Below are 227,911 nucleotides of genomic sequence, written 5' to 3' on the forward strand. Positions count from 1 at the left end.
TAGCCTGCGGTCAGTCCGGACTGATTATCGCAGCCCCCAAATAATTTACATGCGAAACAAAACACTGCGCCTTTCGAAGGGGAATACGGCAGCCATTCTCTTGACACACACTCGCCATTTCCGAGTTTTCTTTTGTAGAGGGTTTTTTAGAACTACCTCTTTTGATGTTTATGTTGTCTTTCTGATGCTGCAACATCCGTGTCGTGGTTTTGACACGATTTCGGACCCAATTTCGCCCAGTATGCCCTCGTCTGTTCATCTGTTTTACCCCAGCATGCTGGGTCCGAGCTATAGGAAGCGGGAGCTGCTGTTGCGGCCTCTGTTAGCTCCACAGCAGCAGGTGCAACAGCCATGGCGGCGGCTTGGACACGGCTCGTTGATCTTGTGGAGATGGTGGTGGTGTTTCGGATGGCTCTGCCTCCGACTCGTGTTCCTTTGACTCCATTGCGGGAGCTGGTTCGTCCTCATGAGTGGCGTTGACATAGACTGTGCCCAGGCTAAAGCTAGCTGCAGCTAACTTTTCAACCGCGGTTGTTGTAGCACCTTTGTTGTTGCAAAGTTAACCGTAAACCCAGGATCGAGGTCCGGCTCTGCAAACTTGAAATCTTTTAAAGTAGATCCTGCTCACACTGCTCTTTTAACCGCCGTGCTTTTCGTTTTTGCGCACCACTATCATATTTTCTATCGCACATTGGAGGCTGGCTACCGTAAACTTGCACCAGAGATCACGATGAATCCACCAAAATAAATTTGAACTGCGAACCCATTGAATCTAACCAATCATTGGTTCACAAATTATTCAACGTTTTTATGGACCAATGGGGGCCCACAGGTCCGTTTAAAAAATACTCTGGCCAATCAGGGGCCCCTAGGCTACAGCCTATGCTAGTCTGTTCATTAATCCGCCCCTTGGTATGAGAGAGGATCCACTGTGCAGGCTCTGTGGAGAGAGCTGACAAACGATGAAACCCACCTCATTCATTAGTGCTACGTTTTTGCTGCTTTCGTTCCCGAGATATAGTGCCTTGGTTTTCTGCTGATCACGTGACCATGCATGGTGACTTTGACCTCCAGTGACCTCGTCCGCCGAGTATCAGTTCTGCAACTTTGTTCCTCTGTTTTCCCTGGTGAAGGTACGGCGGTGGATTTTGCATTTAATATCATTATCTTCTATGCGTTATGTGTGAACAGGAAAATTAAATTTGTCTCCAATATCATACCCGAATCAGAAGAGTTGCAGGTGTAGCCTTAAAAAGCGAACATAAGCAATCAATTGAATGTTCTTACAAAGAGGCTTTAACGAACACGTCTTAATACCTCGTAGCAGTGTCCTTTTTTAAAAATCTGAAGAAGTAAAAAGTTTCGCATTGTCTCCTTCTTAAATAAACATAGGCATCAGGGTACGTGAAGATTCGACCTGTCTGTCGAGCCGCGTATTCAAAAAGACTTGAATTTGCAACTTTCTGAACCATTGTTGCTCTTTTTTTATGCAAAGCACATTTGCCAACGTGAAACGGCACAAACGTAGCACTAACGAATGAGGTGGGTTTCATCGTTTGTGCTGTCTGTAGGGGGGCAACTTCACGGAGCTGGCGAGCACCAGCCTAGTCGTAGGCTTGGCTGGCTTGAGGGTCTGCCGAAAGGGCAAAGTTTCCATTCATTCTCCTTGGCTGTGCCCTTCTGTTGCCTTTGTGTTTTAATGAAGCTTGAGTTATGGCGGACCACCTCGCCTCTTCATTCTCCCCATCAGCGCCTATCGCTTCAATGTTTTAGTTTTATGCACCACGAATGAAACGAGGTCACACATTGAAAACGAGACAGTTGTCCTTGCCGCCGTGCAGCAGTCTTTTGTCGTTAGTGATGCACGGGTCGGCTTTTTACCCGCACCCGTCCAACCCGATAAAAAAAATATATTTTTTTTAACCCGAGTCAACCGGGCATCACTAATTGTCATGATTGCGTGGTTACGCTGTTTATGTTTTTGCGAGTGTGGTTCGACCTTTGCAGTTATTTTTCGTCCCGTTTTGTTCTTACTTTTGAACATTGTGGCGCCCTGGCCTGGCGCCCGGCTGAGATGCGCGGCGAAGGGCAGGATGGGAGGAGGAGCCAAAGTGGGGACCGAGGGCTACCGGCCAGCGCGGGTTGACCATCTGGTGCGGTTGCACATTGTTGTGGGCTGTTGGGCTGCCCTTTTATACCTGTACCCACTTAACCACCCTAACGTTCCTGTACCCCAGGTGACCCGAGGAGGCTGTATATGGGGGTTGGTGTCTTTTGCTGTTTTGGGAATAAAGCGCACCTTCCGCTCTAAAAGTCTGAATTTTTCTTATAAGGTGGATGCAAGTTGTTACGTTACAGTACAGCGCTTTGAATGGAGTGTGAAGAAAAGCACTATATAAATATAAGCAATTATTAATTATTTTTGTAATGTCTTACTTTGAGTTTGAAAGTTCTGAGTGTAATTTAAAGAAGCAGAAGGCTTATTATGGAACAGTGGCTCAAATCTGGGACTCTGGAACACAAATATAGCGACGATAGTGACAGGAAAAGTGCAAGATGCAGAATAGAAGTGAAAATGCGAGTGAGGTCATTTGTGAACCCTACCAGCAGTGCTGTAATTCTAATTCCAACAGCGTGATAAATGTGATGTGCAAGGAAGCAGAAGGTGTGCTTGATGTGATGTCTTCGCCTGCCTCCGGACATGAGACTAAAGTTGTCCAGCTTGGATCCACATATCACTTCTCTGATTGCTCAACAAAAGCAGCTCCATTCGTCACATTAACTTTTTAAGTCATAAAAACATTTGCAAAATATGCAGCTTTGTTTGTAAAAATATTAGTACTTTTCATAAAACGTAATTCAATATTAGTTATTTTTAGTACTTTAATAGGTGATGATTTTTACAGGGGAAGGAGTGGACGTAGGCATAGGTCCACTGCATCTGTGGCTTGGTGTAAGTGGTCCGCGGAACAGAGAACCACTGCTGCAACACAATAAAATGTAAAAAAGCCCAAGGGGGGTGTAGACTTTCTATAGGCACTGTATATGTTTATTGTAATAATGACATACATAAAAACTGAAATAAAATTCAGATTGTGCACAGGGTTTCATTATGTGTGCCAATCTGATTCCAGTTCTGTGTATCATTATTCATGACAATACAGTACAAGCAACATCTTGACAGCCTAAAACATGCTGAGGGCATCTTGTTTAAAATATTTTATTGCTGTTGTTGAAGAAGAATGTTACCAATAATTCATGCTGTATGTTTTCTGTAAAGAATGAGTACGGATGGAAAGGTTTCTGCAAAGTGACCTTTGTTACTTTGAATAGCTGATATACCTTTTATAGCTTATATGGTATGAATGAACACTTACTATTATACATGTATAGAAATAATTGAACAGAAACAGTGATTATATTACCATTCTGTGTTTTTCTACTATTCAAAAAAAATACTTAAAAGTCATTATAATTCTTGTGTAACGATAAATCTTCTGAAGATATTTTTGCTTAATTTTTCAATGTTTCCTGTACATCACAGTGAATTCTCACACAGCTGTGTATGTATCTTTCTTGTTCTTAATTTAGAACCCCAAACTGTAGTTTTATAGAAAATCCAATGATTTTGTCACATGCGTACATTCCACAGTAGCAGAATACCCCAGCAGAACACTGAATAAGTTTTTCTGCATATCTCCAGCCCTGAAGTGCATGAATAAACTAATGCTGATTTTGGGAGCAGTCACAGGCCATGGAGATTGACAAAAGGGAAAAGAAAATCGGGAATATTGATCCATGAAATATGACAATCATGTACAAAACAGAAAACTGCTGTATTCTTTTTGTAGGTAATCGTAAAAAAAATGTTACTGTATGTTAATATTTGTTGTATCCTTAATTTTTCAATTTGTTTGTGTTCATTACTCAAAAATTGTAAAATATTTCTAGAGGCAAAAGATCTGCATCTCAGTTTAATTGCTCAAACAAAAGTGCTGAGACTCAGAAGTGTAATTGTTTTATCATTTTCACATGGGTTACAATATACAAAACTGAAAAATTCATACTGCCTCTTTAATTTTAATCATGTTGATGTTGATCTTATAAGCAAAAGAAACATTTTTTGAGAATAATTATTTAACCAGATTTTTTGTGTTTGTAGCACAGCGTAGCAAATCTGCTTTAATTTTGCTGTTTTATGTATGGTTGTCTTCTATTAAGTATAGTTTACATGTGCAGGGGTTCTGATTTTGTAATGTAGTTAATTTGGGGTTCAACCACGTTTGTTAATCATTCCACTAGTAAGAGGTGAAAAGGCATGTATAAATAAGTGAGTTTTCATGCACAGTCTATAATCCATGATGCTAAGATGATGGTTGTACTTTGTGCATCGTCACCTTTTCTGACGATGAGCTGCATGAAGAAACCTGTGCAAGAGAGCTTTTTGAAGTGGGAAAGCTGTTGCACTGGGGATGTCCCACTCTCTCAGCCTCAGAAGCCTGGGTCCAGTGGTACAAGTACAGTAGTCATCCTGAATGGAGACTTCCTTGGTTGGAGTGGATGGCTATGACATCTTTCTGTGCCTAGTCATGCCCTTCACTTTCTATGGAGCATTGCAACAGTATAGTGTCTCCATTACTATACTGGTGCATTAGGACCCACACAGACTGCAGGGTGAGCAACCTTAGCTTTCCCAGGAGGTCTCCCATTCAGGTACTGACCAGGCTCACACCTGCTTAGCTGCAGTAGGGTGCCAGTTGTGAGCTGCAGGGTGATATGGCTGCTGGCTGATGTTAAGATACAAACGTTTAAAAGTTCATGTTACAACGAATTAATGAAAGGTCAATAGAACAACTACTGATAAACTTTGAATCTGTTCTATTTTATTGGTACACTTGCAGGTCACATTTATATGTGTATTAAATATGAGTATTAGAGTCAGTAGTGTTTTTTTTGCATTTTTATAATGCCCATCAGTATAAGATTCAAGAATATGAATGTGCATCACAAATTGACAGGTTTTATGACATTTGGATTGAGATATTCACATTCTCCAAAAACTGGACTATCCATGAATTACAACAATCTATTATTATTTCACAGAGCACCTCTATTTTGTGAGTCGAGGTACTAATTATTTTATCTGGTGAAGGCCACAAAAGAATGTACAAATTAGAATTTGAGTTGGCACTATTTCCATGTAATGGTGTACTTTATTGTATGACTGTTTAAATTGGGCCACAGTTAAGCCTACTAGGCCTGCTTTATACTTAGGTCTGCGTATACTATAGAGGGTTAAGATAAGCATGTTCTGCTTTTATTATTTAAAAGAATGCTTGAATTGTACATTTCTGTTATTTGCTCTATGACTATTCAAGACATTGGGTTTAGCCTACAGCAACAGGGATACCTGTATTGGATGAGTAGATGTTTTTACCAACATCACACATGTGTGCAAAGTGGTGGCAAAAGTCCATTAAATTAAGTACAGTTGGCAGTTTGCCTAAAGGATACAGGGCATATAAGTGCTGTTCTCTTCTGACATTGTTTATAGCGGTTTTAAAAAAAAAAACCCAACAACAACAAAGAGAAACATCTCAGGTTCTGCACATTGAAAAACCATTAAACCATTCTGAAAAAACTTCCCCATAAAACTTTCTATCCTTCAGTAGAGGAATTGCAACCGTGGATAAAGTCTTTGTGATAATGTCATTGTAAATGTTGAAATTTGTTCTCTTGATTAATGTGGCAATAACACAGTCTGTATTGTCAATTATGTCATGTTTGCCAATAGCTTTTCTTATGTTTAAACCAGACTAATACCTCAGATTCTGAATAGATAAGGTCTGAAAATTCCTTGTATTGTTTTCTAAGTTGATACAAAGAAATGAATCACCAACAGCAGCTCTTCTGAAACATTTAATTTCTGTTATGACATACGCAAAAATAAAAATGCTGTTATGTAATTTAAATCATTACATAATATAAATACTCCATTATTCTATACCTGCCATAAACAACTCTACTACATATTCATTTTTAAAACATGGCAGGTACTGCAAATGGTTAAAATACATAAACATGACAACAAACATCGTGAGCAAAATATATCATCTAATTAAAAGGACTGCTTTTAATTACTAAAAGGACTGCTTTTAATTCAGTGTGCTTTGCATTACCCTGTCTCATTTTGGCTGTGTCAGATAATCCAAAGAGAATGGAAGTGGAAGTTCAGGGGAAGTAGCTTTAAGACTGAGTTTATAAGACACTTATACAAAGGCTTGTGGGAGTATGGGACGAGCAACCCAGCCATGTTGTTGAAGCTGCTACCTTGGCTTCTTGCAAAAAGCAGCTAGAAGAAAATAAAAAAATTGATAGATACCAATCATCCTATCTTTTGTTTATAGCATTTCTTGTGTTGTTATGTTCCTCTGTTGGAAGAAACATATGGGAGGTTTTGCATCTTCACACTCACTTTGAACAGATCATGTTGCATCCTTTTCAACAGGAAGGTAGTGGTGCAATACCCAGGACTGGTCTATATCCTGCTCCCTGTGAGTTCCAGTTTAAAATTCATTCCTTTTTTCTTATTTTAGTGTTAGATGTTCATATAAAATAACTTAATATCTGAAAAATATCTTCATATACCTTGGGAGGCCAATGAATAAAACAACATGAATTGTTTGTGTAGTCAAGATGGCCATACTGTTTATGCAGGAAAGAGAAGAAGAAAATTTCAGGAGAGGCAGATGAAGAGCAATGCAAACACGCTGCTTTCCAGTACTGTTGAACATATAGTATGTTTTTTCCAATTTTTTTTTGAGGATGAGCTGTGGAATGCGGTTACTGGGAACACAAACATTGTTGCTTATGACTTCCCTGAAGTGCTGGATTGCAGCATCAATACAAAGGGCATAATTATATGGAACAACTGAACTGCTACTTCCTCACCAGTATTCAGGACTCAGGAATCGTAATCGCAAGTCAGTGTCAATAAAGATTAAATTTAGAATATGCTTCAACTGCAATAATGTTCCAGTATCAATCTTTTCCATTAAGTAAAAGCCGAAACGCCACTACTGCTTTTAGTACCTCTGTGCAAAGTAGTAATGAAATTATTTGTCTTAATGGCTGTACTGGTTGCTCTTGTTCTGTGCCTAGATTCCTTTCCAAATAAAATAACTTATTTAGTTGGCACACTTACACTATTGAACACATAGTAGCATTGGTCTGGCATAATGAGATCATAAAATAAAAATGTTAAACAATATACTGTATGTATTTCAGGATTATTTTTGTACTCACTGCAGGGCTGCAGGTGCTATATACTTTAAAGTTCTCCACAAACTAGTATCCTCTGACTTAAAGCTCCTATTTCCAGATGTTACAAATTATTCCTTAAATTAAAAATTGTATATTTGTTGGTTGTTCCAAAACAGAATAATCAACTCATTTCCCTGCTATCTGTGGAACTCTATTCCATTTACCATTAGGAATGTTAAACTGTTAAATTCCTAATTAAATTGGATTGTTTCAATTCAAAACCAACGAACAATCTTTTGGAATGTAAGTTTACAAAACTAGTTTTTGTAATTTGTCTGTGTATCAGGCTCATGGGCTGTCCAGCACTCTTGAATAACATGGAATAAATACAGTAGCAGTTTTAAAAAATAGAAATTTGTATTGAATGTCAAAAAATGCATTTGTAAGAAGGTCTGGGGCTCAACTTCCACAGAAGAAAAGAGGAATTTTAAATTTTGTAAAAAAAAAGGTATCTTCAAGCTACATCGCAACAAAATTAAAATGTGTACATCAGTGTATGAAAGTTTGCTGACACCCACTGAAGACTCGGTATCAATGGAAAGGTGAAACAATTTACAAACATTGACGTTGATCCATCTGAATTCTCCTTTGGTGCTCCTACTCCTGGGCTGTGTTTGTGCACGGGTTTCTGTCCAGCTGTTTCCATAAATGCGGAGCTCTTCTAGGCCAGAACCAGGCTGTTCCAGGGCTCAGTTTTGGAACCTGAGGTCACTGCATGACTTACGGGTGACAGCTTAAGAGAAGAGGCGCTGCTATTGACGGCCATGTAACCATGGGTAGATGAAGCCTAAAGGAATCATTGAGAAAGAAACCTGTTATGTTGACTGCTGTGCATGTTTGTTTTGCACTTTTGCAGTTCCACACTGATAAATGCACATTATAAGTTTAAATAAAATTAATTACTGGCCAATAAACAGCTATAAAATGCTTTTTTGACAGATAATCTGCAATCTATTTACAGAGAGTTCTATGTCATTCATCCGATCATTCATTTTCTAACCCTGTTATGCAGCACAGGGTTGCGAGGGAGCTGGAGCCTATCCCAGCAAGCACGGGGGCAAGGCCCTGGATGGATGCCAAGGGGAGCACGCAGAAACAAACATGCACGCACACACTCACACTTGTCATGAAGGTGTTCTTTCCGGACCCTATGCAGATGACACAATCCGGGGATGAGTGAGGAAAACACAGGGAATAAGGCATGCAGGAGTCGGGAATTAAAACAGGGGGCGTGTCCATGGTGCGCTGGTGTTCGGGGGAGGTGTGGCCGAGGCGGACAGTCCTGAGCTGAGTCCAAAAGGGGAATCCAAGACAGGGCAAAAGTCCAAAGCCAGGCGATCCATCCAAGACAGACGAGATTAAAACAAGAACCGGGTCGGGACCGGCATGGGAACAGGAACAGGAACAGAAACTAAAACCTTGACGGGACCAGGCGCTTCCAGGTCCCAGACTCGCCTGGTACGGGAACCAAAGCAGACCCCGGAAGAGAGTGAGCGCCTGGCTTTTATAGGATGAGGGGCAGGAACCGGAGGCAGGTGCAGGGAATGAGTACTGAACAAGGAAGGGCTGGAGTGTCCTTAAGAGGAGGGGTTTATGAGTGTGACACACTAGGGCCTATTTTCCCATAAACCAAGTCACTTCAGACCTTGTGTGGAAACCAGAGCAACCAGAGAAAACCCACACAAACACAGGGTGAATATATAGCACAGGCTCCAAGCAGATAGCACCCCAGGGCTAGAATTGAACCCAGAGCCCCAGGGCTGCAAGACAGTAATGCTAACCACTGCTCCAACCATCCCGGCCCTTATATGTAATTATGTCATCACTTTACTAATGTATTTATTCTTAATAGAACTTATTACTTATTCTTAATAATGTTTTATTCTTAATAGAAATAGACTAGTAAAAATATGTGATTGTTGTAGACTTTAAACCTCTTTTTAATGTATAGCAACTCCTCATTTTAAGAAAAGAAAGTGTTCCTCATTAAATTAAAATTTTTTGAACTAAAACAATTTCCCATTTATTAAGGTGATAATTTGATACAGCTGACTTGCTATAACAGATATGGTCATATTAGTAAAATAAGATAATTATATACTGTACTTTTATTGCAATAAAGAGCACTAATTAAAACATACTGTATAAAGGAAAACGAAAATGCTCAGATGAACACAAGCAGTCATCAGTCCAACTTTCCAAAAAGGCTAAGCGAGGCAAAGTGTATGTTTTGTACCTCAGAGAAAAAAATGAAGAGTCACAACAGAAAAGGTTCACCCTGACAGGCTAGGAATGAGAAAACAAGATAACTTTCCTTTGTTCCTCTTACCTGATGGTGAGTGCTGTGTTGTGCATACTGGGGAGTGGTCCCAGGCTCAATTTTGATTGGGAGTAACTCTTGTGTGCTGGAGTTTGCAGTAGGAGTGCTAGGGGTGCGGGTGTCTGCGCTGAGCAGCCCTGCCAATGAGAACAGCATTCATCACAACTCAGCTTCCCATCCCCTTTCAACTTAGTAAAACTGTTTGGAGTGAAATTCCCAGAATGCAAGTGGCTGATATTCTTATACACACAGTATAATGTTTGAACCCCAACAGCCAATTGGCTCATTGCCAAACATGGCTTCTTATTTAAAGGTAAATGAATATGACTTTTGTGGGTGAAAATGGGGGGAAAACATGGCAGGAACCGGAGACATCTTAAAAGAGACATTTGGTATCAAAGCTGTGAAATTGAAATCTGGAGAGTGTGAACGACTACAGTACTTCAGCATTTCGTTTCTTGGGCTGGGGGAGTACACACCTGCCGGCTTGACTTTATTGAGGTTCTTCGGTTTGCGCTTGCGGGTTTGGATCCCTTCCTTCTTCATTGCCAGCGGTCGCGGAACCTGAGGGACAGCAGAGTTGTTGGTCGCATGACTCTGTACACATCATACACCAAAAAACCTTCACTTCTGCCCCACCTGGACATTTATAGATAGATAGATAAGACTTTATTGATGTGTTACAGCAGTCCAGCCCAAGACAAGCAAACAGACATCAGAATAGACGAAAAATTAAAATACGTACAGCAATACAAAATAAATATAAAATAAATACATAGGTGTGTGCAAAATATGCTCATAGTCACTGTAAAAACAATAAAATATGTATAAAATGTGCATAGGTATATACAGATTGAGTGTCCAAAAAAAGTACAATGGAGCAACATGCTGTCCATAGACGAGCAAATGAAGGGCTAACAGTCCTAGCCTAGGGCAGCGTTATACACCCTGACAGCGGCCGGGAGGAAAGACCAGTGGAAACGTTCCCTTGAACACAGAGAAATACTGCTGGAGCAGTATGTTGCTAAAAGTGCTCCGCTGCCCAGTAACAGTCCCATGAAGCGGATGAGAGGCATTGTTCATGATGGCTGTGCCAGTGATGCACAGTTAAAGGTATATTAGTGGCCTGCATAAGTGCAGATAGATTGAAAGATCTCCGACACCCCCTCACCCAAACACACACATACACCCATGTTTAAATAGCAGCAAAGACATGGTAAATATTTATACTGTATATGGTGTGGAGTGCTTATTTGTACATCAAATCCACTTTGAAGTATGCAAATGTTCCCATCCACAAGTCTTCAGTTCAGGTAAGGCCTAGTTATATTATAATTCGTTCTACTTTGAAACAGTTAGTACTGTATACAACAACTGTTCAGTCCAAATGGATTGAATGTGTTATTTTGGATCAGAACATACTGTATATAACATCTGCCATTTGTGAATAGCACTGGCAAAAATTCTAATCCCTGTTACATTTTTTAGATTATTTGTCAAGTGGGTAACATTCAACACAAGTCATTAATATGTCTTATATTTTTGTAGTTCTTGTTATAACCCCCATCCCTGGTTGTGATCATGTGATTAATTATTGACATTGATTTTTTATTGACCACAGTTAGAATTACATTCTGGGATAAAGGTAATATTTCATTTTTATTTAAATGAATCCCTTAAGAAAACATCTGGAGACTTGGAGATTTTTCTAGTATTTTCCAATAGGCTAAATATCCATCACCATTCAATGTCCATGGGTTTCAGAATATCCTGTATGTATTTGGCTTGCTCACAGTTAAAAGTGACCTTTGGCCCTGTCTGGCCTCATAACTAGCAATCTTGTGCTTATCATTTGAATGAAATCAAAGGAAGTACCTATGTCAGACATTATTGAAGACGCTTGTTGATATACTTACTGTAGTGCCTGTTCAGTAAGTGCTTCTTTTTTTGTGACTACAATGAAATTGGCAGAAAGGTAAGCGAGTGTTTATTCTAAGGTGAATTAAATATTTTTTCAATTGGAAAAACAAGTTCTGCACATGATTTTTCAGAGTGTGCACTTGTCATTTTGTGCCCTTTGCAGGACTGAGTGAATCTTACCCCATGCAGTTTCATGTAAAGTCCACATGCATTGCACACAGGCTCTCCCTCCGCATTGCGGCGCCACAGGGTAGTGGTGGTTGTGTGACAGTTGGTGCAAGACAGGCCCACTCTTCTGGAGGCAGACTGAAAACAGAGAAACCGAGCTCAGGCCGCTGCTGACAAACGACGAGCCACGAAGCCTACCGGCAGCAGTTTTTAATCTTGAAATCTGTGGCAAGGTGATGGGTATCGAAAGCGAGGTAGAAATGAAAAGAAATTGCCGAAAGGGGATTAGGCCTCATTTTTTGTTGTAAGCTTCTCGCTTAATGAAATCTCCATGCACTAGAATTTTAATCCTTTCACACACTTTTTTCCCTCCTCAAATGAAATACACTTTTTCCTTCTGTTTTTGAAGTATCGGATGCCTTGACTCATTATAATTTTGTTGTCTCTTCTGTGACAAAAAGGGTTTCTGGCCTCCAATCTCATTTTGGTTTAGGCAAGGGGTGCTAAAGGCAGGTATTTCAATTTTGTGCTCTTCCCGATCCCCTAATTCCACCCAATTCCTACGAGCAGTATACCGTGAAAGCTCCCCTGCCATGTTGTGACTCTTGCTTACCAGACGACGCTGTGGCTTGATGAGGGGTCGGTTTATGCCGTTCATCTTGTGGTAGAGTCCACAGGCATTGCAGAGGTAATGCCCCGTGCCATCGCGCCGCCAGAGTGGAGTGGACATGGCACCGCAGTTCACACACTCCCGCCCCTCAGCAAAGTCATCAAACAGGTCTGCGAGTCAGAGGAACAGGAAAAGTCAGCCAGTGCAGGCGCAGAATCTGTCCATCAACCCGATCACCACAAACGGGTGCCTCCCTCTGGTGTGGTGCGCAAAAATGCAGAGCTGGATTCAAAAACATGAAAGCAATTTTAAATCGTCACAATGAATTTTCTGTACGCTTATGTAAGTCATATTGATCTTTATTTGAGAATTGTGTTGAACAATCTGAAATATGAAATGGCCTGAGTTCAAATTTACACCTTTTACTGTTTTCTTAGATTAGATGTAGACATCTTAGAACATTTAACCCAGAGAAAGATTACAGAGGAGAGGAGGCCATTTGGCATATTTAGCTCTTTTGGCTGTTAGTGCTTAGTGCTTACTGACCCACAAATCTCATTCAGACTTTTCTTGAAGGATTTCTGATTCCCAGAATCGTTTTCAATGGGATATCTTGTTCGAGACACCAGCAACTCTCTATATAAAGAAATGCCTCCTATCTTCAGTCCAAGATTTACACAATTTTTAGTTGTGGGTCTGGCCCCTAGTCCCTGTGGGTCTGGCCTCTTTCTCAAACGTCTACACCATCTATAGCCCCCCACCAATCTCCTCTTTTCAAGATTTAAGATATTTGTCTTATAAATATTTTCAGGATGTAATATGTCTTCTCTTAGAGCAGAGGAGCAGTTATCCAAGTGACGTGAATACTAATTTAAACACACGAGGAAAGGTAAGCAACATTTGAATTCCAAACAGATGCACAAAACAAAATAGACATATTATGAAGAGAAAATAGACATACATTTTAGCTTCATTTTACATTATTGTGTTTTTTAGATCATAAATCTTCTAACAGCCAAAGAAAAATGGTCTTGACACATTTTCATGGTTTGGGTTTTTCAGTAACAACATATACAGTATAATGAATGCCCAAAGTAGATGATTGATCAAATAATAGAAAGGACATGCTAGCATGGTTGACTCAGTGGCCTAGAATAGCTAGCAATCACACATCTCAGTTCAAACACATGACTTGACCAACAAAACCTGGTCCAGTACAAAAAGACTTCATTCGGAATCATTTACAGTGTAACGGGAGCCGGTTCAGACTCCCGTGTAGTGCGCATTTAGGACCCTATGCAGACGGTATAATCCGGAAGAGACTGGAGAAGGACAACAGGGAAGCACGGCAGGATCAGGACGGGATGACTGACAGGGGGGCGTGACGGCAGTGTTCCGGTGCTCTGGGGGCGTGGCGCAGGCGAACATATCCAAAACAATCCGAAAGGGGAAACCAGGAAGCAGTCCAAAGTCCATTGCCGGGAGATCCATCCAAACAGACACAGGAACGGGGATGAGGAATCAGGAATACGGAAGTAAAATCACAACTGAGCCGGGTGCACCAAGCCCCAGACCCAGATGGTCAGGACACCGGGGAATAAGACCTGTCCTCGGGCTACCTGTGAGCCCGGGGAATAGGCAAGCCTTGTGGCGTCCATCTTCCAATACCGAGCCCTGAAGCACGGAGATGCCAAACTTAAGTAGTGACAGGAAAATAAGAGACAGGTGCACGTAATGATGAAACTAAAATACAAAAAGTTCGGGGCGCCCTCTAGAGGAGGGATGACGACCGTGACATACGGATTCCTAGCCCCTGGGTCCTCGCACCATGAATTGATACGGCATCAGAAAGAATATCAAGCTGATCGTGTCGTCACATATTATATTGAATTATGAGTATCTCAATTATCTTGTGACATTTTCCAGAGAGAATTATTCCCAAAATGTTTAGGCCATTTGGAAGCTTTTTTCAAAAACTGATAGCAAGCATCCCCTCAAAGTACTGAACTGCGTATTTTCAGATCATAGAGATCAGAAATATGTTTGCATGTTGGAATTTGTCCACCAATGTTCTCCATAAATTGCAAGGGCCAAAACTTCCTACTGTCAGATAAGCAGAATTATGTTTTAAGATAGTTTCAAAGATGATAAAAGTATCTGTAATTTATTGTTAAGTGGGAGCTATGCAACTTTTTGTAGAGCCAAAAGTCTACTGATTTCAGACAGTAGGTAGCAAGTAGAGACCCAGAAAATATGCTTATTAAAATATTGCCAATGAAGTCGTTCAGACGTTAGGTGGAATGAAAACTGGAAAAACTCTTGAATTGCAGAGGGCTGAAAGGTCTGTAGATTAAATTACTATTTTTGATTTATTCAGCTGAATGACAACATTTGTACTGTACCTCCTCAGACAGCCGGACATGTTACTGGAGCAAACAGGTGGAAGCACTGTGCTCAAGGGTTTGACAGCAGTGCCTCCTTGTGGGATGTGAACCCACAACCTTTCAGTTCTGAGCCCAAAACCCTCCCTGCACACGGCTACCATAAACATTTAACAACTTATTGATACCTATTTAAATAGTGATGTTGGGAGTGCTGAAGGAATAGTTATATACTCATCACCTCATGATTCCCAGTTTCCATCTACGAGCTCTATTGTAAAAGCTTGATAAATAATGGCCAAAAAATCTCACTAGCTCCTGTTAAGAGAGTATTAATTAAAATATTTGTAAACTCATAATACATAAGAACAGAGGTTTTAACTCATGAAGTTTAATTTACTTATATACATTTCATCTGAGACAAAAAAACAAATACAGTGATAAAGCTGTACTATAGGGAGCAATACTGCTTATACAGGATGTGTAGATGGATATGTTTGTATATCTACAATTTACACACTGTATATAACTGAGACAACATTTGTTTCTTCAAAGTGGCCACTGATTTGGATAGAACTGAATTACATGAACCGCAAAAAGTGTTAAACTCCACTCAGACCCACTTAAGAATCCTGCATAAGTGTAATTAAAACAGTCAAAAGAAAGATTTGTGTGAAAAGAATAAATCCAGTACTAAAAGAAATGTCTAATTTACAGGATTTGTGTTACTCCTACCCGAAAACATTAACTAATGGAGAGTTCATTGATTTCACTGATGTGAAATCCTGAACAAATACTTGGAAGAACCTTAGAAACCATAACATTGAACATGTCGTTATCTTTCAATACATGTATTGAGAAGACTCCTTGGTCATTAGGCTTCTAATAACCAAACTAACAAGAAGGGTCAGGTTACCTGCTTTAATTTGCAAAGTACTTTCTTACAGTATGTACCATTGAAATATTGATCACTATGTTTTTAAAAAAGATATCTCTGCTTTTAAAGAAGTCCAGAAACGAGTAATCCATACATTCCTGGGCTTAAAGGAAAGCTCTGTACAGACAGGCTAAAATAATTGTCCCACTCTGGTCTTGAACATAAAAGATTACAAGGGGACCTGATTCGTGTATTCAAAAGCTTCAAAGGCACTGACAATCTGAGGAGTTCTCCAGAATTAACACTGAAATATGATTAAGGAAAAGCTACATAAAAATGGGTTTAAAACCGAGGACAGGAAGCACTTCTTAACTCAAAAAGGTTGTGGGAGTATGGAACAAGCTAACCAGCCATGCTGTTGAAGGTGATGCCCTGACTTTCTTCAAGAAACAGATAGACAAGATCCTCAGATTATTTAGCTACTTACTACCAAACAGGCCAGAGGGACAGTATGGCTTCCTTCTGATTGGAACTTTTCTTATGTCACTCCCTGTATAATGCCTAAAAGAACCACAGGCAGACAATAGGAAAACTCCTGGAGATGATACAAATGCTTTCACCAGTTTTGACCAGCAGGTGGCGATATAGTTCTATATAGGAAAGCAAATTCTGGAGATACATTTTATTTTATTGAAAGCTTTGTATTCATGATATTCCCTTTCAGGTTCTGTCGAGAACCTATGAAAGTTAGTCACACTATATCTCCCTGACATGCATTTATTTAACTGTTTTAAGTAAAAAGCTGTTCATTTTATTTATTGACTACTTATTAAGGTCCTTATAGTAATGTTATAAAGATATTCTGTTCTTATGAAATTGCAATGTTTTGTACAACCTATTGTTCAGTGGCTTAATGCACATCTTCAGTGTCATGATTGTTAAAGGACATTGATTCAATGGCCAGCATTATTAAAAGGTAAAATTGTTAATTGTGATGGACTGTTCAGAAATATGGTTTAAACAGATAACATTTCTGCTACATTTTAGAAACAAATTGTTTTTGAAAAGGGACCTACGAACATAATTTGTCAGGCTGTCAATGTGCAAGATTTTCAGTTGATGAAGTGTACCTTTCTGATTGAGGACAGTGATTCTACTGGCTGTATGAATGCTGTTGTTTTTAAAACCTTTTATTTTGGCCGTCCTTTGTATGAAATTAGTACATTAGAATTATATAGAAATCTTCCAAGACTGTACATATACAGTACTGATCAAGAAGAGTGCATCCATCAGAAAGTTTTGAAAAGGGAATTAAAAACTTGATTGTACAAAATGTCATTCAATCAAAAAGATTTTTACAAGACAGCACTTTTTGTTTTTGCCATGAATATTATCTAGCATTATTTTCCATAAAACAAAAAATGCATGAAACATTAATGTGCTACTATTGGGGTAACTATTTTGACACCTGAAGATGGCTCCACAGCTGAAACATTGTGCCTCTTTTCTTTTCAGCATGGAATAAACCTTTATTTGTTCAAAAATATAGAGTATAGTTTATTTTGACCAGCTGTTACAATTATCTATTGTTTCTGTAACAAAAAGTAAAGTAACATTTTAACATAAATTAAATTTATTTTGTTATTTTATAACTTTAATCATTTGTAAAGTAAAAAAAAAGTTATAAAACTGACAAAAACAAGAACAATTATATATGAATTTAACACAATTAAAAATATACAACTGAGTTGCTCAGCTCAATCTAAAATACAAAGTATATATAATACTGATATTTTTTACAAGTTATAAAATGCTGTTAATACTGCACACTCAGTAACTTTTCACATATTAATTATTGATTGTTGAAATTTGAGAAACAGCTTTCTAAAATTGTGTGCTTTTATTTTTTTATCTGAAATTGTACCTTCTTGTACTTTAAGGAGGCCAAAATATGTACATATCAATATCTGTAATATCTGTAGGTTAGTTTAAAATGGTAATAGATTTAGTAAGACTCTCATTATTTTTAAAGACTATTATATATTTTCAATATACACAATACATACAGTATATTAAGATTTTAAAATTATCAAATTATCATTATCTAAAAAATAAAAAAACCTAAGAATAAAACTCTTGAGAATTGTAATTGTAATTTTGTTTCATGGTCAACCACATAAATGTACAATGCTGAATAAATATGATCTGGGAAGAATATTTTCTTTAGCCTTGTGTGAAGGTATAATGAAAAATGCAAACGCAACTTGTCCGTAGTCAAGGTTAATATAGCTACATCTGTGGAAACGTCACAGATGCAAAAGTAAATTACATTTACTCAACATTAGCACTGTATACCTCAGAATATATATATATATTATAATAGATTTTTAGAGTAAAACAGAGTGTCCAGGTTTACTACTGTATATGCTGTTATAAGGAGAAGCACAGAAGAAGGCTGGAATGTAGTATGAGATATGGTTTTATTGTTCCCAGTATATTATAAATAATGTTTATACTACTTCCTTTAGGGCGTGCTTAGTTTGTGCTCATTTTATTTTTATTTATATTCATTTTAGCTTTTATTTATAATATTTGGCCAGATCTATCAAATTCAGGGCCATTTGAATGAAAAATTATTAAATATTACTATTTTTATTCTTAATAGTTCTCTTCCAGAAGATATCAAGTGTTTTTCCTCCACGAGATTTTAATGACTTCTTAAGTTAACATTACTCATTTTGACAAATTCATTCTTGCACATGAATGGCAAATTTAGAATTATCAGTGGCTGTTATAAACCTCTCTTTTAGAGATTTATTTGAGAGCTATAACCACAAACTGGGGTTTAAGAAGAGACCGCCTGGTACTGAATAGGCATTTGTGTGTACATGATATATTTTATAGTGTAATGCAATATAAACGCAAAAAGAAACTGGAATTTCACGTGCATCACTGTTGAATATCAAATACTTTACTTTAGATGGCATGTTCCTGTCACTGTATACTATTTACTCCATTACCAAAAGTGCAAATTCAGATGAACTGGAACTTATCTGGACACCTCATTGAAGAATATAATAGTTAATAGTGAGTGCTGGTATTTTTTGAATTGTCTTATCAGTATATACAACCTACTGAAGTGTTCTTCTTTGGAATGAAAAGAATTTATGTTTAGTAATATGGGAATTACCGGGGATTAGTAATATGAATTCCCAATAGATATATTTATCTTTAGTAATACCACAAAGAAGCTCCATCGACAAAACATTTAGCCCTTATCTGGACGTTAGTTTTTAACCTTTCATTTTTACAATAAATAACAACTCATTCATTAGGAGTTTACAGCTTTATGTTAATACATGTTAATACTTCCAGTGTTTTGAATTAAAGATGGGAATCAAATTAACAATATAAAAGCCCAGTAAAAGAGCAAGCTACAAAGGTTAGCAATGAAACATACAGCTCAGTATGGGTAAGCTGCAACTGTCTTTTTTCCAGTTATAAATCCTTTGAACAGAAATATGACAGCCTAAGACTGATCCTTCTTATTTTCAGTTTATAGACTCCTCCAAAGCTCTGTTCGGTCTACCCTTGAATCTTAAGGTTCCATCTGTTTTCTTTAGCTTAAGTATGATAAGATTAAAAGCCAGCAAGACTAAATATTTATATGGACTCCTAATGATTTCTAAAGACACTCACATTCTTGGCATTATTAAAAAGTTCTTGATTTGAGCTGGCATATCACCAGTAAAATGTGCTACAGTGTATCTTGTCAAATGAGACTGGTTCTTTTCAATTACAGGCACTTCAATTTTTGATAGGTTTTCCATTAATATTAATTTACACTTCACGGTTTGGAGCAATCTACGTCTCTTTTGAACTTAAAGACTGAATTGAATACTTTTAGATGTATATAAAATTATCAATATCATACAGTATCTATCTATTTATCTGCTTCTTCTCTGAGTCATGATACAAAGATGGAAGAAAAAATAGTTTGAGAAAAATGCAAATGTATGAATGAATACCTACATTAATTATGAAACAAATCCTATAAAAAAGTATGATTTACCTGTGTGTGATTTTTATGGGGCACCTAATCAAACTCGAAGGTAATAATTGCTCCAAGGTTATTGTAATTTTCATGCGCTCAGTTACCTGGCTGTGTTGCTGTTGATCTCTTCAGGAGTTTGATTTTGAACTCCGATAATTGTTTCAACAGGTCACTTTTAACTGACATACAGTATGTCAGCCTCAAATGTCCACTGCATTCAGGACATGAATTTTCTCTGTACTACAGCACAGAGTCTAGAAGGTGATGTTCTGCTCACAAGATCTGTTTCACATTCCTCTTGAAAACATTGATAATTTAATAGTTCTGATGAGTAGCTGTGTCACTATGCATAGGCTGTAAAGGAAGAAGTAATAGGTTTATTCCATGCTGAAAAAAAGAAGAAAGAAAAGACAACGTTTCGGCTGTGGAGCCTTCTTCAGGTGTCTTTAAGTGACACCTGAAGAAGGCTCCACAGCCGAAACGTTGTGTTTTCTTTCTTTTCTTTTCAGCATGGAATAAACCTACAGTATTACTTGTTCCTTGATAATTTAATGCTTTGCTAATTTTGATTAGCAAAAAAAACTTTATTTGTATACCTGCAATTTTTCTATAAAAAAAAAAGAATTAGTAAAGATGAGCGTGATGTTCATTTTGAAATTTCTAATAAAGATTGTTATTTAAGATTCCAAAGTAAAAAAGTTCTGTTATCGGAAACTAGAATTTCTCCAAAGACAGTATTATCTTTTTAGAATTTCTCTGTAACATAACAGGTTTATATTATCTTATTGTGTGTATTGTGTCACAGAGTTATACTGATTGTAGCTAAACGAGTCAGAATACAGTACAGCTGTGTGTTTTAGAGAATGTAGCTATGATGAAAAAATTATGGGTTTTCTTTTTTTTAAGTCAGAATTTCAAGATGTGTGCATGAAATGTATTTTATAATTAATGTTTTTAGTTCCAGCGGTATTATTCAGTTTTCATAACTACCCGCAAAGTGTAAGTTAAGGATAAGTTAAGTCAGCCTTAAAAGATTTTTGAGAATAGGTAATTAAAGTTGTTTAATAGGAAAAAGTGAATGATCTATTCAAGCAGTATAATCTTGCAGTGTGACACAGGAGTTTATTTAAAGTATTTAAAATATATCTGAATGTTGCTATATGTTGTTATTCATCTGAAATTAGCATCAAAGAAATTGTATCTTTTTATTTAATATACAGTATATCACCTACACTAAGTCTTTTAACTTGTGTTATATTTTATAACAATACATAAAACATAAGAAAGTGTTTCAAAGTTGTTTTTGGGCCTTCTAGCCTATTTGATTTTAGCTAGTTAAATCAAGAATCCCATCTACAAATTTAATTAAAAAAGCAAAAGAAACAGCTTTTACAATATGGCTCGAAAGTCTTAGTTATGAAAACACTTCTTCTTAGTTTCCATTTCAGCCCTCTGGCTCATGATTTACTTTTGATATTATGGAAACCACCTTTTCATGGAAACCAACTGTGTTGATACCATAATGTTTTAATTGTATAACTTTAACATAACCATCCATCCAATTTCTAACTGACTCTTCCAATTCAGATTTGCAGTGGAGCCAGAACCTATCCCAGCAAGGCACACTGTATGGGAAGCCAGTCCTTCACAAAGCACAAACACAAACTGGAAACCCACATAAACAGGGGGAGAACATACAAATGCCATGAGATAGCACCCCAGGAAGTGAACCCAGAGCCCCAGAATCGCAAGGTTGTAATTCTAATCACTGTTCCACTAATATACAAAAATTATCCATGTTGCAGAAGACTTTTCATATAACTTTCCAGTTGTCATACTTGTAAAGTGGGAACATATAATAAAGTGATCACTGAAGTTGAGAGCAACAAAGTAACTTTGTGATGTGATCCCCCCCAAGAGTGAAAACATAAAAAAATACAGCTTTTTACATTGGCAAAAGTCCAACATGGTCAATAATTGATAAACGTGTGCAATGTAATTATTTCATTTCTAAAAAAAATATTTAACACTCTTTATTTGTTGTTCAATTAAGTCTGTTGTTCAAAGAAGTCTAGGCTGAAAGTAGTTATTAGTAACAACAACACCATGTGATTAAATATGTCCTTAGTCCCTTATGAGGTTTTTGAGATTATTACTGTAATATGGATTCCCAGGGGATAAGGGATAATGGGCTTTTTGTGGGCAGTTAGGTGTGCTCCACAGGAAGTGAGAGGCTTGTGCCTGGACGTCTCCCCCACACTCCAAGAAAAGCTAAAACAATGTGACCGGATACAATTCAGCTTTGAATTAAACACTAGAATAGCTGAGTTCCTTCTGTCAGCTCTCTATTGTAACTAATGCTGGCCCTAACAGTTTAGCTTCCCCTTCATTCTGAAAGAGAGATTTACAAAACAAATGAGGAGGAAAACCACATTTAAATTAATAACTAAATGAATAACTACTGAATCAGATTTTCACAGAAATATTCTTCCCCTGCTCAGAACTGTACAGAATTGCCGTTAGCTAACAAAAATATGCATAAGACCCAGACTATTTTGTCCCTTAAGGCATAACATTCTCTCTCTGGGCCTCTAACCCAACGCTCTCCTTGTTCTCCTCTAAAACTGTAATCTATGCACCTGTTCATTCTCAATAATGACTTGCACTGATCACAATAGATGTCTCATAATATATCAGATATTTATTTTACTTAAATACATTAAGATAAAAAACATGTTTTTGCTTTGTTCAAGAGTTTTGTAGAAATCCTCGAAAATGAATCTGCAATTAATAATTCTTACCTGATTTGCAAATACTGAAATTGTTTTTTAGACACAACACAATATTTTCGCCTCTTATTAATACAATGCAAACTGATGGAGCTGTTACATTTTATGCTATACCTGTAGGAAATCTTAGAATCACTTCCTTCCCTTGACTTTTTGTAACCTCCAGAGTAATGAAATGACATATACAAGAGATTTCACTCAGAAGTTATGCACAGGGGATGTGTGTATGTAAAAAGAGACACAGGGGTTCGTTGGTTTTAATTGTGGTGCTGCAATGGCACAGCCCGGCGGCAGAGAGAGAAGAAACGTGTGCTGGGAGAGCAGCTGTGAGGAACATTGCAACATGAAGCCGGGAGGATGTACTGTAGAGAGACTGTACTGTACTGTTCATTCATCAAAACAGAAGCGCTACTGATCAACCAAGACCGAATAGTCAGATTTTGATGCAGCACTGCAGAGATGGAATCATGTAGCTACAAACATAAGGGGCCTATGTGGAATGAGGCGATGCTGGCGATGGTTTAGATAAGATAAGATCACTTTATTAGCCCTATACAATTTCTTGCATTAGGATTTCGTCTTTTCGCATACCCCAGCTTGCTCTCCATGAAACATAGACACAGAGACAGGGAGAGAAGCCTGGGGTCAGAGCAAAGGATCAGCCATTGTACAGCGCTCCTGGAGCAGTTGGGGTTAAGGGTCTTGCTCAGGGGCCCAACAGAGTAGGATTCCTCTGCCAGTCACAGGATTTGAACCAGCAAACTTCCAGCCACAGGCGCAGATCCTTAGCCACAGTGCCACCGCTCAGAAAGCTCTCTCTTTTATACATTAATACTCTTGTTTTGTGTTGGACGCTCAATGGCTGTCATGACAGACAAACACTTTTAAACCTGAGGACAGACTCCTACTTGTACATTGTCTACTGTTTGTTTGTATATTGTCTTGATGCACTGTCTGCACTTTTTAACAATCGAGAGAATTTCTGTAAGTAAGAATTTCATTGTACCAGTACATGTACCGGTTACATATGGCAATAAAGTTCAAGTTCAAGATGTTGATAATCTATTATTATTATTATTAACATCACCACTCAACAAGATCAAAGCTACAGCAGCAAAGCTACAATTTATGCACCATTGTGGACAGCCACCTCCTGGATCATGGCAAATTGTCTTCTTTTTTCTTCTGATTAATCCTGGTCGTGTCTCATTTAGCAAAAGTAGAGTATGTTCATTCAGGAGAGATGTTCTCTCTAGTCTGCAGTTGTGTAGTGTAACAGGTTTGGAGGCCATTAATGCCAGACGTGTTGCTATCAAAGATAATTGCATGACACAGCACTATTTTGAATCCAGTTTTAGGCCTGCTGTCACTGCAACAGTAATATCAATGTTGTTGATCTAATGAACCAATATATCTACCTAATGCAACACTGAGAACTTCAAAACTCCATTGCTAGTATGAGATTAAAAACTCAATTTGTTGCCATCAATGATCTACTGATTTAGTTTTAATTTATTATTAAAATTATTTTTTTATTTTAATTCTCTGAACATCTCTCTCATTGCTTTCATGAAATATTCATTTTGATTTAAAATGTCATCTGAAAAACATTAAAACTTCTATTTGAACCGTTTCAAAATATACATCAAAAGTATTCCAGGTTACAGTTACATTTGCCTAATGGTTCTCTCACCTCACTTTATTTTGATTCTTTCAAAAATATGTTAGAAAAAAAAAGACCTAAAAATACAGGTTGGGAAATAGTGAGATTCAAAAAAGGTTCTGTATATATGAAAAACACTTGTCCATGTTAGTACAATATTCACATATTCATCAAGATGTGAATCTGAATTCATTGTGAATTCACTTTGGTGAGAACTCAATAGAAATGCAAAACATAATGTTAGGAAAATAGTTGTATAATATACACAATTAGAATTAATAGTTTAAAATGTAGAACTTAAATCAAAGAAACTGTTAAAATATTTATCAAGAGGCAACATGTTTCAGCAACATGCAGGCAGAAATATTGAAATACTTATGTTTGTCACAATTTAGCAAAGCCTGTAAAAAAACAACCAGTTTTGCTTTTCTGTCATCAATTTGTTTTTGTAACATCTTCCTTGTTTTAATTGAGATCTTGGGCTAAGGGCAGTTATTGGATACTGAATATGATACAGTACATATTATAAGGTAAATATATCATGTGGATATTCATACACAGTCTACTTACAGTAATTCACAGGTGATTGTTGGGAGACAATATTCCCCTCTCGGCTTCGTACCAAAGTGACCAAACAGTAGGCTTTGATGTTTCAGACACCGTCTAATTGGTTGACTTTCTGTTTCTGATACTTTTTTGAATGGTTGGGCTTAATAGTAGCTTCAGTATTTAAAGAAAGGCTTTGAAACAGTGCTAAAAATGATAGGAGAACTAACCCCACTGTTTGATAAACAAATTAGAAAACTATTATTGGCAGAGTATTTTAATTATTTATCCATGCACATCCTGTCCAGAAAGCCTTTGTCAATGTCAGAAATTAACATACAGTATCAATAGTGTTAGAAAGTGTAAGTATCAATTCTCATGAAACCTTTCTGTCAAACAATTTGCATAAAGAATGAAATAAAACCTCCATGGTTGTTTCTTTGGTTTGACATACAAGATATATTATATGCTGCATCAAATAAAGGTTAAGCAGCACATTTTAAAATAAAGCTTCAATGTTTTTTCTGTGAGACTAAACAATTAGGAAAGTCTAAACTGGGTTACTGATAAAACAGAAATACAATTTATGTGCTTTGCAATGTATCAAGACTTTACTAGCTCAACTAAAAGACTGACAAGTCATCCTAAAAACCTATCAAGCACAGTTTACAGGAATGAAACAACAAGAATTCGGAAATAACAAATTAAATCATACTTTGGCAAATTCATCAATTCCAAATCACAAACCCACTATCAAATTATTTTATAAGCTTCAATAGCAGGTTCCCACCAGGTATCATCAAGAAAAATCAAGCCTCCCTCAAAGACAACTGCTTTACTTCCTACATTATAATAGATTAATTTTGCTTTGTTCTTATTTGCCTATAAAATAAAAGTTAATTGCTTCAAGATTGATCTAGCTATGCTGAGAAGTCTTTGATATATTTTTTTAATTGGACACATATTATCTGTATTTCACAACAGCTAACCTAATCAATCACGAGAGTGTGAAAAACATACTGTATTTTCACCTACAGTACATACAGTAAATATCAGGAAAGGACAGAAGAGTAAATAACACTTCTTCCTTCAAAATGAATCATCTAATTGCAGCATTGCCAACATCAACCATTAGTATTTATTGTGCATAATTTACTTTTTTCTTATTGAAAAGCTTGTTGCATTTTTAAACTTATGGTGCAAACCCAAGGCACAGTTTTACCGGCTCACAGTTTCTTACACAAAGAGAAAGACACAGGCCTTCATGTATTATAGGTATCTTCACCACTTCAAAGGCTCAAATATACAGTAGGTAACTGTGGTATTCTCCAGAAACTAAGAGAAAAGTTGATTTAATTAAGTCATTCAGAAAGTTAAATTTGAACAAAAGCTAGAAAACACTCTGGATCTCTATGATCTTGGACATCACTGGAGAGGTATAATAAAATATACTGTACTGTGACTTCTTTAGTCCAAAATTCAGGTTGCTTCCCGATTTCCCAACTGCTGTAGAAAATGCAAGGAATCATAATGAGATTTAGGTCTGTCAAACTGAATGTGGGTATTAATTGTAAAATGTAACTATACAAAACCGTGTGCTGTGTGTATACACAATCTGGATTTAAAAAAGGGACCATTTCACCACATCACAAAAGCTTTCTCCTGGACTTGTGGTGGGAAGAGATCACTCATTAGTCAGAGTGCCAGAGTGTTGCAATGTATAATTTTCTAGAGGGTTAGAGAGGGGATAATTTCATTTTCTACTGGGTTTAAAACAAGATGGAAATAAATACAGGTTTTAATGGGCATTTAGGTTTTCTTAGATGTAATAGAAATAATAGATTATATCCAAGTTCCACTATGCCAAAATTCTAAGAGTAGATTTTAATTAAAAAATATGAATGTCTTCATTATGTAAATTCTCTATTACACTATGTCTATTATTTAGCACACTATCAATAAGATTGTTATACTCTCGATAAAACTCTTCTGGAGATATTGGACTCCAGTATTAACATAAGAAAGGTTACAAGGAGAAGACCACTTTTCTTATGTTCTTAACAAGGATTTAACAATAGATTTTTAATATGTTCCCACTATTAATAAACTATAGCCTATGCGATTGCACAGAAAAACACGTTTGAAGATGTGAACTGATTATTGTTACAGGCCTGTGTCTAAATCAAATTCCTAGGTTACTGTTCAAAACTCTCACAAGGAAGTCTTTTTATGTCCACAGGTTAATGCAAAGATTTTACACTTTACACGATAAAACATTGACATATATCATCAGGAGATATTAAATTATTTTTACTACTATCATTTTAAAATTTTTACTTGGAGTTCTGGAAAAAGCTAGGTTGAATGGCATAACAACGTACAATGTATTTTATATTACATTTTGAAAGTGATGTAAAATCAGCAGTTACGCAGACTCTATGTTCAATTCTGATTAGAACTTAAAAAAAGAAATATCTAGTTTAATTGTATAATAATAATAATAATAATAATAATAATAATTTGCCGATGGCCTATGTCCGGATTCCGATTTTTTAGCACCAATACAGAAGCTAACATTATTACTACAGTATTTTTGAGTTCGTAAAATTTCGTTACAGAAGTCAAGATTATATAATAAATAAATAAAATGCTTCATTACATATAGACTTGTTTACACCGTAAATATGCAATCTGCCTTATGTGCTAACTTACAGTGATTTTATGTTTCGCAATACATACATGCTGTAATATAACTACATACTGTTTCTCTCCAGGACTGTTTAACGTAAAAACTGGAGAACGCGTCAAACACAAATATATTGACAATGTTTCCTAAGTAATTACCTGTATATTCTTTGGAAAGGAAATTTCTAAGCCATCAAGATTTGATTTTACCCTCACAAAGAGATGAATATAGCATGACTGATATTTATTAATCGCAAATACTAAATCTGTATGAGAATCAAAGAAGCGGTGAAACAAGGACACCTAGTCATCTTGTAACTACAGTATGTCTATTAATGTTAATATCTGTGGATTCATAGCCTGCCTTGAGAACGATGCTTATTATATTGGAAAGTTTGGAAGTGACGCCTCAAAAAACGTAAATTAGATGTGTATAATATGTTGTATTTTTAAAATGTACTATTAGGTAGATACGCCCAATGATATAGGAAGACTGCGATAGATATAATTTGGTTTATACAAACTTAATTTTCTGTTGTTGGGTATATCGGATACCAGTTCATACTGTAAATGTAAATCCATTCATTTTAAACTGATACGTCACTCAAGTCTAACTACAAGAATTAAACACATTAGGCATGTCCTTATAACTATTTGGCATTGACTATTTTCATCAATCTTTCATAAAACGTCAATAGCGAATTACAAAACCAGTATGACGTAAAACACAAGCTGAAAACTCAAAGCCGAAAGTGTTACTAGCTGTCGAGTGTAGGTCCGAGTCTTTCAAGCAAAACAAAAACCTATTTTTTAAAAAAAGAATTTAAAACTGTTTGGGCAAACAAAGTATTACGTATACAGCCAATAAGTATAAATATAAATAAGTTAAATCAAAACTTAGCTAAAACTAAGTTTTAGCTAAAACTCCTTAAAGTACAAGTATGTACCACAATATTCATATTCAAGTGTTCATACTAAAAATCCGTTTTAAACCAATGGTATAAAATGAAGAGATACTGTATATATGCATTTCTAGTGGGATTAGAGCTGATATTTAACCTCCTGATTCTATTGCACTTTGAAACGTGAAAAGTTTCTCTGATTCTGAAAATTAAGCGGCACAATGCGTAATCTGAATCCATATACTGAATACCTATTCCGTTGGCCTACGACTACTTTTAACACCATGATGTTTCACTTTAAAACATGGTTCGTCATACACAGCTACTCACTTAAAATTAGATTAAAATTTGCTATCCGTCTTTCAAATTAATACAGAACCATTAATTTGCACGGGATCTTCAAGGACAGTATCAGTAATCAATTTTCTGATTGCAAAAATTGGTGATCACTATTGCCTAGTTGACTGAGACAAAGGTGAACAAACTGAGACAAGTTAACATTTTATCTTCATAACATCTGCTATACTTGGAAGATAGTATTGCGTTGTGAGAGCTGATGTGGACTAGAAGATGTGTTTAAAAATACTACTGATTTACTAAGAAGACAATCGATATATTAATAAACCTTTACGCAAAAAACGGATCTACAGTATATGATGTATTGGGTTGCATTCAATGTACTGTAAAATTGAAACGTACCGTAGATATGCATTTAAGCTTAAAGAGTATGGTTTCATTTGGACTAATAAATGTTTAGTTTACTTTTTAAGAATTGCCAATTTATGTAATTTAATGAAAGCCAACCAAATCTTTATCTGCTTTTTGTTATTCATTGCGTTTTAACGCTTTTCATCTTCCAGAGGGATATTACGAACGCGTGAAAAATCCTTAGTGCTTCGAGTAGGGACAAGTCAGCGTAGAGGTCAGCGTGTCAGGCTGGTGTTTGAGGCCTATTGCAGACCATGACGCAACGGGTAAATAAGCATGGGACATTAATGTTTAAACCATTTAAATTTATTTTTTGTGCAGTGTTAATGTAATTGAAAACATCTGTGCTCACATTTTTTATTACAATATTAAAATACAGGTAGAAGAGATTCTACATTTATATATCACTAATGTTAAAAACGTTTAATAATACATATTGGGTTCCGATTTATACTACGAATTCTAATAAACGTCGTTTGTTATACTTAAATATTTTAATAAAAATTTAAGTTGTTTTTAACTGTGGAGATTGTTTTTAACTGTGGAGATATCTATGAATTGTTAACTAAAAAGAACGCTAAAACTGTATGTTATTTAGGATTATTTCATTATTAAGTAGTGCGTTACTTAGAATATTAGGAAATCGTAGAATTACTTCAGGATATGGAGAATGGTTTTCTTTAATGTTAATGATATTGCTACAAGACAAAAACAAGATTTTGACATATTCTAATATTACGTCTATTTGTTTTTGTCCAGGGAAAGGGTAACTTCAGTTAAAAATCAATTGCGCGGTATGTGACTCCAATTCACTTCAATTTGAACATCATTGAAAAAAAAAACTTTGAACATCATTGACACAATCACAAAACTAAATATCATTGTCTTTGGTTTTAATTAAAATTCTCTTATTTTATTTCCAAAACAATACAAAAAACATTTCCAAGAGAGAAGATGTAGGTCTGTTTCTTCTCATTTTTTTCTTGTTCTTCGGCTGTTTTTTTATGAAGAAAAATGCCAGACGCGCTGCATTTAAATAATATCCTATTGTAAGAAATATGTTTTTATTCCCACATTAAGTGCTGACTTATCAAACAAAATTTTCATCATTTAAAAAGAAACTAAATTGTGGAATAGATTACTATAGCCCTGAGGTAGGATTTGTAACCTTCGTTGATCACATAGCTTTTAGAGAAGTGTATAAGAAATCTTATCAACTTTAGAGTCTCACTTCTATTTATTTTATCAGAATATTGGTGTTTAAATCTGACGCTATCTAAATACTCGTGTATTTGTAATTGTTCAGCAATGAAAAAAAACATAAGAGAGGTTGCATTCGATCTATTTAGCTTCTCTGGTTGCTAGTAGCTAACCATTTTTGTTATTTTCAAAATACGTTTGAAAAATACTGCACAAGGACATTGACCTACTGTATTTAAGAAGATACCAGGAACAACAAAAATAAAATGTTTCCTATCCTCGGAAAATAGTATTGCGTTTTGAGAGCTGATGTGGACTAGAAGATGTGTTTAAAATATTAGTGATTTACTAAGAAGACAATAGATATATTAATAAACCTTTACGCAAAAACCGGATCTACAGTATATGATGTATTGGGTTACATTCAATGTACTGTATTATGAAACGTAGATATGCATTTAAGCTTAAAGAGTATGGTTTCATTTGAACTAATAAATATTTATAGTTTACTTTTTAAGAATGGCCAATTTATGTAATTTAATGAAAGCCAACCAAAATTGCTTTTTGTTATTCATTGCGTTTTAACGCTTTTCATCTTCCAGAGGGAGATTACGAACACGTGAAAAATCCTTATGCGCATAGAAATCAGTATTTCTTCCCATCCCTCCCTTTTAACAACAGATACTTACCTATGCTAGGGTGCCTGGCTGTCCCCGGCGGTCCTCCGGACTGTAGACTGTGGAGCACAGAACTGTCAAAGGGAGACGTGGTCCAACCACCTCCCATACTAGGACTCACATAGGCTGGGTACGGGCTGTGGTAAGACCCGCCGAGTCCCCTTGTCCCGTATTGTTCCCTGCCGTTGGCAGAGATGTTCAGAGGGCTGGGGTATGTCGCGGTATCCCGGACTGCAGCGACTGCAGCAGAGATGGGTGGACTTGTGGAAAAGGTAAAGCGTGGAGACATGGTGGACTGATGAGACCCGCCAGTGGTGTAAGAAGGGACCGGTTCCTCTGTGGTCTGTGCCCAGCCAGAGTGGCTGCAAACCGGACTGTTTTGTTGAGAGGCCGCGTGTGGCTGCAGATAAGGCAACGCGGGGATCATTGGTGTAGCCCGGGTGGTTGGCACGAAGACTGGCGAAGTAGCTGCGGCACTGTGCATGAATCTGGATTCGTAAGACGGGGCTCCATGGTTAGTCGTCATTGCTATGCCTTGGTACATATCCACAACTCTGGATTTACCATTCGTACAGAGTACCTGGTGATACAAACGACTGCTAAAATCCTTATTTGTTACGGTTTTCCACTGCGCGCTAAAATCCTCCGTATTCCAATAGAGAACCTAGGTGAGACAGGGTTTTCCGAACAGAAGTTTTTATCCATACAAAGATCTAGTACCCACGTCCGGATCTTGTTTGATAGTTTTAGTATTTACAAGTCACACATAACACAACGAAAACGTAATGGGATTCCTCGGGAGATAGAAGCTGGTAAGTGTCCTCACGTGAATGGGAGAAACTCGGGGCTGTTGATTTCCCGAGGACCTGCCAAAACCTCAACTGCTTCTCCTCTCCTGTTGCGCCTCTCTCTCCGCTCTCTCCTCCTCTTTCTCTAATCGCTCCCCCCACCTTGTTGTGGAATTCGATCGAACTACCACTGTAAGCAAAAGGTTCCTTAAGAAGAGGTTGTTCTGAACCTACCATTATTTTGTGTGCGTACGAACAGGTTTGCGTTTTTCTACATACAGAATCAACATGTAATGTATTTAAATACGATCTGTTTCCGTAAGACATCTCCAATCATTTCGATTGGAGAGAAATTAATATTCTAGACCTGTGAAAAATATGAACCAGTCATGTCGGTACTGTACATTACCGAAGGGACGTTGATTTAAAGTTAATGTGATAAGGTGCATGTGGGCCAGAATTATTTTGCTGTGGTGAAAGGAAATAATTCACATTGTTGTACATAAGTACGTTAGTCATCTTAACCTGCATTTAGCAGTTTATCCAGTACTATTATTACAGTAATATTCACTCATCTAAAACACGCAGTCACAAAGACAAAAGTCACAAAGCACAAAGTAAGTTATAGTTTTATAATTATTGTAAATTGCTTGTATTGTGTACAAGGAAGTTGCTTGTCAGCGAGGATGCAAATTTGAAGACCCTACTAATTTTTTAAATGACAGAGCCTTAATTCAGGTATTGTGGTTACAGAAATATTCTCAGCATCCATAGTGAAAGACTAATGCGTTACATAATTGAAGTAGAAATCGTGCTGATTTGCCATTAATGTAGAAAAACCTTACCAAAGGTTATGAAGTGTTTTCCGTACTTCCGCATAAAAGTATTTTTGACGAAACAAAAGTAGCTCCATGTGAACCTAATTTTAATTCTTCTTTATTTCTATTTATTTTCTTTTATTTAATTTTATTATTTTACCAAATTGGTTCTTAATCTTGCTATATTTGAAATCAACAGGAGCTAATAATACACTTAATGTCGAGAATGTAATCAATTTACTATGTTTTCTAAGTGGTAATCATATTAATATGAATTAAACCATCCAGACAGCATGGTGTAGAATTTGTTTAGTCTGTAATATACGATAAAACAGTTTGGGGGGTAGTTTCGAGGTATGACACTTGTTTATTCTCAATTGAGTCTTAAAGATTTATAATTAAATAACCCGGATGCACTGAATTGAAGCATGTTTCAATAATACACCCGCTTTACATCTTACAGACATCAATAATCTTCTTTGAAGTCATGCACTGAAATAACCAGAGATTCGATGAGTTGCAAATATTGTTTTATTTTTTATTTATCTTAAAAGACTCGAATATCATTTTCTAACCAGTGTCAATTTAACCCCCTCCTGCCTTCACTATTCCTGTGGTGAAGGTGCCCCCTTTAATGTAACACTCAGGTCTTGTTATCTACAGTAGACTGTTTTCCTGTTTTATTTCACGTTTAATGATTTACGTCATATAAAATTATTACATAGCATATTTTAAGCCTCACAACGCCCGACTGTTTTAAACTAATAAAATGTTTTGAAAAATGTCAACCGTTTTATATTAATTTTATTTTTTAAGTTCTAAATATGTCCACCTCACAGTCTTTAACACGAATTACTTCTAAGTCGTTTGACGTGGTAATTCCAATAATTTACATTAATTAATTTCTTAAAAATTGTACTGTAGTACATTTTTTTTATTTTGACCATTTCAATTTTCTTATGGATAATGTACTCATTTATTGACGCTAGTGACAAAAAAAGTAGCTGCATGATAATTCTAAAAGCACTACGGAATATGGCGGTTTAGAATTATTACACAAAAAACGCAACACACCTGCCTACACTGAAGAAAACATCTTTAACACAAGGACCAAAGCATGAGATAAAATCCTCGACTTCAAACTTTTCTAATTCAACTACATTGAAATTTATTTTGTGTTAAACGGTTCTTGTGTTTCCAGTTATTTTTATTTAGAATTATTTTACATCTTACATTTACAATTAACAAATTCCCTGATACACCGATGGGAACCTTTAATTGTCACATGATACAATATACAAAAACATAGACCGTGGATCAAAATAGTACAGTGAAATGTAGCACAGTCTCGTGTTGTCTTTTACAAAACTGAATTGAATACAGCGTGTTGCTTCATTTGGTCGTTGAAAACATACAGAAATCTTTCAGTTCTGGATTTTCTTTAAGGTTTAACGTAAGAGAGACCCCCACTCACCGCCAGCACTTACAATATTTTAGAACCAGATTCCTTAATGTTATCACTGTTTTGTCAAGTAAGCATTTTCGTAAAGTCTGAATAAAAAACGAGATTAACTGACGTAAAGTTGAGACTTTTCCGAGGCCTGAATCACGAATTTGACGTACTGTGTTGTACAAGTATTGGTGTTTATTAAATGTTTAATAGCTTTCTCAAGGTGTTTGACTAATAAGGCTATGTTAAACATGTTGTACCCGACTAAAAGCTTCATTATTTTTAACAAGTAATAATATAAAGTAATAATAATATAAATTATAAAAATAGCTTTTACGGATCATTTAATGCACTTAGCTAATGTTTAAATTTATGATCACGATAGTTAGGTTATTAGACACTTATTTTAAAATAAGTATATCTACGTATCTTCGTGTATAATTACATATAAGGTACTTTAAATGATTAACTGAATTGACGTGCTAGTGTGCCATAGGCTATACATAAAACTACTCAACCAACTTTGTGAATATCAGGAAGACCTTGAGGGTGTGCGAGCTTTACAGTATACAGCATAATTTGTGAAAGTCTTGGCATGAAGTTTCTTAGATTAAAATAAAAAATTTCAAAACAAACGATCTGTCATCAGCTGCAATATTAGCACATTATCTCCATGACGTCCACTGCTCTGATTTATTTTTTCTTAAGTATCCTCCATCCGTTTCTGTTTTCACGTAGGACCTGGAGAGTTCATGCAATGCATGGAGTTTCAAAGGACCTTGAGACACAGTTTAACAAGGAAAATGAAGGAAGGATGATTGTACCGCTCCTAATGTTAAATGAAACAGTACAAATCATATCTCACATAGAGTTTTAATATTTTAAGAACCAATTGTTTCCCGCGTGTTAGGAAAATAATATGTAAATATTACTGTTATTCTAATGATCTTTTACAGTTCATTGCATTATTTGTCATATATTCTACAGTAGCTGTGACTGATGATGATAATAATCATGATGTTCGAGTGAGGAGCTGTGTCAGTGTGCGGTGGCTAAAGTTAATTACAAGGTGAAAAAACGGAAAGGAGAAACTATAAGGCTATAGAGCCTTAAGACTGGTGGTGATGATTGCTTTATTCAAGGAGATCTACTGTACATTTAAATCAGAGATGTTAATTACGGGTTCAAATATGAAGTGTTACATGTTTTATATAAAAATAAAACATATAATAATCTAAATAATACAATAACAAAAGCAGAAGTACTCGACTTATTACAAAACTAGGACGAAAAATGGATTACGTGTAAATAAACTCTGTGTATTACTAATTTACTTAGCCTACAGTTAATTACATGACGCGTGAGGAATCAAATAATTAATTCGCTGTATGCAATATATGATTTAAGCCTAAAAACATTCGAGAAGGAACTCCTGAAACATTGAAGTGAAAAGGCAAAACGTTTATTATCGGTGACATGCTTCGAAACGTGTGACTTATCAAAATCATTATGTTTATGAAACTGCTCTTTGGACGTCCAAAGTAATACTTCAATTTCTTAATGAATACCGAACATTATGTAATGGGAACAATTAGAGCAGTAGCATTCTAGGTACAGTAGTACAGGCGGATGCTGGAGAATCCGGCTGCTTTCTTCAGTCAATGAAATATGATGGTCACCAATCCTCCGTCTCCTAAATACAGTACGTACAGTACAGGGCTGACGAGCGTGATATAGGATAGGGATTCATCACCACGGCCCCCAAAAGCCACGTGCACTCCTATTTTTTATCACACTCGAGCTCTAAATAGCTTGATGAATGGCTCTTAATGCATTGGTTAGACCAAACATTTCCTTTATTCGTACCTGTTTCGTTTAAAAATATTTAACGATTTCTATGTAACCACCCATTTATCCTCGTAAGGACAAGTCTAAGGACGATGAGTAAGGCAATCATGTTTTGTTAGCGGGGTGCAGGTAACAATATAATTTTTAATATCGGTAAATAGGATGCATTCGATCACACGCGTTTATTCTAAGTATAGCATGTTTTGTTTTAAGTAGTGGTAGGTCCCTGCACCTGTGCAAAGTTATTTAAGATCCATAATGAAAATACCTTAACCAATTGCGTCAGGATAACAACGCATAAAAATAAAATGAGAGTCCACTAAAACAGTGCAGGAAACGGTACAAATGAATTTCAATGCAGTTCACATTTAACTTGAAAGGATGATTTCCCGACCTCCCTTTCCATGGATGAATCCACGAAGAACGCATGCCTTGACCACCTGCATTAGGTTCATTCCGAGCAAATATTCCTAATCGTTTCATTTCTTTTTCTTTTTTCTGAGTGCCCGCTTTGCTCTCCATTATTATAACAAGCTCAAAAACACGCAAGGAAAAAAAATCAAACAGAAAAACAAATACCTTCCTTGGATGGACAAAATTCAAACATTGCAACAATAATTGTTTGAACAACAATTGTTCAAACATTGCAACAATAAACAACCGATATTGTTTTCGGTGAATACAATCAAATCTTGATAATCTGAGTCAGTACTAATATGTCATACAATGAATTTAGCACTAATCTGTGTCACAGAGTACTGGATAGCCTCCCCTGAATTCAGGTGTCCTTCTTTGTGGGGTGGACATGGTAGACGGTGTGTTAAAGTGATAAGGTGCTTCATCTCATTTCTGGCTCCTTAAAATGTAGATGTAGACACTATCTTCCTTTTACTGCACAAGGTGTTGCTGGTAACATATCCCTATAAGAAGGCTCCACGGCCGAAACGTTGTGTTCTCTTTCTTCTTTTTTTCAGCATGGAATAAACCTATTACTTGTTCCTTTGCAGCCTACGCATGCTGACGCAGCTACCCACCCGAACTACATATCCCTATAATGTTCATATTATTACTCTTTTGGGTTAACTTTTGATCTATATGTTTCTGTCTCTCATAGGACTGCTGATGGATGGAAATGTTCATCCCCGTAGGAGTTAGCAGAGATACTATTGTTTTCTATGTAGAGTGCAGTAATGTCTTCTGTCCCTGTAAGAACTTGGTCCAACAACAAACCATTAAATGACCTCAGCTGCTCCAGGGAGAATGAAAAGCATAATGGGAAACTGCCTTCATCAGTTAAAAACTTTGGAAAGAATTTTAGAGTTAATTCTGCAGTTCAAACTGAGACAGTGTTGAAGTTCAAAAATAACTGATATTCCCATTTCTCCAGAAGGGAAGTAATATTTGGTCATTTAAATTACCTGCCTGCTTTGGGCTCTCTTTACATAAACGAGTTTGGGCCAGGTTCAAAGTTTGCTTTTTCTGGCATTTCTGTTTCACTTTGTTAACTGGCCCAATGCTCCTTCATAATTTATGTGCTCCTTGCCAGATTGAGAGCAACTTGCTTCAATGAGTGGTTAACAAAAGAGGCTATTCTCCTGCTTCTGAGGTATGGGGTTTTTAACACTGATAACTTCAGCTCCTTTCTCATCTCAATGAGTTATCTCACTGTGTTTATTGGACTTGGTGATGATATCTTCCAGGACCCTCTAAGGACATCCAGGAGACTGCCATCTAGTCTTCTGTTTAACAACTTAGATATAGAGAATCTTTTGAGGGTCTGTCCTAGATTTTAATAGGGCTAAAAAAGACAAGCCAGACATGATTACCTACAGTATCTTTCCCATGTTTCCAAGACAAAATGCGTTCATCAGTTGTTTCATATGGTGACCGAACCTTTGGATGAGGCTGAAAGGGCGTCTGGTCACTAAAACTCTCAAGAAAATATATACTTGTTTCAACCTGACTGTAAATAATTCCTCACCGATCATTTATAGTATTTTGTAGATTGACATAAAACTGAAGCTGGACCCTATGCGGAGCGTTTAGTTCATATCCGAGAGCAGACTATCTGATAAGGGCAGAGCAGAAGGTTGAGGTCGAGAATCCAGAAAAATCCAAAGGAGAGAATAGTGCAGAACGAGTAGACTGAGCTGGCAGCAAGCTGATAAGTCAGGGACTCTAATACCGAGCGAGGAAAAGCGAGACAAGAGGGTTTTAATAGCGGGGAGCTGAGGCATGATTGGAAAATGAGGTAATTATAAGGGCGCGTGTGGAATGGGGATATAACAAAGGTATTCAAAAGATATCCCAGGACAGGAGTATTGCAGCTGGTAGCAGCAAACTAACTGCTGTCCTATGCGAGGACACATCTTGAGACTCCTGTGTCACCACCTCATCACCTGGTCACATAAGGTAATGGAAACAATTACAGTATAAGAACTAAACAAATGCATCACTTACTGTACAGTATATGGAAATAATATCCACAGAAATAGTCAACATGGATTTAGAAAAAGGACGGTCTTGCCTTTGCCAAAGCAAATTTGTTAGAGTTTTTTCATCAAGAAACAACAGTAAAGGATACACATAGAGCACATGGAGAAATGCGATTTTCAGAAGGCTTTTGATAAAGTTTAAAGTGTAAATGATTAATTCTCAAATTGCATGTGATAGGCATTCAGGGAAACAAAAGGGTGTGCATTGGGCATTGCTTATAAAACAGAAAACGGAGGATATAGATAAGGGGTGAATACCCAGATTGATGTGATTAGTGGAATACCATTGGAGTCTGTACTGGGACCACTGCTCACGATTATTGCTAATTGTGTCAATGATCTACTTTCCTGTATGGTACATAATCTATGCAAAAATTTGCAGGTGATACCAAATTAGTACGAGTAACAAATGCAGTAGAAGCAGCAAATGAAATTTAAAAATATTTAGATAAGAGACTGACAATAAAAGACTATAAAAGACTGGCAAAACACTTGGCAAATAATGTTTAATGTAGACAAGTGCAAGGTTTTGGTAGCAAAAACATAATATATAAATGCAAAGAGGGAACGCTGAGCTAGTAGAGGCCAGTGATGAAGAAGACTGGTGTTTATGTTAACACACCACTTACATCTTCTAGAGAATGTGGGAAAGCCATTAAAAAAACAAAACTGCTAGAATATATACTTAAAAGCGTAGAATTTAAATCAAATTATTGTTGTGTTAAAAGTGTATAATTCACTAGTAAGAAGGCCATTCATCCCTTCTAGCTTTGGTAGTTTGTAGTTAACCAGCAACAATATTTTAAGGGTTCAATAACATGCTTGCTTAGCATGTTCCACACTTTTATAACTCCAGTGAAGAAGTGACTCCTGAGTTTTAAATGCTCTTCCACAAACAGTAGATTGACTTGTGCCCTCTGGTTCATGATTCACTGCTCATTCTGAAAAAGATCTACAGGGTTGAATTATGTCTATATACTGTAGGTGTTCCTCTAGTTTAGGTCTAATAATTGTTTCTTTACACAAAGTCACCTTTACACCATATTATGATTACAGTTCCTTATTGGTTCTCTCCCCTGTGTTTGCCTCATGCTGTCTTGATTGTTTAAAAAGACAAGATCTATACGACCATTCCCACTTGTAGGTGGTCTGACAAACTTAATAAGAAAGTAACCATTTATCATGTCTACCATTTCAGTTTCTGCTGCTGACATTTCTTTTAAGTCTTCCCCAGTGTATGTGGGGAAAGTTGAAGTCTCCCATAAAAACCACTTCTTTTCTGCACGTAAATACAGTACTTGATTTTATTATCCAGTGTAGATTCTGAGGTTCTTGATATACTGTATAGTACTGCACCTCCTCCTCTTCTGAAAGAGTCTCTTTGGAAAAGTGTGTTTTCTATTAAGGTCTCATTCATTTCCATTAGTCATATTTTTTCAATCACAATATCATAACAGAATTGCCTGCCAATGTGGTAGTTTTAATTTGTCTAACACTATCATTTAGTTAACATCACTTAATCACCTGGTGTTTTTTGTTTTCCCCTTGCTTTTCTCTTTGTCTTTCATGCACATGTAACTCCTCTTTAGATATTCTTTGGTTACTCCCTCTTTCCATTTCAGTCTAAATGTGTTTTGATTACTTTGTAGAGTCTTGTGGTAAGAGGACTGATAACCATTTCATTCAGATGTACAGATGACCTTTGCGATGGAAAGGTTTTCAATGGCCATTAAAGCTAAATCCTTCTTTTGCACAATTTGTCCTCATCCATGTGTCGTTTTGACATGTGACCATTTTCAAGTGTCCACCTTTACCCAGTGCTGGTCGGATTCCTGAGAAAACAAATTAATTTAGTTTCATTCTTTAATTTGTTGCCACGTTACCTGAATCTGTTACAGATGGAAATTGTGCGGTTCGTACCAATGTCGTGTGTGCCCACTTGGTTTGAAACCAACTGGGTTGTTGCTTGCCCTAGGTAAGATCCTGTTACCCCTTCAGATTGGACCTGGTTATCTTAGCTCCAAGGAGACAGCAAACTTACAGTCACTGGTGCATGGTTCTGTTGCTGTGTTCCAGAGAATGCAGTCTCACTGGACTGGCAGTAATGATGTATTTTAGCATAAGTATGATGCCTTAGGTGTATGATATATTGATTTACAATTTATGATGCTCTATATTGAAATAGTATTTCAAATATTATGTCATGAAGTACTACATGACACAATATTTGAAAGGCAATTTGTGTCTGAATGGAGAAATTTGATTTTTTTTAAATAACATATTCCTGAGTAAACAGTATGTTTTGTTTTTTCTCTGGATTTTAGATTGTGGAAAATAGAATCTATATTTCTATTGTTACTAAGGAAGAAAATGAATATACTGTAGTTTTAAATTATACCTTAATGTATATATGACAAATGTAGGGTTAAAAACAAGACAAAATATTATATTTATGAAAGTTTATTAGTAAATTGACTTGTTCTCAGATGTTTGAATCTGTAGTTTCCTGCTCCATAAAATCTTCCTTTCATACAGTACATTGATGTTGTACAGTAGGTTCTCTTTTCCACTTGGCTGGAAATCACTTGGTTTCTAAAAGCAGGGAGAGAAAAATCATGTTTGTAAATGAATGCAGTTTTACATTGCTATAAAGATTCTTGTGTTAATGTAGTGTGAAATGGAGATATATTTGTGAGGGCCTTTTAGTCCTTTGTAGTAGTTCTATGTGGATTTATGTTAACTACTTTTACACAATAAGAATAACCTGGTAGGTTAACTGGCTGCTGGGAAAACTGGCCCTGGTGTGAGTGTGTGTATTTCTCTGTGTGCCCTGCGATAGACTGGCGTCATTTACAGGGCCACGTCTGGCTCCCCTGGGACCATGTATGGGGCAAAGCAGTTAGAAACTGGATAGATAGAAGGAATAATTTGGTCTTAATTAGTCAAGGCCTCCATTAAATTGAGATGTACAGTAACTTAAGTGTAATTACCTTAACATAAGTTACAGTTTTTGCCTGCAATTCGTTGTTTCCCTGATGAAATTATACAAACTATACCCAGAGTTATTTCAGAACTGCTGTTATCTTTTTTTGTTTGTTTTAATATCCTGCTTACTTTTCACTACATCCCAGGCCATATGCCAAACAGGATACATAGAAGGCGTCATCATGACAGCCACAAGGAATAGTATAACTTCACAAAAAGACGAAAATAACCAGACTCTTCACGTAGCATGAATGGGCTTCCAAATTCCTTCCAAAATAAGTTCTCTCTGTTTCCTTTCTTGCATTTTGTTCCTTCCTTGTTGTTTAATTACCATTGCATCTTCCTTAAACTGAACTGTTGGCATAGGCACATTTCTGTGTGCTGTACAGTGTTGTAGGGCTGCTCACTGGCAATCATGGGCACATGGAATATTAGTTAAGCAATATGGTCATAGCTAATGTCATTTTCAGTCATTCTCAATTTTGTCCCATGGCATTGAATGTTAATGGATGTCTATACATTTTTAAATATATATTATTATTAGAATGTGGTGTCCAGTTAATTGTCTGTCAATAGGTTTATTCCCTCTGTAAATTCCTCTGGGCAGGCATATTATGTTCAGTTGATCTTTCACCAGGACAGCATTGCAAGATGTAATCTAAGTCAAGCAGGTATTACAGTATTGATTTTCTGTCCTTGGTTCTCCAAAGAGTCAAGGTAAATAAGACAATATTGGACCATTGCAAATGCAGACTTATTAATGTATAACTTGTTCTGCTGATAACACTGATCTACTGACCCTCTTCTTGTTTTTTAGGATTTTGAATATACCAATTATGTCATACTTGAGTCTAATTACTTTCAATAAACCTATTTAAACATCACTCCATTTGGAAAAATCAGTGATACTTTGGGTAGTTTTTAAGAAATGATGCGATGTCTGTAAGATGTAATATTACAGACCATGCAGTTGTGCCTCATTGATCAAATTAGTGTTGCAAAGATTGCAGGGTGTGTCTTGCTCTGCTTGAGAACAAGTTTCTTGATACAGTACTTCTTCAACTGGATATAGTCAAAGAATTTCTCTCAGTGAATTGGATGATTTGTCTTAGACATTTCTTTTAAAGAAAATAAAAGGTATTTCAAAGAAGATATTGACATTAAAATAATTACGTATAGCTTGTACAAGATTGCAAAAGAACTTTATTTTTAATTCTGCACAACATCTTCCAGAAAACAAATGTAAATAATGCCACAAAGACAAGTAGTTTTATTTATCTTGATGATTGATTTGCAGTGGTGTTTGTATACATTTTTATGCAATAATGGGGTTATATCATGTAAAACTACATTAGAACAGATTTTAATTTAACAGAATTAACACAGTGCGCGCCTTTATCATGGTCATCTCCAGAAGATACTTTGTGATTCACCATACTTTGGGGTTTTGTTGTGAGTTATCACTTTGGTAATGTTGCTCATTTTAATAAAAGATGTCTAATGAAATGATCAAAAATGAAAACTGGATTACTTTCTGCACTGTAGGATTGTTCAATTTAAGACTTTTCTGTCTTACTTTTAAATTTGGAACTGTAGTATTGTGAAAAGAAGATACAATTATACAGTTTGTAAGTAAAACACTATCAAGACACTGTTATATGTGTCTGTTATGTACTGTACTGTTATATTGTTGAGAATTTATTTGTTTTGTTATTCAGTTTTCAGTGTTTTATTCAAAACTTGGAAGTTCAAACTGACAACTTCTAAGATTAAGTTATATTATAGTAAATGTTAAAAAAAATTAAAGAGAAAATTGAAATATGCTCTTTGTGTGTGTATTCAGCCCCTTGAACTCAATATTTGGTGGAAGCACCTTAAATAGTAATTACAGAGCCAGTGTGTAGCTTTGACCTTGATCTTTGGATCATTGAAGCTATTGAAAGGTGAATGTTGTCCCCAGTTTTGATTTTGTAGCAAACTAAAACTAATATTCCTCTAGTATTTACATGTACTTTGCCCGGGGTTTTTTTTCTTAAGCCTAAAAAGCATCCCCATACCAAGATGCTGCTACCAGCATGCAGGATTGGTGTTGACTGGAAGATGTGCTGTGTTGGCTCTGTGTTAAACTGAAAGCTTGGCATTTAGACCAAAAGTTCCAACGTGTTCTCATTTGACTACATCTGACATCTGACCAACATTTTTTCAGCAACAATCACATACTTTGTTGCAAACTCCAAACTACAGGATATGAAATGTGTTTTCCACTCTTCTATACACGCCAGCTTTGTGAAGATACTAGGATATTGTTGATTAATGCATGTTTTCTCCCACATCACCCATTGAAAGTCTTTCAAAGATGTCATTGGCCTCAGAATGACGTCCCTCAGCATTTCCTACTTGTCTGGCTGCTCAGTTAGGAGGGACAGCCTGATCTATGGTGTTAGGATAGTAACATGCATCTTTTATTCTTGATTGAATAGACTATGTTCACGGATGTCTGGATAACACGATCAACCCAGCAGAGCTGATGTCAGATGATCACAACTTCAATGATTGTGGTGCTGCTTTGGAGAAAACAGATGACAGTGTGTCTGTCCTTCCTCTTGATATGTAAAATCTTCTGCAAACACTGTTGGTGAAATGACTGCAGTTTTGTAAATGTGCAATGAAGGACTCTCAAAAATGCTATCAAAACAGTATTACTTTTAGCATGTCAGTTTGCTGTCATATTTTCTTGAAATGCATGTTTTGCTATTGTGTAAAGCTGTACTCTACAAAGCTTCAGCCTCTAACCATTACAAGTTGGTTAGCACTACAGTATATCATATAATTCATTCCCAGACAAAAGCAACCTCACATGCAAAAAACATGACATTTTCAAAAGTATTCTGAGTTATGATTTTTTGCTAAAGCCTTATGAGCTACAGGAAATGTCTTATAAAAGTAAGTATGATAAGAAATAATTCAAACTTGTCATGTTAAATATTTCCCAAGACACTTAATCTGTTTGTATTATATGCCATATCATTAGTTCTTAGTTCTTTGCTAAATTCAATGCAACATTTAAGCCTCAGAATTATAAAGTCATGAGCTTTCTTAACAATATTTAAATAATTAAATTATAATTTTTACAAAATTAAATACAAACATATAGTGGATGCTATTACCTTAATGGCTGTTAGCTATCTCAGCATTAACTATTTACTGTAGATAGCCCTCATTAGCCAGATATTGACATAGTGTATCTCACGATTGTTACTGACAATTCACAGAAGTCCTTAATCTTTAGCTTTCTTGTTGGTTTGTTAATATGTTGTTCTGAGCATTCTCCATGAAAGAACACACATTTGAGCACATGAGATACATATATTGAATACAGTCTTGTGACCTATCAGTGTTATTATGATGTGTTCCAAAGAACCACATCACCTGCCTCTTAAAGAAACACAGATTAAAGCATTTGATAGATTGGGCCCCTTACTGTCAGTGCACAACTTAGCCATTAGCAGGAGCGATAGAAAATCACACAGAATTACATGAACCTGCTATTGTCGGGGTATCAGTGACAGACATTGATGGACCCCAGAGTACATGCTCTTTTTGGTTCTTACAATACGTAAACATTTTGTAATTCTGTTCTCTCTGTGTGATTAATGCTCTGTGTCCTGCCTACTGTCAAAGCCCTTATTAATGAGGTGTTCTGTGAAAGCAGGGAGCAAACAGAGGTGGGACTGAAAAAGCTCTAGGTTTGGAGTAGACATGTGGGGCCTCAGCATTTTTAAAAATCGCCGGGAAGTCTGTTCCTCTTTAGCGCAGATCAGACATTGAGGCGCTGGGGGTCACAACCCATTTAAGTTCTTTTCCTCTGTCCAACCAATAGAAACAGGAAAGATACATCAAATGTGAATCATGAATGGACACAACAAAATGGGAACTGGAAAGACTTTTACACATTTTAAAAAGACATGATTAAGGTTTGGCGTAAAATAAAGTGAACATGACAAACCTTTGCAGATTATTTTAAAACACTACAGAGTCTGTTAAAAGCAAAATTAAAGGGCACTATGAGCTAAAGGTACTGTAAATGAATCTTTATAGATTCTTTATGCTGGTTATGATGTAGTTACTGTATATTTAACTGAATATTCTCTTCCACATACAGTATGTCTTCTTAATCGAAGGGTTATATAGAATTTTATACTGCATTATGATCACATAAAAGTAATGGGAGAATAAATTCCCAATGAATCCTACAAACCAGTCTGCAAAGAGAATTTGTATTTTGCTTTTCCCTCGTCAATATTGCAATTATTTTTCCTTTCTAGCCTCTGTATAATTTAGTAATTGCACAGCAAGGCACAGGAGTTTTTGTCAGTCATTTTTTTCTTCAACTGATGATCATCCTGCAGAAACAATAAACCCTGAAGAGTGAGGATTAATAATTCAATAATTCATTAAATAAATAATATTTGTGACAGAGACATATAAATTCATACATTTCAAGAACACTTTTATGAATAGTGCATATACTGTATGCTATTTAAAACTCTTATGAATATAGATTTTTAGTGGAGTTCTGTGACGTAAACGTTGCTTTTTTAACTTTTAAAAAAAACGTTTTGTGATAGAACTGTTCTGATTATTTGCATGTCATGAGAAGAAGCTGAGTGATTAATTGTAACTTGTAAGCACCTGGTTTAAACAACATAGTAGAAGGCTTTGTAACAACTGATAATTTTTTAACTTGAAGACAATTGATAAACAGTTTGTTTTTTATTAAATAATTAACTAATGTTGATGGGTTATTTAACACCCTGTCACTGAACAGGGTATTTAAGTGCTAAAATGGATCATTTGTCACCACTATAGTAACTACTTGGTAAACAAAGATAATGATCATTATGTTAAAGTCAAGACAGTTTTACAGTTTTTGATTGAATTTTTAATTTTCAAATAATGAAAAAGATAACAGGATTACAAACCAATTTAGAACTTATGTTTAAGCTTGTGCTAAGCATGTCTATCAATAGCCTTGAGAGTCTGAAGTAGGTAACCTGCTTACAGTCTGTATTTGGTCATTTTTCTCAGTACAAGGAGAAGAATTATTAGGGTGATACATAAAATGTGAAGTGCTTTGGAAAAAATGAAATACAATCTTGTTTTAACAAAAGTGATGACTGGAAGACATGTACAGTATAACGTGATGAATACCTGGGATTGACTTGTCCAAAGATTTACGATTATTCATCACATCTATTGTGGGGGGAAAATTAGTAATGGGCTTTGATGCTTTTTAATTGCCAATCCTTGGATTCCTATCAATACTACTAGTTAAAAAGTATGAACACAATGAAAAAACAAATCTGGGACAATGTGAGTCAGCAATTATTTCAGAGATGTCATTGACCATTGGACTACTTGGCACCCTGAGCACTGAGCGTCAGACCTCAATGCTAATTCTTCAACTTCAGCCACAAAGAAACACAACCTCCCTGCACCAACCAAGAGTCCATGTGATCTCCTGGTCTGTCAGCTTTCCAAAGTGACATTCCTCCCTATAGGCCTGGCTGCTCTCTCGTGATGTTCTTTGACGACTGAGGAGGTCTGAAAGGGTTACCGATAAGTGTCTTTCCTGCCTGCTTATGATTGATTTATCGTTGGGTGTATTTTTAGCATGGGGGCGTACCACTTGTGTTCAGGGATCCCAGGACCTCTCCCTGTGATAAGCCCTGGCCAAAGTCCGCAGGCCTGTGCAAGGAGAGCAAACAGACTTCTCTGAGCTAGGGATACTGATAACACAGGGTTCCCTAGCGACAAGGCAGCCTGACAGTGATGGGCCATTCACACAGCAATCAGTGCAGCAGCCCTTCTGGAGCAGTTTAAGGGGTCATATGTGGTTCAAACCCCAGCAAGCCAGAGGTAAAGTCAAACCATAAGTACAACATGCAAAGGTTCAATGGATATTTACGGAAATCTACAAATAGCTTATGAAATATGATGAACATTTTTGAGAGAAATTTGGATTTGTCTTGCGTATTGTGTCTTAGGGTTTTTAGGAGGCCTTGAAAGAGGAATTAAAGTTCACAGCTTCTCGTAAATTTTATTTGACTTCCTCTGCGATTATTATTTAATGAGTAAAATGCAATAATCCTGCCACCAGCACCAAAAACACCATGCCAACTTTGGAATCATGAATAATATGAGAAAAAAGGTCTGCAGGATTAAAGATTTTCATTGTAGTTCTAGTCTAGTCAGAAAGAGGTGGATTGCTTTCACCAGAAGAGGGGGAACGGTTGTCCCAAGTGGAGGTGTTAAAATACCTTAGGGTCTTAGTCTTGAGTGGTAAAGGATACCATGAGCTTGACCATCAGATTGGTGCTACAGCTGCACTAATGCAGACACTGTAGCCAGCCATGGTGGTGAAGCAGGTGCTGAGTTTTCAGATGAAGTTCTTGATTTTCTGCTCAGTCTACGTCACCATCTCCACCCATGGTTCTCTCTAGGACTGCTGGACTTACTCTCTGTGACAGGAGATGCTGAGAAGCACAGCTTCCAGGCAGAAGTAGAGTCACTGCTCATCTGGATTCATTAAGGTGGTTCAGGCATCTGATGAGGATTATCCCCCGGGCACTCCTGCTAGAGGTGTACCAGGCACTGCCCACTGGGTAGAGACCCCGGGGCAGGACCCAGTACACACTGGAGGGATCATATATCGCATCTGTCGGAGAATTCCCCAGGAGGAGCGGGAGAATGTTACTAGGGAAAGGGGAGTCTGGTTTGCCCTTCTCAGCTTGTTACCACTGCAATCTTCACTAGGAGTAAGTGGGTAGAAAATGGATGGAGGTATTTTGCTTCATCATTTGGTAAAAAAGAAAGTGCAATCTTAATACCAGTAAACCATGGCAAACCACAGATATATAAAACTAAATTATTTAAGGAACAAGTAATAGGTTTATTCCATGCCTTCATCGGGTGTGGCTCCACAGCCTAAACGTTGAGTTTCCTTTCTTCTCTTTTCAGCATGGAATAACCTTTACTTGTTCCTTTGCAGCCTACGCATGCTGACGCAGCTACCTACCTGAACTAAATTATTTAAGAATCAGTTATTTTGTTTAATTATGAACCGATACATTTTGTATCTTTAAGAATTCAGAAAAATGTAAAGGTTGTATATCTGTTATAGACTTGTAGGTATATTATCTAATTGCGTAACAAAATAAGTCTGAAGTTTAATGTTAATGCTTAGAATGTTGCTTGAAATGTTATAAAAGATGGGCAGTTTATACACACTATTAAACTTTTTAGGATTTAAAATTATGAACTAGAAATTGAAAGTTGGACCAGGAACTTGTGACTAATGTCACATTCATTTGGGAATTATCCTTCTAAGTACTCCCTGGAGAAACCTTTATTTCTATGTTTCTGTATAAAAATAATTTCTCTCAGAAATATTTCAGAAGAATTAAAACTCAAATCAAAACAAAACTTGTAATACGGTTAGAAATGCTTCATATTACCTCACCACAGAGAATTGTAAAGAACAGTGGTAAATGTAATTTGATCCCCTGCAAAAGTTCCTAAAGTTGCAACTAGAAAAGCTTCCAATGGAAAAGACATTAGTACATATAAAGTAAATATAAAGATATGAAATGCTCTAAAAAGTACTAATCGAAGGGTTTTTCTTAAGAGTTTCTGCCATGTACACTTAACATGTTGCATGACTTCTGCTAGACTCAGCATTTTAACATTTTAGTATTTTTTCTATTTTTCCATATATGAAGTTTGTGGCAAATAGATTGTCAAAGGTTTAACTTTTGGAGAACAGGTCTGGCTTTCAAAGAGGTCAGTATGTTTTTGTGGCCTGGTATGCATGTCATGATTGAGCAACAACCTGATAAGTGATCAGCTTTTCAGATATGCTTTTCTATAGATTAGCTGTGTATTGCAATGAGAAAAATAAACAAAATGTAATGCACAATGATCAAGTATTATCACTGGCTTTGTGTTTTATTTTATTCTGTTTCTAAGGAGCAAATTAGATATTTTAACCTTTGGATTGTATATTGTTTGCCTGTTGTGAAATAAAATGTGGTATTGCATCAAAAGAAGGAGGTTTAGCTGGACAATTTAATTTTAGACCAATGATAAGGAGAGTAATATTCCTGTTTTTTGAGGATGAGCGAATGATGAGGGAGCTGTTTGAAAAGATTTAGAACAATAGGGCTCCATGGTCTTGGTTCTTATCTGTCTCTGGCCTTATCCAGGGCTGTCTCTGTTAGTGTAACCCCCCCAGCAATGTGGACCCCCTTATCAGAGTTCCCTGACGTCAGGGTTACAGAGAGGAATGCCGGAGACAGTCTCTGATAGTGAAGCTTCTGCTGTGAGAATGAATTCAAAACACTCCTTCTACATCTCAGAGCCCCAGCTCTATCATGCTTATTAGCAAAAGAAAATGGGAAACATTTCTATTAATTTAAATACAGGCAATGAACACCTTCAGATTAACCAGAACAGTGAATGTACTTGCACTGCATGACCTCACAGGATGCTCAACAATGGTTTCTTTTGAGTGCTGAGATGATTCACCAATAGCATTACCCAGCTCACTCCCAGCAGGACTTGAAATAGAAGTCCACTTGTATCTCACTGGTATCTCTTTGTCACAGTCTACTGCTAGCATGTGAAAAGTTGCAACAATAATTTGACACCAATAAAAGCTCAATGTTACCAATCATGCAACCTTCTCCTGCTCACAAACTGTTTGGTAATTAACTTTGTAAGTAAAATTCTAATAGAAACAGGAATATATGTGAAAATGAGGTTCCTGTGTAAACCAAATTAGCTCGCATCACATCTTTCTTTGCTGTCAATATGGGACTCATACTGTATCATGACCTCCGGATGTTTAAACACTATTTAACCAATTAACTCCAAATGTGGTATGATTCTAGTGAGCATACTCTTAATGTCTGACACATTGTCTTTCCAGTGTATACTAAAATGGTTGCATGATCAGTAATCTCTTCTCACAATTCGAACTCATGAGAACCACTACACCTATTGAATCAAAAACTTGCCAGATTTTACAAAACCAGAGTTATTTGTGATTTGTGCCCCACAAGATGATTTAACCATTTTCATGTCCACACCATATCTCTTGGTGACACATGTGGATTCTTATACAGAGGGCTTTAACAAGGTCTGTTTGGCCAATTAACTCATCTAATGCCAATAAAATTAACATTTATTTAAATGGGGCTCTTGCTTAAATCAAGGTGGAATTTCTTTCTCAAACTTCAAACTACCAGTGTCTTGGTAACTGCTGCCCTGATTCTTGTTGGGTTTTGACACACTAAAACACCAAAACCTGGTTAAAAGGTTAAACTCATGCACTTTTTATGGCCACAATAGGTCATTACCCATAAGATTGGGGTGGAGTGGTGGCTCTGTGGCTAAGGATCTGTGCCTGTGACTAGAAGGTTGCCAGTTCAAATCCCAAAGCCAGCAGAGGTATTCCTACTCTGTTGGGCTTCTGAGCAAGGCCCTTAACCCCAACTGCTCCAGGGGTTCTGTACAATGGCTGGCCCTGTGCTTTGACTGCAAGCTTCTCTCTGTCTGTGTGTCTCATGGAGAGCAAGCTGGGGTATGCAAAAAAGACAAATTCCTAATGCAAGAAATTGCATATGTCTAATAAAGTGATCTTATCTTATTACCTGCTTGGGGAAACAGCCTGTACCACTGTTTGGCAAGTAACACCAAACTTGGTATTATTTTCCTCTTAAAATTTGACTCTGAAGCAGTGTTTCAGGGGTGTGGCTACAGTTTAACTACAAGGTTGAGCATTAACAATGAAAGTGGGGAGCTGCTCTTGTCCCTTAAGGCACAATGTACTCCCAGTGTACAACAAGGAAAAATTACTTTATAGTAAAATACTGTATTCAGTTGCATAAACATGAGTAAATGAAAGACACTTTACATAAGAGCATCAGCCAAACAGACTCATAAAGTTTGCTTGAGAGTTCACTAAGTGTTGGAAGTAAATGGTTAGGGGTTATTTGGGAACCTTCAAGAATGAGTATTTATTTAATTCTAAGGAAACTCCACAGCCGAAACGTTGTGTTTTCTTTCTTCTCTTTTGAGCATGGAATAAACCTATTACTTGCTCCTTTGCAGCCTATGCATGCTGACACAGCTACACAACTGAACTACTTTATTTAATTCTAATTTATTTTCTATCTCATTCAGAGAAAATGTATTTATGAAGTGTATTTCTTTGTAGGTCAATTTTCCTCATGAAAAAAGACAAAGCAAAAATGCAGGTGGAAAGAGACAAAGCCAAGGAATTTATTGGTAAATTATTATTTTCATTTCCTGCTCTTATCAATATTATATATAGAATATAAAAAAACTTGTGAGTTTTTACTACTATTGATCATTATTATTGTTGTTGTTGTTGTAGTCTTGGCGTGTTTTTTGGGGGTCAGAGAATCATTTTATCAGATAATCAAATTATCTGATGGATATTTTTGAATTATGTTTTATAATACCTTTGACTAAAAAGGTCTTTCCAAAATAATTGCAAAACTATTTCTTTAAAAAATCTTTTAAGACCCACCTCCTGTCAGAAGGTTATAAATCTTATGGTAATTCTAATTTCTAGACAGTATGATAAGAGTGCACTTACTGCTGCAAAGTTTATGGTTATTTTCAAGTTAGAAATTACAAATTAGAAAGAAGACTCAGAGGTGAAATGTAGAAGATAAATCCCGTTCCACAGATTTCAAGATTTATAGCTTCCTCTCTGCTTAGGAAAACCATAGGAGTTGGTTAACTATTTATCTAAAAACAGGAGAATTTACAATTCATAAGACAAAAAAGGCATGCCATACATCACACTTCTCTGTCATATGTTTCCAATTCATATAAAAATATCCAATTCAATAAAACAATATAATAGCAAAAATACTCAGAAACTGACAAAGGTTTTCTTAAAAAATAACTTAAGAGACCTAGCCGTTTCCACTAAAGTGATTTTATCATGAAGAAGCTACATTTTTTCCCTGATAGATTTCATTAGAGATCTGTAACATTTACGATCTTGAAAAAAAATGTTTATCAGTGGCAGATATCAGCTTGAACCTTTTACAATGAAGAGGAGGGCAACAACCACGGCCTTGAAATACTGAGGGGAGTTTTGTCTTTTAGGCACTTGTTTCCTTCTCCTGCCTTCTCTCTCTCACTCTTTGTGACTCCCTCACTCCCTAAATCTGTTTCCTTCTTAGTTTGGCCTTGGGTGAAAAGTAATTAGCAGAAAAGGCTCTGAAGAGAGAAGCATCAGAGCAGAATATTATGCTTCCTCGGCTGGAATTTGCCTAGCAAAAATTGTTGTTGTAGTTGGTTGGATAGTTTCCTTTCTCTGTAGTGAAAGCTAATCGAGGTGATGTTTTTAACTTGTTGAAATGCAGAAATAGCACAATGTCACTTGATCTCTTAAGGCACTTCTGACAAAGAAACAAATGCGTCAATTGCTGTTGCTGGTGGTGTGGCTTTTGTAATTTTCCAGCATCCTCCTTGCTCTTAAATATTTTCCCCTTTCTTCTACTTAAAAGACACTGGGGCACATTGCTAACAGATTGAGAACAAGTAGAAATTAACTCCACAATGAGAAGTAGAAATATGATTTTTTTCTTCTTTCTCTATACTTTTCAGTGTGGACTTGTTCCTTCGCAGCCTGCATGGTGATTCAGCCCCCCAATCAAGCCTCTTCACTGCTAACTGGTTTACCATGATCATTACCTGTTCTCCCTGCCCAGATGACAGTGAATGTGATTAACCCCTTCAGCTTCTGTTTACATACAACTGTCATCACAGGATGCCAGGTGACTCATTTTTGTTTTGAAACAGGCAGTTGTGGGTGAATAACTATTTTCAATCTATTGGATAGTATAATAATGCATCAAATGGGCTGAATCTTTGGTTATAAAGTGTCTTGTGTATATTGTCTTCTCTCCAGTGCAGCAGTGAGCTGGGTTTACAATTAATTGGAAATTATGAAAGGGGAATAAAAAACAAAATAATAAACTACTGTACATTTAGAGGTAAAAAAATTGATTCACTGACCGCAAATCCTTCACTGCAACAGCTGTCTTTGTGTTGTGGGGTAACACTATACCAGCCTGATCATAGATTTACAAAAAAGGTGGTGAACAAATACCATATTTTGGTCTTCAATACTTCAACAGCTGAAAAAAATGAAGGTACATTAAAATCTTGACAGAGTAAAGCTAATGGAAGCTCTTTGAGTATTTGAGAGAATGCGCAAGTCTGCATTTTGGGCTAAGAGACTTAAGATGAGAAGTAATGAGCTCCCATTGTGCACAGGTGTGGGTAGGAGCTCTGCTGGGGGAGGAATCTCCAGTGCACTGTGTTCCTGGAGTCTGGAATGCAGCACATTATTCCTCCAGCTTACAGTCCTTGAGCACGAGCTGAAAGTGGAGGAGTCTGTAGTTTATGGGCAGTTCTCCAGAACACAAGGAAACAAAAAGGCTCTCTTCTCTATATTCATATGCAGGAGTGTCAGAGATGTGGGAGTCCATACCCATCCACGGTCACATGGTAAGGTCAAAGTCATCTGATGGTTTCAGTCTGACACAACAGCAATTAAGACGCCTGCTTTAAAAAATGGGACTTCAAGCCCTTTAACTGGTATTTGTTGAATGGCTGTTCTCAATTAAATTGAATAAACCTATGCAAATTGTATTTGTAACTTTAAACATTATATATGGAGAATCCAGCAAGTCATTTTTTTGTAAAACAGTCTTTTTTTCATTTTGTTCGGAAAACCTAAGTTTGAAAGACAAATCCCAGTGATATAAAAGGTATAAGTAGGGTGTGCTAATATCGATCAAGTTTCTAAAAAAGTGGGTTTTTAACTTATTTAAATAAGGCAGCAGAGGATTCCAAACTCCATCCATCCTTGTAATCGCAAGGATGATTTTTAGTTTGGCTGCATTCTGAAGACACCTGCTCTTTAAGTGTCATCCTCATTCAGTGAATAGAAGAAACCAAAGAAAGCACAAGAACTGGCATTCCATCTGTAACAGAGTAATCTGGGAATGTGCTGTAGTGATGTAACCTCCTAGAACACCCAATAGCATTGATTTCTCCTGTAACGCTCCGCTGGCCTTTTGGTGTATCAAAGTCCCATTAGTAGGAAGAGGTGCTGTGAGGTTCAGGACTGGGAGTATGCCCACGATAACAGTCCCAACTAGGAATAACATGTGTATGCCACACATCTTAAATATACAGAAATAAGAATATATTTTGATAAAAAATTACTTATACGTGATTCTTGACTTTAACCTGGAAAGAATCTTCAAGTTTTAATAATAATAATAATAATAATAATAATAATATAAAAATGATTATATATTTATAAATAATGGGGATTCCCCTCCACCACCACCAATGTGTAGCACCCTCCTGGATGATGTGACAGCAGCCAAAGTGCACCAGTACTCTCACTACACATCAGCTATCAGTGAGGAGGATAGCAGGGTGATGAAGCCAATTCATAGAAGGGGGAAATTTGGCCAGTACCCTGGGGTAACACTTCTGTTCTTTTTGAGAAATACCCTGGGATTTTTAATTAGCTTAGAGTGGGCACAGTATGTCTTTGAATGTTCTGGACATTCCTCAATTACCAGATTTACTAGTAGAGCTCCAAAAGTTACTTGAATTAAAATGCTGTTGGAACAAATCATTTTACTGACACTTTGTAGCCACATGTGGTTTCCTTTTAAAGGAATTTCAAAAAACCTAAAACTGGTACCTCCAGAAGGTTGTGTCACTTGCTGCCTTTTCAGATAGTAAGAGTGGTCTAAGAGCTCAGCATCCTTGGCAATGAAGACAGAGGCCAAAGACCTTTGTCTGACCTGGTGACCCTGCTGGTTATCGCTTAGAAAAAAGATCAGTGAGGGTGGTTTCAGACCACCAAGGGAGATAAGCACTCACCATGGCCTGAGTGCCATCTCTGCCAGGACTCATTTTTACAGAGCCTGCCTACTCCTGCTTTGGATTTTGGCTTTGAAGAATACGAATCAACTGTGTTTTTTAAAACACTGTATAAACAAAAAAGCTTTATTCCACCATGAAAAAGATGACATTACAAGGCTCTCAATTCAAGCTCCACCAACTTGCGAATCACAAACAGTGAAAGAAGCAGAAAAGCAAAACACATGCAGGACTAAGGAACTGTTAGAATGAATGACAAAACAAAGTGCAGAACACTATTGGAATAATAATCACACTGGAAGTCATGATTAGGCATAGTTGTAAGCAGTTCTAAGATGGCTGTACTTCTCAAATAAATTAAATTATTTTTGCTTCATTCCAAGATAAATCTGTAAGAAATAACCGCTATACAGTATATAATTTTTGCAGGTGAACATTAGATCAAAATAATTAGCTGAGTCTTCTTATAGTTTGTTCAAAGCTTGTGTCCAACTTTCAAGATGCCAAGTCCAAGTCTGATTTTCACTTTGCCTTTTAAAGTTTAGGGAGAACAAAAAATATTTGTAAAATATTATCACAATTCCTTCAAAAAGATGTAATTTTTAGTATCAGTAGAATTTAGATGATATGATATAGAAAATGGATGATTGTCAAAGCACAGTAATACTGTAGATAAGATGTAAAGATATATGTGTGTATCAACATAATGTGTACAGAAATAAAATAATTACAATAGTAACAGCAATAATAAGTAGGCAGAAGCAGTTTTGATGACAATGATATAATACAACTCAGCAGACATCTTCAAAGACACACTTTAAACTGGACCACAGTGAATTTATTGTTTATGCATCGAAGAGCTTGGACAAATAAGAAATAGCCTTTCCTATCGTTTACCTCCTGGAAGGACATTACAAATACATATGCTTGGTTGTGCACTAAATATGATGACTTGCATGCATTTGAAAAAAATGTTTAAGTTTTAGGTGCTTCTGTACATACAATATTTATTGATGAAGCAATTAACTTGATTTACGTAGATTTCTGCATGTTATTTCTATGAATATTTTTTGCATCTCTGTTTTGTTGAATATTTAGTTAGTTTAGCTTAACATGTTACTGTTTTCATTAAGTCATCACTGATAAATATATATTATTTTTTAAATGTATTATTAGATTCATTGACTTTGCATTAGGGTGAGACAATAGTGTAGTGCTGGCCCTGGGTTCAATTCCAGACCTGAGGTGCTAACTGCTGTCTGGGGTTTGTACTGTATGTTCTCTCCATGTTCTCATGGCTTTCCTCCATGTACTCTGGAGGAAAGTCCAAAGACATACTGGTAAGTTAGTTGGCTTATGGAAAAATTAGCCCTGTTTTGACTGTGTGCGTGTCTATGTCAACGTGGGTACCCTGCGAAGGAGTGGTATCTCATCCAGTATGTATCCTGCCTAGCGGCCTTTGCTTGCTGGAACAGGCTCTAGCTCTCCTGTGACCCTGAATTAGATGAAGTGGTTAGAAAATTGATGGATAGATGATCTTCACGTTACCACCGTGTTCCTGCAGTTATCTATTACTGTAGCCTAACCTTGTGGCATAGCCCTCTACAGAAAAGACCTTAATGCTTTTTCAAGGTTTATTTTTGCATAAATGTGTTTGAGATCTTACAACAATCCATATTTGAGCAAATGGTGATTGTTTTGTTTTGCACTGATCCACAGCTTGAAATACAGTACTGTGTTCTCTAGGGGACACTCATTTAAACAGCAAGACATTTAGAGAAAAATTTAGCAATTGCAAACTGTTAATCAGATTGATTTCCAGGTTTTAATCTTTAAGTATTTTATATACTTGAGGTAAAAGAGGCAATCATTATTTTCACTGTTTCAAACATAAATGCATTCTTGTTTTTGCAGAGTCATTAGTTTTATGAGCTTAAATATTTTATTAGATGATTACAAAAACTGAAGAAACTATTGTTCTATCTCTATGGAACATTTGAGAACTGAAGTTGTCACGTGACCTGTGTTAAATTCTTATGAAACGGTGGGTTTAAACCTGAAAATAAAATTAGTATAAAAAAGGAGAAATCTGAAAGAATTTTAGAACTACCCAAACAATAGTGGGTCTAATGCACATGGAATGTATCTGCACTTACTTCATTTAATTTGATTTTTTAAAATTTAATTTAATTTTAAATTTACTAAAAAATAAATAAAAATTTAAAATAAAAAATGATATGAAAATTAAATGAATTAAAAATACTGCATTTTTCAAATTGTATTCGCTTTCTAGAAGCAAATATTGACGTTACAGTTTCAGAGCTCCATATACATTAATTTGTTCTTGGAACTGTTAAATGCACAAATACACCAGAGGTTCAACAGGCCCTTGATTCTCTCTAGTGATCATCTCAGTTAAAGAGAGGCTACAAAAACATCAGTAAAATGAATACAAGACACTTCATACTCAACTTCTCTGCTAAATTGCATTCTATTATCCAGCCTTTCCAGTGCTGCAGTATTCTGACCTGTTTTGTCATAGTGATTATTTTTTTGGGCTGTTGGGGAATAATTGCAAGACCACATTTTCAAAATGTTTAATTTGTTCTGCATTTAGGAGGGCTTTCTTCCTAATGCAGCACCATGATTCAGCTTTTGACACAAAGCCAGCAAACATTTTATTTTTGTGCTGACCCTTACGAAAGTCCACCACAGTAAAGATGCAGGTTATTTCACTTTTTTGTCATGCATTTGTTTTACCATACATTTCATCCGCCGTATCTTTCTCGTGTTTTTATAGTTAAATTGGTCTCCCCATGCTCCACCAGGAAAGGTTTGTGAAGGGGGAACACATCTACAGTGAGTTTTTTTTTTAAATGAATGGTGTGAATGTTCTTAAAAACAATGACTATTTTGCAGAGGTGAATGCAAGTTGACAAGTGTGCCTGTGATTATAACTGACCATTGCCATGATGCGTGTGAAGGCAATCTTAAAACAGAGCAAAAAAAAAGAACCTTCAGAAGTCTTCTTTTTCAAAGCAGTGGAGCTGTTGCTCAATTTCAGGTACCACACTTTACTGTCTTTTCAGGGTGAGCACTTTCTTAAAATATTTTACCAAGATGTAATAACAGAAAATCTGTCGTCTGTTGTATGGTAAACAGCACTCACGCCAGATATTTCCTTAGAATTGTTCATGAACCCTGATGTATCAGTGAAGGTGGCACTGCTTCCCTGGAAAACAACACAAAACCACAGAGAAGACAGAGAATGAAAGAAGATAAGAGAGGATGGGAGAACAGAAGGGTGTATACAAGCACAGGGCTTTAGAAGAGAAACTGCGATGATTGCCAGAGCCCTGGGGTCTTGCCAAGACAAACCTTGCTCCCCACAAACCTCTCTCAAATCTGGGATGCTTGTCTGCCAGAAAGGGGGACACACTGGCGCCATGGTGATTTCTAAGACTGCTTATCTCAGAGTGATAATGCTGTCAAAATAACTGCCAAGATACATAGTGGAAGGGAATTGGTTAAAACTCCTGTCATCCCAATCTGTACTTTCAAAGACTCATAGGCTTATATTCACAAAACATTCATGACAGGTTTACATGAACTTTTCTGTTGCAAAGGGAACATGGTGCTTTTGTCACAAAACAATTCACAAAAGCTCCAGGGGTTGAACTGAAGGATCCTGCATCTACCTTGACCTGTTTCTCTATTATTCTCCCAGAGCGAACCTTCCTTCCCTTGTACATCTACAGTACCAATCTTGTATTTTTGATCACCTTCTAGGAACCAACCATTGTATAAGAAAAAAAAAGAAATTATCTCTGGTGTTTGTTTCATTTTCTTTTTGTCCTTTCATGGCATAACATCACTACCTAGGTTAGTATTGTTAGTATTAACTAATTACACAAAGAAGAGCGCTTCAACTTAGAGATCAAACAAATTGACCATATTTTTAAAATTGCATATAGAAACAAAGAAGCACACAGATATGTGGGAAAGTTTCCATCCTGAAAACAAGCTTGAAACTACCCGCAGTTTAAAAGGGTAATGATTAAGTCACAGAAGGGGGGTCCTGCGGTCTCTCTTATTTAATTACCAATGACTTGGCACTAAAACTGACATACTGTATTCTACATGTCAGATTTCTTGTTTAATCCTGTAGCTAAATTGGCTAACTTCGTGTTTTAGATACTTTATTGATCCCGTGAGGGAAATTGCCACATACTGTATGTACATAGACATAAGTGAGAATTATATTAGACAGTATATAAGGGTAAATATTATGTATATGATGTGAATTCAGAATAGTTATTATTTTCTTATTATGATTTATTATTATTAATTTCTATTCATTGTTGTAATATTTATAGTTACAATGTATGATCCTCATCACATGATTACATGATACTCATAGCATTGACATTTAATTTTCTTATACTTTACCACAGTTTTCAGAGAAATCAATCGGGGGTTGTCTGCTTCTGTAATTCCTCCTTTCATGTTTCCTTTCAATTTTATCAGAAAATATTTTAATAACCCCCAATAAAATAGACCGTGGAAGGCATATAACACAAACCTTTATTGTTAGAAGACTCATAATGATTTTATAGTTCTGTTTTTAAATTTGTTTTTAAAGCGATAAGTAACTTCTGAATATGATGGAAGAGAATTATTGTTTCTGAAAAGGAGATTGTTGCGACATATAAATCAGTCGGCTGTCACTAAGCCATATCTAATTCTGAACTCTTTCACCTTTCTAACAAATTTGTTAAATGGAAAGGAAATGCGTCTTGGCAGTATGAACGGTACCTTTGTATTAATTAATATTAGTATTTCGAATATAACTAACATAACTGTAACATTTTTATTCGTCCATCTGTATTTTATACTCTTTTGTGAGCAAGGAAAAAACTGCATTACACTTTAACAGCATTGACTCAAGTTAGTAATTTATGCTTTGAAACATAAACAGTTTTCCTTTGTTTTGAAGAGAAGGGTACAGATAAGAAAAAATGCCTTTTGGACCCCTTGAGCCTCCACGCGTACAGTACATCGGGCTTTTGCTCAAATCCTGGAATTTGGAAGCGCCAGGTTTCCACAGGGAACATTAGCGCCATCTGTGGTTAAAGGGGTTAAACGAAATGGTCCTATCTTTTTTAATGCGAGCTTGCCCCCTTCCGAAATATTTTGAAAGTGCTCCTTTCTTTCCAAAAGAATCCTTCACCAAATCTGTATGCACTGGGGTTTCCATGCCTCGTTCCAGAGAGCCTTGGCCCAGCAGGTTCTCTTAGCAACCATTTCATCTTTCGTTTCCAGAGACTTGCAACAATTTAACCGTGGAAAAAAAAAAGAAGGAGACTGTATAATCCTTCAGGACTAGGACTCCCGTCAACCTGAACATGGGCAGGACACAACCTACTGTATGAATGGCACAAGGAAGGTGCGGCAGTCTACAACCCAGGACTCAAGACCTATTATTAATGGCAGAATACTTTGAGGGCATGCTATTGCAGTTTACCTTGAAGTGAAAGAAATTCCACATGCTAAACATTTAGCTTTTGACTACATGAAACGCACTTACTTACGCACAGCTGTCCAGTGTCGAAGGGTTGTGGAATTATGGGCGGGCGGAAAACCTAGTTTTCCTAAATAAATGAGGAAAAACTCCCATGACAGATGCCCCTGTTTTCAGAAGTACCAACCGCATAAATGTGCGAGCTTTATAAAGAGCTATAGCTGGGTCCATGGAGCTCACTCCCATTTGCATTAAAAAAGATTCTGCTTTCCGTGGATATTACGTGGGACGATAAAACACAAACAAACAAACAAATCATTGCAGAATGAATACATCTAAACCAGACATCGGGTAAAAGAAAGCAAATCTTTGTTTATAGGCAAATAAAGGAAAAGGTAATCTATCGCTTTAAGTCCAGATATGTGACGTCACATTCCCGGTTGACTTGGAGGGAGAAAACCGCGGAGGCACTGTACTGCCGAGAATGGGCATCCCCCCCAAACAATTATTGTAAAGGCTTTTTGTTTTGTAGTGCAGTAAATCAAAGACGAGACTTTAGTTCGAATGATGGCGCCGACAGAGCGGACAGGTTGTGTAGCCGCATGGTCCCAGGTGATCCTTTTCAGCGTGTCGGCAGTCGTTATCCTTGCGGAGCGAACCGCGCGTAAGTCTCATTCTCCTTGCAGTAAAAATGAATGCAGACAGAGGAATAGCTCGCTGACTTCGGTGTGATTTGCAGTAGAGCTTTCCGGGGACACGCAGTAAGAGAACTGCAGACTTTCCGGGACTGATGCAATGAAATTAGCGGCCATTCTTCCAATAGAATAAAAAGTAGCCCCTTTATTTTTATTTTTTTCCGGGGGAGGGAGAGGAAGAGGGGGAAGGGGCGTGTAGGGTGTTTGTGCACCCCCCCAGAAATAGAGCAAAAGCCATAACTATTCTTATCCGTTTAATTTCCTTCTCTATAATTAGTGCTTAGATTGCGCGCCTTTTCAAAATAATATTCAGGAATGAATGAAGGACTGCAAGTTCCTCCTTGCAAATGGGGCTTTCCGGAGAATAGACGGTTGAACAGTTACCCTTCTCTGTTATGAGACGAGCTTCATTAGGCTGTTATGACCGTCGTACACATAACGTGCTTAATGTACAGCAATGCTCGCCTTATTTGTTTCTGTCATTTTATGTCAGAGTTTTTTAATATGTGTATACGCTTGTGACAGTGCAACACTGCATTACATTAATGTGGCGGCAGTTATGGAGTTATGGATAGCGTGTAAAAATGTCTTATTGACTGCGAGATGGTATCTACAGTCAGACCAGCCAAGTTATAATAAAACTATACAGTATACAATAAAACATTAGATAAAATGTGTTTGAAGTGGTTAAAAAGAACAACAGTTTTTTTTATTTTTAAGAGTATGCTATGTGGGTGTGCTTTTGAAGGGAAGCAGAGCTGTGAAACAATGTATTTTAGGGGAAAGTCATATTTTCAGCAGCTGTTGATCCATGCTAGTCAGTTGTTTGGTTTTGGTAATCTTTAGCTGGGCTTACTTTCCAAAATGTATAAAGTATGAAAAAAAACGATGTATTTGACACGTTTAACCAATTATAAAACAACAATGACAGAGGAGGTCTAATGTTAACAGCTTTCACTGCCTTAAGACATACAGTAAAAATAACTTCTGATAGTCTTCTGCCCCAGCCTCGCTGTATCATGCTTTGTTGTGCTTGTTTGAACAGTGATCTTCAGCCTCGTGCACTACCTCCTGATGGGCCAGATGTGGTGGGCGGGGCTGACTCTGGGCCTCACCTTGCCGGGTGCTGGGGTTCAGGTGCTGAGCTTCCTGTGGTACCGGGCTGATGGGGCCAGGGGCTGGCCTCTCCTCCTGGTGCACTTTCTGCAGCTGGGGCTCTACAGAAGGTGAGCAGACCCTCCATACTTGTGTGTGGGAACGCATCTTGTCCTTTGCCAAGCAGCTGGGCAACATGGGATAATAATAATAATTGCTTACCTTACATTACGCTTTTCTGGGCACTCCACTCAAAGTGCTTTACAGATAATGTGGACTCCCCTCCCCCTCCACCAATGTGCAGCACCACCTGGATGATGCACCAGAACACTCAACGCACACCAGCTATCACTGGGGACAAGAACAGTGTAATGAAGCCAATTCATAGATGGGGATTATTAGGAGGCCATGGTTGGTAAGGGCCAATGGGAAATTTGGCCAGGACACCGGGGTTACACCCCTACTCTTTTCGAGAAGCACCCTGGGATTTTTAATGACCACAGAGAGTCAGGATTTCGGTTTTACATCTCATCTGAAGGACAGCGCCTTTTTGCAGTATAGCGTCCCCGTCATAGGACCCAAATCGACCGCAGTGTGAGCACCCCCTGCTGGCTCCACTAACACCTCTTCCAGCAGCAACCTTAGTTTTTCCCAGGAGGTCTCCCATCCAGGTACTGACCAGGCTCTCACCTGCTGAGCTTCAGTGGGTTGCCAGTTGTGAGTTGCAGAGTAATATTGCCGCTGGCTTAATGATCAAATGGAAAGAAAAAATGAGCATATTCTCTTACATTTCCCCATTGCTAATATTGTGAAGTTATCGATGGTGGTATATTTAAGTGAAAGTAAATAAATAGTGTTCTTGGTTTAATAATTGTGCAGAATTCGCTGCAGGGTTGTATGATTATTTTATCTGCCAGAAGCCGGAGAGTAGAATCATTGTGGGGTTTTGCCAGCTGCACTACAGGACCTGGTTGTTGCCTGCTGATGTTCTTTCCTTCTAGGGAAGCAGCTTTTGTTTGGGAATGAGTAGGAGAGGGCAGACTTATTGGTTGGCAATTAAGAGAAATGGGGCTGGCATGGTGGCGCAGTGCTGTGAGGCGCATTGAACACCACTGGGGCCCTGATTTCAATTCCTGGGGTGCTGTCTGTGTGGAGTTTGTATGTTCTTCTTGTGTTTGTGTGGCTTTCCGCCAGGTGCTTAGGTTTCCTCTCACAGTCCAAAGACATACGGATGGGTTAATTGGCTTCTGGGAGGATTGGACCTGGTGCAAGTGTGTGTGTGAGTGTTTGTGTTGATGTGGGCCCTGTAGCGGACTGGTGTCTCATCCAGGGTGGATCCTGCTTTGTGCCCGTTGCTTGCCAGGATAGGCTCTGGCTCTCCCGCAACTCCGAATAGGATAAAGCTGTTAGAAAACAGAAGGATGAGGAGAAGCCTTGTCCAGGGAGCTCTGCCATGCAGCCCAGCAGAGATCTCCCGGAAGGTCCAGGTATGATAGATAGATTGACCCAGCTCTGCCTGCACAGGAAGGTGTGGGCAGACCACAAGATCTCCAGAGACATCCTTGATTTTTCCCCACTGTTTTCTCCAGGCTGGCAATATCTTACCAGAGACAGGAATGAGACTCGTTTTTACAAGCTGCAGATAGATACTTACTAGATAGATATTTTCAATGTATTAATAACGCTTCTGCCTGTACAGATTGAATGAAGATAAAGTAGTATGAAGGATGTGTATAATACCTTGTCTTGGTTTAACTTACACAACTTGTGTCACCTTAAACCTGAAATAGGTCAAACCACTATGTGAAGGCAGTTTGTCCCCCCCTCTATTTTCAGCAGTATGGCAAAGAGCAAATTGTACTGTCAAAACAGAGGAGAAGAATATAGGAAAAATAAGATATTAAAAAAATGATTCTATATTGGAGCTGTGGGTCTCAGTCTCCCTTGTCTCTCTGGTTTTTGTTCCACCTAGGGCGGCTCTGAATCACAGGTTGTTTTCCAATTTCTGTTTGAGGTTTATCATTAAATTTCCTTTCAGCTTTTAAAAAGTCAAATGGAATTCCCCATTGATATCAGGCCTGTACTAATTATTGAGTTTCAGGGCTGCCTTCATGTGGGTGCACCAATTGAAATGTGACCAGGAGTTAAGCAGAAGGAAAAGCACTTGCTTTGTGTGTCTAAACCAGCAGATGTAGAAGTCCTTTAGTACCAGGGATGAGAACCATGTGGATTAAAGGATGTTTTGCTTCTGTGCCCTTGAACCTCAAGGTTTATTTCATAACTGCTTTCTGTCGACAGGTACTGGGACTGTATTTTGTGTTTCTGCCGGGCGCAAGGCACAGTAGGCGAGCTTGGGGCTGTGGTGATGCAACAAGCTGATGTTTCTGCATTGCGCCTGCTGGAGGCGCTGTTGCTCTCTCTTCCACAAGCTCTGCTGCAGACCTACCTGCTGATGACCACCGATGTGGGCTTGTTGTCCCCAGGCAAGTGTTCTGGAGAGGGTTTCTTCTGTACTGCAGTATAAGAACACATTTCTGTTGGTATGTTGGTTATATTCTGCAGCTGCAAAGGCAAATTAGACTTTCGCATTGCAGTATTATGAGTGGTAGCAGCAGTAGTATTTGTGTTAAAAGTGTTAGATTTATAAGCATTATTAGGCATTACACAAAGGGTACGAAGGTTTCTCCAGAATATGTGGAATAATTTTTACGCAAGACTCGTAACAATTAGACGTGGGGTAGGAATGAAAGATCAGCACCAAAGACTGTCTTACAAACTGTAGTTTGACAGTGCTCCCCAATTTGTTCTTACCTCTCAGATTCAGATTCCCAGACCAGCAGATCAGGGCAAAAGTTAAAGCAGGTGCACTAAAAGACTGATAAAAAAATTATCAACAAGAATTATCAGCCTTAAAATACTTAAGTTTCCTCAAGAAAAATAGATGCTATTGCCCTTTTTTGAATAGACGTTTTCCTCAAAATGTAACTTGCAGTCTAGTGCCATCTGAAACTACTTATATTCATCTACCACTTCCACTGATACGCCCCTGATGCGGGTTTGAGTGGGGAACTGAGGATTATTCCTCAAATCGATTGCCATGTCTTTGGTCTTAGAAACATTTAACTTCAAATAGTTATGTTCACGCCAAGTCATCTACTGTACAACGGGCCCATCTACAACTCGGTTCATCAACAATAACAATAACAGAGTCGTCTGTATATTTAATTATGTGTCTTGAGTAGGGGAGACAATACTCATCCCTGGGGGAAACCTGTGGACGAATACAGCCTGTTAGACACAAAGATCACTGAGTGATAGGTTGCTTTATAGGATATCTCCTCTGTTTTCCTCTAGTGGCTCTGTGTTGTGCTCTCTGCCTGCTGTCCTTGTCCTGGGCGCTGGTCCTGTACAGCAGGGCATGCTGCCTTATTCGACCTGGGCACCTGACCATGCCACCAGCTGCTCTGCTATGCCAGCTTCTCTGGAGGGTGGGCATGCTGGGTGCCAGGATCTCCAGTCTCATGTTTTTTGCAAGGGTCTTCCACTGGTGGGTCTATGGAGTTGCAGGTAAGGAACAGATGGGGCTGCAACACATTTAGCACCTCATAAGCACAGCACGGTGTGCCTTACTCATATAGTATATTACAAAATGGATAACCATTAATTTAAATTCAAAGACCATATTAGAAATTTAATTTTGTTTTGCAAATACTTCTCTGTCCTGTATTTCTTATGTTTTTCACCTTACATAAACACTTAGGCTCAGGGACAATGAAGTGAGATTTATTTCATATGAAAAGATAAAAAGGGAAAAGTACAGAATGTCACCTTTTTGTTTTTGGATATTTATGTGAATACTTGCTAAGGCATGTTAAAACAAAAGTATTTTAGTGTTCATTCCCCCAGGTCCACATAAATTTTGGAACAAATGTACTTTAACTTCTGTATAGTTAGTATTTGTTAGCATACCCCTTACATGCATTAATTGCTTCATGTCAGTGACTCATTGACCAGACTCTTGATATGTTCCTTTGAGATGCTTTGCCAAGCCTTAGCTGCAGCTACTTTTAGCTGAAGGGTTTTCAGACTTTAGTTTCCTCTTCAGCAAGTGAAATGCATGCTCAATACGATTCAAATCAGGAGGCCAGCTTGGCCAGTTCAAACATATCCACTACACCTACTGTACCTATTGTGCAGTATGTTTTGGGTCCTTAACTTGCTGCAGGGTGAGTTGCCTCTCAATGGGTTTGGTGGTATTTTATTTTGGACCTGGGCAGACAGGATGTTTCTGTACACCTCAGAATTCTTTGATGCTGCCATTGTCAGTTACATCATCAGTTAAGGACCAGTGAGTCAGTTCAAGAGGAAGCCCAAAGCCATGACACTAACTATACGATGCTTCACTTGAAGTCACTTGCAGCTCTTTTTCAGACTTGCCTTTCTGTCAGTTTGAAAGGTTAAGCATCATCTTATCTGTCCATAAAACTTTGTTCCCAAACAGTTGAGACTCATCTTTGTATGTTTTTGCAAATTCCAACCTGCTTTTTGTGCTGAAGAGAGGTTTGAAACTTGCAGTGTAGCCATTAGTGATGCGTGGGTTGACTCACACCCTAGGGCGGGCTCGGGTTAAAAAAAAAAGAATATTTTAGATCGGGTCCGGCGGGTGCGGGTTCGTTTCTCACAACCTCGGGCAGGTGCAGGTCAAAAAACAGCCGACCCGCGCGTCACTAGTAGCCATTGTGATGCTACTGTTAAGGTTTTCAGTGTGCAGTGAACTGAAACTGTCTAGAATGTCTTTGACTGTTAATTTGGTTTTTCTTCATAGCCCTAATGATTTTTCTGTCACAAACGGCTGTCTTCTTACTTGGATGATCTGGTCTTTGCCGATATCTTACTCCTCTAGTAGTTTCTTTCTTTTTCAAGACATTCCATAAGTGTTGATTTTGAGATGCCTGTAGTTGTAAGAGAGTTGTAGTTGTAAGAGGTGTTGTAAGAGAGTTGTAGTTCTAATTGTAATTTTCTGCGATCTTGTCTTCACAATTGCTTGCTTTTCCGTCATAGACAATTCTCTAGTTTTCATCTTGGTCTATGCAGACCCAAAAAGTATCCAAAGGCTGGAACCATGGCCATATATTCACGGCTCTTTTATGTCAGCCATTTGTCCCAATACTTATGCTCAGTTGAAATGTGGGGGATTGAATATACTAAATTACATTGTCTAACATGGCAAAATGTTACTCAGAAACAAAAGGTAAAATTCTGTATTTTTACCTCATGTAATAATCTATTAATCTTGTAGGATATGTAAATAAGGAAAGTGACACTTAAGTGATTATACTTATTTGCATTTTATTTGATAAACCTTCAATGGTTTTAGGTTAAAAAAGTGCTTGTTGTGCAGTCAGTGTCATTTGAATCACAGTATGTACAAAAGGTCGAACACTTTTAGATCAGAAATGCTAATGTCAGGAGGATTGCTGCTCAGGTTGTTGAAGACATTTTATTATCAATGATTTCCTATCAAGCGCTCGCAGTCTTGTGATTTCAATTAAGTCCAAATCAGCAGGCGATCTCATCTGCTTAGCTGAACTGGGAGGGGTGTGTAAGGAGTGTGGTGGTAGAACATAATTTTCTTTAAGTTGTGTTCCAAAGATACACACACCAAGCCTCCAGGAGAATGTCTGTTCAAGGTGTCTCTCCCAGGAGGACAACTACAGACATCTGAACGTCTGTTTTTAGCTCAGGTTTCAGGAGGCTCAGAGTGGTGTGGATGACAGCTGTTTGTTCTCTGACTGCAGGTTTCCACTGGCTGGTTGCATCATTTTGGCTCGTCTCTCAGCAGACAGATATCTGCAGCAGTACGTGGCACTGGCGCCTCTTCAATTGCATTCTGGGTGCTGTACACGTTTTCTTTTTTCTCAACGTGAAGGACGGTCCCTCTCGGTTTCGAGTGGCCGGATTCTATGTGGTAAGCCCACTTGACAGCACTGGGGAAACATAAACTGTAAAACACAATTCTCTGAAAAGACCATTCCTTTCATGTTTCTGTATGCAGTACCTTCCAAAAGTATTCACCCTCTTCCAGGGATATCCCATTTTGAATTGAATTACCAAAGCTGTACACTTTATTTTAAAGTGAATGTTTTAAATCCAGGCTTGAATGCACAAACTGAACACTTTTACGTCTGAAAGAAGTTAAATGTCAGCAACCTGCAAATACGTGCCAGAGCGTTTGCAATAATCTTGTTTCTTATTGCAGAAATGATCAATTTATGATGCCTTTTACTAGGCTTAACCTGTTATTAACATTGACAAATTTAGCCAATTTCCGCCTGGAATTTCCTCCTCCTTAAACATTTGTTATATCTCTGCAGCAGAACATTGCAGGAGCCTGGTTCAGGTCTTAAATTGAATCAAATTTCTTATATTTCTTAATGTGTCCACTCAGCAGACAAACATATGAAAAAAAAACTAAAAAACAGCAGGCAAAAATGTTTTTTTGGTCTTCAGAGGTCAGTTTTTTCAACTATATGCATGTCAAGGGCCTGAGATGATTTGAAAACCTTGTTCTAGGTGACTACTAGCTTGGATAAAAATCTGGGACAAATTGATCAATTAGAAAAAATTCTACATCATGTTTTGTGAAGACTGAACCTTTAATGAAATTTCACGCCTATAATAAAAAATCATAAAAATATTGAAAATTAGAATAATAACCATTGCAATTGCTATAAAAACCTTTAGACACTGCTAGAGAGCCTTTATCTGCTGTTATGCAATGAAAAAAAACCTCAGAGTTGCCTTCTGGTGTGAAAAAAAGGAGCACTGATAAGGAACTGAAAAAAAACTGATTGATTACTCCTTCTGAGTCAATTATTGGCAGCTTAAAGGCAGGCGGAATGCAGCATGAGGCTTCTAGAGGAAGTCTTACCCCCTAAGGGCTCTGAATGGCTGAAAATACAATGAATGACAGCGGTTTGTACCAATCAGATCGCCTTATTTCTAGCGGTCGTTCTGCAAACATTTACTATGAAGTCAATAATGTTCAATAGTCTCCAGGTCTGGAGATAATATTAGTCTGGGTTATTTTGGATATATATCATGCTTCAGAATAAGGTAAAAACATGGGATATATATATATTTGCTGGTTTTTGCTTTTGCGGTTTTGTTGGTAAAAATGTATGATATTGACATGCTGTGCTGGCCGGGTGGCCGGGTGTTTTTATTGGGATTCTGCTAGTTCATTAATTTATTGGTTTATTGCATAATAGTGTCATATCTGTGGAAACAAACTTTATGGTTTTGTTGTGATGATATTGGAGAATACGTGCATGTGAGAAAATTTGTGCAGCGGTTTAAAAAAAACATTGTTTATCTTGCATTTATCTTAAAAATTGTCATCTGGGGTGTCACAAGTGACCACAATCCGGGCAAACAGGTTCACATATTGTAAAATGGGTTTGCAGAAGAAATTACTCAAAGCACGTTGAATCACTTGAATACTGCTAAATAAAAATATAATGAAATCATTGCAAAAGTGTGGCAACTTTGCTTGCTCAGACTTTAAAACCTATCACAGAAAAGCCTAGAAGAATCAGCAGACAGCAATTGTCATTGAATTGTGACCGCGATTATATTGTAACAGTTTAATGGACAGCTCTCAAAGCTTCTTCATTAGACCACCCTTTGCATCACTTGAACAAAATTTAAACTATATGCAATAAATAAACTACAAAATTCAAAAACTTGCTCAATGAAAGAAAAAAAAATATCTTCATCCTTAGCTTGGTAGTTCCACACCTTTCTGCAACTGAAGGTACTCTCATGAAGTGGTAAATTCCACTCGTTCTTAGTACTGTAATAAACAGCAGATGCTTCATTCAGTCTTCCAAAGTACGTCACATGGACTGTCCCGAAAAAGACTGTCTAATCTGCTGTTAGAAATCAAAGCATTTCCCAGAGGATACTGTGTCTTATTTCTGAAAGGACCTCCTCCTCTTCCAGGTCATGCTGCTGGAGAATGCCACACTCCTGCTGTCTGCCTCTGACTTTCTCAGCGCTGCATCCTGGGATAACACAGGGGTCTCCACTGCAGTGCTGTGCAGTTTTCTCATGGGTGAGAAACAGATCTGTATGTGATGGGCGGGTTAAGCTGTGTAGACTGTATTTTAAGCGCTACCTCATTGTGGGTACCTTGGGTAACAGCACTTACTACTTGATGTAGGTGGGCTTTTAAAAGGAGTACAGAGCTTCTGATGTACTTTCCAGGGTTTTGAAGAGGCCATGCAAGTGACTGAAGTGGTCAGCAGAAAATATAGCAACAGAGTACCAGCAGATTCTCTGACAAAGAATGGGATTTTTTAAAATTGGCTACAACTGGCCAATCATTGACTATTTTTATTTGTTAAATTATTAAACTATTTAGGATATATGTATAACCTATTTTTGTTTGTTGAGATTTGAAGGTTTCCAAGATAAATGTAATCTGTGTGTTCCCACGTTGAGTAGCCTTTTTCTTCAAAATACTGTACATAGTTGCTTCATAGTTGCTGAAGTTACTTTTCCACACAACAGTGCCACTTCTCTCACTTTATAATACTTTATATTATTTTTAATAACTACATTTTTCAGTTTCTGAACACTTTCTATAACAATACATCATGTCAAAGATAGAAAAATTATGCTTGGTTTTTATTTAGTCAGTGTTTTAATGGACATGGAGATTAAAAAAAGACCAGGTGAAATACTGTATTAGAATAGAACATACAGTGAGTTACATTTATAGCATGTAATTCTGATTATAGTAAGACATTAATTAACAAAGCTGTTTATGTCAATGGTATACTGTATACTGCAGTTTTGCCATCATTTGGAAAAACAGTGTCAGAGCACTTAGTTTTTCTGTCCAGATACTACAAAAAACAGTATTTTCTAAATACAAAATAAGGACAGTTTATCAATATATCATTTGGATATATTTATGCAAGTTTATTTTTAAATAATGTATTGTTCATTGTTGCTTTTGGTCCAATTTGTCAATACCACCCGTCGGCAGAAAAGCTCTGGAGACTGACATGTTTCGCCCAAATATTCCAGGTCTCACCTCGTTGGTCTTGTATTACCGCTTCCTGCACCCAAAGTCCACGGAAATCTCCCAGAGCCTCCGCCATGGCCAGATGGGCAGTGCATGCTGGGAGAAAGGCGAATCTTCCTTCTCGTTAGGGGACAAGACCATGGCTGCCTCCTCTGTCCATGCTCCTGGAAGCTGCTGCAGGACAGGAGCAGCAGGATCACTAGTGGGACACGCCGGGACGTGTGGGGCTGAGCCTGGCGGGCAGTGTAGACACCACCACTGGCTGCTTGTGCGCCTGGCCCTGAAGACGGGAGACTTGGCTAAAATCAACCACAGCTACGGTGCTGGGGGAACGGCAGCCATCCTAGATGTGGAGGAGTTCATTCCAGAGACGAAGGACGGGCCTTCTTCCCCGGTTTCCGACTGGGAGCATGCTGTTATTCCCTTTTCGGAATGCCCAAGGGAGGAGAGCCAGAGTGCCGCTGATCCGGCCTTCCCTAAAGACCATGAAAAAGGTGGTAAGATGGAGATGGGGACTCCTTTGGGGTCTCAGGAATCTGAATTCAGGAGGGGATCCCCAGAAGGGAAATCCGTGCTGGATGATAGCCCAGAACCAAACGTCTGTCCCACAGAGTCCAGCTCAACTCTGTACTTCAGCGCAGACCCTCAGTCTCCAAGCAGTGCGAGCAACCCAGGCCTGGAGAAGGAGGTTCCTGGACTTGGTGCGGACAACCTGGGAGAACTTAGTCCCATATCCAGCGACATGACATATCCACATCAGGAGCTGAAGGGATTGCTAGGCAGGGTCGAGCCACGGTTCACTTCAACTCCAAAAGTGGAGCCAGGAGCTCAGGAATTCACAGGTGCCCGTGCTGGAGTGGCCAGGAGGCAGCTGGTCCCGTCCAGAAAGGACGAGGCTGGGCATTTATAAGGATCAGAGCTCGGAACCTGATGAGTTGCATCAGGCACAAGAGCACAGCTGTCCAATAGTCCCAAAAGTCCAGGAGAAGACAATGTTTTCTCTGTTGAAAGAGAACAAAGATCTTGTTTTCCTGTTGCACATGGAATTTTGCTGAACACTGCTGATAAAGTATAAACCAACAAGGTAGTGATGAAGCTCCTTTTTGCAGAAACTCTCTACATGTTTCATTTTTATTTGACTGCCTTTCAGGAGGTACGTATATCTGGAAAAATATTACGGCTGCTAGTACTAACTATGGTAATGTTGTTTAATTTATGATATTACAACCATAAGGTACAGTACCTGAGTGCTAATATTATGATAAAAATATTTTGCCTTGCTAGATATTATCCAAAATGCCTAATGTGCTTTGTTTTTAATATTTATAAACAATTTACTTTTCTTGTGTGCTTTTCAAACCTTTTTTTTAAAAAAAAGATTTTAAAATGTTTTTAAATCGTCATCATTATGTACAGTAACGCCTACGTTGATAGCGAGACCTGAAAAGAAGAAAAAACTATGCATGGAGTCATGTGAAAAACCTGAGATGACAATTCTGTGATTGAAATTCCTTTACATAATATAAGAGTGGCTAATGCTCTGCCGGTTCGGAGGGCATGCATTTTTCTGAAACACCTGCGATGATCCCTGCAGATGTGTTCATTCCCAATGTTTCAAATTGCAGGATCTTTATGGTACCGTAATACCTCATTATTCGATAAATGAATTGGTACCTGGACCCTTTTAACCCTATTCACCGGTCTGCTGGTAGATGTCCCATTACCAGGATATCACATAAGGTAACTGGCGTCCATTAATTAGTATTTGTGAGTAATTTTCTGTGTTGTATAAAAAGCTGCAACAGGCAATTTTGTCTGTGTTAGTTAACAGTCAGCAGTGTTGATCGATAGATTTTACTTGCTCTTTCATTGACACTCCAGGGAGGAATAAATATGTTGTACTGACATTAGGTACTTTTACCTCTGCTACTCTAATTTTTTATACTAAGTGATTGTGCATATTATTGAGTGCATATTACTCCTCTGTGATTTTCCTAGTATTTTAACATTTTAATGACAATTTAGTGGGCACGTGGTTTGGCCTGATAATTGCTCTAGGAACAATACTGCACGTACAGATTTCTTAAAACCTTCCGGGATATGTACGATGAAAGCAAATTGGCACCACAATTTTATCTCTGATCAAGTATGATCAGTTTCAATTACCTTCTTGTCAACTTTAGAATAGTTACGAAAAGAGGAGGCCATCCAAGCCATCTTGCTTATATTGTAGTAGCTAATTGATCTAATAAGCCTACCCTTTCAAAAACAGCTGGGCAGCTTTAACAACTTGTTACTGACGTCCAGTGTGAATAAAAACTGTCCTAAGTTCTAAAGCTTCCCTGTTGTTTTCACTCTGTGAATCAACAAAAGTGTTGAATCAGAAGGGGTCCATTAGGTTTTTTTTGTCAATGCCTTTGACGGTTCTGAATACATAAGTATCAACTGCTCGCAGTCTAATCTGTTTACGATGAAAAATGTTCAGTTTTTTAAGCCTGTGTAGAACATTCCTTTGAGCCTAAACAATTATTATGTTGCTTTTGTCCGGACTGAGAACAGAACACCAGTATCTTTTTTTGTATCATGATAACCAGCTGTACAAGATATACTGAATATACTGAATGAGGTCTTACTAATGCATTGTCCAATTTTAACATCATTAAATTGTATGCTTTTAAAAATATATCACACCATTCCAGTGAATTTTCCTATTGTGATGTGTATAAATCTAAGTTATTTCCATAAGTAGCCTCTTCAAGCTTATTGTTTCCAATTTAAAGTTTTATAGTTTGTGATTTTGCAGCATGGTTTAGTTTTATTTTTTCTGTACTCTTAACTGTTATACAAGTCCATTATCTGTACGTGAAACATGTACGTTTTCAGAATACCATCTGGCCCTGGAGATTTGCTTGTGTACTGTATGTTTACATTGAGTTGGCCTGAAGAGATTTTACCTTTAAGAAAAAGCTCTGAAATAATTTAATCAGTCATTTCTCTTTCTACATTTAAATGTTTTATTTCTGAGACATTTCATCCTGTGCCATTTTTTACTGCTGTAATACTGGAAAAAGTATTTTAGGGTCCATTTCAATATTTCTTTCTCTAGGACCTTTCTAGAATTCTTTGTAACCCATTATTGCAGTTCACTATATTCTGTGTTCTTTAACTGGTTCCTTATTTTTTTATTATTTTGTAAAGTGATTTTTTTTTCTTCTTACATTTATTTAACTACATGGCCACTACTTTCCCGACTTTTATGTGTGTACTCATGGGATAAAGCTGTTGTCATTCATTTTCTACCAACTCCAATTTTATCCTGTCCCACTTATTTTCTTGGTCAGTCTTTCTGAACTTGTCAACTTTTAATTTGGACACTTTCCATACAGTTTCAAAGTGTACTTTGCATAATATGCCCTGCATATTAAAAACGTGGAAACGTTGTCTCTTTTCATTTGCTTTCAGCATGGAATAAACCTTTACAGTACGTGTTTACGTGTTCCTATGCAGCCTGTGCATGCTGACGCAGCTACTGTACCCCCTCAGACCCCTGTTCACTTTTAAGACACTACATTGTCTGTCTCTCAGTTATGTCAAGGATGTGTTGCATGATTACAGTCCATGTCTTTCTGTGCCGGGGGCTGGGTGACACGGCCTTCTCATTTGCAGTACCACATCTGTGGAACTCGCTGCCGAATCCATTAGAAACTCTGCAACAGTTCATGTTATGCAGTTTTTCAATATTAATTTGAAGACCTTCAACGCTTTTGCTCTACACTTTTTATTTTACTTTCGTTTTGCTTCTGTTGTATACTACTGTATATTGTGTGCACTTTCACAACACTTTGGTTCCTTAAAGGAATTCAACAAACAATTTTATTATTACATATTTTACAATAGCTGGTTTTATGGTTTCCCAAGGAAACTGGTTGAAAAGTGTTTAAAACTTTTTACAATCATCTTGAACTCTTATTATGAAGACATTTACTCTGGGCCTTACATTGGATTTAAAGTGTTGAAAGGACGAAGGTACTGTAGACCACATGTGAACTTGTTTTATATGATGTTCCAGTTCCATACTTAATGACAACTTAATACCTTATGTTTGCCAAACCACTGAAATATCAGACTGAAACAGGGGTAACACTTCTGTAATACTATACCTGTAGTGTTTTAGAAATTATTTTGTAAGTGGACAATGCGCTAGGGAAATAGGAGCGGAGATGTTTAATGTAACTGTATACAGAAAGACAATGCTTTCAGTGGTTTATACTATATTACTATACTTTTAACTCTAGTTGGTCCTTCCTGTCTGAAAAATGTTTGTAAAAGCTTATAAATACAAGTGTTATTTCATTTTCTTCAGAAATGAGAGTCCCTTTAAGTACCATAGTTATATTTTATTCTGTATCTTCAGATTATTTTTTGTGTCTGAAAAGTGGCAAGTAATTTATGACCTTATTAAATGTTGTTTACCTCAGAGTTTATTACTATGCTTTCTAAAGGTTTTTTCTTATGAACTTATATAATGCATTGTATAATAAGACTAATTTAATTACAGTTTGTTTCATATATGAACCAATCATTCAGCTGTTTCATTTATGTATTTTAGATTTTTAGATGCTTTTTACAGAGAGATACACCTCCAATGCCATTGGTAGTTTTCCATAATTAAGAAATAAAAGATTTAAAATAAAATCACATGTTATAAATGTTAGATTTTCTTTTCCATTTTTCATCAAGTGTAGTTAGTAGCATAATTTGTAATGAGTCAATTTCAGGTCAGCTTTGATGTTAACTTGTAGACTTAGAGAGTGGTGTTTTTGAAAAGGGGAACCCTTACCAGAGAGGCATTGTTAGAAATAAATGGGATAAAAACATCATCAGCTTTTAGATTTAGATGTGTCATGAGTCCAGTAAACAGTCTAAGCCTAAAAGACAGTCAGTCTTGATATTTTAAGTCTGGAGGGATCTTATGTGAGAACATTTGCCCGTGGAGCTCCTAGAACTTAATACTGAGCTTTAGGAGCAGTTTACTCTCCTGTGAAACATGAATAGACAAATGAAAAACCAATGTGTACTGTAGCTCTGTGAAGAAAAGCTGAGCCCAACACCTAGCATTTGCACCAAAGCCAATGTCTTTTGTGCCTTTTTTTTCTTCCAAATATATATTCACAGGCTGTTGATATTCTGATAAAGTTTTCTAAATTGCCTGTGTAATAAATGGAAATTCTACTATTTCTTTTACCATGTACCAGCCCAGTGCGACGACCCTGTGCCAACGCAGGGAGAAGGAGTGAGTGCAGACAGGCTCCCCCCCCCCCCCCCCCCCCCCGACCCCCTCACAGACCTGTGTGTGATTTCACACACAACAAGCTCAGCATCTGTTTCTCTGGGAACCGAGCAGTAACCCCCAGCCGCACTCGGCCCGCTGAGGGAATCCCAGTGACAGTCGGCCATGTCCCATGTCATTCAAAAGTGGGCCACTCGGGAGCTCACAGATTGTTCTTCTGATAAATATACTGATAAATACCTTCTAATAAATATTCGGATATACTGTTTCATGGTTTTTAAATATCGCCTGCTGAAAGGGTTACTGGATGCTGTATTCTAAAACTTTAAAAGTGAAAACGTGCCACACCATTTCCTTATTATTAGTATCCTGTGTGATTTGGTGATTTGGTTGCTTTATTGTGTTAAATATTTTCACATTTCTGAAAATCTGAAAAGTCTTTTACAGTCTTGCAAAATCGTGCACAGTAAAAGTGAGAGGCTGTTGCTCTGAGGGGGGGATGGGGTAGCAGGGTAAATGCTACTGTACCTGCCACTGAGATCCATGTTGAAACAGCTGGACGAGATCCTTGGCTCAATTAACTACTAACTACCAAATGGACCAGATGTTCTGAATGGCCTCTTGTTTGTAACCTGTCTTGCAGTATGTTCTTACGATACCACATTATTTAATCGCTATTTTAAGAGTGCAACAAATGCTTAATTGCAATTGTGGAAAAAATGTGTAAAGTGCTGTAAATGCAGATGCTCATGAATTTGTCTTTTACCTTTAGTGATATCCCTGACGCATTCCTTATGTTTCTTCTTCATTGCAGATTTAATTCCCCTCCCCATACCTACCATTTTATGAATGTTGTACCTTTAAATGGATAAATGTCATTGTTTCCTCTTAACTGAATCTATGTCTGTACTTCCCCTGAAGCTATTTATGTGAAGTGAAATGCATATTCATTGTGGGAAGATGCAGGTTTACAGGAAGTGGAGTTGGATTCCTAAAAATAGAGCTGTGATCTTTCAGGAATATGACTGGTCAATCAAGAATTTGTTGACGGCTTAGGTTGTCAGTGAGAGGATGCGGTATGCAAAAATGCGGTAGCAAAAAGCATTAGGTAAGGAGGAATTGTTAAAGAAAACAATGTTCTTTCTCTTTAAAAATGATATCTGTGATAGTCATCCCTGTAACACTCTCTCCTTCATCAATACATATGCCCTTGTACAAATCTCCCTTGAAATTAAACTGGTCCTATGTTTTCTACAATTAACTGCCTGGAAGAAACTGTTTTCGTTCTTTTCTTCAACATGTTTTAAAATCAATGGTTATGTGCAGCCTGCCTTTTCCTCTTAGGCACTGTGTTGATGTAAAAGTGAATAAATGTGAACAGAATGTCACACAATATTATATCTCTACTGATATAGAGGTTGAAATAATGCCAATAATTTCAATTGTATAATGTGGGGTACTGCTTAATATCTTGGTTGACCTAATTACTTACCCATTTACACATTTGCAGGTATGCAATTTAAACTGAATGAGACATTGTAGAACAACAAATGAAGTACTTTTGCGGTCTGGTCTTTCCCATGAATATCAGACTCTTTTTTTAAAATAACAAGATGGGCAGAAACATCAAATTACCAAAAGGCAAAGGAACTATACACAGTGGACAGTTTCCTGGTTATGAAGGGTTTACCATGGCCAAACTTGATCACGTAGAAGCATCATTCTTTTTGAAATACACATCTCTAAGCCATTTTAGACCAACTGTGAAAGAATACTTGCACTTGCACAGCAAGAGTGACAAGCCACTGAAGTTGGACATTTTTCACTTTGTCCTTTCTTTTTTTACTTCTCTTTGGCCATGCCTTTTTTACTACTGTATATCATGCTGTTGCAGTTTAGAAAAGTCATAGCTAAAGGGGCCTTCAACTTCAATTATATTTTATATGTTGTTGTTATCAAACATGTCATATTTTAATACAATATATTGGCTTTGACATTGTTTTCCATTCTGTATTATAAGGATTAAAAAATTTGTTGTATACCAAAATTCCCATATATTCTTAAATGACACTGCAGGTGATATAATGATGTAACAGTTGAGGGCTGTTAATGTAGTGTAGTATTCCTTCCCACCGGGATGTGGACTGCTCTTTGACCCTTCTCCCGTGTCCTCAGTTGGGATTGCTTCATCCTCTTCCTCACCTGATTTAAAGGAGGGGAAACTTCCTCATGTGTTTCCAGCCAGTGCCTCTATCTCTTTCCCTCTAAACACCTCACCTCTCTCTGTGATCCGTTCGCCCCACTGTGCTTCTGCAGGGCAATAAACCGGAGTGAGCCTGGAGCTGCTGATCCTGCTTGGTCTGTCTTTGTCACCCTGCCTGCACGCCAGAACAGCTAGAAGAAAAGAGGAAATCGCTGCAGCAGCTTCAAATGGGCAGGTGTACAGTATATCATTTTGTATCATGAACGATGACTGAAGTTAAATACTGTATAAGAATGAATACAAATAAACTGAAATAAGACTAACTAACATAACTAAGTTAAGAACTATTTTCTCTTTGTTTCACACTGCAGTGGAAGTGTCTTGTAAGAGATGCCGTGCTATCACTACAGTGTCAATTTGATGATTTGTGTTTTTAAAAACTTGCTGTAAGTCACGTGCCTGAAAGGTTGAAGTGAAAGTTGTCAACGAACTCCAAATGACATATGAAATGAGAAAACCGCTCTGAGAGCAACTTACTGCATGTTTTTTAAAAACCTTGATTTGCCATTAGAAGCCATGACTGAGAGATGTAATTATTGCTAATCTGTAACAAACGTTAAGAACAGTTACCTGCTGCCAGGTAGCAAATGCAGTAATTTAGCCACCAGAGGGAGAGTAGTAAAGAATGTTCAGAAAGTGTAGAACAGTACACAACTGTGATGAGATGTTTATTATTGTAATTTTAAAATTCAGTTGAACAAATCAATCTAGGTATTGTGATATACAATTATTATTCACATATTTGCAAACTCACTGGTTAATTGCTGTTCAGCCATGCCCCTCTATGACACATCCCTTCATGGCATCACGCTTCATTTCAGCAAAGTGAAATGTGTAACCTACATTCTGTATGATATATATATACTTTGGTTATGTAGACTTGCTCTACATTTTATAGTAATTCAATAAAATATGATGAATCACTGCGATGAAATGATATAGTATCCTGTCATCTATAAGAATAAATAATACACCAGGAGAAACATGCATACAAGTTAAGTTGTGTTTAAAACTGCTTAAATTATCCAATTGTATATTAAGTTCGCCAACATTTAAAGTTTCACATCAAAATACACACAACAGTTGTGCAAGCACACTTGTCATTTGCATTTTAAGAGTTATTACAATGATTTCCAAAATTTAATGTCTGAATATGTGGAATTTATATTTGTGTTTATAACAAAAAATTCTTAAAAGCAGGTTGCCAATCTCAACCTGAAACACCCTATCCATGTTCTGCGGCAGAGTACATGTACAGTAGATACAATATCTGGTGTTCTGATACTCTTTTCCCATAATGTTGCAATGCTGATGTCCTTACACTAGCCACTGGACAAGCACTCGCCACTTTTCCAAGTATAATGAACCTAAAAAACAAAATGCGCTACCAGGACCAGAGTATGCCAGTCACGCTGATTAACTTGACTGGGATTAGCTGTAGTGTGTGGAACAGTGCCAAAACGGCGGAGCGGTGGCTCTGTGGCTAAGGATCTCTGCCTGTGACTGGAAGGCTGCCGGTTCAAATCCCGCGGCTGGCAGAGGAATCCTACTCTGTTGGGCCCCTGAGCAAGGCCCTTAACCCCAGCTGCTCCAGGGGTGCCGTACAATGGCTGACCCTGCGCTCTGACCCCAAGCTTCTTTCCCTGTTTGTGTGTCTGTGTCTCATGGAGAGCAAGCTGGGGTATGTGAAAAGACGAATTCCTAATGCAAGAAATTGTATAGGGCTAATAAAGAAACATTATCATTAAAAAACAACCTGTGACTGGTGTCACTCAGCAACCTGTGTCAGCACAATGGGGACTTCCAGTAAGTCCATGGTGGAAAGTCCTGGGGCAGAGATCTGTGTTATCTTGTAGTGGCAGGCTGAAGAGGTCAACTGCTGTATTGCTTGCCCCCCTACCCATGAGTACTTGCAAGGAGCAGATATTACAGCTTTGCCTTGAACCCTGGCTGGTATTTCTTTAAAGAACAAAAGTATAAACAATTTTCGTAAGAAGTAGTTGGCAACACTAAGTACTAAGTACTTTCTGCTTCTTAATGTTTGGTGTAATAGTTATTTAATAGTAGACTACTACAGTATGCACAATATTTGCCAATGTCCATAAAATTCATAGACAGATTTGCAAGCACACTTGTAATTTGCATTTTAAGAGTTATTACTGTGATTTCCTGAACTAAATGTGTGAATACATTATGTGAAAATTATTTTTTGTTTATAACAAAAAAAAACCTTGATCACAGGTTGCGAATCTCAGTCCTGATCCTCTCTCTTCTGGGTTTTATTCCAGGCAGGTTCACAGGCTAATTGATTTTACATTTCTGGTTGAGGCATATTTTTAAGTTTGCTTTTAGGTCATACAGTGTCACAGTAAGTGCGATTTCCAATAGGTATTAATTCCTGAGTTTCAGAACCGCCCTCATTCAGGAGCACTACATGAAACATGACCACCTGAACCTCTGAAGAAGGGGAGCAGCACTATGGGACTGCCTGATTCTGTACATGGTCATTCTCACCTCTGTTCATCAGAAACTGTTAGGAGACAACTAAGAAAGAGTTATACATTTATGATCTATATGTTATAGTTCTGTGTTGTGAAGTAGAGAATTTTAAACCAAGGAGTGCAGAGAAGGGTACAACAAATGTTTCAGTGAGAAATACATTTAATTGAAGGTGTCAATGAGCACTGGAGACTTAAGGATCGGTTGAAACATAAACCAGGAGACATGAGGATTCCCTAGGTCCAGGTTTGGTTTGGGAACCACTGTTTCACAGTTTTGTGAAAACCTTGTTGAGCAGTTAAAATACGTTTTTTTTAACTACAAATCTGGTGATTTTTAAGAATTAATTTAATACTTTTCGTGCTTTGACAAAGGTTTCTCTTTTCTTGTTACTAGTTACTAATTACATAAGAATGGAAGGGAAACCTTGACTGTTGTGGAATAAAAATACAATGAATCGTTAAGTGCTGACAATTAAATGTGTGATTAAGAAAAAAATAAATGACTACAATTACTAACTAAAGGGTATGATCTTAATGTGTCAGAAATGCCAATATAGGAAGAAGATGAACAAAACTAAAACGGCTCCCTTTAATAGGAAGGCTGCCTGTGTGCTTTTATTCTCTGATCCAGAAGATCAGAAACTGCAGCAACTCCAGCTGTGGAAAATTCCTGCTCTGGAAATTGGAAACAATGATTTGACCCTAATTTTTGCGTGTTATCTTCAAATGTATGTGTTCTGTTACAAATTGTTGTTTTAATATATAGATTGATATTTGTTTTAATAATAATAATACCTTTTCAGTAATACATCAGCGGTCATATAATTACTTTACCTATGGTCATCTTCAGTTTTATAACTGACTAAAAGCTGTGGTCTAAGAATTGACAGGAGGCTGTTCCTCATTTCTGTCGGTGTACATCGTACTGTTAAGTTTCCCTTTAAGCATTTTAGCGCATGCGCAATCTGGTTTTTAAACTTTTTTAACTACTGAACTTCGAAGAAAGTTTTCGAATACAGAAAAACGAAGAAAAAAAGATTACGTTAAAATGGCTTTCAGGAAAAGAAACAAGAGTTATCCATTCTTTAGCCAAGAGTTTCTCATTCAAAATCATGCAGACATCGTCTTTTGCCTGGTGGTTTTCATCTTAATTGGATTGATGTTTGAGGTGAGTTGATTTCTGGACGCTCTGATGTCTTCGTGCATTTTTGTCCCAGCATGTGTATGGGCTGGTCCGACGGAGATAATCGTTTGGGATTTTTTTTCCTTTTAAAGGCTACATTGTTGCAGAGCCCAAAGGTTGTCTGGTTTCATGATGTAGCCGAGCCGATGAATCCCGAGCGAGACTTCTAACAGATGACAAGTCATCTGTAATAAGATTGTACAGCGATTGTACTTTGTAGTTGGTATAGATAACCCAGAATTGAAATGAGGAACTATGACAGTTAATTTCATAATTAATAACGTTTTAAGCAAAACGTATGCCTTGGTTAACTAGAAACGTCTTCCCTCGTTAGACTTCAATTGTTAGAACTCAGTTGGTATTTGTCGGATTTCTTTTACTTCTTGCACGGTGCGAGGTCTTTTTTGTGTGTGTAAAAAGAGATCGCCTTTAAAAAACAGATACTGCATGAACTACTTTCACCCTAGTGACTAGATTGATAGGTATTTTTCAGAGTTTTCGTTTGTAAATCCGGAACGGGATGGGAAATAAAACCGATTTATCAAGGGGTGTCAATAAAATTAGGAAAGCAGACATTTTAATCAGAGTGTCTAGGTTTGTAGTTACCCGAGAAAGGTATTTAGGATTTATATAAACGTCTGCATTTTTCTTGTTGGCGTCGAGGCATTTTTTTAAGACTTGTTGATTTTTTTTAAAAAAAATATTTTCCCGTTTCCTCAAACAGCACCGTGCAGTATCTCCACTGAGATTTGGTTTGGTCCTCAGTGCCACGTCTTAATCTCTCAACTGGACTGCGGTCTGCTTTTTTCGCTCTGTTATGTGAGGCTTTGGTTTTGCAAGGTCGGGTAAAGTTTATTTAAAGCTTTTAAAAACAGGTAGTTTTACTCATGCGAAATTACAATTTCAGCTGTATGTGAACTAAGTGTTTTAAGCATTGGATTATTTTTACACCCAGTGCTGTCTTCCATACCAAAACGTTCTACCACCTAATATTTGCTTTTGTCTAGTTTTGTTCTGTAATATCCTTAAAATTATTAAATATGCCGGCTTTTGATCGTAAACGCAAGGAATGTGTACAGTCCGTTAAAGCCTTATCCAAATAAATATTTGATAAAAAAATCAGTCTATTTTCTTTTAAAAATCATGCAGGTTCAGATTTAATTTTAGGCGTTCCTTTTTGCCGAGTGTTTCACAGCTTCAGAAACCAGAAATCGCCACACTGTCAGAAGCTTATAGTTAATGTAAGGCCTAAATATTTGGACAGTATGAGATTATCGTTTTATAGCCTTCATACTGTACGTTTAATAAATCGATCTTCAACCCTTACCGATATCAGTTCAGTGCTAAATGGAGGCTTCAACAATATTCTTGCATTAGCTATTGTATTCTGTACTGTACATACAGCATATACAGGTACTAGTGAGCTGTACACGTATACCGTAGTGAAACGTGTTGGAAGTGCAGCGTTATAGCCTGAACGGAGTACTGTCGTATCTTCATTTGACTAATAGCTAAAAATGGAGCTCTCTGGTTTTTCCGCGACGCCCCCCAAAACTTTGGTACGAATACTGTCATGAGTATTTGTATCGGGCACTGCACAATACACAAGGCCGAGCTACCAGATACAGCTGTTTCTTTCAGCTCTGTTTTGTGCTTGTGGTTATTCTCAGTTTCAAGGCTGCTCATTTGAATGCGACAGAGCTCTGAGCAGATGTTTCAGAGTGATACTTAAAATGACATGCAGATATTTTAAAATTGCCAGAACAACTTACAAGTATTTACTGCTCTGTGTTATGTTTCCAGCCTTAATACCTATATTATGTGTGTGAGGCTGGAGGTACAGTACAGTATGTTCACTTTTCAACATGGGGAGTAAATATCACTTTTCCTAGATTTATACATCCTGTATCCAAAATTTCACATTACCTGTTAATGTACAGATGTCCCTGTAATGTACAGTCTCTCCTTATAAACCAAATGACATCTTTTAATTAATAATTTTGGTACTTTTAGATGTGGGGTCTACTTTAACCTGGTGTTGAGTTTCATTTTGGCAGAGAAGATAGTAGTAAAACCAATGGGAGTCAATAAGAATACTTGATTGTGTGTGGCCTTGTCCTGTTACCTCGATCAGAGTATGATTTAATCAAAATACCACATATTAACATGGGAAAGTTTAGCTTAGCCATGGAGTTTATCTTATTGACCTTATGAATAATGTAGCTTACACTCCCCACCATTAGTAAATGGGAATGTGGCTAGGCTTGGCCTATGTCTTGATGTAGATCAGAGTGGGCCTCACATCCTCAGGTTGTACTTTAGCCCACGAAAACTATGAATCAAGATTAAACATCTCTTGGCTTCCCTAATGAGTGTCACAGTTTATTGCATGGAAACATGTCCAAAATCACAGACTGGAACCCTGAAACTGTAAAATGGGTCTGTTTTAACTCCATCCACCTGACATGGTTTAAGTACAAGTACTCGTCAACAGTAGAAGCCATTTCAGTGGGCCCCAAATTGGTGAGATGTGTTGCTGAAAAGTCAAGCTGAACCTGTTCTTTGTTAGAGTGAAGTTTAGGAAAAGTCTTAATGAGGTTTTTGTATTGTTCAACTTAACCCGATGAGCAATGTGGGCTGAATGTATTTCCTTCCTAAAGAAGCTTTATTGTTCCACTATATGGCATATATTGCATAAATATGGAACTATCACAGTAATGGGAATATTGAAGAACAGTACATTAGTTCCGATAGCTTTACCTACATTTTTGTTAATGGGAAATCACATTCTGCCTGCTTATTATGGGGGTTATAAAGCAGATTGTATTATTTTATTTGCAGATATGATGCATAAAGACAAAAAAATAGGAGACAGTGCTTTATGCAAAGAGTTGTACAGTTCAGGAGCAAACTGCCCAGCCAAACTGTTGATGATGTTGATGCTGGCCTCTTGAATCTTTTGAGAAGCAGCAGAACAGTATTTTATGATCAGTGAATTTCTTGCAATAGAAAAAGCAGATTGAACTCTAACTATGCTTATGTTCTTATGATATGCATGACTGAGGAGCAAATCAGAAAAAAATACATACATTTCTTATTTTTCAGGCAACAGCAAAAACATCCTTCCTGTTCATCCTCCCACAGTACAACACTAGCACTTTCACACCTGGTAAGTCCATGTGCTTCAACAGAGCAATGAAGAAGTGGAATAATACATTTCAATCTTTCTCAGTAGCGTTGTAAACCAGTCCTTGAGGTTGAAATTAATTCTTATTCTGATTTGATATTTATAATTCTTAAGTTTAAATACTGTAAAAAAACATTGACCCTTTACCATACAAGAAAGAAGCCAACCTTTAAAATATGAATGTATGTTTACATAAAATGTTATTAAAATAAATTGATGTGAAGATATTTAGTAAAAAAAAAAGTATTTAAATACCACATCCCACTTTTCCTGTACAGTATGTTTGTGTATGTGGCATCAATCATGTGGCATCACATGACACATTTGCCTTTGTGTAATTCTTAATAAATCTAGCAAAGATAATGTGGTAAAAACATTGTATTATTTAGTTTATTAATCACAATTTACATGTATATACTGTATTTTACAGTTATAAAGCTGGATATTTGGAGAACATTTGCATTGCACCTGTGCTACAGTACAGTATGTTTTAGTGTGAACAGTCTCTGTACAGTATATGCCTCTGTCAATGACTTTGGCAAATGACATTTGAACACAGATTTAGTGTAGCTGTAAACAACATTTCTGATGTTCAACAACTGGCGTGCTGTGCCCTCCGGATACAGTTATACTGCTGATGAAAGGTTTTTTTGTTCCTATGACAGAATGAGTTATGGATTAGATAATGTGCTGCGGAAAACATTTCTACAAATGTTATAGTGTGATTGTAATAGGATTACACAGTGCAAAATTATATTTGTCATAATTTAAATCCAGAAAATGCAAAGGTCTCCTTTATTCACACCTCTTTTAGTTAGCATTTTCCATTGCCTCTTCTGCCATGTACAGTATGGCATTAATGCCACCTGTGGTGTGCTTTGGGGTTCTACCAGCTCCACGGAGGGATTTCTGTTCATTCCTCAATGCAGAATTTCTGCTTCAGACCCTTTGGTTTATATATGTGACCAGGTCGTGTTTTCAGATTAGATACGTGTTAGAAAGTGAAAAACAGAGGGAGCTGAGAAGAAGCCTCAGCTCAGACTGAGTGAGGTCATTAGTCGGCTGCTCCCAAGATCAGTCTAAGAACCACTGATATCCTCAATCTGTGTCAGTGATCTAGACTCTGCTATAGTGGGTAAACGTTTCACATTTGCAAGAGATACAGATAGTGAAATAATGATTGCCTTTCAGATCAATTGATTAATGTGAGGCAAAAGTGTAGAATTGTTTCAGGGTATTATTTTGCATACGTGTTTAGCCATGTTGTCATTAGTTGTGTTCCAACCCCTGTGTTAGGTGAGCTTAAGTATTGGGATAAATGGCTGACAGATAATTGTAGAAAATAAAAACTCATATTAATCTTTTGATGTGAAAAAGAAATTTCACTAGTATACAGCAAAAATGACAAAATTCAGTATCCCAATACTTTTGGTATTCACTGGAGATACTTTTGCAAACACAAAGTAACAGCAGCTTAAGCACGAAAGAGGATGATGTTTACCATTGTATGGATGACAAATGTGTTGTAAGTGTAAGATAATACATACATGAAGCAAAAATGTGAACTTCAAATATGAGCTGTCTATGGTCTGTTTTTCAGTTTGCAAATAACCTTTACTTGTTCATTTGCAGCCATAGCACATTGAAGAAGCTCTCTACTGAAATATATTGTAAATGAGGCCTTACTTACTAGTGCATGATACAGTTTTACCATCCCTTGATTTAGATTGTTTTATTGTATATCCCAACATCTTGTTAATTTTTTGCTATCATAAGTTTCTAGAAAATGTAAATGATTGCTATACACACCTAAATCTTTTCTTATAAATAGCCTCTTTTAGTTCAGCTTTTCCATTTTGTCTATAGTTTTTTTGCTGCCTGCAATTATATTCTGCACTTGCCTAAATTAAATACATCTGTTAGGTAATTTTTTTTAATCTTGAATTTTATTTTTTAAGATTTATTTGCTGCTTACCAAATCTTCTATTTTTGTATCATCTGCAAACTTCACAAGTTTACAAATAGCCAGAATCTAGATCATTGATATGCCTGTAAGATAGGAAGAACAGTGGCCCCAGTACAGATTCCTGTGGTACTCCAGTAATTACATCTCCCTAGTGTAAGCTTTCATTCCTTATCTCTGCTGTTTTCTACCTGATAAGCAATTTTAAATCCAAACCACTGCATTTCTCCAAATATCCGTCCTCTGTAATTTAAGAATGGATCTTTGTATTTAATATTCATCATAAGAGGATTCAAAAGCCACAGTACTCCATGTCTCCATTACTGGTGGTGTGTGTTCAATGGAAAGATAGACAAGTACCTTTTTTAAATCTACACATTTTCCCTGTTGACCTAGAAGGATATTGCCAAACAACCATAATGCCGTTTAGTTGTTCTTCAAATGACCAATGCGAACATGTGTGTGAGTGCTATTGGATATGTATTTACAGGTGATAAAGCAGCTGCTTTTGCAGTTAAGTAAGTTCCTGGTATGGATGTCATCTGTGCATGAGTAAGGGAATTGGAGAAAACTGTTGTGTAGGTTCCAGTAAAAGAGCCCATTCTCCAAAATAGAGACTTGAAAGTTTTGTCTCACCTTGGAAATAACATGTTAAGGTGGAATGGGAGGATAAGAGGAATGTAGTTTTGGATGTGGGAAATCTTCCTGGGACTGATGGCATGAGTACTGCTTTTGGCTTGGTTTGGGATCTGTCTGGAAATCTTCTTTGCACAACACTGACAAATAAACTCCATTTTAAGGGCTTGGCTTTGGAACTCAGTCTCATCTCTGCATGAACACAACAGTCTGAGGAACTGTGGGAAAATAAGAATTTTAGTATATTTGTGATAGAAATAATTATAAAGGAGATAACTGTTTGAATCAGTAGGCTTGTATTATAGGTTATTCGTGGATAGTTCATAGAAAAACAGTCTAAGATGGGCATAATGGTATATGAACTGTTAACAGTGTATTTGTGAGATTGCTGGAAGCTGGTGTACTGATGTAGAAATCACTGGAGTTTGCTATAATGGATGGCGGCACCTGCAGTGTCCTCATTGTATCATTTATCAAGTTTAAGGACAAAGCCAGAATAGGAGGAGAAGGAGAGCTCTCCTTCCCAGCTGACAAAGATGTTAACATAGCTTGGCCACATCCTGGTGCGTATGGTGCTATTGTTGAAGATGCATTCAGGCTGAGAGCCAATTCAGCTAGTCTGATAGGGGTCTGAGGTGGTGGATCTTGCAAAGTCCGCCTGTTGAATGTGTCTGATAGGAATGATGTAGTGGTAATTGTAATGACGGGAGTGAGATGATGTCTGTGGTGAAGATGAAGCCTTCTGGACCCTGAAACTGAAAGCTGTCACATACTGTATGTAGTTAGGAGTGTGTAGTTAGTGTCCTTTACGTATGTAGTGAAACCCTCAAGAAATGGTCTCATCAAGTTGTAAAGGAAAGTTGGATATTTGGATTATGTTGCTTGTTTGATAGTTTATTTTATAAATGGATCTAAGATTTTGTTCAGAGTTTGGATCTCAGAACTCTCACGCTCACAGAACGCTTTTGTGTGAAAAAGTGTTTCCAGCTCTCCAATTTATATCTGTTGCCTTTTAGTTTCCAGTTGTGACCCTCGGTACATGAGATGAAATTGTCCAGCTACTTGCAAGTAGACATGATTGGGGAGTTCTGAGATATCTTGTGAATCTTGGAAGAGAGGTAATACTTTGATGCTTGTGAATGTTAAAGTGGATACAACCTCCTGTTTTTAGTTATTGGTTGGATCCGGTGGAAGGGAACAGTACTCAGAAGTGTTGCAGGTCTTGTGGCTGCAGTAATATACAGTCTCTTTTGCGGCATGCAGCACCACCACCCCTGCCAGCAGCCTGACAGTGTTGTTCCTGTTGTGGAGTGGTTGGAGTGCCTAGAGTTCTCCTGGGGTGAAGCTGGGCCTTTGTTTTCTGGGAGCAGGCAAGGTGCTGGGCTTTACCAAATTCATTGTTATAGAGAGTTTATATTCTCAAAGGTGCGAATATGGATACAAAATTCAGATGGGTGGCAGAATGGAGCAGTGGTTAAAGGTGTTGCCTTGCAGCACTAAGGTCCTAGGTTCAGTTAGAGATCTGGGGTGCTATCTGCATAGAGTTTGTGGGTTCTCCCTCTGTTCATATGTGTTTTTGCTGAGTATTCTGGTTTCTTCCCACAGTCCAAAGACATTCTGGTAGGTTAATTGGCTCCTGGGAAAATTAGCCCTGGTGAGTGTGTGTGCATGTGTGCGTGTGTGCGTGTGGCCTGCAATGAACTTGTATCCTGCCTTGTGCCCATTGCTTGCTGGGACAAGACTCCAGCTCCCCTGTGACCCTGTATTGGATAAAGCAGTTGAAGATCAATGAATTTCAGAGATGATGACCTTCAAATCTTCAGTATGGAAACAAATTGCAGACATATAATTAAAAATTGAAAAAAAAATCAAGTAAATGAAGGAAGTGCATCTTTTTAAGTCTGTTTCAATTAGAATCATTGTGCAGCAGTGTTCAGAAATATTGGGATATTAACCAATTACAGTCTTTGTTTCTTTTAGTCAGCCTGAAGTGAGTAATGTGTCACTACCATGAGAATATCTGCCCTTATTTAGTCATAACTCTTTATACATCTGCAGAGTTTAATCAAATTTCCAGCCTTGTGAGGTGGGTATCCCACACTCTACCAGCTTCCTAAGCTATGACTACTGCTCAGGGAATTCAAATCAACCATGAAGAACAAGGAGCTGTGAAAACAAATCGAGGATAAAGTGGAAAAGAGCCACGGATCTGGAGGTTACTTGTGGAACAGTAGAAGGTTAATTGGAATATGTAATATACCACCCACACATGACCTAGATCAGGCTACCCGTCCAAACTGAGCAGCTGGGCAAGCAGGAAACAAGTTAGGGAACCCACTTCAAAGTAGCAAGCTTCTTTTTTCAGGACGTTTTCACTGCAGCTAGCTATGTAAGTTAGAAATTAAAGAATAGGTTGTAGCCTCAGCTAGCTTCTGTTTTCGTGTCTTCAGATTGGAGAAAGGACAGCAAGTGAGGTACCAGAACATGATCAGTGTAGTCAGGTTGCGATTAATTAGCACAGGGGATTGTCACTCCTGGCTATCGCATCACACTTCTCTCCATCGATTTTCTAGTGTTGTTGTGACTCATGGTCTCCCAGATTGTGACCCATTTGGTTTATGTCTGACTTTAAAATCCTGTTAGGTTTGCTAATGCTGTCAATTACAGGGTTGATTTCAGCAGTTGATAAGAGACTCGTCAATGTTAGAGGGTGTAGTGACAAGATTTAATGGAGGGGAAAAGATGCTTGTTCTGTTACAGCGGGTGTCTTTTTATTGGTACCGAGGAACTGAAAAGCTTAAAAGGTTAGTGATGAGGTGTTGTGAAGCTGCTTGCTGCAAATATTTCTGTTTTTGATGGTTTTGCCAGTGTGGATGATGTTTTTGTACGAGTAAGATGACAGAACGCTGTAAGATTTTGGAAAAGTAGCCTTTGAGTGTTGAATTAGCTGGTCACATAACCAAAGTAAAAGGGGTTGTATGTGTATAAATGTTTTTATATTTCTCACTTCAATTTAGTGTACAAGCCTTATGCATGGGTGTAGACATTGCTACTCGCCATCGCTTATGGCAATTCAATTTATATTACTGAAGATCAGACAGTTCTTTTTAAATATTAAAATACAGAAATGTGAATTGTACCGAGTAAGAGTTCTTTCAACATGTTTAATCTGTTTGCAGTGTTTAACAATAACTGCTCAAAGCCACTAATGTCAGTTGAGGTGCTGCTTACTGTAATCTAGATTTTCAGCCGGTGAACACCACTTACTGTAGATAACGCGACTGGCAAGTTTTCCTTGAGGGCTCTGCACAGACTACTGCTTTGCCAACCCAGAAGAGTAACAGAGTCCACTGGTCTTCTCTTATCTTCCTGCATCTCTAGAAGGGGAGGTGTCCTTCTATCACTACGGCTGGAGGGACTGTGTTACAATTCTCTTCTACTTCCTAATTGCCATTATCCTTCATGCAGTTGTGCAGGAGTATGTGCTGGATGTGAGTATTCACTTAAGCATCAGTTCAACATGACCAATATCAACAAATCAATCAATTCCGGAAATAACACTTTGGGTTAGCTCTAAGCCTGTTCAATAATGCTAGTTTCCTTAGGAAAGATTGCTATACTCCTTCTTTTTCTGTTCAGATATCTGTTTCTCTATATGGCAATAATACTATCAATTTGATTTGGTCCTACTTAATGCTATGTTTCAGAATAGAGCTTTTTTATATATATTTTGTCTTGACTGTAGTTTATCACTGATGCCCCATAAGCTCCATGTGCATAAATATTTTGCACTTACCTGTATATATAAAAAACGTTCTTCCCTATACTGCAAAAAATACATTTAAAGCTGGATACTGTATAAAGTTTTATAAAGTTTTCTCAAATGCAATTTGTTTGGTGTTCAAGACACTGCTGCATACTCATTTGACCACTTCTTTGCTGTTTCAGAAAGTTAACAGACGTCTCCATCTTTCAAAGAGCAAAAATACGAAGTTCAACGAGTCAGGGCAACTATGTGTGTTTCACTTAGCGTCTTCACTGTGGAGCCTCTACATTCTAATTACGGTGAGCAGATCGTGTCTTGAGCATCATGTTGGAATGTGAGGCCTTTTGTGTCATTTGGCAATACCGAAAATAAAGGAGATCTTTGCTACCAATAATGGGTTAGGCAACTGAGTTCTGATTGCTCTTTTAAAGAACTATTAAAGTGAAAGAATATCCTCTTTAACTTAAAGTGTGTAGTATTTAGTTGTTTTCTACTATGTTAGTGGGTGCCGTTTCTCTCTTGGTCATGTTTACCTGCACACGTTGTTCCAGGAACTGTAAATCAGATTTCCCTCTTGCTTTTTACGAGACTTCCCTCTGTATTATTATTTCTTCCCCTGTCAGCGCATCTCTGTGACCTTTCACATGAGGGTTATTTTGCATTCTAATCTTAAACAAATGTTCCCATCATAGTAAAAGAAATCAGCTGGATTTCCATGTTATACCTGAGAGCTGTTTGTGAAAACCATTTCTTCTCTTTGGTGAACATCCTGCGAGGGCAGTAGTGAACTGTACAAATTCACGTGCTACACTTGCAGACCCAGAGACACAGAGAAGAGCCTCATCTGATACTCAATCACTGAAAATGCATCTTTGATGTTATGAAGAAGGTCTTAATCATAGTTTGTAAGGCAACGAAGCTGACTGTTCTTTTATATTGTGCCTAGAAGATTTTTCTTTATATAAAATGTATTGCTACACTTTGATTGCAATTTTATGATCTGTGGTACAAAAAGATTTTGCTGCCTGTCTGTTCATTGTTCTCAGTCGTATCTTAATTAGAAGCACGTCCCGTCTACCTTTAGTTAATTGCCTAGTTTTGATTTGTTTTTCTAGTTCATTAATATTGTCGTTTGTTCTGTTTGATTCCCTCCTTTCCATCTGTGCTTGCTTCCAGGAAGGATATCTCCTAAATTTAAGCAGCCTGTGGGAGAACTATCCTCATGTGCACCTCAGGTAAAAGGCATTGTGGTGGGCCTGGCCTGTGAACTGTGAGCCCACAAGGTCATGTCCTGACTTCTTTTCTTCCACAACGAAAGTTACGCTAATGTAGAAACCGCAGAACCATTCCTAGTAAAATGCTGATTGTTGTAAGTTTAAAGTCAGTAATGTAATGCTGCTACCTTACGATGAGCAGATATTTTAAAATAATAAAACTATCTTTGTGGCTATGATAAAGCATTCCTGAAAGATACACCACATCCAAGATTAACCTACCCACCAGCTACTAATTACTGCTTAGGTCTTGTCCATTCTCACGGCATTTTGTTTGCTAAATCCATGTTCCTGCAATCACATATTTGACTTGTATTGCAGATGAATGTTGATCTAATCTAGGGTCAAGAGTCTGATAGTATAGGAGATGCAAGGCAAAAGGAAGCAGAGTGGAATCCCTTTTCACCCCTCTTGTATCACTCTTGCATTGTTAAAACGGTACCTTCTGTTTTCAGATTCAGCTTATTTTCACTTGAATAGGCACTTTAGTTCTTCCTTAAGCAAAATTAGCTATTTTGAAATAGCGCTACCATCTTGTCATCTTGCCAGCATAAAGTAAGACCAACTGAAAACTTTGATTCAAAGTGTGAGGGAGTTGAACTGGTGAGGCTAATTTAAGTGCAATATTCTAAATTGTATCTGTAAGCAAGGATCAATCATTTAAATTCCGATAAACAAGGAGAGCAAGGGCTGAAGCTCGGCTGTTTCATGACACATCCTGGAATGATGCTATTCAGACGCTGCAATGAAATTCCTTAGGTAGAATGGAAGGATGTTTGTTAACCAGATCTTGTTTTTTTTTCCTTTCAGGTTCCAGGTTAAATTCTTCTACCTTTTCCAGCTGGCTTACTGGCTTCATGCGTTGCCTGAGCTGTACTTCCAGAAAGTGAGGAAAGTGAGTAGGAGACATCAGTTGAAATATTTGTGACTAGTTGTGTCTTCATATTTGTAGGAAAAAGAGGTCTGCAACCCATAAGTCACCTACAGATCACAAATGGTGGACCTAAGCTCAAGGAGATGGCAGATGGGAGAAAAAGAGACCACAGACATGAGAAGGATATTGAATGATACAGAAAAGAGGAGAAGGGGCACTGGGGTGAAGACTTAATTAGGTGAAGAGAGGGAAGGCAGAAATCAAGAAAATATTGGACAAAAAAGGACAGCACTGCTGTTATGAAAGGCCTGTTTTTTTCTGTTGTTTGTGAAAAGGATCACTTTGGTTAAAATGGATTGATGAAAGAATGACAATGATCATAGACTGAAGTTCAAGAGAATTTTCAAAGTTGGTTTTATGATCTGCTGTCTGCTTGAAGCAGCTGCATTGTGGCTTTCTGGAGAATAGCAAAACTCTGGAAGTTTGGGGAAGAGAAAAACAGTCTAACAGGCATGGTTGATACACAGTTTCACTATAGGCTTTGTAATTGAAGTTGCTTAAATAAAGGGAAGCTTAATTTCAATTCTTGCTCTTTCAGGAGGAGATGCCTCGTCAGCTGAAATACATCTCACTCTACCTGCTGCACATTACTGTGGCTTACCTGCTCAAGTAGGTCTTGTCCGAGAGCACCATACCTGTGTATCCCAGACATAAAGTATTTAAGTACAGACACCACTGTAGTATCTGATTTTTTTTTGTCTAATTATGTACTGTACATACATGTCCAGCTCAGGAGAGAAGTGAAACAGCCTTGTATAATTGTGGCTTTATTGATGCAGGGTGTGTTCCTCTCTTAGAATAAAACTTCTTTGTGTTCGGTAAAACAAACATGGTGTGTGCTGCTACCATCTGATAATCACATTTGTGTAAAAGCTGTAAATGTCTTTTAAATCTATTAATTGAACTACACTATGCTACATCTTAGTTTTTACAGGTCACATGAGTAAATTGTAACTTTCGGCCACATACTGTACCAAAATGCATGTCGCCTGAATAAGATCTTGCATTACGGTGTTTTTTTTGTGATAATTACTTTGACACTCAATTTAAGATGGCTAGAAAATAACACACCAAGGAACTTGCAAGAGCAAGATCCTTATAATCCGCCCAAGAGTGGATTAGGGTCTTCCTTCTTCATTTTTTAATTTGTTTTCCAAAACTAAGATCCCTAAGATTTGTTTTCTGACTGCCATTTTACCAAAATGCCCACTTCAGTGTGGTACTGAAGTTTGTTGGCATTCTAAGACAATCACCCTACGCTTTTCTAAAAAATGTAGAAACATTTTTTTCTATTTTTTATGATCCCACTCCATGTGGAAAAGCAGATTTTTGTTTATCACATCCTGGTGCACAGTTACAAACCTTGCTGCTGCCCATAGGGGAGAGTGAGCAAGCGAGGGAAGGCTCTTCTGACTCAACTACTTGAGTGGTGGTTCACACGTCACTGACTGTGCTGCTATGTGCAGGAGGTTGAGCACCTATTGGAGGAGAGTTGCATCCTTCAAATGCCCTTTTCTGATTCATCCAGCTGGGAGCCCTCCTCTGCTGATTTTATCATCTCTATGGAGTATTGAGTGGATAGTTATTCCTAGGCAGAAAATAACTGGAGAAACTACTCGCCTTTGATGGGGACCAGTATTTGGTGCAATTTATTTTGAGGGGATATTGAATTGGTTCAAAAGGAAATCAAGTGTCCAAAGTCAGAGTAATCCACACATAGAGATTTAATTGTATCAAAGATTTCCTCCAGAATAATGGTGTTTCTCTAAATGTAGTGGCATAATCCAAGGAAAGAATGCTAGTACAGGTGTTAGGAATCTTTGTGTTGTGAAATGTAAAGGCATATAGTCGGAAACGTTGTAACAGGAAAAAAGCTTCAGAGAGTGTTCTCTGTAACATGGTTTAACAGACTCATAGCTATATCAACTGTATATAAACAGAATAACAGTATGGAAATCAAAACCACAAATGAACAAAATCTCAATTTAAGAAAATCAAGATCGCAGAGTACAGTATTACTAATTGGTGGAAAACTAGAATTTCTTTTTGATGATATGAGATGCATAGACTATACATTTTTGTATTTAAATAGATCAGTTATAAATTAAATCATCATTCATCCACAGTACATCAACTGCTTCTTCATTAGAAGGTCACAGCAACCTGGATCAATTATGCAAAGTTAAGAGGCCACAATTAATCTAGCCAGTATTTCCCTGGAATGTCTTTGCACATGTGAATGCAGAGAATGTGCATGTGGTGTTAACCTGTCTCGTCTGCTTGTTCCCGGCAGTTTTACTCGAGTGGGACTGGTTCTGCTGTTCCTGCAGTACCTGTCTGAGCTTGGTTTCCACATTGCCAGACTCTTCTATTTCACTGATGAGAATCATCACAAACTGTGAGTACTTCTTACCTCCTGAACTCAACTTGAGCAGTTTGTATCGTTCAATGCCTTACTCGAGTATTTATTTTTTCATAATTCAATGGATTAAAAGCACCTTGCCCTGACCATATGCTTTGCTGCTTGTTGTTGCTCATCAAAATTATTCTATAAGGCTTCATTCTGTTGACTGTACTGACCTAAAGATGTTGCACACTGTTATATCAGTGAGGTTTTACTTAACCATTGTGGGTTTTTCCGTGTGTCAGGTTCGACATGTGGGCAGTTGGCTTCATATTAACTCGCATGATGATTCTGATACTGTCCGTGCTGGTGGTGGGATTTGGCCTGGCTCGTGTGGAGAACCAAGGGCTGGACTGGGAAGCAGGAAACTTCAACACCCTGTTGTTCAGGTGAGCACAGGCTGCAAGATTAAAGACTTTCACAGAACTGAAAACAAACCAAATGCCATGATTCTGTAGTCTTAGAAAATTCTTCATACACTTCTTTTGTGTTGGGAGCTAAACACGATGGTTTTACCAATCTACCAATCGCAAAGGGTGAATCCCCAAGGTTGCCACTCGTGTTAATGGTCACCCTCATCCAAGTCGTTCCAATCTACATGAAAAAGATGAGGGGACAAAACTCATTTTATGCCACATGGTGGGTGGATGTGATTTGCCCCATGCCAGTGATTCAGGCGATTTCAGTTGTACAGTAAATGTCTCCACTCCTGTCTGCCAGGCTCAAGTCCAAGCTCGGACTCGGTAGGTTAGGGGCTGCCAGCTGTGTAAACCACTCCAGGCCTGGTTTAAAAGCAGTTAAAGCACTTCATATTACTTTCTCTCCCGAAAAGTCTAAAGTCCTAATGTCTTTCTTGAGGTTTTATGATCTTATACATATGCATTGCTTTTTTTTCTGAGGGTTATAAACCTCCTTGCAAACCATGGAAAAAAAGTGAACAACTTAAACATGCAATTTCAGTCCGATACCTCAAGATGGCAGTTTTACTCTGATTTGCACGCAGAATCTTCCTATTCACCTGTTCTAGAAAAAAGTTAGTTCTGATTTGTGCATGTGAAAACAATGGGCCCTTGCTTCTGCTGATCAAAATTGGCAAAGTGTATCTAAAAAACAATAAATATAAGGTGCGTTCTGATAATGCCATTGCATTTGACTTTTTCTGACACTGTTCATCTGGTCATTTAGATTTGTATACTTTGTCAAATTAAATGTTTTTGACTTGCAGTCTTCTTTCTTATTGTTTGATAGAGTATTCCAAAAGGCTTAACTCTTGGCTGATGATGTACTGTAAGATAATTTGGGTTATGCTGGGGATAAAGTCACAGTGTTAAACCTTCTGCAGAATTCGTACAACAGGTCAGCCATTTTGTCCAAATGAGATGTTCTTGCCCTGTAAACCTGACCTAAGCAGCTATATTCAGGATCTGTGTTGAGTCACTGTGTTCTGTGGGTTCTAACTGACACTCCAGGGATTCATTTATATATATTTGTTTCTTCCCTGTGGTTTTACATGGACCTTGTGCCCTCATATGGAGTAAAAGGCTTGATAAAAGAGTTTCTCGTAGACACTCGTCATTCTTGGGAGAGTATTGTACTGTATAAACTGTGGGTTTGGAGGGGACTAGTGGAGCTGTGACCAACTTAACTTTAATTGTGTTGTCGGCAGGTTGGCTGTCCTCCTCGTGGTGTGTCTGACACAGGCCTGGCTGCTCTGGAAGTTCATCCGGTTCCAGCTGCGGCGCTGGAGGGAGTACCGGCAGGAACAAGCTGCACGCAAGAGAGCCGTTGCCAAGCAACCAGCCCGGCCTGTCAAGAGAGAGAGTGGTGAGTGTGATTCTGGATCATGGGGGTGGGAGAATGGTGCCTCATGTTCTTTTTCTTGATTCTAGTGAAGTTATCCTTTGCTAATGGGTTGAAATCTCAATTAAACAGTTGTTAGAATGGCCTGTGCCCAAGCTTGTGGAGTTCCTATACCACAGAGGTTTCTTGTTCAATTTCTTGTTTCAGTTACAAGCCTTTTTTTTTTACTGTGCTTTAAGCATCCTACTTTTCTCTTTTGATTGATTGTGACTGTACAAGTTATGGCGCATCTTCACTGTCTTGGATCTTTATTGTTGTGTGTTGGTAAGGCTACTGGACACTAACAACTGTTGTTGTGTTAAAGGTTAAACTGTCGTTCTGCCCAATTAACCAATCCCAGTGATGGGATTCTATCACTAAAATTTTTGCGTGATGCAAAGATAGTCACAAATCAGTGGGGTTACAGGAATGGACTGAGCGGCTTAGTCAATAATATACCAAGTGGTTGGTATAGTTAGAGGCATGTGAATTCTTTGTTCTCTGACACAGGTTTGGTGAAAAGAACAATAATTCCAGCACACTGGGTTAAACAAAATTTATTAAACAATTAAATATTTATTAACAGTGACAATACACACTACACACAGTATAAACATACAACACACAAGTTTCTCCATGTACATTTTTACAGATAAGGCATTTCAGAGACCTACATCTAGACCACCCAGAGAACCCAAGAATGTTACCAAGTATTTGACTCTTAATGCCTACAGAGGCCAAACGAAGAGATAAACTGCCTTCCAAACTAAATAGAATACATGAATTAATGAATTAACTTTTAGTGGAGTTTTAATTGTAAACCCCAGTGGGCCTTGTGGTGTCAGGAGTTATGCCTGGCATATTACTGTGACCCTTCATCTCAAGGTATGGCATATATCCATGGCACCACATTACCTGTCATGCTGTATATCTTGCATATATGAGATAAACATACTACAAGGTGAAATGAAAAGTCAAACTTTTATGTCACTGTTTTTTTTCTGTCCCCACAGGAGGCCACCATGAGAACGGAGTGATTAAGGCTGAAAACAGTGCCTCCCCAAGGCCCAAGAAGTTAAAGGCCCCTTAGGTTTTGGCCGTAGTTCAAGCTTGGATTTGTGGAAATGGAAACTGGTTTTGATTGTTTTGCTCCCAATTGGATATTGAAGACAATGCAGGCACTGAATTCTCCTTGGTACAGTATTGGGAAGGGCACTGAATCTTCCACACCCTGACAAGCATTGAAGTTTCTGATCAGTATTCCTTCCTCGCTGGCAGGATATCCTTGGTTCAAGTTCTTCCAGTCTCTTGTGCCTGTTTTACTGAATGTATTGTCATCAGTAACGAGTCATTTCAATACTAATGCCTTTACTCGTGTACTGCAGTTTTAAGCACTTTCCTTTTTATTAATAACTAGAAAAAGCCAAGCCCCCCTTCAAAACTGAAAAAGGCTAGATTTTCCTTTCCTTGTTTGGTTCCCCAAAAAATCTGAGTCTGAGTGCTTTTGGTAAATAGCTCACCCAGGCTTCCCCTTGTCTTTCTGCCGCTCTTTGTGAACTATACACGCGTGGAGCAGAGAGTTTGAGTATTAAGCTTCAGTATGGAAGATGACAGGTTTACAGATTCAGGTTAGGTTAGAGACTCCATGGCAGTGGTGTATAGCTTATAACACCTGCTGCATTCAGGCACCCTTTTTTTCAAATGGAGATAAGGGGCTAATGTAAAACTGCTTTTTACAAGCAGTTTGTATTAAAAATGATTTTTATCATTTGTGACCAATTCTACGTATGAATTAATGATAAGAAATTGGAGCAATATTATGTGCACTACATTTTTTTGTTACAGTGCACTACTGATGAACAAAATCACTGAAATGATCTGAAAATTACACTAGGCTTAAGCAGGTTTTCTGTAGTAGTCTCAATTGGTATATATCAGTACATTTCCTGATGTTTCAATATCAGACAAGTCCCTTTTTCAGACCTTCCATAAAAAGAAACAGGTGATAAAATCATATGGTTTACATCTTTTTTATGAATAAATGTAAAAAAAAACAGTGCATATTATCTATAATAAAATCTATCCAAAACTCATTGCTAACTTCAAATAGTCAATTGCAATATGAACAGCAATTGACTTTAATTATAACATACCAAATCACAGATTTATATTTTCTGCTTACTACAATGAATTAAGCATGTGGAGACATTATTAATTAAAACAACTATACCATTGTGAATGCCATTACCAAAATTTGTTATAAAGGTAAAAGTTAAATATGATCTTCCGTCACCAATAGAAGATAAAACTGTTACAATAAAAGTATCTTATTATGAACACATACAAAGTGTAAATACCTCGGCTTTGTTTTCTGTTCATCTGACATGTTGCTAAATGTTCACCAAAATATACGCTATATACATTAAATGCTGTTCAATGTCTGTTTTGTCAGAATTCAGGCCAAGAAAACATCCCAGGTTCATCAACCATGCATTGCAATTTTGTCACGTCATTGTGTTAAATTAGCAGTTATGTACTGTATGCTAATCGGTAGGGGTAAACTCAAGTTTAGCATGTTCAACTTAAAACCCTTTCTGCCATAATTACAGGTCATCATATGACTAAGTTGTCCATATGGTAATAGGAGCATCATTATGTTAGAACATTATGATATTGAATTTAGCAAGAGGAACGGTTTTCAAAGATGGTGAATAGCCAATTAACTGAACTGACGCACAGGTCAACCTGTTCAAATGAAATATTAAGTGTTCCGGAGAGCCATCTTGTCACTAAAATAGTGTTGTGCATTTTGCAGTTGCATAAATGCCTTTTTTAGCCCAATAATGTAGTCTGGTGCTACATTGCCTATAAACCTGGTTTTGAGATTCAGAGGTATTTAAATGTATTTTAAAAATATACATACATCCTAAAGAAGCCATTAAAACCTCATGTCCAAACTTAAAATATGCTGTTTTTTCATTGTAGTATCATTTAACTTAAATACAGCTTTGTTTTCTGTTTCTGTGATGTGAAATGAAATGTTTTCAGACAAGCATACTTACAGCTGTGGTCTATAGTATCTAAAGGAATTGTAAAAGTTCATTTTCGACCATGTACAGTGCCTTGCAAAAGTATTCACCCCCCCCCCCCCCCTTGATGTATTTAACTGAGAATTTTTGCCACTCATCAACACAAAGTACTCTATAATGCCAAAGTGGGAAAAAAAATCCAGACATTTTACTAAATTAATTAAAAAATAAAAAACAGAAAATAATTGAACGTACAAGTATTTCCCAGAGTTCATACTTGGTAGGATCACCTTTGACAGCAATTACAGCTGTGAGTCTCTATCAGCGTTGCACATCTTGACACTGGAATTTTTGCCCATTCTACTTGGTAAAATTGCTCAAGCTCCATCAAGTTGGATGGGGACTGTTTGTGAACAGCAATTTTTAAGTCATTCCACAGATGCTCAATTAGATTGAGGTCTGGGCTTTGACTGGGCCACTCCAGGATATTAACCTTTTTGGGTTTAAGCCATTCCAGTGTTGCTTTAGTTGTATGTTTCGGGTCCTGTTGGAAGATGAATCGTCTTCCAAGTCCCAGTGCTCTTGCAGATTGCAGCACATTTTCCTCCAGGATTTTTCTGTACTTACAGTACCTCCATCCATTTTTCCTTCTTTTATGAGTTTTCCAGTCCCTGCCATAGAGAAGCATCCCCAAAGTATGATTTTGCCACAACCACCAGCTGCTTTACTGTAGGGATGGTGTTCTCAGTGTGATGTGCTGTGTTAGGTTTCTGCCAAAGAAAGGTCAATTTTGGTCTCATCAGAGAATCTTCCTGTTTTTGTTGAGTCTCTCACATGCCTTTGCCAAACTCTAGCTGAGATGTGATATGAGGTTTTTTTTTCCCAACAAAGGCTTTCTTCTTGCCACCCTTCCATACAAGCCAGATTTATGAAGTGTGCGTGCTATTGTTGTCTCATGCACAGTTTCTCCCATCTCTGTCATGGAGAACTGTACTGTAACTCCTTTAGAGTTGCCGTAGGCCTCTTGGTGGCCTCCCTTATTATGGCTCTTCTTGCCTGGACACTCAGTTTTGGCAGATGGCCATTTCTGGGCAGATTCACAGTTGTTCCATATTTTCTCACCTTTTGAATGATGGACTTCACTGTGCTTCAAGCTATATTCAATGCCTTGGAAATGTTCTTATATCCTTGCCTTGAGTGGTATTTTTTAAGAACCTTGTCTCGGATCTGTTTGGAATGTTCCTTGGTCTTCATGGTGTAGTGTTTCCTTGGAAATGCACTAAGTGGGGAAGCTCCCAGACACAGGTGTATTTATTCTGAAATCATGTGAAACACCTCAACTGCACACAGGTGGACTCTAGTCAAGTAAATGGGTGACTTGGAGAAGAGAGTTGATTACTTCAGAGGTAATTTAGGTGTGTCAAAGCAAGGGGGTGAATACTTATGCATTCGATTATTTTCTGTTTTTTATTTTTAATTAATTTAAAAAAATGTCTGGATTATTTTTCACTTTGACATTATAGAGTAGGTTGTGTTGATGAGTGGCAAAAAAACAGTTCCATGCTGTAACAATAAAATGTGAAAAAGTCCAAGGGGGGTGAATGCTTTTGCAAGGCACTGTAAATATAATCTAATTTAATATTTTTACAGAATTATATTATTATTAAACATATCCTGCGTTTTTTATAGATTATGCTAGAGTCTGTAGTGTCTGAAGATAGCAACAAATACACATTTTCAAAAGCCACCCATTATGTACTGTACCTAAAGTCGAAGATAAAAAGTATTTGGGCAAAAACTAAACATAATAAGTTATGTATAAATAATGGTATTGTTGTAATGAATAAATGCAGTAAATACATTGTAATAAGATAAATGGCAAAACTGACATTATACATTAGTGCCCACAGAGTACTTAGCACTTGTATCGGTACTTGAATCAAAATTTGTCTATTAGACTCTGAACAAATAGTCACATTTAGGTTCTGCAGCATCAAATGGAATACAAATTTATCTTGAGACCATTCAAGTCTTTATTTGTTAGATCTTTATTCAGTCAATATTGCAATAAACCAACACTCAGAACACCTTTATGAAGGGAGTTCGGGTGTTGGTGAAAGGAAGAGGAGAGGCGTCTTGATCACTGAAGGGGTGAGTGGAAGGGAACAGGGGTTGCTGAAGGATGTGGGCAGGGACAGCGTTCATGTCTCTCTGATGCATCCTTCAAGGAATTCTGGTTCTTTTACGAAGACTGGACCTCACCTATGGAAGAAAAATGAAACAACATGACATGACGCTAACATATCATCATTGTCTGGAAACCTGCACAGGAGTCACTAAAAATGGATAGCAATCCTTGAATAACCAGTCAGTCTTTGAATTACACATTGTAAAATATGTTTTTAGATGGCTCTGATACACATACTGGACACTTTCAGAATTCTGAATTTTCATTTGTTTCCAAAACAATTGTATTTTCATTTCTATATTTCCATTGCTTCTGTCTTGTTAATGTAAGTACAAGTAGCAGCAAGTCAATCTATCTGCTGATATATAAACTGCTTGTTTTAAAAAAAATTCTTACACTCTTTTGGAATGTACTCTTGAACAGAAGCATTTTTAGATAGATAAGACTTTATTAATCCCGTAGGGAAATTGATGTGTTACAGCAGTCCAGCCCAAGACAAGCAAAAACAGACATCAGAATAGTTATAAAACAAAAAACAACAAAATAAATAAAAATACATAGGTGTGTGCAAAAAGTGATGATCATAGTCACTGTAAAAACAATAAAATATGTGCAAAATGTGTATAGGTTTATATAGACTGATTGTCCAAAAAGTACAATGGAGCAAACATGCTGTCCATAGACGAGCAAATGAAGGGCTAACAGTCCTAGCCTAGGGCAGCGTTATACACCCTGACAGCCGCCGGGAGGAAAGACTTGCGGAAACATTCCCTTGAACACTGTAGCTAGAGCAGTCTGTTGCTAAAAGTGCTCCGCTGCCCAGTAACACATGACATGAATCTTCTGTATTGTTACTATTAATTACCTGTAGGAAAGGTCTGTATTGTGGGCAATCATTCTCTGAGACTGCCAATCTCTTCATGATTTTTTGGATACTTAAAATCAAATTTGTTTATCCCAAAGGATGTAATCCACCACAACAATTCTCATGAAATGCAAAAGACCAAGCCTAGACTAAGTGATGCTGATATGCAGAGTAAACTCCCAGCAACAGTACCAGTGATACGGGAAGAACGGAGTAATTTTTTTCCACATTTCTCATGTTTTTTAGCCATCTACCTATTATTAGAAATCCTATTATTTCTGTTCCCATCAGCCTGGAGCTTTTTCCAGAAGCATAAGGCACAAGATGGGGCAACATCCTAGCCATGACTCCACTCTACCCCAGGACCCATGTACAAGATGTTAAGGTTCATCTATTCATTTTCTAACTGCTTTATCAGGGAAGCCAGTGCCTATCCCAGCAAGCTACAGGCACAAGGCAGGGCACACCCTGGACAGGTTGTCAGACCACTGTAGGGTGCATATACCATATTTACACCAATTTTCACAGAAGCCAAGTGAAATACCATTATGTCTTTGGACTGCTGGAGGTAACCCATGCAAACACAGGGAGAACATTATAAACACCATACAGATAGCACCTCATGTCTGGAATTGAACCCAGGGCCCCAGCATAGCGAGGCAGGAATGCTAACCACTGGGCCACTGTGCTGCCTAGATAGCTTTCATGTGCAACATAAACTGGAATGTAAAGATATTAAATTAATTCTAAACATAATTTCAGCAGTATGACTGTAAAAAAAGCCAAAGAAAAAGGTTGCATAACTTACCTAGCTGGTTTGAGTGTTCTTGCAGCAGAAGTGTATCTTTTGACCTTTGGCGCAAGGAGTTGAGAGTCTCTTCTGGGATGCGGTCTGCGATTGTCTCTAGATACTTTAAAACGTATTTGTCTGCATCCGTCAGTATGAAACGGTGTCTGAAAACTAACAATTGAGACAAGGGAATAATCCAATTTGAAAACAGAGATGTTCTGCAAAAATAACCCCTCCTAAAAACTTTTTATGTTATAAATAGATTGTTTATAGTTTCCTCTATAAAACTGGCTATGATATTTTTGTGTGAGAAGTATAATACAGTAAAGGCCAGATTTAACAGACTAATAGAAGGAAAGTGTGGTCTGTTATTGGTAATTGTCTGTTAAATCGCAGTGTATGTTACTACTACCAGACAGAACAGTTAATGATAACCATTCAAATGACAAATAGTTACCGACTCAATTATCTTAATGTCAGTGTGAATTATGGTTTGTTTAACTTTGAGGGGAGAATACTGGAGGTGTGGACTCAGGAACTTGCAGGGACAGTCTTTCTGCATTATTTAAAGATAATTGTGTGTCTTGTATTTTTCGTTTGGTTTGTCATTATTATAAATAAATCTTTCAAGTAGGTAGCTGCGTCAGCATGTGTAGGCTGCAAAGGAACAAGTAAAGGTTTATTCCATGCTGAAAAGAGAAGAAAGGAAACACAACTTTTTGGTTGTGGAGCCACACACACGGGTGTCACACACGAAGAAGGCTCCACAGCCGAAACATTGTTTTTCCTTTCTTCTCTTTTCCTAAATAAATCTTTGTCTTTTTGGTGAGTTTTCTGTCCATTACACTGCCTTCAAAATGCCAGAAATAATAAAACCACATGACTTCTCTCAGAATCATTTCTGAACGTATCCTTTAACTTCAGTTATTTATTACATTTATTATAATTTGTGCCAGGATCCTACATTTAACCCCCCCACTATTTATAAGATTTGGTGTAAGTGTAGAATAATCTGTATTTCCCAGATATCACTACACCAAAATTAATACAATATTTATAATTGGCTGCTATAACAGGTCTTCTTGCAATGAACAGGACCATGAGCCCATTCTCACAAGAACATGAATATTCTGCACAGATCACTGAGGATTTAAATAGTATAAAATAGCTAGAGGTTATGATAATGGATATTCTGGTCATTCAGTAGTAGAACATTTACAATCTTATGAAAAGGTACCACACTACAGCTCGAAAGAACAGCACAAATGGAAATATAATGTAGCTCCAGCAATGAATAAACAGCTCAGATCTCCCCATTGCTCCTTCATGATCACCTGCACATGGCTCTTAAAAATACATGGTTATGTACACACGCATGCACACAGGCCTACCCTCTACTGTGGATCCAATGGCAAAATCTTCTGGACCGTAATATTGTGGATTGTCCACCGTGCTACCAGGCTTGGGAATTCTTGTCTTCTCTAAGAACTTTCCTCCAATCATTCCAGAGTTACGGACAGGAGGTTCAAAGATGCTGATCATATCATTGGACAGGAAGTAGGAGAGGATAAAACGGCGTCCGTTGTCCTGGGGATTCTGAGAGTCCTGTGGAAAGACATTTATTGACCTGGTCACGTTCTTCAGAATACCTCACTTGCTTATTTCTTTTTTCTGTTCTGTACATTTGTTTCCTATGTTAATTTTTTTTTTAGATTTTGTTCAGTTTTTAGAAACAGAACATATGGAACTTGAATTGTCTAATTGTCTGGCTTCAGAGAATGTCCAGGGAGAACAGATAATGTTTTGTACTGACCCAATAGTGTTAATATTCTGGTTTGAATTTTCATTTTTGTATAAAAAATTAGAACGTTCTCATATGTGGTAAGAAGGAATAAAAAAATAACCCCGAAATGCTGTCTTTGTACAACAATATATAACCTTGTCTCTCTGTGCCTATGCTGAATGTACCCATGTTAAGTATTCTGATGTTATAAGCTTATCAAATGATTGTTTTTTACAAGGTGTGCATTATTGTTTTCTTAGATACATAACAATCTCAGTGTTATACATTTTTCATGCACTGTGGGTAAGATACACTTGCAGAATAATGATTGAGCTATAGCCAATAACCTAAGACTTCAATGACAACAATATTTGTAGTGAAACTCAAAAAGGCAGTATTATTCATTCAGAAATAGAAGGAATACTGCAGCGTGCCTTTGAATGTGGCTGAAATTCTGTTTTTACAGAAGCACCTATAGTATTTGACATCTGGCTCCTTGGGAGATGAACTCTGGGCAGAAACACAGATTTAGAGTTTACAGACATTCTTTTGGCAGGGCTTTTAAATCCCGACACACCACAAAGGATTAATCCATATCTGCACCAGCATTGTTCACAGCTAATTAATGAAGACACATAGCTTGGACTGGTCCCTGACTAGTGGGGCTGTATGATTGCTCTTATAAAACACTTTTACTGAAGCTTGTGGCAAATCAAGGCTAATTTATGTATTACACAAACTGTTTTAACTTTAAGTCCTTTGAATCCTATTCAACCTCACCTTCCATTACTATGGCTGCCCTTTTCGTACTACAATATTTTTGGAATAATGCCCTAGTAAGATCACATAAGACCCCAAGGTAATTACGATTTCAATAATATTGTAATAAGATGCACTTACCAAAATCTCTGGTAAATCTCTCTTCAGGAGACTGTTGCTGAAGTATAACTACACTGTAGCAAAAACCCAGTATACTTTGAAAACCATGAATGAGGACTGAGTAAGGATCTACTCTAGTTCAACTCACATGAAGTGTAGCAAAACCTTCAGCCTTGATTCTGTGTGAACAACATGCTTACTTTGAAGGGAATGTAAACTTGAAACAAGTAACTCAGTAACTATAATAATACTCATTATAAACTGAGCCTTACCAGTCTGGCTTCATATCTCAGCACTTTGTGGTCATTTTCCAACATCTTAATTAGATCCTTCTTTGGCGGCTCAGGGATGAGGGACAGGCAGTTCTGCAGGGAGTCCTCAAGGGTGCCAAACCCATTGTAAGGAGGGAATTCCTGTGAGAAGGACAAAAAAATCTCTTGTTAACCTCATATAAAAGACTGAAGATCTTTTAAGGAAATGATGACACAGCGATAATCTGTAGGGGTGTTCACACAACATTCTCTATGCACATTTCTCTATCAAAAATCAAATCTAAAACAAATTCGGATAAAACACGGTTTTTATCATTAACCTTTCATCTGGTGTACCTCCCTGTTTATTGATCTATTCACTATGGATAAGCACATATGTTTTAGGATCAAAACAAAGTAATAGTAAACACAGGAATGAAAAAAAAATTAATTCATATTTCACATGTATTTATATTTCTTTTTTTTTAGATCCATACAGGGCTTGGATCACAGTTCTGTCAGTCTATATATCGTAGAAACCCAGAGGCAGGAAACTCACCTTATTCTTCTCCACACTTTCTTTCATGTTCACGTCAACTGGCTTGAAATCAGTCACTCCCAAGTGTTCTTTGTAGTAGCTCCTGGTGAACTCGTCACAGTTATATAGAAGGAAGCGGCGCCCCATGATGGTAATGGTTTCTCCCACCCTGAAGTCCTTAGGGGACAAATACTCTTCTACCTCCTGGTCTGAGATCTCTAGTACAGATGTCGGAAAGGAGTCTGTAGGGAAGGGACGATCACACCAATGAGCTCAAAACTAGTGTCACCTCAGAAACACAACAAAGCAGAACTATTTATTAGACCAAAATGACCAAATCCATGCATGGAATTACCCCCAGAAAACTATTTTGTACTTATCATTCATATTAAGCACAGGATCACAAATACAAATTCCTTTATTATAAAGCAAAACATCAATATTGATGTTGCTGTCCTAATGTTTTTGGAGGGAAAATGTTATCTACACAGTACATTCATTATATACTCCTATGTACATAATGATGTTAGAATGTAATGTACAATGATGTTATTATTTTTTGCATTTTTCTATTTTTTCTAATGCTTTTATTCCACCTTAATTAAATTTTCACCCATTTGTACCCATACAGCTGGGTATTTTACTGGAGAAACTGGAGTGAAGCGTTTTTGATCCCCATGTAGGATTTCAACCCACAACCCCCAACCCCCAGAGCCCACAGCCTTGACCACAAGTGGATTTATTAATACTACAATACGCTTCCCTTCCAATTTTGTGCATTTCTAAATACCCTACCACACTGTATTCCCAGATTACTAGCATTTTACAGTATGTGCAGTGTATATACAGTATATGTAAAATGTCTTTAGTTCTTAATATTTCCATAAAACCTAACTAGACCTGTATTAATTATAGCACAGAATGAGAGTGGTTTGAAGCTAGATGTCTTTGGACAAAGGCAAAAGTGTTTTCATATTATATTTAAAATAAATCCAATACTAGTCACAATTCACAAAATCTCTAAATATTTAACCAGTGATTTGAGGCAGGGCTTTCTGAAAACATTCTGTGTTTCTGACCTATACGTTTGATAAGCTGCATCAACCTACTGATCCCATTTTGTTAACATACTTGACCATGGGTGTATATTGTGTCTGACTGGCAGCCCCTTACCGCCAGAGGTCCGGGTCTGCTTGGGCAGCCTCTGTCTCCGCAGCAAAACCGGGAAGGGGTCCCGGCCATTGTTGGGCTCATGAACCTCCCGAATCTCCACTGAGTCGTCCACTAGATAGTACTGAATTGTGACAGGGCGAGTCTCCCCATAGAGAGCGTCTGTGTGATCCCACAGAGCATAAAACCGGAGCACCTGGAAAGGATCGAAGCATATTCAACACAGGGGTTTGGGGAGACTCACAGAATAAAGAGGGAAGGCCTAATTCTGACCTAATTACTAGGAGGACCTTCATTAAAGGGGTTTTTCTTTAACTAATACCTCCCTGTGAGTAAACTGAATAAAGTGTCAAAAAAAATGAGGAAATGAATACAGTGAAACTGTAATATACAAAACTGCAAGCAAGAAAGTAGAGAATCATTTGATGCGATTTAAAAATGAACAGAAATTAATTCTTCATTATTCATTATAAGCACATTGTTTAATCTATATACAGTATCAGCCCAAAAAGAAAATGAACTGATGTTCGAAAAAGCAATTAGTCTGCGCAACATGTACATGAAGGATCCTTTCCAATTCAAGTGATAAGTTAAAAGGTCTTCCAGCAGGGGATACTTTTCTTAAAAGTCCTCTTTTCAGAAGGGTTTTAGGAAATGCCTCTGTCTGAAAAGTTAGAAGCTACTACCTACTTCTAAAGCTGTACCTTACGGTCCATGGTTAAAAATTGTTTGAGACGGTCAAAATCGGAGGGGGTGATGTAGGAGCGCAGAGGTTGAGCCCGTCTTTCAATGTACGGATCACTGGGGATGTCTTCTGGCTCATTCAGGACTACCCCCTGACTCTCTAGGAACTCCTGTCACAAAACAATGTACTTAGTCAAAACCTGAATATAAATGAACACTAGTGACAAGCAGAAATATTTCCATTTGTTGCAGCTCTAAAAAAAGACAAACAATTTCTTATGAAAATACAGTAAATCCATTCGTATCAAAATGTAGGCACAAGTAAAGGTAATAATTTTGTTAAGGAGAACAAAGTCTAATACTTCATTAAACACAATTTAAAATTGTTAACCAAATTTAATAATTATTTTTAGATTTTACTGAAGCGCTAGTAAATACTTTAGCTTTTAGAACAAAAATATCAGACCTGCAATTAGCAGTATCTATAATGTTGTGTTCATAGAGTTAGAATTTGTGTATTACATTTAGCAGGTAGGTCCCTTTTCAGTCCATAAAGGCCCGTGGGGGGAATGGAGGGCAAGGGCCACCATTTTTCTCAACCATCCGACACTGGAGGTGGAGGTGATGTGGTCACCATCACGCTCCGGCCAACCTATTACCCCCAGAAGGATTAACCCCCAGTACTCATTTGGAAATCAGGCTGAGTGGACCTGGGAGCCATCTAGAAGGAATTAGAGCAAGCTACATCGCCTGCTCCTACCTGGGATTGATCGCAGGACCTTCCAGTCAGGAGCTAGACACCCTTGCCGTCTGAGCTACCACGGCTCCTATATATTACATGTACCCAAAATAAATATTGTTTCATGAAAAAAGAGAATTCTGACCAAGCATTTTGCAGGCCCGTCTACTGGAAATGAGCTGTATTTTAGAATTTAGCATGGATATATAAATCCTTTGTCATTTGTATAAAGTGTTGCTTACTATACAACACTCACTTTGAAAGCCTGCACACAATGTAAGAATACCTAACAGCAGCTTTTCATCTAATGTAACTTTAAACAGGTGATCAAGATGAATCTATAAATGGGCACAATTTGCTTCCTGAACCAACGAGGTTCTAAATCCTGTTAGCAAGGATCCTGTGGGAACTCCATTATTGGACACTTTGTGTAGTCAAATTGTGACAGCCCCACATGCATGATTATGAGCTCACCTGTGTATAGGAGTCACAGTGCGCGAGGCGATAGGCAGTACCGTATACACACAAATCAATGCCTAGGTTCAGATCTTTCCAATGATAATGCTCGCCGTGATCATTTTTGGGCAACTGTTGTCTCTTAATCAGCTTGCCCTGAGGAATCCCAGAGTTCTCCACCACTGGCTCCATCACAGCGATGCTGTCATCCTCCAGGTAATAGCAGATCACCACAGGGCGCACACGGTAGTCCTCATCTGGAGAACCCACCACCTCCTGCTTGATGTACCCATTAAACCGCAAAACCTGCAGGCAAGAGGAAAGACATGTCCTTTATTTTTTCACAATGATACTGGCTCAAGAACAGACGCTGAAGGAACATGATAATAATTCCTTACACTTATATAGTGCTTTTCTGAAAACTCCACTCAAAGCACTTTACAGGTAATGCGGACTCCCCTCCACCACCACCAATGTGCAGCATCCACCTGGATGACGTGACGGCAGCCGTCAGTATGCTCACCACACACCAGCTATCAGTGGGGAGGAGAGCAGAATGATGAAGCCAGTTTATAGATGGGATCATTAGGAGGCCATGATTGGTAAAGGCCAATGGGGAATTTGGCCAGGACGGAGAGTGGAGAGTCAGGACCTCGGTTTTTAATGTCTCATCTGAAGGATAGCACTTTTTTACAGTATAGTGTCCCCATCACTATACTGGGGCTTCAGGACCCCACAGACTGCAGAGTGAGCACCCCCTACTGGCCCCAGTATCACCACTTCCAGCTGCAACCTTAGCTTTCTCAGGAAGTCTCCCATTCTGGGACTGGCTAGGCTCACACCTTCTTAGCCTCAGTGAGTTGCCACTTGCCACTGCAGGGTGATATAATGTGCTGGTATGTGTTATTTTTTTAAAATAGCCAAAACATCTGAATAATGATTAAGTTAACAAAACTAAAGTATTAACCTTCCAAGGCATACTGCTAGTCACTGTAATCATATCAAACATATTTCACAATTTAATCAAAATAAAGATATCAAGCATAAAGCTAAGCCAAGAACAGATCTTATAAAGACTAGAAAGCTAGATTAACCTGCTGACCCCCAAACCAACAGAATACCACAACATTTGCACATGGATTGCATATGCTAAGTATAATAAACACACCTATTCTGATTTGTAAGAATAATTCTAAAAGCTACTGACATTATTTCATTTTCCATATGTGTACTTTGTATATGTATATAGAATGTTCAATGAAAAAAAAGGATACTAGCAAAACAATGTTTATTTTTCCATACTTGAACTGTTTGTAACATGCTAGCTACAGTAAGATAATTTGTGTCTCTAAATTGTATGTTTGCATGAGTTTGCCCTGCAACAGACTGGTGTGCTATACAGGTTGTAGCACTGCCTTGCGTGCATCCCGTGCTTCCAGGATGGACTCTGGTTTGCTGTAACCACTACCAGGAATAAGCATCATTCTGCTCATGAATGCATAGATTATAATGCTTAATCCACGGGAGCCTTAATGAAGCTCCAGATTATTTTAGAGTTGTAAAGTTGTAAAACAGATGACAGATTCAAAACTCAATCTATTAATTGTATCTGTGTAAACATACTTTTGCAATTAATGAAAAAGAAACATTCTTTTACACAAGTGTGGATGATTGTGATGTTGCACTTATCACACTAGGATAGTCTGAAGACCAGATCAGTTAAAATGATGTGGATCAAATACCTTGAACAGCCTTTTGGGGGTAATGGGGTAGTTCACATTCTAGACTGTTCTTCTAATGTGTGCAGTTTGATGTGATGTAAATGAACCATACCTTCTTATCAAAGGCGACATGTGCAGGGATAAAGTCCACAGGGGGCGAGGGGCGAGACTGTCCATAGATCAGAGTAGGATACAAGGTGGCCAGCTGGTTGAGCTCAGATTGGGAGATCTGATTGGCCAGAAGGGGATCCTGTCCAATGCCCACCCTTGGGCGCCGTGGCAAAGCATAGCCATTCTTATAGTCCAGCGTCTGCGACCGGTGGTATGATGACTTCTAGAAGAAAGAAGCACAACAGTTATAAAGATGTATTTTTCAACAGTTCTTTTACGTTTTGAGGTTTACAACTGTTTCTTTTCGTGTCACCTCATTGCAAGAACTCCTTTCAATGCAAGGGGAGAATGAATGAGCTTATGTTCTGGTTGAGACACTCAGGGGTTCTGCAAGTGTCATTCTGAAAAGTCTTTAAGACTAAGAAAACCAAACTTGGTTCAATGTGCTCTTTGGTCATTGACGGTAATAAAATATTCATCTTTGTCCTAAGCAGACTAAATATCTTTTTAAGAGTTCTTTGTCTTGTCTTTATCACTCTACCAATCCTGGAGGTATTGAAACAAAACTTCAACCTCCCGTATCTGCCAACAAATATAAAAGAAATACAGTCCTTCAATGCAGTTTTTTTTCTGCTCAATAGTAACCTGCCATCAAATACTAGTCATAGTCAGAGAATAAGTTGCGCTCTTCATTGTGCTATTTATTGGCTTTTACTTACGATATTCAACTGTGAAAAAAATGTAGTTCAATGTGTGTCATCAACTAGTTGTTGAAATGTTTTCTTGCTATTTGCTTCTAGCAAGAGTGAGAGCTTTTACGTTGGTGGGTTTGTTAAAACCCACAGCTTCCTTTTGATTCATCTTTAACGTTTGACAGGAATGAAGATCACTGAATGACGAACAAAAGCAACCATCAGTCAGATGAGAGTACAGCTGCTGTGTAGCATCACAGTCTGTGATGTCTGAGGCCTGTCAGTTGTGGAATTGAGGTTTCTCTCTGTCATACGCAGCTTTCTAGTCCCTGAGGGTTTAGTACAGTTTATGTGTTGTGATGGGACTGAGTACGTTAAATATCTTTTTGTTGTAGTCTTCTGTTTAATGTATCATTCTAAACTTTGGTACTGTACCTGCTTTGCAAACAATTCATTTTTAACTAGGTTTGTTTTCAAAAGACTTAATAAGTGCTTACTCTTTTGTACATTTTGGCATACTCCATGATATTTTAGAAGCTCTCCTGAGAACAGTGGCAAACAGAAACAATAGAAAGGGGCTAACAAAAAGACAAGATCATGGACTGGCAGGACACTTCACAAATGAAATTTAATGCTGGCAAGTGCAAAGCGATCCACGCAGAATGCAGGAATACTCAATACACGACACAGAGTGATTCTGAGCTGCAGGAATATTGGTTGGTATGAGGGGTCTGAGTGTTTATGTAGATTTATATTCTTCTACATCCTCATCAAGACAATAAAAAAGGAGAGTTCTTGGGCATCCAGCAAAAAATGTAATTTAAATCCAAGAAAACTATACCTGCTGTTCACTGAATGTTCTGGACTTACAAGTAGTCTGTCATTGTCTATGACAATGCCAATGATGCGTTTATGTTAATGAGTACTTAGCAACCTATTATATCAAGTTAAACACATAACATCAAAACAAGTGTTTTTAATGTATTATTAAAACAAGCAGAAGATAATTAGCAAAAGGCACGTTTCCTGAAAAAATGTGATCTAACAGAAGTGTGACTTTCTATTTTCGAGAAGGCTTCTTAAAATGCAATACACAAATAAATATAAACAAAATGTACACATACTGTATATAAACATTTTGCAAAAACCGTTGAGCTGACTATATTATATTATTGATAAGTTCAGTTAATATTAACATTATTACGTACGCTAACAATATTATTGAATACAATATCATTATATAGTGCTGCTGTTTTACATTTTATAGTATTTTACACTTTGTTTTAAGTTATAAACACCAAATTTCGCGTTGTTTGTATATACAAAGGAGAATTTGTCTTAAATTTCATTAAATACGTTCATAAAGTAGTTAAGCAAAAATACTTCACAGTTGTCAATTTTAAACAATTGTTTGCCCAAGTCACGACACAAACTCACAGTTCTACTTATCTATATTAAAACCTGATCGCCAATAAACCGAACTCATTCCGCAAGGGCGTGTGATGGATATCTTTGAGGGACGCGTATTTCTAAAGTGAAAAACACAAGTTTCTTCTTTCGGGTTTTTGGTAAACTGTTCAATCATTACAGCAGAGTGATGTTTTTTTTATTATGGTATTGTACTGTTGCTATATTGTATTACTTTCATACATGCTATATGTTAATGAACTCTTGTTGAGCAAGACAAATTCCCTTAGGGGCAATAAAGGTTAATTCAATTCAGAGTATAATGTTATGTTGAATTATTCAATGATAATGACAGCAACTTTACCGTGGGATCCCGAAACGTGTTTCCAGGTAAAAAGGGTAGTCCTTGCGCTGGGTTTAAAGCCATCGCGTTTCACTTCCTAGCTGCAAGTGAAGAGTTTGGACTCCGTTTCCAAGCTCCACCAGTGGTACTGAGCTTTATGGTTTCTCCGAGCACGTCTGAGCGCACTGGGTTTGCTTCCAATACTTAAAATGGTAACCTGGCAACCACGGAATTAACGCGGCTGCCATGGAGACGCTAAACAAAACTGTGACTGACTAAGGCAAGCAAAGCCAAAAACCTTTCAAATAACCCCATATAACATCTGTTGTAAGGGAAAAAAACGGATTCATCATCATATAAATGATTTTTTTTTACTAATAAAACTCGCTTCTGTGAGATTTGTGCATTGGAATGGATTACAGTGGTGTTAAGGACTGAAGTGGAAAGGGTCAGTAACTTCAAACTCCTTTGCGTCCATATCACTGAGGACCTCACGTGGTCTCTCAACGCCACCTGTCTGAGCAAGAAAGCGCAACAGCGCCTGTACTTCTTAAGACGGTTGAAGAAGGCTAAGAAGGCACCTGCGAGAGGAAAGCAATCCTGAAAGTAGGCATCCTTATCCTAATTCATCCACGAATCTGCCAAATAGTTTGTCTGTATTCTTCCTGACATCCATGTTTGCCTTTTGGGACTGAGGCGATGGGAATCCCACTTACAACATAGCAGTCATCCTCTTTTCCCTTAAAGTGTGTAAATGAGTGGAGAAGGAACAGGCAGGACATCTCAGGGGTGCAAACTCAAGTTGCTTCTCTTTTAATTATTAACAGGTGTGGTGCACTAGTGAGATCCCTTTATAGAGTGAGAGAGGGAGGAAAAAGTGAACATGTGTGACAGAAAGCTTAAGGAATTAGTCCTGGTAGTCCATCCCGAGGGGCAGAATACTACAATATGTAATGTTTTACCTTTTTAAAGAGGGAAGTTGCTTTTAGAAAGTAATGTATCCCTTTACATAATGGCTATACTCATTCTAAAAAGATCACTCTTTACTACTATCTATTCCCACCACATTTGTCCTTACACAAATAACTTTTAATTGAAATGTATTACTTTTCAAAAGTATCCTTTTCCTCAACACTAAACAGCACACCCCCAGACATGGTGAGACATACACTGTACATAGAGAAGTTAATTTATGAATGGTTATCCTACCTTACTGTCGAGCTCTTGCACCATCAAACTTTCCATTCAGACCACAGAAGGAGGTTCTCCGAGATCAGAGCGTCAGGGAAGACAACCAGATCCAAGTAATGGTGCAAGAAAGACTCGGGCGCAGCTAACATCCTTTTGTTATGAGGGCAACCATTCTCTTGCAAAATGGTGGCAGAAGCATGTGGATATGGAAGATTAATAAAAACTCTGTCTTACTTCCTCCTTGCAAATTTTAAAACCTGTGCGTTATTGATAATGGTAAGATTTTTTCTACAATACTTTGCTGAAGCTTTTCTTCATCATCATCATCATCAACATTATTTTGGCTGGTGCCTTTCCAGTCCATACTTCTGAGCTCTAACCACGATTCCACATTGACGACTTTTACTTATTAAATATATATATATATTTAATATTTAAAATACATGGAAATACTGTACATTAAATTTTTTTTTAATGTAGAAATTACAACAATTTATAATGTGCTACAAAAACAATGCAAACATTGATATCTAGGCCATTTAAAATTATCAAACATATGGAGTGGTTTGGTGAGCTAGGAATCAAGAGGTTACATCTAATATTTTTTTACATTTTTCACAGCTGACCTGGGGACTATTCTTTACTGTAATATCATCAAAATATTTAATCAGTGTTGAGTGACAGGAAAAAAAAGACAGATTTTAGGACTATAAAGTAATTTAATAGTAAACTTGCAGAGACACCACAAACACTTAAATTGTATACAAGACAGCATACAAAAAGAACATTAGATCGATTCTACAGTGATAATGTTTTAAAACATTAGCAATATCAGACAAACAGTACAAAAAATATAGTGACATTTAAAAACTAGGGGTGGGTGAACAAATACTAAAGTATCTGATACTTTTGGTATAATTTATTTTCTGTTATTGGGATATTTTCACCAAAATATCAACTTTGACTTATTTTTAGTACATTCTGACAAAATGAATGACCATTGTTACATATGAAGCAAACTGTGTAAAATTGCTCATACCAAAGTTCATGTGTTATATTGACTGAAAAGCAGAACAGCATTTGTTGAAATTCAGAAATCAGGATCAAAAGGAATACCTTGGCCGATCAAGTGAAGGTACACTAGTACAGTGCGCAACATTACTGTAAAAACATTCACAATTATTCTTTAACAAGAAATTAAAACCAGTTGCAATATTTGCAAAGTGCATAAAATTAGAAATACTGGCAATTTGTTTAAGCACCTCAAATTAAGCATCCAACTAGATATGCCAACACTGCACAACAAGTTGGCACGAGAAAAAGACGATTTCGCTGCTGCAAAGTCTTTGACACAGACATCTTTACAAGACTCATTCCAGAAACAGATCCCCAAAACATCATCCAGATAAAACGGGTCAAGTTTAATTTTATCTCATTGGTTTAAATGACACACAGCAATGCACTGGCACTGTAGAGTTTTACTAATACAGTACATACAGTGGTTTTTGTCCACAGTGACAAATCATCACTTAAACGTGTCACTTCTCCCAAAGAGATTCTATTGCTAGAATTACAAAAATTCTATTGCTAGAATTACAACCTAACTTTTTTACTTGTCAAGTTTTTGTTCTACATTGCTAGGCCAATGTAAATCAGGTAATGACACTGTCCTCTGTGACTGATTTTATGGTGAATGTATAGATATCTAATAATAGATTGTTCTCCTAAATGGTTTTTACCTAGACTTTATATGGAGCATTTAGCACTAGGTTTTGTTTGTGAGCCCAGTATTCTGTACAAAGGAGGACAAATTTAATTAAACTGAAGTTCAAACATTATTTGACTTCAGTATTTGAACATTCCAATTTAGTGGAATTTAGTTTAAAAAATCCACATTGTGTTTTAACTTATTTATTAAAGTGAACTTGAATAAAATGATAAGTACTTTAAAAACAAAGGTTTTATGTATTATTTGCCATCCTGATACAAGAACTTACATGTCAAGAAACTACCAAGCAACAGGTAGTGTTTTATTAACATAATAATAAAAGTACTACCCAGAAAAACCTTTTAGTTGGAATCTTATGGGGTCTGTTCTCTTTCTATATACTGTATACAGTGCCTTGAAAATGTATTCATCCCTTCAAATGCCATCACATTTTATTGAATTATAAAAGATGTAAACATTATTAAAGTTTATATATAGAATGCAAAAACTGAACACTTAATGATGAGTAAAAAGCTCAACATCTGTAAAAACTGCAGAAAGAAAAAGTAAACATTCACTTCCATTATAGAAGACAAACAAATCTGACAAGTACACACATTTTGAAAAAACTGTACAATTATCTTAATGGCTTCTGTGTGTAATAATAATGGTTCATGCGATTACAGAATATATCGGACTGTATCTTTGAGGACAGTTAAGACCATCATTATGAAGTTAAAGGTGTATCATACTACCCACTAAAGTACAAACAGAAGAGGAAAACCTGTGTCAGAAAGCTAAAGGACTTTAAATCTTGACAAAAATTTACTGTTGAGCAGACCCAAAGCACAACACTAAAGGTACACTGGTGGGGCTTTAAAAAAAGAACGTGAAAGTCCTTGAGTGGCCCAGTTAAAGTCACAACTTCAAGCCAACAGAAAATCTGTGGCTAGACTTGAAAATTGCTCTCCATTATCAATCAATCTGACGGAGCAATTTTGCAAAAATAATGGGATATTGTGCAAAGTTGACGGATTTATCTAAAAAGAGTTGCAGCTATAATTAATATCAAAAGTGCTTTCATCATGTGACTTGTTGGGGTGGAATGGTGTTCAGTTTGTGCACTCTACTTATGATTTAACATATGCAGGTAACAAAGTGTAGACATCACTGGCATTTCAACACAAAAATGGGATATCATAGGAAGGGGGTGAATATTTTTACAAGACACTCGGTAAAAAATGACCTGCTAATCAGTTCCACCACAGATGCTCTCAAACCATATGAACAAGCAACATGGAAGATACTAGCAAAGAAAGTTTGAAGAGTCTGTTTGAATATTAAACACAGTATCAGTATTGTAATCATCCATACTTGCCCAGTATTGCTTGGCATAGTATCAGGGTTAAAATTGGCACTATCGCCCATCCCTTTTAAAAAACAAACAATAAAAGTTATGTTGGCATAGTCCAAAAAACATCCAAGCATATTAAAATGCTTAAATAATTTTTTAAAAAATCAATCTTTTGTCAATATTTCTAGGCATAATGTTTGGATTGTAAGACACACAATGAAAAAGATCACATATGAAAATGTAAAGAAAAATGACCACCTTCCTTTTCACCTCACTTGACCTCATGAATTCTTCCCGCATATAAATGAACAACACTTATCAGTACCAAGAGAAAGGAAGATTTTTTCAGAGCTCCACGATTCTAGCTTAGGCACGCTCACCACGGATGCGGCGTGCTAACTGGATGTCTTTCGGCATGATTGTGACGCGTTTGGCATGAATAGCACAGAGGTTGGTGTCTTCAAACAAGCCTACCAGATATGCCTCACTTGCTTCCTAAAAGAAAGAAAAAATCCATGTTGGTCCAATCAACAGAACAGAAGCAATAGCGTGCATCTCAGGTAGATGACAGGTACAAGTAAAGGTTTATTCCATGCTGAAAAGAGAAGAAATCATCATTCCCAGAAAGACAAATCAATGTATTTTTTTCAAGTAGGTAGCTGCATCAGTATGCATAGGCTGCATGGACTTCAGGACTTGAACAAAACTCCACAGCCGAAACATTGTGTTTTTCTTTTCAGCATGGAATAAACCTCTACTTGTTCCTTTGCAGCCTACACATGCTGACGCAGCTACCTACCTGAACTAGATGAGAGGTAGCATGGAAGTACAAAGCAATAATTTTACAATAATGTGTCACTTGAGAAAAAGGCTGTAATTTATTTAACGGCATAATGCTGATATATTTGACAGAATCCTCCTGTTCAACATGCAACCTACCATCTAGTTGTATGAAAAATGATGACAGACATTTTGATTTTTTTGTGTAGTATATTGTGAAACATCTTTTGGATCAACAGGAAAGAAACAATAAAATAATCAGCATACATGGTTTATAATCCAGTGAAGCGGACTGTGTTCATCTGAAAAGGATAACTCTTTCCTTAAACACTGCGGAGAACAATCCCTACAAACCTGTAATGCACCAATAGCTGCACCCTGGAAACGCAGGTCAGTCTTGAAATCCTGTGCAATTTCACGGACCAAACGCTGGAAGGGCAATTTCCGAATCAGAAGTTCTGTGGATTTCTGATAACGTCTGATCTCGCGCAGAGCCACTGTACCTGGCCTAAAGACGAAGGAAGCAGGTAAAGCTCTTTTGCCAAACCTCACCCTGGAGAGTTCTTTTTCAACTTCATTAAGATGAAGGTATTACTTAAAGCTGATGCTCTGAAAGAACTGCATCAAAACAAAGACTCCATAGAAAGAATTTCTGGACTGAGCATTTTTTAATGTTTCTTTCCTTGGTTACACCTCCTGTTGAAGGACTTGGATGACTTCTGCTTAATTTCCGTGTTCAAACAGTGGATATCACTATCACTTATTACTGTACATTATTTAAAAACAGCATAAACCAAACCAGCTATTCAATTAAGACGGATCCAGTAACCCTGAAATCGAAAAATGCACATAAATTGCATCCCATCACTTATGAAGAAGAAAGCTTTAATTATAAAACTTTTTTCTACTGTAAAACATTTAAAACTCTTCCATGCTATGCATGATTCTAAGTCTTCAAAATGTTTATCAACCAAAGTTATTCCTGAGAATAATATATAAATTAACTAGTATAAACTATCAATATTGATACAAATTAATATTGCATCCACGGGAATGAGTAGATATATTTATCCAATGCCTAGGACATGGTTTCACTATTTATGTGTTCTGTTTTCTAAGAGAAGAACTTCTCAATGAAGTTGAATACTTTTGTTATTGGATGCATAAAGTGTTATCTTCATATATATTCACTAACAAAGGTTAAGAACCACAGAACAGAAACTAGCCAACCTAATAGGCATTCATTTATTCCTTGCATCTCATGTTAATGTCTATAATTTCAAAGGATGCTATGTCAATCACATGAACTAGTGGGACTGGTTTAAGCAAGTCAGTGTTCCGTATTAACCTGTAACGATGAGGCTTTTTGACTCCTCCAGTAGAGGGAGCACTTTTGCGGGCAGCTTTTGTTGCCAGCTGTTTCCTTGGTGCCTTACCACCAGTGGATTTACGAGCAGTTTGCTTAGTACGGGCCATGTTCTTTCACACTTTTACACCTGTTGAAAAAAAAAACACAGATTAAGGAAAGAATTATACGGCCTAGCAAAAGTACTCAGACCACTGCACCATTTTCACATTTCGTTGCTTTAAACGTTGCAGTCATAACACTAAAAAGTAGCAATTTTTTTTGTTATATACACAACCTACTCCATAAACTCAAAGCAAAAAGAAGTAAACAGTTAAATAATAAAGAGAAAAGTCCTGATTGCAATAAGTATTTAAACCTTTTGCTGTGATTTAGGTGTACAAAAACCACAACAAGCCACACAATTGGAGGCCTCTCTGTGTAATAATTGTAGTTCACATGATTCCAGAGTAAATACACATATCTCTTTAAGGTCACTCTGTCAGGCAGTGAATTTCAAGTATTCAACAACTGAAAACAAAAAAGCTCTCAGTGATAGAGTTTTAAAAAGGCACACATCAGGAGAAGGGTAAAAAAAAAAACATTTAAAGACCCTTAACGTCTCTTTTAGCATGGAGTAGTAGGCATCAAGACACAGCCATTACTAGGTTGTCTCTTCACACTGAGCAGTTCAGCAAGGAGAAAACTGGTTACTTTTAGGGATGAGGTCAATGAAGACTTTGAAAGAGCTGCAGAGTTCACTGGCTGAGAAGGGAAAAATGTCCATGCATCTGGCCTGTATAGTAGACTAGAAACCTGTCTCAAATTCCACCAAAGTTTGCACTTAAACATTTAAGTGATACTGCAAACACATACAGTAGCAAAAGTTTTTTTTGTCAGGTAATACATAATCAGAAATTTCTGTTATGGATGAAAAAAGTTACATTTGACACAAACCCAACATATTGCACTACTCGGTTAATACCATTCCTACTGTCAGGCATGGTGGTGGAGGCATTATGGTACCGTTATGTCAATAGTGATGGGAACACAGAGGAAGCAAAGTACTGGCAAATTGTAGAGAAAACCTCGCTACAGACCTAAAACTAGGATAATTCACCTTTCAGCAAGACAATGATGAAAAGCTGTACTGTACTGCTTGATAAATCAGGAATTGAAAGTCCTTGAGTTGTCTAGTTAAAGTCCTGACTTGAATCCTACTGGGAATCTGTGGAAAGATTTAACATATCCACACATGACATTCCTTCAAATCCAGAAAACAGAATGGAAATTTGTTAACACTTACTGGGAGAGTGGGGTAAGATTATGAGACAAAACCCAAGATTGGCTTAAAGGGAAATCAAGCCCTTTATATTATCTGGGTTAAGGTATAACAGGTATTTCTAAGAGATTCATGTATCTCTTAAAATTATATAAAATATATATATAAAATATTAAAGAGGTTATGTGCCATCTAGCAGGACACTCTGGTAATGACTAGTTGGGACGCGAGTATTCATAGCAGAAGACAGAATTGTGTGAAGAGTAATGAGTGTAAAACCTGTCTACTAATCTGAATTGTAGGGGGAGGTAATTCACCTTGGCAATGTAAGTCAACAAAAGTACGTCAATATGCTCACCACACATCAGCTTTCAGTGGGGAGGAGAACAGAGTAATGAAGTCAATTAAAAGTGGGGATTGTTAGGATGCCATTAATGGCAAATGCCAGGGGGAAATTTGCCCAGGACAGGATAAGACCCCTACTCTTTTCAGAAAACATCCTGGGATTTTTAATGACTATGGAGAGTCCAACATTTTACATCTCATCTGAAGGACGGCGCCTTTTTTACAGTATACTGTCCCCATCACTACACTGAGGAATCAGGACTCACAAAGACTGCAGGGTGAGAGCTCCCTATTGGTCCCACTAACACTTCTCGCAGCAGCAGCCTCAGCTTTCCCAGGTCTTCCATCCAGGTACTGACCAGGCTCACACCTGCTTAGATTCAGTAGGTTGCCAGTTGAGAGTTGCAAGGGGATACAGCTGCTGGCCTAATTAAGATAATAATTTACATATGTCAAAATCACTTATTTGTCACTAGCAAAGTATTTGCAGAGTCACCACCTTCTTTATTTTATCGGATCTCAGAAGCTAAGCAACACTGGACCTAGTCAGTTCTAGGATGGAAGACCTCTAAAGAGCCCGCTCATAGGAGTTTCAGCTGGTGTCTTGGCTAATTCTACAATGGGTTAGCACAATCTGCACTACCTAATGTTATTAATCCAATCAGTGAATCAACTTCTCACTTCTTTACCTGATTTGATGAAAAGTGGTGCTTCTGGAATATAGTGGCAGCCACATATCACTTGAGGTGGGTTCTGCAATTCAGTTGTGGGTTAAGTGAGGCCCCTCCCATATGCAAACCTCTCAGCAATGATAAGTACTACAGAAAGCTATTCAGACAGCAGTGTGGAGTAGTGATCCATACTCTGCTATACTGACCAAAAAGGCCTTGGGTTCAAATCCCTGGTATGATGCTGCTGTCGTACCCAACCATGACAAAGGCACTTAATTCACATTTTCCATAAAATGCCTTCCTAAATAAATTATCGAGGTCTTCATTTTGAATGAGAAAGGTAAACGTATTAAATGAGACTTTCTTTGAAAAATAAAGGCTTAAATCAAAACAATATGAAGCAATTAAAGTCAAACGTTGTGTAACTCCTGTAACCTCTTTGAAACTGCAGGATTCTTGTTAGACCACAACAACAGCCGAAAACAGATTTTAATTCCAAAGCAGAACCTCATCTTGAATGTAGGCCAAATATCTCTTAATCATAGTGCAATGAAGACTTGATAAAATCCCGAAATCCTGCACTCATGTTAGAATACCTTCAGGACTAAGAACGGGAGAATATTGCCAAAAAAAAGGGTTATATTGAATGAACTAACTATACTGTTGATAAAAGTGGGTTTGAAGTTCCTGGATCAATAATTTACAGTACTTGCAAAAAATGAGAAAATTATATCGATTTTTCTCCAACGTAAAACTGTCCCGCAGATTGTTCACAGATCGGACAGAGCCGAACCGAAAGCCTCCTTACGAATGAGAAAAAAACACGTTAGAGTGCCGCACCAAATAATCACATTTAAAGATCATTATTCCATGACAGCGCAAATAAAAGGGTTTTACTAAACATAAAACATTTTCAACTGTTAACACTGCGTGAAATAATTTTCGTTATCTTAGACTGTCTTCAGTTAAGTGGTTATTTTATCGGCTTGAGATTCTGCTTTGTTGCATAGCTTTGTCTTTTATTTTCTCATACGGAGTCTTATAATAAAACATGTACATGCTTAGCAAATATCTGGTCTCATTGCAACATTGATTTTTTTTTTATTGATTTGATTCCGTTTTGCGCTGACTTCTGTATGCTTTGGGGCACTATGAAGAAATGGTGGGAGAACTCACATTTACAACGACAAAATGCAGCAAAACGTAGAGCTTATTTATGAAATAACATAAGAAATAGAGATACTTCGTTTCCTACAGTTATCGCAAAAATTCACCAACTGCCTCAGTACATTAAGTCAGCGTGCTCTTTTCAAAATGGTAAGTGCCTGCTTTTTTCTTTTGCTCAGATGCTTAACTGGGGTTTTGAAACGCGAGAACGACAAGATGGTGAATGGCTTGCAACAGATAAAAGCAAACACTGAAACGCTGGAAAGGAGAGCTATTCGACGGATATTTTTAAAATATTAAATATAAAATGCCAAAAGAACTGATCCATTTCAGATGAGCATCACCTTTCAGCATCACTTTTACCGACCAAATAAGTTTCTGGAAAATGTGACGTTTGGAACAAATATGAAAATATGCTCTGGGTTGCTGCAAGGATTCATAAAATATTTTTACACGGTTTCCCCGCTATAATTTCCCAGAGAAAAACTTCAGTGAAATTTCAAAGTTGCCTCGCAAAATGCTGTGGCAACTTTTCCTCAATCTTGCTTGTGATTTTTCACAACTGTTTTTTGTTTAAATATTTTATGTATTTTATTTTGTCTTAAACTTACCTTTTTCAAAAACCTCCCTGCAAAGCAATACTTGAAGAGCTTTGGTCGCAAACACAATTGAAAGATGGCTGCCAGAGGGCTATCCCAATAACCTTCACCATTACAGCCAATCACACACAAAGAAACAAAGGATCTCCTTACAACTCTGTATACAAACATTGCAGGCATGCCTTAAGAAGAGAGAGAGCTCATAAATCAGTAACACAGCCAACATGCATTACACAGTCGAAACATCCGTTTTAAAAAAGTTGCATCAGCCATTTAATAATGTATTAATTAAAAACAACAAAATACCAACAGAAATACCACAGTCTGAGTACAGAATAATAAACTATTTGAAAAGCGAGACCAAAGGCAAAAAGTCACCCTAAAGAATAAAATGTTGTCTTCCTTATCCACATAACACAGCAACTTTATTATCTTTTATTATATAAACAGGATATTGTTGACTTGTCATCTGTCATTGAAGTCCAGGCTTGAGTCATTACTAAGCCTGTCGATCATGTTGTTAAGCTTGCACCCTGTAGGGACGTCCTTATTGTTTTTACGTTTTTGTTCTGTTGTTTCTTAGAGAAGCAAGGGACAAACTATTTAAGAATATTCAGTTCGTAAAGTATTCAGAAGCATATGCATACACTTACTGTATAAGACTGTCAAAATAATGTGATTTAAAGTTCTTTATAATGTATTTGACAAGTTCATGAATAAATCAAAGTTAATCGAGTTGCAAAATGGTAACAAGTACTTTACAAAAGACTGCACAATAAAAATGTGGTTAAAATATTTAAAAGTATTTTTTTCTTACTTTGGACGGGATGGTGTTGCAGTGGTTAACAGTGCAGCCTCACAGTGTTGAAGCCCTAGGTTCAATAACTTGGGTGCTATCTGCGCCAAGTTTGTATGCTCCTCCATGTTTACGGGAGTTTCTTCCAAGTGTTCTGGTTCCCTTCCACCGTCCAAAGACAAACTAGGCTTCTGGGAAAATTGGCTCTGCGTGTGAGTGTGTGTCCTGTATCTGTTGGACTGGCTTCCCTTCCTGGGTGTATCTCACCTGCTCATTGCTTTCCAGGATAGGCTACACCTCCCCTGCTACCACCCTGTGGTGGATAAAGCTGTTAGAAAATGGATGTATTTTATTTTTAAACCTATTTAAGTAGAAGCATGTATTAAGTTAATATTAAGTATCGACCACCTTCGAGCCTGACCTCAGAAGCTAAGAAGGGCTGGGACTGGTCAGTAATGGGAGGGAGACCTCTAAGAAAAAACAGGCTGTTAGTGTAAGCAGTGCTGGTGTATCAGTAGATGGCACTCTCCCCTTTAGAGTCTAGACACTTCATTGTCCTGCCTGAACTCTGTCCACTCTGTCTAATATTCACCCTTAATTCATTTGGTGAAGCAATTTTAGATGTCTTTACCCGATCTGGTCTATGATGTGACTGTTTACACATATTGTTTAAGATGAAAATTATTATATAAATATGAGTTATTATCATTATTAATTAAAGTAAAATCACTGTGATACACAGTATATTTAGTGGCGTCCCATTCAGGGTGTACACTGACTCCTCCATGACCCTGGACTGGAATAAGTGGTCAGAAAATTGATGGGTATATATATTTAGTCAGAATATCCAATGATACTGTACATCATCCCACATTGAGCAAAGTTTAAAAATCCATAACCACAACAAGCTATAATGTCTAAAAATTGTGAAATAAATGAATTATTTCATAACAGCTGTTCAGCAACATAAATCAAATAGAAAAACATGAACTTTTAAGAATCAGACAAACTACACTATGTTATAGACAATGTTTAACAATTTAGATTAGGTTTCAAGGCACGAGAGGGAAACAAAAAGGAGACTTAGAACTCCTTGTGTCATTTTTCAGTACCTAGCAGCAGAAGACAAAACTGAGAAGACCATGTTACACACAGTTCATAGTCTTGTAGTGTATAAACAATAAAATAGACGCAGAGTGTAGCTACTGGCATAATTTATCAGGTGTGAGTAATGTAAAGGGAAAAAAAGGCAAAAGAATATCAAGAACTCTGTGTTGCTCATGCAGCTCAAAAGTTACATTTAGGGTCTAAAATTACAGCCAGACATTTAATTTTTGCACAAAATGCTGTTTGCACATTATTGATAGCCATGCGTTGAAAATCAGATTTTCACAAATGATGCTGGAAAACTAGCAGCATAAGTTCAGTTTGATAGATGGATATATTTAGTTCAGTAGCAAAAACATTTGTGGCATCTAAAATTTTAATATCGGCAATACAACTTAAGAACATAAGAAACATTGCAGACGGAAGAAGGCCATTTGTTCCATTTAGCCTGTCTGGTAGTTAGCGGATAACTGCTCCAGGGATCTCATTCAACTGTTTTTTAAGATGCCAGGGTATCGGCTTCAACAACATGGCTGGGTAGTGTGTTCCAAACTCCCACAGCCCTAGGGTACAAAAAAGTATCACCTGTTCTGAGTTTTAAATGCACTACTATGTTTCCACTTGTGCCCTCTGGTCAGTGTTTCACTGTCCATTCTCAATATGTTATAGATGTTCATTTTCTCCATAACTATTTTTAGTCTGAAGTTGACTGATGAGGCTGGAGGTCAATGCCCACTTCTTTTATTGTTGAGACAGCACTTCACATCAGTTTAGACTTAGTTACTGACTGTAACCAGGATTCCCTAAACAGCTGTGCGCAGCTGGCTCAGTGCTGTTGAAGGAAAGGGTTGGGATTATTTATCTCTTGGCTCCTGGTGGCTCAGTGACCCCTGAAAGTTCCTGGGCACTCGCAGGCTCGCACTGTGCTGCGTGAGGGTTGCACTTCTTCCATTCGAATCTCCTGTATGAGGCTGCATTACTTGTCTCTTGTTGAAAGATAAATACCGGACGGTACACATCCTCATTCTCCTCTATGTGCAGTTGAAAATTTTGCAGCTGTGAGTTGGGAAGTGGAAAACACATCATTCTGACAAATAAGAAAATGATTAAACAATGTTTTTTTCTATTGCCTGCATTAAAAAAAAAATAAAAATACAGCATACTTGTATTTGTTTGTTTCCATTGCTAGAGGCAGACGAATCATAAGGCCATTGATCTATTTTCAACAAAGAGTTGGCAAGAAAAGGGAAAATGTTCAGTGCATCTTGCTTATTGGATTGTTGGTAGCCTATTGATCTAAAATAAATCTTATCTTGGGGGCTTGGGAAAGTGCATTCAATTTCTTGGTCCCATTTCAGAAACTAAAACAGCTGACAATTTGAAAAAAAGGTGAAAAATAAAATGCAAATGAACAAGTAAAAGTTTATTCCTTGCAGAAAAGAGAAGAAAATAAACACAACGTTTTGGCTTTGTTCAAGTCCCGAAGTGCATGCAGTGTATGCATACTGATGCAGCTAACTACTTGAAAAAATACATTGATTTGTCGTTTTGGGAATTATGTTTTGTATGACAAGAAACTGTGTTTGCATGATAACATATTGTATATCACCAGGATGCAAACTGAACTTCATTATCTACAGAGCATCAAAAGGAGTATCATATAGAAATATAATAAGTACTGTCAAGAAATCTCCTGACAATCTTTTTAATAGCAAGTACACTAACATTTTATTAGACAGACACAAGAGTGGTAAAAGTGTTATGCTCATTAAGATTTGTCATCAACAGACCTGATCGACAGGGAGTCTACTGTGAATGTCACAAGCTAGTAGTGTGTGTTTCTACTGCTGGAAACAATACAAGCTGTAAGTCTGTGAGACATGCACCATATTTCAGATGTTAGCAGTTGGGATTCTGTCCCATTCCTCTTACAGAACCTGGACTTATTCACTTATTCATGTGCTTATTCACTGGTTTCTAATGCCCTTGATTCTGTATCAATACCAGTTCAATCATTAAGGGGTGCCAGTCTGTTTATCCATAGCATACCAATCACATTCTCATCTCACAAGAAAATGGTTGTTATATGACGTAAGCAATAGATTACATAAGATCAAACTGAAATTTGCTAATTGAAATAAATTAATGTAAAACATATGTGTACATTTTAAAATATACATCCATACAGTAAATGGAGGAATATGATTTTTGTATGCTTATGTGGCATACTGACTCCATGCTGTTCCCAAAAGGAACCAGAAGGGGGCGACAACACATGATGAAAATGAGTATGCTGCTTGGGCAACACAGTGGCATTTTGAGTGAGAAGGATATTAAGTGAAGAATACTTATATGGAATTAGTCACGGGGTGTACCCACCTCAAAGCCACAGCATGGGAAGGGATTTGGAGATGTTGCAAGAAAAAACAAGAACAATATACGCCAAAGCAATGCTGACAGAGGGAAGTGTAACTGGAGAAGGAGAGGCAGGACCCTGGACCAGGAAGGAGGTGCTGCCTAGAAAGAAGAAGAAGCAGTTATGTTTTGGACCACCTGATGCTAAGGGAAATCCTGTAAGCAACCTGACCCTGAACCAGGACTGACCGAGGGAAGCATGAAGGACATGGATTCTCACAATAGGGCCTTTCGGGAAGAACTAGACCTGTGAAGAGTCACTGCTGGAGAACACACGTGGCTTTCCTTATTTTCCCCTAATCATGGAAGGCACCCGGTGTAAAATGCAAGCCCCATCTCAGTACAGAAAGTGAGAAACTTCCCAACAAGGGGAAATACAGAGATCAGGAATTGGGATTTGGAGAGGAAGAACCAGAGAAGCTCAGGGTGGAGACAGGATGTCTGGTTCTGGAGGGTTAAGGATGGGGTTAGCATGGCTCTGTGCTGATGACAAACTGTATAGTTAGATTTGGTTGTGAGGAAAGGAGGGCTTTCGTTATTTAACAAGTTGAGGGTGGGTGAACAGATATAAAGTCATGTTGTACGTGCAGATGTATCTTTGCCAATTTACACAGTGAGCTCCAATCATCATCAAATGTTGTTACCAAACCTTTGGAAACAGGTAGTGAACAATATCCCGTATTTCTGCACATCAGGCTAACATTCTTCATGATCTCAAAGTGATTGTGAAAAACTGCTTTCATCCATGGAAGGATGATGAGAATGAGGATTTTACAACATTGCTGGGGAGGCGTCACTGCTGCAGACCAGAATTCAATCTGAGCAATAGTTAAAGCCCTTCATCTTCAAGTTTCAGTTCTAATGGGAGACTTAGTAGCAACAAGAACCCTTGATTTTGAGGCAAGTTATTTTAGAATCCTGGAGCCCTTTGAATTACCTATATCAAGGGAAACCAACTAGGGTCAACTTAAGACAAATATGACAGAGATATTTGCCTAACACCTATTGGCCTTGTTTCAGAAACTACCCCCAAGGAAAGGTATAATTTACAGCAGACAATCAAAACCTGACTTCCTCTTTAGATTTATATGGTTGAACACATAGACATACATTCACCAACACTTATACACCTGTTGCTAGAAAAAGTAGCATAGTACCGCTGTGCTAAAAACATAAATCTCTTATCAGAACATCTGCAGTATTTTGGAAAATTACACAGATGGCACTGTTGGACCATAATGATAAAGTGCTTTCTGCAATATTTTTTTCTTCAGAACTTTCTTCATATTTCTTTCTTCACACTTTCTTCTTACCTGCGCACCGACAACAATTCTCCTGTGGAATGCTTCCAACCTTTTCAAGTTAATGGTGTAGATCAGTATCGATAGGCAGAATTATTGGTATTTCACATGAAGGGTTTTGGGAAACACTTTATACAGCTACATTAACCGCAATGTATTTACACTTTGTAAAGAGTGTGCATTACAAGTAGATTATATGTTGTACATAACATCCTGTCAACAAATGTAATTAAACTCAAGCTAGGAACATATACTGTAGTCCATTTTGCAAAGCACAAAGAAGCTTGTTAAGTTATTGGTATAAGATTGTTATTAAATGTAATTAACTTGTTACACTGTCCAGTGTAGTTAACATTTCTGTATTATGATATTTCCATTTCTGTAACCATTTTTATCTAATTTAGAATATTTTAAATACAAACGTTGACATATCTTCTAGCCAGATACAATTCTATACATATACAGTACAACCAATTGTGTGAGTCGTCAAAGTGAGCTGTCAAAGTATTTTTGTGCACCTGATTGAGGGTTCCCATGGAAAAGGGGGTGTACAAACATATTTCAGTTATGGATTTTCTTTGCAGTTTTGCTGACATTTAATTTCATTCACCTATAAATGCTCAGTCGGAGCATTCAAGTTTAAGCTTATTAAAAAGGTCACTTCAAATGGATATATTGTACATCATTTATAATTAAACACAGTGGGATATCATTGGAAGGGGGCGAATACTTTCACAAGGCACTGTGCGTATTTTCTTACCATCATAACCAGCACATAATTGCATATGTATGTATTTATCTTCACCCCATTTCTCAATAATATAAACCAATGTCAGCAATACTGTATTTGAATGGTCTATCACATTGTTGCTAAGATTGGTCTTTTTGTGTGCACATGTTGCCTCGATGCTCACTCTCTGTGTTCTCTCACTCTCTGTCATTCTTTTCATCATGGGATGCTCAGATATCACTCTACGCATCATACAGAAATTAAATAATGCTGCGAATGGATTTATGTGCCATTTATTTTTAAAATCTATCATAGCTGATTCTATTCAAAATTGATTCTGGGTAAGATGTGAGAATGGGATTGTACATACAGTATCTGTATATCACAATTAACATACTGAAATGCCCCATTTTTACTCAAGAGGTCATAAAAATAAACAGTATCTCACAAAAATAAAGTTAAAAAACACTATTAATTTAATTAAGTAAAAAAGGAAATATTCCATGAAAAAGTCAGGCATCGACCCGAAGCAAAACAAGACTCTACTACACCAGATTAGGAACAGCTCACAGACAAAGCTTCTTCCTTCCGACAAGTATAGTAGTTCTCCACCATAGTGACTGATCAGCTCACAAGGGCCATGTTTAGATACTCTAAACTCAACCCAGTTCCACTCTGACAGGCAGGCAGGTTTTCATATATGTAGGGGTCACTTAGGGTATAACCTTTTTCAAAATAGAGGGCCACAGTGAAGACAAACAGAAATAATAGAAGACAAATGTGGAGCCACACATACTGTAAAACATTCAAAGACCATCACAACAAATAATACATGACATAAACAATAGGACAATGGTGCATGTGTTAATGATCCGGTTCTTTATGTGATGAATACAGCGAAAAACAAAACAGTATTTCATCACAAAATTCATTTTAAAAAACAGGTTTAGAGATGAGAAAGGTAAACCAAGAAGAATGTGTCAGTTATTCACTACCAATTAATTCAAATCTACAAAAGGCAGAGATGTGCCGTGGGAGTTTAATTACCTGAACAGTAATGAAACTCTCTGTTTATGATGCACAACACCCACTGCTTTACACCGAGAAAAGTGGGAGTGTATTTAGATGTGTTCAGTGTTTGCTTTTACTACACAAGTGAACTGCACAAGATTCAAGCACACTTGCAACTTTTTAGAACAGTTTAGTCTGGAGTGTACATTCTTTAATGGGGCTGGGACAGAAACAAATGAGATGATATAGACGCTACCACATTAGCAGGAAATTGTGATGTCACTGGAATCACAGAATCCTGGATAAACTGATGGAGAGGAATGTAACATAAACTATGTTCCAGAGAGACAGGAAAGACGAGGCGGGGGAAGTGTAATGCTATGCTGCTAACCAAAAAGACTTTTCAGGTTTAAGAAGTAAGCCAGAAGAATCAAGAATCTCTGAATCCATTTGGGTACAACTAATTAGAAGCATTCCAAAAGTATATGGGTATGCTATAGATGACCAAATGCAAGTTGTGATTATAAGTGTATTATGAAACTTAAAATTCAGGTGCAAAAGAACAAGTAGTTTAATGGGGGACTTTAACTTCCCAAACAGACTGGGAAAGGCCTATATGAATACCAGCAGCAGAAACTGCTGTGAGAATAAGCAGTCAAGAGACTATGAAGGAAAAAAACAGGTTTTAAGAGAATAAGAATGGGAGAGGATAGATAAATCAGTGGAAAGTGGATGGCAACACTTTAAAGAGATTCTTTTGAAATATTTTTGTATTTGAAATACAGCACAAAGTAATTTCAAAAGTGAGTAAATGACCCCCTGGTCATTAAAAAGGAGTAGGGGTGTAACCCGGCATCCTAGCCAAATTTCCCATTGGCCCTTACCAATCAAGGCCTCCTAATAATCCCCATCTATGAATTGGCTTAAATCACTCTGTTCTCCTCCCCAGTGATAGCTGCTGTGTGGTGAGCGTTCTGGCGCACTATGGCTGCCGTCGCATCATCCAAGTGGATGCTGCACATTGGTGGTGGTGGAGGGGAGTCCCCATTACCTGTAAAGTGCTTTGAGTGGAGTGTCCAGAAAAAGTGCTACAGTATATAAGTGTTAGCAATTATTATAATTATTAATGAAAAACTAAATACTAGTATCCCAAATGTTATAACAAACCAACTAGAAAAAATATAAGGAAAAAGAGAGAGCTTTAGAAAATTATTTAAAAAAACAACAGGATCAAAAGAAAAAAGAACAGTATAAAGAATGTATGGGTAGAAAATGATATTTGAAAGGCCAAGAAAGAATTCGAAAATAATATTAGAATGGCAGCTAAAATAATCAATGTATTTTAGTACTACAACATGAAAAAAACGATAGACAAAAATGGTGAAAATCTAGACAAGGAAAATCAAGCAAATGTCTGATTTTTAAGTATTTTAAGTATTAAGTATTTTAAGTATTTCACTCAGACGTTCACTAAGGAAGAAATCAACAACATACCTAGCTCAATCAGTGGAATAACAGATTTCGGTATAGGATAGAATTAGCATAGAAGAGGGAGAAGTGTTTTGAATACTAGAATCAATCAAGATTAGTAAATCCCCAAGGCCCACTAGTATCTTACAAATTGTACTGATGAAAATGTGAAATATTCTTCAGAAGCCATTGATGCAACTCCTCCAGCTGTTGCTCAAGAAAGGGGTAGATCCCATGGACTGGAGAATTGCTAATGTACAGTCGTACCAAATGAGTGATAAAGTGAACCATGAAATTTTAGACCAAAAATCAGACTTCAATTACATGTAAGGTCAATGAAATGACTATAAAAAACTAAACTACAGGATCATCAATATGGACATATTATCCTAAAAACAGTTAACATGAATGTAGAAAAGGTACTGTAGGTCCAGAAAAAGGGTGAATACTCAAATTGTGGTGATGTAATTACTGGAGTACCTCAAGCATCTGTACTATAACTATTGATCTGCTTAATTTATTGTTTGTCAATGATCTACATTAGACAATGGAATAGTTAATACACCAGTCAAGATTGCCGATGATAGCAGATTAGTCGGATTTGGAAACAATGTACAAGCATCAAATGAAAAAAGATTGGGATATGAATAAGGCATACAAATTGAGTTTGACATTTAGTTACACAAGTGAAAACATAAAAAAAACAAATGTTAATTTCAAAATAAGAAACAATGTGCTAGATGAGTCTTCTTATGAAAGAGACTTAAGTGTTTATGTAGACACAATTTACATCTTTTAGGCAATGTGGGGAAGCAATTAAAAAAGGCAAACAAAATGTTAGAATGTTAAAAGCATAGAATTTAAATCAAGGTGTATTATGTTAAAATTTTATAATACACTTTGAATTCCTTGTAAATTTGTATGCAATTCCGATTGCCTCATTATAGAAAAAAATATTACTGATCTGGAATCTGTTCAGAGAAGAGTAACCAGAATACTCTTGGGGCTTAAAGGAAATGTCCTTCACTGTCAGTCTAAAATAAAATTGAACCTTTTTAGTCATGCAAAGAGAAGACTATGAAAAGACGATAAATAATATTCAAAATCCTATAATCCAAATTTTCAAGGCACTGATAAAATCGGACGGTTGACTTTGAACAGTGAAACACAAACAAGACGTCATAATTAGAAACGACATGGAACTGCATTTAAAACTAAGAACAAGAGGCCCTTCTTTACCCACATAGTTCTGGAACTATGGAACAAGCTACTCTGCCATATTGTTGAAGACAATACCCTGATTTCTTTCAGTAACAGCCGGATGAGATCCTTAAATGAACATACTACTAACTACCAAAGGGCTAGATGGGCCAAATGGCCTCCTCTATTTTGTTACCTTTCTTGTTTTCTCATGTTGGTTTGAATCCACTCTCATCCTTGGTATATTCATACTCTTGAGGGATATCAGAAGGGAGAGTATTTTGGGACTCTGAAGTGTTCTGGGTTAATTAATTATTGCCTTTTGCATTGCCCTCAAAATACAGTATCACCACACCTCGATGTACATCTAAATAAAAAAAAAAAACATACAGTAAAACACTGCAAATAACCTTCTAGTGCTTTGGAATTTTCAATTATTGAAGTAGAACATTCCTTTTTAAAAAAACATTTATTTCAAACACAGGTCTCATTTTTGGTCTGATTAACCCAGTCTTTGGTATACATTCCACTCCATTTAAATACAAGCATTTGTTCAAATCAATTATGTGTAACCTTGATAGTGTTGTACAAGTGACATTTTATACTTTATCTGACCTTTGTAGTCAAATGTTATAAAACACAGCATAAGCATGTGACTACCATGGGTCAATATTATGTAACTAATTGTAATATACTATAACATTCAGAAAGGTGAATTAAAGCCATTATAGTACTACAGTACTACAATATTCTTTGTACACTTTCCTAGAGTCATGAAATATTTAGATAAAAAGAAAGCAAAGCAGACACATTTATAATAAATTGCTGTTAAAAATTGTATGAAAAGTTGTACCATAACAGAAGGAAACTTATTATTTCATGTCAACATGCATAATATACTCTAACAACAAACACAGAGGATTGCTTCAATGATTAAAAAAGCCCATAGTTATTGAAAGAAATCTGCCTGATTATCTTTCTGTTTCTTCTTGTGTTCTATACTGGCTTGAAGAGCTGTTCTTCCAGAAGTTTCCAAATTGTTGCTCCAGTTCGGGGTCAGATGGATGGATTTTCCATCGAATGAGCTGATGGTGGGCTAGAGCGTCAATCCGAAACATTACAGAAAAAATATCTAAACCAAGTACACTTAAACATGAGAGAAAATGAAACCTAAAATTGACTTTCACGAATATTGCACACCCTAGCCGAATATTTGTTGAAACTAGATGAAATGGTGAACAACTTAGTCAAATATGGATAACAACACTTTTCTATTTTTGCTGGATACACATACTATAACAACAGCACCCAGCAAAATATTGGGCATCCACATCAAGTGTTTAAGTAAATACAATTTCATGGGAAATGTTATCTAAAATGATACGAGCCTTTCCTTACTGGCCTTAAAGACTGGCAACAGCTCCCAGAACATGTTGCATTAATAACCTATCTGGATTTCTCCGTTAGCTTTATTTTTTGTCTTCACTCACTTGACCAACTGGAAGGAGACAATTGGTCTGGTGACATTTTAAGAAACAAGAAGCCAAGTCTTACAGATGTCAGTCAATATCTGCTATCCGAGGACAAGAGCCGATCCTTAGCTAGGATCCCTGCGCAGGAGAGAGATCTTCCCTTGACTGACCGTGAGACAATAGGCCTGTGATAGCTCTGGTACTCGTGGGTTCTGAGTTTGAAGTGTTTCTATTGAGCTGCTATTCAGCTTAGCTGTCCAGCCATTATTAGAGATGTAACAAAATAAATCTAGTTAGTAGCCAAAGAGGAGTTCAGGTTTTTGTTTTGCGTTTGTGGTGTTTTTGATTATTTTCCTCACACCGATGGTACGATATCCCTTATACAGCAGGGATAACTGCAGTCCTGCGCTTAACTGACCACAGCTGGGCTACTATCTTGAGCTCCAAAGGAGGTTGACTACCAGATTTACCGGTATGAGAATGTGGAGTTACTGTTGTGTTTTTTGGCTCATTAGACAATTAGTGAACCCTGGGACCAAACCATCTGAAATACAAAACGTTGTTTCTTGTTTTTCAGAGCTATTTTAAAAAAAGTACTGCTTTGCTTTCATTATCTACGCATGCTCCCCTCACATCATAATTAGGAAAACCTTAGAAGAGTATCGCTATTTCTAAACCATTACTTCATTAATCTACAGTCTAACTAGTAGGTTAAGGCACAACATTGTGCAGTTTCTCAAAAACAATATAATTAGTCAACCTCTTTGAGGTTTGTAACTGTTTACAAAATGCTGACACATCTCAAGAAATGTGATAATATTCTTAGGAAAAATACAAATTATACAAATACTAGGATTTCATCCCTGAGGTGCCAGTCAAAGCTTTGCATTTAAAAAAAAAATATTTCATAGCACAAAAACCTCCAAAAGTTAAATATTAAAATAAACAATTTCACAAGGGTTGAGATGAATTCAAAACATTTTTGGTTCAAACTTTCACCATCAGAAATGCAGTTGTTCCTTTGATAAATATTCCACAATTTTATAGTCCAATTTCTATTAGAAAGTGAGGATTCATAAGTCTTTTTTATCCCATCTCCATTAAATTTCCACTTTACATTATGTTACCAGAATGGTTTCAAACCATTATAAGCCAAGAGTTCGTGCTTTCATTCTTAGAGAAATCTAACTCTATATTTGCCCACATGGTCCAAGAACACACCATTTCCATTTTGTTGTTGACGTCAATCCATATTGTGTCCAGTGATTATGGTAGAAATACTATATACATACACTTTATTAACAAAAAAAATGGTCAGTGCTTCTAAGTCACCCTTAGTTCATGGATATAAAGCTTTGTAGAAACAGTGCTACGTTTCCAAAAGTCCTGTTTTCAGTCACATTTATATGCTAAATGAATAGCTTATTCTCACTGCACAAAGCAGAAGACCTCCTCCATTTTAATGCCCTCAAGGTCTGGCAAATTGTTATTATTTCCAAGCACAATCTAACAGGTCATTTTCACACACGGGGCTCCTCCCATCACTAGTAATAGCGGTTCAGGCTGCGTGTGCCTGGAATATCTGGCTGCCCATTCATCCAGATCTCCCTGATTATCCGTTCTCTCTCCTCCAGCCTCTGGGCTCGCTCCAGCTCCTCTGCAGAGGTGAAGACGTTCATATTTAAAGTCCTCTCGAAGCGGCGATGCCGCCGAGCGGACAGGTCTGAGGTGGTGTCCCAGTCACTGTCACTGTCACTGCTGTCACTGTCACTCTCCACTTTCTTCTGACGCTTCTGGGGAACGGTAGTTTTACAGTCCGTCCGGCAGGAAATCTGCACCACGAGTGCACACAGTGTGAGGATGAGACCGAGACACACTCCAGACACAAAGTACAAGGCTGCACGCTCAGGGTTTTCTGTAAAGAGAAAGTGCAGTAAGCTCAATGTATACCAGGAATTAACTAGCCATATCCAGCCATCATTGTTATTATTATGCAGTTTTTTCAGCTCCTTCAAAGACACTCATATCTATACAATAGCACACATAACATACACAACAGGAAATAAAATGGAAACCACAACAAACTGATTTAGTGAACTTAAATTATATACTTTTATATTAATATTAAAAGCACTCATTAAAAAATAGTTTTTAAGCATATATATTTTTTTAAATATTGACAACTGCAGTCTCTAATGGATATGGACAATAAGTTCCAGAGGTGTTGTGTTACATTGTATGGAGCCTGATCTGCTGATTCAGGCCTTCTTAGTTTGCCAAAGATCTAGATTAAAAGATGGACTATAATCATGCAATATTTCTTATGAGCACAAGAACTTTCAAGTTCACACTAAAATATCATTGGGAGTCAGCACAAATTACAAAGGATGTCTTAGTGCAAAGTATTGTTACCATGTGCACTGGACGAATCTGGGCATATTGAAGCCTATCTAGTATCTCCGTATACAGCACTATAAGAAAGATGTTACAGTAATCTAACCTTGATTAAATGTATGATGAAAAGATAAGATTGTCTTAACCCTGCACTGTTATGCAGGTGAAAGACCAATGTCACTGTGATGTTCAAATGTGCTTCAAACCATAACACAGAATCAACAGTAAAACAAAGGTTTCTAACTTCCATGAAAGATTTGATTTCAAAACCATCAACACCATTGAAGTGATACACTTTGTAAAGTTGATGAGAATAACCTCACTCAGTCTTATAACAGTTTAGTGTCAACATTCTGTTGAATATCAGATGATGCCTTTAAAGTGCACATTAGCACACTGTAGTGAAACTGAAGCCCATTTGGTCCCATAGTAATCATAATGCTGTCTGCAAAATGAAATTCCAAGCTACTTTATGATTTGACCAGAGGTAAAGGCCAATGGTCTTAGATGCCAAAATCAGATTTATTCAGTGGTGGAGTGTAATTCTCCTGTATTGCAGATTGTACAATATTCTACCATATATACAGTACATGTTATGCCATATGCAAATACATAAATATTAACATTAGTTTAGCTAGTGGCAGCCATGTTTCTTAATATAGAAAGGTCGTGCCCAGTTCTTTACCTGATATGTAAGTGTAGGCTGCCAGTACATTGGTGATGAGCGTCATTTCTGTGTTGATTGACCTGGACTCCATTGTGTGGTTCAAGACCTGCCAGTCATCTCCATCTACAGCATCCAAAAAGGGCTTTTCTTCCTTGGAATAAGTTTCAGACTCCCTTCCTCTCTTCTTCTTCTGTTCTGTAGGACACACAGATGAGAATTACATGTTGAGATCCCAAAGCTGGAATCACTACTACATTTAACTTGCATTACATCAGCCTTTAGTCTGCTTCCATTTCATTATAAGAACACTACATGTGAATATTTATAGCACATTACCCCCAGTAAATTGTAGCTTGGAATACACATCCATAATATTAAAATACAAAACAAAATATTTACACTCACATTGCAATGAAAAAGAACAATTGTATTGTCATTCTAGGCATTTTCCAAATATGAATTAAATGTTCAGAAATTGGTATGAATTGTGATGAATTATAATAAAGAGAATGATGGAATTGGAAAATATGGTTATTTTGTACGGAAATGGAAAATGTAGCTATGTTTGCATTTCCCAGTTACACTGAACCACTCAGAAGGCCTCGAATAAAAGGGTATTGTAAGGAGGTATTGCCTAGCTGTCTGTAGGCAAAAGGGAAGTAAACACTGGGTAACACCAAATGATCAAAGAGTGTTCCTAAACATATATTCTGGTTATTTAACTACACAGTAAATCATTAGGACTGCCATATTAAAGAATAAGCAGCCATTCCTAGGGATGTAGTTAGCCAGCCTTCATAGGAATGGACCACAGCATAAATACAGGGAAGGAGCACAGACAAGAATAAGACATGAAAAGGAGGAAGCAGAATGGTGGGAGAGCTCCATTTTCTTACCAGAATGGGAACCAGATTCTGGCTAGGAAACCTAAGCATTATTATAAGAGAGGTTACGGTCTTATTTATTTTAGAAAATTCTGATTTCTTCTATTCTGGAATCCTCAGTCTAAAAACATTCTCTTCTATGTACAGTAAGTGGTACACTGTTAGAATATTTGAATTAGTTCCAATGCACTTAAGAGCATTTGTATTTTAGGAAGGAAGACTCACTCCTGAATAGAATCCATTTTCATTAACACACAGGTGCTACTGTTATGGATTTGGATTACGCGGGCAGAATTTTGGGTTACACAGGCCTATAGGAATTAGGACTGTGGAATCCACTGATTGTAAATAGCTTTATTATAACCATTGTGTATATTGTAAAATTGTATTAGCTTTTGTTAATAAATGTGTTGAGCCTGAATTACTGTATCACTCTATAATCAGAATTGTGTCAGAAAATAAAAAGAGCATACATCTGTGTAGTGCTTGGGCAATTTCCTGACCCCAGGGTCAGGGAAACAAGTACATTTCAATCTTTATGTGAAATCTTTAACTTTTCCCTTCTCATTCTTAATGTTCACAAATTCAGTGCCAAGACATGGTTATGTTTCCCTGTGATCTTATACTGTACATGGCGCTGCAAACGGAATTTGAGTAAAACACTAACTGCGGTTTACATTTAGAAAGAGGTGGGAGAAGGGAGGTGGTTATTTTGAATACACACAGCGCTGCCTTGGTTTTAATTCAGAAACATAATCTGTAAAATAACTAAACCTCAGCGTGAGGGGTGGCAATCGCCCACTGTCAGACCTCACAGGATGTTTGTGTCGCAAATACTATTGAAACACAATGAAAGAGTTACTTGTAAAAAGTACCCCTCAGGCTCAAACACTGCAGTTATTAGTACTTTTAAATTTTAAATAGCTATTACTATTTTAAAAGACGCACATAATTAGGCCCTTATTATCTTTTCTGTTATGTATCCCAATCCAACACTAAACTCAGCCCAAACTCCACTGGGAGAAAAGATGGCACAGACTGCTTTTAGATACTTTATTAATCCCGTGAGGGAAATTGCAGAATTTTGGCAGTTAGAAGTTAAGTCCTATAGTATGATTATTGTCAGTTATTTAAAGTTTATACATTTATAAATAATATATAATTGACAATATTCTTCAATGCATTTACTATTACGAATTCCAGATTGAGTAAAAGAGTCATAATTTTATCTCAAAGAAAAATAAATGACAATTTTCAGTATATTAAACTACTTACAGCACCGTTGCCCTGTGTGCCTTTCACAAGTTGCTAGCAGTAAAATTAAATGCAACACAGTATCTGCTGTAAAACAGTTATCAGATTCTCTTGTTGTGACTCAGACTTTTCTCCTTCCTTTTGATACTGGTACACATGAAGAACTAACTAGAAACTTGTTTTTCCAGAACAGAATACCAAGCAAGGACTCCTGTTGCATGTGTGGCTTTAATTATATGTGGCACTTAAGAATGGTTGTGCTTTCTGTGAAACTCTTTCAGAAAAGAGCTACATTATTTTTAAATAAACACTTGCTTGTCTATTTTTGAAAACATGATCTGTTAGTTTTGTTTTTCAAACTGCCTTGAGAGGTTCAAAGACATATTTCCACATTTTCCTTTCACTGTAATTCCTGTTTCTTGAACTCCAATTATTTAAGCCCCTTTAATTAATCTTTTGGTCAAGTGCCATTTTATTTCACAAGTTTTCTCCTTTTTGTCCTGGTTACAAATCTTGAAAGCATTTTAATTTTATTTCCACTTTTTATTAAATTATTTTCAACATATTTACAAAGCATTTGCTGGTATATTTTTGTTGGGTTTTTGTCTTGTGTGATTACTATTTTCCTGTTTTTGCAGTTAAAAATAACATTTATCAGTAATGTGAAGAGTTTTCCTTTTCTCCATATTTATGCATATTTTTGTTTCTGTTTTATTTCACTTAATTGGTTCAAGCTGGATTAAGCAAAGTGTGCTTATATACTTCTTTTCTCCACTATGGCAGTATAATGATTTCTGCATTACACACTTCAAACTTTTGATTATCTTCATCTCATTTTATCTTTCCAAATATGCTCACTTCTCCTGTGAATGAGAGGGACTTACAGTACCAAGTTCTTCTAAGAAAAGAAGAAAATTTTACAGACACCTAGTTTTAAAAATACCTAAAAATATTTAAGTAAAGAACATTTTTGATACACAATCAGATTTCTGTTGCTATTTATCACACACTTCTACACTACCTACCATTGCATTTCCAGAACTATGAACGAACACACAGTTTTCTCAATAAAGGCAATAGGTGAAACATCATATTGGCAGATTTCTATATACTGAGATTGATCTAAATATTGATGTAAATCACAAAAGCAAAGCTGACATTTGCTGAAATACAAATATATGTACTGTTAATTTGACAGCTTAAATGTATTTTTCCTTTAAGCTCAAATGCTGATGTTATATTTTACACAACAGGAACCGTGAATAGGAATAAAGAATTAAATTACCTGGCAGGGAACCAGTTGTTACAAACGTTGGCCCATCAGGAAGAACACCGTCTCCTATAATGTTGGGGTCGTGTAATCTGGGATGCTCTGGAAAGCTGGGGTTGTGAGAGACTGTTCGCTTGGAATCAATGTCCTCCAGCAGTTTCTTTGGGACTGAAGTAAAGGAAACAATTTGTATTCTTAGTCACATCTCACTGAATCACCCAAACTTTCATCCAATTAAACCAGAGTCAGTTATTGAGAGCACTTTTCCCGAAAACATTCTCAGCATCCACCTCCATATCCTGTTAGTCATCATTATTGTTCCTGTATACTTGCATGCTGTGGATATTTCTCATCTTGATTTAGCTCCTCCAATCTGACCACACACTTTACATCATTCCCCCTTTTCATTCTTATCAGTATGATCCACTTTTTACTGGAAATCTCCACCACTCTAAGTAAATACTGAATGAATTAGTTCTGGCTAGAGAAACTTGAGAGGAATATCAGTTAATACCGAAGTGAAATTCCTTTTAGATTCTAATTTAGAATCACAACAACAGCAGCAACAGCAATTTATGTAACATTTTTCATCCCAAAGCATTTAACATGTATAGGGGACCCACTTCCTCCACTTTCATCCTGAAATGGGGCGGCCAGTCTCTGCCAGCAGCCACACTAAGGCAATAGACTAGAACTTCTCCTATTGAATTAAGACAAAATTTCTAAAGGTGTTTTTATGCAGGCCAGGAACAGATTTTAGCCAGGAAACTGGGGTTACACCCTTACTCTTTCCAACAATACTGTGGGCTCTTTGGTAAACAAGTAGTCAGAATCTTGGTTTAACATCATATCTAGAGCATGGCACCTCCTGTATCACATGCAGGCCATTCAGCACACTGGGGAACTGGTTTAGGAACTTTCGGTCCCAGGGGAAGCATGCCACCTACTGGTCTACCAGCAACACTTGTAGCAGCAGCCTGGTTTTCCTTCAAACCCTTCTACCCCAGTACAGACCAGGTCCAGCCCTGCTGGGTTCCAATGGTGATTACTACTTAATGAAATCACTGAAGAAACGGTCAGAGAGCTTGACATGTTCTGTATCTTGTCTAATGTTTCCAATATTTCCCCAGAAGTAAATGATCAATTCAAAATGTAAAAATCACTACATTCACTTAATTGCCAGACAATTGGCAAAACATGAAAAACCCATCTTGATTACTTGCACGTTAGGATGTGATTGTGGCAATGTTTATGTGTTACTTTACGCTGTTTGGGGTCATAAAAACCAGGGAAAATGTTTACCAATGATGGATGAAGCAAAATGACATGACTGCTACAAGACAAAAGGGAAGATGCCAAAAAGTGATGCTGAGGGCAAGTATGTCAATGTCCAGGGTCTCAGGTCTGGCGTGCATTAGTCAACAATATCATGTCTGCCACTGTGAATCAACTACACAGGATAACTCTTCACCAACAGCAATCAGGGTAGCCATGCACAAGGCAGTAAAGTACAGTGTAATTAAAAATCTGTGACAAACAAATTTGCTCTAATGAGGAACCTCCAAAACTCCATTCACAAAGAGCTCAATTCACATAGTAACACAGAAAGCATGATTAGAAGTCTGTAGTTCTTTAAAGGCTTGCTCAACATTTAACACACAAACACATAAAACCCCACCATCATGCTCAATAATAAACCTACAAATTCTTCCATCATTCTTCATTGAATATGACAGTGGTTCCGTAGTATATTACTTAAATAATTTTTAAAAAAGTGATTTAGAAACCACCTAACAAAGCATTGTCTGATTTAATTTTCAAACAGAAAAGAAATGACAATGCTAATTAAAGGATTTGTAGACTAGTGAATACTGATGCCGAATTAGAGAAAAATGTTTGGACAGATCTTTAGTAAAAAAAATTGGATGTACAGTACAAAATTTCCCAAGGCTACTTAGGCACTTCTCCAACCTCCTTTGAAAGGACTATAAAAAAATCCCACGTCAAAATCACCAGGGACACAGAATCACTATTTTTATCTCCCTGGGAAAGATTAATAAATGCATCTTAAATCCCAATATTTAAACAAAAGACTTAACTTTAAAACTTAAAATTCATTTTTTGAACACAGAGTTTGGAATGGCTTCAAGGTTACAAAACCGGGCTATTTTAAACATTGCTGCATTACTATAAATTGCTCAAATAAATGGCATTAAAATGCATCATTTTCAGAATTTATTATTATTAAAATTTTGTTTATATTGGAAAATCCTTACTTAACATTTATTTTCTGAGCAAATATTTTCTTATGGACAAATTATTCTCATATAGATATACCCAGTCTTTGAACAAACAGCTTTTATTGTTCTTTCCCTACCGCCTTGAGATGTTGGGAAAAATCCAACAAAATTCTTGGATCCACTTGTGTTCAATGAAATAACTATGCAAACAAGACAGCACCAGTAATTAAATGCTGCATCCTCCCTTCTGGTCCAGATGAAAGTGTCTTGCAGAGTGGCAATAACACACTTTAATAGCATAACTCCCTTTGGCAAACATAAAATGTTCTAGACTGGGAGATGGAAGTTAGCTGTTTGATTCTGATAAAACAATGTGGCTGTCCTCCATCCAGCGCATGCATAATTAAATTCATCTGCCTCAGTCTGTGAGAAAATCCCCACTTCTTCTGTTCACGATGCCAGACGTCTCCTGTGTTTCCTTTGAAAACATCTTTTGCTGAATGGGCAATGCATTGAGTAACTTGCTCATCGCACAGGAATATTAAATAAAAGCGGTATGGACTGCTCTTTGGGGGCAGAGAATAAGAGCTTCTTTTCGACAGCCCATCTATGATTCTCTGCTGCACACCAGCTATAAGGACTCACAGATAGAAGACACCTTTTCTTACTTTTCTTAAATTAAAGTTTAATTGTTTGCAATGCCCACTGAAAAGGTGGTGACATCTAAACCAGGCAGAATGTCATATTGCTTTTAAAGGGATTCCAGTCACAACAACAATAAGAACAAAAAAGGATAAATGCATGTAATGACCAATAAACTACTAATTTAAACTATTCTATTATTGCAAATTTTCCCATGATCACACAAGTGGATGTTGACATCTACACAGGCATTTAATTACAAAAGCATTGCCATGATTTGGACAGTTGCTTTCTCTTCCTAACTACAAATAGTTGGTACTGTATGACTCTTCCGCTAGATCTTAGCCTTTTTCCTCACATCCAATCCTCAATCCAGGACAATGCACAGCAGTAGTGTACAGTATATACTGAGAGTACTTTAATTGCTCTGTTGTAAACAATCATTTGTAAAAAACAAAATCTGATCTGAAAGGTAATAATTAGTATACAAATGCGCAAAAGTGCAAATATACATATTTTATACAATGACTGAAGATATATTGACAAGTTAATTTGTTTTGTTAGTTGTTACAAGGAACACATTAGTGTCAATAGGATTGAAGCCGGGATTTTCCAATCACATGTAAGTGATTTGGATCATGGTATAGGCCTCCTTAAAATTCCAACTGCCAAAATCCTGATGACACAGCCAAGGAGGACAGTTGAATAAGAGACACACAAGACGAGATTATAACAACTAAAAGAGTTGCAGATTCACTACATTATAAGCACGTACAAGCCAAGTAAAACAATTTCACTAGGTTTTTAAGTTTTGAACATTGCAATCGCAAAAAAGACTGCACCTGGAGAATGAAATTAATTAAATACAACTGGTAAATTTTAAGCTTTAATAAAGGTTTTCGGGTCATCTGAGCATGCATGATGGCAAATTAAAAGAGTGAAATGACATGTATGTATATTTCTTAAATTCACTGTTAAGGTGAATTAACCACTCTTTCGTTTCTATTAATGCAATGGAACTGAAAACATACACACACATACAGTATCTTCTTTCCAGCTCTTTTAATCCCAAACCTTCTACAAACTCTTCCTTTTACACAGTTCCTCAGCTGTTTTGTCATTTATACAGACATAAGACTGACTATCAAACCAACATCATCAAAATGCAGTCTTCATTGAGGTTATACAGTACTCTTCACACGGCATGAAGGGAGCCCTCACCTGAATAAAAAAAAAGAGCCCTTGAACACCAAACCCACAAGGAGTCCCCACACATAGAACTGCCTTCCACTTGCACTCTCTGTTCCCCAGATCATCAACCACAACCTCTCCATTTTACAGAGCAACCCTTCATCTGGAGCTTTTCTACAGACTCACCCATCTTCTACCTGACCACCTAATAAACAAACCCTTCTTGGCTAGAGTTTGCTTAACTGTCCACATCTGAGGTCCATGTCAGGCACTTTCTGTTGCAATAGAGCCCCACTGTATCCTCTGCAAATGCTTCAGGTGCAGCTCTTCCTGCCTCTTCTGGGATTCAGTATTGGTCACTCTTGGGCTTTAAGCCTGCACAGCGCCACTCCCTAGACAGTAGATAACTCCGCCATGGCAAAAGACTGTATCTTCTACCACAGTCCAGATTTTAGAGGGGTGTGACATCACTTATGTAACTGACTCAGTCCATGAGCCCTATTGCAGTATAGAACTAAATATCCAACGACACACACATGGCCATACCGCCCATTTCAGGATCTCCTAAAAAAGACACCATTTCTCTTATTTCTCTTGTAGAATGTGCCCTACCATTTGCATTGGTGAAACGGGAAGAAAAGTGCCCAACCAGGGCCAGCAGCCAAAACAGGCTGTGATTCCTATATGGTTCACCCAATATAGACATAAATACCCTTGAATTAAACTGACATTCTGCACTTTAATTTCATAGTCATTGTTTTATTTCAAATCCAATGTGCTGGAGTACAGAGGCAAAACATAAAAAATTGTGTCACTGTCCAAATACTTATGGACTGCACTGTATCTTAAATGTAAAATTACCTTAAGGAGTCATAGAAGATTTTAGTTCCTGAAATCTATGAAACACCTTAAATATTAATGGGCGATATTGTGCCAGTAGAGTAACTACAGTATATAAGACCTAATGTATTTGTACTGTACTGCCATTTACAAAAATTTCAATTTCAATAAGAAATTACTGTTAAAATGTGACCATGACTAAATAGTGACTAAATGTGATACAGTATGTTAGTATGTTAAAATAAACATAAAGTTTGCACAGAGAAGTAATGCAATTAAAACCTAAAGTATCATTAAATGTTTATCACAAACTGGAAACATATAGCAGCCAGTGTTCAGAGAAGAAACAGCAGTGATGGAGCAACTTTAGAACTTCGCATTCTTAATTCTTTTATAAACCCTATACTTCTTCAGAGCAAGCTTTTCAAATCTTCTTCATTAAATCACCTCCTGTATCCTCTTACCAGAGTAACATTATCTACCTCTCAAGTAGTAACAGAGGGGCTCTGTCTCTTTAAATTGTAGACAATTATCTAGTTAGTTTAATCAGCTTTGTACTGCACAGAAGAAAGGGAGATGGAGAAATCTAATTAAATAAGGAAGTTCACACAACATACACAAAAATAAATCATAAAGTGAATGTGACTATCATGTTTGTGCCATCTGATAACATTCAGTATGTTGAGGTATAAACGGGTAATCCACTCACAGCTTGTTAGAGTAAATGTGCTGTAAAATAATTTATTCTTGAAAGAAGATTTATAACTTACTCATTAAGTACATCTGTTAGTGGTCATCTGTCTAGGTGGAAAAAATCCAATGCATTCTTAAACACAATTTACAAATTAAGCATTACAGTCTCAAATTCTAAAATATTAAGCAAATAATTTAGTTTGGAGTTGGACCAGGAGATGTCTTCACATAAACACATCACTACAGAGGTCCTATTTACAGCTGTCTCTCCAGACATCAATGATTATATTGGTCGATTAAATTAAAAAATCAAGCAAGGAGAAGATTTAATAGTTAACAGACTCTATGTGCTTTGGCTCCACTGCAAAAAAATGGATTAGCCATCTACTAATAATATATTACAAATAAGGGAAGGAGAACAAAGCGACAGTTCAGCAGTCAGAAGAGGCGGATTAGAAACACGTGTGCACAGCCCCTTGTATTTAAAGGGCCTGACCAGCAGTGCCTGGATTCAATCATCCCTCAGCGAAGTTCTATTTAAATTGTGACTTCAAAGCCCAAACAAACCATTGTTAATTTGATTCCCGTAAAGTTTATGAATGGCAGACGTGGTCATCTGGCATCTCTAAAATATTGGAGTAAATGCTTTTCGATGCTGCAAGATAGATTTACGATTTTTTATGTGGCTGTCCCTCAATACTATCACATTATGCGACTATACTGTACCTAAACAGGAGTGAAGCAGTAAAGCAACAACCATTCTTAAATCCTGTCTACAACTATGGACATCAATGGAGCTTCCAATGTGCTAAACTAAGGTTTTAAGTAGAATACAATCCAGTTGGTTCCCTCTCCTAAATGGCTCCACTTAGAAGAAGTTCTATAAATAGCTAATTTTATGGTCCTACAAATCTCCCCATGGTCTCTGCCCTGCGCAAAAAGTGAAATTTACAGTGCGGCTGATAGTATATCAGTTAACTGAACCCAGCTGCAATTCATTAAGAGAAAAGGATCCAAATGGGCAAATTGGACAAAGTCTTGCTTAAAAGCACACAAAGGTGACACTCAAGTTAGTGGATGCTTAGCTTGTGACTAGAAACTTGTTGACACAAGAACATCTTGCCAGTTGCCTTGGTTTAAAATGCGAACTAACACAGAAGCCAGAAAAATGGTAATGAGGGGTTAAACCTTGCTACTGGATATGCTTGTTTGCACCGCAGAGTCTTACAGGTGCACAGTTAATAGGAATGCTCTTCTACACCTGACAGTGCTTGGGCCAATTGCTCTCACATGCAATTGCTCTTTCGCGGAGGTCACTGCAGAAACCTGCTGGATCTGTTTCTCAAACTTTACTGTTCTTGCCCAACCGCTTTATGAACTCATGGCAGGGTTGTGTTCATTTTGATAATGAGATTGTCTTTTGCAGATTTAATTCAATATCTGGATTTTCCTCATTTTTACACACTCTTCACACTAAGATATGGACTTGTTTTCTTTAACTATCTGCATGTGACATATGGTGAATTCCTTGTAATGCTTGATAGCCTCAAGACGCCTCCCACATGTGTTAATGGTGATTTTATGGTATTTCAAGTGTATAGCCTGAATTCAAGCAGTACGTTCTCATGAATATTACAAAAGGATATACCTTCTTCAGACATTAGACTGCCTCCTATTTCTTTCAGTTCAAAAGCGGTCATTTTTATTTCACATCATCTGTAAACTGGCCCCTTTCAGCAAACTGGCCTAGAACACAGTATTTTTAATTAGAAACTTCAAGATGGTTTGCTCAATTCTAACAGCAGCCAATTTGACACAAAAGCACCACATTTTTGAGTGGTTTGATTACACCTTGGAAAGTATAATGATTTGCAGGAAGAAGACAGAGTCTGTGTTGGGCACAAGGATCTTGACACACTTTGTAAAAAAAATAACTGAGTATGTTTTATTTGCCAAAACTTCAATCCTGAAGCTGAGAAGTCCCGTCTAAACCAGGTAACAGTGACTGTCATCTGATACAACTACAGGTACCATCCTAATGAGGTTATCTAAAAATGAATGTACAGTATTTGATGATATCCAAAAACACCACTTTTACATAACAGCATGAAATAAATTCACAAAAGAAACAGCAAGTTCTGAGATATCAGGGTTGTAATTCATTTGAATGTATATTGGATGTAGATCTAGAACGTGGGTTGGTAACCAACAAATGAGTATTTATTTTCCTAAATTCTAGTGCTGCAAACATAACAAAAGACATTTTTAGATGCCTTTAGGTGCTCTTTTTTTCCACAATGATGGACATTTTCACAGACTTTTTTTCCTCATAACTCATTGAGGGCCATTAAAAAATAAAGGAGTACATTTTTACTTTAATACTTAAATATAGGAGGGAGGCACAGGGGTATGGCAGTGTTATTGCCTCTGGCTTTGGACCTTGCATGTAATTCTGGCCTGTGGTATATTTTGTGTGGGGTTTGCATGATTTCCACATGACCACAGGGTTTTTTTCCAGGTGCTATGGCTTCCTTCAAAACTCTCTACACATCCTAAGTTAATTGGATTCTCCAAATTTTCCTTCTTGCGTGTGACATGACCCTGTTTTGGTAGATGAAAATGGATGAATGGTTATAGAAAGTTACCAGAAATGTCATGCTATTCCTACCTTCTAATGAAACACAGAATGTCTAAGAAGTTGTTAAATAACAGGCTATAAAGTTCCCAGAAATTCTCTAATGCAATCTGTTACAAAATTCCTATACTATATTCTGGCTTTGGTTACAATGTAAGGTATGAAATTATTTAACTGTAAATGTTATCCCTTAGATATTTTGCATTACAGAATTCTAAATGATGTACCTGTTTTAAGACGTTATATCTGGTAGCAATTTGTAGCTTACAGAGATGCGTAATATTTTTTTCTTTTAACTAATTAGAACAGTTTAAAAAACAGTGCTCTATTGACAAAACAGTGCAATAATATAGGATGCACTGGGTTTCGTAGTAATTGAGTCTGTACCCTCTTTATTGAATAATCTAAGAGTTGTGACCCTCTGTAGTTCTTGGAAATTCCCTAGCAGTTACGACTGAGACTGTATAATGCACCAATCAGTTACTCAGTGCGTGAGATGTGAGTTACTAGCCATAGGCTCTGGCAGAGTCAGAGACACTGCAATTCAGGAAGAGAGCTAAGATATTTATGGCATTCGGACACAGAGCCAGCTCCAAGTTAACCTTGCAAGATGAACTAGTAAAACAAGAATTATTGTATTGTATGGATTTCTTTTACACTGTTTACAGAATGTTTCTATTTTCCTTCTGAATATTAATAATAATAATAATTGCTTACACTTATATAGCACTTTTCTGAACACTCCACTCAAAGCGCTTTACAGGTAATGGGGACTCCCCTCCACCACCACCAATGTGCAGCATCCACCTGCATGATGCAACGGCAGCCATAGTGCACCAGAACGCTCACCACACATCAACTATTAGTGGGGAGGAGAGCGGAGTAATGAAGGCAATTCATAGACAGGGATTATTAGGAGGCCATGATTGGTAAGGGCCAATGGGAAATTTGGCCAGGACACCTGGGTTACACCCCTACTCTTTTCGAGAAACGCCCTGGGATTTTTAATCACCACAGAGAGTCAGGACCTCGGTTTTACGTCTCATCCGAAGGACAGCGCCCGTTTACAGTATAGTGTCCCCGTCACTATACTGGGGCATTAGGACCCACATGGGCCGCATGGTGAGCACCCCCTGCTGGCCCCACAAACACCTCTTCCAGCAGCAACCTTAGTTTTTCCCAGCTTAGCTTCAGTGGGTTGCCAGTTGTGAGTTGCAGGGTGATATGGCTGCTGGCTTAAATCTTAAGCGTGCGTAAAGACATTTGGAATAGTCTTGTTTAGGTGTAACAATGTTTTCACCTACTAAACTGACCCAACAGATACTGGTGAGATACTAAGCCCAAAATGAGGGTGCTTAACTGAACCTACTTCCACAAGATTTTCAAACAAATGGGTATGTGAATGCTGTTGTAGTGCAAGGAGGTGGAAGTATCTTAGAAAATGTTCCCTGTCATCACTGGGCCCTATAAACCAAATGCTTGCCTTGTAACATCCTCAGGTAGAGAAAAACAAATTGCTGTTGTGGGATACACCTGTACAATACTGTATATTACGATTTCATTGGCATGTCTGTTAATGTGTTAAATATACTGAAATGTATATACATTACCTTTTTTAAGAGCTTATACATCTTACATTTAAACATTCCATAATAACCAAGGATTTCAATTGTGCTCTGAAAGATTAGTTTTCATTAATTACAAGTGATCAAAATAGCATTGTTCTTTTTCTTGCTCACTATGGTTGTCTTTAAAATATACCTGACCCCATCTTGAAAATAAATCAGGTGAATACTGTATATTTTATGAAACAGCCCTTGATTATCAAAGACAAACACTGATGCTAAATATATGTGCTTGCTTTTCTACAAGAAGCAAACATGATAGCAATCTTATAATTCTCCAGTGCTGAAATCCAATATTTTGCCTTTTGCTTATGATATTGACAAAATGAGATGTTTGTTAAAAGATATGAAGGGACACAAGAGGAGCTCAACTGCAGCTTAAACAAGAAGCCAGAATATGTAGGGGCTTCTCTTATTTCAATTATTTGCATTATATTAGCAGTGGACTTATTTCCTTGCAACAATGACACAGGATAAGTGCTCTGAATGTGAAATAATAGTTGTATCATGTGCATGTCATACAGTAAGTAATGAAATGCAAGGCAAAGAGCATCAAGTGTAATGCTTGGTGTGGTGGACAAGCACAAAACAGCACACAGTTCCTGTCAAAGTACAGCAAGGTAAACTTAGCTTGTGTCAGTTTAGACTGCTGCACCGTCATGCATAAAATAAGCACCAACCCACAAGTATTTGAATTTGCTTAATATAAGCCAGGAAACAAGGCTGAGCTGTTTCATGACAGGCTCAGTTAGGAAGCACAGGAGTGTCTATAACAAACTACTGAAATTGATGGCTAGAAGGAACAAATCACTCCACACAATGAAAAATAATGTACAATGACAGTGACAAGGGTAGTACCCACGGACTGAAAAGAATCTAACATAGTGTCCATCCTTAAGAAAGGTTAGAAGACGGAACCAATTAATTATAGACCAATAGGTCTGACTTCTATTACAGTAAATGTAAGGTTATGGAAACAATTTAGAAAAGGTAGCTCTTGCCTATCCAACTTAACTGTATGATTTTTGAACAAGCAACAAGAGTGATGGATACACAGGGCATATGATGTGATGTACTGTATTTCAGTTTTCAGATTGTTCGTTATAAAACATGTCATAAAAGATTATTTCTCAAATTGCAGGCAGTAGGCAATTTGGGAATCAAAGCATACAGTATGGAAACACAAGGAATGAAAATTGGTAAAAGAAAAGTAGAAGTAAAGAGTGAAGAGTCAACATGGGTGATGTAATTATTGGAGTACCACGATAATGGAATCTATAGGAGAACCACTGTTCTTTTTATGTTGGCACATGATTTAGATCGTCTAGGCAATATGGAGAAACAAAGTGGCAATATATTGTTAGATTATATCATTTGTAAGGCATATAATCTTATAATTGTATAACGCACTAGTAAGGCCTCATTTTGAATATTGTATACAATTCTGATCACCAAGTTATAGAAAACATATTGCTGCTCTGAAATCTATCCAGAGAAGAGCAACCAAATGTATTGTAGGGCTTAAGGGAATGTACTACACTAGCAGACTGAAGAAATTAAACCTAGTCTTGAACAGAGAAGACTTCAAGGGGTCCTGAAACAAGTATTCATCAATTCTTAAAGGCACTGGCAGTCAACCCAGTGGATTTCTTCAGAACGAATAGCGAAACATGAACCAGAGGGCCAGTGGAACTATTTATTTAAAAATGCTTTTTAAAACCAATAACAGGAGTCTCTTCTTTACTTAAAGGGTTGTGGGAGTACGGAACAGGCAGAACAGCACATTGTTGAAACCGACAGCTTGGGTTCTTTCAAGAAATGGCAGCAAGAGATCCTTGGATCTATCACTATCTATCACAAACGCTGTATGTACAAGGCTTCCAGTATAGCAGATGACCCCTCCCACCCCTCCCATAAATTCTTTGCCCTCCTACCATCTGGAAAAAGATATTGCGGTATATGGGCTAGCTCCACCAGATTCTGTAAAAGCCTTTTCCCACTGGCTGTAAGGCTTCTCAACACCCTGGTACTGTACCTACTTGCACCCACTCTAATTCCAGAAACAAGGCTTAAACTCCCCCAGTGTTTAGTGTATATTGTGTGATGTATTTTTTGTACTATTCTGTAACAGTTAAATTGCACTATGTGTATATCCTGTGTACGCTGCCTCTGCTCCGGTGTACACTGTCTTACAGAGTTTGCACAGTCTTATTTATTAATATTAGGATTATTAGTCCTGTCTACAATGTCGATGTCAGTGTCCTGTCTGTCCTGTCTGTATTTGCACTGTGGACCAGGAGGAACGATATTTCTTTCCACGGTATACTTGTGTATGGCTGGAATGACAAATAAACTTGAACTTGAACTGGATCCATTAGCTTTGGAAACCAAGCTAGATGTGTCGAATGGCTTCCACTCAATTCTGACCCTTCTTATTTAGTTAAGGAAGCTTGACATTCAGCCATCATTCAGTTGACTAAAGTGAACTGGCACCCAAAAAAGCTGTAATTGGAGCGTAGAAAAGTAAAAATACCAATCTGTACTGAAACAACTGTTACGCGATTCAAAACATGTACTAAACAATCAGATGTCATATGTTTCTAAACTGCATTCAACAAATGCAGTTCAAAGGGGAACTGCTGTCCCAGTTTCTCAGACTGCTTATTAAATCTCGGTAACAAAATAAACTCATTGAGGAACTTTATGAAAGTACTAGAAGTCGTCATGTTGTAGCAAATTTGCATTCGAGTTTCCACAAATTGTGACATGATGTCACCATAGATGTTCCTGCTCACTAGTCTCTGTAATGACTAATGTAATGTGATGTACGAGCAAATAAGTACAGGTTGTGCAGCAGACATTTCACCCCAGAAATGTTCCATGCACTCTGCATGAAGAGTTAACAAGTAAGTAGTAGTTGTCCACAAAGCTGTCTCATAATCGAGAGTAATATTTCTATTGGATAAAAAGAAATGCATTTACAAGCCTGATTCTTTACAATATAATAAAGTGAAATCATGTCACTAGAAGTTCTGTTGCCTCATTCTGAATAGCAGAATATGGTGCTGTGCATACCTGGAAATTATATCTATTTTGTGATGTAAATTGGAGGTTTTAGAAGCTGCTTTATATATTATTATTATCATCTTATAGACGATCCTCCCAAAAGACCAAGAAAACCTCAACGGGATTGCATGGAAATAAAGCACTCTTGTAGTTTAAGAAAAGAAAAAGATTAGACTTAAGAGGAAGCCATTTTAGCCCATTTAGGTCATTTGGTAGTTAATAGCTAACTGATCTGAGGATTGTTTCTTTATTGTAGAGGATTGTGACTGCATTTTCAAACAGCACAACTTCCTGCTATAATTAGGGTCTTGCCATTCTTCACATACAGTGGTTAACACTCCATGCTAAAATACAGTGATTCACTTAATAAGATAGGACCTATACATTTTCTAGAAAACTTGAGAGCATAAAACATGGTATATATTCACAAAAAATTTTCCACCTGTGCCAAATCAACACCTGCTTTTTGCTTATGAGAAAATAAAGTTGGGAAGTGACATGTCTTCTTGGTTTTTACATTTGTTTTGTAACATTAGGAGTTTGTATTTTAAACTTTAAAATGGTGGTAAACTTAAGCATGATGTAAAAGTTTTATAAAACAGTTCCCATGTCTCTCTGTTCTGTTAAGTGACTTTTGACTAGTTCCTTATATAGGCTATGACACTGAATCCTGTGGAGCCATTGTGTATCTACTAGTAATAATTTATGTGGAATCTGCTAGGAGCAGCTGCTTTATCTTGAGAACCAATGACAATAAAGATGTAACTCACTGCAGCAAAGGTTTCTGGTAAGCATTATTGAAAAACAAGGTGAGCATTTATTTGGTTTCTTACAGATAAAATAGCATTATTTTGACTTCATACTGTACAGTTTAAACTTTATTTGTAATATGGATTAAAAAATGTTATTACAAAATGTGAAACCTTTTTGCAGTTCCAGTAAGGAAAGTCAGCCCAATAATTTATTAACAGACTAAACAAAGGAGTGACAGTTTTTTAGAGTTCAGATTCCAGATTTTTACAGTATAGAACCTGAAACTTATCTGATTTACTTCTTTTTTATTCTTAGGTGACAGACCTCATTTGCCTTATTAAAATCAGAAAGTATGGTGAAAGAAAACTGTCTAAAACTAAACCTATAGTTATTTTTTGTTTGTCGAATTGGGGCTAATCTTAACCCAGAATCATGCCTTTTTACAAAAGTTAATTCTCTATAAATTTTGAAAAAGACAGTGGATTGCTTCAGAACTACACAGATAGGGATTGTAGCTGTCCCTGTGTGAAAACAGAGCAGGACTGTTTTTTTTAAAGAAATGTTATAGTTAAATTTTCTGCTGAAAAATAAAAAAAGTCACAGAACCCTTAAAGTTGCATACTAGTTTTAACAAACTACTCCGTTTCTCAGAAAATAATCTCAGAACCCATAACAGGGCAACGCATAACACTGATAAAGGAAGAGACATTTTGTGTTTGCATGCATTCTGATTCTACAGTCAGCTCTCAGCTGTTTGATAGCCTTTAAATAAAAAAGGCGTGTGAGAAAGTCTCTGGGTTAAACTCTAGGAAAGGTCAAGAAATTCTCAGCAAATCTCCGCTGGCAGAGCACACGTTCTTTCAAAATTCAGACTTGTCTTTTATTTCTGTTCAGTACATCTAAAATTGTCCATGTCGCCGAAGCCAATAAAACATTAAAATAATTAATTTTTCATAATTATTATTTTTTATATAATTATTATTATATAGAGATTAATAATCCTAAATGTTAACTTTCATGTCTCCAAAATGAGAATTATAGGAAGGTCTCAAGCAGGAGGGTAAAGACATCTTCATCTTCAGTTTAAATGCCTGGGCTAAGGACTATCCTTATGACTAATAAGAAAAAAGACTAACACTCCCTTAAAAGTTTTTTTTAATTATCTGTGAAGCTTGGGATATTTTTTCTTCTCAGCATTTGTCAAGGGTAAATAATAGATAGTTTTCCTGTGATTTTAGGAAAGAAACACAAAAACATACAGGTACTGTAGGAATCTTAGAAAAGAACTAATTACATCTTTGAACTATTTACATTTGCTCCGATTCAACAAATTATATCCTATAATCTGAGGACTATGAAGTTCTATAATTCAACTCAGCCTCTCACTGTCCCTAAGGATTGCAGTGTACCACATTAACATTTCCCAGCAGGGTTGATTCAATGACATGTCAGGATAACCTAAAAGCATGGTAATGCTGAAAGAACATATTTTGAATATTAAAATACACATTAAATACACTTAGTAACAAAATTTGCATTGATTCATTCATTCATCCATTTCTAAATCACTGTATCCCTTACATGGTTACAGAAGAGCCTAGTAGTTATTTGGAAGTTCCCTACATTGCAGTGAACATGGAGGCACAAAGACACACAGACACACAAGAACACATTTTTCCCAGAAGCGAACTAACCTACCTGCATGCCTTAAGACTTTAGAGAAATTGGACTGGCCGGAGGAAAGCCACACGAACACGAGGAGAACGCACAAACTCCATACAGACATAGCAGCAAATAAATTCAGGAAATTAATCCGGAGTTGCGAGTTAGTAATGCTAACCACTGCTCCACCAATTACTGTATATGATAAAGCTGAATGGCATCTGTATTGCATCCACTGCTCTTATATTATTATATTATAATTATACCCTTCATCTTCAGGTCTCAAAGAAAATAAAATTATAGCCTATCCCTCTTTATACAAGATTATACCTGGCCATTGGTTGATTTGCAAAAAACAAATTTCCTAATGTGGGTAAGCTAGCAAATTGTGTTAAAAATATTAGCCTCTGGCAATTCTTTATATCATTATTATTCCCCATTTTCTTTCTTTTCAATGATTTTCAAAACTGTTTTTTAACCAGTGCTTTAAACATGTGAATAGACTTTCTATTAACATTTTCTTTCATTTAGAGAAGCAGTGCTATAAGCAAAAATCTACAAATACTAATTTATGGGAATATGAATTGTGATACGATTCTATTTTGGAGAATGAGGACTGCTTCAAAGCTTCATCCTGTCTAATTAATTTTAACTGATATCACAACATAAATCTGTGAGCATGATGTTTTCTCTAACTGACATTTTAATTAATAAAAAACAAGCTATCAGATTTAAAATAAACAGGTATCAAGTTCATGCCAGGGTGGATAAGAATGGGAAGAAATATTCTTCCTAGAATAAAGGACTGCAGTAAAATGTATATATATAACTTATAAACTTGCACCTGGGACAAGAAGGAATTTATTATACTGCAGCATCAAACCTTTGATGTCTGTAGAAAAGCTATACAAACAGGGACTGCAGCCCACAAACCAGGTTTTCTCCAGTCTGAGTCAGTTTCATTAAATCACTGCTCTCATTTTGGATTTCACGGATTATTACTCAGGAAAATTTACTCAGGTAAATTTCAATACGACATTTGCAGACTTTGGAAATCATTACTGGAGGATTATCCAATATTTGTAAACTTACAAATCTGAAAGGGAGGCATTTCAATCTGTCATTCTGGCTTCTACGTTCAATTCAGAATTAGCACTAGTAAAGAAAACTACACATAACCATGAAAAAACGTAAAAAGATCATTTGAAATTGCAAAATAAAAATAAAATAGCTAAAATGTGGATATCCACTTTATATCACTTTCTTGTAAATAACTTAAGAACAAAAATTGGTCAGGACCTTTCATATAAAAATGACCTGTTTTGTGTATTTGCACAATCCCTTTCATTTTCAAATACACTCCTATTGATTAAAGATCATATCACTTCCCCATGAAACTTCACAAGTTGTGATCACTTTTGTCTTGCTACTGCAGACTACACTCATTGTGCCAGTGACTCTGACCTGATATAGGACTCTAACGAACTGCTGCTCACTGATAGGATATCCTTTCTTCCTTGCATGATAAAAAAATGTATTTTGGATGTAACTGATGTCCTGCAATTATGTAAATAGACTGCACAATTAGAACTTATGTTGTAGTTCTGAAGTCTAATTATAATTATGCCATGTTATTCAGTTTAGCAATGGAATGAAATCAAAGGAAGAAATCTGGTAATCTTTGCTTTCTGATTTAAAGCTCTCTGTAAATCTCTGTTCCTATCCAATATCATCCCTATATGTGATTCAAGTGATATGGGATATGGAGCCTGAATGGTGTAAAATATGCATCTAATCGCCCACCTGTACTGGTGATGATTGAGACACAATTATTCCCATATATTTATACTGCAATAAAGAAACTCTTTTTCTTCTAGAAAAAAAAACTATCAAATCACATGCCACTGATCTGATCCTGAAGTCATTCTTAAGAGGTAATAATGTGTACAGCGCTATAAGTTATCCTGCATAATTAACCCCAGGCCAAGATTCAGTTTGCCTTCTCAAGAAGATCACTCCTAGTTCACCAAAGCCACACAATACACAGCACAAAGCCAAAAGACCCTTCATGTGACCCTTCAGACTTGAAATGCCCTTCAGCCTCCTGAAGGCTCACTGTAACAGATCATACTGAATGGGCACTCTTCATTCTTCTCCTCCAAATATCATTCTCAGTGGATGGAGTGATGGCACCAATGCTACATGTGTGATGCATTCTTAGCAATGATTCACTTCAGTATGTTGTCTCCCAGAAACCTGACCCATACTGCGCAGACAGACAAGCAAATCCACTGAGCCACAAAACAGTCATGTGAACCTGCATGTTCATTACATCTTTCAAGCTCCACAGGGCTATGTTGCCATAACAGCTCACAATGAATGAGACCTGTTACACTGAAATGATTTCTACTGCTGATGCACTTTTCCACATGTTGGAAACGCCAACAGTAGCTTCAGAAGAGAAAAGACGGGAAGAATCATGTGAGATACTATAGGTTAAAGGTAATTGAAATGGCCAGAAGTTTTTCTAATTAATGGTCTTCAAAAGCACTGTCATTTTGATAATGATCAATTTCTAACAAACCACTATATTCTTAAGAGCAAAATGATCTTTATGTAATGAGAGTAGGCTATGCTCATACTGTATGCTGTAAATATCAGATGTTAAATGCTAGGCTTTATGTTAGCAACACAATTTTAGAAAATTAATAATGACATAAAAGTTCTGCTTCAGCAGTATATGTTTTGCTGATTCAATATAGCTGTGTTAGATGTTTAAGAGGGTATCAATGTACAAGACAAAACATTTCAAAAGGAGAACATGGCAGTTAAAAACATTATTTTCTTCCAGAGAAGACATTAAATGGCAAATTAAGCAGTTTACAGGAAAAAAAAGTCAGAATTGAACTGCATACATCTTCTCTTATCCTCTAAAGTAATGGAAACATGTCATTGATACAACATCATGCATTTGTGTCACTGACACAACATTATAAAAGCTTCAGAATCAAATTCAATCACATTAATTCCACACTCATAAACCACGTATTAAAACACTATTAAGGATTTGGCAGGACATTACAGGAAACAAGAATTAATCTTCAAATTCTGCTTTCTCCTTGTGTTCCCCCAGGAAGTTTAACAGCAGCAGTATCAAATGGTTTAGCAAGCAATGTTTCACTCCAAACTGTTAACAATCGCTCTGTGTTCCTCACAGCAGCCAGAGGTACTAGGACATTTGAGCTCAAGGAAAGGGCTCTGCATTTTTATAATCTGACATTAAAGCACCAAGAAACTTACCTCTTCAACTACGGCTAGCAAGACATAAACTCTGAACTCCCAAGGTACAGTTACTCCACTCTCGTCATAGAGATATTATCCTGCTCTGCAGATTCCCAAACAAATAATCCACACTATATCCAAGCCACCAACCTTAGCTAATGACATCCCAGACTGGGGTAAAAGGAAGAGCTGACACAAAGCAGCTGCTTGTTACTAACAGAATGCCAGGAAGTTTCAAACATCTGCTTTCTCAATTTATAAAGCTCAAGAGCATCTGCGTTTAAAGTGGCGGTAGTCAGCCTTGGGAAAGAGAAGAAACACTCGACAAGTTGCAAGGAGCACTGAAAGATCAAATCAGAAGCAGTGGGAGGGAAATATTGCAGGCTGCAGTCAGATTTCAAACAGGCTTGGCTGTACTAAATGGAACCATTTGGTGGGGAAGGTAGTAAAGTCAGCGACGGAGACAGGGAAAGGGGGAGAAAAAGGAGGCCTCATTTCCTCCCTCCCCTTCGATTTTGTCGGGTTCAGACAAGACAGGAATATGAACTAGCACAGGGCCTATCCTTGTTATCAGTAAAGCTACAGAGATTCCCGGAGGTAGGTGCCTTGTGTTTAAAACAACTATTCCACAGCTGTATGCGTCATGAAAATAAGCCCTCTCACTCTTCTCAAAGTTTCATGTGGTGAGAATCTAATCTGAGATGTTCCTGGGAATGTACTCTGCAAGTGTCGGACAGTTTTAACTTCAAGCTAAATGTTATGTTGTTTTTTAGTGCTTTTCAGTTAACCAGTGAATTTGTTTCTTACCTTATAAACCTCCAAAGGAGGAAACTGCTTTAATCTCTAAGTTACGCATGGGAAGTCTCACTGGTTTTAAATAAACTACAATACCATCCCAAATAGACAATTTTACGGGCAACGACACTAATCTAACTTGAATTGCAAGAGGAAACACAGATAAAATAAACCTAATTAAAGCTGTGATAAGGAGCTCAACAGACACATTAGGCACATTTTGTTCACAACACTGGGCTTCCTGTGTAATGAACTTGTAAAATTTTCAATTTTCAACAGTAGTATACTGTACATTTTAGTCTTACACAAGTCAACATTAATTACAAGGAGCTGAACTTTTTTCTTGTATTATACTGTATTTACAACTGAATGTTTAAGCTTAAAACTGATTAACAATTGAAACTGATGAAAAGATTTTCTAGAACTAAGTGTCCAACCAAATTTTGGAAATGACGAACAATTGAAAATGATGTAATGCAGTTCTGGAACTGAGTGTACAGTCACATTTTGAAATGGATTCCCTGAGACCTCTAAAAAAATGGTTGGATGAAATTCTTTAATCAATAAGCTACAAACAACCAACCAAACAAAATGGACCAAAGGACCTCCACTTGCAGTTAACCATTCTTACGGACCCACCAACTTTATGAACTTATAAACTCGGGAGGTTATAAGTTAACAACCAGTGAACTCAGAACACAATGCACACTCAATCAAACACTGATCAGAATGTAACTGCAATTGTTCTATCATTCCTGAGCAAAAGGCTGTGAGCCTACACTAGCTACAGGGTGTTTACAATAACGGGTTGTGTCTCTCTATTATTAAAAGTCTTATAATGGAGGGTGATGTTTAATGTGCCAGACACAGAATCATTACACTCACTTGGAAGACACATTTCCACTGCCTGAATTACTGGAAATTTGTACAACAATAAATAAAGCAAAGTTTCTAAGTAAACTGAATCTTTAACCAAACACAACAAGTTAATTTTTTTCTTAAATGAAAACAAATATGCATTTAAATACATCTTGCTAAGGAAACAAAGAGCATCTTTCTGAACACACAGTAGCAACATGATTTGCAATGTTATTCCTTCAGCCTAGCATCTGGCACACAGACCTGTACATCTAAACTTGAAACTAAAAATAATCTCTGGCATAAATCATCTCTTTAACAGAAATATATATAACATCTTATGATTGAGTTAACACCTTACACATCAATTCCCACATTCAAGATTTCCCTGCAGATTAATACTAATGCAAAGAATGCAACTTGTAAGCATGGCACAGTTGTTGCAAATTCACTTGTCTGTCTTCACATTAAAATGTCTGCCTTAAATCTATTCCCGCGATGTCCTTGTAAGTATAAGGGCTTTATTAAACACAAAACATATGCCTTCTTGCTTTGAGGTGGACCCAAAATAACATAAGTCTTTCAAAAAGCCATGTACAGTACCTTTCATAGTAAGTTGACTGGGACAGAAAAAAAGCAACGACCTGGACAGGATTCAATAACCCGGATGGTTCACTTAAAAGGAGCTTACTAGTCATTTAATATCGGTATTTTCCACACATACATGTAGAAAGGAGCTAAATAGAAATTCCAGCTGCCATTTTTTTGTTGTTTTTTTAAAATAAAGTTGTTTTCCACTAGGGTTTGTTTTCAGCTTCAGAGAAGAAATGTGAAAGTGTTAGACAGAGAATAAAAAGGCACTTACAAGTTCATATTTCATCTAAGAGCTCTCATGCGGCTGGGATTGGACCTTTTCTCCCCCCTCCCCAAATATTCACCACCAAGTCTTCACTGGAAAAATCCTCAGGTCAGATGAATAATCCAGTGTGTCATGGCGTTATGGAAAATGCAGCGAATGATGAATGAACAAAAAACAACGGTATGTCTCTTTAAGAAGGTATACTGTGACTACACCTCCAAGTAAACAAGGCAAGTTGTGACTTTAAAAATCAGGCAGTCTGTAGCAGTAGATTTTTACCCCCCGTTTTTTTCCTTCGTTCCCGTCAAGCGAAAGGTCAGCCTGAGGCAGCTGAAAAGCTGGAATGTGACAGAAAAGGGCAGGGGGCACAGGCTGCACACCTCACCACCGAACAAATGCGAGTGTGGAATCAAAGAGCGAGAGAGAGAATATGAGACTCCATGGAGGGCAGCAACAGGAAATGACATGAGAATTTCATTCAGCGCTGATTTGGACTTGGCCCCTGGCTTGGGAATTCACTTTTGAAATCCTGCAGTCAAAAACACGCCGAGTGACAGGAATTAATGGAAATTCTTCTGATGTTTAAAGAAACACTGTACCTTGCTGTAATTTAAAGGAATCAAATAAGGAGAAAAGAATATTTCTAATGACACAGATACTTTATTTATGCTTTCCGTGTGAAAAAAAGTGAAAGAAGCTAATAAACTTGACTGCCAACACTATATTACTGCAAATGTGTCTATGCTCATAAAGTAGACATGAAAAGGAATTATTCCAGACCAATGAAATCTTGCTTTCCACGGAGTATGTCTGAAATTGCTTTGCAGTGTTAACCACTTTGGTTCCAAGCAAAAATAGTTTTAGTGTAATTTGTAAACTGCTGGTGGAAGCTGAAGATAAACTTTAGATTTGCAATGGTAAAATATTCTCAACATTTAGGGAAACCAATTCAAAATGATTTAAAAACATTCTAATCTGTATCTTCCTTTATTTGTTACACTAGCTATTGTATATTTATTGTACTATATATATTTGAAGGTACAAATTTTCATAATGCTTTTCTGCACTAGGCATTACAACAACACAAAGACCACCAAGCTAACATTCCTAGGTAATTTCCAAACTGCTTCTGAAATTTCTTTTGCCTTAACATATGACTGATGAATGAGGGCTTTACCATTTCCCAGCAGAATGTAACTTTATAGTTACACCTCCATCATTAAATTAATGAATAGCAAAACTTTCACCTTATAGGTAGTAAGATGCAACCTTCTTTGTACTCCTGTTAATGTTTTTGTTATCTCAACTAAACATTTACATCTTATGCACAAACAGAAAATCTGAGTTTGAATGCTCAGATCTGCTTAACAATACTAGAAACACACTACTGTTGTGCTACTTTTAAACAAGAATTGGGACATAAAACGCTTGGGTCCAACCAACAGTGCCATTAAAGCAGGATTCCCAAATTAACAACGGAAGGCTAATTAGTCTTTCAAGAGCTTCAGTGGAATTGCTATAGAGAGGCTCAATTAGTGTCATTCCATTGGCTTTACAATCTGAGGTAAGGGAATCAGATAATTACAAGTAATCAGCTCTGCCAGTCTCCGTATTCTGACTGGGTGGGCCCTCTTGTTATGGGGAAAGTCAGTCAGGCGTAGACTTTCTACCTGGCATCAATGTGGTACTTTTTCCTAATCAGATTCATAAGAGACAAAGTGCAGGAACTAAAATGTTTTTTAAAAAATATTTGCAGTAGCAGTGATTGAAACATTTGTCTACTAAAACAATTTCTGTTGTTTATTTTTGGAGAGAAGGAAAGTAACATTCATACCAAAAGTCTTTCAGCAGTTTTAGACAATATTTTTTACAATTTGTACTAATTTTCACACATCTGAAAGCACACAAAATATGTTTATCATTGTAGCTTTGGTTTTATTACACAATTCTAGCTTCTGGGCTTTCATGGAAACCTCCATGTCATAAGCAATTTCCAATCATCGCATTACGTATTTGTGGTGTACTGTATGATCGTCACATGTATGGCAAAGCGCTTTGTTTGTCTTTCTGCTGTTCAATGTTAAATGAATAACTTTACTTAACTTTCAGCAGACCTTCCAAGCTAACTGTATATGTATCCCCCACACTCCTAATTCTTCTTTCCTAGAATAGCGAGAACCTTTATTTGCTTTTGAACTTCTGGGAAATCCCATTTGAGAAATTCTTTAGAGTACACATTTTACTGGAATAGTTATCATACTTAATAACAACAGAGAGAGTCATACAGAGGCATACAAAATACGGATGTTAAATACTAGCCGAGTTCCTAGAAAAGGAACGAACATTCTTGTTCATATACAAAAATAAAATTGCTTCTTGATCATTGTAATTGTATTATTTAAAAAACAGGCTAAATTCACAATCCTCTCTAACAAAGCTGTTATCAGCTGACAGGAAAACTACAAATATCACACATACAAAGGAAGAAGAAGACGAAGCTTCACTGATAACAAATGAACTGGAAGATAACCTACTGTACCATGGGAGCTGTTATTTATAAATGGGAGATATTTCATAACCTGACTAGACAAAAACATAAACAATAAGACTAGATAACACTACACTATACATTATAGGCTACACAACTAGAAAACACCAAAGCTAGACCTTAATTCCAACCAAATGGCACAAGCTGGTATACTTAAGTGGATTAAGAAATGACAAGCACAAAGAAAGCAGACAGTATCATGAGACATTATATACAGTATTTGAATAAGTGCTGGCAAAAACACAATCATTAAATCTTTTTGGGCTGCTGTCTTAAATAATATATCTAACAAAGCAGGAAAAAAAACAATATGTAGTTTTTATACATAAAATACAAACAAAGTCTTACCTCATTTTTCAGAACAGTGCCTGAGCAGAATAAAATTATTGTTATAATATACAAATATTATATTATATTATACAAATGGTGTAGCTAAAGTAAAAAAAAATCACATCTATTATCCAAACATGCCCATATTCTGTCTTGAAAAATATCCTGCAGATGTCAAGGTAAAGGGTCTCATCCTTAAGATACAAGATTGTAAAAGTATCCTCTTTCCATTTGGAACTTGGTGATTGTGTTGGATCTACTCTTGTACTACTTCTGGTGTTGGGTAGGTCCTCTCCACAACAGCTGTAAAACTAGATGAAGTTAAAAGTGGTCATACAGCTCTCTTTGTAATGACAACAGTTCTTTGGATCTGCTGAGACTGCACATATAACCGTGCATCAGCAGTTTCAAAGAGGATTCATCTGTTTGGGGCCAAATGTTTTATGTTAGGCTTCATTTTGGTACCAGTATGTGTTTACAGGCTACTGGATGAGCCCAAAGACACATTACATTTGTTTTCTGTCCCTCAGTATAGTCTTTCAGTCTATATATTTCTTTCATTTATCATTAGGTATTGCGCCAGCCTCAAGGTAACTCAACAAAATGTTCAATATCTGCAGTGGCAACAGTCACACTGCTTTTCAAAGGCAGCTTTAAAAAAAATGAATCAATGGAACTTGAGACTATGGCAAGGAATTTTTATGAGCTTCTGGAAGAAATCATAAAATTAAAAAAATTCTGTGGATTATTTAAAGGTCCTTATCCTGACTTAGCACACCAAAGAATGCATACCAAACTCCTCAGTTGGGAAAAAGTCTATTTTAAAATTTGACAACTAGTCTTTTTAAAGTCACCTAAACTGGACCACAGCGAGTGTGGAATTCCAGAACACAGCTAACTAGAAACCGTCAATGATCTCTGTTTGTTGCATTTTACCTACAGTAGGTGCATGTGGATTTACCTTTAACTTCAATTTCTCCAATATGGCATAAAGCAAAAATAGTGCTTTAAAAGAGTGTATTCAAGAAATACAATAAATATAATTGGTGAAAAAGCACGATGCCATCTGTGTGACTCTGAAATGGCCAGAGTGGCATTGTAAATGTATCTGCAAATCACTCCTTCTGCCTTTTGTTACAGCAAAAGGTTTCTGGAGTGGATAGCAACTGTGGACTGTGGACAAGAAATGCATATGAGAATACTGCGAAAGGTGTAGACGTTTTGTTTAGACCTAGGGAATAAAAAGAACACAAATGTGGAATGGGAGGACAGGTGGAAGGTAATTATTGTTTTCTTCTGAAGACTGTTTTTGACTCAAACTGGCATACTTAAGTTAATTAAGAAATGACAACAGAAAAGAAAGTGGACAGTATCATGAGACATTTATATATGTACAGTACATAAATGTCCATTGTTGTGTCAGTGCTATGCAAAAGATGGCACCTCTCTATAGATGTTCACCAATCAAGAGCTTGATTTTGGGAAAAAAAACATGGAGTGTATATATAGAATAAAAGGAGCTCTTCTTTCTTAGACTGCATAATGACATACTATAAGAGTGAACATCCTTTAAGCTTCTGAAATAAGCACATTTGATTAAGAATTGGTAAATTCTTTTAATTGGTTTAAAATTGGTTTTTAAACCAAAATTGGTTTATTCCATGCTGAAAGGAAAAGAAAAGAGACACAACAGTGGAGTCTCCTTCAGGTGTAAGGAAGCTCCAAAGCTGAAACGTTATGTCTCTTTCATTTTCCTTTTGCTTGGAATAAGCCTGTTCCTTTGCAGCCTACGCAAGCTGACGCAGCTACTTACTCGACCTTATTAATAATTGTGCAATTAAATATGTAATATTTAGACAGCCGACATTACTGTGTGGTTATATGTTATAAATGATAATGCTTTCATTAGGCACTGATTAGAATAGACCCGGGTCAACACACATTAGCCCCCATGCTGAGCTACTACAGCCACCTCGCTGCGATTCCAAAGCCAAACCAGGTATGCAGGTTTACACCAAAAAGAACTGTGATTCATTTCACCATTGTTTAGATTCCTACCAGGGCCAGAGTACAATCATGAAATAAACAGATAATATCATCTCCTTATAACAGAGGGTCTCAACAGCATTCTGTAATATCTCAGCATAGCAGATACTAATGGCATTTACAGCACGGATTTCCAATTATGGACAACATTTTCCAACTACCACATTTAACAGGGGCCTATTCCATCTACACTAAACCAATTGTTTAGACTATACTACAACAATTCAAAATTTTCTCTTTCAAAGTTAAATATCTCTAAAACTATTAGCAAACCGATTAAGACATTTTAAATTAAACTGAAAGAGTAAGTTTGTCAACGGCAAAAGAAACCTCTAAGGCTACAGACAGGACACAAAAGTAAACAGAGGCATGGCAAATGACATTTAAATCAACTTTAGTATGATTTCTTTCATCAGTACTTAAATCAGTTTCAAATATTAAGGACTTAAAAAATAAATAAATAATAAATAAATAAGAGGTTTTCTGTACTAAAGTGTCCTTCATAATGAGCTCATTAAAGTAGAGAAAACGTGCTATATATGTCATGACATTATGATGATGTTGACCAAAGATTACATCGCCAGAGTATATAAAACTATGATGATAAAAATCAACTTTATTTATGTGCTCTACTAAAAACTATGTTTACGTTCACATAAAGCTCTAAGAATGCTTGTGTGCTGGAAATTGTCTCTTTGTGGTTGCAAAAGCCTCTTCCTATACATTTTAGGCAGACATTGAACCTGGTTATACTAAGTGTTCCCAAAAATAATTTATGAAGGTTGCTTGATCACATTTAAACATTATTACAGATTACTTTCATGTGGCATTGCATTTAAACATAAGGTTATATATGCACACAGATCAATGCTAGCAGCCACCCTTCATCAAACACTGTTCAACCAAAGAAATTGTCGAGGTACAGCATTCTAGAAAAGCCCGGGAAAAATACTGGTTTTTGTTGTTCCTTGTAATAATTACAACACTGTAAAATCCTCTTGTGCATACAAGGCTTCAAGTCCTAATGCCTCTTGTTCCTTGTTCCATATATTTTGCTAATTTGGCTGCAAGATCATTCGATACATAAATTAAGGGCAGTACAGAAATCTAGATTAAAAGTAATGCTTCTGTGGCCCCTTCCCTTCTTTTAAGAAAGCTTTCATCTTTGCATGAATTATTCCTCAAAACATAAGAAATGTGTGAGGTAAAAATGAGACTAAGCTAGTTTACTTCACTAATGGTCTCTTAACACAGCACATACATTCCCATTGCCTTACTCCTGAAATAAAGACGTGTATCTGAATTAGTTGGCAACAGGACATTTGATAAACACAGAAACCAGACACTAGGAGGCTATAATCACAGCAGGTCTGATGGTTGATGGCTGCCATAAAGTGCAAGAGCCAAGTCCAAAATAAACAACACCTACTCTTTTGGAATGACAACAGAAATTTGAGCACAAAGCAAGAACGCTGTAACTGGAGAAAAACCACAGGCTGCCCCTGGACATCTCTCTCCCAGTGAGCAACTGCAGCACCAAAAATAAGTAATCTCAATGAATGGATGCAAGCACTTTCCTCCTTGAAAGTTTGAACACAGAACTTCCTGGAACAAGACTGTAATAACAGATGTAGGAATGATAAATTACACTAGTTAGCTCAGAGGAGGAGTTCGGCGTGGATTTGCAGCTCGCTCTCCTGTAGAAATTCTTACCTAAACTGTTGCAAATCTGCCATGGCAAAATAAAAAGTGTCAGTTATCAAATATAATTTTGTCAGTTTAAAACAAAAAACAGGTCTAAAAAAACTTCCTTTTTTATTTAAAACTTTGGAAGAAATTCCATAATCATCTACTTAGAAATCACAGTTCTTCTAAAGAAATTTCAAGGCAGGCTACTCTTCTCAGAAACTGCATGGCTCCCAGGGGTCTCTTCCTCAAAGGAAGCATCACCTTCTACAGTCAGTAGGGAAATTAGGTTTTACCCAGGCTACTAACAGCATTGAAAGTGGATACTCCCTCTTACACTGAGTAGAAAAGCAAAACACAGTAACTTCATGTCTCTAATGGCACACTTTATTTACTGGGTTTCACTGTATTTAACCCTGCTAGAGATCAGTATTTGTTTTCACTTCAGAGACCGAAAGTGTGATTAATGCCTCTCTTGTGCACCAGTCTGATGCCAGTTTTCCCTCGGCTCTGTCTCTTCACTACGAAATGCAGAAGTAGGCAATAATAGGATCAGGGAGAAGCTTCATATTATAGTTTGAAATTGGTTTTTCAACTCTCTCTCCATAGTGAAATGTTCCTTTAACCTCTGGGACATACAGCGTCCTCCATAGCCAAAAGAAAAAGGAACAAAAACATTACATAACACAAAGATTTAGAGATCCTGTCTCTTGTTTAAAAATTAAACATGTTCTATTACAATCTTCATAGCATTGCTCAGAGAAAAGTAATTATTATCAGAAATGATTGCTATTGCTATGATTGAAATGATGAATGTAATCACATGTACTCACACCTCTGTAGTTAGTGTTGTGTAAATCTTCCTCTGGCGTGGATTACACTGACACGTCCTACAGTGTGCCAAAAAGGTTTCGGGTGAAACCATGGCCATGTTAATGCCGGTGATGCTGAATAGTAGTTCACTTTGTATTGAGAAGATTCCAATTTATTTTGGAGATCTCCAGCTGTTGCCACTGGATTTACAGTATACTTGTGTTCCGAAATATACCTGTCTCACATTCCATGGTAGAGAGATAATAATAATACTATATTATTAACACTTACAGTATATAGTGCTTTTCTGGAAACTCCACTCAAAGCGGTATACAGGTAATGGGGACTCCCCTCCACCACCACTAATGTGTAGCTACCACCTAGATGATGGGGCAGCAGTTAAAGTACGGCAGTCAGCTCACTACACATCACACACCAGTGTGGAGGAGAACAAGAGTGATGAAGTCATGGGGGGGCATCAGGAGGGAAAGCACTACCTACTGGTCCTATTTAGACCTGTTCTAGCAGCAACCTTAGCTTTCCAAGGAGGTCACCCATCCAGGCACTGGCCAGGCTCACACCTCCTGAGCTTCAGTGGGTTGCCAGGTGAGAGCTGCAGAGTATGCCGAGAAAAACTTGTGTCCACTTACTGTATGACAGGGTGGCTACTATGTCCATAGTCTTATATTTCCTAATAATGGACACTACAGTAGAAAGTGCTAGATTCAGCAAATTATTTTTTTATAACCATACCGCAACTTGTAGATTACAAAGACAACCTTCAGTCTTTGGAGAGCTCTTGGACCATGATAACAAATGTCTTCTACTATTACTATTTCTGCTGCTGCTACAATAACTGCAATTACTACTCCTATCACCAAAGACCATGGGGTCTCTGGTGTTACCCCATTTTATACACCAAGGAAACTTCTGCATAGGTCTGGAGGACTCCATTGCACTTCCAAAGGACAGAATATTGCTGTAGATTTGCTTTTGTTGTATTTTATTTAAAGGAAAACTTTAAATGTGAGCCTCATGAATTAAACGACAAGATATTTCACTATGCTATACTATTATGCTAAACCAAGAGGAAAAGTATTTTTTAAATGCAAGTAAAACATCATTTACTACATCTTGACAATGTAGCAATAAACAAAATGTTAGGATATACAATATACAGTAGTTAAAAACATTAAATTTGAATAACTTTAAGTTTTTCGTTCTAATTATATATTGTACTTGTAAGGCCTCATTTACAATACTGAGTAGATTTAATCATGTTCCACAAAAGATCTCGCTGTTCTGGAATAAGTTCAGAGAGGACCCACCAGACAAAATCTGTGGTTTAATGGAATCACCTACAATGACAGGGTAAAACCATTTAAGCCTTGAACAATCAGTGAAGACCGCAAGGGAATTAGATTGAAGTATTCAAGACTGTCACAACCATTGATAAAGTCAGAACTGTGGACTTCAGGATTGCCAAGTGGAATCTACAGTATGTGGCTGTGCATTTAAAAGCAAGAAAGGGGAGCACTTCTTTATACAAAATGATGGCTGTTGGGAGTATTGAACAAGCTACTCAGCCATGTTGATGAAGCCAATACCCTGATTTCTTTCACAGAACAGCTAGATGACAACCTTGGATCAAGTAGACATTACTGTAACTACCAAACCAGCTAGATGGATCTAATGGATTCCTCTTGATATGTAACTGCTCTTACGTACAGCTCATTCAAACACACGGTCCTTAGAGTTGCTTTGTCATCAACACCCCCTAGTGACTAAATGCATGTGTTTTTTCCACAAACTTGTTTTTAAAGGTACTGTAGCATACCATTTTTTCCCCACATTCTTAGGTAAAATGCACAGGGTATAAATGTGGAAATTTTTGTTGCATGTGACATGTTGGAACCATGAGAAGCACAAATCTTAAAATAATAATAACAACAACAACAATGCCAGGGTAACACTCCTATTCTTTTTGAGAAATGCCCTGGGATTTTTAAAGATTTAATGACCACAGAGAGTCAGGACCTTGGTTTTATATCTCATCTGAAGGAAGGCGTCTTTTTACAGTATAGTGTCCCTGTCACTATACTGGGGGATTAGGACCCACACAGACTGCAGGGTGAGCGCCCCCTACTGGCCCCACCTACACCTCTTCCAGCAGCAACCTTATCTTTCCCAGGAGGTCTCCCATCCAGGTACTGGCCAGGCTCAGAACTGCTGAGCTTCAGTGGGTTGCCAGTTGTGAGTTGCAGGGTGACAAAAATAGCGTTAAGACTTACCACAGGTGTAGATCACGTTGAGATATTTGCGAATGCCCGAGTAACAAGGGTCCCCAAATTCACGGGAGGTGGCGTGCACACTGCAGATTCTCTTGCCGTGACACCGATCTGTCATTATCTGAAGTGCAGTACCTGTCTGGCATTCTGGAATTACACAATTGTTAGGGTAAGAGCAGGGAACCGGATACTTTCAATTAAAAATAAAGAACAATGTGATAGAACTGGCTTTTATTTTGATAACCTGACACTTCTGTGCCATACAGTATCAAGCAGATTTTCTTTATCAGGTGACATTTATTCTTAGGGTGATGTGAGTCAGTACCAAGTAAGCATGAATGTAAAAGCAAGCCGATTCACAATGACGAGTATAAGCTGTTCATCAAAACTTTGTTAAGCCTTTTTTTAAATTGCAGATTACATCTATCAAAACAAAGAGCTCATGTCCCATCTGATTTCAAGGTCTAATGTATTATCTTCTTAGTAACTCATGCTGTTTGATTTACTGTTGCATTAGCCCAAACTATAATTAGAAAACTAAAACTGCAGAAATCTCCATAAGTATTAAAGCCTGGATATGATATCAAGTCTGCTGTGCTTTCATTGAACATGAACTGATATTAGGAATGTGTGCACTCTAAGATGTGTGCTCATCTGTTATCAGTTTGAACCTCTGTGATACTCTATCTGGTTTAAAAATAGCAAGACCACACAAAATACTGGCCTCCTTTCATCTTATGTGATCATTATCCATAACAGATGAGACAACAAAAGCTCATACCGATGCTGAAATAAAAATTGTTGTTGCCATTCCAAAAGTTTATCAGATACTGAAATACATCTGAAAAGCATTTCTCAAATGCGGCATCAAGGGTGGATGGGATTAGAGTGAATCCACCAAATTAAAACAAGTGATTCAGCCAAGGTAAAATGCTAGGAGTTTTCAAGTAACTTTTTTTATAAAGAAACCATATTATTCCATTCACCTAAATAAATTCTAGGTGGCATTTTAATGGGATGCTGTGATGTCCCATTAAAATGCCACAGAACTGAACTCTTTGTGATACAGAGAATGTCAGTGTGCATCAAAGACAGTACAATGATGGATGGGGAACTCTTGGTCACAAACCTTATCTAAGTATATAATGTAATTTCCAAGGTCCTGTGAGTCAATATCATTTTTATATTTATAATCATCCCTTTTGATGTTACAGTGCACGGTATTCAATGGGACTTTCATACCTCAGTAGTAGTAAAAGCTATTTGGTGTTTGAAACTTCAATTGGCTGGCAATAAATCAAACAATAATGGCTGTCAGTTTTTCCACTGCTCCTGCCACCAGGCAGTTAAGACCTCTCCCCTGAGCTTGAATGATACTGTGTAAGGAGTAGTGGGAAGGACACAAAGTTACACCTAACAGTCACTGATCCTACCTGAGCCAACCTTGTATAAGTGTGCTAATAAAGCAATAAAGAAATTACACTGGGCAAAAGGGAATGCGCTCTGATCATAAGCTGGACTAAAACAATATGATTTAAAATGTAAAGTCACTTAAACATTAAAAGACAATCCATTCATCAGTTTTCTAACTGTTTCATCCAATTCAGAATTGTGGGGGAGCTGGAGCCTATCCCGGCGAGCAAAGTGCACAAGGCAAGATACACCCTGGAGGGGATGTCAGTCCATCACAGGTCAGGTAGACAAACACGAACACAGACATGCACAACGGCACCAGTTATCCGAGAAACAAATTAACCTACCAGGATGTTTTTGGACTGTGGGAGGAAACCCATGCAAACATTAGGAGAACGTACAAACTCCATGAAGATAGCACCTCAGTCCAGAATTGAACCCAGAGCCCCAGTTCTGCAAGGCAGCAATGCTGACCACTGCACCACTGTGCTGCCCATGAAATGACAAATAAAAAGTAAAATTGAGGAGGTCAGAGGCACTGGTTTTGGTTCCCAGATTGACTCCATACAGGAAACAGAGGCAAAATGTTATGTTTTATTTGTTGGTCACTTCACTGTACTGTATTTCTGAGCAGGGTAAAGAGCTTTAGTTATTTCTAAGAAAGGACTTTAGGAGTTTGTGCCCACGAGTACTTTAATCAACATTTTAACAACTTTTTTGTACAAGAATGTCAATGAAATCAAAATTAGACATCTGCTGCTGACAACAATTAAATGTCTGGGGAAAAAACAAACCGACAATAGATGTGAAAACCCAATAGCAACAGTATTAGAAGAGACAAAATATAAAAACTACTGAAAATCATCTGTACAAGACGCATTTACAGTGTAAAGCACACCTTTTAAATCATATACAGTACATTTTTAAAGCTCATTCAACTAGTACAGAAGTTTTGTAAAATGCTGCTGAAAGATACAGCATGACAAGAATTCGGCATGATAAAAAAGTAAAACCAACACAAAGTGTGAAATGTAGCATGCGACAGCTTTCGCATTTTGCACGACTATATGTATGCAAAATATATATTTTGCACTTTGTTGTCAATTTTCAGTAAGCTAGAAATTTCAAAAAGTTCAAGTCTTCCAGGTTTTTACAGTATTCTTTCTAAAACTAATGACGAAATGAACAGGAAGGCTGACTTCACATGAACAATTTTTTCCATCTCAATAAGTCACCAAAATGACTGTAACACATTGATTGCTCATCACCCACTTGCAATTTTAAAAGCTAGTTTCAATCCGTGCTTTTCTGTTTTGCTATTTTTGGTTATTTCTTGTTAGCTCAGATTCATAAATGTGTCTCCTGGCAGGTTTCTGGATATTGAAACGAATGGTATAAATTTACTACATTCTATTCACAGTTAGAACAAACGTTTGTCTTTAATAAACATACAATTAGAAAAACAGGTGGTCCGGTCATCAGCAGATTGTTGTAATCTTTAAGAAACTGATGTGCTTGAACAGCACTAATTATGATTTTACATGCAGATAAAGACTACATAAATAAAGCCTAAAAACTGGCAGTAGTATCCTAACACATTCTGTACCATGATAGTTTTAGTATTGTGTATTCAAAGACCTCTAGTAGGAGATTAGATCATAAAGTTGACCTCAGAACATTTGGTTATGTGGGTCACAGTGAAAAATGGCTCAAAAGCTATAATATGCAATTAAAAGTTTAAATCGGTCCTTTGAAGGAGAGCTGAGAAAGTGTCTAAGAGCCAGGGCTTTGTTAATTAGACTGTGTCCATGGTTATAATTCTTATCCGGGACACCCTTGCATGAAATTATGGGAAACCAAATCCAATTATTTCAACTGTAGCAGCTTTACTGTGACAGACATATGAATCTTATTGCCTGTTTGAGTTGTTGGTCATTCTGTTTTTAGCTGTGTCAGAAGACCTTTGTCCAATTTGCAAATTATTAACACATCCAGAACTTAAAACACTGCAGTACTAAGGTCTGTAATTCATATACCGATTACTACAAGAAGTCAAACCGAGGCACATACAGAAATTCATTACATCAAGGGCCACAGGCGCCACATTTTCTTTTTCCCCAGAAACTGCCAATCTGTTTGGTTTTTCTTACTTAGGATCCACGTGCATGTCATTCTAAGAACACACAGAAACTGTACAATAAAACAATCCTGTTTCAATTATGTGAAGTCCAGTAGGCTGAGTATGCCAGTGTCATCTTTATGTCAAACACAAAACTTGAGCAAGCCCAATTTTTTTTAACTTGACTATCCTTATTGGCCAAATTTTTACAATGAAGTAGCACAGTCAGTATATTTCAGACTACCGTTTTTATCCGGAAATGCACGTTCAATTTGGTTATGTCTTTTGCTATAGGTACCTGAGCAGTCAACTTGATTGATTGCCTCTTTACCCTCTTGGAATCTGCCAGATCAATTTCCTTGACCTAAGTGCAGTATACACCATGAAACAAAGTAATAGCTCTCATGACAATGCTCACACACGAACTCACTGAATTCCCTTATGAGCAATTAGTGAACAAGAAATCCAGTGCTAAATGTAAATGGAGGTGAGTGGGTCTAATCTTCTGTCACCTGGTAATATATACACTGCAAATGTCCTCCGCAGATTAAAGCTTCATTTGTGGTACTTTTTCCCTGTTTGACCCCATATGTCCTTTAAAAGCATTCCCACAGTTGAAACGCAAAGAACCGCAAACAGCTTCCATTCACTCCCACATTCCAAATCTGACTCGCATCAAATACCAGGTCCATCAGGTTCTCAATATGTGCTTTCACTTGGCGAGCTGGAGAAAAGAGAAACGTTCACAGAGAATGGATATGAGGTATGGTATCAACTTTCTATTGGGCTGGAGAAAGACAGGTGTTAAAAATGAAGTCTCGACTGCTTCTTTTATTTTTCCGCATCAACATACTGTCCAATGTTGCTTTTGCAAACATTTCTGTCCAACTTGTTACGAAACACCAACACTTTGGGGTTAATATCACTCATTGTAATTTATTGGTCACACTGGCAATTAACTTACTGACAACATGAAAGATTACAACTTCAGAAAAAGTCTTTGACTATTAAAAGGGCCACAAATTAAAGGGGGCCGTTTGTCTTATCACATTCATTGCTTCTGTTTCTCTGTAGTCTCAAAGCCTGCACTGGTAGTGCTATGATCAAGTCCAAGTTCGATATCCCACTGAAACCCCTGTAGAAAAAGATACTTCTGAGCAGACAATCAAGCCTATATACAGGCCTTTGAGAGGTGGACAAAGACCAGAGCCACTAGACAAACTCTTGCAAGTGTGACCGTCGTGGTTCTGTGCGGGCTTGTTACCTCCGCCACCCGTTTCGTCCCGCAACACCTGGGGCGCGAACCCGGGTCTCCAACGTAATGCAACAGGGAACCAGCCGCATGAGCTAAAGGAGACCTCCCTCAGCCCAGGCAGCCGATGTCCCTGCTGCACACAGGGAGTGCGATGAAATCACCCTATCCGAACTAGCTCCACTACACAAGCAGACTCCACTCATACAGGTATCCCAAACTTTAATTTGAACCCAGAACCCTAGAAGTGTGAGGTAGAGAGTACGAAATAAACACAGATCGAAGGATATCGAGGATCTGGAATGAGGAATAGCATAAGATCCCTCCCAATGTGTTCTCTGTTGACATAATACATTATAGAAAAAGCCTCACTGTTATTACCATTGTAAAGGGAAGATACACAAAGTAATGAAAACAAGGGCACCAATAATTGATGCACTTTTCTGTGACTTTTTAAAATAAATGTAAAATTTGAGAAATTTTGTAATTTTGGTTTTTATTTAAATGAATGATTAACAAAGTAAAATATGTTTCACATGCTGGAAAATTACAAAACACAGTAGTGTTCATTACCTGTGTTGTTTTTTTATACAGTCAAGGGTGCCAATACCTTTGAAGGTGACTAAACTTCAAAGTGTCCCTGGAAAAACGTTAATTCAACTTTACAAGCATTCTTCTACTTTCATTCATAAAAGACTGTCTGAGAGGGACACTGCAAGGGTTAAAACACTGGAGGACCAAACTATGACTTCACAAACACAGTAACTAGGATAACCTGCAATGTGCAATGTACCACCTTATAATTAAACCTCCTTATACAGCTTTTAGACACCTTAACAGGCACCCTTTAAAACAGTAAAGCTTAACACAAGGCTAATTTAAAAAAGGGTGTAATTATTTTTGTTTTAAAATCATACATTTGGAATAATATGGAGAACATAACACAAAAAAGTATGCTAAAATTAGTTGACTGGTTGTTATTATTAGGAGTTTTAACTGTCTTTCCTTCTCAATATTACACACATACCTAATTGGCACCGATTGGCTTCCCTCTTAATAGAGCAGAGATTTACAGAGGTCCATATACAGTAAGGGAGACTTATTAATAGTTAATAATGTAGCATTCCCAAACCCTTGTCAGACCCACAGTGAGTCGAGATCATTGCTGGAAGTGTGAAAAGGAATCTTTCAGAGTAAGCTTTTTAAACATTAAACCAAATGTGTCAAACACAATTGGTGCACACAGAGGCCACTGAAGTAACTGTAATGTTTCTATACTAGAATTACTTTAGGTTTGCTATAGCTAAGGGTATGAGGACATTTACAATCAACATTTTAGTTTTTAATTTCTCTGCGGTTTTAGCTGACAAAATCTTGTTATCCATAAAAGTGTTTTTTTAACTTTCACATTTTGATGAAAAATAATCATTTTAAAATCTGTATACATTAGTAATCCATTAGTAATTAAACAAAATGGGACATAATTGGAAAAGGGTGAATACTTGTGCAAGCCACTTTACTGTGTATATAGAAAAAACTCTTTCATTTCTACCTGCATAAATTGTAAAAAGAAACAACCCTAGTTAAGACAGATCAACACTCTGTTAATAGTGGATAAGTATTAGTATAATAAAAATTATTTTTAAAATTAAAATTATTAAAGTAATTTAATTATTCAAAATAAAACACTGAATTCATTTAAAACAAATATGACAAGCTCTTGTTGATTCTACGTGGTAGACCTCTGTTTATTTTCATTTAGAAAGAGTTGCTGTAGAATTTACTGCTAAAAGCGAAAACAAGTTTTACATTTAAAGTGTGTAATAAACTTATTTGAAAAGAAATGCTATTGGTTGCTGCAAAGTTGCAAGTCATGTTGACTTGCTGTTCCATATCACAGACCTCACTGGTTCGTTGGATACAAATTCAGATAATGAGTGAGAACACTGCAACTAACAAACAAAGATCCATTTGGAACCATTAGATTCCAATAACATCTAGTAAAGCTACAGTACATATGTGACAGATCATAGTGAAGTATGTTACAGATGTGAATCAGTGCAACCATAGACTGACTGCAGCCAACAGACTGCAAGCGACAGCACACTTAATCCAGCCTCCAAAAAACGCCACAAAGTTAGCACTCTATTCATAAGATGGGCATGATGTTTCCATTCTAACTCTTCCTTCCAGGCTTGGCATTTAAAAGGTTAAATCATCTCATTGCTTGTGCCAAAAACATTCTGTCAGAAGTGAGATGATTCACAGTCACTCATGACTAATCAATTTCCCAAAATGATGCCAAAAACAATATCTGAATTCCTATTTTTTTATAAAATCATGAATACAGTGATACAGTATGATGTGCAGTATATAGTACTAAATAGTCTGTACCATATTCCCAAACTTTAATCTTCCATACTGAACCCTACACTCTTGCATTCTCTTAAATTAGAGATATTAAGTGGCAGTAAATAAATATCCTCAATCAAAACTGCTGTTTCCGAAAAAAGATGTGCTGTTTGTACAGGCTTTTTCCCCCCACAGTCACTCATAACAAAGGTGCATTTGTTAATAGCCGTTCCTGGAAATTAATTGATTCATTTACTGTAAAATAATTACAATGTGTTGTATAAAATTACATCCTGAATCTTTCCACCTGCACCAAAGGTGTCTGAATCAATGTATCAGTGTCTCACATCTTTTAGACCCTTCTGTCTTCATAGTGCAGGTTTTGCTTGGAGGTACATCTAGGTAAATCCTTCACAAAGCCTTTCACAGACAGCCCAAACACAGTTCTGTCAAAGCTCTTTCATCTTGGCACAAAGAGAGGTTTTCTCTGCCAGAGCACAGCAATTTAAAAATTACCTCAACAACATCTTCCTGTTCGAGTTTTGAAACCAGGATATTCTTATAGAGAAAATGGAAAGTACACTGAGGAAAAAGACCTAGAGAGTTGAAGTGAATCCAGTATTTTAGCATTTAAGCATTGGAAAAAAGCAAACAGAATGCTTGAATGTAGAATACTTGCTTAGAGGTTGTGATTAATTGATTTATTATCAGGAATTACATTTATTTTTGTTACTGGAAAGAGATATGGAAACGTGAAGGCCATCCCAAAAGCAAAGGGCACAAAGAGGGAATACACCTGGACAGGATGCCAGTCCATCACAGGGCTCCCAAGTGTTTCAAACTAACGATGAATAAACGTAAAAGTAAGGTTATTCTCCATTTTGAGGGATTTGGCACTCTCTGATTAAAATAAAAAGTGACTGTTAATCATGTTACATACTGAAGTAACATAACACTGTTAATTTGGAATATGAAACCTAATGGAGTCAACCTGTGAACATGTAAAAGATGCCATATAATAGATGCACTGTAGGGCATGTTCCCCAGTATTGTTCGATTTCAGTGACTAATGACATTCAACCTTTGTATTCCATTCTTTCAGTTTTTATATTCCTATCCAGCTCTGGAATCCCTGTAAACCTGATACACTTGCATGGTTTTATTCTAATGGCATTTGTCGATAACCTTTGAATTGGCTTTTCAGGAGGAATAGGTGAACACAGGTAATGGAATGTACAGTATGTTATTCCCTCCAACAAACTCTCCCACGTGAAATCTCATCAAAGATGGTTATGTCTACTGGAAGATCTGCGCACTACCCTTAGAGGCCACACCGATCAAGGAACAATTAAGAATTGTTGTATTTTGGTTTAAATCTCCCAGCTCGGAAGTATGCTGACAGAACATGGCGTCAGTCTTACCCACTGCTGGCACTCTAGAGTTAACATAGGGGCACTCCAGAGTTCCTTCCTGAGATCTCCCAAAGAAAGCAGAATAGATTGCAATCACCATACTCCTTTTACAGCTCAGTCTCATCTTGTCACCTTCGCATGCCACTTTGTTCTTGTACTCATCTGCAAACAGAGAACATGAAGCACAATCATTTCTAATCTAAGAGGCCTGCAAAACTAAAGCAAAATTCTCTTGGAATAACTGCAGTGAAGATTGGATTATCTGAAGGGTTGTTCCAGATATTTATTCAACTTTAGTTTACCATCAGCAAGGGGGGATTTTTTAGAAGCACATGTAAAAATGAGCTCAGAAGTGACTGGATGAAAGTCTTTCATTGTATCAAATAAAAATGGGCATTTGGAACAGTTTGCAAAGTCCACAACTTCTACATTAAATAGATAAAAAAATGTTGAATTGGGATGATCTTGATTACTAAATTAATGATCATTTTGACAGGCAGAAAACTGTTGAAAACTGAACTCTTATTTATTTTCTTTGGTTCATCAGACTAGAGGACAAACTAGCTTGAGAAAATGCTGGATGCTAAACCAGTTTGCAGTTTTCATGGCATTTTGTAACCTATGGTTAAACATCAGCTCTTCCTTCTATTTGAACAAGAACACAAATGGAAGTTTAAATATGACTGCAGTTTACATCAACCTGTTTGCCAGTTGCTTCCGTACAGTGGTTACAACACTTCCCAAAGAGTTTAGACAACATGATGGACCAATTCTTAATAACCATTACCTTCTGAATAACTTCCAGCAAGATAACATATTCTCATGTGGTTGGAGTGTGCTTACAGTTCCTGAAGTGTGAGAACAACTATTCATTTACCCAGCCTGGACACCCAGGCCCTCAGTGAACAGGTCACTTCACTACAACTGAACCTTTTACAGTTAGAGGTTCATCCGAGATCGGATCAGGGAAGCCATTCATTCACACCCGTTCCATCGGTGAGAAACACAAAGAAAAGAAAGAAGGAAAGACTGGAATGCTTTCATTTCTCACATAACAGTAAGAACCTTTGTGTGGACAGATGTGAAAATATGACAGAAGCAGGTAGGCACAGGGGAGAGCAGAGGAATGTGAACTAAACACAGAAGAAGAATGAGTGATCTGAGGAGGGTTCTGTTGTCTTTGATTGTTACTCACAGGGGGTATCGAGCATGAAGAAAAGCAGCACATGAGGAGGCCGTGCACATTTTCAGGTTTGTTATTCTTTCCTTGAAGTAAAACAACCTGATTCGGGGGGAGAGGGGGGCGACGTGGTGCAGCAAGCAAAACAGTTAAAACTTGAAAGGATTAGGGCAGGGATTGCTCAGATGCTGACAAAGTAAACAGGCGGGTAGAAAGAGGATCTTACTTGGCCGGCATTTGTACCACACGATGAGGTATTTGCTGTTGCTGGGGCAAGGGTCAGTCCCAAAGAGTCGGCTATTGACAAGGACGTGACAGCTTCTTCTGTCTTGGCACTCATCCAGCATTTTCTACAGAAGAGAGAAGGAAGATTAGCATTTTCTCTTTGGGCTACCACACAGGCTTACTACCACAACCACAGTTACCACTGGAGCAGCATGACGATAAGCTTCGCTCCCACACATTTCTTGATTATTGGTTTTTGATTCCGGGTGTACCTTCCATGCGGCATTTGCTTTTCTTCCTGTGTTCTAGTGGCTTTGCACTGGGTTCTCTTTTCTAGTATCCTTCCTCTGTCCAAAAACATATGCTCTAGGTTAACTGTAATTTATACATTTTCCCTGTGATAGGATAGCATCCCGTTCGGGATGTTGACCTGTTGTGCTCATTAAGCTTCTGAGATAGGCTGCAAGTTGTTTAAACAGTGATGACTGGGGGGAACACATGAAATTTGATTACTTAAAAGCAGCCTTGTTTTTTTCTTAAAACCTGTACTGAATTTCTCTGTGATCCTGTCCTAGTTGATATATACCAAATTTTGTTCCAGTTGTTCAAGCGGTTTTAGAGAAGATGTTGTTTGAATGTTTTTTGACAAAACCAAAACAGAGGCCAAACCATGTAACTGAGTTGTTCTGAACATGCGCAAATTCTGGACACAAAGTAACATTCTGCACCAATCTCAGACCAGTACCTTAATTGGTTTGGACGAAACTTTTGAAAATCTCCAAATATTTTGTGAACCTAATATGGCTGCCAAACCACATTTCAGCTGAAATGTCACTCTGTTGCAACTTCTCATAAGGCTTTTCAGGCACCCAAGAAGTAGGCATTTAGAAATTCTGTTATATTAGAAATATTTTATTTTGTGTGTGCAGCATATGGCACCATGATAGCATTGCTACCTTGCAGCACTGGGGCCCTGGGTTCAATTTCTGGGAGGTTTTCTGTGTGGAGTTTGTATATTCTCCTCGTGTTCACATGGGTTCCTCCAGGGGCTCAGTTTTCACCCAAAGCCCAAAGACATACTGGTAGGTTAACTGGCTTCTTGGAAAATTGGCACTGGTGAGAGTGTTTGTGTGTGCCTTGTGATGGACTGGCGTCCCATCCAGGGTGTATCCAGCCCACTGCTTGGCAGGATAGGCTCCAGCTCTATCCCGACCCCGTATTGGAAAGAGCAGTTATAAAATGGATAGATGTACAGTATATTGATGACGTGATATATTTTTGTCTTTATCAAAGCACTTTTAATCTAGCCACCACCCATCTTCCTTTGTGTCCATGCAGAGTATTACAAAATTAGTAAGTCAAGAGAGACCTACATTACTTCCCATTTGAAATCAGTTATTATTCAGAGCAATCTGTGGAAACTGAAGTTTCACCTTAAAGTTATTAAAGAAGTATAAACTGAATCCAGTGCTTTAAGCCCGATAGACTTGTGTCTTAAAACATGAACCATTAGAAGGAGAAAAGGCTACATCCAAAATGATGTTCATGAGAAAGAGGCTAGCACATTGAATCAGGACTCTGAACATGTCTGTAACATTACATCATCGACAAACACTGTTTGTGTTAGTGATGAAACAAGCACTAGTGTTAAACGGCATAAAACCACAAGTATGATCCAACCTGTATTATTCTGAGATTTATATGGATGGAGAAGGAGGAAAATTCCAGTTGAAGTGCGTGGTATGTTATGAGGTGTTTGCTAATGACTACAGTATATAAAGCCTGAAATTTTTGGCAACATCTAGAAACAAAAAATACAGCATTCTAAGAAAAACCCACTGAGTTCCTCTAGAGAAAATTATCCCAACTGAAGCAAGGAAAACCTACTTTTGTGCCCAGACACCCATTGATAAAGCCCTTAAAGTCTCTTGTTGTGCCAGCCTTTAAACTTTAAAAGTGACTAAGCCACACTCAGTTGGTAAATAACTTATTCATGCAACTGAAGATCTTCTATCAATTATGTGTGGCAAAAAGGCCACATGATAACAAGACATGGCGCCTCTCTCTATCAATGTTATTATCCAAATAAGTAATGATATGGCAGAAAATGTCCAAATCACTCTGGTAACACATTTGAAAATGTTTATGTATTTCACACTACAACTACATGAAACTACAGAAGTCACAGTCCAATCTGCTTATATAGATTAGATGAATAAATGGAAATGGCATTTTGGGAACCACTGTTCCAAAACAGTTTATGAACAAATCCAGGAAACCTCCGAGTTGAATGGTTGATTGTCAGCCAGATATTTTATAGATAGAATGAGTGCTGGTGAGTGATTGCTGCATTTAGTTTTAAAAAGTGTATTATTTCCCCCCTCCCAAAAAAAGAACAGCAGAAAAGAAAAGCATATAGAGAAGCAGAGCTCACAAACTTAAAAAAAGATTTCTGGGTTTTTGCAATCTGTGGCTTGTGTGAGAAGGGCTGGGGGCTGGTTTTAGCATGCTTCGCAACAGGATTTGTATCCATAGATGAGCTGTTGAAGCGAGAAGGCAAAATGCCTGCAATGAAAATGTAACTGATGATCTGAAGATAAATGATAGCAAATGGAGGCAACTCTATTCAAAGAAACAGTGTAATGAATTTTGTTTTTGTGTCTGAAAATGACAACTAGGACTGGAAACAGGATTCAATTTATACTTGGCATTATGATTTATATGATGCTCGTCCACACTGAAAGATGAAAAGTAATGTTGTTTCACAATATCAGAAATACTGTTTGTGGCTCTGGGAAAAGGGCTTCAATGTTGTAATAATGTTAATTGCACTTCTTGAGCTCTGAAGAGTATTTAACTTTTGTACTACAGAAGTTACTGTAATGCCTGGGTTGGCAGAGAGATTATAATTCATGGCAATGGCTTATTGTAGATAGAGTTGGAGAGCCAAAAGGAGACTGGCAGATTTAACATCTGAAATGAAAATACAGTTGACTTTGGCTTGGTTATGCTCTACACTTTAATTATCCATCACATGAAATGATGCCTTTCAGAGGAGTGAAGGACCTGACGTGCCATACACACACAAACACAGCTGAATCCCATTAAAAACTGCTTTTTTCAATTAGTTCAACATTTAACATAAGCATTTGATGGAAGCAAACAGCCCTGTTACTTTCTGGGTACCCTACACATTTCTCCTGAGCACATTAAAGAAGTTAGAGCTACACCTTCCAATTTATCCAAACACTGCCCCAGGGTGTACATTCCTAAGTGTTACACAATGGTAACACAGGTAGTGTTAAACAATGTTTTCTCTTGAAAAGCTATGACTAGCAGGTTTTTAACACTTGACCCAAAGGTATGTTCTAAAGCCTGGATTAGCAATCATAGGTGACATGTAAATCTTAGGCCTCAAGGTATCTGGCAACTGATAAATTACAAAAACTATACCTTTTGAACAGTAGTTATATCTACCTCATATGTGGTCTATAATTACATTTTAATTGAACCATTTTCTCTGAGCATTTGTAAAATCATTCAATTAACTAAATTCGTAGCCGCTTAAATTTGCCAACATTTTTAAAAATCTTTGTTCTTTCAAAGAGATGAGTGAAATACATGCTTTTTAAATCACTTTCACAGTTTTCCCTTGTGGGATTTTTTAAATTCATCTTTTGATCATCTTTTCATCTTTTTTCGTCAATTGAAATGAGTTTTTTAAAAGAAGCTGCATTAAAAGAAGGTACAGTTTTATCTTAATGAAAGAACATGGAATTAAGAGTTCTCTAGCATGACGTGTCAAGCCTTCCCTTCCAATTAACAAAACCCCTGCTTGATGAAGTCTTTAATTCTACACTACGACCATCTCCAATCTGCAGGGCTTTTTGCAGATTGTTAAAGGCACAAGATTAGCAAATAGATCTGTCAGATCTAGTCATTGTCTATTTACTCCTGCAATACCACATAAATCCACTCTAGTAAAAGATTTAAAAAAGATGATAATGCTTATCCTTATATAACATCTTGAGATGATTCATGAAAGGCAATGTACTGTTTATAAATGTTCATTTCTGATATTACTCAATAATTTATATCTGCAGGGGAACCCTGACGTGACTTGTCTTTGCCATTTTGACTTTGTTATGATCATCTCAAAAAGATTCTGAAATTAAAAACGAGTAGAGACCCCTTGTAATACAGTGACCTGTCCCTCACCGTGGCTTGTTAAACTAGGATGCATAGATGTATGTGCTGAAGGATATAATGTTGAACAAAGAAGCCAAAATACTGAGGTAAAAGTAGCCTGAAATACGAGAATGTTTTGAAACGCTGAATGAAGACTTTGATCTTGTTTTCTCCTCTAGGCACTAATGTATGGTGACAGAATACAGAAGACAGAATCTCTTCACTGAGCATTACGAAAGAACGAAAAAGAAATCACAAGAACTTGACAGTGGAAAGTACCATATCTTATCCAATAAAATGCTAGAAAGTAGACACAAAGGATTTCTCTCCATGAACTGACAAACATCCTCTATCTAACAAATCAACACTTGGTCACTCTTATCATTAGAAGAAAACTACTATTGCAGTGTAAGGATCTTCTGTTTGGGAAAGAAAACCTGAATGTGCCTTAACAGTACCTATCCAACTTTGAAAATTGTAAAACGAAAGGCCCATTTTTCAAAATGCTTCTCAAATATTTCTGTTATCCCCTGTCAGTGACAGGAAAATTATGGTTCCTAGACAGACAAAGAGCCTGGAAAACATTTCAAAGTGCTGCATCAGCTTATGAAGATCGTCTTCTCAAGCTGAATTCCGATTCATTCAAATCAAGACATGAATCACCATCCTCATTAAAACTCTAAACACCACTTACACATTTGATGCTACTCTCACCCCAGAATTACATCATAAAGGTATGAAAGTGGTTGGGAGAAGGTATACCAGATCCTGATGCAGTATATCTATACTTTCAAGCTGAAACACTACTGCTCACCTCAAAATAAATATAAGACTGCTTCTACAATGATATCCCCAGGACTCCCAGTGGGTGTCAAGCTGAACTGCCCTTTCGGATCAATGGGATTGTCTGCAGCTCATGTGGGCTATGCAGGCTAAGTGCTGTGAGATGCCTAAGAGGAAAATCTTAAAAAGGGGCTTACTTAAAAAATCCTGACCATCAAAGACACAAATCTATTACTATTAGAAAGCATGATATAACAGTACACAGCACTTTGTCTAACCCACTGTCAAATCCAGTGGGAGAATACGCAGCTCTAATATACAAAATTTTAAAAAAAGTAAATGCTGACACTATTAAAAGATGAATAATGACAGGATCACAGATAAATAGTAACATTTTCAGTGCAAGAGGTAAAATTAATTTCCAGAACACAACTTCTCTGTTTTTTTTAAACATGGCAATGCTTGTATCATTCCACAACAATAAATAACACAGAATCTGAACATACAACCCTGCGGAGCAGGATAGCAGTTCTGCCAGCTGGGGGCTATACCTTCTAATGCCCTTCCAATAAAATAACATTTGTACTTACCTGTAATGAAGTTGAAACAGAACACGCTGTATCCTCTTTGAACAGCTTTGTGTTGGTAGGCGAGAGGTGTGGCAGGCACATCCGGTGATTTGGGACCTTCCTTCCATAAAACGAGGACTGGATGCTAATCGTAGTCCTGGGAGGGCATTGCACAGAAAAGTACTCGCCATCACAGGCTTGTTCTGTGTAATTCCTGAGCGCTCTGGTCAGGTACCCTGCAGACAAACACAATGAAGCTGTTATTGTGACATACTGTACTGCCACAAAGCTGCACAAGTCAACCTGTACAAACAGGTCACAGTACACTGTAGTGCTGTTGATCCATCTTGTGAGGCAAGAGAGGCAAGGTAATGTTCCAAAACTAGAAACTTCACCTACTGATTATGGAATTTCTCACTTTCACTTACCTATAACTAATAACTTACAATAATGGCTTGAAGTCCAAAAATTATATCATTTCCAAAACAGTTTGGAGTTACAGGTTCCTGTAAAGGTTTCCCTGTTTGTCCTGAGGAAAGCTCTACCAAAGAGTACAGGCAATGCATTTTCTTAATAAATTCAGTCATTTAATAAACAGATTTGTTTTTATATATTAATTTATGCTGAACTTTAATTTTCTTCCCACGCACATAAATATTTAGCAATCCTTTTCATGGTTAAGAGCTCTCTGCCCTGACATGCTCTAACAAACTAGAAACTTAATTCTATCGCCTTTTCAGCTCCATCCTACGCATTTTTAGAATGAATTATTTCCTTTGAAAAGCTTTGACATCTTTATCATGTATCAGTCAAGAGGGGTGAAATATTGCACAGAACTGAATTTGTAAGCACACAGTATATGCTTACATATTTTAGGCCTAAGTAGTCTTCAGGGTGTGGATTTTGAATCATTTGCTTTTTGCTATCCTTTTAAATAATGCCATGTATCACAATGGAAAAATACTTAAAACTTTCTTTAAGACATTCTTCAAGAAAGAGCTGTTTTTTTTTACAAGGTGTCTTTGAATGCGGGGCAGGAACTGATAAAAACCCAGACAAAAGATCACAGAATCATTACCACTAACTCAACACAAAAGCAAATTTCACAACACCAGGAATATAACAGACCTCAATCCAAATTCAGATCAAGAAAACCTTTATATGGATTTGTTTTGGTCAGAAAAAAGTCTTATTTTCTTTAAACATTTGAACTCCTAATAACAATTTACAAGATACAATGTAAACGTTATTTTTAATATTCAAGTTTTGGATTCCTACACTCTACACAGACCACTACATTGTAAATATATGGAAAATTCGACACATTCTAACAATAACATAAAATGGCACAAAATACTGTACTTTTTTAAATAATTGCATTTTTTTCAATTATTTGCATGCATTTTATATTACATTAAGGCTGCATTTTAAATTAATTACAGCAACAGTATCACGATTTAAACTCACAGAATATTACAGTGTTCCTATGTCAGACTCCCATACTCTAATATACAAGAGGAGTACAATTAATACATTTCATGTTAGAAAACAAGTTATACAGGCTACTTCAGGCATCACAGTAAGGTTAAATGATTTTGGACATACTGTATAAGATAATAACAGAGTTAAGCTACAGTACAGCAACTAAAGTCAGTAAAGCATTACTAATATCACAGGTTCATGTACACTGTAGTGCCTGGTAATGATATTGGGCCTACTTTTTGTCTTTCAAAGCGGCTCATTATTGTGCTCTTTCACCTAAAAGACATTTCCACGCAGGCAACCAGGATTCTAAATGAGCACCCACAAGTTTAGGCTCACGGCTGTAAAACATCTGGAAAACACAATCGGCTGCATAGGAAGGAAAGAAATATTTGAAAACAAATGATGTCTTATGATAAAAAGGAGCTTTTAAAAGCTCAATTAGCTCTGTTGGATGTGTGAAGCCAAGCAGCTAAGTGGCTTCTCAGCATAAACATTTAAGCCAAAAGGAAGCTGGTTACATATCACCATAGCTAGCATGTTTTACTCAGGATGCTTGTTCCAGAGCACACTATCAAAGAGAACCTTTGCGTCATGCAGTGAAATTTCCTATTTCATCCTGTTTCGTGACCAAAATTCTACTTGTTTTTAAATACCTTCCTCCAGATGTAACAAAATACAGGAAATAAATACCATTTCCCGCGCTCCACAAAATATCCATCCATCCTCCCTCAGAATTTTTAATTAAGGATCCCTAAAATCAGATAGTGACAAAGGAAGCCTCATGCAACAAGGCTTTCACTGTATCAGTGGCAGCACTCCAGGCCTCTGCTGTCCTCTGCTCCATGAGAAAGCCCCATGTAAATGATATCAGGATAGGCCAGGATCCAGTGATGGCAGAGGGGAGAGAATTCAACCTTACGTAAAGTAAGCACAAGGCAAAAAATGCACATCTTTTTTTGCTTAAACATTTTGCACTTGACAAAACAAAATTCATCGAAAAAATGTGGAAGAGGTAGCACACACTGTCAAAAAGTGTCTCAGAAATATTGAATGCACTTAGTGATAAACCTCATTGCAGAAACAGGATATTTAAATTTGTGTAGCTGTACTGTATGCGCAAAGATGGGAAGTGAAAATAGAGTAGGTGTCCAGACCCAAAGAAACGACACAGAATACGTACTGTGTACTGCCAGCAGAGATAATCCTGTCGTCACAATCAACTAATGCATCCCTTTTAGCAATCCAGACATTTTCATTTTCAAAAAACAAATCTATCATAAATCACTTCATAAAAGATAGGATCATACTGAACAAAAAACAAACTGTAACACCATCCCTCATTCCAGGGAAATGCTGGGAAAAGGTTAGCAAAGACTTATACAGATGCCCCAAGTTATTTCAAGCTGAACAAGAATATTTCTTTCATCATGCAAAAGTCAAAAACATATCTTTTTTTCTGCTCAGAAACTTTTAAGCTCCATGTAAGATACAGAGTTAAGAAAGGCTAAAGAATTGTTCAACCAAGAAAAAAACTGAAAGTGAACTGACCCCCAGATTACATTTGCCCCTCGGTGGAGTCAAGTTAAAAAACATTGCCCTAAGACATAACAATGTAATTGCAATTCAAGAACATAAGTAGAATTTCTACACCATTAAGCAACTAGACCTGTCAAAATCTGAAAAAAGACCCCAAAACATACACATGGTGAGTACAACTTGATATTTAAGAACATATTTGCCTGAGATAATTATTGCATTTAGACTAGCTTCATTAAATACTCAATATAGCTGTACCACACACAAAAATACACAAGTTTATTGAAGTAATTGGAATGATATACATTATGACAAACTTTACTAAAAGCTTTTGCATTGTGGTGTGCTATAGCCTTCTATCCATCCATCTTTTAACAATCCAAAAAGCGAAGTTTCTCTTCTTTACCCGTTTTATTGTAGTTTGTATGTTTATGACTATTGTCTTGCTACACAACGTTCTTTCAGCTCAGCTTCAGCTTGAGTGGTCTGACATTCTTTCCTGAATTTGCAGATACTTTACAACACTGAATTCATGGCCCCATCAACAATGTTAAGCCATCCAGGTCCCGAGGCAGAAAAGCAGCTTCCCATCACCTTGCTTGGGGAGATGAGGTTCTTCCATTGGATGGCAGTACGTGTTTTTTTGTCACACAAAACATTTAAAGAAAACATTGTTTCAGTAGTCTTGTGGATCATCTAATTGTTCTTTGGTGAATTTCAGAAGGGCAGACATGTTCTTTTTGTTCTTTAGCTCGCCATAATCCTCTTCCATTTTTTCCATTAGCCACAGTGAGAGAGGCCTGCAGAGGCCCTTAAGTATTACTTTGGGATTCTTCCTGGAACCCCCTCCACCCCCCACACACACACCCTTCAAATTAAAACAGTGTTAAATAAAAGGGTGATCTCTGGGTGTGAACAGGGCTTTCCTAGGTGACGTGCATGGAAGGTGTGGCAAAGGGAGGGGCCGAAGTCTTAGGACAGGCACCCAAGATCTTTCTTCTGGCTCACAACTCCTCTACTGGACCCCGCATTGCACCCTACCCTGTACCCGGCAAGAATCCAAGTTTCGCTGGGGTTGCCAGCTCCTGGAAACTGCTGAGAGGGGGAGCCAATGAACCCGTCTGAGATGGTGACATGGAGCACCTGGTGGCTGGCTTGAGGAGTGACACATGGAAGTTCAATAAAAGATGTCTTCTGGGGAGACAGTAAATACAGCCAGTAAGTGACCACATTAATCCTTTTCATTACTCAGAAGGGGCCTGTAAAATGGGTAGCCAGCTTGAAAAAGGGAACCCATAGACGCAGGTACCTTCGGCTCCAGTGAAAAAGCAGGTATGGATCATCTGCAGCAATCCACTAACCTCTTATGTCCTTGGGAAGCTCATATCAGGTTACAGCACACTCAATCCCAAGCCTCCAGAGGAATCTTCAAGCATTCAGCAAGCCCTAAATCAATAAAGTTGTTTGTGGGGAAAGCACTAGGGATAGCATTAGACCTGGGATAAAAAAAACAGGTAGACTGAAGTGGTGAAGGGAATGGGGAGCTGAAATGCCACCACTCTTTACTGAACTGGGGTGTTTTCCTCGGATCTCAGGGCACTTATTGCTGAGGTGTGCCTTCCTTCTATAGAGATCCCTCCAATGATGCACCTTTGACACTCATCTGGGGGAAAAACCGGCTCTCACCTGCATGGGATCCTTTTTGGAATGTGGTGAAAGTGTCCAGCTAACCAGAACCGGATCAGGCCCTGCATGAGGAACTGCAGACGCTCTAGGTGTATCCTGCTGGTACCACTCCTGCCACCATTCTAGAATGCATGCATCCAGATGTGAAGCCAGCTCAGCAAGGGCTTCTAGGTCCTAAGGTAAATCAGGCATGCCAATTTGTCCTTCAAATGTTCAGATAGTCCAGTAGAAAACAAAACAGCATGGGCCTCCTCCCCCCAACCACTCTCCATGGGCAAGGTCCAGAATTGTACTGTATAGCGAGCCACTGTCTGTTCTCCCTGTAGGATCTGCAGTAGTTGCTGTGAAGCGTCAGCTGCTCTTTCAGGAAAGCTGAACACCAGGTGGAAGTGATGTCTTGTGGATATAAAATATACGATACGTCAGTTTGTCTAAAATTAATGTGACTGTAATAGTTTTTACTATGAAACAAATTATCCAAAGGAATGAACACAATAATTAAATCCAGAAAACAAATCCACCACATGTAAAAAATTGATCAACCATAATTGCATAATTGATTTGATTTCCCACAGTTGATAGAACATGTTAGCATGAAGGAAAGTTAAGGTATTATATACATCCCATGCTGGCCCCAAATTCTTCACAGATATTTCTCCCAAAATAGGTTTTGCTCAATATTACATACTGTATTTTGTAGACTAGAAATGGAATCAAGAATTACAAATGGTAATCCTGAGAATGAAGACTTCAGACCACAGAATTCATTGAATGTTACTTTTATGAAAGTTGCTTGGGATTATATCACATTAACAAATCATGTGATATAATCCTCATGTTGGGCTCATATTGTTTTTTATTTTTTTCAGGTTAAAACAGTGCTATAAATGTCATCAATTTCCATATACTCATTTTCTTTGAAAATGAAAGTGATGACCATTAGAAATATCCACACATATTTTCAGTACACAAGACTATTAACCATGCACGCTCCTACTTAACCTAGTAAGTTATTATTCCTAAACATGCAATCCTGATCGGTTGGCCACTACAGAAATGTATCCTAAAATGATGCTTTCAGTCAAATCTGTAGTAGCATTTCACAGTCTGATTATCATCAGGAATAATTAATAGATTTTCAATATTAGACATTTACTGAGCAAATGCATTAAACAACAATTTTCATTTCAGCAGAGGCATAATGGTAAATGTACAATACACACTAATGTTTTTAAGTACTTTTGTAATACCCTCTCCTATCTCAAAATCTCCCAGTCAACATAGAATCTTATGTTCACTATAATCATTTATAGGCTTGTCCATTTAGTGAAAGTTTGAGAGGAGCAGTGCCTCAGATGGGGTTTCATGGTGGTATTATGTTATGACACCATTATGCTGCCTAATGTAGTATCTGAACTCTCAAGCTGGACATAATCCTTTGTTTTTATTCTCCACTTTGCCACAGGAAGAAACTACTTCCTGTGTTTTGCAATACCTGTATCTGAAAAAGACCATGGATGGTACTAATCTGTAGTAGACAATGGCTAAGAAGCTTAGAAAAAAGGCTTAAGCTTTTGAGAGTCAAATTCCATTTTAAAGACCCCAAATTGCATGGTTTCATGAGACAAACAGATGGTTTGTTTTCTATATGTTTGTAAAAATCACAAGACAGGACAATGAGGAAAAATCACATATGTGGTATCGAGAAGTAGAAGTTCTGGAACTTTACAGCAGTACAAAAAAGGAAGTGATTAAAATAATAAGATTAGGATTAAAGTGCATTCATTAATTGGCTGATGAAAAATGTAAAGAATATATTCCCAAAACTCTGGCTTTTGCTCTTTTTTCCTACAGTAGCTCAATAGGAACTCAGGTGTGATTTTAGAGTTTCTCTACAGAAACAGCAGTTTCCACTGCCCTCTTCTGAGATTTCAAGGTCCTTTGCATGCTTTATAGCATCAAAGCATCCACAATTATTTGATTTAACTAGCCCAACTCAAAAGGCCTCATGAGAACAACGATTACAATTGCACTGCTATATGAATGCATTTTGACAGCACATTAAAAAGAAGTCATTCCACTTCAGCAGTGACTTGTGCTCAGGCCAGACCTCATCAAGCCAGCTGACATATATCAGTATGAAATCATCTGTCATTTTTCCTTACAAGTAAAATATTGTGCATTGTTGATTCCTTACAATGTCACCTATATTTGTCTCAAAACATCTTATGTAAATCATTAGAAAAGCAACGGGATCCTTGATACAGATAACAAGGAAAATTCTACTTAAAAATGTGGGTTCTGTGGTACGGGATTGTGATACTGAGTGATAAAGGGATGTATTTTTCTCAGAATCATCTGGATATTGCTTGAATTGGCATTAAAAAAACCTCTGCACCCACTGTGCCATAGAGCTATCAATTTAGAGAAATGCTCTATAGTTCAAAAATGAGAAAGACAAAAGACGCAAAGCATCTTGTCTTGTGATGTGTGACATACTGTATACCATTAAAACATAAACAGAATTCACGTGAAAGGGTTTTTTTTTTCCCCAGAGAGGTGCTGCTGTTAGATACATCTAAGGACTTGTAATGAAGTAGGCTTAAATAAAAATACAATGACATGCTTATCAGGCATTCCATTTATATAAATATTCCTTTCTGGTTTGGCAACATTTTGATCTCTGCAGTGTTATTTTGAACAAATTACAAATGTGAAAATGAAGTACAAATTTGCACTATGGTACTGGCCGGAGTCTTTTGAACAGGACTTTCTATTGGCTGTCTGTCACTTCTATTTGTCACTTTGACCATTATTTAGTAGGTAGGTGGTCCCTTTTCAGGCCATAAAGGCCCATGGGGGGAATGGGGGGCAAGGGCCACCATTTTTCATGACAATCCGACACTGGAGCTGGAGGTGATGTGGTCAGCATCACGCTCCGGCTGGCTTATTACCCCCAGAAGGATTAACCCCCGGTACTCATTTGGAAAGCAGGCTGAGTGGATCTGGGAGCCTTCCAGAAGGAATTAAAAAAGCTACATCACTTGCCCCTACCTGGGATTGAACCCGGGACCTTCCAGTCAGGAGCTAGACACCCTCGCTGTCTGAGCTACCATGGCTCCTTGACCATTATTCACCATTTATAAATAGTCCAACTACTGTATATACTGAAAACCAGATTCCACTTAATGTCACAATCCATGTGTATACCCAAAGCCAGAAAAGCTTCAAACTATGAAAACAAGGGCTTTTCACCCTTCAAAGGTGGGGCAATTTCTCATTCTTTCATCGTGGAGTCACCTTATGGGGAAAAGAAATCAGACAGTAAGGCAGTAAGACCATGAAAAAGCTGTGAGACCCTGACAATTTAATGATTTTCAATTTTACAGAAGTGGTGATTTTATGTTTTTTTCCAGGATATCTATTTCTGTAGAAGCATTCACAGACATTCTAAATATTTCCTGATCCTTAAAATACACTCCATAAATGACAGACATTTAAAGTATTCCTACCTCCAAACTCTAACTCTTAGGAGGCAAATGCTAATCATGCAGTTTAAATCTTGGCCCCTTTGCATTCCTAACCCCTATTTTCCAATAGATAAAGTTTTAGTAAAACTAAAATCAGAGTTTCCAGCATTTTGGCTGAATCAACACCAAAATGTCCAGACCCACAGTCATCCAAAGTCAAATGTGTCTGAGACTTCTAAGCTGCCCTCTGGGAATTGTCAACCACAGAGGTGTTGCTGCACAGCCTGAGACTGAAACAGGAATACTTCAGGCCTTAAAGCACATCCTACGCACTGAGCAGTGGCTTTTCATGGATGAGCTACTTGGGAGGCTCCAAAAGCTCTACTGCAGAGTAATCATACTTAGGTATGTGACCAATTCAAAAGAAACCAAATAAAAGCTTTTTTTTTTGTAACATTACTGCAGGTGCCGAGTTCAGTTCTTAAAAGAAAGATTAGGTTTTCTGGCTCACATCCACGTTTGCGTTTTGACATCTAACAGTACTCTATACAAGCTTAAGGGCTCATGATCAGTTCTATAATCACATTTGAAGGCGTGCATGCTCATATTTAGTTGTAGCAAGAATTGCACACAAATGTTTGTAATAGTATATGCACTCTATTTAGTAGCAATTAACCCAGAAACTCTTACTTAACCGTCAACAAATGTTCTTAAAAGCACATGCCTCGTAAGCATGAAATGTGTAATACTGAACAACTCAATAAAATTCTACAAGCACAAATCATCAGGACCTATTGGCATTACTGCTCTCAATTAAGACACAACAGCTCATCTGAGGAGGGACTACAGTACAGAAAGTCAAGCCACTTCTAAAAAGCAGTTAGGCATGGATATAGGATTCTAAGATATAGTAAGCATGGATTTAAGAAATGCACGTCTTGCTTAAATAACTTTAGAGTTCTTTGAATAAGCAACAGCAGTTATGAACACTCACAAAGCATACAATGTGGTGCATTTAGAAATTTAGAAGGGTTCCGAAAAATTGCCTCTAAATGAAATTGCAGACGATAGACTGTCAGGATACTGCATGCAATTAACTGGTCAAATTAATGGTGATGTGATTAGTGTTACCACAGAAATGTGTATAAAGACCACTTACTGATCTATATCTAGTTACTGGTACAATTAGTAAATACTGACTTTTGCAAATTATACCAAAATAGTATGTTTATCAAATACTGTAGAAACAGCTAATAAAATTCCACAAAGACTACCAATACCGGGTACAATAGTATAATAGTGCAATAGTGGGTTTGATAGGAAGTCAGCTGTGTTTGGGGAAAAATCTAAAAATAAAAATTTTGTCACACAAAAGAAAGCTGCCATTTACATGTTATTTTCTAATTCCATGGAGATTAGCATTAATATGTATGTTTAAAGATTGGAATCTGTAATGTTTGTAAAAGACAACACAAAATCTATTTGTGGATTTTATTATACAACAATGAGGAACAAGTAAGCAACAGAAATAAGTGGAAAAAAACGTAAACACTTGGGAAGTGGTAAGTGTTTCACTACAGAAAGAGCTAAGAAACGTGGAGACTGTGCCATTCCATTCTGCAGTGTTAAGTATTAAGCGTTTAGCTTAACACTTACGTGCACTTTGTACACGTTTAGCTTTCCCATTAATCAAGAAGAATTATTGCTCTTTGCTTTCATGTGTTATAAAAAAGAACAATGATTGTATGGCTGGTACAATGTCTTTGTTCACGGATAGAAGTGTGACTTGTTTGCTTGGAGCTTCCTCTCTGATAAGTCAATTATACAGTAGGTCAAGCAGTTATTTCTGCTTTGAAAAAAACAAATACCTTTAAAGCTTCCTCTAAGAAAGAAATAATGCTTAAGCTTCAAAGTGAATAATTAACAATTATTAATTTAATCGCTAACTTAAAATTATAACTTTTTATCATTCACAACTCAGTTGGTTCTCTAAAGTGAACATTTCTGCCAAACTGTGTGTAAATAAGTGCATCACTAATAACCCTATAATATTAACATTATTACTTTACCCCTTTCAGGCCTAATTTTAATATGTATAAGATTTTTAACAAAATTTATCTTGCAAGGTATTTCCTTTGCAAACTCAACATGAGATAATACTAATTTGCCTTTTGGATAATACACACCGAAACACTGCAAGCTAACATCAGGGCTGATGATTTAGGATTATAAGAATGAGTTTAGAGTTTCAGTACACACATCTGTCTCCTGTTCTCCAGAGTCCAGTCCAGTCACTCTCTTTTTTTTCCATAGCAAGTGAATTCCCACAGGATTTTATGGGCTGTAAAAATGACTATTAAAGTGACTGATGGATAGGGTGAATGGTTTTCTTTGTGGGTGGTTGGAGCCTCACTGGCTGGAGGGAGGTTACTGACAAACGTCCACACCCCCAGGTAAATACAAACAAGCACCACTGGAGAGTGCCCTGGGTGCCCTGGCCTCATCTGAAGCGCACAGAGAAGTCCCTGTGAAGAGGTTTGTGGAGAAATGATTAAGTGACCGATATCCCCTATGGGGTTACTGTCGCAGCAGGAATCTTACACGGCCATGACCAGAGCCCAGAAAGATTCGCTTGGACAGGCTGTGTATCAAAAGTTTTATTTTTGACATTTCGCATTGCTTAATGCCTTGAGTGACCTGAGCAGATGCAAAAGAACTGATAGCCTTTCACAAAATTACTCTCGGTGTCCAGACCTTTGCAAGTTTTATGCTATATGGCTGTCCGAGTGGAGAGAGGATGAGATAATGGAAGGAAAATGTTTTCATGGTACATTTATTACTAAAGCATATGAGATCTAACTTATTCTTAAAAACTTTTTAAACATTTTATATTTGCTAAAAATGGCTAAAATGTTGTGGAAAGGTATGGAATATTTTTCTTTAAATACTGACCTTAATGTTAAAATTTATTGTGTATGATACACTAAATAAGATGTCACAGATTACATCACAGTAACGTCTGAAATAATGTACAGTAACTCTCATTCACTATGCTGGTAGTATGTGAATTGTTAAAACCCTCATGACAAACACAGAAGTAAAGCAATAAAAGGAGGAAGATAGAGAAATTCTCAGAATTAAAAAAAATGATCGAAACACTTGGAACAGTGATCCTGTCTCCTCGTTCTTGGAGTTATATAAGGAACTCAAACTTCTCATTGCTTACAGATGTAACAGTTGTAATTAGGAGTGGTTAAGCAATTAAGTCATTATGATCTCACTAGGAGAGATGATCACTCATTTAGCATTCAGAGTGAATGAAGAATTTAACGTGAAAAACAAACATTGATGTTTACACCAAATATCATTTTTGGTAATTATGCTTATTCTCAACAACCAAATGGACAATGTCCACTATCAACTTTGCAACTTACATAGAGCTTTAGAAAATGCTTTAGAAATGATTTGTAGTAGAACACACACTAATTTTACATACATTGTACACAAAAAACAGTGTACAGAGGAAAAAATGAGACTATTCTGTTAAAAAAATTGTATAGCTTGAAAATAAGAATCCTTTCATATCGCCAAAAACAAATTTTAAATAATAATTTAGAACTAACAAAATAACTTAAGATGTTGCTTAGCTGCTTACCCTATTCACTGTTTAAAATTAGGCAAGACATCTGGGATGCAGCCATGAATGTGTTGTGCCTCAGGCCATGCAAGGTGGTATATGGCCAATTGAAAATCTCTAGTCCTTCTGTCTACCACAACTGGATTACTGCCACAGGACAGAGAGAGCTGTACTGTGCTTTCATGGAAGGTTGCTCAGGTTCACTGCAGGGTGGATGGATAAACATCTAAAGAGGCATTTATCCTCTTTCTAGAATTAATAGCTTTATTCTAGAAAGGTCTTGTTTCTTTAATAGAACCCCCGCCCCCACTATGTACTTGATGGGCAAGTCAGACTAGATCAAGATAACAGAAATGTGGCATCTAATTAACAAGCATATGGATGGACTGTGACCCAAAGACAGTAGAGTAGTAATCAAAAAGCCCCTTAGATAATACCAACTCATTTAGTCCAGATAGAATACAGAGAAACTTATGAGCCAGCAATTCTTGGTCACACTGAGCTAATGGCACAGCCTAGACTCAAACTTGGAACCTTCTAGCTATTGTAACTGTCATGGACTCCAAACAGCAAATACTGGCTGAGTGACTTGAAAGACCCATAACTACTTTGAGACTAATATCCTATAAATGTACACACTGTGGAAAACGCTATTTGAACATCAAAGGTAAGGCTTGATCATGCAGAAAGTCATAAGAAAGCTGATTGTGTTTTAATTGAGAGGAATGTTTGCTCAGGCTTGAAGATCTTATGTTCAGATTATTCATTCAGACTACATAAGTAACCAATGCTTGAAGTGATTATCCAGGACTGCTGTGATGTGCATTTCACTACCCAGCACTACTTGCCTCTAGTATTTTTAAAGTCTAATTTTTCTTAAGCCTTAAAGTTCCTAATCATGTGTATATGTCACCTCAGCTGACTTCTCATTGAATGGAGATGACAAGACATTTCAGCCTCCTCTGAAGGTTTCACTAGCATCTAATCTTCTTTTAAAAACAGTGAACACTATTGGAAGAAAAGAAAACCAAATCCACAAACACTACAGACACCAAGCATGCAATTAACAGCACTGAGGATATTCTTGATGAAGGTTTGCCAAGATATTAAACATGCTCTGAATCAAAGCAAAAACACCTGAATGGTACTGGCATACATACCCACAGGGCTTTATATACTTGGGAGTGAAAAGAAAACAGACTACTTTTTGGATTAGGCAATAAATAACAATAAATAACTTTATAGCACAGAGATGTTTGTAAGCCCAGGAAAGAAGGAGTCTTGGAGAAGAAATGTCCTGCTGCAGGACATTTCTTGACATTTTGAATAATTGAAAACAATTATTTGAGTAGGAATACAACATTTCTGTTCATTTACAGTACAGCAGTTACATCGATCCAATCATTAGCAAACGCATGAACATTAGATACTATTTTGTACTACAGTATATGCACTTAACCAACAGTAGCCTTTACTATAAAAATGTATAATATTACAAAAAATAAATTCCTCATCCAACAGGATATGAGAAAAGAAGACTCTAGGTAATGCTTTAAGAGAGCCCAGCTTGAAAGATGAAAATTTCTGCTCAGTATATTAAAACACAGATAGGAATTAGTACATCTCTTATTAATGAAACCCGTATAGCAGATGCGCATATATCGAGGGATTACTGTACATAAGTGTAAATACTAGTGTTAGGACAAGTACTACAGTTTCACATTCTCATAACATTACAGATCCCTTCCTTTCCTTAACTGAAAACTCCTCTTATCTGACACGCTCAAGCCGTTTCCCTCGGTGCCACATCCAGACAGTCCACCCTTCCTCTCTGCAGCGCTTGTAGTCTGGGCCCTAGTCGTACATTTACTGGCCAGATGTGTGCGAACTCCATTGGCAGGTCCACCTCTACCTCATCTCCCACTGGTCACATGCAGCTCATCGAAAACAAAACTCTGCTGCTCTTCCCACATTCTCTTCGCCGTCTCTCAGGTGGGCAGATTGCTTGGGCTTTCTGCTTGCTCTTCAACCTCACCTCATGCGCCCTCCTTTTCTCCTTTAGGACCCTGTGGTGAAATCTGACATAGGCCTGCACTGCCCATTGTCAGCCTGCGGTGCTTCTCCAGACTTTCTTTTACAACCTACTCTTTGCTCCACACTGCTGCTGCACCACTGCATTCAACCTTCTATTTCGTTCACAAATCTCTTCAGCACTGTTTGCTGCAATATCCATGCTGCTCTAGGCACCGCCTTTCTTCTATAATGTAAATCATTATTGTTCTGTGACTGAATCGGATTTATCGATTTTCCTTATATATTCAAAATAGTGCTCCAAAAAGAAAAGCAGTGTGTTGCTGAGGTAGAAGAATTCAACACTACAAAATCTAAAATATGAATAAAAATGTACTAAAAAATCAAAAAGGGATGAAACATTTTGAACACAGTATATAAACCACAACCATCTGAGTCATGACCTTCTGTATTTTGATGCCTATAGAATCACAAAGAGTGTACAAATGCAAAGTCACAAAGTCAGTATCCTGTAAGGTATTAATGTACTGGGTGACTGCAAGGCATCTGCAGCTCATAGAGGCTATTACATGGGCTTGTTCTGGCTGCTCCAGCTGCTGTCTGGGGGCAATTACAAAGGTTTACAACCCTGACCTACTGTCTTTGTTGTTTCACTTGGACATCCTCATCATTCCCTAACATTGACATTATGACCCCTATTGTAACATCTCTGCTGGCTTCTCTATGACATCGGGAAGCAATTTAGAACAGCATTTTGGGATATTCCAGCACATCCATTGAGTGACTGCTCTCATTAAGATCACTCTGTATGGGCTCTTGTTAGGCGTTTATGGGTATTCAAAGTGTCTTCGTAAATGGTGTACAGTTACCATACATGTCCTAATGAAAAAATGAAGTTTACACTTTGCAGGTGCTCTTCAAGGAATCAGAGACATGTCATGTTTGAATGTTTTACTTTGTCGCTAGTTTTTATGGAAAAAAAATATTTTGTAGCTGTACATTCAAAATGTAAATACTGTACAAAATAAACTGGATGGATAATCTGTTTTAAATTAACCTTGTCATGTAGTTATTTTTCAGATGCACTATGTATTGTTCTGTATTTTGCATTACCAGAACCTCATATTTCCACTTTATATAAAGAGAACAGAGGCCGTGGGGGTGTAGAAAATGCTTCCTAGCTCAGCTGATACTTGGGTTTCTTTCAATAAATGGGTGGAAGAGATCCTTGAATCAATTAGCTACTAATTACCAAACACCTTGATGGACTAAATGCCCTCCTCTTGTCTGTAACCTTATGCATGTATTTGGTGTTAAGAACATAAATTACAGAAGACAGCCTTACAAAAAAAAGTTCAGAACAGTAAACAAACCCAAGTACTTGGGGCTCATTAAGAAAATGCAAACTAAGTGGTTTACTCAGGGAAAAAGCAGAGAGAGGTCAAAGGCAAATATTTAGGAGGATGGGTCCTTTTTTAGAAAGTGGCAGTGAATGTATTTATCTAGAGCATGCAGTCTTTCACAAATACATCTCTAGAACACATGCTTTTTTATAGCAAGAGAAAAAAGCAGATAGAGATAAAAGGCAAACATTCACTATGAGGGATTCCATTTGATATTTTCTCGCTACAAATGTCCTTTATTTACTAATAGAAAGATTTTTAAAATTTGGTGAACTTTTAGTTCAAAATAAGCAGAGAAGTTCTTTGGTCACACAAGTGGTAGGTTGTGAGTTCCAGTTCCTGCTGCAGACCTGCTGTTGTACTCCAGTGGCTACAGTCCATTCAGCTGTATCAACAGGGAACACCATTGCTGGCATCCTGTGTCTCATAAACCAGGACAAGCTCTGGTCTGATGAGCTGACATGACTCAGATATGAAGATATGTTATCGCTGGTAATGTAGGTGAACACTAGCACATGCAGTGCTGAAAAAAGGTATGTAGACCCCAAGGTTGGTCCTTATTCTTGTAGATTTTATACCTAAATTGTGATTAGGTCTGCATGAAAGAATATACCCGAGTGTAACACCAAGACAAAATATATATTTGTATTATGTAATTAACAAAATGATCCAAAAGTAAATATAGTTATGTGAATATGTCTGTGAACCCTTAGATTTAGTCTCAGTCTCTTGCTTTGGCTTTTTGGAAATTTTGTCCATTCCTCCCTACAGAACTGCCTCCTGTCAGTAATATTTGAGGGTTTCATATCATGAATAACTCACTTCAGGTGTGCTACAGTATAACATTTCAATTGTGTTTAGGCCTGGACAAAATCTAAATGCTTCAGACACTGTGTTGTAGGTCTGCTTGTATGTTTAGTATCTTGCTGCAAAACCCACATTTGGCAGAGCACTAGCTGATGAATGGGTGGCCTGGCATTGTCCTCCAGAATTTGCTGATACAGTGCCGAATTCACGGTTCTGTCAATGAAACAAGCCATCCAGGTCCAGAGGCTACAAAGCAATGCCAGATCATGATACTCCCACCACCGTGTTTGTCGCTCAACAGGATAACGTTCTTCTGTTGGAAGACAGCATTTGGTTTTTGCCACATAAATATTTTCTCACCATGGCAAAAAAGGACAACCTTTGACTCGTCAATACAGAGGACTTTCTTCCAGTAGTATTGTGGATCATCAAGGTGTTCTTTGGTGAATTTTAGACCTGTGTCAATCAATTTTTAAAGTGCAATATTTTCTTCCTGGCTACCCTACTATGAAAACATTATTTGTTCAGTCTTTTCCCAATGGTGCGAGGAGCCAGCAGGTGTTTAGGTGTTACTTGGGTTCTTGGAGACTAACTGGATGATTTTCTAGGTTGTTCTTTGGGAGATCATGGCAGGACAACTGGATCCTGGCTAGAGTCACACAGGTCCTGAATATCTTCCATTTGAAGACTGACAAAGGAAGGAGCCTCAAATGTTTAGTAATGATTTTATAACTCTCTCTAAACTAATGTGCAATAACTCTGAGGTCCTCTTTGTATTCCACTAACCTGTACAGTACGTTGAAGATTAAACTCACAAAGTTTCTCACCATTATATAAAACAGGGCTGCCTAAACTCAGTCTTCATTTACTTGTTACACAATTATACAACCACTTAATTCTTATGACCCCCTTAATTATTCTAAGTAAACTAGGGGTTCACTTACTATTTCACATACAATGATTTCAATTATCAATTTTTTTCTTTCACACACTATTGTCTCAAAGAACATTGAGTTGGCATATTTCAGTTATGTAAGAAAAGGCAGATTTCCATTAAACAAGGGTATAGTGTTAAGAAATTGCAATTTACATAACTATATTAGGGTGACACAGTGGTGCAGAGGTTAGCATTGCTGCCTCACAATGCTAACCTCTGGTGCCCTGGGTTCAATTCCAGAACAGCGATGAATTTTAGACCTGGACTCCTGTCCTGTTCTGCCTCTAGTCTACTGCTTGCCAGGACTAGCTCCAGCTCCCCCGGCAATCCTGAACTGAAAGACGTGGTTAGAAAGTGGATCCATGGATATTTATATTTCACAAACTTTGTCTCAGCACTGTAGGATGCTTTCCTCAAAACCTACTGTACTCTCCCTTCTATTTTGTGTGAGGACCAGTTAGATTAATTCTAACTGATTTTAAGATAAAAAAAAATGTTTTCAAAAGAGTTCTCTGTGAAGTGCCTTCTGAAAATATAGATACACAGCACTGCCATTGTAATATGGCTTGGACTGCACATTTTTACAAATAGAAGAGCAAGCATTTCTTTAAGTGCCTCGCTGATTACACCCATAATAAATACATTTATTATGTGGTTATCTTAAATTTGTGGCTTACGATTGCACAAGCACTCAATATTAAACTGACAGGAGTGTATTGTTCTGTGTCACTATGACACATAAAGGTTCACAATCTTATAAAGACTGGGTGCAAATTGGAGCTAAAGTTTGTAGGTTGTCCAGTTGTTTCTTTCAGACCATTTAATATCCCATTAAGTAAAGATTTGTACAGTCTGCAATTTGATTAATCCAATAAGCATTAATAGTCTCATACGGCCATTAGGTATGTTTTTTAGAGAATATGTAGACACTGACATTTTATACTCAATTTTCAATTGCATTTGCAAATGAATTTAAAAAACGTGTTACGGCAAAATAAAAAAAAATGTCTGGGCTGTTAAATACCTGGAAGGCCTGGTGACAGATTATTTTTGTTTTGCATTTTTATACGTGAGAGTATTATGAAAAGACATAAGATGATGCCATAAAAAATGTAAGGAAATAACAAAAACAAATGAAAAAATTGTATTAAATTAATGAATCACGTATGAAAATGTCTTATATACATTGTTAAGTCATAGATTTCTCTAAACGCAAAGCAGTAAACCTTTGCTTTAAGCAGCTTTTAGCCCCTTTGAGAAGTAGCAATCGTTATATTTTATATTGCACCTTTCAAAGTGCATCATCTTAAAGGTACTTCACAATAAAACAATCAACAAAAGAGATGGGTATAAGGAAAAGTACCTGTATTTGTTTTCCACACAATTTAAAGACCACGCTGACCTCTCAGGGTCAAAGTGTGTAGGCTCTGGCTTCCAGCAAACACCCGACTTCAATCATCAGAAATCCTGCCTTTTGTTTTCTCGCTAGTTAGGAGCTCTAAACCTAAGAGGACCTTACTTCTCTCCAACACAATTTATCACTCTGTAGGGTGTTCTGACAGCTATAACGCCTCACATTACAGAGTAAGTGTCACCTGGCTCTTTACAATTCGTTTCCAGTGACCTATTGTGAGTAATCAGGGAATACACACAACACATGCAAAAAACTGTCCACCATAAGGATCAGGATAAGCACTCATAATAACAGTGATATAAAAAGCTTTATACAGGTACGTTAGTTTTTGAAAATTACAATGCATGTGTTGTATTACAGCATTCTTTTTAACATATGTTCAAGCTTGCATTTTCCATAACAAAAATAAATGTCTAGATAACTATACAATAAAGTAAAGTTTTATAACAAATCTAATGCCTCAGGATATCTTAGAGATCCTTATGAAATGTTTTCAAACTCCCAAGGGCTAGGCAGAGAAAACACCAACCACGTGACAGCACACTAGACAAAACAAAGTACGAGGCAGTAGTTGTTTTGACAAAGATTACCTGGCACAGCAGCAGACATAAAATACATACTTCTGGAAAGATTCTGGAAGCATTTCAAGTTTAGATGGCTTTAAAAAAGCACATTTTATGGCACATACTGTATACTGTATGTAATATAAAAACACTGAAACCAAGACACTGAACACAACAAGATAATTAGGAAATAAAGGAGACAGAAGGCTTGATGGCTTATACTGTATGTTGCCTCAGGAGAAAACCTGGACATGGATCAATTACCAACACCCCATGTAGTTTCTGTCCTTCCCTGAAACTTAAAACCCCTGTCCACTCAGAGATGGACAAACTATGCCCTTGTGCAGTATACGCTATAGACAATTAAGAGAGGCACTGACCTAAGTGACCTAGTGAAATAACCATGGCATATCCTTCATTCAAATCCCAACCTTTTATCCATCCACTGAAAGTGCCTTATGAAAACAGACTGAACCACCTTAAATTTGAAATCGAGTTACTGTATCTGTAACCCCTCTATTCCAGCGAAAGAATCACAGTTTAGAGGAAGAACAGTGTAAGCCAGCAGTCGCTGATTACAATCCAGGTCGACGGGGGTTAGTAATTCCTACAGAGAAATGCAGAACTGGCCAAGCATCACTGGGACAGAATGGGTAAAAATTACTGGGGAGTACTACGCTCACCATGCACCAATGATTCCCATTGCTGTTTAGATGCCTGGGAACTTTTGATGTTACCCTGAGAGCTGTCCTAGTCATCCATCTTACACAGCAGTTCTGCTGTCTGTGTCTTGGGCTGGCAGTGGGAATAAAAGCTAACACAGAAAAGAGCTAGAATAATGAGCTTAGCCCAATTCTACTATCCTATTGGACGGGTATGAAAAGGCGAAGTAACCGCTTGAGAGTGAAACACAGAGAGAAAGCTCAGCAATGGGTCTTGGGTCTTTTTATACTAATCGTGGAGTAAATCAAAGAAAGACTACTGTTAGGTGTATACACAATTGTCTTTAACACAACTAAAGAATTGTTCTTGCAATGCATTCCAACCACTGAACTTTGATATCCTGTAGTTACACTAGTTATCAAAGGCCGCAGTTATTATATACCAGCAGCTATCCTTCATTTAATTATACATTTTGTGTAACACCATATCATATACCCTACTGTATGTGTGTCCATTAGCGTTCTTGCTTTGTTTTTCTTTTATTAAGCTTAAAATACAGAAATTGCTTTTTCAGTCCTTAAAAGACCTGACCTTAACCTGAAATAAAATACACACATTGCTCTAAGCAGTATATGATCACAAGATCCACGTGCCACAAGTACTGTAAATAGTAAAACTAGTTTCACTTTAGTAGTAAGATTGTTGAATTACACCACTGACATGGTTTATGAGTGCGCTCTAAAATACTTCAAATAACATTTCTTTGTGAAGAGTAGCAAAAAAAGGAGAAAGCACCAAGTCATGGTAATTTCCAGTAGATGTTATTTGCATACAACAAATACATTTGATAGGATCATGTACTGTATGGAGTAGGTGTACCTGGAAAAAAAAGCTAGCACCTAGCTTAATTTCAGAATTTAATACAAATGACTTCAAAAGTTTTGAATGCAGAAACAGAAATTATGTAATTAGTACTCTGAATACCTCATATTAAGACAAATTTAACTTGAAAAGGAACAAGGTTTATTCCATGCTGAAAAGAGAAAAAAAGTAACAATGTGTTGGCTGTGAGTGCCTGAAGAAGGCTCTACAGCCGAAACATTGTGTTTCTTTTTTTCTTTTTTCAGCATGGAATAAACCTTTACCTGTTCCTTTGCAGCCTACACATGCCGACGCAGCTACTTGCTTGTGCTAAGTCTCCCATTATCAAGGTGATATTTGCTCCATAATTCCAACAAACAGGTTATCAGTGTTTCTGATTTGAAGACAAATTCCAAATTAGTGAGTTTTTATTAACTACCAGGAAATATAGAAAACAAAATTCACATATTTGCAAATGTTAAAAAGCTTTAAAATTACATTTCGCAATGTTTTTCACTGTAGCTGTTGTTCTTATATTAATTTAAAGATGCCAAACAAATTCAAAACACTTAAAAGATGTTCCTTCAGTCTGAGGAGAAAAAAAATAAAATGGCAATTTGGAATTCCTCATTTGTAATGCACTGCAATTTATAATAATTTATACTATAATATGTAATAGTTTACACTTGGCATTAAATTATTTCTAAGTTGAAGGACTTAAAATCTCTCCCTACATCATAGGAATGGGATTATGGAGAAATATATTCACCTTGCTTTTATAATTATCATACTGCAGACATGATTTATAGTAATAAAAAAATGTCTGTGGCAAAGTAGAGCAGTTTGACAGAACCAAGATACTGAGCAGAAAATTGAGTCTACACTGATTAGAGCAATGGTCTAATAGCCAGCTGCTTTTTGTTCCAACTGGGCCCTTAATCACTAAGCCTAATTGATCTGCTGGGTGGGTTAGATTTTCCTTCATTGCAAAAATACTCTAGTTAAAATGTATTATATATATTTTATGCAGTCTCCCCTCAACCTTGTAATTAAGCATTTGCTGTCTTATTCATAATTAAACAACTCTTAAAAAGTGATCAGTTGAGGAACAGACACAAGCAGTTATACTGTATTCAGCACTCTCACCTGAATGAGGTCAATCCTGAAACTCATTAATTCACACAGGGTTCATACCAATTACAAAGCATCAGCGCACTCACCTTTTTTTGACAGATGAAAATCTGTTTCAAACAGAAAATTAAAAATGATCAACTTGTGATTCAGAACTTGGATGGAGCATAAACCACAAGACACAGGTTTGCCCAGACCTGGGCTGAAAACCATTGAATAAACAGGGACAAAACAGGATCTTAACAATTGCTGTGGTACAAAGAGAAAGTAGCATTTACATTTAATGGCTGTCCTCACAGTGCCTTTTGTGATACTCTGTTTCCATAATAACATTATGTTGCAAATTAAAGAATTTAGATTTGACAACAAAAAGTTCTTTTGGCGGTACAATAATACCACTGAGTTTCACCAACATTTGGAAAGCATTTGAAACCCAAGGAGATTTATGGCTGCAAAAAGACCTTTCCACAGTGACACTAATGTGGTTGTAAATGCTGCCTCTAGGGCTCCTCAGGGGTTCATCCTATAAAAGCCTCCAATTGGAATACAGATGGGCCCTATGGCCTGGAGGTTTGCTGGCTCAAAGCTCTAAAGGGGTGTTGTAAAACGTGCCAAGTGTTGCTACAGATCTGTGGAACAGATTAAGCTGGAGATTCTTAGTTTAAGGCACATTAGTGACACCTGTCACTGGTTGGGCACCTGCACCTCTGCCATGTGAATCAGGTGCATTTCATTTTATGCACAAAAAAGAACACATGACTCCAGCTTGACGATGCGTGAACCAGAGGAACTCCAGGCTGCCTTCACTGTTGGACACTCATACGTTAAAATCAATTGTCTGTGTGATTAATCAGTTCATCCTTCTCCTTCAGCCATTGAAGGGGTGAGAAAAACTAGAACCTCGCACACAAAAACAAACAATAGAGGATCATGCTCAATAAAGAACAATTGTAATCTGCCCTTTTATGAAGCATCAGGTGGAACAAATGGCTTAACTATCAAACATCAGAGCACTACACAAGGTTTTACTTGGGGTACCTGCTCACTCTAAATTCAGAACCACATCCTCTACCCTTATTTTACTTCAGTGTAGCTAACAACTTCCATGGTTGTCATTCAGGCTGACACACAGCTGCGAGAGCTCACCACCTATCCAGAGTGACAGAACACAAATCTAATCAAGCAATGCAAAATACATTTACTGAGTAGCAAAAGAAACCTAGCACTTTATAGCTTAACCAAATTCACAATGTCATCAGGGAAAGGACAGTCTTTATTGTAAGCAGTGCTACAGTACAGACATTTTGCTGAAGGGACATGACAGGTAAATGGATTATGTGGATTAACTTTTTCATCAATAGGGTGGATCGACAAGCGTGGAAGTCAGAGGCTAGTAGCATGTGTGGTCCACCATTACAAGCTTCTGCACCACACGTTCTGCACTAGGTTGCAGATTTTGTCCTCATGGGCTTCTATCCCATTCTTCTCAGAGACGCATGATTGAGGAAACATCACTGAATAGCAGCAGCAATACATCATGATGCACACCACCATACTTTCAGAATATCAGTACCTGCTCTTTAAAGTTTTTAATTTACTGGTTTGTTTACAAGTTCAAACCAAAAATGTTTTTTTTTCAAAACTATATATTTGCAGTACATCTATCACTTTCTGCCAGAGGCTAAAAAGAATAAATGAAATGTCTGAAATTACAGTATTTCTGCATCTCTGATGTGTGTTTAGTTTGTAAAGGTTTAAAGTAAGTGATTCCACAGTAACTAATTCTGTCTTTTCCAGAAGGGGAGCTGTGATTACACGTTTTAGTGCTGTGCCATTTAATTATGCAATACTGTTCTTAATCTATATAATCTAGAAGCAATAAAGCAATGAAAACAAGTATTTATCATAAAAAAGTGCAAAGAAAAATGAAAAAGAAAAGTTTATACCATGTTGAATGCAATAAAATAACTGCATTTATAAGGTCAATTATTCTCCATTAAAAAAATGTGTACTTCATTTTCTAGAAGCCAGTATAAATGACCAATGGAGTATTTACAGGTTTGCAAGCATGGAATTTGTATATAAAATACTGTAGGTGAAAGTGTATCTGCTGTACAGTAGTTTTATCATCCCATATTCAAAGTCTGGATCCTGTTGTTAGAGTGTACATCTGTGTAAGAGTCACCACTCTTACACAGATGTACACTCTAGTACATCTAGTACTAGTACTGTAATTACACTGCACAAAAGGATAGTTTTGTAGACATATTACTGCTGGACCTGGTTAGCTAACTGCTGAGATGCCTCAGATACTGTTGAGTGTACGTAAGTGCCAAACATATAGGTTATACTAATGTATTCCTTTTTTTGAACTGGATAAAATCAAATCTGTTTTAACATTATTTTATCTTTCTAGATTTTAGATGTACTCATTTAATATGGGCTAATATTTACCCATTTATTTATTCAACATTCATTTTTGCCAGTCTACTATGAATAATAATAATAACACTTATCACAGTTTTTCTGTTATTTTATGTTACTTACCTACTGTACAATGCCCCGCCAAAATATTGGAAAATCAAATGGTCCACAAGATTGATCAGCATCTTGTTTGAAGTTGTGGAAACAGTCCAACATGTGGTATGTCCCATGATTTCCGAATACTGTCCCATGATTTCTGAGGCTTTTTCTTCAGTAAGCTATACTATGCAAAAGAAGGCCCATATACAGTATGTGAGCTCTCAAGAGGGATGACTGCTGGTGAGTATGATCCTGCTGTACCATTGAAGGCAACAGCAGATTTGGGCAACCTGTCTATCCAGAAAGCCTCTGGATAAAGGCAGTGGCTGGTAGATAAGAACGTCAGATACAAAGTACAACTCAGGCCTCAAGAAGCTACTGAACCAAATGGCCAAACATCTCTTAATTCAAATTCAATTGTCTTTTTGTGAAGCTCCTTTAACAACAAGTTGTCACAGAGCACTTTCTTAGTTATTTGTGTGTAGAGTAAGCTCTTGCTATAACAGACTTCACATTTAACTGACAAAATCTGGTAAAGGGGGGTTCTGTTTGCAAAAAAGAAGTCTGGGGTGTTGAATTATAATCTGCAGCCATTACACTGGCCAAACACATGAAAGTTAGTTTCAAATGCAGTGAAGGGGGGCTTTGCTGATTTTGTAAAAGTCTAGTTATAGTGAATTAAAGAACCTACAGTATGGCGACACTTTTGAGGTAGAAACATTCTATCAGAAATTTAATTGATAAATCCAAGATGAAGACATCATATTATTCCAACTGTACAATTCCAACAAGATTGGTCTTTTCTGGCATTCACTCCTGGAAAATAGCCAAACATACAAGCACAAGGCATCTAGTTCAGAACATAAACTCTGCAAGGAAAGGATCTCAGCTGTGTGCTAATGCTGACAGCTTACACAGACTGACACCTGTAGCTGTTGGCATGTTTTCAAGGATATAGGGAACAAGCTTCCAGTAGTCTATTACCATTAAAAAACCTTGGTTTGCTACTTCTATATAATTTTCTTACATAAAAATATCTCATTTGTAATTTAACAGACAGACAATAATACAGGAAACTCCTTTCCCCCCTACTAGTCCGATAAAGCTAGAGAATAGTGTATATAATATAAGCATATGTTTTTTCTGAAATAATAGTGTTTTTGGGCTGAAAAAAAACAATTTGTGATTTAATGAATATTCAGCAATAATGGACAGCCCTTCCCCCCATTAGTCTTATAAAGTGAGGGCTACACTCTATTTGATTTTATATCTCCAGACATCTGTGAACACTGAGTGGAATCAAGGTTGTGATATATTGCAACTATGATTAATGTTGGATGGTTGGCCAAAGTTATACTCCGATAGCTTTGTAGGGCAGAAGGCAGACAAATATTTTTTTTAATTCTTATTACTCATCGACTACAAAGCACCTCTGTAAAACATGAAAGAACAAGAAACTTGTTAAATCAGTAAATATATTTCCTTTCTTAATTTTATTGTTATCAGCCCCATAACATGAAAGTATGTGATTCTTCAATCCTTATATGAATAAGTTTAAGGAATTGGGCGACTGAAGAAGTTGTTAGGGTTCTGTATTCACTACCCAATAAAAGGCACTAATACTAATACTGATATATCCATCCATTTTCTAACCGCATTATCCAATACAGGGTTGCGGGGGAGCTGGATCCTATCCCAGTTATCAATGGGCACAAAGCAGGATACATTGTGAATAGGACGCCATGGCACATACAGACTCAAGCAAGCACACACTCACACCAGGGCCAATTTCTCCAGAAGCCAATTGACCCACCAGTATGTCTTTGAGCTCTGGGAGAAAACCAGATTTTGTTTTATACTTCAAATGTTATATTCATGTTGCTCTTTACATCCTTGAGTTCCATAATTGACCCCCATTACTCTAGTCACCCTAGGTGTATAAAACACTGCTGGAGGCATTAGCCTGAAACAGACTAGTGTCCTGTCCAGAGTGAGCCTTGAGCTCTCAGTTTACATTACACTGCAGTAACAGATCTGGACCTATGATCCAGACAGCTCAAGAAGGATTCGAGAGTGACTTTACCCATACTCGTGTGCTTCAGGATTGGGTAGGACTCTAATGCTTGGATTATGAATAGAATGTGTTTTTCTTAATGTGTGATTTTTTTCTTTTGAAAAACTAAGCATCCTGTACATATAACATCACAGATGTTCATTATCTGTCCACCTAGTCCACCTCTTCTAAAGGCAAAATAACTCAAGATTGTGCTTTGTTTTCCTCACAACAGAGCTTTGGGAATTGTATGAATCAAAATCAAATACATGAAGAAAATAAGAGACCTTGAAAACAACTATAAGTATTTTTTTAAAAGTCCCAATCAAGCCCAATAGTTGTTTTCTTCAAGGGGTAGTGCCCCTGTCACCTATGAAAAATGCTATCTGTTACACTAACGTTAAAATAACAAGGGCATTATATTGACATGATTGTACAGGTGGGGAGCAAAATGCCCTAAGCTACAATTAAGGTAAATGTGTACTTTTACCATTACCTACAACATACTGTACCATTTTTTAGTATGTAAGTCAGGAAAAATGATAAACCACATAATAATTAAGTGGTTTCTCCAGAAAAAACAAATGCATACGTTTACAGCAATTTTCTGTGGTTTAAATGACAGGATATTTAGAATTCAGCAAGTTTAGAAAATAAAAGTAGCACTTACTACTGGAGGTGATGTATTACTAAATCATCACGTACACAGAATTTCCAAAAGTCATGCATTCCATTTACATAGCTGCATTTTTTCAATTATTTTTTCCAGTTTGTTTCTTACTACTCATTTGTCTGCCACTCCTATCCATTGCCCTGCTTCCTAAAACAAAAATAGTAGGATTTCAAAAACAAAGATACAGGCATAGCTGCAGGGAAAAGTGAAATTTGGTACTAAAGTCACCTTTGAACTGAGACAATTTTGAAGAAATATTCCACATAACATGGTAAATAACACAGTTCGTACATAATACGAATGTCCAGAAAAAATAGCTCTTCTGGCAAAAATCTTTAAAGTTAGACACATTTCAGAAATTTGGTGCATTGGAAAATAATATGACTGTCATATTTGATTGTGTTCTCATGGATTCCTACTTTTACCTGCGTAATCTCTTCACTTTCAGAAGATGCAGATGTCCTGGAAACCTCTTGAATAGGGTTCAGGTAAAACAAAACATATTATGAAATACGTCTACGATATGTTACAATTGGGACAAGACCACTGCTGTCCTCTATACTAAGAAATGGATCATTTCTGTGTCGAAATGTAGTAATGTACCTCTACCATGCCTTTCATCAGCTTCTGCCTTTCCCTAGTTGTAAGCCTAGGAGAGCTACTGTACACCTGGTGGATGCTGTCTTCACAACAACAAACTATCATACTACAGTAGACCACTTTTTTCCAATTAACACCACTCCTTGCTAAACCCTAAACTAAAGGCCCATCTCTTCACTCTGGTTTTCAACCCACTTCTTTTTGTCATCTTGTATACACGTTTGCTCAGGTGAGAATGACTTTAGCCAACAATGATCTTATCTTTGAAGATCAGCACAACACATTTTCTTAACCAGTAAGCACACCACGTGCTGATAAGTTTCAGTATTGTAAAGAGGGTGAGCAATGCTTTTTTTTTTGTCAGCGCTGTGTTTTTCCTCTTTCCTTTAAATCTTCCTATCTCGCCTTTTTATGTTTCAATTCTTTGTCGGGGTTTCTGGAAGTCTCTCTCAGTTCACTTCACAGCTGGGCACAGAACATAACATTCTCATATTTCACAAAGTCAGCCCAAGTCCTCTTGTTGTGCATCACTGCCTCTCTTAGCCACCTAATTAATCCTTCAGCCCTTATTCTATCTGTAGAAAAGCTTTCTGAAGGGTTCACATTCAGCATGGGGACAACTGAAATTGGGGCAATTTCTATTTATCCAAAATGTGACATGAACCGACATGCTCAATATGCACAATCCAAATTGCTTCAGTTACAGTGTGTTCAACATTTCTTAAAGCTTTATGTTTAAGATATGCAACAATATTTTTCCAGATTCTTCTTTAAAAAGTGTAGCTAAGTATTAAATGGCCTATGCTGCAGAGAATGAACACTTTTTAGTGTAAAAAGTTTATTTCAAATACAAGAGCCATCTGTGAAATATACGTTGCAGTTGAAGACAATACGGACAGGTACAATGTGTGTTAAAGGAAGCGTTGAAGATAAGAAAATATGTAAAAAATATTCAGTACAATAAATATAGTTTATATAATACAGAAGATGTTTAGAAATTATTTAAGTATTTAACTTCTACTTTTATCCTTCTAATATCTTTAAAATTACTAGCTCAAATCACAGTTATATTTATTTTAATTATTCTTTCATTTGTCTTAGAATGAGCGTTTTAATACTTTACAGGAAGGCTAAAGAGAATTAAGAAATTATGCATGCAACTTATTAAAAGCACACATTTAAACTGTATAAATCCCATGTATGGAAATACTTCTCTCAAAGACAGACAAAAATATGCTTTTCAATGTTTTGACTGTGAAACACAACCACCTAAAATGTCGTGTTGTTTATCCATGTTAAAGCCCTCCTTTCAGAGTAAAAGTGACTCGTGCAAAAAAAAACAACTTGAATTCCTGACTGTAACATTTTATCATCACATTTCATTGACACTGCTCCCTTCTGCAAACTGATTTGTGGATTTCGCCTCATATCTCTAAACCCAACGCCAAAGTCTTATTTAAAACCCATTGACAAGCTGTTAGAAAAGAGATAGTAGTGATGGCACTCCAAACACCACTGTCAAACTAACTCGGAGACACTGGCGGAATACTATCAGAGAATTCGCTGCTAATTTACAGCCAAAAAACGAAGCGAAATATCAAGCCACTAGCTGAAATACATATACTATACACAAAATAAGAAAACGGGCATTGGTAGATTTCAACAACAATTTCCTTTAAAGTTAAAAAAGAAACACAGTACTACAGTACGTACGGGCTTGTAGAAGTACCAAAATGTACAACAGTCTGAAGTATATATAATGCACGTTACAGCAAGCTGATGAACTTCCTTGCGGTTACAACTGTTTACTGTCTGCAACAAAATAATAAATGGTAAATTTAAAAATATTCTAGCAAAGAAATATCAAGAATTACTAAAGACACTGCCAAATAAGGCGTGTGACAGCAGTTTGCAAGTAAGTGTACATATATCAATGAAACAATTTAAATATCGTTTTATTATATATTAAATATTGTGACAAAATAATTTAATGCGTAAAAACAGTACACAATGTTGGGCATTATACTAGTCATTTTATGGAATTATTAGTTTTGCTTTCCTTTAAAAATGAATATTTCCAAGATCACCACATAATTGAGATTAGTAACTAGGAACCCAATATTAGGTTTTAGGAGCATGTTAATCTTTGTCTAATTAAACACCAGCAAAGCAGAAATAGGAACACAGTCACTTGTTTTTAAATGTATTTTACCATCAGAACATGATTCACATCAATAGGAACCTTAACGAATGTGTCGATAGATTAATTCTAAATATATTGATAATCCTCATTGACTACGACAAGTTTACTGGTGTAAACAGATCAATTGAGTTTTGCCATCACCTACAGTACTATAGCAGCGTTTTCATTTAATCATAAACTTCGCCTCGCCTCTCCTTGCACTGCTGATAGCAAACGTTTTCTCTAGCAGAACACTTTTGGTCCACCTGAAAAAGCTTTAATCAAATCAATAATGAATATGCGTTTTAATAAAATGCCGCATGAAATTTTCTAGAAATAAGTACATGTTTCCTACCTGAGAACTCTGAAGAACTTTTGGTAAAGTTGCTGAAGATAGTCAAACACGTTATTCCCAACACAAGTGCGTAATTAACAGCCGAGGTAGAAACATATGGGAAAAACATCCTTAAAATTATGATGATCTGTTCCTATCTTCTAGATTTTATTTCACGATCATGTAAAATAATGTACAGCAAAATTTATGGACGACTTGTCCCATTTCTACGACCCAAGAATGAGAATCACTTCATCTCACTGAACAGAGGAAACAACATCCACTTCTGAAAGGCGGACTGAAATTTACAAACTCCTGCCTACCTGGAGGAAAGGATTTCAGCGTGGTCCTAGAGCCCTGTAATTTATTATCCTCTATTTTTAATACAATGATTCAGTTAAAAAAAACAACAGCATGAAAGTAAACTTGGACTCTCACTATTTTTACATACCGCAGATTTTAAAACCTCCGGCAGCATAACCCATCGTTTTCTTCATATTTAACTGTGAAAGTTCAAATGTACATGGGAAGAAGCTTTGAATCAATACATAGTAAGAACATTACTAGCGAAAGAGAACATTTTTTTTTTCACTTGGTTTTAGAATTTAATTTTGAAATAGAAGAGACAGGCAAAAAGGTTTGCACTGCAATTTTTTTTTTTAGCATTTTACATGTCCCCATATAGTTACATTTGCATGCATATTCTTTGGTACTAGTGTTCGGCTCCCAGTGAAACAAACATACAGTACCCACATTCAAACCACTGAGCAGAAGCTGAGGTTGTTGGGGCTCATATTATGTACATTACTCAGGAAACCTGTAACGACTCATTTGCCTGTGCTCGAGTACATGAATCAAGAAGCTTTTCTGAACAATTTGTTCCCAGTTAAACAGGGCCATAAGGCTTGCCTCCTAGCAACATTCTCCATAGTAGAAGCCTTGGCCCAAGACATAGCCTTTGAGGTTGTGTTAGCAGAGCGGAACAATCCTTCAGGGCAGTTTGAGCTGTGTGCCTGACTATAGAAGGATCCCTGGAAGAAGCAGATGGTAAACAGACATCTGAGCAAAACCCAATCACTCACCACTACCTAAAATCAGAAATCAATCTGTTAGTGCTATGGACAGCCTAGGCACCTTCAAGCCCACTGTTACAATTTGTACTTATCCTGCAGTCTTTGTCCTTAATCTATTGAAGATCTGAAACTGCAGGTCAGTGTAACATAGGATATACAGTGAGCTATATCTGAATACCGAAAGCAAAATTAATTAACTGAGAGCCTGTAGCAGTTGTCAACTGAATGTCCATAGAGATCTTTCAGTTCTTGCTTGCCTGAATGAACACAGGATACAGGACTCCACTTCCTTTCAGAGACAGCATGACAGTGTTTCCTGACTGTAGTGAGTTCTCTGGACCATTCAATCTCTTGTGTTGGCCAAGGAAAATAGGTAGTTTTTTGGTACAATATGCACATGATTGAGCATATCTGAAACACTCTACAGGTTAGTTCAATGATCCTAAATATGACAATTGTTCTGGGGTCAGGTGCAAACAAGTCATTTCAAACATCACCTACTGTAGGTCTTGAAATCGGTGTTCCTGAGCTCTGGGATTCCTGGGCAGTGTTGGAGAGGACCAAAACCAAACAGAAAAACATCAATGGCACCCGTACTGACCCACTCTGGAATATTCAGGCTTGCAGACAGTAAAGGAGATATGACCTTCCTGTTTTTAACTCAGAAATTTGTCTTCTACTAACAGATGTAATGTTCTGGACTCTTTCCTTTTATGTGTGGTTCATGCTGCAGCTGGCCACTTTTCAGTTACATTCATTTTTTCACTTTATTTCACTTTCAGAATTTACACAAACAGCACTTGTACACATGCTACAATAAGCACTTCAATTTGTGCATTCAATGGAGCGGTGTTTATAACACACCAGGAGGGGAACTAAATGAATCTGAATGGAAAGAAGAAATCAGCATAGAAGCTGTGAGAAGTGAGGGTGTAAGAGTGAGAGGAGAAAAGAGAAGAGACTGGAGTTTTTTTTTTCTATATGGGACATACAGCCATGTTCAAAGTTCTTTTGATTAAATTGCAGAATGAACCTGAGGTTAGGCTTCTTGTTAGAGTGTCTGTGATTTTTGTGATTCATAGTTGTTGCAACACATTTTGCCAGGCTTCTAACTACTGTGAGGATTAATATGTCTGCCTGACTGTGTAGCTTTCATGTGGAACAAAGAAATGTTCAGCAATTAAATAGTCCAGTCCTCACTTAATAAAAACTTGGAACAATTTACCACTTAACTGGCTTTTTAAATAAAGCAATTTAGATATTCTTTTGAATTAGAACGTGAACACCTCAGGTCTTCCAGGAAAACAGTTAAAAATCAATTGATTGAATTACTTTCAACACTGTGATATACTTTAATATGAAACTATAATCTGTAACACACCATCATAAACTGTTATTATTATTTAATTTGCTGTTTGTAAATTACCTCCAGGAAGCAGATATCCATCCATCCATTTTCTAGCTGATTCATTCCATTTAGGGTCAATTTAGGGTCACTAGGGAGTGGGAGCCTATCCCAGCAGGCAACGGGCGCAAGGCAGGAAACACACTGGACCGAATGCCAGTCCATTGCAAGGCACACAGTGACAGAAACACAGACACACACTCTCACCAGAGACACATTTCCCAGAAGCCAGTTAACCTACCAGTAAGTCTTTGAACTGCAGGAGAAAACGGGGGACAGGTTCAGAAATGAACCCAAGGTCCTATAGCTGTGAGGCAGCAATGCCAGCCTTTGTGCCACCAAGCTGCACCCCAGGAAACATATACAGTACCTTAATCCTGTAAACCACAGTCTGGTGGGCTGCAGCAGCTCCATGCATTCCAAAAGATTCAGACATTCACTGCCGTTTGATTTCTGAGTGCTGGTAGATACCGCCGAGTGGTCATAGGGAAATAATCGCAATACACACAGCTGAAATCCGACTAACCGTGTTTTGAGAAAAAAAAAAACAAATTACATGGAAAAAGAAAAAAATAATTCACACCGTTTTGTTTTTATGTTAGTTGGGATTGAAATATACAATGTGAGGAAAAATGCAAAACAACAGCATCTCCTTGTCTGATCAGTACACCACCATGAGCCTGACATGATGTGGGTAAAGAACTATTCTGAAGATTCTAATTTCAATGTGTAAAAATTGTTATGATTAGTAAAAGTACACTATAGCCACTCTCGCTGCTCTCTTGCTATTAATCTTGAAAAAGTTCGAAACTGAGGAACTTGTTGGGCTATTTAAATTTCGTTGTGAGCAAGAAACATCATTAGGAAGGAGACCCCTCGTGGTAAAAAGTAGTATGGCAGGCTAAGAAAAATGAAATTATTAAAATGAAGCTCACGGTGTAATTAAAGGCATGGGAATATTACTAAGTACTCAATTACGCGTGAAAGTACGATTGCTTTAAGATTAAGTTTTTATCTGCCTAAGAATAAATTGATTAACACTCAGTCGCACTTTATTACAAGGGTCTTGGTGACTGTTTAAAAAATACATCCCTTTTATTTCTTGAACAAGCAAACTTTCAAGATCATACATTTTAAATAAATGCAGTGCTCACCGTACGTATTGGGATAGTGAAGTCAAACTATATTTCTGCTGTATACTCAAGCAATTCAGATTTGAAATGAAAAGAATATGAGGCAAAGGTACACCTTTTATTTCTGTGTATTTCTGCACATATTCTGTGTGCTTTAAAGTGGATGCTATTGATGGTAATTCAACGGAGAAAACAATAACCCTAACATTGTGTCCGAAGCTCACAATTATGTTGGCATAGGGATAGTAAAGAGAATTGCTGAAAATGATAGCGATCAGTCACTATCACCATTATTGCACTTGGTAAATAAGAATACTTTTTTGAGATACTATTGCCTAAGTTCCTATTTGGAAATTGACATTTTATTTTTTTTATTTTTATTCAGGCACATATTTTGTGCAAACAAAACAGAGCTGGACAGTCACATTTTTTCAAAATGAAATCCACCTCTGCAGTGCATAAGGAAAGATATATTCTCTGGAAGCCAAAATATAAGACATCTATTTTAGGACTAGAGCTAGAATCAACATTAGGATTTTCTCAAAGCTATAGATTTTCATTCAGAGATAATTTGATATTGGTTGATATTAGTTTGACGTTTGATCACCTGATCATTTGATATTACTGAGCTCTACCCCTACCACTGGCTCACACTGATGTTTTTTAACTTGTCTGTTATTTAACTCGTTGTTGCTGCAGCTGTTCTGTGTTTATGTTTTTGCTGTTTCCTTAATGTCTTTGTATTGGAGCATCATACGTGCAAATAAGCATTTCATTGCACTTGTGCATATGACAATAATCTGAACTGAACTGAACTTTTGGCTTATGTGTCTCAAACTGGTTCTGCAGTCGTTGTTGGGTGTAGTAGTAGACCCTATGCGCAGCAGTAAGGGCTGAAGGAGACAGGAGAGATTCACACAGGGATTTAATGGTGCAATAAAGTAAACAGTGAGAGTTTGTGAGATAGTGAACAAGGCAGCATCCAAATCCGAGCAGGTCCAAAACAGGGTCAGGGCACAGTCCATGAGTCCATTTCCGAAAGATCCATCCTGGGACATGACAAGGTTAAAATCCCCGGGAAGGGGAAAACACGAACACATGAATATGGAGATGCTGGGATTTTGGGGCGAGGTCCTCCAGACCCCAGGCTCAGAAGCGGGAAATGTCAGGGATGAGGCCTATGCCCTCAGGCCATGGACGTGGGGCAACCTGGTGCTAGGTGGGCCTCACGACATCCACATCCTAATGCTGAGCCCTGAGCCCTCGAGGCGCTGAAAATAAATAGGGAGAAACAACAAGGCACACCTGGAACACGTATAAACGATCACAGGGAACTTTTGACAGGAGTAAATGGAGCGCCCTCTAGGGGTGGAATGTAGACCATGACATTATGATTTGATTTTGAGGTGTACTGTACGGTACATGTGGATGTTAGGTCTTAGGATGAATCAAGTTTTGTACTTTGACTAGTGCGATGATTTCAGATAGGATTGGAATCAAAGGTAGGATAAAGTTTTGAGTTGTGTTCACTAAATCTGAAGATTTAGAAAGCATTTAAAACTAAGAACAGGAGGCAGTACTTTAAACAAAAGGTTTTGGAATTGTTGAACAAGTTACTCAGCTATGTAGCTGGAGCCCATACCTTGCCTTCTTTCAGGAAATGGCTGTATGACATCCGTGGATAAATTAGTTACTAACTACCAAACGAGCTGGATGTACCCAACGGCCTATTTTGGAGTCTTGCTTATGTTTTTAAAGTTAGAGTTAGGGCTGGGTAAAGGTTACACTTAGGACTGGAAAATACAGGTTCTAATAAGATGTAGAACTATACTAGGTACAGTTTGATCTAGTTTGATCTATGAGAGGTGCAGATTCAATCACAAAGGCTCACAGGATTAGAGCATACACAACATCACTGCCTACACAGAAAAGAGCAGGCCTTCTGCTGCAGGAAACCTTTACACTGTCCAGGTTTCAAGTGGGTGACATTAGTTCTGTAACTGGTGCTCGGGGTCACTTAGCCCTGTTACACAGGCATAAGGTATTGAACTAGTGTAACAGGCCTGAAATCCAGGAAGTGTAAAACTCTGCTGTGGCAGGGGACCCAGTCTTACAGCTTGGCAGAGTTATCTGCTGTCTAGTGAGTGGTGCTCTGTGTACTAGGAGCCTGTTAGCAACTTGTATCGATTCCCGGGGAGTAGGAAGAGCTGAACTCATCACACTAGCCTTGTGTTTAAAGCCATGAATAGGGATAAACTAGGAGTTAGGCTTAGTATTAGGTTTGGCAATGTTAGACTTACATTGGACATGGTTTAGTGCAGAAGCTGAGTTTTGGGACAGTGTGAGGTTTAGGGTGTAAGATTAATGTTAGGCATAGGCGGGGGCATTTAATACACTTGTAATTCTTGCCCAAGCTGCTGCTCTGCAGGGCAAGCTAGCATTTGGCATGGAAGCCAGCCACTGCTCCCCCCACCTGTCACTCAGCACCAGTTGCCATGGACACCGTTTTGACAGGAGAATTTACCAGTGGGCTGCTCTCACGCTGTTCAGGCCTCCGTTACGGTGTAGTGATCCTGCTCCTTGGTGGAGCTAGCAAGGAGATCGAGAGCTGTAAGCTGAACTCGCTTGCTGATAAATAACGGATGAGACCTGGGGGAGCTGAAGGCAGCGCAGCGGAGTGCTGTGTGCAGGCGGGTGGTTGCTACAACAGACAAGGGACTCATGGAAACAGTGGTGCAGATGATGCAGATAGATCGGATGCTGATGCAAGTTTGTTGGCAAGGAGGCGGGGGTCAAGAAAAGCTAGTGAATCCATAAAAACACAGTCCAAAGCACAAGGAAGAAATCTGGAAGACAAGGTTGAAGCGAGCCAAGGTCTAAGACGACAAAAACACAGTAGAGGTACAAAGCCGAGGGGTGTTCTGAGCCGAGGAGAGTGAGGTAATAAAGCAGAGGTCAGAATTCCAACAAAGCACAGGAGAAAAACAGAGCTAGGGATTAGTGACTACAAAGCCTGAAAGGCGCAGGGACAGAATTCTATAC

At 37.4% G+C, this 227,911-nt stretch overlaps 6 protein-coding genes across 7 annotated transcripts; 2 read left to right on the plus strand and 4 right to left on the minus strand.

Annotated features, from left to right (window-relative positions):
- Positions 1-5,910: 5,910 nt before the first annotated feature.
- Positions 5,911-31,702, minus strand: gata4 (GATA binding protein 4). Its single transcript, XM_088935244.1, has 6 exons — positions 30,836-31,702; positions 12,345-12,511; positions 11,744-11,869; positions 10,123-10,207; positions 9,653-9,780; positions 5,911-8,110 (listed from the first exon to the last, which is right to left on the minus strand). The coding sequence occupies exons 1-6, from the start codon at positions 31,365-31,367 to the stop codon at positions 7,985-7,987; spliced, it is 1,164 nt and encodes a 387-aa protein (XP_088791370.1). The 5' UTR covers positions 31,368-31,702; the 3' UTR covers positions 5,911-7,984.
- A 29,455-nt stretch (positions 31,703-61,157) lies between these two features.
- Positions 61,158-74,361, plus strand: LOC148839934 (XK-related protein 5-like). The gene is made up of 7 exons (XM_088938149.1): positions 61,158-61,405; positions 62,482-62,662; positions 64,830-65,014; positions 65,886-66,098; positions 68,330-68,499; positions 70,536-70,647; positions 71,628-74,361. The coding sequence occupies exons 1-7, from the start codon at positions 61,306-61,308 to the stop codon at positions 72,533-72,535; spliced, it is 1,869 nt and encodes a 622-aa protein (XP_088794275.1). The 5' UTR covers positions 61,158-61,305; the 3' UTR covers positions 72,536-74,361.
- Positions 74,362-82,641: 8,280 nt separating this feature from the next.
- tram2 (translocation associated membrane protein 2) lies at positions 82,642-101,287 on the plus strand. Its single transcript, XM_088938159.1, has 11 exons — positions 82,642-82,847; positions 85,968-86,031; positions 92,030-92,139; positions 92,597-92,713; positions 93,591-93,649; positions 94,499-94,583; positions 95,161-95,231; positions 96,916-97,020; positions 97,272-97,415; positions 98,693-98,850; positions 99,879-101,287. The coding sequence occupies exons 1-11, from the start codon at positions 82,728-82,730 to the stop codon at positions 99,953-99,955; spliced, it is 1,110 nt and encodes a 369-aa protein (XP_088794285.1). The 5' UTR covers positions 82,642-82,727; the 3' UTR covers positions 99,956-101,287.
- A 2,636-nt stretch (positions 101,288-103,923) lies between these two features.
- efhc1 (EF-hand domain (C-terminal) containing 1) lies at positions 103,924-116,595 on the minus strand. The gene is made up of 10 exons (XM_088904764.1): positions 116,533-116,595; positions 114,071-114,292; positions 112,256-112,543; positions 111,063-111,212; positions 110,362-110,554; positions 109,210-109,430; positions 108,672-108,812; positions 107,129-107,342; positions 105,756-105,908; positions 103,924-104,156 (listed from the first exon to the last, which is right to left on the minus strand). The coding sequence occupies exons 1-10, from the start codon at positions 116,593-116,595 to the stop codon at positions 104,137-104,139; spliced, it is 1,665 nt and encodes a 554-aa protein (XP_088760890.1). The 3' UTR covers positions 103,924-104,136.
- A 1,806-nt stretch (positions 116,596-118,401) lies between these two features.
- Positions 118,402-127,069, minus strand: LOC148839937 (histone H3.3A-like). Of its 2 annotated transcripts, none has more exons than XM_088935263.1 (4): positions 126,966-127,069; positions 122,893-123,040; positions 121,899-122,052; positions 118,402-121,259 (listed from the first exon to the last, which is right to left on the minus strand). In XM_088935263.1, exons 2-4 carry the CDS (start codon positions 123,018-123,020, stop codon positions 121,131-121,133), a joined length of 411 nt encoding a protein of 136 aa, XP_088791389.1. In that variant the 5' UTR covers positions 123,021-123,040; positions 126,966-127,069; the 3' UTR covers positions 118,402-121,130. The 2 variants fall into 2 exon arrangements, with proteins under 2 accessions (XP_088791389.1, XP_088791398.1); XM_088935272.1 differs by lacking the exon at positions 126,966-127,069 and adding an exon at positions 124,783-125,156.
- Positions 127,070-137,433: 10,364 nt separating this feature from the next.
- On the minus strand, positions 137,434-221,500 carry eva1aa (eva-1 homolog A, regulator of programmed cell death a). The gene is made up of 8 exons (XM_088935256.1): positions 221,280-221,500; positions 191,291-191,505; positions 185,731-185,854; positions 184,334-184,486; positions 175,780-175,923; positions 144,940-145,092; positions 141,535-141,711; positions 137,434-140,370 (listed from the first exon to the last, which is right to left on the minus strand). Exons 1-8 carry the CDS (start codon positions 221,386-221,388, stop codon positions 140,000-140,002), a joined length of 1,446 nt encoding a protein of 481 aa, XP_088791382.1. The 5' UTR covers positions 221,389-221,500; the 3' UTR covers positions 137,434-139,999.
- Between the last annotated feature and the right edge of the window lie 6,411 nt (positions 221,501-227,911).

The sequence above is a fragment of the Atractosteus spatula genome, chromosome 2 (genome assembly GCF_055471065.1).
Source record: "Atractosteus spatula isolate fAtrSpa1 chromosome 2, fAtrSpa1.hap1, whole genome shotgun sequence".
NCBI lineage: Eukaryota > Metazoa > Chordata > Actinopteri > Semionotiformes > Lepisosteidae > Atractosteus > Atractosteus spatula.

Excerpts from the sequence above, each read along its gene's own strand:
- gata4 (XM_088935244.1), bottom strand. The coding sequence starts at position 31,367 with ATGTACCAAGGCATAGCAATGACGACTAACCATGGAGCCCCGTCTTAC. Across the intron at positions 10,208-11,743 it reads TTTACATGAAACTGCATGGG|GTTCCGCGACCGCTGGCAAT; the intron begins GTAAGATTCACT and ends GCTGTCCCTCAG. Across the intron at positions 9,781-10,122 it reads CAATAAAGTCAAGCCGGCAG|GGCTGCTCAGCGCAGACACC; the intron begins GTGTGTACTCCC and ends TCTCATTGGCAG.
- LOC148839934 (XM_088938149.1), top strand. The coding sequence starts at position 61,306 with ATGATGGCGCCGACAGAGCGGACAGGTTGTGTAGCCGCATGGTCCCAG. Across the intron at positions 61,406-62,481 it reads CCTTGCGGAGCGAACCGCGC|TGATCTTCAGCCTCGTGCAC; the intron begins GTAAGTCTCATT and ends TTGTTTGAACAG. Across the intron at positions 70,648-71,627 it reads GCTGTGCAGTTTTCTCATGG|GTCTCACCTCGTTGGTCTTG; the intron begins GTGAGAAACAGA and ends CAAATATTCCAG.
- tram2 (XM_088938159.1), top strand. The coding sequence starts at position 82,728 with ATGGCTTTCAGGAAAAGAAACAAGAGTTATCCATTCTTTAGCCAAGAG. Across the intron at positions 93,650-94,498 it reads TATCCTCATGTGCACCTCAG|GTTCCAGGTTAAATTCTTCT; the intron begins GTAAAAGGCATT and ends TTTTCCTTTCAG. Across the intron at positions 97,021-97,271 it reads GATGAGAATCATCACAAACT|GTTCGACATGTGGGCAGTTG; the intron begins GTGAGTACTTCT and ends TCCGTGTGTCAG.
- efhc1 (XM_088904764.1), bottom strand. The coding sequence starts at position 116,595 with ATGGCTTTAAACCCAGCGCAAGGACTACCCTTTTTACCTGGAAACACG. Across the intron at positions 109,431-110,361 it reads GCAGACCCGGACCTCTGGCG|ACTCCTTTCCGACATCTGTA; the intron begins GTAAGGGGCTGC and ends CCTTCCCTACAG. Across the intron at positions 108,813-109,209 it reads AAAGTGTGGAGAAGAATAAG|GAATTCCCTCCTTACAATGG; the intron begins GTGAGTTTCCTG and ends TCCTTCTCACAG.
- LOC148839937 (XM_088935263.1), bottom strand. The coding sequence starts at position 123,020 with ATGGCCCGTACTAAGCAAACTGCTCGTAAATCCACTGGTGGTAAGGCA. Across the intron at positions 122,053-122,892 it reads AAAAAGCCTCATCGTTACAG|GCCAGGTACAGTGGCTCTGC; the intron begins GTTAATACGGAA and ends CTTCGTCTTTAG. Across the intron at positions 121,260-121,898 it reads CAGCTATTGGTGCATTACAG|GAAGCAAGTGAGGCATATCT; the intron begins GTTTGTAGGGAT and ends TCTTTCTTTTAG.
- eva1aa (XM_088935256.1), bottom strand. The coding sequence starts at position 221,388 with ATGTTTTTCCCATATGTTTCTACCTCGGCTGTTAATTACGCACTTGTG. Across the intron at positions 185,855-191,290 it reads CTGTTTCAACTTCATTACAG|AAAATGCTGGATGAGTGCCA; the intron begins GTAAGTACAAAT and ends TCTCTTCTGTAG. Across the intron at positions 175,924-184,333 it reads CTCTAGAGTGCCAGCAGTGG|AATGCCAGACAGGTACTGCA; the intron begins GTAAGACTGACG and ends GTGTAATTCCAG.